Below are 244,878 nucleotides of genomic sequence, written 5' to 3' on the forward strand. Positions count from 1 at the left end.
CCTGCTAACACCTCAGAGAGTAAAAAGGGAGGCCCGGGTCAACAAAAGCACTCTTTTGAGTTCCTCCTCATTACCTTTTCATACAATTTCATGGTGGAAAACTCAACCCTTCCCTCATATCTTCTATCTTTTTTGTCGCGGTCCCTTGGATTACCATCTAGTTTTACAAGTCTCCTCATGACAAAGCAGAACATGAAAGTATCCTGCCCTTCCAGCGTGACCCTGATCATGCCTTGTCCTTTGTCAGGGCCACAGAAGCGACCCCCTGGCACCCCCAGAACACCAAGGTCCCTGCAGAAGAGTAAGGCACCTTCCCCTCACACCCAGCTCAGCTTGCTTCCTTCCTTCCTTGTTGGCACTGGTCCTCAAGCACTCTACTACCTTTCCTGCTCCTCATCAGCTCTCCAGCATCACTCCTGTCTCCTCCTCCACTCACACTTGACTGCCTCACCAGTGTATGGCCCCAAGGTGCTCACTGCTGCTCTGCTGCCCATCACATCCCAAACCAGGCACCGTCCTCTCTTGGCTGAGACCTGGTGCATACTGTCTCAGACACTTAAAACCACTGGTGGAGAGGCATGCAGGTGTTGTGAGGTGAGGAGCTGCTGATGGGGACCCCCTCTGTGCCTGCATTGCCACCATCCAGCCTGAAGCATCACAGAAGGAAAACAGAGGGTTTGGGTTGTGCCATAACTCAGAAAGCAGCCAGCACAGCACAGTACAATGCAGCTCAGCCTGCCTTGGGAAGGTGTTGATGAAGTGTGCCAACTTGTCTCTTGGCTGAGAAAAGCGTGGACCCTGAAGGCAGGTAGTCCACAGGAAAGCAAGCGAATCTGTCCTGGCTCTGGAGGCCTAGAGAACAGTGACTAGGTTTAAGTACTTGGTAAAACATCTTTTGAAGTCAGCCCTTCAGCCCAACTCAGTGAGCACAAAGGTGCTTCCATTGTGCACCAGAGGAAGTAGTGTGCCTGGCAAGCCACTGGGCCCGACTTCCCAGGGCAGAGTTCTGGGCAGCTGCTTCCCATGTGGTTCACCAGGGCTCCTTTCACAGCAGGGTGGAGTGGGGACCACATACCTGCTCCAGGATCCAAATACACCAGGCATTTGAGCCTTCTCTTTTCTCTCTTAAAGGGCTGGTGGACACACCAACAAGCAGAACTGGTGCTGAGCTAGGTGGCAGCTTTTTCTCCTGCTCTGTGTTTGGGGAATTGCCTGGGGCAGCAGCTTCCTTAAGAGAGGCAGAGAAGGTGCAGAGTACTTTTGATTATATAGGCAGTGTTTGCTCATTTTGAGAATTAGGTGTTAATAAGTTCTAATTATGTGAAAGAAGAGCAAAAACTGAAATGTATTTAGGCTATGACAAGTGTCTGGAGTAAGACATAAGATTTGCAAGAGTTAACACATTATGTCTAACAGAGTCAGAAGCTCCTCATTACCTCAAAAAGCTAATTTTTGCACCATGAGTGCACTGCAGTGAAACAGCTTCCTCCTATGTGACCCCAAACCTTCACCTGGACAAGCTGTACACATGCAGGCCACTGCCAAGTTAGCAAGAGAGCCATTTCACAGGAAGCTGGAGTCTTCTGGAAACTTCCGTTTACTGGAATGCAAATATTATGCAATTCCTCTTTGAACCCACACATCTTTTTTTTTCCCTTTGACCTGTCCCTGCTGTGAGGGGCTGCTGGGTGAGGCAGCATGGGCTCGCTGGAGCCATGCCCACCGACACCCTACCTGGCACCTGGCTCAGCAAGGCAACAGCCCCACGATACCCCCAGGCGGGCACTGAGACCCTCATGCAAAGGTGCTGCAAGTCCTCACCTAAATCACACTAATACTGCATGGCTGGCATGGCAGATCAGGCAAAGGTAGCTGCTGTGGTTTTAAACGAGTAACTAAAAAAATTACTTATTTCTTGCTGTGAGATATGGATTAGAACAAGAGCAAAACAGGCTTAAAACTTAAAAGGAATAAAGACAGTTTATTAACAAAACTACAAGAATAAAAACACCAGAATAAACTTCTAGAAAACCCTTTTTATCCCCCACTACCCACCATTCTTTTGTTCACATGACAACACAGAGACAAAAACTTTGGAACTTTGGTGTTTAAAACAGTCCCCATTCCTGCTAGAGTCTTTTCATCAGTCTTTGTAGAGAAACAGAAGTCTTCTTCTGCTAATCTATGGAGTTTCTCACAAGAAAACTATTTCTACTATAGTTTTCTATTGCCCTGATGTCAGCTGCCCAGAAATGCTGTCATCAGAGCTCACTCCTCCCATCTCACATCACTCTGAGGTGTGTTATGGGCCATAAATCTAGGGATGTCATTTTAAGGATGAGTTATTCAAAGGCAAAAGTCTTCTTCATCTGTCTCTGTGAGCTTCACTAGAAAACAGTTTTCTCATTGCCCCCCAAGGCTTCAAATCTTCGCTTCACTGTTCCAGCACTTCACTGGATCACAATTACTCTACTTTTTACTCAAAATCCACACTTTGAACACTCCATTCCTCCCTATATACTCTATTATGAATTAAAGGAGTTTTTTCAGGACCTTATTGTCCATTTCCATAGCTTTAACAGAAAAGAATTTTCAGCTTATAAAGCGTCTCCTTATTCTCTACCTTTTCTGAAGCTTCTTTTCTTTACTGTCTCTGATAGTTTATAAAGTCTCTTTACATGTTGATCACTCTCCTTTTCTCTCTCTGGATAAAAGGATTAATCTGCAAGTCTCATCTGGGTAATGAAAAGGGTTAAAATCTTGCCCAGGCTTTTGTAGATGGTTCTGTGACTTCTGCCAGAGCAGGAGCTGAAGCTGTCTGCGATAGAAAATTCCTCATGGCTGCTCTGGAGGCTGTGGTCACTGTCTCAGCCTGCCACAGGTCCAGAGCTTTTTTTGTTTTCTTTACTCGGCAGTCTCTGGTGAATTCTGTCACGGCAAAGACTGCAGCTTAGCCAGGAACCGGCCTGGCCCGGCCAGAGCCCGGGACAAGTCCCCCGCAGGCCCTCATCTCCCGGCCGGGAGCCGCGGCAGGCCCAGCCCAGCCCCTGCCCGGCCGCATGGCCTAGGCAGGGAACGGGAGGCCAGCCGGAGCTCTGTTACCTTTCACAGCCAGAAAACAAAGAGAACAAGAGAGCTCTGGCTTTACATCTTAAGGTAGAGTTCACAAGTTGATCTCCCTTTTCAATGGTCAAAACTGCTGTCAATTCTTAGAAATGACTGATAATTGGTCAGAAGAAAAGACTCCCATCAGTCACCAGCAACTTCAACTTCCTTAGCTCCCAAAACCACCTTAAAGGTAAAGTCACTCCATGACAGTAGCTAAAACCTAGGAAAGAAAAAATCCCATATAGTCACCCAGGTCCAAGCCAACACTGATGGATGCTGCACAGAACATACCGTCCCTGTCCTTTCTCAGCTGCTGGCGAGTACCCCCATAACACAGCATCAAATCCACCCCTTTTCCCACTCTCTCACACAGAAATCCAATGTCTCTCTGCCTGCTACATCCCAAAACCTTACTTGTACCAGAGTGAATATTAAAGTCAAGAAGGTGATTGCATTGTGTCAATGTGCCATGCTGCAGGTGTACAAAACAAACCAGGAGGTAATCAAGCAATCTGTCCAGATCCAGCCTTAAACTAAGGGGTCAGGGAATGGGATGGAAAACAAGGTCTAATGTGTATGTATGATGAAAGGTTGACAGTTATTTCATTGTGTGCATCAGTGTGAAAACCACAGTGACAATGATACTGGAATGTGTTTTTCGTCACCATGAATACTTCATGCCAGGTGGAGAGACCTTTTACATGCATGAGAAATCCTGTGCTTTGGGGGCTGCACAACTTAAAGAAGATGGGCCCTGAAACCACTAGCAAAAATCCTGTTCTCCCAGACAAGCTGTGGCAGAAAGAGATGAAGTTATTTTCATGTGAGACATGCCTGAAGCCAAACAGCAGAGGAGCACCTCTGCCAGCCTTACCTCACCTGTGCAGAGCTGCACCTGCTCAGGGATCTGCCCTGCTACTGCATGTTATGGCTCCTGGGCAGTTTTTTGAAACAAAACTCACATTTGACAGACATCCTCCTTTGCAACTGCAGAGTATCTCAGTGAACCCTGTAGCAGTAATTTTTATGGAAAATCTGGGATTGCACAGTAGTAACTGGGGCATGAGGGAACAACACAATGGCCCAAACAACACAATAGTTTTGAGGAGTCACCACTAAATGTATCTCTCTTGCTTTCTAGGCTTCTAACTTAGGAATTGTAGTACAGATAGACCTTGCCCAACCCCCTCACCCACTCTCCTAGGTGCAAGGAACTCCCTGTGAGCTTGTGCTTGACTTCTCCACAGTAGAGAAGTACCCTCTGCTCTGAAGATGATTCCCACAAGCTCCAAGTTGACAGAGATGATAAGAAACAAAGAATGCAGCTGTACACCCAGGGGAACCAGAGACACAACAGCTTTCCACATTTGTGGACTTCTTTGGGTGGAGAGTTTTCTCATGACTGAGGAAATTGATGCATCCATCAAAAACTAAGCTGATGCTGACTAAGAGTTTTTTTCTCTTCCTGTTACATCCTCTGCAGCTCAAGAGGGAATTTCCTGCCCAGTTAAGATTTGGAGAACACACTCCACACTCTCAGCATATGGGTGAATGGGAAGGAGGCCCAGCACAAGGACTGGCACCTGCAGGGAAAGGGCAGATGTAGTGTGGGCCAAAAGCCACAGTAGCCACAGTCCCTGGGCCAGGCTGTCCCTGACTTACCTGCCTGGCTGGTTCCTTCTCATCCCTGTGCCCTGCCCCAGGACAGCAACATACAGCTCAGCCCCAGGACTCACCTTCCCCTCACTAACAAGCTGGACTTTAAGGAAAAGGAGTCGATCTTCCACAAAACTCCCAATTAATTGGTGAGATCTGACAATACTCTCACTGCCAGACAAGACATGAAGCTGCAAGATAGAGGCATCTTTCCTTTCTTGTACTTCAGCAGCAACTGGGTTCAATATACATAGGGAACATGATCTTTCCCATGTCAAGGGTGTTCACAAGGTTTAGACAAAAGCACATTAATAATCAGTTTCCCTTTTCTGCACTTTTTTCAAGCTTGGACACCAAAACCAAGCACCATCTTTATTTCTTGTCTGTGGGCTGTTTTTGATGAGGGCTGGAGTTGGTGGCATTTGCCCTTTGAAAGGTTTCACTGCTGTTCATAATACAAGCACAAATTGGTAAAATCTCTCTTTGGATTCAGTAGATGCATTTACACTGGCATAAAAGTCCTAAGCATCCTAAGGCTTTTTTCTGATTCTATGCTAAACTATTCAAGTGTAAACCATCTTGATGCTAATATAGCAAATAAAAGTTGAAAAAGTACATAAAACACAGTTATGCTACTAAAACTTTCCAAGTGTAGACAAAAGTAATCACATGCAACAACTAACAGCTTTGTGGAGCCCTCTAGACTCTGAACATTGTCATATATTGTGTCAACATAGGGCATTTCCAATTTAATTATCAGTTTCATACACACAAACACACCCTCTTGTGTTTGTACCTAGAAACTTGTGAAAGTACCTAGAGCATTGAAATCTTGTGCTCACTGCCAGCCATTTTCAATCCATGTTTGCCCTAGCCCACGGCTAGAGTACTTGTCTTGCACATATTCCAGGGGATATTTTATTCTTGTTCAAATGCTTACTGTCAGTGGGTTATTTTATTTATTATATTTGGTAACACAGTCATTTCTGTTGGCCTCAAGCATTTGTTGAACACAGGGGGTAAACCAAGCTTAGAAAGAGCCAGCTTGAGACTCCTCAGGAACTTCAATTTCTGACAGCGTCATACACTTTTGCTTACTACAAATTAGATACTTTTCAGAATGCTTTGAGCTGAAGCTACTTACAAACATCAGTATTATTGCTTTTTCCTTTCTCCAAACTAGTTATTTTTAAAAAAAGAGTCTTCAGGTAGTATAGGAGTGTGCTCAGCAGTGTACAAAAGAATGGAGCTCAATGGCAGAAAGAGAGTGCAATGGTGTATAAGCAGCAGAGCTGAAGGTGAGAAGCTAATTCTGTGTCCCCAGAATTCCTTTGGCTCTGCTATTGCATTCATGCTAAGACATCTGTAACTACTTTTCTGCTGCTATCATAATTTAAGTCTGCCCACTGCAGCTGGGAGCCGAGAGGGGAGTCCAAGCTGGTTGTATGGGCAGAGCACGGCAGCATGTCACACACTAAGCACGCAGCACTAACCACAGCACTCCCTCAGTGCAGGAGACATGGGCCTCCTTCCCCAAGGGAACCTAATGCTTTCCTTCTCACCAGCCCAAAGAGCGTGGACAACCTGGCTCTGTCCGCACAGTAAACCACACCCTTTGATTTCCCAGAAAAAGAGGAATAGGTGCTGGGTGCACCCTGAGTGTCTGGAGTGTTTCAAGAAAATCAGATGCAGCCCACAAAAACTCTATCTCACTGCAGTAGGAAGCAAGGGGGGAGCAGTCAAATCCTCCCAGCCTGAGGAGAAAAGATGCCTTTTGGTAGATGACACAAATTTGGGAGCAATTAATAACACAAAAGCAATGTGGTGGGAAAAGGGGCCAATTAGACACGCTACCTTTAAATTGTGGCTGGTGCCAACCAGCAAACTCCAGTGACTGCTACAGCAAAAAGTGAATTCACCTTAGTTGATACTTGGCCTGAAGTGTGTGTTGCAGAGGCACAGGAGGAGTGGCACCTGCAGAGCATTGGGGCAACTGGACTGATCTCCCCTGACAGCTCCCCTCTCACTCACTTTCTCATGGCATTTGTAGCACCACTCTGTGTTCTCCTTGGGGCCACTGATCCTATGGACAGCTGAAGTCCATGGAATTAGGCCGGTTTAACCGGTGGAGCAGCACATTTTCTCCTGAGAGTGCTCATGTCAGCAGAAGTCTGAATGGGGGAGCAGTGCAAGGACTGGTGCTGTCTTAGCAAGCAGAGACCCCGTATAGGTTATGGGGTTGCTTGTTGTAGGGAACTTGTACTCCTTAAACGTAGCCTATGAGTAATTTCCCACACATTTCCCAAGACAACACTCCAGTGGGCTCAACCATGCCAGGGTATCCCAGAACACTTCATGGCTGGCTTGTGTATTTGGAGTTCATTCCAGTAGGGTGACACTGCAAATCTGCCCATGGGAGCTTGCACCCAGGACCTGGTGCGCCAGTCCTGAACTATCCTTCTCACCCCACTTACCCACTGCAGTGCCAGTGACAACCAAGGCAGTTATGCATTATGAACATATAACATGCAATTTAAATAGAGAACAGAAAAAAAAGCCTGAAAAGAAAAAAACAAACAAACAAACAAACAAAAAAAAACCACACCAAAACCAAAAACAGCAAACCCACTCTACTCTTTTATTCTCTCTCTTCCCCACCCAAAACATTCCAGCCTTCCCTGCCACTAGAGAGGGGAGTTGTTTATTGATATTATGCAAGCACTGATTTTTTATTTTTTTTCCTTCTCGCCTGTCCTTTTTTTCCCTCTCTCCCCCTCTCTTCTCTGGGGGTTGCAAAGGTAGTTCAAACCCCTCCAGTCATCTCGGCTTATCAGCCACAGGAGATACATTCCTCTGGGCTGCTCCCTTTATAAGTCACTGCTGGCCGGGCGCCCGCCCGCCGCTCCGCAGCCTCCGCGCCGGCAGCGCTGTCCGTTCCGCGCTGCCCCCGCCATGCCCTAGCCCGGCCCGCCCGCCCGGGCTAGCGCAGCAGCTCGGGGAGGGTCGGCAGCGATGGCACCCCCGTGCCCGCGCCCCGCCCGCCCCTGAGGGTGGCTGCTGCCGCCGGGATGTTCAGCTGGCATCGGAGCTTCACCCTGGAAGCGCCCTGGAGAGGTGAGTCGGCCGCCCCGCCGGGGCCAGCCGGCGGCTGCCAGCACCTCCCCGGACCCGCGCCCCTTCCACCCCCTTCCTTCCCCTCAGTGGCCGTGCAGACGATCCTTAGGACAAGCCCATCCCGGCCCGCCCTGCTCCCGGGCCCCGGCGGACGGGCACGGCACCGCTGCCGCCCCGGCCCCATGCTGCGCTCCCTGCTCTCCGGCTGCCTCTGTCCCCTCGCAGGTAAGGCTGCCAGGGGCGCGTCCCCTCTCGCTTCGGCCGCCGGGCCCTCAGCCCCGGGGCCGGCGGCAACAAACACTGCGCTTAAGGAACCCGTTTCGCTTCCTCTTAAATGGGCTTGTTTCGCCTTGGTAAGCGCGGCAAAGCTCGGGAGAGAGGAGCAGGGGAGGTGGGAGCACTGTGGCACCGAGCGGTCCGAGCTGCCGCGGGACCGGCAGCCAGCGGAGCGGCTGCTCCCGGCACCGCGTGGGTCCGGGCACCACCGAGAGGCGGCTCGGGGCTGTCCTCCGCCCGGGCAATGGGCATCGGCTCGCTTTCTAGGCTAGTGCATCCCCAGCCAACAGGGATTGTCGCGGGTTCGAAGTGTTTTACTTGCTCCCTCCCGTGCAGATGAGGTGACCGTGGCAGGAAAGACAGCTATAGTCCTGCAGCTGGTCACCTGTAGCTTTTTTTTAAGCCTATTGTGCAAACAAATTATGTGGTCTCAGTATGCCTTTTAGAGGCATAATGGGGCCACTATATTAATTGTTATATATATACCTTAGCCAGAGTTGCAGACTTTGAGTTCACAAGCCCCATGTAGCAGAATTCTCTTAGCATCCCTGTTTTTACCCCTCAACTTGGCTTGTGGCAGCTGTAAACGAGATGGGCAGGTTCTGTCTCATTGGCATCACTGCACTGAGCTGGTTTGCTTGGCATGCAGGCAGGGTTTGTTGGAGTGTAAATATAGTGTGCAGTGAAACAGCAGGGCGGTAAAAACGTTGTAAACCCAAGTGTTTGGGGTGGTTATACCTCCTGGGGTCCTGGCTTTCCGTCCTTATGCCAAATTCCTGCCTCCTTGGAGTGCTGCAGCAATTGTTCCCATGGAGTCATCAGAGCCACCACATTCTTGGGCATCCACTCAGGTACTCTCTGCTTGAATTATGCTTCCCAGCTGTCCTGGTCTGGGGCAGCTACTTAGAACTCAGTGTGAGCTGGAGCCTCTGTGAGGTGCCCCAGCAGGTGCCTGTTAAGTGCTGTTGCCAGCAGGACCGCTGAAGCAGTTGCTCTGCCCGGGCTCAGTCTGGAATCTGCTACCCAGTGACACAAAGGGCTCTAGAGCAGTGCTGCTGTGAGAACATGCCAGCATCCCCCTAAGATGTGGAGGGTGTTTGAGGAGTGTTTTACAGTGTGGTGGAAACCGCTCCTTTTTGCCCTGAATGTAATTTGACCATAAACTTGTTTCTTCCATGATACATAGTGCAAACCTGCTGGCAGGGTTAGGAGGTGGAAGGAAGCTTGCTCTTCCATATGGAAGTGTCCCTCACTGCCCAGACACAGCAATATTGTTAATGAGGTTAATGAGGTAGGTGAAAGCTTTGGTGGGGGAGCAGTCATCCTACAGAGCACTGAGGGATCAAAAAGAAGCTCAGCTAGAATTTATCCAAATAAGAAGTGGCAATAGCACTCTCCAATCACCTCAGCTAGAAAAAGGCATCAAATATTATGTGTGTCCTGACTTGGATGCCATCTCTATTCAGAAATAGCATTCTTGGCTCTTGCCAACTATAAAAGATTTCAGACACGCCAGAATATGGTTACACCTGTCGAATGCTACCTTGTTTGAGCAGGAGCAGCTCTTCAGGGTTTTACTAAGGGACAGCAATGACTGATCATGAAGAATGGGTTAACAGTGACCTTTCTAATACAATTCTCGAGTTCCTTTGGCTTCAGTTGAAGCACTGGTGTCTAAATGGCCTTGGTCTTTGGGGCTATTGAACAGTTGTTTATCCAAGCTTATTATAGGCAATAAAACCTGAAATGCTACATACCTGTCATCCCTGGGGGGCACGTTCCATCCTTGCAAAGGGCCTCCTGGCTCCTAGTTAATTTCTGGCTGAATAATCCTCTGTGATATGAGGCAGCCTGCAGATGAGATGTACAAGGAAAAGATCTAAATTAGAAGTTTTTGCCAATGTGTGATATATTTGTTTCTATTGTTTTCAATTTCTGCTCAGACATATCACTGAGTTGTGTGCTTAATAATATTTTGCTGTTATACAGGGCTGCTCATGAAAACGCTGTTTCCTTTATTTAAGGTTTTGAACCTTTCTTTTGGAGGAACACATGGGAATTTCCAAGGAGAAGGATTTGCAGGTCTTTAGTGGCAGCTGTCATCTCCCTGACAAAAATCTCACAAATAAGCCCCGTAGGTGATTGTAGGGCCTGAACCTCTTCCCTCCCCCAGCCCCCAGGACAGGTTATACCACCGAGTAGGGAGAATTTGGGCACTGATCCTTGCACACCAAAATTATCCTTGGCAAGGGGTTTCCCACTGGTTCAGAGATACAAAGAAATAAGTTGCAGTGTAAATGCAGAAATGAGTGGGAACAGCGCTTTAGCTGGTGCTGTTGCGCAGGGTCAGGTGTTGATCCAAAATCTGGGGACTGCCAGCCTACACAAGTAACTGATAAACCAGGTGGTCTGAGGGGACCTGCTGTGCCCCGGGACTTTCTGCCAGAGGTCACTAATCTATCAGACCTGTCGTTTGGTTTCAAAAACTTCACAGGTCACTTGGAATGGATTAGGAGCAAGCTGTAAAAGTGTCAAGTGGCCTCTCTACTTGGAAATCCATTTCCTCTTTAGCTCACCCAACTATATCAGTCAGTAAACAATCAATCTCCCTCTCATTCCTCCTCAAATGCTTGAAAAGAGCTATAATTATCGCCTCTTTTCTAAAACATAGGTACTAAAGCAATGAATGTCTCCTCAAGTCAGAGTCCTTGAACCCTGTCATCTTTCTCTCGGCATCTACTTTATACGGATTTATCATTACCAAGCTGCAGCTATGGGGACCCATAACATTTCTGGAGACATTGTATTACCAAACTACAATCCTAAGGAACTTCACTTACTAACTTAACTAACATTGAGACTAGAGACCACCTTGGAGCCAAGTGATCTAAGTACTTTGTGCTTTTTGTTCAAGGACTATCTGAAATCTCAGCTTTATCATAACTACTCCTTTGAATGCAACATTTTTAGCAAATCAAATTGCATATGTATGTTCATGAAATCCACCTGCATTTCACTTCTCCAGCTGGATAAATTGAAGTTTAGAGAATCGGGTGCAAATAACAAGCACACTAAGTTAAATAAAACAACAAAACCCACGACCTTTCCTCTGACAGTGATTTTCAAGCCTTCACAAGTTTCTGCTGTTGTAGGTAGAAGTTGTAACTGGTGCACTGAAAACAAGAGACCCTGCGAGGAGCTTTCTGCATAAATTTTTCAGCTCACGATTATCCTCATAATTTAGAAGAAGCCTTGCTCAGACTGGGCAACCCAACTTCCAGCAGCACGCTCAGCATGCTGCTTGAAAAGCATTGGGGAAGGCAGATAGTTTGCAGACTTTTTTGCGCCTCTGCCATTGCCAGGATTCGGATCAAGAGTCCAGTGAAGCACCAGGTAGTCGAGAGATCCCCACCCTGTGGAAATCCATGGCAAAGCTGTGTGGAGGTAGATTTTTCTCACAGAGGTTCAGCTGGTAGTGGTTACTCATTTATTGGGGTGGGGACATTTTTTGTTTGTTGGGTTAGATTGGAGTTTTTGGAAGCGTAAGAGTAATTGAATTTCTGTGAGCAGTGAGGTGCTGTCCGTGCCAAGCCTGCCGGAGCCCAGAGGCTGTGCTAGGGACAGCTCTTTGCCAGCCGGGGAGGTGACACGGCTCCCGCACTCACTGCGTGGAGGCTGCTGAGGAGGTGCCAGCCCCACCCTTCAGCGAGCACGGGGAAAAGTCATCAGCAAAAAATGCCTATTGTTTCAGAAAGGAAGTGACCCCTTCCCTCTTAAATGCTGGGAAATTGAGACCTCATCATTGGTAAGAAAAAAACCCACCTCTTCGAAATGAAAGGGAAATACCACCTGAGCCGTTCTGCCAGCAGTGCTAGAGAATGTGGCACAGTGACAAAACTAAGGGAGTCTTTTTGTAAGGGAAGGAAGGAAGGAAAATGAAGGAATGCAAGGACTGAATGGGAGAGGCAGCCTTTCATTTCTAGGTCATGAGTTTGACTCCAGTGCACTAGTCACTGCTATCTAATGACTCAAAAGGTGACAATCATCTCTTATTCTGTTACTTGGAGGCCACAGCCCCATCACAGAACCAAGCCTGCACGGCAGGGTTTAATCCTTGGCACAGCTGGAGCCAGGGAGGAGTTACTGGGCAGGCTGTGTCCTCTACAGGATGCTGAAAAACATTTTCGGGCACTTTGCACGTGCACCTTACTCCTGTATTTCAGGCTAAATAGATTAGTAGGAGTGCTGTGGTTTGGCATTGGTTTTCCTTTGCAGGGCAGCTGTGCAAAGTCCCTGCTACTCCAGCAATCCAAGTCAATGGTGTTGCCCTTTATTTTTGGTGGCGCAGTAAAGCTGGAAAGTACTGGCCTTATGAACTGCAGTGTGTAGGATGTTGCATGTCTTGTGGCATGCGTGGTACACAGTGGCAGGGAGAAGAATCGATTCTCTGAGTATCTCTGGGCTGTTCTCGCAAGCCTGCCAGCACCACCCACTGTGGATGGGCTCGCTGTGCTCATGGACCTTGCAGCAGTTCTAGAGACAAGCAGAAGGCTGCCCTGGCTCTAGCTCTGCTGTCCTTTTTAAGACAGTGGCAGATGAAGACAAGCAAAGCTTTGGCTCCAGTTGTGCCATGCTTAACAGAGATTCTCCCCATGCCAAGTAGCCTAAAAATCAGGATGAACATTTTGGGAAGACAGGTGGGCAGAGACTAGAAGGGAAGAGAGCAGCAGAGGGCAGAACTGGTATGGTATGGCTCTCTACTGCCAGTAGCAGCACTCACTCCACTGCCAGCCTGGCCTCTTCCTGTCCACCAATGCTACTATTAGTTGCATACATCAGAAAAACATATGCTATGATACTCAAGTTAGTGCATCAGAGGCCACAGACCCTCTCAGGGATGAAGAAGAGTTTAACAGGTCTTGCACTGGAGGAATTACCAGTGAAACACAGCTTTGAGCCAGAGGCATAGGTGCAAAAAAGAAAAAAAAAAACAAACCAGACATGGGTTTCAGCTTTGGAGCATAGGGATTTGGATATAGAATTTAGCTTGGTTTACTAGAAAGGTGGGAGCTTTTGCAGGAATTGGGCTTGAGCAAGACTGGAAATGCAGAGGACTTTTTCCTGGGCAGTTGTTTGAGTTCATCTTGTGCATCCAACTTACATGGGATAAAGAAATTGCTTGAAAATGATTTTATATTTAGGTATCTGCCCTCTTTCTCCTGGTCAGAGATCTCTGTACTAATACACCAGGCTGAGACCTGACAGCTGCTAGTTATTGTGCAACTGGAAAAATAACTTGGATTTAAAAGTCCCAACAAAGGGAAGCCTTGGGACAGGAGCTGATGGGAGGGTATTTACCTTTGAAAGATTTAAGTTTCTCTATTAGGCTATGCTAACTGCACCATAGAAATATCCTAGAAAGCAATCCAAACATGATGTAAAGTTCTAGAGACTTAGGTGGGACACATGATTCCTTTCACTCCCTACCAATTATCCTCAGGTATTAGGTAATTCGCTGTCACCACCTCCTTGTGAGTTGGGAAGCAGTCTGATTCTCCATCTTTACAAGCACAGGAAACCCAGCTTCCCAAGGCTACACATGATCACTTACCACCAGTTACAGGCATATATTTCAATCTAGAGAGCCTTCTATATATCTAGGGTGATTACAGAGCCATATAACTCTTTGAAAGGACTACTAGGGTGATTACAGAGCCATATAACTCTTTGAAAGGACTACTAGGCAAGTAGCACAAGCTACCCTGGGATAATGTTTGGCCTGGGCATACATGTTGAAGATGACTCAGGAGCCTGTACTGATTCTGAAGCATACACACAAAACTCCTTCCCTGGCTGCCACACCAGCATACCTGCCAGCTTCCTAAAAGCTACAGCATTTGCTATCTTACCCCCACCACAGGGCGGTGTGGAAAACCAGTCCAGGGGAAAAGAAACAAAAAACAAACAAACAACAAAACAAAAAAAATAAAAAAAAAAAAACTTGGCTAAATTCCCAGGAACAGCAGTGTCAAACCTGGCTGGCCTCCAGCACAAGTAAATACATCTTACTATTGTTAATGCCACCATTCAGCGCTCTGAAGTTCTTTACACCTCCTTTCAGAAGCCCCTGTGCAGGATTGTTTGCAACCATACCCCTGCAGCACACTCCCTCCAGTACCAGGCAGGAGTTATCTCTCTTCTTTGCTTTACTCAGGGGCCCTGGTATTGCTGAACAAAGCACTTACAGGCCAAGCCCTCAGCCAAAATTAGCTGACACAGTTCTGTTAAGGGCCCTGGAAATGAGTTAATTTATAGCAGCCCAGGGTCTGGGTCGATTCCCCCCCCCCCACCCCCCACCAATTGCCCAGATGAGCTTTAATTGCACCATTCTGGTGTTTGTTAGCTTGAAAGAGCTAAGTGTTTTTGTATGCATCTTTTGAGATCTGTAGCAGGAACAATCTGCTTGTTGGAAGCCCCATGGTTTAGATTCTATAATCCAGTTAAAAGAGAGGAAGTAGAGAGACTGTTTTGTCAGTGAGGTAGAGCAAGAATAGCTTGGAGTTTCAGGTCACTGCCTTAATCATTGGAGATCTTTCTGTTGTAGCACAGATGACCTCACTGACCACAGGAAAGTATTATTGAATGAATGAGGATGAGGTGCCTAAGTGTGTTGCAAAATCCTGTTATCCTTTGCCATTATTTTGATCCTGTGGTAGAGGGATGATAACATTTTGCCTTGTCACAGGTTGTTGGAAGAATAAATCAGAAATGCTCAAACACTGTGGTTTGCAGGACCTGACAGTGCTGAGAGCAGTGGTTTGCAGCCTAAAAAAGATAAACAATTTTTGTGAAACATGTGGCTAGTGACCATAGTAAGGGGAGAGCAAAGAACTGTTGTTGGCATTAAGGTGGCCATCCCGCAGAAGGTCAAAAATTTCATTTTATTTTCTATTTTTTCTACTCCAGCCAAACCTTCTTGTTCACATTGCAGCTTTTGTAATCCTAAAAGATATGCTGTAAAGGATCTAACATCTCCTTCTGTAAGTAGCAAGACCTCATTTTAATATGCTGCTTCCTGATTTTAGACAAAGCAATATTTGTGTAGGCCAGGGTGAAACCAGTTAAGCAAGAAAAAACAGGGGCAGATTGAAAGAAGTGAGAGAATCTCCAGTCAAAGGAAAGCATGGCATGATTAATAAGTGAGAAAAATCAATCTGTGGGAAAGAACTATCGTTGCATATAGTAATTCCAGGTAAGAGTGACAGCTGTATGTTTTGTTCTTAAAAGTAATTGCAGGAATGCAACTGCTCTCCTCTTGACTCTCTGTAGTTCTGTTGGCCAGCTGGGGTAGTGATGCTATCAGAAGAGCCTGTAAGCCTTTTCATGCAGATACGACGTTTTGTCTCTGGCTGCCAAGAAGTGCTTGCAGCTGAGCAGGTAGATCATCTTGACTTGAAATCAAAGTGACTCAGTTGCACCTCCTCCTTCCAAGACCTGGCACCCAGCTCACTCTTACAGCTGATGTTTTGCTGTACATGAAGCTACAAACCAGTCACCCTATTCCTTGTCCTCAGTTCAGGGGCCCTCATGCATATCCCAAAAGTGGAAGAATAACAACAGAGTCCAGCACAGGCAGCTCCTGATGTGCTTTCCTGTAATGTATTTTCCTTTTCCCCCACCACAGCAACATCCTGGTGTTATATTGCTGAGGTCTGGCACTGACTGTCCCAAACATGGCTCTTTGCACTGGGAAGGTGCCTGTGAATCCTGCTAAGGGAGGCAGTGTAAATCTGTATATAATACACAAATCTTACATAAGGGTTATTAGCACTACATGCCACAAAAAGCCCATCAGATTATTTATCACTGGCTGCCCTTTATGAAAATCCAGAGTAAAATTAAATCAGTGGGTGTCTATGAACAGCAAAGGGCATGTTTCAGTGGTAGCCCGGGAAATTCTCAAGATCAAATGAAGGGAATTCAAATTAAGTAGAAAATGATCCATGTAAGAACTAGCTTGGCCTTAACGAGTAAGTCTCCCTTGTCTAAGTACATTGCAGGAAGCAAGCTGGAAGAGGTAAAGCTGTAAGATGTTTTTTTCTGAAATGAGGAGATTCCTGGGTTACCACAAACAAGAACTGCACAGCAGAGCTCTCCCTGATCCTCTGCTGGTGGGGTGGATCCCAGGCTTTCCTGCCTACTTAGGGACATTTCCATTACTGGGGCTGAATTTGTGAAGCTGCTGCTGGTCTGATTCAGGCAAAAAGAGAGAGGAGTGGGGAATGAAGTAGAAAGTAAGACATCCAGAAAAGTGTATGCATTGTAGCCCTCTCATGCACACTGGGTTGGGCAGTAAGGTAAAAGATACCAGAGAAACTGAAGTTTTGTTCTGCATCAATTCTTGGTTCCAAATCCACATACATATGCATTTGGAGCTGAGAATTGCAGGTTGCTGAAAGGTAGATGCAGAACTTTCACACTGGCTCTTACAGCATCGTAATACAGAAATTTCCACTATGAAATATTATATTCAGAAAAACAGTAAGAAAAACCTGGGAGTAGATCTTTGAGTCCTGAAGATCAGCCTTTCATCCAGAGACTGTTCTATCTATTCTATTCTATTACTGTGTAAAAGAATTGTGACTTGAAAACAATTCTTCTTTGTCCATGTGCAAAAGCTCTTGAACATGGTTGCCCCCATCTCTTTTGTCCTTACAAATAAGGTAGGAGTTCACTTAAAGATGTTACTTCATAGCTAAAACCATGTAGGGAATGAGAAAGATCTACAGTGCTTTTTACATTTGCTTTTCTTACCAGAACTTGATTTTTGTCACTTGTATGTGAGCAGAAAATACTGCAGAGAATAACAAAGAGTTTGCAAATTGCTTGCTGTAACCAAAAATTCACTTAAGCCTGTAGGAAGACTGATTTCATTTCACCCCTTTTTTGATGCTGGTTCAGAATGCATTTAATCAGAAAAAAAAATTGAGCCTTAAATTAATGTTTATCAGGCTAAAAGAACATGTACATCTCTCCATCTATATGCAGATAATTACAAAAAAGTCATCTGCCTACATGTGTTGTTTTCTACCTATCTATCAAATCAGAATTCTGCTTTTATGAGCCCCCCGGAGGTCTCTGAGGCTGTGAAACACAAGGCTTTTGTTGCAACAAAGCCTACAAGAAAGCTCCATATAGCTCAAGAAAAACAAATTAGGGTTGTCCCCCTCTACCGCCTTGGTGTAGGCAGTTTTACATTTCACATCCCTCAGGGGATGCGTTAGACACTGAGTTTTGTAGCCTCCTGTGACCTTCTACTTGTTTTCTTTTCAGCAGGTAAGAAGAGCCCACCGGCTGAGGACAAAGTCGTGTTAACACACATGAAGATACTGAGCAATGAAGGAATTCAAAACCCAGGGTTAATCCCAGAGGCTCCAGCTGACACAGCCTGCACACAAGAGTCCCAACTTCCCGGTGCCAGTCTCCCACCAGGCTGCCTGGCAAGTCCAGATGCAGCAGCCACAGCAGCAGGTCCAGACTATGTGGATGGCCCTGCAAGCACCGACTATGTAGCCACCCTGCCTGACCTCAGTGCCTTCGAGTCCAAGTGCCGGCTTCACAGACTCTCCAAATTTGAATCTGAGGACTCGGGGGTTGAGTTGCCAAGCGGTGCTAATTCTCCATCAACGCCGACGGGCTCAGAGAAGAGCTTTGTGCTTCACAGCAGAGACTCATTTTGTGACTCGGGTGTGCTTAGCACCTCTTCTTCTCCAGAAATTGACCATCAGTTAATGAGAACGTGTAAAGAACGTGCCAGAAAAGTTAGCGTCCAAGATCCAGAGAGCAAAAAGCAAACTGATTACTACAGCCAGGAGGCAGATGCTGTGCAGGATCCTACAGCTTCCCTTGAAGATTTCGATGTCCCCCAGGAAGAAAGTCCTGATGAACATTTTGACCAGGGTGACAAGCAGTCTCCAGAAAAGGAACCTACCCCAGAGATGGACCTTTCCAGGGAAAGCACTCTTTCTACCGCAGGTCCCATAGAAGAGCCAAATTCAGTTGCTGACAATTTCCCAGAGAATTTTGGCAGCGTGCAAGACCTTCAGATCCATGAACATCAGCTGAAGAAGTATCCCACAAGTGACAGCCTGGATGAATACATGGATGAATGCTGTAGGCTGAGTGAGGTGAGAAACACCTTAACTGAATCTTAAATCTAGGCCTGTCCAAACACCCCAGTCAGTGTTCAAGTCCTGTTTGTCACAAACTGGACACATCTGAGTGAGTGCAGAATATCTCCCTTGAAACTTGTAAACAGTAAAAAATGGTAATTGTTTTTTATGACTTCTTTTCATACCAGTAAAATTCTGAATTAATTCATAAATATCAGGTCTGGTAAGGATGACAAATGACTCATTGAGGTCTGGTGTTTCTAAAAGCCCTAGATGAAAGTATGGACATGATTCTGGTCTCAAAATGAAGATTATGAAGTTAGTCACCGTCCTCTGATACATGGGGAGGGGGTCAGAACATAGGTTTATTTTCAAGACCAAGTTATTCCTGTCTCTGGAAACAGCTGGCTTGCTTTTGGGGCACTGAAATTTGTAAAGAACTTGTCTAAGGGTTAATTAATTTCTGTCCAGGCCTGTTGTGTCCTGTTGAGTCAACTGCCTCAAATAATGCATGAGCAGGGAACTAATTAACAAATTCACATTTCTGTTGGGCTGGAGTTGGAGTTGTCATTTTAACTTGCCAGCGTACCTATGATGGACCAAACGGCAAAGACTTAATTTCAACAGGTTGTCCCCATCCATACTCCCTCTCTCTCCCCTCGCTGGGTACCCTGTGACATTGACAAGAGGATAAAAAGCCCTTCTGTGCACCTTCTCCCATGGCAGGTGCTGGTAAGCGCTTCCCCCAGTTCTCTGCCTGGAGCCTGGTGCTGCTGAAGTGCAGACAGATCGCTGCTTTGCCTGTACACTGCAATGGGGTCCAGGAGCCAGCAAAGCAAAGATCTCAGTCGGGAGGTGATCCTTGACAGAGACACAGACCAAAGGGCCCCATGAGCAAAGGGAAAGGAGAAAGACAGACTAGGTGAAGACGGTCACAAACACACAAAAGCGTCAAATGGTGCTTAGCAGGGATTTTTTTGGGGGGGGTGTTAATTGTGGTAATAATGATGAATTGGAATTGGATATGGGTGGGAGGAAGCCAAGTAACAAGTGATGTGTGCTGTGCAAATAATTTAACCCTGACCTTGCTGCCCTGAGCAATCAGACACTGGACTTTCTCTCCAGCATGCCAAACCCTCTTGAGCAGTGAGGGAGGTCAGAGATGTCCCATTTCTGTAAACATTGCATATCAAGGCAGTACAAGCAACACAACAATCCATCTGAGCAGTGTTTGCCTCCCCCAGAGCTATCTCACACATGGCAGATGTCTATTTTGCACAGATCCCAAACTGATGTGTCTATTTGGCAGAGTTCAAGACAGGATGAGAGCAGCAGAATCTGACCATAGGGAAACTTCATAAAAAGTTACCTAAATTCTCTGTTGCACTCTGGAGAGTTTGCAGCCAGATTTGGTCTTGTCTTACAACTCTGTATGCCTGTGAAATTCCTTTAAATCCTTGGTGAAATGGAGCCTCAGTTTCCCAAAGCAAAGCATTTAAATAAACAAGATAATAAATTAGAAAGAAGCTGAAGAGGAAATGAAGCTCTTGGTGGCTTATCTCCCCTCCTTTTTAATATCCTCACTGGCTGAGTGCTAAAGCTCTGTGCCCTAGAGCACTTTTCTTTGTTTTTTGAGCTGTGTAAATACAGCTGTGACCTAGATGCTGGGGAAGTTTGCCCCTCTTCACAGCACACCTCCAGGCTGCTGTATCTCAAGAGCAGCACTCATTAAACTGCTGGGATGCCAGGTAGCACCGAAGTCAACTGGGACAAGAAAGCAGCTGCTTTGTGTGCCTCAGAGCACCAGGACTGCCTCTAGCAGATGCAGAGCCTTCTGCCCTCACCAAACTTACACCTGACAGGCTGACCTGTCCTCACTGTCATACAACAGAGATCTGTTAAGAGGTGAGGTCCATGTGATCATCTGACCGTACAGCTGACAGATGTATCTTGGTTCATCCCATCTGAGGCTCTGCTCCAGGCTTTCTCTGTGGTTTTTCATTTGCCTGTAGCCTGTCCAAGACACAAATTGGTACCTAGAAAGCAATCTCTGCTATGGTCTGTTGTCTTCTGAGAGACTCAGATACCCCTGGAAATAAATCAGTGTTGTCTGAAAGAAAGCAGGCCATCACAGTGTATTCGCACCCTGCTTGGCAAGAACATGGCAAACCAAATTGCCCCATCAAATCAATTCCTGCTGCATTAAGTTAATGTTGATAGAAATGGAAGAGTGCTTACACTGGCTTATAATTAATGGTCAATGTGAGCATTATTTAATTATAGGTAACACCATCTTCCTCAGTTCTGCTGATGGTTTTGGGTACTTTAAAGTAACAGAAGAGCAGTTGAGTTTCCCCAGCCCAGCTGGCTGTGCCAACTGTGCTTACTGGCTCACCACAGCCAAACAAGGATTCAGTCTCTGGATGAAGTTGTTCCTTGATGCTCTCCTGACCATCCCTCACTGCTGTGGCCACTTCCAAGAGGACAGGAAGGAAAATGCTGAAAAAGAGAGACTGGAAATGACCAAATGTTTTGGCCATTTGGATTCAGTTGGTGAATGGCTTTGGCTGAAAATATACATCAAATCATTTCAGACCGGCATTTTTAGACAAAGCTTTCTGATCTTTTGTTTTGAACTGTCATTATTTTGAAATTTGCCTACATTTTGAAAGATGAAAGAAAATGGAAGCCGTCAAACAACAAGAGAAAGAACTTTGATGCCTAAATAAAAGCATTTCCTTTTAAGCTTGAAGTTTGAAGATACAGAGCTTTTGATGCTTTTGCCTTACAAACACTTCCTCGCACTCCATAAAGTTTACATTAACCATAGCCCAGCCCATATTCCTAGAAGAAGAAAAAGGATGGGAGCACTGTCATCATTAAATGAGAAAAAAAAAAAAAAAGTTACTCATACAGTGCTATTTATCCTGGGCTAAAGCAGTCAAAATGTTTCTCTACAGAGTGGTACAGTTCAGGGGAAAGTTAGAGCTACCTGTGATGGTCAGCCCCCTTAGTCTGTGCGTGCCGCTCAGAGGAAACCAGCTATCAGCAAGCACAGCCCCTCCTGGACAGCAGGGTGGAGCTGTCAGAAATACACAGCACGATCTCTCTCTTTCCTGTTATTCACAAGCCTTTTGGTGCTGTCAGCTTCCAGTGACAAATGCTTCCCACTCAGCCTGTGGCGTCACTAATTGGTTGCTCTGATCCCAGGATGGGAGGTTTGTAGTTACATTCCCTGTACGGTGGTGCAGTGACCATGCTGCCTGTACCAGCCACGCTCACATGGCAAGAGCATGCAGTGAGGGATGTATGGCAGGATGGAGCACAGAGCCCAAAACTACCACAAGGAAAGTGAAGAGCATTGTGTGAAGCACAGAAAACTAAGGCAATGCAAGATACATCAGTGAGCATTTGTCTGAACGAAGAAAAGCTTCCCCTGCAAACTGTCTGTCATCTTCAGCTCCTGCTGCCAGGTCCAGGACAGTTCTCCATTGAGCCCAGCTGTAGAAACGCACATCACATGCATCCAAGTGACAGATAATGGCTGAAATGAGGCTGGACAAAGTGCTGACCAGATGATCAGACATTTTGATTATACGCAAGTTGGAGAAGAGACTTGAAAGCAACTCTCATTATTGCAGATTCCTCTGAACTTCAAGTCTTCGTAGTGATCAGACACTGCAGTGAGCACAATGTTCCCCTGAGACAAGAGGACAAGCTCCCATCTCTGTGAGCTGGGTAGCCACAGAGGAAAAGATGTTGTTTACACCAGTCAAAATATTGACTAGAGGGCTCTAGATAAGCCAAAGTTCTCAGTGAAGATGCTGATCCTGTATTTTTAAGCTTCCTAAGAAATCTGTGGGCCAGGACAACTGTCATGGTTTATTGCCCGGGACACACATACTGAAAACCTGTGCCCAGAACTTAGTCAGGTGAGCACTGACAAGGGCAGAGATCCCTCTTTGGTTACACAGGTGTACAGTCAATGTAGTGCACCTTAACTCCTCAGGGTCAAAAAAGGATAATGTGAGTAACTCAGCACAGCATAGCTGGGAGCCTTTAACTCTATTTCTTCCAGATGAGGATCTGGCTTAGTCTTATACCTAAAAGCAAAATCTATCATGCATTTATACATTACATTCTTACTTTCCCAGAGAAGCTTTAACCATTTGATTCATAAATTGTGTCTTTATGGTCCTCCACATCTTCACCTTACAGAAAAGTAGGCAAGATATTTTTCCTTCTTCCTAGGCTTCATCATCTCAAAAATGGGCACACTGCTTTTGTTCCAACATTACTTGACAATTACCATGTCGAGAGTAGTACAAATTTCAATCATGAAGCTTCAGCTGGGAGGACAGAGAGAATGGAAGAGACATCCTGGAAAATGTTTGCAGTTTTCCTGTGGTTGCTGACTCTTCACTACTTGCATAAAACTGTATCACAGATGCTGAGAGGACAAGAGTTAGACCAGAACATGACAGACCAGAGTCTGTGCTGCATTTTACATCACCAGAAGATAGCTAGGGGTCTTTAGGTATTTCCAGTTTATGAAAAGAAAGTCTTTGAAGGATTCCTATAGAGACCCTCTCTGTGCTATTGTTTTGGATGCAACAGCTAAATTACACAAATATTCTCTATAGAACACCTGCCATATCTGAGCAATCCTAATGCTTACCAGCCCTGTGGCAGGTTGAAGCACACACCTAAAAGTTTTTACCATTGCATTCTGACCACCGAAGGGCCTGGCCCTGCAGAAATGAGCAAGCACTGGAGTGTCTACCTAATTTGTGCTTTCTGAGATCACTTCAATAAAATGCATTTTAATTTGCTATTAAATAGCCCAAACTGCCCTAAGCAGCCTCTGGAGGCTGGCTGTGTAACAGGGATCTTCAGCATGGTTGAGTCCAACCATCAGTCTGGTTTAGGTCCTCTACAGGGGTAGATCCACCTTGCCCCAACACCTGGAACAACTACTCTATACCTTTTCCCTCTCATTTTCTGGGCACCTGTATTTACTCTCAGGAGTTAGAGATTCTCTCTTACTTTTGCTAAAAGCTGTTTTTTTTTTCCATGCTCGTCCCCCACACACCTTTGCTTTCCAGTGCCTTTAGCCCCTAGACACAGAACACGGAAAACCAGGACCATCTTCTCTCCTCCCCCTGCCCATATTGCCCTACAAACCCAGCAGCCACAGACATGAAGCATCATGAAGGACTGTACAGCATCAAGCAGAGGACAAATATGGAGCAAAAAGAGGTCACAGTCAAATGCTCCATTCTTTTTCTCCAATCTAAGTTAGAGCCAAATATTTTACTTCATCCCATTCTCCAAGACTTCATCTGTCCTTTGTAGCCTCCCCTTGTGTTTTCACAGCTATAATGGGTTGGATTTGGCTCGGTGTCTCCTTAGGGCAATACAGGCATGCCAGCAGGCATGCAGTAGCATACTGGCAGGAAGGGGAGTTGCTAGATGTGCAAAAAGAGGGTGAAGTGTAGCAGAAAGCCTGTATTTTCAGGGATAATAAGGAACTTCTGACTATCCATTGGAATAGTGTATAAAAAAAGACTGTTCATTTTGGGACAGCTCAAAATGGCCAAATTTTCACAAGCTGATACCCATGTACTTTCTGAAAATTATACTTCTGAAGCTGGGCACCCCAAATCCCTAGCTGCTTTTAGATATGTTTATTATAGTGCTTTTGATTCAATCTTTTCCCACCAGATACCACAGAGGCTTTGTTCTCCCTTGGGGTCCTGTGGCTGTGCCCCTTCCCATTGCACAGCCACAGTAAATACTCAGTTTTATGGCTGAGTAACTTTTATCTAGCCACCGCTTCTTGCAGGCTCTGCCTGAGAGGAAAATAAAAGCCATGAAATGAATGACTGCTTGACTTGGAGTCAACAACCTCTGTCCCAACTTCAGACACAAAAGCATCTGGATTTAATAATACCTGTTTATAAATAACGTTGTATCATCATTTGTTTAAAAAGAAGTAAATCCTAATGTTGATTATTTTTGAACACACCATGAGCTTTCTGACATAATGAAAAGACAGGAAGAGTCCCAGGGTTGGCATTTCCCCAAAAATGTAGATTGTTGTGGGAAAGGAGACAGAGTAAGCTTCCTGCTTTTGTAGAGGGAACTTATTTTTTGAAGTAAGATAAACTTAGAGCATGGCTTTTGTAAAGATCGAGGCTTATTTTACTCACTGATATCACACACACATCAGCAGGCAGCGCCAAGGTGGAAGTGAGCCCCTGCATATGTTTGTTAGCAGCACGTTTGACACAGTCTGATCACGGCACAGGGGAGGACACTCCCTGTGCATGGGCAAGTCCTGGCACCAGAAATGGTGAGGTGCAGAGCAGGAGGCTGGGAAGCATCATTGCTTTTCTTCTGCCATAGGATTATTCTCTGTCTCCAGCACTGCCCTTGGCTGAGCAGCAGTGGGACTCTGGCAGGTCCTGGGTGAAGAGAAATCAGTGGTAGAGATTATACTTCCACAGCCAGACAGCAAAGTTGATCCTGCGAACTTTCTTCAGGTATCCCTTCAAGACTGAGAAAGTGGCAGCAGGGATGTTAGCTGAGATCTACTAAAGACTAGTGGAAAGAAGTTTTTTCACTTTGGCAGCTTGATTCAAGTACCTTTCTCTCACAGACACACCAGTGATGAGGGCCAGAGTACAAAAGTGCACCCCCAAGTTGGTCACAACTCAGCAAATCAATGCAACCTGCAGATATGTGCCTTTGGGTAGGAGCCAAGCCCAGCTTCAGTACACATTAGTGTGAGTTGCACTGAGGATTATGGGCTAAGTGAGCCACACTAGCCCCAGCTATTCACAGCATACAGTAGAACCATATTTGTTTGTAAGGCTTCTGTGGCCAGAAAAAGACAAATATTAGCCTGGGAGGTGGAACTAGAAACAAGCTGTCATGAGGTTTTCCTCTGCATCAGCCTGTGATCAGTCAGAAGAATCCCTCTGACAGTAGAAATTGCTGAGCAATCCAGAAAAGAGCTTCAGCAAGTAATGCTGTAGCACAAATCTGTGGCAAGACCAAAGCCCCTTGCAAGAGGAAGCCTGACTTTATCACAGGACACATAAGGAGTGTGCAGGGCTCTCAGCTGCTAGTAAGAATTGCTCTGTTACTCCATGGTCCAAGATGCATTATTGTTGCAGGTGAACCAAAGTAACAGCAAAGCCCTGGGATCTGGTCTGGGATACCTAGAACACATCTGCCAACTGATTGAGAAGATTGGGCAGCTTCAGGAGCACAACCTGCGTCTCCAAAAACAAGTGTGCAGCTTGCAGAAGGAGCAGAAGATGAGTCAGATAAAAGAGGTAAGCAGACACCACAGTATCTTCCATTGAGCACTAGAGTAACACAAATAAGAAACTCAAGGCCCAAACAGAAAGTCCTGTGTGCAGGAAGATGCCAGTTTTCCATATTCAACACCCACCTGGGCTGGGTACTGTGGTCTTCAGGGAGGCCTCACCCACCAAAATGGGTTTAGTTTCCTGAGGCTGGGCTTGAGTTTCTGTTCTTATTCAGTTTTGTTTCCCAAATGTGCTTGCTTCTGTTGAGTTAAAAAGCACCCTCCTCACCTCGTGCAATGGCCTGCTCTAAGTCAGTAACTTTCTTTTTACAGCTGTAAACTTCCTAAGAACACATCTCTCCTCAACACTTTCAAAACAAAATCCACAGAGCTCCTTAGCAATTGTGTTTTGAACTATAAGATCTTTCATTTCCTTCTTGTTTCAAACTGTCAAAATCACAGAATTTTTCACAGAACAGACACAAGGGGAAAGAGATCAGCAATACTATGACCCAGCTCCATGCTTTTTTTTCCCCTTCCTGTGCTCCTGAGCTGCCAGATTAAGAATCTCTGACATTAAACCATTTCAGTGTTCCCATTTGTCATTTTAATCAGACAGAGCTGAAAAATTTGAGTTAAATTTGCAAATAATGTCAGGGTCTTCCTAGCATTTCCATCAGTATTTTTTAATCCCTGTGTATTTTATTAAGCTCTACCCCACTTCTTCTTCAGTCATCACACGAGATTTCCATCTTTTTTCCTCCCTTGCCTTGTTGTTTATTTTAACACTCCCCAAAGGAACAGAAAGGGTTTATCACACTCAGCTATTTCTTCCCAGCTGTGCTGTGGTGAGTCTTTTATTCTCCTGATAGCGTCATTGTTCCCCTGGTGCTGCTCTCCCACCTGCTGGGACTGGATCTGCAGTAGGTGACTGACTCCTCCTCAGAGCCAAAGCCAAGTTCTGAGTCAGGTTGCAGAGCAGAGTAGCTTGTCATTTCCATGTACCCATCTCTCACACTCACAGGAATGCAGCCTCCTACATAGAGCCTGGGAATTACTAACACATTTCCTGAAGCTTTACAACTGTGAGTCATTGCTCAAAGTAACTCTTCCAAGCTGCAAACTCATCTGATATACGTGCCCCTTCCCCAGCTCCCACTGAAATGAAAGGCACTGTGCTTGCATTTAAATATTCGAAACTTTGATCTTTTTGGTACTTCTGAAGGTCTCTCAGCAGTGTCTTCTCAGATGCATTTGTCTCATACTGTTCAGTGGAGAATTGGATCGTTAGATATAACATTCAGTGCTTGCAGCGCAGTCTACAAAACTGGTTGCTCTCAGGTATCCTGTGGTGCCTGCATCTCCTGTATTTGAGCAGCTCTCCATTATTTTGTTCTTCAGTCATAGCCCCTCTGAATAGAAGAGGAACACTGCTACCCCATTTGCCATGAAACTGGAAGATTGCCATCCACAATTTGGAGAGCATCCAAAGACTCCTTTACAAACCATGTTCAGTCTCCATGCAGACTATGAGCATGGAAAGGTTTCCATGTCCCAGACATGGCTAGGGAAGACACAACTCCCAAAACGTGGGATTAGCATCATATTAAGCGCTGGTCATGAGGATTGTAGATAAGCAATGCTCGCAATGATGTTCTTGAGAGGTGCACATACATCACCACTGAAATGATGGCTTTGATCCTGGGACACAAATGGAACACTGCTGCTCCATGTCCTTTGCTTTACAGGGAAATCTATAGTACCATGGGCCAAAACCAGCATCATTCAGCAGATTTTCTAAGCATCTCCCAAAGGTATAGGTAAAGCAAAATGCCACACTGCTGTGACAACAGATCCAGATGAGAAGTGACATTGAAACTGTCAGTTGCTTGTGGGTCTCCAGAGGTGCTAAACTGGTGTTGGCCTGTCCTGGTTCCAGTAAACAGTCTGGTTCCCTTTCTGCTTCAGCTGGATAAAGCTCTCCTTCCTTCCCACCCTACTAAACTCTTCTGCAATGTGGTTGTGCAAAGTAGAAAATTTCCCCTTCTTCACCCCACCAGCAGAAGTAGACTGACTTTTAAGTACCACATACAGTCAATATGGCTGGTAACATGTAAGAAAACTGTGGCATCCCATCAATAAAAATACAAGATATTGTTGTCTGTGCATGCTCCAAAACAAATAACATCTTAAAATACGAGTCATTGTTATAACTGATCTGTTTATTTACACTAATGCCTTAGCTGAGCAGCTCTCTGTTTAGAAACTTGTATTCAGTTCCTTCTGAGAAACAAACTGAAAAGATACTGAGTATCAGGCAATTTAAGTTAAATGTTAATGAAGCCATGAAAGCTCTGTATTACCAGCTACAGGTTGTTCAGCCTTTTAGAGAATTAAGTAATTTGTCTGGGTTCTGGTGGGTCCCAGGACAAGGATGGACGTCCCTGGGCTGGAATGTTTACAATTAGATTTACAACTAATTGTAATTTACAACTACAATTAGGGTAGTGTTGCACCCCCTATTACCTTGGGCTGTTGCAGCCTGAGAGCCTACATACTTTCCTTTTGTCTGGTACAGGAATATCTTCTACAGCATTGCTCCTGTGGAGCTGCCAGTATCTTCCTTAACTCATATCAAGACATGAAAACAAATTTTGCTGGGAGGAGCAGACCTCACAGCCTCTTGGTTCAGACTGGAAACCCTTCTGATCTTTCCATCATCCCAGAAATAGGAGCAAACACTGAGAAGCTGAGCAGCTGCAATGGTGAGTTCAAATACCTCTAACCTGCTCTTCCATTTGCCACCACTTGGTCAAACAAGCTTACCAGCCACTTTCTTTTCCCTAGGAAAGACAGCTGGGAACAGGGCAAAGTTTTAATAGAACTGAACTCTAGCTGAAATCCAAGAGAAGCAATTTAAAACACACTGTGTATACCTAAGATTTTAACACTGGCTGCTTCATGCGTGTGAATTGGGTTTTTTTGCTTTCCAGCTGTGGCTGTAAAGATTAGGACAAATGAATTATAAAACAGGTCTTTTGGAAACTTATCATGCCTGAATGAGACTGTTAGCAGAGCTCCTCTCACCCAGGCATCTTTGATCTAAGATGGAAAGCCTTATGCCTGTCTTCTACCCTCTCAAGTAGGCACAGAACACATTCCTGGAGGATGACTTATTCTATAGACCAAGTGGAAATAAGCCCCAGCTGCAAAGCTTGGATCCAGAGACCAACTTTTCCAGAAGGCTGAGAAACACTGGGCTCAGCCTACTGATGATAAAACCAAATGAAAAGTCTGTTAGATGTGAACCAGCTCACTAAATGAGGCTGATTGGTTTATTTCAAACCTTGTATTTCAACTTGTTTCTAGTACCTGGTGAAACACAGAACAACTTATTGCAGGTTCTTATCCCATCTTTAAGTCCTTAGGGTCCATCTGAAGTCATAAATTGCTGCCAGCACTGCCCAGAGGCCATCCTAGCAGGATTTTCTGCTAAGAAATAAATCCTTGCATTTCATTGCAGGAAGTGAGAGATACCTGGAATCAGGAAAGAGCCAGCCAATGGTGGGGCTCAGGAAGTCATCAAACAATAGGAACAACAAGGAGAATGAGTTCAGAGAAGTTGGGACTGTGGCTGAGGGACAGGCTTTTCTGTCAAAGGATTCTGCAGTAAGAAAGGTGAGTGATAGACTTGGAACCTGAGTGGTACCTGTGGGAGAAGCAGAGAGAAGTTCTGCTCAGGCAGGTCAGAGCAAGGTGCCAGGAGTGCAAGTCAACCCTATCTGCTACTGAGTGGAGCTGGGCCAGCCAGGATCAGGGGGGTCTGTGTCCCTCTGTTGTCTGCTCCCAACCTTAAATGAAGAAGGACAATGTCTTTATGCCAAGAAAGGCACAAAGGGATCACTGGTGTAGGGGAGAGGAGCACTGTAGACAGCAGCATGGAGTTTAGTCCTCACCAACTCCAAATAACTTACTGTGTGGACTCTGTCCTAAGTATCTCCACTTCTGATGCTAGTGAGATTAAACCAAGCATTCATTAACACTAGTAAAAATTTTAGTGGGTCAATCCTTAGCTGGCCACATATACCAGACTGGCAGCATATCAATGTAATTAGCTCCAGTCCTCAAAGCATGTTCCAGGGAATGTGTTTCAGCAAATCTGTGTCACTGAAGTCCAAGAGAGCAAGAATGAACGCTTTCCACTCCCTTTCTTTCCCATTGTTTGTGTTTGCATCAGCACTTTCAGGTTCCGGTGGGGTTCAGAAGTGCTGAAATGCCAGAGCAGAGACTCTAATCAGAGTATTCCCAGCCTTGCAAACAGGAAAGAGGAAGGAGTAGGTCTCTCACGGGAAAGACCTCATGAAATTTCCACCCTTAAGTTGCAAATAGGTCACAAATATTTCAATGAACTTCAGAACCCAAATTAAGGCTGAAGCCTGAAAGGTGCTCCATGCTCTGTTGTGTGTCTAGCCAGCTTCTTGAGTATTTTAAGCATGTGGGAAGTTCTGATGACTTCACAGGACTGTAGAACCAAGGTCCATGCTCTTTAAACTGAATCCTCATCCTTTCTTATTACATCACACCTTAGTATTGTCACTTAGTATTGGATTTTGTATCCTGAACATGAAATGCGTGATTTATTCCTACAGTGCAGGTACTATGTGGGAATTTTGTCTGTTACACTCATCCCCAGGCTACGAGGTACTATAAACATGAACTGGCAGTTTAAATACAAAAGAGAAGGCAAGAGGTGGAAGGAGAAAGAAGGGATTATCACACATGTGAAGGACTGAGTCTAAAAAGAGATAAAGGACTCACCAAGGCTGTGGCTACATTCCAGGGCAGAGCTGAGAAGAGAGCCTAGTCTGTTGCAAATGCTAGGAGATGGTCTCACTGTCTTGGTCTTTAACAATGTGTTTGCCTTTTGTTTTCAGGCTCTGGACATCAGCAAGAACACCTCGGTATGTACTACCTTTGCAGAATATATTTAACTTGTGTCTACATATTCAGAGAGTACATGCACGTGGTGCACAGCATTGTATGAACCAAAGAGGTTTCCTCATCCCTGAGGTTTACTCTCATGGACAACAGAAGCATCAGCTGGCCTGGGCTTTCTGTGGTATCAGCAGTGCTGCTTGTCTGAGACAACACCAGCACAACGAGGGACTAACTGCTAAGGCCTCTAAACCCTTCCACAGTACACATTAATCAGAGTAGTAAACACAGAGGTTTGCTATTTCCATGAGTAAACAGTCTTGCTTACAGGCAATTAACCCAATAGCACTGAATCAGGTGTTGCAGTTCTCAGCTGAGCCATGACCTCATCTGAAGTTTGGAACTGAAAACTTTGCAGATTCCCAAGAAGAACTATTGCAATCGGCATTGCTGGGGCTAATAAGTGTGGCTGGGCAGGTGCCAGGTTATGTTCTCAAGGTGGCCACAACTCCTGTACTAATGGCTCTGCTGGTGGCACAGCAGCACCAGCGCACAGTGAGGAGGAACCTTGGGACAGGGCAGAACAATGGCAGGAATGTGAAAATAATTTGAGAAATTCACTGAAATGGAAATAATTTCTCACCATTATGCTAGTTTTGGGACATGATAATTTTTGTTCTGTTCCCCAGGTTTTCCAGTCATCACTTTAGGAAATTTAAAACTATATTTAAAAAAACCCAAACAAAACATTACATTTTTTACTCATAGCTCCATTTAGTTCACGGGTCCAGATGATCCCGACCTGGAGAGAAGAAAGATTAGAGATGGCCTCCTGAGACTCCTTGACCTCCTGATAATCTCTATTAGCATTTCAAATGTAAGGGCCCAATAGCTGTGGCTTGCTGACCAGGGAAACAAAGGCTTGATCTCTTCTAATTCATGATCCACAAAAGCTACCACCTTAAAATAGGCTGATACCAATGCACCTGGCCTAATAGAAAGGATAAGAGAGTGAAACTGCTTTTTTGGTTTTTGTTGTAAAGGCCCCCTGGTGCATGTGAGTAGGTAGGAAACCAAACCCATCTTCTCTTTTAACACAGAATGACAATAGGGTAAAACGTGCCCTTAGGCAGCTACTCAGCATTCACCAGTGAGGTGCCCTCACTCTCTGAAATCCTAAATCAGAAAGAACAGCAGAGTCCTAGGCAGAGAAATGCTACCAGACAAAATACAAAAAAGATGGTATTACTCAGAGTTCATCCATCCTGTCTCCTTGTGTCCTGTATAGGTGCAGGCTGGCCACTGGGCATCATTGTGGCGTTAAAAATTATTTTGTGGGCCCTGACCCCTATCTGTCTGAAATAAAGAAACTTCCCTCTTCCCACCACCCTGGAGTACCCCAAAATATCATATGTTGACCAGATGAATTCTGCCAGTAAATTGCCTTTTAAGTTGTGGTTTCTTTTTCCTCCCTAGGGTGAGAGCCATGCTTGGAGGAGAATGAGAGATCTTATGAGGAAGACACGATTGACAAACCAGAGCAAGCTGGGGCTGTCCTCTGCTGCTCTGAAGAGGTCCTGCCCACAGTTGTATAGGTGAGAGAACGCTGTGGGAGATTTTCATTTAGTGTTGGGAGGAGGTGGTAGAAGGTCTACCTCTCATTGTTGCTGCCTGGAGAAGACCACTCCTTACCTTATTTCCATTGCATATGCTGGTCCTGGCTAGCAGCAGCATTTGCTTCCTTAGTACCCAGATGCTCTAGGATCCCAGCTGGATGTTACCCGTGTGAGAATCATGGAAACATTAGGGTCTCTAAAATAAGGTACTTCTCCCCAGTAGGGCAAGAGGATGATGACAACTAGTCAGAACCATTCTATAGCCCAATTATTTGTCTTTCTGCTCCCTCTTAAGCATTGCAGTCTGCTTTTCCACCTTTCATCCAGTGGGACAGACCATATTGTACTTGATGTGTGCTGGGATGGGACAGTCAGGATCAGCTGGATGGTTTTTGTCAGAGGAAGAAGAGATGAAGTTTGCTGAATGTGTGCTCGTGGGTGGGACCTCTTCGTTGCTGTAGATTAATATTTGGGTCAAATATGAGGTCTTTCTATTTCTATTAAGTGATTCATGCTTCTCCCTTGGGCAAGTTTGTCTACCAAGCTGGTTGTAGCCTGGTCTCTGAGCTAAACTGTGTTGCGTGTGTCCATCTGACACTTCTGCCAGCTACCCCTTGCACAGATATTCCCTGTGCACTTGCCAAGTCCTCCCAGCTAGTCTGGTGAATTTGGAGTGTTTGTGTATGTAATCAGGTAACAGGAAGAGCCTGGGTATCTTAGTCACCAAAGCAGGAGCATTACGTGGAGCTGTGCACCTCCCTGTATGTTTTTTCAGCTGAGGTCTCAGTAACCTTCAGCGGAACAGCTTAAATGTGCTTAAGCCCTCCTCCCGTTTTAGAGGGGGTGATGGTGGGGAAACAGCAGTTATTTAAGCACTCAGGAATGTTCTATTGTTCCCCTTAAGACAGCCTGTACCTACCTTACAAAATGCATATGGGAACTGGGAATCTTATAATTACAGCTGGAAAAAAAACCCTCTGTAATACATGGAGTGACTTTTCCAGCTGGGAAAAGGTTGGTTGGGGCCCAAAGCACACGTAACAGGACAGCTTCCTCCTATTGTTTGGGAAACTGAAAGAAACACAAAGCAGAGGGAGATCAAACAGTTCCATCTAAAATAGATGGTGAACCAGCTGGGGAAAAAAATACAAACTCCTGTGAACCTTCCCTCTAAACCTGAATAGAACCAGCACTTTTATTTGGGTTTCAGAAAAGTTCTGTCTCTGTAATCTTCTGCTTGCCTCATCTCTGCAGCACAGAGGATAGCACCAGCACTCCTTGCATTAGAATTGAAGGCTAGGTCCTGAGCTGCCTTAATTGATGTATTTCCAATGAAGAGTCAGCCCAATAGCTACTAGCAGAAATTCTAGCTCCCTAGAAATTAGTCTCCTAGAATGGACAACTACTGCTATCATGGAAATGCTGTACAGTGGGATGCCAAATACACAGTTTTTTTGCCTGTCTGTATCCAGGCATCTTCAGAGCTCTTGTTCACTGATTGTTGCAGGCTGTTTTCAGTGGCTGATGAATGGCCTTTTCTTCCACTAATTTTCTTCTCCCATATATCTACATAAAACCCTTGCCTCTACTCATGCCCCTTATCTCCTTCCATTTCCTTTTCTCCTTCATTTAGTTCTTACTCCCCAGCCCAAACTGAATTTGGTCTTGCTCTTTTTACCCTGAACCCAGAAACAGCCATATTTCTGTTCTTTTCACTGGTGTGTGGAAAGGTTTGGCACCTTGTTTATGTGGCAGTTTGGATATGCAGTTGCCCTCAGGCTCCTATGAAGTAAAAAGTTAGGCTTAGTGGATCAATGACAGACCAGCAAATGCTGCTGGACAGAAAGACAGACCCTTCCTGTGGCAGTACCAGAATGATAAAGCAATAAAGTCTCATGCATCTGCAGTTTTTGGCAAAGCAAACCTTGAAGCCCTGACACTCTTAGCATTTAAAGCCACTGTCTTTGTTATAATTTATGAAACATGTTTGTCCTGGCTCCTGGTCCTGTTTGTACATGCACACATATGGAGTTGGCTGGCTTTTGCTTACCCGAGCTTTCTTGGGCTCCAGGTCTTGCACTGGAACAGGCTGGAGCCTGGTGCCCTGTATTAACATACAGTTCTGAAGGAGTCAGAGATCTGTTGCTTTTGACACCCAGTCCCACTTGAGTAATTTGGACAATTAGAGAAAGTCTCTTTGTTTTTGTTTTTGTAACTAGGTCAAAGCAAATCCCCTTTCATGCTCCTGCTCTGTGTATGATGAATGATCTGCTCCAGGGTGGTTATTTTGTTTTTCTTTTCTGTCTTTTTTTATTTATTTTTTTTTAACATCTACAAAAGAATTCTCATAGCAGAGACAACTTGGTTCTTCTAGCAGGGGAGAGGGGAGGCCTGCCAAGGTAAACATACTGGCACAAGACTCAGTGGTTTGTCATACATTGTTCTAAGCAGGCTCAGGTTTTCATTTCATTTTCTTTTTCCTGCTAATACGTTTGCTCCTGCAAAGCACCATCTATTCTGTGCAAAGAACCAGAACAGACGGATGGCTGACTTCATTATGGTGTTGTGAACTTAAGCAGCACATGGTCCTCCACTTTCCAGGGCAGGATCTAATGTAGGAAGCTTTGGGCAATCCCCTGACATTGCAGTGCAGATATACCCATCTGGGTATCTATGGGAGCTGTAAGTTTAATGCAGATGCATGGGCATGAGTTAACCTCATATACAGTATTTTTCATGGTAAAGATGATCATTTCAGTTTGAAGCCACCAAAAGCTTGCTGCCTTATGATGCCTACTTTGTGGTTAGTGTGAAGTAAGCTAGCAAGGACAGTGCAGTTCTAACATTACAAAACCCCATCTTCAATACTGTGCAGTAAAGGTTGAAAGGGGCCCAAGAACCTCAGACTCGGATCCAAATTATGTTCTTCACATAGAAGATTAATACTAAGGTGTTCTCAACCCTGTGCTCAAGGTTGAGAAACCATCTAAGAATTAAAGAACATTAAGACAGAAGATTGACCAGTCCATTGCAAAAGAACTAAGTGCAGAACAGAACATAAAAATGCACAAAACTTAGAAAAAAACCAAATAGTAGTTCATAAAATAGTCTACATCACATTAGTGAGGACTTTGAGTAGATTTTTCAAACTGAAGATTTGAAGTAAATAGCTATTAGCTATTTATTTTTTGTAAAGAACTTTCAAATATTGATTCAAAAAAACCAAACACCAAAAACCAAACAACAGTTTTTTTTTCTTAAACAGAACCTCTTTTAAAGATGTGTCTAGGAAGTGTTTCAAGGAAGGTTTGTCTCTCATAAGCTCTGGAGGCCTGAGCTGATTAAGTCATTTCAACTAAACAGAATGCATTATACTTGTTTCAAACATATGTAAGAAATAACTAACAAAAAATTAAGCTGGAGACAGTCCATAGCAGCTAGCTTAGTGTTGCTCTTCAAAGCACTTCATTTCTTACTTACTATTTTAGGCCAGAAATTTTAACTTCCCTGTGACATTCAGCCACAAGTCTATCCCCTGTCTCCCAGCTAGGCAGAAAATACTGGCTGCTCTGAACAAAAGGATGTTTGTGTCCATCCATTACAATGTGGCTCCCTGCCAAGTGCTGCATCTTGTGGCTCTCTTTTTGGATGTTGCCACAAATATTTGGATAGCATCTGTTATGGAATTTCAGACTGGAGAGGGGGAAGCTGTATTGAGTATAGCTTAGATGCATATGCACAGCATATTAAGAACACAGCCATGCATTCTGGACACTGTCAACTTCAGTTGTATTTTTCCATTTGTTAAGGCCAGATATTATGTCTTCAGAGCTGAGGAAAACTGAGAGGAACTCCATGATTGTTCTGGGACAAAATACAAAGAACGAAAACGTATGGCCTTTCTGATAATCTGAGTCAAATGGAGCAAGCTGAAGTAAGTAAACCAGCATGTGTTTCTTCGTGGGTTGGGGTTTTTCACCACTTCTCTGCACAAAAACGAGGCAGTCCTGTTCCTTCATCCAGACACATTCCAGCTTGCAAAGACAGAAACAGGTCCAATTTTTGAAGTTCAAATGATGTAGATTGATGCCTACTGAGGACTAGCCCATATATCTTCATTTTAATAGCTCCTCCTCAGCTTTTGGTTGGTTGCATTTTTTTTTTATTAACCCACAATTTAAAGGCAAATGTAGTCATACAGGCTACATTACACAGCCTTTTTACAAAACATAAAAGACACTAAATTAATTAATCTGCAGTCAGTCAAAAGACTTCCAAATAATAAGCCAATGAGGTGTCTTGGGAAAGAGACAATCTGTACATAATAAAGACTAAAAGAAAATCAGCCTCAGCTTCATCTTCCCAACTCAGCCCACAGGCTAAATACAGAGAAGCTCTATCTAATCTCATATTCACTGCCTGTTTCTGTTTCAGAAAGTCAAGGCAAGAATACCAAAGGATACAAAATCAAGAATCCCAGGGTTACTCTGCGCAATCTACATTCTACAATTGTCAACAGAGCAATTCTGAATTGAGTGTTGGAAGGGAAAGAGGGAAGGGGGATGTTGAGAAGGGTTTGTGGGCAGATACATGCTCAGCTATGTATGGCTTCGCTCCTAAATCTGAAGTGTACTTTAAAAAGTCAAGCCACAGATGAAAATTGCTGTTAGCATCTTGGCAACACAAGCAACAGGGACTTGTAACATTTGGAAATTCTTCCTCTTCTCTGGGCTGGGAACAGAATTACCTGAAACACTGAAGCCTTGAAACTACCATTACTTTCTGGAGACTTCTCCAACTGAAATAAATATTAGCTTCATGGCACATAGCATCATCTAGAGGAGTGCCAGAGACTCATTGCCCAGGGCAGATGTGGCTCTTGAAAGGACAGCCTCCTCCCTCTGGGGAACCTGAGTTGCAGTCTCTGTCCCCAGCACAGTTCTTCCCTTCAGACCAGCCTATGGCCAGGTGTGCCATTTCACTGAAATCCAACAGGAAAACAAAGTATGTAAAACTAGGGTCATTCCTGAATCCACTATTAGCGTCCCATCCTGTGGGCCTGCTCCTTCTGCAGAGGCCCCTGGACTCTGGTGCTACCCTGCACAGAAGTTGGCATTGTAGATTCTCATTGTAAACAATCTTTTTATTTTTCTAATTTTTTTTTCCTTTTTTTTTTTCTTTTCTTGTTTTGATGGGGGACAGGACACCAGGCTTGAATTCCTGCTTTTAAGTTCCATTGAAGTGCTCTGTCTGTGCAGGTGGGGGCCTGAGGCTGTAGGTGGGGCAGTACTTTACAGCTCCACCTTGCTCTCTCTATTGGGAAGAGTTGAGGAGAGCGAGGCTGCAAGGGAAAGTAATTCAAAGACATCCTTTATAAACAGGTGCTCTTTTGGGATACACTAACAACTGCGTAACACTATGACTGTGTGTAGTGGCTGCCTTATTGCCACATGTCCACTGCTTCCTGACTCAGGGAACAGGCAGTGCATGCTTCTGAAAGTCCCGTGATTGCAGAGGTCTCTGCACACTAGCTCCTATTGGTACTGGCAAAATAATTAATACACATGGAGTAAAGATTTAAGTGAACTAGCATTGCTTCATGATAAAGGATTGTTCTACCCCATAAATTATAATATAATTACATGTCAAGTAATTGCTGTTTAAAAATCCCTCCCTAATCCCAACTTGCCTGAGAACCAAGATTTGACAAGCTGGCAGGAATGATAAGTTTCAGCAAGCTTAGTCTTTCAATAACAGATGCTTTTCCCTTGCTCATCCACATCAGCTGGAGCCATTGGAGTCCTCCAAACCAGAGCAGGATCTTTTCTGGATTCAGAGCATCTCAGCCAGGCCATTCCCAGGCCAGTAGAGTTTGCAGGGATGAGTGAGGGCAGGGTTCAAGTATGCAGAAGGATTGCTACTGTTGTTACTTAGCATCTCAAAAAAAACCCCACAAGCACAATCACCAAACCCCACAACCCAAACCCCCATAAAAAAGTGAAAAAAAGGCTGTGCTGACTGAAGGTTAGCACCCTAAAGTAGGTGCTGTGTTTAATTTTTCAGTTGTAGCTGCTGGTGCAGGACTTGCTTATTCACTCTATATCTTGCTAGCTTCATCCAAAGCTAGAAAGATTTATGACTTGATTATTCTGTGAATATTCCATATATCTCCATAAATACAGGGGGCAAAAATCCTGCATTCACTTACATCCTCCATTATCCCTCCAGCTTTTTTACAGACTATACATAATGTGAATCAGTGCAAACTGAATTTAAAGTGTTTTAAGACATAGCATCATGAACAGGTATTTTCTACAACCCTCTCTATTCATGGTATAAGCTTGTTGAATGTTTTGTGTTTGGGTTTTTTTTGTATTTTTTTAACTAAAACTAGCACTCTTCTTTATTATAGCATTATATTAAATATGTTCATGTATTTTTCAGAAATAAATGTATTTATAATGTATAATATACTGTATAGTTCTGCACTCCAGGATCCATTGTAATCCAAGCATAAGAAATTTAATAAAAGCATCACTATTATGATAATTGTTTTCAATATTTTATTAATGAACACCTGGCTTGTAATAAAGCAACTGCTACACCTTTAGGGTGTCAGGTGAGCACAGCTACTCAAGAAAGGAATTGTTACCTCCAAGCTTTTAAACAACATCTTTAACTTTGGCAAAGAAACAAGTTTGCTCTTTGGAAGCAGGTGCTGTTCTGAAGGTGTTAGAGGGTGAGGAGAGCCTTTTGAAAGTTCAGGTATGAAAAAACATATGCATTAATTGTGAGCAGCCTTTTATTAGGTGCTGTTGCTGGGCTTTGCTTCCACAGACAGGCAGCACACACAGCACTCCCAAAAAGAATCAGTGAAGGCAGTGGAGCAAAGTGCACTGATGCTCAGCACTGGGGTTTCTTTCTGACAATCTGGGTTCAGTAGCAGTACTACACAACAGCCTCAAATGACAGATCTTAACTGGCCTCAGCCTTGATTCCCAGCCAGCAGCACCCTCCTGGACAGAGCAGCTTCCTTTCCCCTGCCGGTGTCTAAGCCACCGTGTACCACACTGCCCAACAGCTTTAACTGAACTCTATAGCTATAATTGTATAACTGTTCAGCTTTAACTGAACTGCATAACCAGGTGACACAGAGTGAAACTAAAGAGGGTGCTGACACAAGAAGCAACACACAGGTAATCAAAAGAAAGTAATGGTGAAAAGTCAATGAGACTCAGCTAAAGAGAGGCCTCAAAAAAAAGTAAGCCAGAAGTGTGTCTGTGAAGGGAGAAGGGAAAGAATACACTTTTTGCAGAAGCAAATATTGACAAACAGGAGCCATGAGAACCACTAAACACCCCAGCAGTGTTGGAGAACAGGCAGTGAACACAGGGCCCATGCAACAGAGGAGGAAACCTGAAGTTTGCCTTTCACGCTGTACCAGTGCTTCACAAGAACAACTCATCTCACTGCTGCTCACAGCCTTCCTGCCAGATGAGGACCAAATAGCAAGCCTTAAACACATAAGACTCGCCAGAGTGGAGCAGGGAATTAAATTTATTTCTTTGCTCACCCACCTCCACTTAGCACTGCATGTACCCTACACATAGCAGCCTCCTACACACAGCTCTGCAGCAAAAGGGATAGTCCCTGCAGGGGAATCCATGCAATTCCCATAGGATACACACCCAGAGCTCCCTACCACTTTGGGATGGCTCAGGAACTCAACAAAGGGCAGCAGGGACTTGACTCTCACAGCCCCTTCATCATCCACATAGTCATCTAAGCTCTACAAATATTTCTGTCTCTCTTACTGAGGCACAGGAAGGGTCCAGTAGCAGACAGGAGGTCTTTAGATCTTAGCTCACACACACAATTAAGACCAGTGCCAGAGCACCGAGAAGGTGTGGTTTATATTACTCTTCTAATTGCCCAGTTTATTAACATTACAGACTGCTACTAAAGACTTGTCATGAGGCACATTATGAATTTATACTCAGCTTTCCCAGACAGAGCCCCACCTGGACCAAGGTAATTTACTTGCCAGAGGCCTGCTCCAGAAGAGGAGGCTGTTTGACCTATCTTCAGATGATAGTTTTTTCCAGCCTGTGATCTCCATCTCCCTCCCACCTTACAACTTGGTTGTCTTTTCTTCTGGTTAGATTTTGAAAGTGTGCAAGGCAAAGATCACTGGTTATCCTCACAGTAGCAGGGAAAAGTATTTCTACTAGAAAAATAAAAATACAAGATTACTCCTGAAGTTTCTTGGAATAGGAAAGGAATTAAAATGCAGATCCCACCACTCATTAATACCCTCCAATCACATAGTAGCAACAGAACCTAATTAAAAAGAACAACATCTGCTGCCTCAAGCAAGCTACTGATCAGTTTTTTGCTTCCATGTGCAAGTGCTACTCTTCCCTTTTGAAGGCCCCAAAGCAATACAATTAAGACTTCTGTCCTGCCCTTAACAGGAAGAACTTCTAATCAAGCCTTAGAGGAAAATAGGGAAAAGCATTTTTCCATCCCCTCAAGGACTACCCCATCAGCTGTAAGCAACTCTCAGTGTAAGTGCAAGCACCAGGGCTCCCCCCAGGCTGGGCAGAAAGAAGGGGGTGGAATCTTATTTCCCCTCTGCTCTCTGGAGAGTTTTGCTGCACTGTTTTCACCCAGGACCTCAGAAAGCAAAGAGGGACGCTGCCCAGATGCTGGGACTGACAACACCATGCTGAGCTGCTCCTGATGCTCAAAATGGCAAGTTATATTTCTCATCTAAAAGAAATAAGTTAAAAAATTAAGAAAAGCACTTTTATGCCAAGAGTGATGTCAAATTAGCTTTAATCCAAGACCTATGAACACTCCTAACAGCCTGCTGTCACATGAAGCCTTAAAATTAAGCTCTAAAGTTTGACTTTTTTTTTTCTCCTGGAGTTCAAACCATCTAGGCCCTTTTATTTTTTTCCCCACTTGGAATGATGTTTCCATGTTCTCATTCACCAGAAAAATGCCACCTATCCTTTTCTGTTTCTAGGGCAAGAAAGGCAGGTTCACGCACAGCATCATTAGGAAGGCCCATTTGTGTAGTGCTTTGGCATCCTTGCTTTCCAGTCCTGCCATATGAACACAGCTCTAACTTACCCAATGACTTGGGGACAAGTGGGCAATTCCCAGCTCCTTGGCACAGTCAAAACAACTGCTCTGCATCCCCAGAGAAGTAGCTGCAGGATCTGCTTTTAGTGAGTTTTGCTGCACTTCTGCTCAGTGTTTGAATGGAGCCTAGGTTATATTCATTAACAGAAATGCAAACACCACCCAGCATCAAACCTGCTTCAGTCTGCAGCCCAGGCCTTGACAAGGTCTCCAGCTTGTCCAAGGCAGACAGATAACACCAAAGCCAGAGCAGAAGAATTCCAGAGTGAGATGAATTCAGAGCATTTGGAAGGCTTTCAAAGACTTCTGTAAAGAAGACTGGGGTAATTTCTGCTCATAAAGTCTTACAGCTAGAGTCTCCAGGGGAAGGGGTACCACCAAATAAATGGGTTTGACAGTCACTTTATTGCAATCTGTTGATTTCATGTGTTGCTGACGCCTTCCTTTGCCACAGCACAGAAACCACAAGCACCACAAACAGAGCTGTCCCAGTTGCCACAGCAGCAAATCCCAGAGCCCAGGGGGCTGCAGTCTGCACCCTCGCTCCTGTGGGGAGAGACACTCCAGTTAATGCTCCCAGTGAGGCACAGGGATGCCTTAGGGGCTCAGCCTTTCTGTAGAAAAGCCTTAGACCAGCCCCCTTCCCCTGCTCTGCTGCCACACTTACCGAGGCCATCCTTGGCTGTGTCCTGTCTTAGCTCATCCTGAAGGAAAATCACAGGGCCTTTGCCAGAGACGTGGGAAGTGCCTTCCTGAAAAGGATGCTCAGCACTCCTTTTACCCCCTACACAGCAAGGTGAAGGTTGTAGGTAAGAAGAGGTGTAGCCCTGAAGGTCACCAAACTTTTTCCAGGTCAGCTTTCTCAACACACAGGAAGCTCTGAAGGCCACAGTTTCCACGTGAGCCCACATAGACCTTAGCCGTGAAGACCTCTGTCTTTTTGGCATAAGAAGAGCCCTTAGTCAGTGGAAAAGAGCAGGAAATGCTTTGTCAAGCTGTCCATGCTTCAAGGGAATTACTCCATAGGATACACGTCTCCTACTCCCCAGCTTGGAGACTAGGCCCTTGCTGCCCCTTTGGAAGGGAAGGAGAAGGCCAGGACACTTACTGACGCTGGAAGGACAAGTGGTGACACAGGACTCCTTTACAGACTGGTGGCACACCAAAGCACTGCAGTGCAGGTACACCTAGAGAAAAATGGAACACAGCCTGAAATCCCTCAGGCAGTGTCTGGAGACTGGTGATAGCCTAGTGTGGTGCTTTGACCCCAGCCAACAGCTGAGCAGCCATGCTGCCTCTTATTCATTCCCCCTCCTCTGCCCCAGCAGGGCAGAGAAAGAATAGGAAGAGCAAAAAGCACAAAAACCTGTAGCTGGAGCAATAAAGACAGTTAAATAAGTGAAGGACAGGAGGAGACGGAAGAAAAAACCCTAAAGCACAAGTGATGTAAAGGCAAGTCACCTTCCCTGCTCCTACAGGCAGACCAGTGCTCAGGCAGTTAGAGCAGCAGCTACACTGGAAGATTAAATCCCCCAATGCTTACTACTGAGCATAAAATCGTGCAGCATGGAGTATTCCTTCAGTCATTTTGAGTCACCTCTGCTGCCTCCCAGCTTCTAGCCTATCCCATGCCTACTCACTTGGGGTTGAGAGACAGTAGAATGAAGAGAAAGAAAGCATTGGTGTTCTTCAAGTGCTATTCAGCAAACAGCAAGAACATCTGTTTTCAACACTGTTTTAGCGACAAATCCAAAACCACAGCACCAAACGGGCTGCTATGTGGAAGAGTTAGCTCCATACCAGCGCACCTGGACCTTCAGGGGGAAAGCAGGAAAGTCTGTCGGGCTGGTTTCACATCCAGGCTGTAGCCTTGGAGCCCTCTGCTGTCCACTTCGGAACCCTTACACCGTACACTTTCAAACTCGGTCAAATCCAGTTTTACAGCACTTCTCCCTGACTCCTGGAATGCTGCTGCCGGAGCACCACTTCACTGTGAACTTTGTTAAGTACAGCTGAGACAAATTTTGAGTATTAGTTGAGCCTAGGAACACTGCGCAAACAGTACAAGGCAGGGTGAATTTCATGTGACAACTGGAGGAGCTCAATATGATTCAGAGCCCAGATGCTTCAAAAGGTACACCAAGTTGTTTCCAAGTGATTTTGACCAAGAAATTTAGTTTAGAGAACATCGATTAGCATAGCTAGAACACACACCCTAATCTAATTAACCAGACAAGCTAGCACTTGCTTAAGTAAACTACTACCATTCTAGTAGTCACATCTTTTGTCACACCCCTCCAGTGATGTCTCTTACCTCTACCACATTCACTTCAGGGAATAAGGTTTTTTGCATCAACCTCTCCCCTTCTTTTTCAGCAGGGGATTTTACTAGTCTTCGTTCCACTTCCCCAAGGAGGCCAAGAGATTCATAGTTATGAAAAGGTTCCTATTGCTTGCACATTTTACTTGTCTTCAATATGAAGCTAGGCAGCCAGGACAGGATCTTACCAGCCCAGAGAGTTTCTCTTGGGAAGTGGGGTCCACAAAGGTGAACGTGTAGAGGATGAAACACTGGTAATGAGAGGGGAACAGTAGTCCTGAGGTGAAACTCAAAGGCATCAGCTGTGTCTGATAGTTGTCCCCTGCATAAGGGCATCTGAGGAGGAAAGGTAAGCAGTGAAAAAAGAGCAAGTTATTCCCCCAACCCAAAGTTTTTTACAAGTCACTTACCCATCCACCAAAATCGGCCACTGCAGCTGTTGCTGGGGGTTGGAGCTTGGTGTGGCCCAGCAGTGGTGCAGAACTAAAATCAGGTCAGGGTCTGTTCTCTGAAGGATCTTGACTTCTGCATAAACAGGTTCTCTCAGAGTCTTCAGAACAGGATAGTCACTGTCTGTATAGTAGGAAGTGTAGCTTCCATCCGGGGCAAAAGAAACCCGAAAGATACTTAGGAGCAGGAAGAAACAGGAATAGGCATTCTTTATAGCAGTAGGTGTCCTGATGGCAGAGAAGCAGTCTGAGTTAACCCATCAATACTCCACTATTACTCTTCAGAGACCAGAGCCCTGCACCGAGAGGCTTGAGTAGGTCCTGCAAACTTCTCCTACCTGAGGCAACACGCAGCTCCAAAGACAGAGGACCTGGCTGGGACACAGCAGGGAGTGGTGGCAATGTAAAGACCTGAACACTCAAGGGAATGGAGCTCCCACTGATGGAATAACTACATCGGACATGTAACCTGGGGGGAAAAGAAAGCTCTAAATCAGGTAAAAAATAAGAAAAGCCACTCTGATACCCTCTTTCTCCAATATGGCAATGTATCATCTGCTTTAATTATTCATATCCCCTTCCTTCCAACATTCCTTTTTAACAAATACTTGAAATTCTCTTCAGTGTTTAGATTTGAGAATCTGCAGATTGTCACTGATCAACAACAGTTTAATTCCTACTAATTAGAGATATACCAGTCTTTAACCTATTCCAGTGTCCTCATGTGAATTCAGAGCTTGTGATAAGTAGGAATTTCTCTAGTGATATTGAACACAATGACTCCCAGCAACATCAGCCCCAGGATAATACCTGAAAATGCTATCCCTAGTGACAGAGCCAAGGCTCCCAGTCTTCACATCCCTGCTTGCCACCAACTCATTCTCATATATGGCCTGGTCTCCAGTTATCTGGAATGACAGATAGGCACCATCACTGTGGTAAAATCAGGCTGGAGAACAGCACTTGGCCTCTGGAAGTTTATAGGATGTCCATTAAGCAGCCAAAACCATATCAGGTTGTTCCAGCTCTTCCAGCCTAGCAACAGCTGCATCTCTTACCTGAAAAGTACTGCCACAGGCCAAGACTGGAAACCGGTACACAACAAAGGCATTGTTTGTCAGGACAGGGACACAGCCAGTACTGTGTCCACTGGCCAGTTGCACTGAGTCCAGGGCAACAAGTGGCAGGGTTGCATCTTGAGAAACAGCTATGGAAAACTGGCCATCTGGTGTGCAATGAGCTGTCACTGGAGAAAAAGATATAATCAGTTTGAGCTCAGAAATAGGAGGGGTGGAAAGGAGACCCTAACATCACAACCAAGACAAGACCAACAAGTCCTGCAAGCTGTCCTGCCTTTAACCCACAAAACATGTGCTATGTATGGCAAGACAAGTGCAACCAGCTACAACAACAACACTGATGCTGGGCACAAAACCAAGTCTGTTGCAATACAGTGGAAAATGCTGGACACTTCACTGGGACATGATATTCTTGGCAGCCAAAAACATAGCCCTGAGCCACCTGCAGGAGTGGTAAACACCAAGCTTGCACTGCCAGCATAGTGAGACATCCTTGTGAGATTGGTGAGAAATGTTTTGCAGCAGCTCAGAAAGGAGGGAGAACAGCTGCTCAGGTTTACTTGTGTTACCAAAGTAGCAAGGCTTCACGCTGTCTCTGGGGTCATAGCAACAGCCTCGTGCTTCACAGTCTCCCTGGCTGATGGGCAGGGAGGCACACGGCAGCCAGTCCTGGCTGGGAGCAGCTGAACAGACACTACTGCTTGGAGCATCCAGGGCTGGAAAAAACAGAAGGTCTTTGCAGCTAAAGCACGAGAGCAGGGGGACAAAGACATGAAAGACACTGGCTGCAAGGTGTCCTGGTGACTCTGCATACAAATCAAAAGAAGTGAGAGTCAGGCGAGAGTCAAACACATGGCCTGGATCTGGCATGGAAGCCTGCCCAGGAGGGGCCTACATTTCCATGGAACAGAGACTACCTCTGAGGCCATGTGCAGGAAACTGGACTTACATTGGATCTGTCAAGATAAAGCATTCTAAATCAACTCTTGGTAGTTAAGAAAACCATTGCACCTAGCCTCCAGTTCAATCCCTGAGCTTGCAGGAACTCACATAGCCAGAATATGGCTGGGAGACACAATGAACATATTCACCTGCTGACCCTGCAGAGAGGCAGAAGTCCCCAGCAAGCTGGGGGCTCCTATGTCCAAACCGTTTTCCATGGAGTTTTCTGCACAGCAGTAAGTCTTCTTTCCTAGCCCCCAAACTGACTAGGAACAGCCATCTGAAAGGAATGGCTGTCATCACCACAAGATTCTGGCAGGTGTTTGTATCTTACCAGGAAGGTCCACAGGGCACCTGAGCAGCGTCTCTTCATAAAGAGCTTTTTGCCCAGCAGCATCTGTTCCTTCAAGCCCAACCAGCATAAGGTAATTGTGATCCTAGGGGAAAGCCACACCAGTCAGGACAGCCAGAGCACCAGTAGCTACAGTCCCAGCAGAATCTCTAAGGTCACTCACCCACTCAAAGACGTAACAGCCAGCATAAGAGACTGATACTTTCCTGGAGCCATCTGGAGTCCCAGATACCAAGAGCTCACAGCCAGAGTCATTCCGCAGAGCATGTGCCTTCCCTTCAGTATCTAAGGAAAGGGGACACAGCAGCAGGGGCTTCAGAGTCCCACAGGGTCTGGATCAGACCCACTACAATCCTACCTTTCTGCAGGAAATAGGGACATAGCCAGTATTAGGGTATGAAACAGCAGTGAGAGAATCCAGCAGCTAAGACATCTAGATCCAGGCACAGCACTCGACCAAGTCCTTGACTGCTGTGTCATATAAACAGCCCCCTGATTATGCAAGACACACAGAAGCTGTTCAACAACACTTGACATCAAAACCTGTTCCTTTCTTCTCATTCCATGCACCTCTGCATTTGGGCAAAGGTATGGCTTAAAATGCCTCTTGATATTGCCTCACCCCAAGTAGTCAGAACAAAAGAAGCATTCCCTTCCCAGCCTGGAGGTAAGGTGAGCTGTAAGCTTTTTTGGCCACAAGTCAGCAGGGTAGGATCGGAAAAAACACTGACATGAGCCCCTAGAACCAAAGCCAGGGGACCAAGAAACACCCAGAAGAGCATAGCTCCTGATGCAGCCCTAGACTGCCCTACAACACCCATTCTGCTCTCTTGCTAGGCTCTTAGCCTAGACCTTTTAAATTGTGGAGCCAGGTGGAACCAGAAATCCCTGAAGTGTCCAGGTGGACCCAGCCCAGCAGTTTAACACCTTCCATTGCCCTCACCTGAACTCAGCAGAGTCTGCTTGCACTTTTTGAAGAAAACCAAAGGGCAAAAGCTGAGCTAATGTCAAGAGATGGGTTCATACTGTGGAGCCCCAAGAAGGTCTTCAAACCTTTTTTCCTACCCTGAATTCTTCCCATGGTTGGGACATGCAGGAAATATGGTTGCTTCTCCACATGTGCCCTATGCTCTAATTGCTCATTCCATGGCATGAGTGCAAGAAACTTAGTGATAATGCTCTTTTACTCTTTAAAGGATTATACAAGTTCAAATGCCAGACACAGGGTGCTGACATAAAATCACAGAAATAGCCCTCCACATAAAATCTGAGAAATCATGGAGCTCAGTAGGCTTTGCACTCCTAGACTGTGGTGATCCCCCATAAATACTCCTGGCTTTTTGCAGTGTGGCCCTGTTTGCAATGTGTTTATACAGATATAGTTGCAGGACTGGTTCAGATCTGCTAAGTGGCTGGATGGTATGCTCTCTGGGACCCCTCCCCCCAAAAACTGGCAGGTGGGCCCCTGAGATAGATGGGCTTGAAACACAGGGAAGGGGAGCCTCTGTGATCCCAGAGAAAACTCTGTCTGCTAGCAACCATTGCCTGTCTGTAACTGCAAGGTCTCACGGAGGGCCTTCTCCCCAGCCACACATCAGGCAGCCACACCAAGTGAATCCCTCATTGTCCATCTTTACATGTTTCTGCCTTCATGCAATGGAACTGTGAATATCTTCACATTTCTGCCCTCAGCAGACCCTCCAGCTCCTGGATGTCTGCACAGCACTGTACAGCATCAGTACACTGGGCCCAGCCAGCCCTCATCACAGGCACAGTGAGCAGCTGAGTCTGAGGGAGGCATTTCCTTTGCTCTTCCACTTCAGCCCACAGCCTGTCTTTGCTGCACAGCTGTACAAGATGCCATGATCCCAGCTGGACAGCTGGTGAAGAGCATCACTGTGCTTACCTCTGCTAATTTCATGTACCAACCAGAATGGCTGCTCCACAATGTGTAAGACCTTGCCAGCAGCTCTGGGAAGCTGGCTTCTGGGAACCAATGGGAAATGGAGACAATGGATCTTGACAGGCTGCCTGTGTGGCTGAGACTTGAGCAGCCCTCATGAACCAATTGTGCTCCCCACGGTGCCTGCCTGGGCATTGGGTGGTGACAGTGGAGAGACACCCAGGGAAAACATTTGGACTTTAGCTGGTAGGGAGGCTTCATCTCTTTAGAAGCTGAGCACTGTGCATGCCCAAATCGCATAATCACTACACGACTGCCAAATGTCTCCTTGGACCTGCTGATAATTGGTAAAAATCAGTAAAGTACTTTGGAGCTATAGGGAAGTATTTTATTACACTTTAATCCATCAATACTTTACTTATGCTGACAGCAAGAGTGTCTACATAGACCTGAAGAATAATTCTACATGAAACAACCCCAGAAGTGCTGTAGATCCACCAAGGAGCACCTGTGCTGAGAACGGTTTCAGGTAACTGCCCTTTCCTAGTTCCTATACAGATACCAAACAGTTGTGTTTGATCATGTAGGGATGGGAGGCTCTTCAAATGAGCCTGAAGTTCATGGAAATTAAATGCTTTATTTGAAAGAAGTTGTTATGGAAAGTGGAAAGCAGCCTAGCTGAAATTCATCAAGCAGGTCTCTCTTCCTCAGAAATCTCTTCTTCACCCCTTTGATAGTTCTCATGCATTACAGTGACCCAGCAGTAAGCACCAGTTCAGATAGCACCCAAGACCACCACAGACAGGAAGGAAATGCAGAGGATGAAGGCTGGTGAAAGAAACGTCTCTATTGACCTCTAGTCTGATCAATGTGTGTCATGGGAACAAGGGAACTTTGTAGAAGAGGTGGTGATGTCATGAACCCTGGTAGCTGGCAGCTACTTCATGTGGCAGTACAAACTCTCATGAACTTTCCTTTCATTAGATGCAAGTCCATGAACCTACATGAACTTCCATTAACTGCCCCAATTGCATCTGAGATGATGCAGGAATTTGGCCAGCAGATCAGCAACTAGCCAAAAGTTGTTGGCAATTCAGTTTTTCCACCAAAGTATTGAGTATGGCTCTCTAAGAAGTAAAATGAGATTTAAAGAGAACAACAAGAAAATTATTGCATCTATCCAAGAGAACAACAATGACTTAGAACTCCCCTCTGTAGGGAAGGTACAAAAACATTTGCAAAGGATGGATACCTTCACTAGCTCCACTGAGTGGAAGGGAAGTCACATCAATACACTCCTGTACAGCAAACACTGCACGTTCCAACAAAACACTCAGTTCACCCAGGCCACTTGCTAGTTCCCACCAAGTCCCACATCCCCTATCCTTCCAACACCTTCTGATCAGTTTTTCTTGCAAATGTGTCACAGTTCAGGAGAGAAGGAGGGTTAAGGCCAGACTGAACAAGCTAAGCACAGCCCTGAGGGTTGTTTCTACCAGCCATTGCCACTGCTCTTGGGACCCCGCTGGTACACTGGCCCTGAGTAACCTTGGGCAGGAAGCCCCCAGCTCTTTTTTAAGCCCTTGCAACACACTGGACATGCTCTGCTGTCTCCCAGAGCACCTAGGGAACTTCCAGGGCACTAGCTCCTCAAAGAGGAATCAGACATCAACAAAACAAGAACCTGTGCATGGCAGCTTCCAGCAGTAGGTTAGATGAGCTTCTTTGGTAAGAGCAAGGACCAGTTGCCAGGTTGCAATGGTCTATACCCAGCCTTGGACAAGTGCATCTTTGTCCCAGCTTGGGAAGCCATTTCACAGAGACTCTCTCAAGTTCTGGATTTCTCTCTTCTCTGACTGTTTTTCTCTTTTTCTCCTCTAGGAGACCTTGAAGAGGTCAGAGTCTCAAGGGCTCGTCCCCTTTTCTTACATCTTCATTTTGTCACACCCAGCAAGTCCTTTCTTGTCTATTGTCATGTCTGGAGACCTTTCTGGCCTTGCTAGATAGAGATTTTATACTTTCCTCCCTTGTGAGGCCAGACACCCCTAGGGAGAGAGACTGAGGCTATTGCTGTGCACTGGGGAAAACACAATTGCATGTCCTTTGGCAAATCACACGCAGTATGAACTTTACTAATAATGTCAGGAAGATTTCAGGAATGATGGCTCACACCATTGAGGGCTTGCCCAATCAGTTCTGAAGAACAGAAAACCCAAATGTCACTGAAGTACTTGGAAGGTGCTCTTGTGACAGTGAGTATCTGTAAGCACCTCAGTAGGAAAGTGTGCCCCTCGCATGATCTCTGTAACAGTTAACTCTAGGTAAAACAAGTTTTATGAACCCATTACAGATATCCTAATCTCTGTTGGCGTCTGCAGTTGTTTGAGATAAGGTGTGTCTTCAATGAATAATTAATACTAATAAAAGACTTAGTTTCATAACACAGGGTGATCTAGCAAATGATTGACTAGTAACACTCACTGACTCAGCCATGTGACCCAAAATCTGACCTTGAGCTAACACAGACCTTCGGTATATAAACTCAGAATCTGGCAGCCAGAGTCACTCCCTCCTGAGCCACAGAAGCAAATGGAGCTCCTGGGAGGAGTCACTGTTGTCCTCCTGGTTTGCATTGCTTGCCTGCTCTCCTTTGCAGCATGGAAAGGAAGGTCTGGAAAGGGGAAGATGCCTCCAGGACCAGCTCCCCTTCCCATTATAGGTAACCTGCTGCAGGTGAAGCCAAGTAACTTGGCCAAAACCCTCCAGAAGGTAAGGTCACTTCTTCTTCTCCTCTCTTTCTGCTGTGGGTGAGAAATGTGTGGGACTTGTGCACTGCGTCAGCTTGAGGCTATGGCTCAATGACTTGCAATTCCAGAGGAGCAGAAAAGTCATGGGGATTGCAGCTGCTTTCCCTCATTGCTGTTGCCATGTTGTTCAGGGCCTGATAAGTGGGAGCTATCTCCACAGCCACATTTATCACGAGAGAACCAAATCTTGATGTTACCAATGTGTGAGGCTAACTGCCTGCTGTGAGAGGCACCAGCAAGGAGACTTTCCCACTCGTCCTCGCTATTTGCTCCATGGCCATGTTCTCTCTTGCATTTTTACAGCTCAGTGAAGAGTATGGACCAGTGTTCACAGTGCACCTGGGCTCTGACCCAGTGGTGGTGCTGCATGGTCATGATGTGGTAAAAGAAGCCTTGCTTGATCGCGCAGACGAGTTTGCTGCCAGAGGACACATGCCAATTGGAGACAGGGCTAACAATGGATTAGGTATGGCTGCTGTCTGAGCTGCTGCTGAAGGAGAAGGGAAGGGCTGAGGATGTTTCAGTAGGTTAGAGCTGGAGTGTACCTTGCATGAGGGAAAGCAGCAAGGGGTGAATGCAACCCACCTGGAGAGGGAAAGCCAGAGAGAGCAGTAATGACTGACTTCCACCACTTCAAAGGGTGAGAGGTAGCAGAGAAGGGGCGCCAGGTTGTTCTCAAAGCTGGGCAGGGAAATGGAAAGGGGCAGCAACCAGCAGCTGTAGCAAGGGAAATTGTCTATGGGTGAGTGATGAATTATTCACAAGGATGTTTGGCATATAGTGGAGAAGGCCAAAAGTAGGCAGTTGGACTACAAACCTCCAAACCACAGTACACTGTGACACTGCCATGTCAGTGCTCTCCAGGGACAGGATTCACTGTCACCATGAGCCACTGCTCGTCTCACACCCAGCATGCCCAAGACAGATCTTCCCTCTTCCTTCTTCCTCTGCAGGGATTGGTTTTAGCAACAATGAGCCATGGTTACAAGTCCCTCTCTTCCTTCTTCCTCCGCAGGGATTATTTTTAGCAACAATGAGCCATGGTTACATGTCCGGCGGTTTTCTCTCACCACTCTGCGGAACTTTGGAATGGGGAAGAGGAGCATTGAAGAGAGGATACAGGAGGAATCTGACTACTTGTTGGAAGAGATCAACAAAACAAAGGGTACAGTCCATCTTTAATATATTTTATGTTTGAAAAAAATAGGCTGTATTAGGAGAGCTCACATCTTTAGCACGGAATGAAGTTCCTATGGATTTGGTCCATGCACCAGCTACCCCTTTATTTCAAAGCTGTAGTAATTTTGTGGTCATGTTCTATTCTCTTTGGAGGACCCTTCTGTGTCACTCAGAGATTGATCTGCTATTTCCACTGATAACCAGAGTTCAGATTACCCACAGTAGCCATTAGTAGATATACAACATTTCATGGGTATTTTTTTTATAGTCTGTAACTTTTCTGCAATCACAGGAACACCTTTTGACCCAACCTACATGCTGAGCTGTGCTGTCTCCAATGTCATATGCTCCATTGTCTTTGGGAAACGATATGATTACAAGGACAAGAAGTTCCTGGCTCTGATGAACAACATGAACAACATCTTTGATATGATGAACTCCCGCTGGGGACAGGTATATTCAGTAGGCATGTCTTGGTTTTAAAGCAGTAACTAAAAAATTACTAGAAAACTTATTTATTTCTTGCTGATAGATATAGATTAGAACAAGAGCAAAACAGGTTAAAACTTAAAAGGAATAAAAAAGGTTTATTAACAAAACTACAAGAATAAGAACACCAGAATAAACCTCCAGAAAACCCTTTTATCCCCCACTACCCACCATTCCCTTGTTCACGTGACAACATAGAGACAAAAAACTTTGGAACTTCGGTGTTTAAAACAGTCTCAATTCTTGCTAGAGTCTTTTCATCAGTCTTTGTAGAGAAACAGAAGTCTTCTTCTGCTAATCTATGGAGTTTCTCACAAGAAAATTATTCCTGTTATAGTTTTCTATTTGTCTGATGTCAGCTTCCTGGAAATCCTGTCATTAGTTCACTCCTTCCATTTCACATCACTCTGAGGTGTGTTATGGGCCATGAGTCTAGGGATGTAATTTTTAAGGATGAGTTATTCTAAGCCAAAAGTTCTCTTCATCTGTTTCTGTGAGCTTTTCTAGAAACAGTTTTCTCATTGCCTCAAGTGGCCTCAAATCTTTGCCTCACTCTGTTCTAGCACCTCACTGTATCACAATTACTCCACCTTTTGCTCAAAATCCACACTTTGAACACTCCATTCCTCCCAATATACTCTGTCATGAATTAAAGGAGGGTTTTTTTTTTTGGAACACTATTGTCCATCGCCATAGCTTTAACAGAAAAATATTTCAGCTTATAAAGCATCTCCTTATTTTCTCTTCCCCCATCTAAAACTTAACTCTTTTCTTCACTGTCTTTGATGATTTTATGATGTCTTCTTCATGTTGATTCTCTCTCTCTCTCTGTCTCTCTGAGAAAAAGGAGTAATCTGTATGTTTTATCTAGGTAGTAAAAGAATTAAAGTCTTGGAAAAGCTGCAAGTGTTCATGGTGTCAGGTTTCAGTCCAGCAGCAAAATCTACAAACTAAGCCAGGCTGGCCATCTCCGTTTCTCCCCCCCCCCCCCGCCCACGGCCTTGTCCGGCCTGGAGTGAGGGGGAGGAGGGCCAAGATAGAGCCTGTTACCTCTTCAGAAGCTGGAAACCAAAGAGATCAAGAAAACTCTGGCTTTACATCTTAAGGTGGTGTTCACAAGATGATCTCATTTTTCAATGGTCAAAACTGCTGTCAATTCTTAGAAATTACCAATAATTGGTCAGGAGAAAAGACTCCCATCAGCCACCAGCAGCTGCAACTTCCTTAGCTCCCAAAGCCATCTTAAAGGTAAAGTCACCCCATGACAAGGCATTTCACAGTGGCAACATTCTCCCACGGGAGCAGGAGGCCTCCCTCCCAATGGAGTTCCATTTCAGTCGTCTAATTAGGACCCTGCTCTGCTGCACTGAAGGCATTGCATTCAAGAGCAAGAAACTCCCTCACCAAAGCTGGAGTTGGCTTTGCCAGCTAAGTGCATCTTCCCAATAGTCCAGGACACCCTTCTCCACTTCTAAGGTTACTACTACTACTACTACTACTACTGCTACTACTACTACTAAGCAAGCCCTGCCAGACTGCCCAGCATCACAGTCGTTCTGCTTGGCTCAGTGGGCAGGGTTGTGGTTTTCCTGGGCTTTTGGCTAATATCAAAGGATGGGGCAAATGTCATACTAGGGAGCTTCCTGTTTCTTTCCTTCCAGCTCTACCAGATGTTCTCAAATATCCTGGATTACCTGCCTGGCCCACACAACAATATATTTGCAGAATTTGATTCTCTAAAAGCCTTTGTAGCAGAGGAGGTGAAGTTGCACCAAGCCTGCCTAGATCCCAGCTCCCCTCAGGATTTCATCGACTGTTTCCTCTGCAAAATGCAGGAGGTAAGGAGATACATGGGCACAGCTTCTCCCCAAACGCACCTATGTTGAGTCCTTCCCTCTCATGAGTAACACAGACATTGGGATGACCCCTTCCCAGTCAGCTGTGCAATGGGAAATCAGCAACAACACCCCCAGATATTGCCTGTATTATTGCTTATAGCTCTGGGTCTGCATGCTCACCAGCCACCACTAGCTGCAGCTGTTCTGAGAGGGAGAGCTTCCTCTGCTTTCACCAAAACACAGGGACTTTTTCAGTCTGGTCTTGCAGTTCTTTCACTGGAAAGCATTTGGCACAGCAAACAAGCACTGGAGTGCCATTCAGTGTACAGCCTAAAAGAAGGCTGGTATTGAGTTCACTGCTCAAGGTAGCATTGCAACATCCCAGATGGCTGCTGCACCTTAGCAGAGAAACAGCTCTAGGAGAAAAGGCAGGGCTGGGATAACATGAGAAAAGGCCACTTTTCTCAGCTCAATCAGAGAAAAAACAAAGCCTTTTCCTTAGGAGAAAGATCGTCCCAATTCCAGTTTCCACATGAAGAACCTGATAACAAGCACCTTCGACTTGTTCATTGCTGGAACTGAGACAACAAGCACCACTGTACGATATGGGCTTCTGCTTCTACTCAAATATCCAAAGATACAAGGTACCAGTTTGTGACCTTCTCCTTACTGGCTATTTCCCTGGGCTGGACACATGACTAACACCACATCCTTCTCCCAGACTTTCCTCTCATCTCTCTCTCTCTCTCTCTGGGACCTGACTGTGTCCACAACTTTTTTTAGCCAAATCAGTGGGAGAACTTTCTTTGCATGGGCAGCAGTAGAGCTGTTCCAGTCAACATCAAAAACAACTTAATGCTTCTGCCATCTGTGATTTGCAAACAGCTTAGGGCAATCTATTTAAATAGGTTTGATATTATTTACCCATTTGATGGTTTGTGCCTCTCATGACAGAGAAAGTTCAAGAAGAGATTGACCAGGTAGTAGGACGATCAAGAAAACCTTGTGTGGCTGACCGGACCCAGATGCCTTATACAGATGCTGTGGTCCATGAAATCCAGCGCTTCATCTCTCTTATCCCCCTGGCTCTCCCTCACACTGTGACCAAAGACACCAGCTTCAGAGACTACGTCATTCCTAAGGTTAGCTCCCTCAAGTTCAGCAGCTCTTGGGCTGTCAGTTACAAGCTACAAGTCAGGATTGTTGTGGCCTGACCTTGTTTTCACGCAGCCCTTTGTGAGGGTTTTATCCTCAGGCAGCTGTAGCTCACTTGTACTTCCTTGTTGATGCTCCATAGGCCAAGACTAGAAGAGGAGCTCTGACCAACACTTTTGTTCCCTTGCTCTGCAGCTTTACCTATTTGCAGAAGCACAGTGGGTTCACAAACACCCAGAGCAGTTATTCTTCACACAAAAGGCAGCAAAGTTGAGCAGCTGCTCACCACCATCCAGGATTACGCACATGCTTGGGAGCAAAGTCAGTTGCTGCTTACTGAGCACAGAAAGCCTCTGAGCCACAAAATGCTGTAGGGTATGTTTACATTGAATGGAACAAGCCAGACCTGTTTGCTTTGTTCTAGCAGGCTTCCTGAGGCAGTCTCTGCTGGCCACTGCCAGAGGTGGGCTGGTGGGCTAGACAGCCCATGGCTTGGCCTGGCCTGCTGCAGCAGAGCTCGTTGCTCTTCTGAGTGACTGTGGGCAGCTGGGAAACAGCAGTACATGGGCTGCTGGTGGTGTGATTTCCAGCTGTCTGTGTAAAATCATAAGGCAGCACCCAGAGAACTGCTCAGTTACCAGCAGAGAACTCTTGTGTTGTCACTGCTGAATACTCCAGCCCCTGTTAATGGCTGGCCAGGAAGTGGGAAGGTCGAGGATTGTGGCAGGAGAAATTTGTGACAAGAGGGGAATTCCACAGAAGCTTCTTTTCCACAACCTTGTGTGCTTTTGATATTTTGGACTTGCAGAAAAAAAATGGGACATGGTGCATCTACAAGGTCATTATTGTGAAACACCAAGAAAACAGACTTAGGTGGGGTGTCCCCAGATGACCAGAGGAAGGTGAGGATGAATGTTCTGGAGACGAGAGGGAGAATTCAGGAAGAGCAATAACTGCTGTGACATTCAATAGGGTCTCACTAAAGCTGCCTCCTCTCAAGAAGGGTCCCAAAAGGAAACCAAAGGCACTAGTAGGGTTATACAGGGCAGCACAGTCTCAACTTTTGTTTGAGTGAGATTGAGTGCTCTAATTTGCCTGCCTTTCATGTTCTGTTCTTCTTGTGTTACTTCAGGGCACCACGATTTACCCTGTCCTCACTTCTGTCCACCATGACAGTAAAGAGTTTCCAAACCCACATGAGTTCAATCCTGGACATTTCTTGAATAAGAATGGCAGCTTTAGGAAGAGTGACTTTTTCATGCCCTTCTCAGCAGGTAAAGCACCGGTTTGCTCTTTTCCTGTCAGCCTCCTCCTCTGGTGACTGCCCTGCCCTTCCCTGCAAACACACAACTGCCTCTTCCCAACACAGTCCCACTGGCGCTTCCTTGGGGCTCACTGCTCTCTGGATAATTCATCCCTGCTGCTCCCATCTCCAGGGGCATCTCCCATCTTCTACAGGCCTGTCAGCTTCTCAAATCTCCTACTAGGACCTTGCAATGTAATGATGTGAATGGGACCCCCTGTCACTGTCTACAATACCTGTCACCTTCCTACACAACCACCCAAGTTGTCCTGAATGAATCTTTTTGAGGTAGCTCCACTTTTCCACAGAACCTTTTAAGTACCTCTTAGGCCACACACAACCATTCAGCTACCAATAGGCCCAACCTTCCACTTTCTCATCTGTGCATTATGCCACCCTGCTCTCTCTCATCTTGAGTCCCGTGATGCTCCCTCCATAGTTAAGTCATCTCCTGCTCCTGTTCTTCCTTCACACACCCATCCAAACGGTCAAGGGTCTTTTGCCAACAAATTCTTCTCTTGAAAATGTCCTCGGTAACCCTGACAGTCATCTCACTGCTCTGGCTGTGTGTAGTAAACAGGGCTGTGCATCACAGCTGCTTAGTCCAAACTCTGGTCTACTCAGAAACACCGAGTTCTATTTTCTGCTTTCACTTTCAGGAAAACGAATATGCCCTGGAGAGGGCCTGGCACGAATGGAGATATTCTTGCTGATAGCCACCATCTTGCAGAACTTTACTTTGAAGTCTGTTGTCAACCCCCAGGAGCTCAACATAACCCCGACTCTAAGTGGGACAGGCAATGTACCTCCTGCCTACCAGCTCTGCGCTGTCCCCCGCTGAAAAGCACTGAGCCACTCTCCAGTGTCCTGAAACTGGCTATTCCTTTGCAACTTCTTTATGAAAATCAACAGCAGGAGCACTGGCCCACCTTTCCTAGGCCTTTAGGAAGGCAGTCGAAACACAGGTTTGGATTACATGCACGAAGTAGGGACCCCTGAAACCTCCCAGAGCTCCACCACACCACAGGAGGCCCTGGGTGACATTGCAGCCTCTTGCACTGATGCTCAGCATCATTGAGCACAGTGGCTGCATCAAACAGCTGGTTTTCTCACCAACACAGCTCCTGTGGCTGCTCCCACAGCATGTGGAGACCATGCTTTGCAGATGGACAGTGCTGTATGTGTGTACATTCATGATCCAATAAACAAAAATCTATTTAGGAAGATTTGAGCTGATATTTAATTTGGCTTGGGGCAGTGCCCCCATCTGCTGCTGCACTGCAGAGTAGGTCTGCAGCGCCTGTGGCCAGCACCCTGTGTGGGAAGGGCTGTCCCTCCTGGGCAAGGATCCTGCCTTTGTCATCCACTATGCTCACTGCTGCTGCCTACAAGGAGCTCCAGAGCAGTCCCAGCACACCACCAGTCTGGAATGCTCAAGGTGCTGGAGGGGAAGGGTGCCCTGCAGCCTGTTTGCAAATGAAAAGAATGCATTCAAGCCTTTATGCAGGCTGGTGCAAGGAGATCACTTAGCTGAGCACTGGATACTGCAACCAACTCTCTAGCACTGCTTTTCTACCATTAGCATTACTTCAGGCATTTAGATGCTCTTTATTAAAATTTATTAACTTAGGAAAAGGGTAGTGTCTTTTATTTCTGGCCCCAGCTACAATTTGGTGCTCTTCTCTCAGTAAGAGGCCAGATGGTTTTCGTAAAAATATTCCACCACAGATGACTTTTTTCTGGGCTTTTTGTTCCTGTGACCTTTGGTTGTGTTTGGATGTTCAGTTTGTGCTTGTCTTCTTCTTCATTTACATAGATACTTGTTGTCCCCTGCGTCATGGTCATATAGAAGTCCTAGTGGCAAAATATAAGTTCTGACATTGGTTGTCACAAGGCACTCAGAGACCATGTGAGTACTGCCAAGAAAGCACTGTGCAAGAATTCCCACCTCTCTTTGGAAATGTTTAGCATTATTTTGATGGAAATATTGTATTTGCCCACGTCTCAGGTCCATCCCTCCTTGTCCCTCCATTTTTTCCCAGGAAGACTGCAGCTGTAATGTTTGTGTACTCTAAAACAATGGCAAACCATTGCTGACTGCTCATCTGGGTTTGCATCAAATGCACAGACGTGCAGGCACAACCAGCAGACATGTATGAGACCCAGGCACAATGGGGAGGAGATTACCTTGAGGATTCCATTAGTCTAAGGCTGCCCCCTTAGAGACAGTCCTGCAACTCAGCAGCACGTATGCTTTGTTGAGAGCAAGTTAAAAAAAGGTTTACATCTGGAGGTCTTGGAGGGGATGATTCGTATTCATGTCCTTCCTGCCCACCGGGATGCTGATTCATCTGAGGCAATGAACAAAACCGTGACAAACAACATCTATCAATAATTCACAAACAACTGCATGAGAAGCACAGGGCAGTGAGAAAATGTTCTCCTACTAAACAGGGGATAAATAACCACACAGGGGATAATATCTGGGATAATATTCAACACATCCTAAGCAAACCCAACGCCCACTCACCACTTCATGCTTCTCCATGAAAAATTCCTGTATGCAGTAACAGCAGACTGCCCAGTGTCAGGGTTACTGCTCCTTTTACGATAAGCTTCTCTTCCTGCTAATACATGCGGGACCTGCAAAGCGAAGAGATGATGGAATTTCTCTTGGGCCGACTCAGACAAGCTGGCTGGCTCCCAGCACATCCAGGCTCTGGCATACACATGGGAAGCTGGGTTTCAGGGCACTGGAGCCTCCATCTCTTTTTTACCAGCTCTAGGGCAAATAAGGCAGCTTCTGGCTCTAAGAGCACGTTTAAAATGTGGCACAGAGAGGAATCCTGCTTTCACTTTCTAAGGCCACCACCTCATCTGCCAGAGCATTTGCTGGAAATGCCAGGACAAAGTGGAAGATTTCTACTGGCTTGATGCTGAGACCAATGAGCTTGTCTGGTCTGAGGCATCATTCTTTGTCTGAAGTAAGTTGTGCCACTGGGTCATACTCTGCCATGGTACTCTGGTGCAGGAGGCTACATGGGGATGCTTTTTCCTTACTTCATCTCCATTGCTGCTTTGCCCCTGGGAACAGCTGGGAGGAAATTCAGATACCGTGAAGGTTTGGGTAGCTGTGACAAACACCACAGCAACTGTTCTGGGTGGTGGGACATAAATGAACTAGGTGTGTCTTGAGGAAAGAACACAGACATGGTCCTTAGCAAGCAGGGTAGACATCAAGCAATGGACAGAAAGAGGAAGAAAAGCATTTTAGGTGCTACCTTAGCAGCATTTTGCTTCCACGGAATGTGGACTAAAACTTTGCAGTACGGAACATCTGCCTCATCCTGCTGTCCTTCACACAGGAGTTTCACGTCTCTGGGTCTTTGGGACCTGCTGCTGAAGGCCATAGGCTGCAGTGTAGCAAATGAGCTAGCCCTCTGAAAAATACTTAGGGACTAATTCTCAGATCCCTGATATTTTTCACTGCAGACCTGCTTCTCAGCCCCTAAAGTGTGAGCAACACATGGAACAATGTAGCCCTTTGGCTGGCCAACTTCTTTTCTCTGCCCCACTTTCTAAATGCTCCCTTGATTGCAATAGCCAATACGAACCTGAAGGCCCACAGGAAAGTTTCTTCCTGGTATTAGCAGTAGACACAAACAACAGAAGAACAAGGAATGTAATGAGAAATTTCCTCCCCTTGAAGAAGTGGAAAATGCATCCATACAACAGAATGTGCAACTGAATCCAGAGTCTTTAATGAATGCAGAGATTTGTTCTGGGCACAGGTACATTTGTGATAGTTCCCACACCCTCTTCTTTTGCCTCTCTAAAAATTATTTTAGTTAGTGAAATGTAAAACCACACAAAGACCAGAATACATATTCACACATCAGAGGATTTGACATTTTTTTTTCCTTAAGAAAATTTCACTCATTTAGAATTATTGACTGTTAAGTCCAGTCAGTACAGCAGAAATATTCTACATAGATCATTGATTGGAATGCACAGTACAACATTTGTGAACACACTGTCACAAAAGACACCTGGATGAACATTAACAAGTGTAGTAGATCTGTCAAACCACATTGGAAGCATCTGCATCAAATCAGTCTGGGGTGGATGGGAAATTACCAGAACATAGAATAAAGATGTTAAAGTACATGAGAACCTGCTATAGTCACTTTTCCCTAGAGCCATTGCTGCCACTAGAAGGTCAGAAAACTTGAACTGCAGCTTGTCATCTGAAACTTTGCTTCTGTTGAAGGGATTGATGCCACACTTTTATTTCCAGACCTGAGCCACTGTAATTTTGCTTGAACTGGAGCAAGGAAGAGAAGGACAAATGCACACCCCATCTAGCAGAGCTCACTTCCCCAGACCTGCATGGTCAAACAGCTTGAGATCAGAGGTCTTGCCTGTAAAAAGGCCACAAAATTTGAAAACAGAAACAAAGCAGAGCTAAAATAAAACAAATAAAAAACCCAAAAATCAAAACAGAACAAACATGATTTTATGCAGCCTGCAATAAAGCTATAGTCAACAGTACAGTATTGTTCACATTACACTTATTAAGGCTTTGACTACTGGTCTTCTACATGCACATTTTATATACATATAATCCTCTGTGTGTGTCTGTGTATAAATTACTTTACTTTTCTTGTTCTAAGCAAGAAAAAAATTTCATGCATTTGCTTCTCCTAGTATTCACAATACTTGGACCATATTCTATTCATGGATTTCTGGAGAGGGCTGGGTCTATTTATTATCCATCTGAAAACACACTTATTCTCCAGGAATGTTGTTTGTGCTGGACAGTGGCACTGGCCCCACACTTCTCCACAATCATACACAAGAGAGGAGGTGCCACTCCAAAGCCTGACAGCACAATGGTTATGTAAACATAGTAATCCTTGGATTATAAATACTTTATTAAAGCTAACATACCTCAGCTTTTAGCTCATAATTGCCCATGAGTGCCTTAATGAAACATTCAGAATAAAATATTTTTTTTCCTCCCATGTCAACTGCTCAGTTACAGTGGTTCTCCTAAAACACTTTTCCTTATTTTTTTCTGAAAGAAGCACCAAACTACCTGTTAAATCTTCAAGCCTGTGGCTGGGTAGCTTTCACAAGCAAAACAAGAACATCTCTGAGCCTAAGTCAAAGTCACCATCTCACTTGCACCCTTGCCATGATGTTAAGAGACTGGGCCATGCACCAGTGACAAACAGGGAGGAAGCAGAAACCAGAAGAACTCTTCCATTCCTAGCCCCATGCCTGCAGCTTGCACACGTTTGAAAGGTGCCCAGAGATCACCAAAGCTGACCTGTAGCATGGCCTGTGTCCCTCTGCCTCAGGGACACTCTGACTCCCCTGGGCCCAGCGTTTCCTTCAGTGAGGTGTTCTGGCCAGCTGAAGTTGCAGAGCACCCCTAGGTTGTGGTAGGGAGCCCCGGGGAGAAGGGCTCACAGGGAAGTGGTAGTAAGGAAAGGAAGCGGCGCAAAGAAGGCTGAGAAAGCAGGCATGGGTGGAGTGAGAAGGAGAGATTCCTTATTTAAGACAGGGCCTGGACTGCTGCCACAGCTCTCTGAGCTGGTTTGCACGGTGGTGTAACTGGAGCATCCTGTCAGCACTCCTGTTACTAAGCTTTGCCACCATGACACAGTAATGCCTTGCATCCCACCACAGCATTTCCGTGTCAGCCACCACCCTTCCCTTGGGCACTGCATTGAAGTACTTCCATTCAACATAATCCATGACAATTACTACAAACCAAACACTGGGTCCTTCTCCTTCCATGGAATCCAAGTAACTAGGAGCCCTAAAGAGGGCTGTCCCTGTCCCTTCCTTGCTCTCCACTCAACAATAAGAAAGACAATAACAGAGAGGACAGAAAGAGTAATGCAGGCACAGCCATCTGGCTGTTCTCTTATTGCACAGAGTAGTTGGAGCAGGTAGGGGAGAGTGGGTAGCTCACAAAGTCCTTTGAAAAAATCCTACTGGTTGTCTGTCCAAAACACCTGCTCCAGAAAATATGTTCAGACAGCTCATGTGGATGCTTGGGAAATGTCACCTAGAAACAAGATATGCAAGAGACGAAGGCCATTCTCAATTCAAGTTCAGTCTTCATTCAGCTCCATGGCAAGTTGTGCAAAATACAATGTTTATGCCCTGGCAGCTATGATTAAAAGCCAATTTTTTGGTCCTGGGTAGGTTAACAAGAAAGGGTCATGCTAATAATTGCAGAGGCAAACCTTTGAGACTGGATTTAGTTTTAGTTACAGAAAATAGTGTACACTGCTTTTGGCCAAGTGCACAGAAACTTTAAAAAAAAAAAAGACAAAGATCACACTGAGATGTCTCAGTCTTCAGATGGAGAGTATCTGTGAGGAGCAGTCAAACTATTTTCTCATGTGCAATGCATCCTGAAATTTGGTACTTATGTATCGGGCATGAAATCCTTTCTTGTTGATGGTGTCATCTGTATGGAATCGAATCATAATGGAATCCCCTGCAGAGTAGATTTCTTCCAGAGGCTGCAGAAAAGGAGAGAAGACAGCATACAGTGGTCAAGACTAAATAACTGTCTGCACCATGATACAAGAGTTTAAGCCCACAGTGAAGATAGATTGGCCAGTAAACATGAAGACTTGAATGCCCAGTACCTCCTGCCCTGATCTGCCTTCCTAAACATATTCCTTTGCTCTTTATGTTTGAAGACTGATGCCAGTCCACTCTACAATCCCAGTTCTTCCAGGTACTTTTTTCACAGGCCTCCCTGAATATTCTTGTTTCAGTCTTCAGGTTTACTCTAATTTGTCATTGTTTTTTTCAGGAGATGAGACAATACAAACTGGAACCAGTTTGGCAGCTGAGGCTATCCCAGGGTTCAAATAACTCAGGTGCTTATCTTACATAACAATTCTGGTTATTTCCCACACTGTTGTGACCTGCTGCCATATCCTTGTGCTTCCCCTTCCCAGCCATTCTTCATCTGTCAGTGTGCAGGTAGGTAGATTACTACCCAGCTGCCCTGAGCTTTTTCACACTAAGCTGCTATGCCTTTGTTTATTTTCCAGACCATTCCCCCAGTTTGTGAGAACTTCTTCCACACACCTACTCCCTGATTGCCTCTCTTTAAATTCAATAAGAAACATCTCCATTTCATTGCTAAAGGCCTAGAGAAATCAAACACAGACCCTCTGATTTCAAAAACCACACACCATTACTCATACTAGAATCACTCCTGGAAATGGAGATGCAGGTGACAGTTTAGGAGACAGCATGCCATCCTAAAGGCAGCAAGCATCACACAGCTCTAAGTCCCTTCACCATTCACCCTTGCCAAAGCATGGCCACAAATTAACTTGGCTTGAGCCAAGAAGCAACAGGGAATAAAACTGGCCTTTGGAAGCCGGTTCCCACATCTACACAACACTTCCATGGCAGGGCTGGGGCACAGCAGCGTGACAGTCTCGTGCTGCTGTACATGGCCCTGGGCTAAAAAGGACAGTCAGGCAGTAAGGATTTTCCAGCCAACACTGGAACATCAGATAAACAACATCAGATAAAATGGCTGTGATTGCCTGTGGAAAGGAAAGAAGCAAAACCCAAATGCCCCAAAGCATTCTCAGTACCAGTTTGTGACAGCTGCCCCTCTCCAAAAACAATATGAGGATACTTCCTTGTCACTCTCAGCAATCCCTCTGAAATCATCACTATCACACAGCTTACCCCTGAGCCACAGAAGCGTCCCAGACGGGGTGCAGTGCTGTCGTAACCATCGTAAACCTCCATGTAGTCGTACCCACAGTCAGCCTCCTCCTCTATCTCGAATATCTGGAATATTAGCTCCACCCCATAACCATCTTCAGCTACAATCACCCATTCACAGTTGGCTTGACTTGGGTAGTTGTTGTCCCCAAACTGAGCATGGGAATACAGATCCTTAGCTTGTACTTCAGCCTTTAAGAGCCCACCACACTCTGAAGGGAAAAAAGGACACAAAACAGTCTCTCAAAGTCCTTACAACAAAGACTCATCCCACTTTTGGATCAGTCATGAGCAGAGAAGACCTCCAGCTTGAAGTGCGTTAGGGAAAGTAAATAAACACTGCACCAAACTACAATAAACCAGTGAATTCTACAGTCACCCATGACTCCAAAGACCCACAGAGCTTGGAGGAACTTCCTCTTTTTGGTACAGAACACACATGGAAATAGGTGATCAGTTTAAACTGGCAGGATAGAGTTCTTGACACATACTCTGGGAAATTGTATTGTATTAGAAACCAATTGCTTTGTTCTTTGTACTTGTTCTGTGAATGAATTTCTGACCCCAAGTATTTTGTCATTAGGAAGTAGAAGCACATCAGAAACTAGGGACCAAAACAATCCTTTTCTGCCCACACAATGCACAAAAGTAGCCCTGTGTTTGTGCAGAATGTGCCTGCTTTAGCAGAGTTTTCCTGCAGCCAATGAGGAAGACGCTTCTTCACCGGTGTCATGTGCACGGTACTTCCAGCATGTTTCATCTCTTTACAGTAGCAGGGATTTCAGAGAAATGAATGTTGGCACAACACGCCCACCTGTGCTGCCACAGACAGGAGGCTCAAGCTGTGTCTGTCCACAGCACAGCTCTGTTTCTATCATAATCTATCTAATGTGAACCTGTTCTGGGAGTGGGCCAGTACATGGGCTAAATTGCATCACCTCCTTTTCCAATGGCTGATGTGGAACAAAAGGGATTGTTGCTCAAATACCTCCAATTTAAACAAAAGAGCCTGGACAGGAATGTCCAACACCAAGAGAATTCTGAGCTATAATGGGAGCTGGTATTTATGGTATGGCACTGGCGGTGGTCTGGGAACTGAATGTACACCACTTAAAATTTAGGCTATGATTATTTAGGAGAAAGGTGTGTCTGTTTTCACCTAGTGAAAAATGTAGTAGGACTTGATGACATCTTCTGGCACTGGGGTGTTGGCAGGCAACCAGCTTACCTGTGCTGTGCTTTGCCTGGAAACCTCTCCTTTGCACAGAAGCATCAGAGTAAAACCTGAGGAACATCTTGTTGGTAGAAGCCACTACAGGGTCTGGTTTCTTGCTGCCACAGAAGCGGCCAAGGATAGGTGACTTGCTGTTGGGCCCATCATACATTTCTAAGTGGTCATAGGCACATTCTTGGTGCTGCTCAATCTCAAACTCATTGAAGGTCTAGAGCAAGAATATGGAGAATTAAGACAGCTGTAAATCTGAGTATGTGATTTAGCACAGGCTGAAATGCCAAGTGAGAAACAGATCAAATGGTACATCTGTCTCACTCTCCCCACAAACTAAAACAGAATAATGTGCTTGCAGCCAAGAGAAATCTCAGGGTGGCAAAGATCAGAATTCCATATCAGTGTGCTGTGTTGCCTCAGCCTTGCTGCCTCACATGGGTGCATGACAGCAGTTAACAACTGCAAGCCTTTTATAACACTTATTTTTCTAGCTGGAAATTCTGCCCAGCATATCAGACGGCTGTTCTGCAATATTACTTCCCCTGAGCACAGGGATTATTTCCCCCAACACATGGGCCATTGGCACAGCTTTGGGTATGTCCTGCCATTTGCATCAGGCCTTCAGAGGGCTCAGCCACCACTTTATGTAGATATGGCCCCAACAGAGTGTCTCACAAGGAGGGGTAGGGGTGGGAGGGCACTTATGCCATCTGTTTACAGAGGGCAATACTCCACAGCTGTCATCTGCTGAAGCCTCCTCTAAGCTATCTCGTCTGCCTTGTGTACCTCTGAGACTTTCTGCCCTTTTGCAAGCCAGGGCAGCCTCCCAAGAAGCACACCTCCAAGAGCCCCAAACGAGACCTGAGGGCACCAGCCTCCCACTCACACAGTGGTGGTGGGAAGTCACTTCAGCTCCTCACAACCCAGCCTGCTTCTTGCCTCACACACCCGCTCTCTGGTTACTCACTACTTTCACTCGGTGGCCAGGTGTTGCAGAGATGTCCCAGGTGCACTCCTTCCGGCTGGGATACTTGTCAGGCCAGTTGGGACTGCTCATCATTCCCTCTGCACCACTCAGCTTGTGCTCGCAACCAGCTTGGGAGAGAGAAATTGCATTGGGGCAAGTCTCATGTGGCAACCCTGTAGGGTCCTACGTGGTCCTCTGCCCACTGAGACCCTCCGCAGGGCACAGACACAGAAGGCTTCAGTCACCAAACACGACCTTTTAGTATCACTCCATAGTTCTGGTGGGTTTGTCCCATATTTTTTTTGAGCTAACCTGGCAGATGGTGAAATGGACCATCTCACTCTCCTGGACCTCATTAACCCAACCAATGTCCTCACACCCTTAATCTATTCTCCCACTTCTTCACCTCATCTGTGCTGTTCCTAGGGCCATGATGTCAACCCCTCCACAATGTTGACAGGTGCTATCTCAGCCTTGCATTATTTTGCCAATTTAGAGAGTTGTATCAGCTCATGGAGAGGTCAGACAAGGACCAGAGACCATATACAGGAAAGCCATGGGAGCACATAGCAGGGACAGGGGTGCAGGAAGAAAGTTAGTCTTGGCACCAGCAAGTGGTTAGATCAGCCCATCCTTTCTCTTCTGACTGAAACACAATAATTAAATGAAGCAGCAGTGACCAGTCTAATGATGATGTCCCACAATTGCTCCTTTTGCAAGTCCAATTTCTCATCCCCACCCTGTCCATTCCCTGTGGGCATACAGAGAGCAAGACTAGGGAATGGTCACAGTCCTATTTCTACCCAGTTTTTCAGATAGCTGGGGCTTTTTCAGTGCCCTTGCACTAGTATGCTGTACAAACTGCCTTTCAGGACAGGGCAGGAAGCACCCTGAACCAAACAGTGTTTCAAGTACCTTGGCTTTCCCGAGGGCAGGAGTGGGCAACTTTACCTTCTTTACAGTCATGGCCGTTTTCATGCAGCATGAAGCCATTTCTGCACTGGCACATGTAGCTCCCAAAGGTGTTGATACATTCGTGCTGGCAACCACCGTTGTCTTTGGAGCATTCGTCCTTGTCTGGGCAGGATCAAACCAACAAACACTGAGTTGACAGGGACACAGGCTACCAGAGTCACCAGCTGAGAGCCCCATATACCCAGGCTAGCAGATAGCAATGCAAACCTCCAACTCTACTGCTGGACTAGCCCAGTCAGATTTTTAGCCCAGATCTATTCTCTTCAACTGCCTTACATTCCATAAAATGTATCACAAATGTGCTCTATTTTATAATGTTAGTTTATTGGTTAAATGCTCCTAGGCTAAAGAAACCTAGAGCAGCATCTCATTCTTTAAGAACAGAGTTCAGGAAAAGCATCACAGAAATTCACTAGCTGAGATAAAAATCTACTTTATATTTTCAAGCTCTTATGTGCTCTGATGAGCCTCCATTTCTAAATAGTTCTGCCTGAGCATAAACAGACAGGTGATGAAGACCTAAGGTATGAGCTGTTTCATGAAGCTGAAATATGCCCCACAGGATCTTGACTCCTGTGTGTTCAAGACTATGCACTCCTCAATCTCACTTTCTGAGCATAGGATCTGCTCATGGTTTCCAGTCCAGTTTAATTTACGAGAAGTTTATCTTCAGTTTCTACTGGGATAATGCCCTGCCTAGATCTCATTAATTTCATCTGTCTCCTCACTCCCAAACGCATTTCTAGATGAATCATACCCACCTCATCCTTCCTCCTGTTAGATTTAATAAGTCAAAACCTTAGCCCTGATTCTACTCTGCACCTGTTCTAATTCAAGGCTGTTTTGCCTTATCATTCTCCCAAAAAGCATTAATACTGCTAGGACTCTGCTGAAGACAGCACAAAATTGAATTTCTACTTCCAAATGGCACACAGTTAACCTCCAGAACTGCCTGTCAACAAGATATATCTCTGACAAAGGAATGAGAACAGAGGATGAAAAACTTCCACTTGTACATGCTGCTTTGATGGCAATGATTGCTATATAGAACACTACTGGAAATTTTCTAAATCTTCTAGTTTCAGCGGAAAAAGCTTTCCTTTAATACTCTAGGGATGGAAATAACTTCTAGGGTTAGGCTCCACATTGCTTCCTGCTGTAGAAGGACTGGAGGCATTGATGGAACCCATGCATCTTGCTGACACCACACTATGAAACTGGACATACACTGCACTGAGAACACAAGATGAAGGCGGCACAGAACAGAGCAACCATGGTTTTAGATTTAATGAACCATGCCAGGCTCTGACAGGATGTTGAAGAAAGTTCACCAGAACCAAGAGGTTCAGTTAGAGGAGACACCTAAGCAAGGGAAAGAATACAGTCACATACCAGAGAAGTAGTGAACTTTAAAGCCTTTCTTGGAGACAGTGTTGTCTGATTTGAACTCCAGTCTCATGTTGTTGCCATATGATGTGATTACTTCGGGCTTCTCTGAGCCGCAGAATTTGCCATGTAGCTTGGAATCAGAAGCCAGCTCACTACGAACCTCAACATAGTCATATTTACAGACCTGCCAAGAGAGGATGAGATTTCTCAGCTCTGTGGCCTTGGAACAGAGCATTTCAGAGGAAGAGGAGAGAGGCTTCACTGAGAAGGAACAGAAACAGCCTTGTACTCAAATCCACTCCTAACTTGCCCAAAATCTCCTCTGTCAGTTTTCTCACCCCATCACTTGCTGCCCTGATCTTAAAGCATGAGTGTGCTTTTCAGAATAGCAAAGGTACCATTGAATTTAGCAAAAGTGATTATTTCCACCTTATACAAGAACCTGACAGTGTTGAATGAACTTTAACAGCCTCCTGAATTATGGAAGTGCCACTGCTCCCATTTACAGCAGGGAAACTCAGACCTGAACGCTTTGTTCAAACTCCACCGTGCATGGCAGGGAACAGACTCTTTTACTGTTACTTCCTTTATCCTTGAGGAACTCTACTTTAGTATTAATTTCCAACTCTTTTCCTGCAAAAGCAGCACTGGGGAGGTGGGAGGCAGAACACCTATTAGGGATGGAAAATACCTACAGTTATGCAAAACTGGTAGAGAAAAGAAGTCGATTGTGCTGGTTTTGGCTGGGATAGATTTAATTTTCTTCATGGTGACTGGTACTGGGCTGTGTTTTGGATTTGTGCTGAGAAAAGGGTTGATACTATCAAGAGGTTTTGTTATTGCTGAGCAGGAGTTGCACAGAGTCAAGACCGTTTTTTGCTTCTTGTACTGCTCCAGCAGTGAGGAGGCGGGGGGTGCTCAGGGAGCAGGGAGGGGACACAGCCATGACAGCTGATCCTCACTGACCAAATAGATATTCCATACCACAGGACATCATACCCAGAATATAAAGTGGGAGTGACCAGAGGGAAGAAGGAGTAAGGGGAGACATTTAGAGGGACACTGTTTGTCTTCCCAAGTAACTATTATGTGTGATGGAGCCCTGGTCTCCTGGGGATGGCTGAACACCTGCCTGCCCATGGGAAGCAGTGAACTAATTCCTCATTTTTCTTTGCTTGCCTGCATGGCTTTTGCTTTATCTATTAAACTGTCTTTGTCCCAACCCATGAGTTTCTCTCACTTTTACCTTTCAGATTTTCTCCCCCATTCCACTGTGGGAAAGTGAGTGAGCAGTTGTGTGGTGCTTAGTTGCCAGATTGGGTTAAACCAGTGCACCCACTTATAACAGAACAGCTTTAATCCTTCCACTCTACAGAGAAAGCAAATCCAGACTTCAAGGAGAACAGTCACTGTTATTGGTGTAATTACATCTAGGGTGGGAAAACAACCAGAAGCTCCACCAGTAAGACAGAGCCTCCTCTTCCTTGTACCCCAAGGATTTATCCAGTTCTGATTTAGCCAGTAGTCCCACCTCTGAGATGCAGGGACTGGTTACGTACATCATTGCCTTCCAGCTCAAACACTTCGAACTGCAGAGAGATCCGGTACTGGGCTGGAGCTACCACCTGCCAGACGCAGTTTTTGTTAGTAGGATATTCCTTGGGCCATCCAGGGCTAGTAATGGTCCCATTGAGCTTGGTGATGAAGCCCCCACAGGCAGCTGGAGAGGCAATAAATGAACACAAGTTTTACTTGGTTCTGTTCAAACACACAGATTGGGCCACAGTGCTAACTAGCAAATAAACCAGATCCTGGTTGGTGGCACATTTCAAATCCCAGCATCCATAACAGGCTTAAAATGCTGGGAAGTGTGAAGAAAGAAACTTCACCTGCTGTAACTCACCTCTCAAACACACCCAGTGAAGCTATAGCCCTGAGAGCCACCATGTAGGACTGATTTCCTTTCTAATCTCTGTCCTTCGGCTTACTGTGAATTGGTTGACTTGACCTGCACAACACACAGTTGTAAAGGCCAGCTTGGTAAATTCACCTACACTCGGTGCTACAAACCTTACTATTGCAAGTTTATCAGTAATGGAATAATAATTACACAATAATGGAATCCTAGGCAAGACATCCCTGTCAACTTTTTAGTGGTTTATTATATTTGGATTGCATCTTCTCTAGGGAAAGTTGAAGACAAAGTCAAGATTTAGCTTTATTATCCTATTTCCTTTAAAATTTAAGACATCTCAACTTCATCCTCTTGTGGGAAGGCAGGGCTGTTACCTCAAAGGAATAAACCTCAATTTGCTGCAAAATTCCATTTGCAACAAAGCAATTTTTAGGTTTTTTTTTTCTTGCTATTTCTTGAGAATAAAGAGATATGACCACATCTTCAAAACCTACAGGGATAAAAGCTTTCTGTGTCTTGTTCTCAGCATCATTTTGCATTGAGAGGACTAACCCGAGGGAGCAGCTGCAATATCCAGAAGCAAGCAAGCAGTTTTGGAGGAAAAAAAAAAATCAATTTACTGTGATGTATATTGCTACGGTTTCAAAGACTATCCTTTCTGTTTTGCCCACAAAAAAAAACCTGCCAAGTTATTGCAACTTAGTAACTGGCTTACTAAAATTGCAAGAAATTACAAAAAAAAAGAAAAAAAAAAAAGCTTTCAAAAGCCTTTTCTACAGACCTGACTGCCCTCACCAAGTCAATAGCACTCTTACCCAAACAGTTTGACAAAAGCAGAAGTCAGGGAAAACTGGGTGATGTTGAGAGCACCACTGATAGAATGTGGAGCTCCCTAAATGTCCCTACAGAGAGAGTTCTGAGAGAAGAACAAGGGATGGATTCTCAGCACACCGACAGCTGTGTTGTTGGCAGAAGCAACACTTGTTGCATGAGATTAACTCTCTAGAAAGCTGACACAGCTTCTATTATGGACATGAGGCTCTTTTCCTCCGTAAAAGAAGAAAATTCTCTTCAGTATGGAAAAGCCTGTTTTGCATGCAGACAAAACATTGATATTTTATTATATGAAGTAAATTCCTTTTTGAAAAACAAATAAATTCGGTGTTAGATTTAAATACTTTTGGGCCACTTGGTGGTTATGTTGTAATGCCTGCTTCCCTTATGTTGCACTGTGGGAGACCTGGTCTGAACAGCAATCTCCAGCCATGAATGACAACTGTTTTAGGGATGTTTAGCAGCATAAATCAGAGTACTCTCAGGGTTTTTTTTAACCTAAACTTGTTTTTCAATGGAAGATGTTAACAAAAAAAATTCATTTGGGTGAAAATAAAGTGAAATAAAGAGGATGCAGGGACAGGGAAAATAACTTCCAAGACTGTTCAATTCCATTTTTAGCTGTATACATATCCTACAATCAGATGGCTCAATCTGTAGGTTACTTACCTTCACAGCTCTTTTTATCAGCTGTCAACTCATAGCCAGGTTCACAGGTGCATTTGTAACTGCCCAGTGTGTTCTCACAGTGCTGCTCACAGCCACCATTGTCCGGCAGAGAACATTCATCCATCTCTGTCAGGAGAAAACCAGAGCAAGTCGCACTTTCCAGACCACCCAAACACCCTGATATTCCTCACACAATCCTTCTGGACAGAGGGAACAGAGCACTGACTGCTGAGCCAAGACTGTGAAGCAGGCAGTGCCGCAAAGCTCACAAGTGCTGAAGCACTCCTATCACCAGAACCATAAAGGACTGCCATTACTGCTAGCCAACAGTGCTTTTTTTAGACATGAGCAGGAAAACACTGTCTCCTATAAAGACTTCACTGCCTTTTGTTCTCATACACCATTTTTTGGCTTTGTTTTGTTTGTTTGTTTTAAACTCCTCCTGCTCTTGAGTAACTTGAGCTACCAGGAACCAACCCATTGTGGCACACACAGTAATGGAGCAGAGGGAGGTCATACCCCAGGGGACAGGGTGCCACAAAGGAGCTGGCAGGACACGCACGTAGTTCTGCCTTTTCACAGGCACACAAAGTCTTGTCACCCTAGACCTTGATGTTGGGTTCTTCAACCACATCTCAACAACCTGAACTGATATTTTAATATAAAGATAGCCACTGGCTTCTCACCCTGACCCCCGATTCCACAGGCATCCCTTAACAGATGGTTTAATTAACATGGCTGTGGTGGGTTAGCCTCAGCCAGCAGCCAAACTCCCACCTAGCTGTTGGTTCACTCCCTGGCCCACCACTCCTGTGGAAGTGGAAGGAAGAACACAGGAAGCATATGAGTAAGAAAGTTTTGCGTTGAGATAGACAAATTTTCCACCATTTACTGTCGTGTTCAAACAGACTCAATTTTGGGGAATTTAACTTAATTTACTGCCAATTAATATAAATATTTGAGTGCTGGTTTAGGTATGGGGAAACCAAAACTGAAAACAAATATGTTAAAACACTTAGAGAAAAGATCTTTCTGCTTCCTTTTCCTGGCTCACTCCAAGCCCCTCTCCTCCTGCCTTGTACCCCTACAAGTTACACTCAGCCCCATCAGCAAAGCCACGAGTGTGCAAAGGCAGGAGAGGATCGGGAGCCACATGTCCTTGCTGCTCCTTCTCATTCTTCTCCCCTGCTCCAGGTAGATGAACTAACACTTCAACCATATAAAAACAGACTTCATTGATACAAACAATTTGCCACCAAAATGAAGATAACTAACAAGAATAATCCTGGAGATAATCCCATGAGACATACCTGACTGGGTGGATGTGAGATAATTGATCTCCATATCTTCCTGGCAATGCATCCTGGGTGTGACCAATGACTTACGCTCTCTAAGCTGATTGCAGATTTAGTTTCTCTAAAAACTTACACATTACCATTGCATATTCTCACAAAGCATAGCATTCAATTCCATCCTTAACTCTGATTTTTTTAGGCTAAGTTATTTTCTTTCAGTGTTGTAAGACATTTAATTGTAGCTCTATTCCTTTCATAATTCATTAAGGCAAAGCTTACCTATTGCTCAATCAGCTACGAGAAGCAGTCTGAAGAGTGCCTGCAGAGCCATCTAATTTGTTCCCTTTGCTCATGGAGTGCCTGGCAGTCACAATCCTGCTGGATATGGAGGTAGAGACTGCAGACTTCAGATTCCAGCTTGAAACTCCACATATATCCTGCATGTGTGTCTACACAGTTTTTGCACACAGACATCAGGTCTGCCCACAGTGCAAGCTGGCTAGAAATTGTGCAGCTATGACTACTGTGATGCTTGGTGCAAGCAAAAACACCTCACTCCTCAGCTGAATTTACTGGCATGGACTTTAAAATGCTCTAACCATCCACAAGCTACATGGTTTCTGGTTCAAACGTAAGAAATCCGAGCAGACACTGAAAGATCTAGTCTGACGGCAAAAACTCCTGAATGAAGAAAATACCTGTGTCTCCAATTGTACTAGTGCACAAGTTTACACACTTTTACATTTTTTTTTAAAAAAAAAGAAACTTTCTTCCCCTACAAACTTGTGAAACTGAGGTGAAACTCAGATTTTAGCGAAGGACTTGCTCTGTTTCCATGCAATGCTCATCTCTGAAAGACATCTCTGCCACAGTCAGCCTGCACTGTTCACTCCTGAAAGGAGCCAAAATATCTTTAGGAAGAAGAATTCTCTGTGCCTTTATGGAACCTGAGAAATTTAAACCAGGAAGTCTAGGCATTGTGAAAGTTGTCCAGGGCCTGAGATCAAATGTCACAGTATTTGCCAGTGATCTTGTAATCACTCTTTGTCACAGTCCATTAAGACCTCTCCAATTTACAGGCCAATATAAACTATGAATTAAACTTTATTTACCTTTTTTTTTTTTCACTTAAGTGAATGGTTTAAGAATTATGGGTTATAAATTATGACAGTTTATGCCTTGAATGGTGAATAAGTGAATTCATAGGATGGACTGGTCTGAGCCAAGTGGATTGAGCCCTGACATGTCTGTTTGTTTAAAGTCTTAAGTTCATGAAATAAAGTTTAATTCACAGAGTACATTCTCCTGAAAATTTGAGAAACCTAAAGGGACCATAACACCCTTAACACACTAAGTTAAGGTAGAAATAAATAAAGGACTTATGCAATCCAAATATTGGCATTGCAACTATTATTTCTGTACAAGTGCCACTGAACCTAAGACAAACATAGACATTTGACCCTCAGCAGCTCCACAGGTATTTTACCAAGCAGTTGAATATTTGGCTCTTCCCTCTATCAAGTCACCAGGATGCTGGTAAAAGACCATTTCTAGGGTCCAGCTCTTAAAAAAAGAAAAAATTTAAAAATCTTAGTTTCACATCTTCCTGAAGAGGATCTCAGTTTAGGAACACATTTGTCTCCTAAAGGTCTCAGTATTCTTTTACTGGGACTCTACTTGCATTTAGATTTACCCTCTCTCCAGAGGTTTATTTTGGAATAGAACTTAAGCAGAGAGCTGTTTTTAACGCTCCTTGTGCAGTATTAGTACTTCTTTGAGAACATCAGTGTCCTCTGGCATGGCTAAATGGAGGTGATATTCCATCCAGCTGTACAACATTTATGCTGACACCACCCCAGCAGAGTTGATTTCTGTCCTAATCAGGGAGGAGGTGCTCCTGCCTCAGCATCAACCCCCTCTACACTCTCAAAGCACTTTGTACATAAATTCGATATCTGCAAACAAATTGTACAAACAAATCCTAAGTACAAGTAAACAGAATGATCATGCATGAACTGGTTGAGAGAATTAATTGATTTGTGGATGGCAGTAGCTTAAGGGAATAATTGTCCCCAGCTTTGTGAGAGGTATTAGATCACATACCTTTAAAGAAATTTGCTGCAAAGCCTGCTTTATTGATGGTGGCATCAGATGCAAACTTCATCCATACTTTGTTTGAACTGGATTTGATGTCTTCTGGCTTCTCGTAGCCACAGAAGTGGCCGATGAGCGGGCTCTGCTCAGTGAGGCCATCTCGGATCTCCAGGTAGTCGTAAGAGCAGGCATCGTGCCACTCAATCTGCAACAGGAAAAGTGTGTGCCTGTACCTCACTAGTCAGAGTTCTTCCAGCCAGCCCAGCAACACAGACCAGCTCCCCAAACAACAGGCTACAACTAAGTACTTCCTGCGGCTGCCACTGAGCTCTTCTGCAGTTCAAACTGCATTCGAGCCTAGGCACATCTCAGTTCTGACACTGCTTCGTGGTTATCCTGTGGTGAAACCCAGTCCCTGACTATCAACAAACTGCTTTTGCAAGAGAAGCTGTAAGAAACAGAGCAGAACAACTACAAACAAAATGGTTCAAGGAATAGCTGTGGGGAGGTAGTGGTGTCAGCCCTTTACAGGACAAGCATGGTGAGTGTACACAAGCCACTGCAGCCTGTGGGACAGATGAGATTTATGCACCAACCAAGGTCCTGTCCCCTCCTGTCTGTGACAGGACAGTAATCAGGACAGTTAACAGTAATCAGGGACTGATCACTGTCATGTAGCTAAGAGTGTAAGACATAACCACTGGAAGAAAACTTTTTGTGAGCTCTTCAAAGTCTCTCTGCCATCTGGGACCATGATGTTTCTTTGGGGAGCCACATCCTACAATCTGACAAGTCCCACTGACACCAATAAGAGTTTTTTGCCTGGATTTTGACCACTTACTTCCATTTGACCAGAGTGAAAATTTAAGGACTCGTAAGTCCCTATCTGACATCATCAACACTTTTGAGTGTCTTCTAATCCATTCTGTCTAGAGTAACAGTTTTTGAAAACTCAGCGTATCTTAAACTTCAAAAATCAAAATCTTTGAGCAAACATCTGGTAAGGTAAATGATACTCTGAAGTAGTCAAAAGATTCTTTTATTATTACTATTATTATTACCACTTTCTACTTAATTTTAAAGGGTTTGTAGAGGCAAAAAAAATTAATATCTGTAATATAAGATGCAATGACATTTCTTACCTCAAAGGCTTGGAATGTGATTCCTATGTGGAAACCCTCAGAAACTGTGATCTTCCAGACACACTCTTTGGAAGGTCTGTAGTCATCTGGGTAATTGGGAGACTGGATCTGGCCAGCATCTTTGTGTATTTCTCCACCACAAATAGCTTCATAAAAAAGAAACAGCAAACCCAGGAGATTGCAAGTTTCTCTGTAAAGACAGCTCCATATGCATCTTTCTCAACAAATGTGTTTCAGTCTTGCTTACTATACAAAGGCAACACACAAGTCATGGATTTTTAAAAATCTAACATTTTGTTTTATGACAGTGTCTCCTATATTGCTGTGCTAATATCCTCAGAAGGTGAGCTCACTGGGACAGAGAATTTTTATAAATGTGTGATATTCATACTCCTGCTCACCTTCATATCTGCTTGAAACCTGCTACCAGCACTAGGAACCAAGAAAAGCTGGGGGGAGGGCGTGGGAGGGGGGAGAAGTTGCAAATCAAATTGAATCCAGCCACACGATGGCAATATTAACAAGCACAACTTGAGCTGTTCACCACCAGACCATCAGGCTGACAGCTGTGCTTGAAAAATTAAGTTTTAGTGCCAAATATAAGAGCAAATTCAAATACTGAAATAGAAAAGTTAATGGAAGTCTAGTTTAATACAAAACCAGTAAAGATCTTGAATATAACAGCAGTTCAGCAAAATTGTCTGCAAGACTATGTAAGAGATGAAAGTAAGATCACAGGCTAAATAAAACCTGTACTACCCATGAGGCATGGCACACATCTACAAAACACATGAATGTTTTGGCTGTGCCTAAAGTCAAGGAAACAAAAATACGAAAATACGAGAGAGATGGTACTGCAGTGACACCTGCCAGATATCAACCATCCTCACCCTTGGCTTCTCCCCACAAGGCATTGCATTGGCAATTCAGATATGAGTCTCCTTGTAATGTCATGCAAAATGCTTGCATTGGGTAACACTGTCTTGGTCTTGCATTATAAGCTGCTAATGTAACCGAGTTAAAAGCATTGCTTCATTAGTGCAGCTAACCTCTTTCCTACAGGATCAGTGCTAAAACACCACCAAAAAGTTGCAGCCAAAGATTCAGCTGCAGAGCACAATTTAGATTGCAATTTGAATTCATATATTCAGAGCAACAAGTGGTGCTTGAGGAAACTTCTGAAGGAGCCTTTAAAGAACTATCTACCCCCACCTAATGGAAAGAGGACTAAAGAGCAGAGGACCTTTCTTTTTTCCTAAGAGCCATGAAACTGTCGGCCAACAAATAATAATTTCTCTATCCACTGCAGAAGTTCACACTGACACAGCTGAGCATCAGCTATACTTGGAAGAGCCTTATGGCAAAATGGAAAGAACATCTGGTAGAGCCTGAGAAGACAACAGTGATGTCAAATTTGGGGCTGTCAGCAGTGCTGTAGGGCAAAACAACCAGCATCATCCCATCTTAAGTCTCATGAAAGAAAGGCAACAGAATGACTGAACGAAGAGGACACTTTCACTACATAAATTGTCATTTAGTATCAAGTAATTCTACCGTCATGTGGCTGCATGCTCCTGCCTCTTTCCTCCCATCTTCTGATTTGGAGGAATCCAAATCCAAAAATCAGTCCTCACCCACAGTTTCCAGAAAAGTTCAGATGCATGAGCATTCATATGCACTGTCACTAAAGCAGTAGACAGAGAAGCAGTGCTAAACATGAGGGAGGAGTTCAAAAGAAAAAGAGGAACTAATGGAAGCAGAGAAAGATTTTGGACAAAAATTGATAGAAAATTAACTTATATGCAATCCCTCCTGGAAATAAAAACTACTTTTACTGCCTAAGCACAGAAGTCACAAAACAGCTAAGCAAGCCACTTTGCAAAGGGCAAAAGAAACCAGACATTATCAGAACTTGCTTAAGAGGGAAATAGGGATTAAAGAAGATTTCTGGAACATCTATTTCAGCAAATAAATTATGGAGAGACATGTAGATAATCTATCTGCTGTTCTGACAAGAGGAGGCTGAGATATCCAATGCTTAAACATTCCCTTCAATCGAAAATATGGAGTTTGCTCGATCACTAGATGCATTCTACCTTCAGTTGCTCTATTCAAAAGTCAAGTGGAGCAAGCTCATATTTACTTTAGGGATCTTTTATTAATCAACAGGAAATATGGGAAATTGTCAAGGGAAAACAAAGTTACTTTGCAAAGTGACTTTGGAATGCAGCCAATGTAAACTTCTTTTTCTTCCAATACCATTTAGCAACATGAAGGATGATGCCATACATGCTAATTTGATTGCTTCTAATTCCAACAAACTACCATAAAGGGGGTGTTACAAACCACATGGTTCAGGCAACAGCTGCTTTTCAGGAGAGATGCTTAAAAAAACCCAGCATCAGGCAAGCTACCTCTGTCTCAGGGGCAACAATTCCTGCAGAAACCAGATATTTCTCCAGTGAAACAGATTTGTTAGCCCCAAACTGCTGTGAAATCCTCATATGCTTTATTTGCACTTCCCTAACAGTCCCATGTTTGCTTCACTTCCCTCTGTTAGTATCATTATTCATGAGTTTATGGGACACCTGGGCACTAGGCTTCCAGCATTATGCTTGTTCCTGTGGCTGAGGAAAGAAGATGATGCAATGTTTGTATCAATACAGTCAACCTCAATACTGTTGACACCACTGGTATTTCTAAGAAAAATGCCTGCTTTTCAGAAAACAATGAGGGCTTTTCATACATTTTAGAATCATTACTGCAAAAAACACAAGCCTATATGGAAAAGGGAAGTTACTGATTTTTAATAACTGTGATAGTATTACTCCTCCTCTGAAATGGTTTCATCATCTCAGTGCCATGCAAGTTTCTAAAATACCTGACCTGTAGAAGACCTGACATGCTAATTACCAATTTTCTGTAACTAAAACATACAAAGAAGAAACAAAAGAACAATCTTTGCATTTGAGAACTCAAAAAAACCACAACCAACCAAACAGAAACAGCCCAAGACAATCTGTATTAAGTGATATAGAATGTATGATCCCAAACAGAAGTTTGCCTGTTAAAATGCTGAAAGAAACTCTTGCTCCACACACTGCTGCTTGCAGGGGCTGGTTAGAGCAAAGAGAACCTGGCCTAAGTATGGTAGCTATTGCTTTGCATTCCCATCTTATTGTGCCTCCTAAAATATGACAACCTAGTTGGAAAATCCATGCCTTGTCTACTGAAACAAGCCGCAAAATCTGCCAATTCCCATAAACACAAGAGCATGGCTGTATCTAACCACACAGTTCAGCAGAACTCCTGCTGATCCCATAAAACCCCTGCATCTTATTCAGTCTTCTCCATACAATGCAGATTTCTAGCTAAGGAATGTACCTTCATAGACCACAAAGAAGCCTTTGCCCAGGATGTTACTGCTGCTCCGGAACTCGATCCACAGCCTGCTGTCCGTGGAGATTACTGGCTCAGGAATCTTGTCACCACAAAATCTACCTAGAAGACATGAAAGAGACAATAAGGATCTCTATAATCTCCTGAGGGACAAAACAGCATAATGGGCACCTGTGACTCTGGGAAGCAAAGAGTCTTTGGTTCAAGGAGTGTGCTTGTGTAAAACACCCTTTCATTCCCATCAATTGTGCTTTTGAATAAGTTTCTGTGTCCCCCCTTCATTAATTCCTATTCTTTTCCATTATTAAGTGAATTGAAGCTCTCTTCAGCTGGGAGAATCCAGAGATTATGGATGAAAACTCTATTGCCCTGGTAAATTCAAAAGGGCTCTTGTCTTGATCACTTAATTGAGCAAATGAGATACCATGGTGAGGAAACATGCCCCTGTCCTTCTAGAGATGTGGCATTAGGAAATGTCCTTTCCACCTGCCAAGCCTTGAAAACTCCTTCAGCATTTAGCATCCAGGAGCAAATACTCCAAGTCAAACCAAGGGTAGGACATGGCCATGCTGATGACAAAAAATAACACTCTCTCTTCAACAAATCCTGGTCAAGCTTCTGCAGTCATTTAATTTCTTTCAAGAGAACGAGACCAGGAGCCATTTTGCTCAATGATTCCCCCAGCTTTGAGCTCTCTGGCATGTACCAGCACTGGTAAACTCCCAAATTTTGCCAGTAGGCATGAATCTTGAAAGAGAACAGCTGCAGATGGCATCTCAGCCCAGACAAACTCAACAACCCCAATTTGGTGGCTCCTCTATTGAAGCCAGAAGCTCTTCACAGAAACAGAGCAAGCACCAAGTATGCACTGATAGGCAGGGACCTGCACTTGGGTCAGGAGCTTGCACAGAGCAAACATGGTTTTTCACTTCAGCTGATAGCAGCAGGGCAATACACTGAATTCAACATGGTCTTGGCACCCTGTCCAGCTGAATCCCACTCAGAATCTGACAGAGGCAAACAGCAGTTCTTCAGGCTGAATTCAGTCAGGACAGTGGTGATAGGGATCCTGGCCTTCCAACACCAGGCAAAGGCATCTTTGAACAACTTCCGCTGGGTAAAAACCTGGTTAATGCCTTACCTTCAAGACAACATCATATTTCCCATTAACTGGCTGGGAATGGCAGTTTCACTAACACATTTTTTTTTCTTACAGAGTCACCCATCCAAATATTATCTCAGACCCAGCCTTACTCAGCTACCATTGTGCCCCCAACCTGCCCAGTGCTGTTGAGGCAGTGTGACAGCCCTGCAGCATATCAATAGCATCCCCCATCTCCACTCCCAAAGGGAATGCTAAAAACAGCATCAGCACTGCAAAGCTTCTTCCTCTAGGGTCACTGAGCAACTTCCTCTTGGATCTAGACTTGGAGTTTAACAAGGGTGTCAAGAAGAGGAAACGCAGATGAGGAACGAGAATGAGCAAGCTCCTCAGAGTGTGATAAAGGGCCCATTCATAAAAAGTTATACACCATTTAAAGGCTGGGTTTTCACACACTTCCCTGGGAAAATATGCAGCACACATGTATTTTTTCTCTCCACAAGAAGCCCGTGCTTTCACAATTCACACTAATCCCCCTCCTCACCCCCTGCTGAATTGCCGTCTGTCTGCCTCTTCTGACCTAATTTCATGGGCTCAGCCCCATGCGGGAACCATGGCCACTCCTGCAGCGTCTCCTTCCAGATGGAAACACTCCCAAGTCCACCTGCACTAGTGGGACAGGGAGGTGCTTGGCTTCTGAAGCACCTTTAAATTACTCAGCAGAACAAAAAAATAACGAGGAGCTAAGTTGCAGCTGCTGGAGCAATGTTACCTGACACATATGCAGAAGAGAACAGCAGTATATGCTGCCAACCCCAAAATAGGCAGTAAGCAGTAAAACTGGGTGCCAACTGCCCTGAAAGGTGGGTCCCCTGAAACCTGGGAAGCAGCATGGCTTCAGCCTCAGCACCTCACCTGGTAGCAGGGTTAGGATGTGCAGTGGGGCCAAGGAGAACACCCAAACCACCCTAAACCCTCTGACCCAATGCTAACTAGTCCAGTCCTGTGCTGCAGCATGGGGCGCAGCCCTTCTAACACAGCTGGGGATGATGCCAAGCTTGATTACTTCTTGCCTTTTAGACAGAAGGGGCTGTTTGCAGTGCTGCATTTTACATGTTTGGGACACTGAGCCTAGGGCATGAGATCAGGATCAGAGGCAGTGGGACTCTTGAACCACTCAGGGTGACAGAAGACTTGCAGTTATGATAGCAGGAGGCAGAGAAACAGGGAGGATACAGATGCACTTACTAGAGATCTCTGGGAGCAGGAGTAGAGTGGAGTCTTTGCACAATTTGACATGGCGTGGCCTAGCAAGTTTCCTTCTAGGACTACAGAGGTTCAAAGCACAGAGCACTGTGTATTTGTAAACACAAATTCATGAGAAATAATGGCAGAAGCTTGGGTCAGGAGCTGTGCAGCTGCTTCATTCTGACTGCCTGACAGTCCTTCCCTGGACTTAGGAAAGAGCAATAACAAAACTCCAGAGACCACATTTTCAGTCCCAGCCAGGGCCCTGGCTCGCTTCCCTCCCTGCCTCATTTCTCAGGCTGGAAAAGAAAGGAATAAAGCTTTTGTGACCACAGGGCTTAGAACATGGATCACTGGGAGTGAATACAGCACACCGACATCTCTGGATAGAGACAGTAAAGGATGGCCAGTGCACTGGCTGGACCTAGGATCCTTCCAAGTAAAGGAAAGTTTGTTTCTGTTTGTTTTCCCCACCCACTCTCCAAAGCATCAAGAAGAATACACAAAATGCAATTAAAATGAAATAGCCACTCACCCAGTAACGGAGCCTTCCTCCAGTAGCCATCACGCACCTCCACATAATCATACCAGCAAAGGCGACTTTTAAATAAGTCCATTGATGTGAAATTTAACATAATCTGCAAGGAGAGAGTGCACATTTCCCTTTGGGGAGGGAGTTACTTTAAAGAGAAGACCCTACAGATTGTTTCATTTTCACTACAGCACTGCCTAAGTGAGTATGTAGGCAAAGAGAGTTGGGCCATTTGTAAGATTTGTACACCACCTTTTCTCAAAAAAGAAAGGCTTCTCAAGGTGTTTTAATGAAACCATGACTGCAGAGAGCCCTTTACTATCAACTCTGTAATTCAAATGCAATACTTCTTAGTTAGTAAAATGTTACTTTAAAAAAAGCCCAGCTTGGATTTTTAAAATTAAACCCTTTAGTTTTGAGTAATGTGAAAAATCATAGAGAAAGACATTGTCACAAACCACACGTTTGGGGTCTATACCTGCATATAAATGATACTTGTAATAAATGTCTAATTTTGCTAATTAGGTTCCACATTCTGACTATCAGATTCACACCATCACTGTGATGCAACTGCGTTCAGTGGCTTTACCAAACAGAGCTTGGCATTAAAATGTTATTATTTTAGTCTCCTTTCTCTCTAAGATGGATCACCAGCCTTGGTCTGGGAGGTCACCTATGGAGGTCACCATTGGTGTGTACTTATATTTTTCTTCTGGCAAGATTTGACCCATATAATTTACTTACATCCAAAATCTGAACATAGTCACAGAAATGTCTTTATAGTAAAATGGATGTTCTCCCCCAAAGTCCTGGTTGGGTGTGCAGAGTGCAGTCTGTAATGATATCCCTCACATTTTGCACATTTTTGCAGTATTCTGACTTTGGACAGCAAGAGGAGATTCGTCTGTTTCTATGCAGATAAATGCTATAAGCCAAATATCTCTTCTCAACTAACAAGAATTTGCACCAGTCACTGCATTGGGTTAAACAGGTAAATTTAAGCATTTAATCTGGAATCAATTCTTTATTTCCTTTTTTAACATTAGTGGTTCAGCATTTAGATGCTGGGTCCTTCCCGACACAACTCCGCAGAGGCTGAGAAGCAAAGGGAGAGTTTATAGCAAGACCGACACCACGAATCTCTCAGTGCCACAGTTGTCAAACCTGGACGGCTCTTGGCCCTCTTGCCCCAGCGATGCTCTCCCTGCAGCTGATGGCAGGAGCTCAGCATGGCATGGGACTGGGCTTGCAGGTGACAGAAACAGGTCCTGGAGCCAGGCAAACGAGCTCTGCGCTTCTTTGTCCGAGTCTGAGTCTTAAGCATGTCTTGAGGGTGATCCTCAGCAAAGTCACTCTGCCAAGGAGCTCCCAAGCTGGGCTGCTCATTCTTGCAGCCTGGTATGGCGTGACAGGCCTGAAGGGCTGGTGTTGCTGGATTAAGGAAAGATTTAATTTCTACAGGAAGATCAATAAAACAAAAGGAGCTGGGAGGAAAGTGGACAGGGTGGGTGATTGATGTGCAGCGGGGCTTGGCGTTTCATGGTGGGAAGTGGGAGTTCCCTGACAGGGACATTATGCCTGCATGACAGGGGCAGGCCACAGATGTCACTCACAGCTCCTCAGCTCCCTTCAGGACCCCAGATTGCAGCATATTTTATCTAACTCATCTGACTGGCTTTGGAATGTGCACTTGCCAAAGTTAACAGGTGGCAGGAAATGTCCATGCAGGGTTCAGTCTCAAACTGAGAGGGAGGATCAGAGATCAACACACAGCCCAGAGATGTGAGGGGCTCTGCTCCAGCATCACCACTTCTCTCCTGTACTCATGTATTGTACCATGTATTCCTGACTCCATCTCTCTCCTAAGTGGTGCTCAGAAGCCCTCCCAGGCTCCATTCATGCAAACCAGGGATGCAGAGATCTTCTGGCAGGTTCTAACACTGTCATCATCCCAGGCAAAACCTCACATTAGGGAAGTGCAGAGTATACCTTGTGCTGCTGTGGCACCTACCTTCTCCCCTGGGGTCACCGAGATCCTCCAGACACAGTGGGAATAGGAGGGGTAGCCATTTGGAAAGCCAGGGGCTGAGAAATTACCTGTTGAGTCTTGCAAGGTCTCTCCACAAGCTGCAGGAGAGGGGAAAAAAAAAAATCTATCAGAAAGGAGTGACTCTGAAAAACATCAGGGTCTACCAAACTGCCTGCTCGTGGCTGCTGTGTGCAGGATGGTGGCTGGTACTCCAACAGTGCTCACTCATGGTACTGGCCAAAGGTCACTGAGCACCTGAGGCCATGCCAAAGGGGTGATGTGAAATTTGTCAGAATTTCTGGGATAAAAAGATGATCAGTGCAAGGACACAGATGATACAGCTACCAAAGAAACTTGAACCCTTCTTCCTTCAATTTCTTTCCACATGCCAGCACTTTCAGGTTTCAGTTGAGGAATATCTCATTCACTAATTAAATGCAAAGTATTAACCCCATCCCACCTCACAACCCCACACTGCTGCCAGCAAACCTGTTTTCCCTTCATTACAAGCTGCTCAATGAAGTTCTCCTTAGCTGCCATTGTAAATTGTCTTTTTTGGGCTTAAAACATCCTAATAAAAGCAGGGCAAGTCCCATCACCCTCATGCTTCAGCTGCTCAGCACATTCCCAGCCACTACACTGAACAGGACAAAATATGAGCACAGCAGCCCATTGCTCTTCAACTTCCTGTTTTGTGGTCTGCTGCAGTTGATGAAATGTAGATCCCAGAGTGACTTTTGGGAAGCAAAAAATATGCACATGCATATGATCCTTTAGGGAACCACAGCTCCCAACATCTGGAACAGCTGTGACTACTGTAGTTCTGCTCTCTGAGCCAGGATGACTGAGCTGGAACAAGGAGTGACCATCCACATCTGCAGAGCAGCTGACTGGCTGGGTGGGAGGACCACAAATATCAAAGCTTCCATTTCCTTGACAGTGCCCTCTAGACACATCCAAATGGCAATTGCAAGGAGCAGGGACCTTGGCTTGCCTGCTTCCCAGTTGTTCTTCCAGTTTCATAACCAACTGATTTTATAAAGCCCCCCTGGACCTGCAACTCTGTTTCCTCAGAGACAGCAAGGCAGCCCCCAAAAATCCCTGATTGAGCAGCAGTGCTTTGAAAGATCTGACAAGGCCTTCCCTTTCTCATGGAAATGCCAGGGGTTGTTCCTCTGCTTGATGCTATCTCACACGGTAATTTTGCAGCCATGATTACATTTAGATGGGCGGGTTGGCAGTTGGAGGTGAAAAGAGACTGGTTCCAGTGAAAAAGTTTAATATGTTCAAGCAGGGGAGAAGTAGTCACCTAGGTCGGAATTACGTAATTTCCCTAAGGAAGTTTGATCCACAGCTTGACAGATCAGATTAGATGAACAAGTGTGGGGACACAGAAAGAAGTTTTTTAATTTTTTTTTTTTTAATAAAGAGGGAATTCCAATCCATAACTCACCAGGATAGGTAAATGTTCTTTTCCTCTGCTTAAAAATCTATTTAAATAAACATGAAATGATAAAAGGAGCTCTAAATCATGGGAAACATGCACAACATGACCATAGTGACATGAGATTATTGCCCTCGGCTGAACCACAGTCAAGGTTTCCAACAGCCCAGACTTAATTCTCCCAGAGCTCAACCGCACAGCTACTGGCAAGACTGTAATTATGGAACAGGTACCATTTTGTCTACTTGCAAAGACTGCTTTGCTGAAGTATGAGAGGAGACCCATGTAAGGCTCTGAGTCCTGCAGAGGAAACTCCCCAGGCACTGAGACAGGCTGGCTGCCCAGCGTGCAGGAAAGCTGGCAGCGCAGGGGGAAGCACCGCAGTGAGCAGTGCATCTCTGCGGGGAGAGCACAGCCTCTTGCAGAGCACCCTAAAAAGCAATATCACTGTACTCCACTTAGCAGAGAAGACAAGAAGTACAACAAAGCAACTGTCTGGCACTTCTGGCACCCAAGAAACCGAGCAGGTAGAAAGGAACAGAGGTGAAAAGCAAAGCAGTAAGGTGAATGCCTCAAAACTCATTTGTAAATGAAGCAGTTGAGTGACAGGCACTTACAGCTCATCAGCTGATTACTGATACACTGTATCTTTTTGAAAATGCCCAGAGAATGTAGGACCGCTATCAATTTACTGTTTAACCATTCCTGCACAATTAGCACAGCTACACAAGCATTTTTCCTTTAGCACAGCACAAGACAGCAGGATGAGCTGTTTCAAACCTTTTGTAGTGACTGTAGTCATCAAATCGTCAACTGTGCAGCCATAGCAAATCTAGCATTAACTACTATGTAGCAGACTGCCTTCCAGAAATTCTTTCAGCAAATTTCATTTGATTTCACCTGGCTTGGCACTAATTTGAACCCAGCAGGTATAAGCTCTGAGGAATTAAGAGCCATTTAAAACAGCAGGGTTTTAGAATGGACAAGCTAAGCAAGCCCTAGCTGTAGCAGGCACATGAGCTCCAGTCTAATGAGCTGGAGAGCCCTGTTTCTTACAACAGACACAGCAGTTGTTCTGGCTGATCCCAGTGAATGCTTGTAACTCATCCTCCACCATACTAGCTCTTTTTTTTTGGGAGATGTTATCAGGTATTCTCAGATGGAGACTCTCTTTCTAAAAGGGAAGCCATCTGCCACTCAACTTCTGAATTATGTTGCTGCTCTTTACCCTAAAATCCTCAGTTTGACTGCCAAACAAGGTGTCTTCATCCTAAAGTCTCATTCAGACCCCGCTTGAGCACACAGATGAAGTCCTTTGGTTTTGAACTCCTTTGCTTTGTATTTTGCAGAGGAAGAAAACTTTTCAAGCTACAGATTCAAATGGCAAAGATGTTGATGTCATTAAATATCTTACACCTCTTCTCCTAAGATGCAGCCTGTGTATAAATGTTGATGCAAAGAAAAAAACCAAAAACCAAAGCAGAACAACAGGTATTTGAAAAAAAAAATGTTTAGTAGGCTTAAATCTCTAATTATTCTGCTGCCTAGTATGTTCTGAACTGCAGTAACCTCTGCTAAAGCTTTGTGGGGGAAAAAAAAAAGTAGGAAAAGTTCTACTTCACAAAGAGAAAACTTGAGACTCACAGAAGAGTCCTCATTTTAAAGAAAGTTGCTTTGGAGCTTTTAGTTAGTACCTCAGGCCAAAGTGGCTTTTCAGCTTGCCTTGAGAAGTCTAAATCTGTAATTGATTCTTCCAGCTATGGGAATGAAAAGCCTGGTTGGCTTAAGTCTGACTCAATCAAAAAACACAGTGCAAAACAAATTAACCCCTAAACTAATCCATGAGATAATTTTGTAAGAACAAAATTTTATTCAAGCAAAATCAATTTAGAGATAACGATGAGTGCAAAAATAGAAATGTAATGATGAGGTAAAAACTAAAAAAAAAGGTTAATTGGAACTAACAGACCTAAAAGTTGTACCACCTATTATAAGCTAAAAGCAGTAATCTTCAGACATACAGACCATGAAGCCCTCAGAATTCATTCTAGACCCTTATGGACTCCTACTTTCTGACCTGCAGTTGGATACAGGAAAACATGGATTTGCACACCAGTTATCCACCTCTTTTCCAGGGCCTCAGTCTACCAGACATCTTTCCACCATTTTGGCAACTCCTAGTCCCCACTCTGCCCATCGTCTTACACATTGGTTTAATTTTCTAATTGGATAGAATAGAGCCTACACTGGACTAATCTGAAGCCCCAAACACAACAAGAATACTGGCAAAGTACTAACAGGAGACACGTTTTAGGCAAGGTCACTTCTCCCCCATGTCTCCAGCCTCAAACATTTGATAGTCTGTGTTTCCCAAGTCTCTTTCCTCAAAGAGATCGTTAAGGTGCTCTTGAACTCCAGCGCCTTCCACATAAACCAAGTGTCTATAATAAAGCAGGATCCATCTCCCCAGGCCATATTTACCTGGGCATTTGTACAGCTTCCTTGCCTGAGCGATGTCTCCCTGGCTCAGGCGGATTCGCTGACCAATAGTTGGCCGGACCCCGTTATCATCACGGCGGGGAAGGATGGTGTCAAGGAAAACTCCTCTAAAGGGAAGAGCAGAGAGACACAGAGCAGTGAAGTAGGGAAAGTGACACAATGAACAGATAGTAGAGCTGGCAGGCCTCCCACACCCCATCCCCTTGACCATATATCCCATGCTAACCAGCAATAGTGCTCCAGCTTCTAATAACAGCTAACTATCTCAAGACAGCCTTCTCACTATAGCAGACAGCTTCCAAATGTACAAGCAACTCTGCCAAGCCAGAAAATTCCTCTTGGATATCTCAAAATTGCTGCTGCCTCTGTTTGAGGTAGCACATTCCTTGCCATAAATCAGAAAAAGCAATGAAATATTCCTGCAGACGGTTCATGGCACATCTGGCTCAGCAGGAGCACAGATCTGGTGCTCAAGCCAAAGAAGCAGAGCGAAGAGGAGTTGTCCCAGTAGCAGATGGGGTTGGGCTGGCAGTGACTGGGGCTGCCACAGACAAGAGGAAAAGATCATGCACTCTACACCTTTGATCTGTATGAGTTTCTGAGCTAGTAACTCCACTTGTCTCTGCCTCTTTTTACTTGCTACTATTTCTTCCATGTGCTTCACACTCAGGAGCTCTTTTACTGCACTTCTGATCTCAGTCCAGGGAAGGATTTAAGCTCAGTCCTCATTTCTATCAAAATGCAGTCCATGCAGCCAAGCAAGAGCTTGCACGCAAAAAGAGACCCCAAGGGAGCATTAGGACTGTAGGGAAGGAGGGAGGGAATCAGAAACCTGAACTCCAGGCTGGCAAAATCCAAGCTCTTGCAGGCAGGCTCCAGTCCACAGGAACCTTTTGCTGCATCCCTGAATGCCAAACAGGCTTGGAGGTGCCAAGGCTAACACCGAGCTTAACCTTCAGCATCAGCACAGTGACTGCTGTCCTTCAGAAAGACTGCTCTTTCTGAAGGACAGGATACAACTGTCCAGAGAGTCCAATGGGAAATCAAGGCAGAAGCAATAATTTTAGTGCTACCTAGTCCAGAGGTGGAGAGGGAAGGGGGGAAATTGTTTTGTAAATATTCAAACCGAAGAAATAAATAGAGAGAAAGGAATTTAGTCTGTTTTGAAAACTGGAATCAATTGTTGCATAGGAGATGTTGCCATTTTTTCAGCAGTAGAAAAACTCCTGATCAGCACCAAAACCAATACTTACAAGATGTGAGATGAGTCCCTCAAATTTCAATTTATAAATTCAGTATGTTATTCTATATGCCAGTTGCATGCCTTGGGCTGAATTTATTTAAGTTATGTATTGAAATAAATCCTCCAATTCCAGAAACACCACAAGCACAGAAACTGGTCAGTTTGCTCAAAGTAAATTTTCAAGCCTCCTCAGGAGTTCATAGAAGAACTCCACATTTGGCAGGGACATACTTCTGTGGCCTCTGAAATGCTTTCTGCAGATCTCCAGGCTCAACCAGGGAAGAATGACAGAGTTTAATAGAAAAACCACGACTTGCACGTGCAAACTTTTGATTCTTTTTCCCATTCCAGCCCTCACAATTGTGAACTCACAGGCCTCAGTTTTCTACACATTGTGTATACCTCAGGCACTGCTCACACAAAGCAAACAACCCATAACTTCAAACTGCCCTTGTTACCTGCCAAACACATTTTCTTCCAGAAGGCTGTACTCTATGCTCAAAGAATTTTGGTTTAGCTTCTTCCTCCAATTGAATTTTTTCTCCTTTCACATGCATTGCTGAACATGACTCCCAACTACAGAGCAGTAAGTACAGTTTCTCTCATTTTGCTGTCAAGGGAACCAAGAACAGGTGACCCTGTATGGCCCAAACCACTAAAAGCCCCATGCTGTCCACCCAAACCTCATCTGCTTAAAAACACTTTGAGTGTAAAGTTGCATATTTGGTGAGTGTCTCTAAAAGTGCAAATACTTTGACTCAAAAGTTAATAAACAACAAACAGACATCATTAAACAAAGCAGCTCAGGAAGTATAACACCAGAACCACTCTTGAGTAAAATATCTAAAGTCTCCTCTCAGAGGTAGGGGAAGAACCCATGAATCCTGGATGCCCCATTCTCTTGCTGTCCAGACAGGGGCAGAACATGCATTAGCTGCCCAATGCAGGCGTAAGCCAAGCACAACACCTCATCATTCCTACCAGCTAAGAACAACAGAGTTTGAGAAGAGACTCACACAAGCCATTAGCATCCACATGGCACCCTGAACGTGCAAAGTGCCAGGCCAATGATATGAAATTATCAACTGATCTCAACAAATGCTAAACATTCATGTCCCAGTAGACAGGGTAGAAAATACAGGTGCCTAAACAACACACAAGGAAGCAGATATTCAAGGCAAGTTAAGGACCCAGGGGTAGGCAGCCACCTTTTGTCCCAATTCTGTATTTATATCTCCATGTGCAGAAGAGAGACAACATGACTCTTCACACAGTGAAACCACTGGAGGATCTGTGTATGTCTTGTGCAGGATTGGGACAGCGCATTGCAAATACAAGATGTGGTCCCTGGACACGGAGGCAGTGCTACCTACATCCTAATTTGAACACAAGTTTTGCAGAAGTCCTGTTTTGTAACTCCAGACTGTGCTGCCATGTCTACTAGCAAGCCACTTACTGAATTAAGGAAACCAGCTGCTTGCTTAGGGTTTTGTGGGAGTTTAAACCTTCCTGCTAAGTTGCCTTTTATGGGTCTTGACAGTTGTAAAAGAAATTGTTTCATTATATGACAACATTCAGTTTAGATTGCTGCCATGTCTGTAAGGAATGTACCAGGAAACAAAAGCCTGCAGCCACACTCTGCAAAACAGGCAAATTTCTGACACAGATAACAGAAATTCCAGGGGTAAAAACTTGTTCCTGTTGCCATTACAGTCTCTTATGACATACTCCTATTTCTATTAGCCATAGACAAAAAATAAGAGGCATATTTTGCTATGAAATGGAAAGGAGTGACTCTACATCAATCCTCAAAAGTATCACTGGAAATAATTTCCACTGCTAGGACTCACCAAATCTCAGAAAAGCTGTACCTTTCTGCCCTAGGTAAAAAGTTTAGAATAAAAAAGGCCCAGGATTTACAGCAGCATTTACCATGGCAAGCACCATTTACTATCATCAATACTGACTGAAGTTTAAAACAAGGTTGTACTAAGTGCCAGGTAAGAATTGCTACAAAAGAGTAAGTCACAGACATGACTGTGCGTCCTTCCCCTGCTCACTCGCACATCTGTCTCCACTGGTCAGGTGCTCACATCAATTTATGTCGGCTTTTGGGTGTCTGCTAATGTAACAACACACCCAGTGCAGCCCTTCCCTTGCAGGGCCAAGCAGGAACACTCTCCCTTTCCCAGCCACTGATCTTAATGAAACTTGCTGGAAATTCTTCACATCTTCATGGACTCTGTGCTTTTGTCAGTTTGGGCTGCAATTGGACAGCACCCACAAACCTCAGTGAGGTGGGAAGGATGGGCACATACACCCACCAGTCTCTCTGGCTGGTCAATGCTTTGCTCCCTCAGGGGAGCAGATGTCAAGACAGGTCTTGGCAAAGTAAAAGCCTTATTGCCAGCACTGCTTATTTGTGGTAAGAGCACAATCAGCCTACGGAGGCACTTAGCGCTCAGTTCAATTACTGCACAAAGACTGCAACTGGGGTAAGGGTGGGTCACAGAGACAAAGGGCTTAGAGAAAACAGACTTAAAAATCTTATCGAGCACCAATTTAAATCTAGCAGGACTCTTGCCATTTTTATCCCATTTTGGCCTAGCAATGCTCTGAAGGACCCTAGTTTTCAAGAGACACAGACTCAAAGGCATCCACAATATAAATGGTGGTAATAACTTAATCCTGCTTTTGTGCAAGAAAATTCTAACCATTTAGAGTTTAGCAGACGCTGGAAGCATCCAGCAGATGCCTCAAGGGAAGAAAAATTGTTTGCTTTAGATATCTGATGCAAAGAAATCTCCGAATTGCCTAGACACCATCTCCTCCTGCCACAACAAGCGGCATTTCAGCATGTTTGACAATTTTCCACTGGTTGGTGTGAAGTTGTCAAAACAAAAGCACAAAATAACAGGTTTGGCCCTTCAATGCAACTGGGGAGTAAAATTTAAAAAGTCCTAAAGACATCTTTAATTTTTGCAACAAAAATTTTCCAGGAGTGTGAATACTTCCACTGTACCTTCCAACCCCTTTACTCACAGTATGTAGTGACAGAAAGCTCTTGGGAAAGAGCAACAGTAGGATTTATAGAAGAAAACTTCCAACAATGCAGCAAAATTAATCTGGTCATCCAGTAACTCTCATTCCAAATACAGAACATAACTATGTTTATATCACCTCTGTATCCAGCAGAGCAGGCTGATCGGAGAATGAGCTCCATCCGGAGGTATGAGATGGGAGTCAAGGACAAACAGAAACTGGCATTTAGTTTGGGCAGGACTGATAACTCCTCCATGAAAAAACCCAGTCACACAGAATCACACAGCTGCAGAGGCCATGATTGAAAGCTCATGCAGAAATGGTTAGAAAGAAACACCCAAGTAATTAAAGATCATGATCTAAACTCTCCCTTGGCACAGCCACTAGAGACTCTGATGGTTGTACTGTGACTCCAAAGCAGAAGCTGGACAATCAAGAGATTCAAAGCTTGTTTTAGTATTAGCCAACTTGCACATGGGCAGATATGGAAACAGATACACATGGGCTGCCTGGGAAGGCTGCAAAGAATGTTAGCAAGGCTTTGGAAACTCTTTGAGATTACCAGTATTATTACTGAGTAAGTATAGTGGAAAGGGGAAAACAAGAGTCCAGCAGACTACACCCACATTGCTTTTTCAAATATTTTTCAAGCCTTGCAATGCAGCAATAGATCACAGGTCTCCTTCTAGGCTCTATATATCCCACAGAGTCCACCACAGCTACCAAAATAGTCCTAAGGACAGGTAACCTTGCATTATCACCTGGAGAACGTGTTCCGAGCATAGTGCATGATGCTGTCAAAGTCATAGGTCTCTCCAAGTGAGTTCACTTCCCCAGCTTCCATCTTTAAAAAGTTGTACTCCTGACCTGTGATGACAAACAAAAAGGAAAATAAACAAACCACTCATAGAGGAAAAAAAAAAAAAAAAAAAAAGACTTCTACTTGTGAGAGCCTAGAATGAAATGGATATGCTCCTATGTTTCAACAATTCCAGCTGAACATCCAAAATGTCTATTCAAATAGCTATTTTGACCCTTATTCTAGACAAGGACAGCAATATTTCTTCTCCATCCCAACCCTCAAGCCACCAGCATTTTCCACAAGTGTGGAAAAAGCCAGCCAAAAGCCAGGTGGAATAACCTGAAGTGTGATTTTACCTTGCTGTATGTTCTCTCTGATGATAGTGACATGCTGGTCTCTGTCAGGCCGTGTGTGCTCATGCCAGAAGCCCACCACATGACCCAGCTCATGAGCCACAATACCAAACTTGTCACAGTTCTTTCCAATGGATATAGCCTGAGGGCCCCCTCCTCGGCGGCCCACGTAGGAGCAACACCTGGAAAAGATAACCCACAAACCCATGCAGCACATCAGTGACTTGAGGAACTCTAAAACAAAGGAACAGAGAACATCTGGCAGGGTTCAGGACAGGCCAGCAGTTGCATATACTTATGTACTTACATGTAAGTACAAAGAAAACATAAAGAAAAAAGTGCATATCTATAAACTCACACAGGTACACTTAAGTATTATCCCAGGAAAAAATAATCCAGAAGGGCTTAGCATCTTCTAAGCAAATACTAAACTATCCTAACAATCCTCACTGAAAGTGACAGATTCTCCAATGCAGCCATTGGTCTATTCTAGGCTAGACTTACAAAGCCACGTGTCACTGAAAGCGCTGTTTGCAATAGAGAGCTGCAGGGAACGTGTGCATCACTTACCCACATGTTCTGTATGTGAACACAATGAAGCTCTCTTCATCAGTTCTCTCCACAAAGGTCACACAAGTGTGCTTCTCCCAGTGCCTCATTGCTTGCTTAAAGATAGCTCTTTGGGTTCCTGGAAAAGAAATCAAGAGAAGCAAACAGTGAAGGCCTGACTTTCAGGAAAATCTCTAACAGACTTCATCTGGGAATGGGAACAGCCAGCCTTTCAAACAGCCAATCTTATGCCTGTAGACACCTCTTGGACTCTGGGCCCTCTTCCAGCTATAGCACTGCCTTCCTGTATCATCTTTTCTCTCCTTGTGCCTGATGAATTTACTGCTCTAATTAAACAGATAGCGAACTTTACAGATTAAGTACATCAATATTTGTGAACATAAAACCTGTCACCTCTCTAGGTACAGGCCATTCTGGCAGAGCTGCCAGGTGATCTAATCTGAACACCAGCTACTAAGTGATATACCAAATTTGCTCTCATGACATGAAGCAATGACCATGCACATCTTTCAAGACCCAGGAATCTTATGAGTGCCACACATGCTCCTCAAAACTAAGGCAAAGCTATGGTCAGGAACCCAGAGTACTTCTGCTTCTGCTCTTCCAACAGCAGAGAGGATTCTCATCTGGAAAAACAGGGGGGTGAGCACAGCTCACGGGTGCTGGTCCCTAAAGAAAAGTGACTTAGTCACTCAAGTATTTCTTGGACTCCAAGGGAAGAATCATCTCACTGCACACCTCAGCTTCAGGCTTCCACAGTGCACAGTTCCTTGTGCAACGACGTTCCCACCCTACCTCAGGAGACAGATTCCCAAGGACCTGCGTCATTTGTGGAAGAACTCTGCTCCAGAGATTTCCCACACAGTTTGAGACACAGACCCCATGGCAAACAGAAAGCAATGTTTTCACTACTGACCAGTGAAATTTCCTCCGATCACATAGGGGATGACCCCCCCTGGCCAGATCCTCTCAGCCCTGGATGTGGTTGCCCTGCGCACTCTGGGAGAGGAGTGTGTATCCATCCCAGACTCATCTTTATATTCCTTCCTCTTTGGGCTCCTTGCAAGCGTTGTGTTCTGCCTGCCGTCTGCAAGACAGAGTGGCAACACTGTTTAAATCCTCTTTAGTTCCATGTGCAGCCCTCAGGTAAAACCCTGGAGCTTCAGAAAAAGATAAAAAGAAAAAGCAAGGTGTTAAACCAAACCAGAAGTCATAGCCAGATTTGCCAGTGATTTTTGGGGACTTTGAGACTGCTAATCTATAGAAAACGGAACCTTCTTGTTTTGGAGCCTCCATACGCTCTACACCAAAGCTGTTCTCCCATTAGGATGTAAAAGTACATCCTTCCTTTCTCTAGCCACTCAGTCTGCATCAGCAACTTCACGGATGGGGACACAGTCCTTAAACAAGGGGAGCAGGAGGAGGAATCAAACAAGCCTAGGTGTCATTGTATATTCTCACTTGCCCTACCTATCCACTCATCTGCAGAGAACGGTTTGTTCTATTGGGAATGCAACAACTACTCATTTGAGTTGGCCTTGGAAGAAGGTGACAGACTCCTAACTCTGAAATCTGTACTCAAAACTGAAAAGTATCACTTTGGTTTCACATACCAGGTCTTGGGTGGTTTGGAAATCTATAAAGGTCAGACAGTCTCTGTTGGAGGAGGGATGCTCAGGATGGAAAAACAGAAACTCAAATCTCCATCCATGCTGAATCTCTTAATTTTAATGAAAAGGAGCAAAAATACAAAAGGGAAAGCAGAACACATCTAATTTTTTGTTACAAAGGGTAGAGGAGCCCTGGTTGTGTGGTCTTCAGCACTGGCCTTAAAATCTGCAAGAGGATTCATACAGGCTTTCTAGGCAGACCCTGTACCTTGCCCTTCATCTGTGCTGCTGCAGCTCTGCTCAGATACTGGTTATGCCTACGTGAGTTGCACTTTTAATGTGGTAGGAGTCTGACACCTTTACCCAAAATATCCTTTACTCAAAGCTTCCTGGTTGTTCATCCCCTAATTGAGGTGCCATGGGCAACTCAAACCCTCAAAGCAGCCACAGTCCAGCTGTGCTTTACAAACCTCTAAATGTAAGATAAGCTCCCTGTCTTGCACAGGTGACTCATCAGCTGGACTAGGGCAAAGGAATAACAGAGCACAGGGGTTGCTATGCCTTCAGAGAGTGCTGGCTTGAAGGGTCACACCAAGGTGAACGTCCCTCGTCACTTTGAGGAGCAGCACTGCTGACGGTGGCTCACCAGTGGGCCGCTGTGAAGCCCAAGAGGATGGCAATTTGTATGTAAATCAGCAAGTCTGGCCACAGCTTTACTTTCCAAGGACGGGGGCTACTGGGTTATTAAAAGGCACAGGTCCTGTTATGACCTTCCTCTAGTGATCAGGGGGGCTGCTGAGAGCCTCTTCCCCTATTCATCCCTCCAGCTGAAGCACCAGTAAGCAAACCACTACTGTCAAGGCTGAGGGGATCAGTACAATGGGAAGGAAATTCAGGCAGTGTAGGGGAATGAAAAGAATGAACTTTAAACCCTCCCTCCTGCTTCACCAGGTCAAGCCCTTCCTGCTGAAGACCTTTCTCTGAGCTGCAGGACAAAAACGGGAATTTGCCTTTTGTTCCTCTAAGCACCTTCCTGGCATTTCAAAAGCTGCCCCATCCCCAAGCTAGCTGCTGGATCCTGGAAGGCAGATGCTCTGAGGCTGGGGGTTCTCCCAACAAAGGAGGAGCCACCCTCCTGCATGCTGCTGGTACCAGGCACCAGCACAGGCATTAAAAGGGCCACAGCTAGAAGAAGAGAGAGGGTCTCAAGATGGACATAGTCTTGTCTTCTACTCACAAACTGCTCCTGGGGCCTGCCCAAAATCTCTGTGGAACAGCACATGGACAGGTCCTGATAGCAAACCCAAGTGAGGAGGTGTCTGCCCTGCAGTCTCCTGTGCCTGGTGCAGCAGCAGCTCTGCACAGGGGACTCTGGGTCCACCCTTCTGTGCCACCAGTGCTTCCATTCCTCACCAGCAACTCTTGGGCAAATTCTCCTCACCTATCCTGTAACTGCTTCTAACTCTTGCTATAGTTTTCTGCCTTTAACAACTGAAATTTGTTAAATTCTCCTCCCCAGAGAGGTCTGACACATTCTTCTAGCAGGGGCTTGCCTGTGGGTGGGGGTGAGCAGTTGCCTTGATATCAGTTTGGTTATTTTTTCCCCTTTCATTCACTTATTAAATTGTCTTTATCTCAACCAATGTGGTTTTTTACTCTTGCTTTTCCTGTTTTCTCACCTCTCCTCCTGGAAGAGGGGAATAATGACTGGGTGCTTGGCTTCTGGCTGGGGTCAACCCACCACATAATACAAGACAAACCCACCCTTTTCAGAGAGCTCACCAACAGCAAAATTGCCTGGGCAGGGCTGATCTCCCAGGGATAGAGGCAAACATGGGTACAAAACAGTACAAAAATATGTTTTTACATGGGGTAAAAAAAGTAAATAAAAGATACCCAAAGGTCTGGGTGGGGTTCCACATTACCCTTTTTAACTGTGCTGTCACTATGGTCGGTTGAAGTGGCATTTTCACTTGACACCTCTTCTCCCAGGCCTCCTGCAAAGGAAAGAAGAGCAGAGACTCGTCTCTGGTGAGCTGGCTAGCAGAGCTTTGACGTGGAAAGGACAGCAGCTATCAGTAATGCCAGTTCAGAGTCTGCTGGCAACAGAAACATTCTGCTCTCCCTGTTCGGGGAGCAGGGACTTAACCCTTGATATAGTTAGGCACTTTTCCTGGATTTGTTCCTAGCCTACAGTGACACCTTGCAACTCATTACCATTCCATGGCCTAAGTTTTTCCATATGCTGAATAGGCAGAAAGTCTCTTCTAGGGAAGGCTTGATTTCATGGAGATTTAATGAGAGCAGGAGCTGAATGAGCTGATCTCTGTAGAGGTATTGCAAGAGCAAGTTTCTGTAGTCATGGTGGGAAAATAAAGCATGAAGAGCATGGTAAACCACCACATGCAGAAAGGAATAGGCTGTTGGTCATACAGCACTGCTGGATGCAGTGTGGACACTTCCAAGAGGGACGTCTCACTTTCAAGACAGCTGGACATCTTCCAGTCACTGAAGCAGTCTTGCCTTGCCAGCTGGAAAACTCTCATTTGCTCTGGACCTGGCTTCTAGCAAATCCTTCTCCAGCTTGTCCAACATGGCAAGAACAGGGGAAAAGGTATATCTCTGGCACCTTGGAGATGGACTGACAGGATGGTAACAAATCTCCAACATTATACTACTATAACTGATACGAGTATCAGGAAAATTACGATGCAAGATAGTTACAAAGCAATTCAGAAGAAAATAAAATACACAGACTCTCAGCTGGCTATAGGTTAGAGCTTCCTGGTCCAAGAGACACAGTAAATCAGGGGTTTGTCTCCCAAAGGAAGTGCCATAGTTTAACAGAGCTTGGCTGGACAAAAGCCACTAGATGTGTGAACAGGAACAAGCCTGATTCAACAAGATGGATTGCTCTGAACTCTATCACTCTTTTCCAGCTTCAGTGTCCCATCCTAAGATTTCCCTTTGTTTTCTTTCATGCCCTCGTCCTCGTCACTTCCTTAGCCCAAGCTCAACAAAAGTTCCCCTTCTCAGTTTTACATCCCCAGGACTTCTCCAACCCCCACCCCCGCAAAGTATGCTATTCTTCACACAATATCTCATTCCATTTAAAGGAAATCCCAACTAGCCATTCATCACCAGAATTATTAAGGCATGCAGTCTTTGCTCAGGCAAAGGATAATTTTGTATTTCTAAATAAATGCAGCTTGCTTCCAGTCACAAACAGATTGCTTCTTAATTGAACTTAGGAGGTGAATTATATGGTGAATTAGGGAAAAAGAACAACTCTGTATTTAGTGAATTGTTCTCCTAAGAGGGAGCTGCATGGGATTGAATTGCAAATGATGGCACCAAACCCTAGAGCCGGGCCCCTCTCCTGTGCCCGAGCTGCTGACCTCTGCTGTGCCGCGGTGCCATTCGAGCACACGGCTTTTCCAAGCTGGGAGCACATTCTTTCCCAGAGATCAGTGCAGGCCTTGGTTTCTTATGCAAAGAAGAGGTTTGAATAAACTAGTGTGACTAATGAAATCTACAACATCTTTGCATATTTTATTGTAGCCCATGAAAAGGGAGAGCACTACACAAAGGCCAGATATGGGGGTGCGCATATACCAGATATTTTCAAACTCTAATCTCAGTCATACAGACAGGGAGCACCCACAACCTTGTGTCCCACAAGGGTGCTTGGAATCAAACATGTCAATTTTAGAAGATTCTTTTCTGAGTCACTTGATGATTTCCTATCATCATGATGCCTAATGATATCCCAAAAATTAAACTGACTTGGCATTTAGTCCTCTTCTGATTGTTTCCAAGAGAGGGCTAATGTAGGATCCCAGCAGAACTGATGTGCCATTAACAATAAATAAGGAAGCCAAGAAATGCACCTTCTATCTGAAAGCAGCTGCACATAGGTTGCAGGTAATGTGTAGGTCCTGTTGTCCCCTCAACACATTCCTGAAGTTGCACCTCTCTGTCGGACTACTCTGTCACATCCAAAAGCAGAACATATTCCAGTGCTACTGCTCCAGAGCATGAAACACCCGTGTATGTACTGAAGCCCATTATCATTGGAAACACTGAAGAGGAGAAGGGAGATTTTCAGTTTGACTTCATGCTCTGTGGAAAGCCAATAAAAGCAGGCTTGGTATCCCACAAAGACATGACATTGACTTTAATGGAAATCCAGCAGTTAACAAGCCCCCCAAGAGCACTTTCATCCTCAATACTTTCCACCTGCCTCTGTGCTAGACCACCACTCATCTTTCTTCAGCCTGACTTTTGTCTGCCTCTCCCACAGCCATTTGAAGATACAGAATTTGTTAGGTCATGTCTCCATGCAGAGAGCTGTACTAGATCTCCTAAACCCTCTTAACCTCCACATTTTTGTAATTCAAATCTTCCTAATAATTTGTCCTACTTAACAGCTGCAACCCCAGCAGAACACTGCTGGACTTCCTAGCTAGGTAACTTAATTTCTGTGCATGACCTGGCAGAGACACAAAAGAGATTCTCTACCCAGGCTGAGGAATATTTCATCTTCTACCTACAGTGCACTTTTACAACTTCTTTTTCTGTTTCTCACAGACCAGCACGGCCAAGGGAGCTTGGCTAACTGCAAGAAATGTCCAGTAGCTTGAAAGCACCACCAATCTGAGATAAATCCACCATGTCTGCAAGCATGGCTGAAGAACAGGTGTATAAATTGTTTTTACGAACTAGAAGCAGCCTGAGGTAAGGGTCCAGTGAAGCAGAAAGCAGCTTCTCTCACTCTCCCAGGAGAGGAAAATGAAAATCCAATTTTGTTAAATGAAGTCCAAGTTGTTCAGCTGAAACCAAAATAAAGGACAAAATACTAAGAGAGAGAGAGAGAGTGCACAAAGCATGCCACCAAAACTACACTGTTTGCAGTTCCCTTGCACCACTAGCGCAGGCAAAAGATGTGCAACCTGAAGGAAGAGCAGGAAGCAGACTCCATTCAGTACCCTTACTTCCAATAAGAGGGGGGGGCTTGGAGAAGTAGTAATATATCAGACCTGAAAATGTGTTTTTGACAAGATGCAATTTAGGATTGAAGGTATTTATTGCTGTGCATGTTCTGGTTTGATTTTTTTGCTCAAGCCCAGGTAGGGCTCTATCACCAAAGAGGGGACAGTCAGATCTCTTGTTAAGTAAAGCTTCTCTGCTTCTTCCACTTGTTTATGGACCATTAGGGGGTTCTTGTCTGAAAAAAGAAGAGGAAAGCCGGGCAAAGCAATGAAGCAGCCTGCTGGTGAATCAGAATGCATGTAGTTGGCCAAGAAATACCTACCACCCTCCTATTGGGTCTATTTAAGACCTCAAAGCTGCTTGAGGGGCAGCTGATTTCCAAAACATTTTAGCACCATCTGTCTTTGAGCTTTCATTGGAAAATGCTGCTCTGAGGCAAAATGAGTTACCCAGCTGAAAGCAAAGGAGAAACATTAGTCTATCCTGAGTCAAGCTTCATTTTTAAATTATGCCTATCTATAACGTTAGTGTAAAATCCAACTAGTGACAATAGGAATTGTAGTTGTCTGAAAAACTGCAGTCTGAGAACACAGAATACTCTTACATGGGAAATTGGATGGGACAAAACTTGTAACACCCCCTTTTTTTCCAAACTGTAAAAGTTCCCATTAAAATCAAAACCACTTTCGGAACAGGTCCAAGCCAGGATAATTTTTCCTCTCCAGACCAATGAAGAATTTCCTCACGTTCATGGAGCTGTCCTTTCCCTTTCCTGGTTCCTGTCCACACAGGGAGAGGTTCCACAGCTGAACTTTGAAGGTAGCTACCACCCATATGCTCGTCACCTCTGCTGAGGACAAAGGAGTCCACTGTGAGGACTTTGACAGATTTTCCAATTTTTCTGATTTAGCAGAGAGTAACTTGGCTGCGCACATAATTATTTGCTCTCAGGTGAATCGAACCGCAGCAAGACTTTTTCTAATATATCTCACCATGGAGAAAAGGCCATTTCAGAGCTGGGTCACAACACAGCGATTAAAAAAATACTTTTGGAATTTTTTTAACAATTTCACCTCCCCTACCTATGCCTTAGAACACCCTGCTTCCATAGTTTCACTCAATATATAGGCTATTCACATGCCACAGCTTAGAGACTGGATTTCAAACAGAGACTGAAATGAAGCACCAACAAAACCAAGTAGTGCAGTTAACATTAAACATTAGTCATTCTTCAGAGTTTCAGCTCTGGTGAGTTCTGTCATATTATGACCATCAGAGAAGCCCCTGGAAAAACAGGACATGTCAAACAATGTGACATGAAGTTTTTAACTTCATTAACCAGTGATCAAGAACTGTTTAGCATAGGAAAAAACTTTATTTCACTGGGTTTTTTAAGCACAGAAAAAGTGATGATTTTATTAAAACAATTTCTGCTGGGAAAATGCATTCAGAATGCAGAACAGATGTTTCCCAGAGCTGGTGGAGAGTCTATAGCAAAAACCTTTCATAAACCCCCATACCCTGGAGATCTGAGCAAATGATTTGAGATATATCCTTCAGCATTTCCTGTCAGTGGAATAGCTGAAGTTCCCTCAATTTACTTAAAGAAAATAAATTAAAGAAAGGAAGAATTCTGAACCCCAAATTCCCTGCAGGAATCTGTTTTTCATATTCAGAGTAAGCTGACTAGCTGCAATAACTCAGGAGAGTCCCAAGGTCCAGATGCTTGACAGGCAGATGTGTCATCGCCACATCAGCTGTGAATGCTTGTGCAGGGAAGGAGGACACTGGCCTCACAGGGAAGTTCATGAGAGGAGGAAGGTGAGTACAGCTAAGCAAACCCAGGGCTGCCACAGACATGAGCTGCAAAGTACTTAATGGACCAAGACCTTCTGCTGGCCATCTATATTTGGAGTGGTATGGCAGGCAGAGAAGAAGGGCAGGCAGCACCATTCCCAAACACCTTATATTTTCCCTGGATACTCCCCCCTCTTCTGGAAGTGGCAACATCACTTTTATACAGTGATGTACCTTGTCTTTAAAGAGGCATTGCAAGAAAGGGGACAATCTGACTCAACCTCTCCATCAACCTTTCAAATGAGAGTCAATGCTTGAGGGGATCAACATTCTCTGGATAAAAGGAAGGACTGAGAAGTCTGAAAGGGGTCTTTTCTCATGGGCTGTAATGATCAATTCTATTCCCTAGAGTAAAAAGATGGATAAATGAGAGATGAAAGAAAGAAAAAAGTTACCTACAACCTGCATCATCTCACTGGTTTCTTCCAGTGAGAAAGAGCCCTGCTTTAGTGTTTTTACTGAGATAAGTGAAAATGAAAAGCTAAAGTGAGTACGTGAGCATTCTGGCCATGTGCATGTCCCTGTTGTTTAGCCAGGTCCCCACACATGGTGTAAGGCTTCTCCCTTCCCAGCATATAAATTGAGCAATGCATAGTACCAACTATCCCCATCCCCTTGCACTTGATTTCTTGTCAATCTGATGGATCAGGATCTATTCCTAACAGGTGTCTCCCTCTCTGTTACATTCCTCTCAATTCACAAAAATCACCTTCCCTCCCCGTCTCTCTTTTGGAAAGAAAGAGAAACAAGTGAACTTGCAGGCAATAAGGAAACTGTACAAGCTGGCTTGGGTTCTCTCACTGCTGTCCTAGAAGACAGTACCAACCTCACAGTCCTCCTTGGCTGACATTTCTTTCCAGCTGACCTGAAGTCTCACTTCTTCAGCCTCAGTGCACCCCAAGCTGCTCCAGATAGGGCCATGCCCTGTTCCCTGTGCTGCCCTGCAGCAGCTCCCTGCCCTGCTCCAGCTGAGGCTTCCAGGGAGCCTGGGGCACTCAGCAGCCCAGCCAGGCCACTCCTCCCCTTCAGCATTCCTAATCCTCTTGTTTTCCCCCTACCTTGTTTATACTGGATAAAACTTAACTCAAAATGAAAACACTTAAATGGGAAGCTAAGTTATGTTTGAATGGAATTAAAACTCCTTCCACGGAGAATGTTTTGTTCCACTAGAGAGACCTTTCTTCCACTTCACTTTCTACCTAGACATTCAGACATTCACAGTCCTGGAGCTTCTTGGAGAGTTTTTGGTACCTTCTGATGCCCTGGGAGCCTGAATCGTGTTTAACAGGCAGTTGAGCAGCCCAAGATAGCTGAGACAGCTCATCTGCTTGGTTACCTACCAACTCCACCACAGCTCATTTAAAGAGCACCTGAAACCAGCTGCCAAACCAGGGAAACTGAGGCAGGGACCAGCACTGAGGCTAGACAAGTGGGACTTAAACCACTTTGGAAGCACAAGCCAAATATAGCCACTGTTAGGTAACCTTAGACCATCTCCTTCCCCAAGGTCTTCCCTGACTCCTTGGTGAAACAGGTGCCCAAATAGTTTGCTGTCATTAGCAGAGCCATGGGGGAGCTGAGGACAAAGGGCAGAGGCACTTTCCTCACAGAGCAAGCTGCCCCAGGAGGTGCTGCTGGAGCTGCCCTGTCCTTCCCAGGGACAGCTGCAGTTTGCAGGGAGACACAGGTCTCAAACCCACTCTACCACAAACTGACTCCAGGATTCAGCAAGAGCAACAACTGAAGAAAAGGAGTGGCTAATCCCCTCCCTAACACAGCCTGATGCATCTCACACTCCCTTTTCCTCTCTAGGAAGTGGAACTGCAAGATAATCTGAATATTTCCTTTTGCTTCTGATCTTTGCCCTGGAGAAACTTGTTACCCATTCCCCAGGGCTGTCCAAGTCACCATCTGGCCTCAGAAATACAACAGCAAACACAGTCCAGTGTTCCAGCCTAAAACTAATTTGCTTTCTTTCCCCACTTGACAGCTGAATAAATACTTTGTCTTCACCATTTGAAAAGAGGAGCTGCAGCAAAGGGGTTTTGTCCACTGCAGCTACAAGCATCAGCCTTGTCTCCAAATTAAGCCTGAACAAGTGGTTCAAAGTGAACACATTCATTCCACAAATGTAACCCCTTTCTGTTCAGAATCAACCACGAGCAGTTTACAACTTCTAATTTATTTGCTGTTTGCTATAATCCAAAAAGCCATTTTGGCAATTGATTGTTCCCTGGACCTTCCAGACATTTTTCTGACCAATGTAAGCTACTTTTATTTTGTGGACACAGCAACATGCCTGCTTGAAAGTAGTGAGCCTGAGGGTCAAGACAGCCAATCCAGCCAGTCTTTCAGGGTGACCATCCTGCAATGACAGCTCTCAGAGCATATTAGATACTACTCTTTCATGGACTGTTTCCGCCTCTAAACTCATTTGCCTAAAACACTCTCAGAAATGACAAGGCAGCATATGCAATTGAGGCAAATACAATTTTTCATTTGAGCAAATATTCAAGGAAACTAGGCATTTGCCCAGCTCTGAAGCACAAATGCATGATTTAGTCAATTCCACAGTTATTGGCTAAGCACTGTCGAATTTTACAATTAGGGTAATGGATTTAACTTTCAATGTAATTTCCATATGGATAAACTGATCTCCTCAAGTACATTTGCCCATGTGTTCCCTTCATCACAGTTAATTAATATAAAGCTATTTAATAACCTCCACTTAAACACAAAAGACCATTCAGACTCTTCTGGCATCAGTAAAATGAACAGCCTCCAAATGTGATACACCAGCTGTAGACGAGAGCAAAAGAAAATTTAATTAAGAGCGATCAAGAGCACGACAGTTGCAAACAGAAATCAGATGTTATATATGCTCCTACATGGTGATTACCCCAGCTCCTGAAAGGGTTAATAGTGCCAACTTCCAGGTGCTTTAGATGTGCCCAAGAGACCCTTGAGGACAGGAAAAGTAGTGGGGCTGGAAGCCAAAACCTGGCAAAGTTGGGTGGGGAGCAGCAGGGATTTGGCATCATCTGTGCAGGAGCTGCAGCAGCTATGCCCAAAGCTGCAGCTATGCTCAAAGCTGATGGTGGCACCATGCTGAATAGGAGGAAACTACAGAAACAGGCTGTTTGGAAGCAGCTTCAACCACGGCATCAATGGATAGTTTCTGCAGATGTTTTGGGTGCTTAAATAATGTTAATTGCTCATTAACAAAATCCATGCTATTTAATTTCTGAAGTGCAGCATTTGACAAGAGTGATACTGAGTTACTTGCCTTCCTGGATGATTTCTGAAAGAAGCATATAAATTGTGACTCACAAGATAAGCACAACTAAAGTTTCCACTAAGAATGAGTAAGTGGCAGAGTTTGAAATAGCTGGGGACTTTTGTTACAATGGAGAAAGTTTTATTGCTTGGACGGATTCATTTGAGCAATATTGCAGAGCTCATAAAACCACTAAGAAAAACTGTGTAAGGCTGAACATTGACTGCACGGCAGAAATCAAACCACTTATTTTGACAGGTGGAAGGCCACCAACCAGAAAACTTGATTTCAGGGAACAGTGCATTTACAAAACAAACTTTGTGGTGCATGTGACCAGCTGCCACTGGGAGCTTAGACAAGAGGAAAAAGAACATCTTAGTCCACAGGAAATGTGGAGCAAGTAAGAGAGCTGTGTCATTCAGGCTGTGCTCTGCCCATTCAGGTGTACTCAGCACCTATTGCTTGGGACTGTCTTCACCCTGCCCTGCAGAACCTTTATTACAAGCAAAGGGGAAAAAGGAGATAGATGTCATTTCTCTGTTTGTCACAAGTCTGGAACAACACAGCCAAGTGTGTAAAGGAATACTGCAAGCCCAGTAGTCCCACCTGGTTTCAAAGCAAAATGCCATACTGGAAAGACTCTAGCTGAAAGAAAACCAGAGCCTGCATATCTGTTGGTGGGACAGGTGGAGTAAAGACTCTGGCATCTCTTGTTGCTGCTCAGGCAGATCACAAGCAGCACTCACTGCACAGGAAGGCACTGGCAGTCCCTGAGAACAGGCAGATGTGGCCAACAATCTGACTTCCCTGCTCCTGACAGCCGTGCTCTCCTGACTCAAGGTTTCTCCTCCAACCTTACAAGGGAGATCCGTCCCCTTTGCACACATACATGCTCCATGCTTCGGCATCTTGACTTGGTCCCCTTCTCTCCTCTCCTACCATCAAGCACCAGACTGGCAGATTCTAGTCCTGTGACTAGAAACAGTGCATCCCTAAGATGAGCAAAATCTCTCTCAATAATTTCCAGGAAAGACTTCACGCTGACACTCAGAAACCCATAAAGAAAAGCATTTGGTGTGAAAATATCAAACCCAAAGATAGGCATTTTCTAGTGGAAGAGTCTTATCTACAGGGGGAATGAGAAGGTTCATCAGCTAAGTGTATGGGATTCCTAGACAGTTGTCTTTGTGCTGGAGATAACAGCCAAGTCTGAGAAGGCTGAAATAGGACTAAGACCCTGGGCTGGGAGAAAAAACCCACAGTATACGCTTTCCTGCAAAGAGAAGATCACTGGCTTATTGCACAGAAGTGTATATTTGGGATGGGGTAATTCAGAAAAGCAGAACACTCTTGGCCCTAGAGGACTTACTCAGTTCTTCCAAAGGGGAGCTCCTGCTTTGCCTTACAAACTACAGAACTGTGGGAAATTCATTTCATGGTTCTCTGCTCTGGTAAAACCCCTGACTGAATCGACTTACAGAGGTAAACATTTGGGCTAGTCATAGGAAAATCATTTGGCACAGCTAACCAAACCTCAGCATCAGGCTAGGCTCTAGGCACCTACCTTTCCACTCTTGGGACTCCTCTTCCTGTTAAGAATCTGCCTGGATTGCAAAGAGACATCCCCAGAGCGCATGTCATGTGTTGTGGAAATCTGAAAGGAGCTATGCAGACAGCTGGACAGAGCCCTCAGACAGGTCTGTTGGAACAAAGATGCTCCTCTACTCACACAGGAGGAAGCAACCTTCACTAAAGATTTCCCAGGGAAACAGCAGACCCCTGCAGAGAGTTCACAGATGTGGGTTATGTTACAGCACGTACAAAGTTACTTGCGCTGCTCCTGGCCAATTATGACCAATACAGCTCAGGTTAAGTTAGCACAACCCATAGACTTGCTGTAAGCCTAAATGAATTAAAGGTTGGGCTCCAAGCAGCCCTAAATGCTATGACTCTGTGGTTCTGTGAAATCCAGCAATGCTGACGCCCACTCCTACCCTGAATCAAGTGACACTACAGTAGAGCACCAAATATGAGTTACAAGGGGAAAAACAGCTGAGTTTGGCAAGCATGTGTCAAGTCAGCTGAATTTAACAGTCTTGCTTTCAAATCTATAAATCAGATCTTCCCTGGAATCTCAGTTAGTCATGGTCTAAATCCCTGGATTTTGCAGTCTTCTAGAAGTATATTTTGCACCAAGTTAAATTTCACTAGAAACACACAAGTAGCGTTCAAGAGGACCCTGATATAAGCACACAAGCTCTCACAAAGTGAAACAGCAGAAATCCTGCTTGTGACTGCCACCAGTACCTTAAGTATTCCACTTAATTCCAGCAAGGGAGGTCTTGCTCTCCACCCTGAAGTTAAGCAGCACAAGTCTTAGCAGGAGCGTTTCTCTCCAGCGACCTATCCAGCAAGCAAACCCAGCTTACATGGGAATCAATGCTTTTCCCTCAAGAATGGAACCAGAGACAGTCACCACGAGCATCTTAAAATAATAAAAACCAAAGCACCCTGTTGCTGGTCCTTGTGCAGATGTGGTGGGGCAGCAGAGTAGCTGCCTGTATTTTCACAGCACACTCAAGACCAGCAGAGCTGCTGCCAATGAACCAGGTCCCTGCTCTTAAGAGAAGTTTTAATGCAGGACTCCTGTCTGCCTCATTTGTCAGAGAATTATCTGCATGAATTTTCTGTCAGAGCCTCCAGTCACTGACAGCAGCCTCTGTTTCCCCAGATTTCAGTAGAGAGCCTGGATTCAAATATATCCCTCTCCCAGCTGCACTGTTATCTGAAGTATTACTCTAGCTAGAAAAGGTGCTCTTTGAATTTCTTCTGCCAGTCATTTGTGGCAGTGTGAAAGGCTCATCAAGGCCTTCAAGCCATGAGCCTAAAAACCTCTCAGGATGAGAGGTAAAGAAAACTTGTTTAGACTGTTCTTGAAAAGCATTCTTGGCGACAGTGAGATATGGAGTCAGCTTCTCAGCAGCAAGCCCAGCACAGCATGGCAGCAGTGAGGGCAGCCAGACCCCCTTGGCTTCTGATCTGCTGCTGCCAAACCCTGAAAAGACGTGCCCTTCATACTAACAGAGGTGCCTTTCAGGACTATAAACTGGCTGTCTCTATGATACAAAAATCAGGTAAAGGGGCAATGTATCAGAAAAGTCCTCATAATCCCTAAAATGCCAGTAAAAACTTAAATCAAGCCAGTTAGCATTAAACGGACACATACCTCTAAGAGGCATGGCAAGAAATAAGGTTTTCTTCCTCTGTGGCTAATGCTTCAGCAGATAATCACCTTGTACCAGTGGACTCATTTGGGTCCAAGAGAGAGGTGACACTGCAATCTCCCAGCCTGCTTCTGGATTCTCTTTTTTTCTCACTGCAGCAGATGAATCCTCAAAGCTTTCAGTCAAATTTCTTCTAAACTAAATTATATTGTAAAAGTAAATATTTTCACTAGAGTTTAAAAAAAAATATGAGAAACTTTTCAGAACTACAAGCTTTTTGAAAAATCTTTCATCAAAGCGATTAGGAGTTGGTGATGCATGGGCTTGCTGAGATAGCAGTCACTGGCAGATCTCCAAGTAACAGATTCATTTCATTATGTTCTGAACCATTACTGTCTCTCTAAAGGTTCAAATCCTGAGGGTATCCATTTCAACACCACTGCATGAGAACACCTGATTTTCATAGTAAACATAACATCTAAACTTGATCCCATAGAAGCAGAGGGAGGCAGCTAAGACCTGCATTTTAACAATATGCCTCATTGTTTGTCCCTTCTTCTAGCTGCAAAACATTTTTAAGGAAGAGGAGAAATTCCTTGTCTGGCAGATTTTTTATGGTATTACAGATGGTGACAGCAGGATGAGCAGGTGATGTGGAGGACAGTTTGGTCTGCAAAATATCTTATAATATAAAGCAACAAACAAAGATATCATAAGCAAGTCTCTGAGTTTAGAACTTAGGTTCAAAGGAGAACAGCCAATGATGAAAAAAAAATAAAAATCCTGGTTTAGAAAATTAGAAAAATCTTAACTCAAAGAAAGGTCAAATGTTCAACTTTAAACAGCTCTTTTGCCAGATCATTGATGAGAGTAAAACTAGGTTTCAGGTAAAAGGGCTGAGGTTGAGAGACCTGTGGAAACGAGCCCAGAAGTCATGTAACAATCACAATCTAAGATTGGGTTGGAGGACAGTGCTTTAGAAAAAACCTTCAGGGAAATCATGAAAGGGTCTTGACAAGCAATCATCTAGTTGGTAGCTCCGAGCCCTCTTGGAAGAGCCCATCTCCTGGCATCCACTCACAGTTAATCTGCACCACATGCAAATACCCTCTACTAACTCACACAGCTCAGAGCTTTAGCCAAGTCAACAGAGATCAACATGCAGACACCTAACAACTACTTTGATTAAATGGGCTCCACTCAGCCAGAGACCACCACCATGCCTGCCTTTCCCTCAACAGGGCCTGAAGAAAACTCCACTTGTATAAATGCACCAGAGAAGGTTATTTGCACACAACATGCTATTGAAAACCTACTGCCATTTTCAGATGCTTGTACTCTTCCTGATAAATTTTTAGGAAGGAAGCACCTCTGGAGCAGATGAGACTGCTCACATGAAGTAGGACTATCAGGTCACATGCTGCACTCCAGAAGGCTTAAAGTACATAACACAAGTGATGCAAATCCATGTGTCATTTCAATTCCCAATGTGACCACTAACACAAAAGAATCTGGCAGAGATTACTGGACAGAGAAATCCAGACAAAGCCAAAGAGGAACATCATTGCTGGAGCACTGAAGTAAAGTACCAAGGAGACAGCCACCCTAAAATCCACATGAGCAGTTTTTGAGGGGATTGCCAGAGAGCCCTGAGCCAGCATTCCTCAGAGGGAAGGAACCACGATCCTGCTCTGTGACTTTACCAAGAAGACAATGCTATTCGGTCCATTGTTTTCAGATACTAGGAATAAAACACTAACTCAAATATTTGCTGAGAAGATTCTTGGAAACACTGAACTTCAAGGCATTCCACTCTAAAGCAGGATCACAAATTTTTAGTTTCTGAAAAATGAACATGGCATTTCTGCAAGCAGGAAATTAATGGAGAAAACAAGCCTGAAGCACACTCATGCTGTGAAATTAAGCTCAGTACAGAGTTCTGTGGCAGAATCCAAACAGCTCTCTGATTCCCTGCCCCTCTCTCCCAAGGACCCAGAGAAGTACCTAGCTATTTTCTGGACAATGACTGGGAGAGGATGAAGAAGGGGAAAACTTGAAACATCTGACAGTCTCTGTCTTTACCAGGCAAGGCACAGCTTTCCCTCAAGCAGTACAATGTGGTTGGATCCAGAGGACCACGTGCCCCATCACTCCTAAGCACATGGGAACCTCAATCTTCCTGCAGAGCCTGACAGCTGCAGGTGCTCCCCACAAGCTGTTAGGGTGCACACCTATAAACAGCCTAGCAGTGTGGCACAGTCTTCCCTTCTCCTCCCAGCTGAACAGCATTTTCTGGGAACACAGGAACAGCAGCAGGCAAGAAGAATGCCTGGCCTAATAACACGTTCAGAACTGCAGCTCCCAGATCTGCAGAGCCTGTGTGTCTGTATATACGTATTAAGTACTTCCTCCACTATACAACTAATCCGATTAACAGCTTTAGGAAACTCTGAAATGTTATAATTCAAGGGGTTCCATTCATAAAGGGTCTTAGGCTGTTTCTGTACAGAGGTTGCATTCTTCCCACTGGAAATAAAACAGGGACTAGGATTTTCTCCCAGGGAAGAATGGAGCACAATTTCCACCATGCTGAAGTAGGCCACCCTCTTACAATTCACATGAGTCTCAAACAAGCCTCACAAGAGAAAAATCAACCCTTCCTGCCCCTGCAGAGAGCCCCTCACAGGGCAGGTGACCATAGAGATCCCCCTGTGTGTGCTCTTCAGAAAGCATCATTGTCACAGGGGCTGCCCATTTGTCAGCTGCACTCCCAGGGCTACAAATGATACCTGCTAGAGATGAGGACAAGGCAAAGTAAGTGAGGTGACATCCCCATTCACCCAAGGCAAAGCATTGTATGATGCACCAGTAAAAAGTGCAAGGAAGAGACTGGTCCAACCACACCACACAAGCCATGGCTGTTAGAGACCAGAGCCAGCATTACATGGTACAAATGTGAGTTATAAAATCCAGTTCATTTTCCAGATGGCACAGGTCTGGCACCAGTGCCAAGTGAAAGAAATGCACTAGACATGACAACTAAAAAAGTTACCAGAGAAAACCGATACATTCAAACATCATCTGACTTTGCTTTCCCAGTAGTGTCCTCATCTAACTTCAGGAATCAACAAAGGGATGTGAAAGAGATTAATGCTGCCTGTCCCACTTAGTCCTCATTTTCTGATATGTCTTCTGCTCCTAATAACCTACCACCTAAGAATGTGTGCCAAAAGCACGACATGAATGAGCTAAGTGACATGGCAATGCAGGACAATGGCATTTCCAGGTAGCTACCCATAATCTGAAGAACTGGACAGCCCTTCTCTATCTAGAATTTCAGTTACACTGACAATTAAATATGCCTCTGTTGGATGTATCATCTTTCACCCTCATCCCAATGGGAATCTGGAACACTCATCCCCAAATCAGACCTCCATGGTACTTAGATGCTCTGAAGCCAAAGCTAGGCAGTTACAAGGGAAGAGAACCAGCCACCAGTGCTTTCAAATGATAAAAGAGCTGAGTTGCACAGTGGTCAGGTGAATATACAATTTCATTGATTTTTGCCTCTACCCACTCTCTCACCCTACTTGCTAACCTAGAGGCAGAACAGCAAAGAAAAACAGAAGTTTGTTCTGACCTTCTTTGTCTCCAATCCCTCAGGTACCTCTCAGAGCTCAGACTTCCAGCAATTTCTCTTGCTGCATAAAGTGAACTAGAGGGAAAAACACTGTGGGGAGCCCTCTGAACCACCTGCAGAGTGTTTCAGAGACTGTTAGAGCTGGAGTCCAGTCAGAGTTCCTGAGTCAAGAAACACCTTTGGTCTGGCATGAGACCGAGCATACATTAGAGCTGCATCGGGGGACAAAATGAGCACACGCTTTACAGAAAATCAGTGCAATTGTTAACCTATTTTGATTAGGGTATCACTTCTAGGGCAGTCTGTATGCATGACTGCAGTGGGTTTTACTTGGTAAACAGCTGAAAAAATGTGTTATTCCATTAAGATCATACAGTGAAAGAAAAAGGAGCACAATAAGAGTCAGAACTCCTGACAAACTGAGTGCCCAACTTCAAACACATTTCCTTCCAAATTAGCAAAAAGGTATTTCCTCATAGAAAAAGACCAGTGCTATAAATATGAAAATCTCCCTCAGACGAGATAGGATTTGGCTACATCACATTGTGACTTGTTTTTTCTTTAACAAATTTCAGAGTAGGATCCCACGCTCAGTGCCATAACTAAGCTCCGCACACACTGCCCCGGCTGTGGGAACAGCAACACGAGTGAAGTGGAAGTCCCCCTTCCCTAAGGACAAAACCAGGTGAAAAAAGGCATCACCACCCCAGGGCTGCCCTTACCTGAAGTGTGTCTTGCGTTGCCATCTGAGTGCTTTGTTAAGTCAACAGTTCTGTCTATTTGAAACAACTTCAGATCATCTTCATCTAAAGCGATATCTCCCCAAAAGGCAGCTGGAGAGAAACAAAGTGCAATTAGTTTAGTTTTTATTTTGGAAGGAAGGTACAGTTCCCATCTGACTTGGAGCACACCTGAAAGGCAATGACTTCATGGACCAGAAAAAGGTCAAAGTTCTGAAAGTACAAAGAGTGGACATCAGTGGAGGCCAAGGGACAGCGCTTACATTAAGTCACAACACAGATCCACCAAAATGAGATGATTAGCTGGGACTCCTTGTGCCACTCCATACAGGTGTGACTCTCAACGAGGTGGTGTTCACTCCTCATTAAAGCCTGTGATGGACCTGGGTAAGTCACAGCTCAGAGTGAACAATGTGTATAAGTCTGCAGGACAGCAGTGAAGCACTTGAGCTCAGCAGTGTATACCCAAAAGCTACGGGACCTCACACACCCAGACACACTGCATTGGTCCCAATCCAACCTGAGAGCCAGCCTACCACTTCAACTTCGCTAAAGAAACACCAGTTATTTGTCCCCTTGTGGATCAGTTCCTTAGATTTAAGTTTGAAGAGTTTTTAATTTTGTAAAAATATTTGAATTTCAGTCAGAAGTCAGCAAAATAAGGTAAACAAACGTATCACTTGACATTCACAGCTCAGAGAAACAGACTAGAAATCATTTGAGTGCAAAAAATTATACCCCTGGAGTATCCTGGCTGAGTTGATGCTGCATAGTGTGTAGGTACCATTTTGAGAATTTGAACAAAATAAACACACAGGCAATGAGGCAGCTGACCAAGCCTAGCAGATCTTTCAGAGATAAACAGATTACAGAGCTCTTAAAACTCATACAAGAAGCCTGTACAGGCTGATGAAAAATAAGAAAAAACAGAGCAAATTAATTAATGACACAGTTGAAGAGAGCTCAGTCAGACAGACAAGGAACAATGCTAAGGCACTGTCTACAACAATGACCAGATTTGATGAAACTTCTTTTTACTTTTCTTGTTAAGTCAACATTTACATTACCTTGAGGGGGAAAACCATCCTGTTGCTACACTAGAAACATAACTGATCAAAGCACATTAGGCCTGAGAAATCAATGTGCTTTACCAATCGTCTCCCTTTTACTGCCAAGATCAAATGGAATTTAGACCTTTGCCTGAATATCAGAAACTTGCAATCAGATCCATGGCAATTGCATTAAGAAAGGTTAACTAAGAGTTTTCTCTGACACAACGTGGTACTGGTTCTGATGTAACACCTGATTCCTCTACTCTGCATCTCAGCACCTCAGTACAAGAGCATTTGCCTATGTCACTGGTCTGGGATGAGGGCATGGAAATAAATCTTTGCTTGCTACTGCCTGCTACAAGCAGCAGAACCCTGGCATGAGCAGAGGGTGACTCTGCTGCTTCTCCCTTTCCCTGGGATAAAGCCGTCTCCCCTGTTTACCTGGCCATGGCAGCCTCAAGAGAGGCTGGCTCCAGCTTTTTGACAGGGTCTCTTTAAAATTGCTACCAAAACCCAGTCCCAGAAGTGGACATAGTGACAAATGTATACACAGACCAACATCATTAGTAACTAGGGTAGACCCTCCATTTGCTACACAAACACAGAACTCGGGATCTCCCCAACCTCTGGGCAATCCAAGCCATCACTCGAACAGAGAACACAAAGCACAGGCAGATCCCCACCAGGTAACAAGTCTACCAGTACAGCCAAACATGCTCTTTTTCCTGCAATCTGAGGAGAAGACATTTTCTCCATCCACAGAAATTACCTGCCCAGAACAATGTGGCAGTCAAGAGGCAGAGATGCAAATGGCATCCCATGTCATCCAATTACCTCCCCAGCCACGTTTGGTAAGGCATTACTGTACTGGCCACCTGCCAGCATTCCCTATCCTCTTGTCAACCTACTGTCCCAGCTAATTGCCACCACCCTGGGCTCTCAGTGGCTCTTTTCCACTAGTACCACACAGTCTGTTTCTCAGGCTAAGCTAGCCATGCCAAAACACAGCTTTCAGGGCAATCCTGCAGCATGGATTTACACCAATGGAATCGTTACTTTTTCCTTCCCAATGGAAGGCAGCAGTTTCCCCCCAGTTCTAGCAATGGGATCTCTTTCTGTTACAAAGCCATACATCATCCTGAAAGATAGCCCACTACAAAAGCAGAATTTCCCTGGCATTTATTTCCAGCTCTCTGCAGTCCCAGCATGCTCCAGGGGAACCGTGATTTATCACAGTCCCCAACCAGCTGAACAATTTTCCTTGCTGGAAGTCCTGGCTGAGAATGCTACACTGCAACTTCTCCTGTGCTGTCAAAGTCCCCTTCCCAAAGACATGCAAGTCTGAAAGCCTGCCTCCACCCAGAGGGAGCCATCCCACAGGAAAGCCCAAGTACTTTATTTTAAAGGGTCACAAGTTCAGAGCCTGCTGGCAAATGAAGCATCTCAAACCATACCTTCTGGTTTCTTTTACTAAGTTCTCCTTTTTAATTTAATGTGGGAGGAAAAGAAAGAAAGAAAAAAAGAAGGAAAAGGAAAAGGAAAAGGAAAAGGAAAAGGGAAAAGGGAAAAGGGAAAAGGGAAAAGGGAAAAGGGAAAAGGGAAAAGGGAAAAGGAAAAAGGAAAAAGGAAAAAGGAAAAAGGAAAAAGGAAAAAGGGAAAAGGGAAAAGGGAAAAGGGAAAAGGGAAAGGAAAAAAGGAAAAAGGAAAAAGGAAAAAGGAAAAAGGAAAAAGGGAAAAGGGAAAAGGGAAAAGGGAAAAGGGAAAAGGGAAAAGGAAAAGGGAAAAGGAAAAGGGAAAAGGGAAAAGGGAAAAGGGAAAAGGGAAAAGGGAAAAGGGAAAAGGGAAAAAGGAAAGAATATAAATCTCCAAACAGCAGGCTAACAAGCTTGGAAACCAGAGTTTCTCTTGGCAGAGCTCTGTAGTATACACCCAGGTGCAAACTCTTAACACACAGTGCAGCAGCATGCCAGCTTTTCTTTGAGAAAACACATCAATTGCTCTGGATAGTAAGAACAGAGCAGCTCTTACTGAGCTTGATGGGGCCAATGTGAGAGACTTTGCTTCTCTGCTGGACTGGTAACCTGCACCAACCACCTGAATGCTGAACCTCACCACCCCCTCAGCATGTGCAACCAGACAGCATTTGTCTGCTGGGCAAAGGGGAAGGATGACTGTGTTTAACAAACAATTTCAGCACCAAAATGAAAAAAAGCAGCCTGGAAAGCTGTCTGCAGTCTCAGCACATTTCTCCCACAGGAAAACAGTCCACAGGCTGACGTCTGAATTTTGTGCTGAGCACAGAGGTGCCATGACACCAGGAAAGTAGGGTAGGTGACACTGGGAAGGAGAACGCTTCCTTCTGGGCAAAGGACAGGCTCAACAGTTTTTCCAGGTGCTTCCCCCACATCCAGAGCCCAAAACAATCAATGTCTTCACAGTCCTTATTTGCCACAGTAATATTTTGGGGAGTCCCCAGCAATGTGACAGCACAAAGCGTCTTTCTAAAAACTTCACCCCCTTCTCTGTGAATCACCTCCAGCTTGCTTCTTCCCCCCTAAAGCCGCCCTTCTCCTATTCCCCACTTGCATTTTCTCCTTTCTCTGGTTCTGAGTAGCACAATCATATTTCAGGGAAGAAAAATAATTTTGCTGTCTCTCATGAGAATTCAATTCAGAAGTGTTTACAACTGTTTAAAACTTTCATTTTCCATGAAAAGTCTGTTTCATACAGGTTTTTTGAGAAGAATCTTGTAATTTCTGGGTTTTTTTCTCTCCATCAAAGACACATACGGAAAAGAATAAATCACCGAAAGACTATGGTATTCTGACAGAAAACTAAATAATATTGTTCCTAAAAATACATCTCAACCCAAAATGTACTGCTGCAATTTGATAAAACCAGGCTTATCTGTAACACTTCAAAACAAATTCCTGGGGATGGGTATCCTTCACCCTCACCACAGTCAGCTACAGAAGTTACAAGCTTCTACAAGAACATAAGCCACTCGAGGTGCCAGAAGAAAAATGTAACTCCATACTTGAAAAACATCACTCAGTGTCTGTGTCTGTACTGATCTTCATCCACCAAGCTGGAGCAATCCTTTCATCCATTTGCCTGCCACAAACTCTTGCCAGGAAGACACACTTCCAGCATCAGTATAGGCCATAGGTTTACCCTGATGACAGGGACCAGCAAAGCAGTCACCCTCTGCATGCTGTGGGAGACCACTGCAATTTTCCCTCCAGCGCTGATCAGAACCAGTTGTGACAGAGATTGACAGAAAGAGAGACTTTGGAAGCATGTATACCCCTGCCTGCCAGGAAAGCACCCTCCATCCCCCCTCCACCTCAAATACAGACTCACCATCTGAAGATTTTATTAAAACATGGCAGGTTTTAAGTGCTGAATGGGATCTGAACCTAGATTCAAGACTATGTCTTCCAATTTGAGTCAAAGGGGCCCTCTTTCTAAGAGGTCACACTAAGCTGTGTATGTCACCAGCCCAAGGATCTTCTCTGCATTTGCAGCTAGCTGGCACAGCTCACACTGACAGATTTCCTTTCAGTCCTTCTAGAAGAGTTCTAACACAGTTTTGCTGCTCTTTTTGACCAGGTGTCCCACAGAGCAATACAGTAATGGGCAGGTTAAACAAAGAGCAGTGTGAACCCAAGTAGGTGCCTCAGATATGTTTCATCACTACTCACAATCCACACTCAATTTTCACTAGCATTCCCAGCCCCTGTGTGTAGATAATATCTGGGCTCCCAAGCAGAGGTACCTCATGACCTGTGCCAGTACAAAATATAGAAGGAAGAAGTGCTTGCACAATTAACCTTGGCATCTTCAGTGAGCATCACAGGCAGGTGACTGACACAGCCTGACACAGCCCCAGCTGTGCCACCCAAGTGAGGAGCCACACCCTCTGTGCCTCAGTGCAAAGGTAGGATGTGCTCTGATCCCACCCATGAGATCAATCACATGTGCAGCTCTAAGGCACAGTCTCTATCCCCACCCACATCTCTGCCCATCATGTACATTATGGAAAGGTCCTAGGGCACCAATTAGTTCCTTTTGTTCTAGAACTGACTGTACCATGTCCAAATAGTACAAGAGAAAAACAATGTCCCTCCCACCTGAGCAACAGGAGCACCTGGCAAGGGGTGCTGGGCATACGAGGGCATGGTAACACATCCCACCTCATGGCAAACAGCAATTCCTCACGCACCAGCAAAAGCATGCCAAGTTATTTTTGAGCATTTGCAGAATGCTTCCCAAACTGACTGGTCTGAGTGGTGGGAGATTTCATTTTCAGGGCTAGCCACGCTCTCGTTAGGGCTAACACTTTGCAGTCTAACAATAAGAAAATAAATCAACAGATCAAAGCACGTTCCCGGCAGCTCCATATTTCTTTTCTCGCAGGAAGACAGGTCGGTTGCTGAACCTCCTGCTGGCACAGGAACCAGCAGAACAATGTTCTGAAGTTTGCTAAGATTTATACCTTAGAGAAAAAACTCAATACATTCCTCAGGGCAAAGTAACAGCTGTGTCAGAGGGAAAAGCAAAGCCTCAAAATAAGGCAGAAACGAGTGAAAGAAAAGAGAGAAAAAATCCCAGACCAGCAGCTTGGAAATAAGGGCCAGATCATGAGCATCAAACACTCAAGAAAAAGGAAGATGAGAGACTAGTAAACAAAAAGCATAAAAACTGCCACATTCAGGCATTGTGTTTTCATCCAGATCAGTTTGTTTCTCCTCAGTAGGAATGATCAGAAGTTTCCCACTGGCCACCTTTGGGGATAAGCTTCCATGGAGGCTCTGGTGGTAACCAGCTCCACTCAGCAAGGGTGTTTGGAGTCAGAGCTGGTGTCTGGCCTCAGTGGGGTGTCCTGGCAATAGGGACTTGGTGATTCTATTTTCAGTGGGAAGTTCCCCTGTCCAGGGAGCACATTCTGTTTCAGAAATTGCTCTCAGTTTGCATAGGAATGTCTATGAACATGGCCTGCTTCTAAACGGCAACAAATATTTCAAAAACATCAAAATCTCCTGGGAATCAGAGTCCAAACCCCTATTCAGATTTCTGCAGAAACCTAAACTGCCTAAATTATCATGTGTAGTGCTCCTAAAGCAGCCTCTCTTGGGAAGTGATCTGCAGGACACCCAGTTATGAATCCTGATTAATATTCAATGGATTTCCTATCCTGGAAGGTGACAATGCAGGAATAAATAAATACTTTGGGCTTGAGTTTGTTCAAAACTGCAAACATACACATGAGCTTACACAATGCTCAGCTTTGCTATCCCTGGACCGAATACCATGTTATTTTAACCACAAAACAAGCAATTGAGCTTGCCAGAATCAGGTTGGGAGAAAGGTATTTTCATTTTAAAATAAAATGCACAGCTCTCCTGCTGCTGGTTACCCCCTCACTCAAGGTCTTCATCCTTTCTACCTCAGCACGGTAGTCACACCAATCCAATAATCAATGAACCCATTCCTGGGAAAATGAGCAGTGCAGGAGGGCATATGTGAGCACACACAGCTGGAATGCCGTGCCACAGGAGGCTGGAATGCCGTGCCATAAGAAGCTGGAATGCCGTGCCATAAGAAGCTGGAATGCCGTGCCATAAGAAGCTGGAATGCCGTGCCATAAGAAGCTGGAATGCCGTGCCATAAGAAGCTGGAATGCCGTGCCATAAGAAGCTGGAATGCCGTGCCATAAGAAGCTGGAATGCCGTGCCATAAGAAGCTGGAATGCCGTGCCACAGGCAGCAAAGCAGCTCCCTCTATGGGCCCTGAGATGGTGAAACACCTGCACCCTGATCCGAGAGCGCTGCCCGGGGATAGCTGGAGGCTGCTGCTGCTGCCCAGTGCTTCAGAGTGCCTTACAGGTTCCCCCTGTGCACCTCTGAATTTTTCTCCCTGAAAGCTGTACACAGTCTGCAGAGTGCCTCTTGGCCACATTTTTTGTGTAGGCAGGAAACAGACTTTGGAGAGGAGCTATCATGGGCTCACAAACACATAGAGATTGAGCTCTGCTCACCCCCACCACAGACAGACAAACATCCTCAAAGCCACCCCAAAACCAGGTAAATTCACTTGGAGACCTCACTCCCTTTCAAGTGAAACCAACCTCAGCAACTCACTTGGCTTTCCTGACCAGGCAGCTCTGGCCCGGTCCTGCTACCTGATGGACACAGGTATCCTTCCTGGATTCTGTCCATTCCACCATGGCCATGATTCTCCAACAGCTTTTGTCACACCCTGCCCAAAGTTATTTTGGTTAAATGAAGGCAGCAGACAAAGACAAGAGACCCAAGAACCAGCTGTCTCCATCCCCTGCCAAGGCCTGCACTCCACAGCTCAATCTCACTAGAAGTGGGAACCAGGAATCAAAACCATATCCAGATAAAAGGATTTTGTAGTCTGATCTTAAATTATAAGACACATAAATAGCACAGTGACATTATTTGACAGAGGAAGCCCTTTCTTCAAGTGCCCATGAAGTGACCCTTGTTAGCTCAACCTGCAAGGCAGCAATGCTGTCTTGGAAATCCAGCATTGCTTCAGCTGCCCTTTAAAAGCAGGAGATGGCAAGGTTCTGGGTGATGAAATCCAAGAATGTTTTTGTCAATTAATTATGGAGAAAGCTGAACTACACAAGCCCCATCTCACCCCCTTCATAATTTTTGCTGCTCAATATAACTTTAATTAATCTTTCCTTTGGCAATTTGAAGGAAGGGTGAGCACGCTGCAAACACCCACTGAGTATTAAATTGATTTTCTGTTTTATAGTCCTCTTTCCCTCCCTATTGGCCAAGCTGTGATTTGTGCCCCTTCCCTTGGAGGCATTTTTTTCCATGCTAATATAATCCAAAGCCCCAAGCAACAACAACATCCAGAAAAGTAACACTTTGCACAGTCCATTGCTTCAGCACAGCCTCTGCCAGCACAGAGAAGATTCTCTCTTGCCCCCTTTTCCCCCAGACGACAAAAATTCAAAGCAACCCATCTCATTTCCCTATCTTCATCATTTTTGCCTAAAAAACTGACAATGTTTTTGTCCTGAGTAGCTAACACATCAGGTCCCTGTAGTTTCCTGCCTGCCATTTGTAGCAGTGCATCTCAATTACCAAAGCGCTATTGAAAGCCCGCTCTGCAGGTAAACACGGCCTCCTGCCTGAGGTACCAGGCTGGTTTGGCACTGCAGAGCTGTCTGGACCTACAACCAGAAGGTAGGAAAAAACAGCTCACCTGAGCTCCCTAAAACCTTGACCATCTCTCAGCAAGAGTCAGCGTCCCACCTTGGGCTCATGGGGCTGAAAGCAGGATCTTTAGCAGCAAGCACACCCCAGCACAAGGAAAACCAAGCACAGCCCAGCTGTGCAGCGATGGAACAAACTCTTCTCAGGGGACCTTCTCCTTTGCCTTGTAGGGACCCCAGGCCCTGAGTATCACCAGTCAACCACTTCAGGATGAGTAGTTAGGGATCACCTTCTTACCCCAGCATCACCTCAAGGACAGGCATGGAGACCGGCTGCCAGCAGTGTCTGTCCCAGGAATTCAGGCTCTTGTTCATCACTACTGATTTTGGTACCATGAGTTATGAGACCTTGACTTAAAATATTGCCTGTCCCTTAGCAGCTGTCCCACAAGATTTTCTGAGCCACCAGTTCCAGTCTTCTGGGAGGAAACATCCAGGTCAGACCTTTATCTCAGATAATTCCCATACCATGGTACGTGCCTGGGATTTATTCTTCAAAATTAAGATGAGAAACAAAACTTTAGAGATGACAGAAGAAAATTTGAGACAAAAACTCTTCTAATTTCATTTGGAATGGTTCAGTGGCTAAGCACTGTCCCCACACTGAACACATTTTATTTCAAATTGCATCATTTGAGGAGGGATGATTTTCCTTCAAGTGGCCAGACACACACACAGGTGTCAAAACCTCACTGTTCTCACCCCAAGCACTGCAACAGGGGAATGGGAATCCCCAAAAAGGTAGAAAATTCCCTGCCACCTGCCCACCCCCAGAAGAAACTGGCTTATGGCAAAAATGAAAAGAAGCAGAGCCATGAACTGAGCTGCATCCTCAAAAAAGGAAGGTGGCAAAGCAGGCCTGATTGGAGCAAACTTTAAGGCAGGCTGACAATTTAAAACCGCATGGTCCTGGATGAAAGGAGGCAGTTCATGATAGATCACATCTATTCAAGGGCCAGACAAGGAAAGCAAACACAGGCTCATTTTATTCATTGTTCTTTATCCACCAACACCAGGAGAGGAGTGTTGCAGCACCATTGCAAGAGAAAAAAGAAACGGACAGCAGGCAGGGAAGAAATGGGAGCTATTTATGGAGGATAGCTAATTTGAGCTGTTTACAGACTTTCCCTCTGAAAGCTCAGGGATGGGAGGGTGGGCAGGGAGGTGGTTTCAGCCATTAAAAATACAACGTGAGAATCCATTAATTTTCCATAGAAACAATGTCGTCACAGAAGCGAGACAAATCCGATCAGTCATGCAAATGTGCTGATGTTAAATTCTCAGGCCTGGGTGGGGAATTTGGGTTGCCAAAAACACCACAATGAAGAGATCAGAATGAGATTAGAAGCCAGAGTGGCTGCAGCACTGACAGCGTGGTGGGGGCATGGGATGTAACCAAAGGCACCCCAGATTACAGCGGAGTTTGTGCCTTAAGCCAGGCACAGGTGTCCCAGGAAAAAAGACAAGAAAAAGTCATCCTTGCACGAGATCTCAGGAGCTAAGCAAATGCCACATTCCTGCTCTGCAATCCAGAAAGGACCACAGCTCAGTCCAGGGAATGAAGGTCTCCCCACAGGACTGGGGGCCTCACAAGCTGCCAAGTCACAGCATCAACGAAAAGCAAGAGATGATAGCAGAGGAAATGGACAAGCATAACACAGCAAAGCACTAAGCAATTCCAGTTTTGGAGAGAACTGTCCCAAGCTGGCATCAGCACTGTCCCAGGCACGTGCTGAGCCTTTAAACATAGCGTTTATGTTGTATTAATAAGGGGCAAAACAACAACAGAAAAAGTTTATTTCCCCTCCAGTAAACAAACGAAAAGACTCCTAAATGAACAACCAAAGACAAAACAAAAAGAGAGCAGCAGATTATATCTTCTTTCTTCACTCTTCTCTACAAAAATCAAACTTTACAAACACTTCTTGGATGAAAATTTACAGTAGCACTGTCAGTAGGAAGCGTGGAAATCACTCACCCTGGCAGGGAACGCAGCCCTTCCTTGCTGTCCAGTCACCATTCTGGACTGGCCTCACCACAAATATTTAGAGGTTAAAAATAACCTTTCAAAATGAAGCGTTCCACCCCCTGTAATACACAAAACATTGCTAGAGTAACACCTGGGACAAGGATGCTTCCCAGAGAGTTTCACCACCAGCAAAACAGTCCAAAGAAGCATATGAATAAAAACAAAAGAGAGTCAAAGCACATCACAAGAGATGCTCCACCCAGTTTCATCCATCACTCAAAGTATCAGTATTTGCCATCACAAACAGCTGTTTGGTTCACCTGTTCATTTTGAAAATGCACTGGTTTTACATTTGAAGCCTTTGGTGCTACAGCCATGGGAATCCCCTCCACACAAGGGCTGTTCATGCTCATCAGGTGGCTGCTGGTGTCCACAAGCCTGGGAAAGGGCTCAACCCACCAGTGTCTGGGAAGGGGCACTCACACCACAGTATGCACCTCAGGGAAACTCCCTGTACCACCAACTTGCCCAGAAACAGGCATTTACCAAGTAATTCACCTTGGTCACTGAAACCTGCCCTCTAGCATCATGTGATTCAAAGATTCTGGCTTCCCCAGAAGGGGACAATCCTGCTGGAGACAGAGGTGCCCCAGGTAGGCACTGTGCAGGTAGCTCAGCATAGCACAGCCCAGAGCACAGGCTGCTGAAAGGACTCTTTGTTCAGGGAGACACTTGGTTCTAGAACCCCTAAAACACTATGTGCCCCTCTGGTCATTCTCTGTCTGTTTTAAACTCCTATAAGAAACCTTAAAAAAGCCCAGTGCTTGCCTCACCATTTACACAGAGTAAACAGGATCTCCTGCATCCCCTTCTGTGGCTCATAAGGCTCACCAGCAGCCTGTTCAAATGCCTCTCTGGAATTGCAGCTGTAGACACAGAGCAGAGGATGGAGCCAGCCTGCTCCGGCAGGCACCCCTCCAGTCTGCTTTGCTACAGATCTGGCAGCAGCACACCCCTCTATAAATACTGCATTGTGCAGACACCCCTGTGCAGCACACAAAATCACAGCGCTGCCCTCACAGGAGAGGTCTGTACCATGGCTTTCCTTCAGATGGTTCTTTCTGATGTCCCAAAATGTTCATTGCTTCCTCTCCCTTTTCAGAGTATTACTGCCATAAATGCTCTGTTCTTGTGTTTTGGTGTTACTGTTCCACATCAGCTAAATTCCATCACCCAAATATCTACAGCAACAATCACTGATTTCTCAGTGACTCCCACCTTGGTCTATCCCATCACAGCTGGCATACATAAAGTCAAAGCTCTCAATATTCAAGGGCATTTTTATTGTCACAGCCATAAACACCACAGTGAAGCATTTGTGCACAAACTTCGCCCTGTACAGAGCTCCACATGGCTTCAGAGGCTGTTGTAGCTCCAGTTACAGAAGCATCAGTCTTGGGTGCAATTTCTCTCCATACAAAATTGCTCCCAAGATTCACACCCAAAGGTCACAGCAGCCACAGTTTTCTGTTTTCTTCAAGAAGATCACTTTATGCTGTATTCACCAAGGTTGCTCAGAAAGGTGTAGAATTGTGCTCTGATGAGACCTCAGAGTTTTGAAGTAGGTTGTTGACAGACCAGCATACAAGTGAAAGATGCTAGCAAGGAAGTCAATCCATCACACTTGTCTTCTTTCGACATAACTGATCCTGCACCAGCTGTGAGCAGCCAAGAAAGCAGTAAAAGGTAAAGTGTCATAACCTCCATCCATATTATTTATTGCAGTAGGGTACCCATGAGAAGTTGGTCTTTATTGATACATTCTTTAACATGCTAGTTCTGTTTCACTTCAAGCACTTAACTACATCTGGGTGAGGACATGTTCTCACTTCCCAAGCGAGCCAGCTGCACCCTTCACTCGCTCAAACATCAACGACAAAAGCCTGCTCAAGAACATGCATCTGTTTCACGCATGGCTCATGTGGCTAATTTAAACAGTTTCCATATGTTGCCAAAGAGCTGTGACCAAATGCCACTTGCAAATAAATGGGAAGATTGTCTGGCTTCCACAGAGAAAAGTTTCATCTTGGAGCAACAGCTCCTTTGTTCCCAGGTCTGCCTGGGCTTCTCCAGCCCCTTCCACAGTCAGATGTTGCTGACTGATCCGAACACTGCCTCCTCCTGGGATCATGCCACTGCAGCAACACACTTTACAGATCAGGGCAGGTAGACTGTGGAAAAGACCTGTGATGAACACCTCAACACATGGAAATCATAGAAGGGTTTGGGTTGGAAAGAACCTTTAAAGGTCTAGTTCTAACCACCTGCAATGAACAGGGACACTTTCTACTAGAGCTGGTTGCTCAGAGCCCCATCCAACCTGACCTTGAATGCTTTCAGGGATGGGGCAGCTGCCACCTCTCTGGGCAATCTGTTCCAGTGTTTCATTAACCTCTGTCAGGGTAACCACTTCCTGCTCCTTGCTCCAGAAAATGTGACTTACTCATAGAACAGCCATGCTTTTTGCTCAGTCCTTATCCAGAGATTGCCACTCAACACCAGGCTGTAACTGCTGGAATTGCTCAAAGCATAAGTGAGGCTCTGTGGCTCCATATAAGCTATAATTTCATGTTTTCAGATGCTTCTGTGACACCAGAAGCTACCATTTCACTTCTAAAGTACCCACAGTGGCTTTCTCCTCTATTGCAGCCTGCCATGAGGTCACTTGCCACATTACAGCTAGACCACATCCAAAGTAATGGTCTCTAGATGTGTAGATGGGAGGACTGTCAGTAAGGCCTTCACCCAGGATTACTGCCCTCCAAGAGGTAGATCCAGTCAGGGCAGCATACAATAAATATCTCTATTTGGAAACAGACAGGAAGCTATTAGAAGGATTTAAAAATTCAAAGGGGAAAGTAAACAGATGCCACTATTTTCCTTATCAACAATGGCACGTTGTACTTGCACCCCAGGGAAGTGCAGTGCAGAGTCTGTGCCTACTGGAACTGGCCTTGCACAGTAAAATCCACATTGTCTCTTCAGAGCTTGCTGGAGCAGGCACCAAACAGGTGCCCTAAAAAGCCACCCAAAGATATGTTTCTCAGCCTGTCCTGAAGAAGTGATTATTTTATGGTTACAGAATCCAGGATAGAGCTGGGTGTCCCAGATCTCTACCTCAGTGCTCCACTATTAGACAGACCATCCACTGCTGACCAGCACCAAGGTGCTGGAGCTCCCCTCCCTTTCTTGAGGATGGAAGATGTCTACTCCTTGCCACTTCACCAGGCAGAAAGGGCAGTCAGACCAAGTGGAATATGAGAACATCCAGCTCCACACTGCCTTGCACAGGGGGCTGTCTCCCACTGCTAAGGGTAAGGGGATCCACCCTCACCAAAGCTATCCTACTCCTACATCTAGTGGCCACCTTGCAGCATCTCCTCCTTCCTTGGGGAAGCTGTTGGGGGACCACAGACTCAGTTAAAAGAAAATATGCCTCAAATCTGATATTGGGTGAAGCACATGAAAAATTACTCATGCAGTTGATTCACATGGTTTCCGTCATTCAGAAATTCCTATGCGTAAAGGGGAGACGTGGGATTTGCACGTAACCTACTCAGACAGCTGCAGATTTCCATAGGCACTAAATGTCTGCAGGCAGAAGCCACTCCTCATGTAATCCCATTAAACAGCTGGAATGAATGAAAATGCTGTGCAATTCAGCATACTAACAGAAGCCACCCCTGCTTCCTTCACCATTAGTGCAGGGTCCTCTCCAGTTCAGCATCTTCCCATGGGTCCAAATTACAGGAGTTATTTCGTAAATTATGCCCTCAACTTTGCAGGAAGCCTGGAGCACATGTGAGCCTACAGTAATGGAAGACTGGTGTCAGAAAGCACTCAGAACATATCCAGGCTCTCCAGCACAGTCTTCTTTGCTTTTGGGGATATCACTGCAGAACACACAAGTCTTCTCATGAACAGAAATCAGTACACTGGAGATTGGGAATAGAATTAAAATCAACACATCACCATCTCTAAAGGCAAGGTGGTGGAACTCATACAAAATGTAATTGCTTGTAGATTGCAGGTCCAGACCGGAATCAAAGGCTCTGGAATCAGGAGGATCTCGGGTAGAAGCTGCTTGCTATTTAAAGGCCTTTCATGGCGTTTAGCACTGTATCACACTACAGCAGATGTGAAGAGCCAGCATAGAAAGATAGTGTTCAACAATTTGAAGGAGGCATCATTAATCCTTCACCTCCTAGAGAAGGCCAGAGCTGAGCTCTGCTCCCTCAGGCATCCAGGAGAAGATGACACTCAACAAGGCTTACGCCTCAGACATATGAAACTATCGACTACCTTTCACAGCACCGTAACTGCTAACTCATCCCAAGTGCTTTCCAGTCATGTCTGATTGTCAGTACAGGAAATCTACCACTTCATGGAAGCTGTAGGGTCTCTCAGGGAAGGTTAACTACAGACATGACTCTCCAGACAAGCAAGCAGGATGAGACAAGCACATGCACAACAGAAATCCCATCAACTGTAGACAATATGCAGCTTGCAGAATTATTCATTTACTCTCCCAGAAGCAGCTGAGTTTATCTCTTTACATCCCATCTTCCTTTCCAATCACTTGTTCCTATAGCCTTTCAGAGGACTAGAAAATAAAAAAACCTTTTGGTTCTGAATAAAAACCAGATCAGTCCCTCTTTGTGCTCAGCTCCTACAGCTCACTGATACTGGGAGAAGGAGGATGAGAGGAAAGACCTTCTTCCTCAACAGCAGCCCAGCTTTAAACTGGAATAAAGTGGCCATGATTGCAGCATCAGTGGACAGGGCTGGGTCAGAGAGCAGTTGCTGGACCCTTAGGCAGTGGGTGCACTTCTGCCTCAGTATGCCCAACCCCTCACTTTCCAGCTTTGTCCTGAATACAAAGCATCAGTCAGAGATACTCATCCCAGGCCTTCACAAACACTCATAAGCTTACATTGTAAATATTCAACAATATAAACATATAAATCAAAAGCATTTCTGCTGGCCATGCCCCTCTGAAACACCTCAGCTGCACCCTGTGCATTAGCCTTGTCCTTGCCAAAGCTCTGCTCCCCACTTTGTGACAGCAAGTACCTGGCACTTTTGCAAGTGATCCATATGCTCCTATGCCAAACACCCAGTAAAGCACAAGGCTAGCAAGCATCTTGTTTCATCCTTGCTCTGTGTGTGCCACCCTGGCTCTGCAAGAGAGGAGAAAGGATCTCTGTGCAAATCAGTGCCCTCCGCCACACCGCTGGATCTGTTCCTGGTGCAGTGTCAAGCAATCGCGTGATGAGCGCCTATCACAACACCTCAGCAGGGCAGGGCTGGAGGCATAAAAGCAAACTTCAATTCTGACATTTCTCAGCTTTAATAAAATATCATTACACAGAAAGTTCTTCCCCTGACAAGCCATTTGTGCCCTCTGGATACCAAGTCTTGTGTCAGGAGTGTGCCTGTCTATGAAGTGGGAGATTGAAGTTTGACAAAAGCAGGGAGCACAAGCGAGAGGGACCAGAGCTGCTGTGAGGCAGTTGCCAGGATTTAGCAGTGCCAGTATGGTCTCTGTGCTAGCCTTGCTCTGAGACAACGAAGCCCTTTTTTGGCTCAGGCTCTAAAAACACTTCCCAACCACAGGCAGACTAGTCAGGGAAAATTCCAACCCAAAAAAACTGCAAAACAGAATCTAATTCCTGTCCCACAGCTTTAAGCCAGGCCTTATCATGAGCAACCCTGAGTACCAGCAGCAGGCAGGGTCACCAGCCCTGCTGGGAAAAAAAGGAAGGCACCAATATAGAAAGTGGCTCATTTACTGCAGGACACTTGTCCTGGGTTAGAAAGAAGAGGTGGTGCTCAGGTGCTTGCTCCAGTGGCTGCTGGTTTTCAATCTCTTCTGCTCCTCCAGAAGATGTAATGGACAAGGGATCAGCTCAGCAGGAGAGCCTGAGGAAGCAGTAGCAAACCCCTTTCCCTCCCACCACTAGCACAAAGGATGACAACAGAGATTTGCCTCTGGCTCACCCTCTCAGAGCCAGCTCTGGATCAGTGGAAAGCAAAATGCAGGCACTTTCCAGAAGGGCTGCCTCCATCAAAAACCATTCCCATCTATTCAGCTATTGTAACAACCGAGCAGCAGCAGATCTGCTCCCCCTTCTGTCAGTCATCCCTCTGCAGCCACATCAGCACCCATCAAATGCCAGGGCTCTCCTGCATGGTACACAGCTTGCACAGGATTAAAAACCACCATAAAGCAGCATGGATTAACATGGAGGTTTTCAAGCTGTGCTCTTATTCCCCTCCAGATTTTGCACAGACCTGCAGTATTGTGGGCAGCAAACCTTTATCCAATCTTCATGTATCTAGGTGCAAGAGAGGACGGAGCTCCTTCACCGTTAGACACTGAAGAGCTGAAAGCAGGAAAGTCCATGATAAGATGGAGTATTACCAGGACCTAGCAGTCTGAGGATGTTGAGAAAAGTAATATTCAAGGTAGCTGAGAAAACATAATTCCGTTTCCAATGCCCCATATTCATCAAACAAAGCTGTGTTTGGCACAGCTAACGTGCTGGTTAGGCAGGATGGGCTCACAGTGTTCTTTAACACCGGAAGTGTCCCTGCTGCAGGACATGGCATAACTGTCACACAGGAGCTGGGTGTCACTGGATGGGGAACTCTTATTTCCACGGCTGGTGATGGCTTCACATGCCTGGCTTTGTTTCCTTACCAGGTCTGACTGCTCAGGAAAGGTTACAAGTGTGGTACAGTGGGTGAGAGAGCAAAGGAATGGGGGAGCACATCAGTGTGTTTCTCTGGGCTTGATGCTAATACACCCTTTTGCACCCACACACCTGACACTGAAAATGTATCGTGACTCATGTGAAACCTCATCTGCTCCACCAGTCCTACAAAGAGGACAAGCAGCCACTGGGAAAGTTTGGGGAAGAAAACCCAAGGAACTTCACAAATATGAAACAATAATTAAACCCCAAAATATTCCTCTGAAGAGGGAAACCAATGCACTACACTAAATACACATGCTCCTGCCATCAGCAGGGAATACTGACTACAAGCAACCCAAAGGACTTGCATGGCCACTTCATGCTTTCCAGGTGCCAACAGAATGAGGAGAGGTTGTGAACTTTCACAGGCTAAGAAGTGACCCTCTCCACTGCTCCTTAAAACTGCTCTTCCTGGGTCACCCCTAGCTCCTAAGTAGAACCCCAAACCAGCTAAAGCCAGTTGTAAACTCGTATGATCTGCTACAGTGTGCTGCAGAGAAGCACTAAGCAGCTCCCACAAGGTGTGGAGCATGGCTGCCTGCTACTGCCCTCAATGTTTCCCCTCCGTTTCCATCTGACTTCTTAAAGAAAGGGATTTTCCTTCAACAGCAAAAGATGAGCATTTCCTGCAACTAAAAATGCTGAGATCCTCGAATCTCCCCAAGACAAGAGCCAACACATGGGAAGGTTTGGTGTAAAAGGAAACAAGAGTGGAAACAGGTATGCAACACCAAACCTCGAGACACCAAATGCTCTCACTGCTTTAGAGAATTTAGAATTTCTATTTAGGTGAATAGAAAGGAGCACAGGGATACTGCAGTTAAGCTCTGGCACTTGTTACTCAGCAGGCTGTGGATACTCAAAGCCTACAAAGGTTCAAAAAGCAAGCAGGTGGAAGATAAAGCTATCCAGTACAATGAGCCATCTCTGGACAGGGGATTGTGGATCTACGACAGTCAGGGAGACTTCCTGCACAAACCACTCTGTCTTACCCTGCTTTTCTACATCTCCTTTGGCATTTACTGCTGCCCCAATGAAAACAGGTTACAGAGTTTGTTTTGAGGCAGGTCAGTCATTCTTAAGTATTAACAGTACGTTTCTAAGGGATCATTTTAGCTTTAGCAAAGCTCCAAATATAAAAGAACAGATTAATAAAAGGCCTTTCAAAAGTATTTTCCAAGTGCTTATCCATGCCTTTTGGCTCCCAACTAACTTTAAAGTTCTGGTCTGAATTGTCTTGTCGAAAAAGGATAGTTTTTATGGAGGGTCTTTAACAAAATGGCAAGATGTAATCATCTCTCTGGGATGATACTTCTCTTAGAGAGAAGTCACAGTAAAACATGCAGTATTTTGGACACTGAATAACAGGGCAAATTTTGTAAGCAGGAAAGAATACCATGGTTACCAGCTGGGAAACTACTGAAGATACAGAGCCACAGACCAGTCTTCATGGCTGGAAAACCCCAATTCCCACCACTTACAGTTTTACTCCAGCCCAGTTCAGAGAGCACTAACAGGCCGAATAATTTCTGCTAGCTCCAGAGCACCACAAATGGCTTCAAGAGTGGAAAGGTGTTGGAGGCAAAGACCTTGCTTCCAGGGTCCAACTTGGGAGGCAGCAAGAGAGGGAAAGGGAAAATGCAAGGCTGAAATCAGCTCAGACACATTCAGCTGGGCCAAAGCCTCCAGCAGTGGGATTTATCCAGAGCTTAAAGCATTTCTCTGGGACTCTTTGTCACAGGAGTGTAGGTACAAACAAATGGTAGCTGGGACAAAGGGAGGCAACACACATTTTATTAGTAAAAAGTTAATCGGCTTAAAGTGTGCAACTAAATAAGCAAAGCTTACATTAAAGTGACCCACCAAGAAAAGATGCCATGGAAATAAAGTTATAGGAAATACAATATAGTCTCTATGTTCTTTTGTAATCCATTACGATAAATATTCATGATTCTGGGTTAATGGGGTATGCAGCTCTCAGCCACCACAATAGTTTTTTGTTTATTCTCAAGACCATGAACTTTGGAACCATGAACCTGAATTTCAGGACTCTGTATTCATGCATGTTAGCAAAATTCAGGGCAAGGCAGGGGGATGGAGACAAGGCCAGAACCTTGGCTTGTGACAACGTAACAGAGTTTGCAGCAGTTTTTGACAATGAGTAACAAGAGCCCCGGGATGCACAGAACTTCTGGTGTATCTGTCACCCTCTCTGCCTCCCTGCCAGCAAATCCAGGAGAGAAGAGGCACAACCCTGTCCTTCACTTCCAGTCCATTCAGGACATGGCTCATTCCAGAGTCTCCCTCTTCAGAAGCCAATGGCATCCTCAGACCAGCCCTTGAGGAAGCAGAAGCTGCTGGCATCACACCACAGAGCAGAGCAGAGGTCCACTCCTCACACAGAAAGGAAGACCTGCACGCCCCTGAACACAATCCTTTGAGCCTTCACATCAACTGAAAGGACACTTTTGCATTCAAAGTAGTCCTAAGGGAAGAGGTCACCAAGCTCCAGTCCTGCATTTACAGATAGAACACATCGTTCCAAAGTGTTTTAGAGAGCCCCAAGCCTCCCTAGCCAGGCCCACATCCAGCTGTGCCTTTGATGGTGCCATCCTCTGCTGACAGCAACATTACCAACCTTCCCTGTTTTGCTATGAGACCTTCCAACCTCTCAGCTTGCATTAATGTGGACAGATTACAGTGCTACTTTATGTTAGGAGCCTTTGGGGTTAATGAAGGACATGTAGAAACTTAAAAAAACCAACAACAGAAAAACAACCGCCACAGACTCAAAGTTCAAAACCTTGAAAGCAATAAGAGGAAAACAACTTTAAATGTTTGATCAAAGGCATTTTAAGACATTTCAGTTTGTTGGGGTTTTTTTTCCTCACAGCTGCTTACAACTAACAGCAAAGACTATGATCCAGTAAAGTCTTCAGCAGATTTCTGGTGCATTCAACTCACTGAAGTATACACCCCTTTTCCCAATAAAAACTTCCAATTACCTTTTTCTTCTTTCCCCACATATTGTAGTGAACCACGAAAGCAAGGCTTCCAACAGCTTGGCACCAGAGAGTCAGGCCCTGTTGTGCTGAGAGCTGGGAGCACAGCTCTCCACTCTGCACCACTACGGATCCATCTGCAGACAGAACTCATACCCCTCCACTGACCCCTCGGGTTTAATTCCCTGCTTCAGGGAAAGCACAGCCTCAGATTCATAAATAAATAGGATCTATTCTTCATGCACCTTTCTTTAGGACAACCTAGATGGCAATCCTTGCCACACAGAGCTCTGCTCCTCTATTTGGGCAAAGCTGATCACCGTGATCAGCTGAACGTGAGCAGCACTGGGACCAACTAAGCAACCACGGCTACAGAATGCACCGTCCTGTAATAACACAAAACTCTAAGAGAAACAACAATACTCCCTTAGATTTTAAGTCTTTGATGCTTCAATTGCAATAGTTCAACAAAGGATCAGCATAGAACATTTATAGGTTAAGAAGAGGAATTTAGCAAGAAACATGGAAGTTGAGAAATTAACACAAAAGATGGAAGTGTATTTTTGGAAAGGAAACTATTTCTCCAGCTACAGGAACATCTGCCTTGAATCACAGAAAGGCTCTGTCTAAAAATCAAGTACCTCAGAAAACAACAGCAGCCTTCTCAAAACCAAGGTGTTTAATAAAATAATAAAATATTATTTGTAATATTTTATCTTTGCAATACCTGCAATAGCACAGAGATGGCTGTCCAGAGGGAGAATTACACAAATGTGCACAGTATGAGGGGAGAACTGGCTGGGAAGTGAGCACTTTCCCCATTCCCTGTGTGGAACTTTGCACAGAATGACACCCTTCTGAAACAGGGGATGCCCCCAAGCCCTCCCACTCAGATCCAAGGAGATGCCTCTTCCCCGCACACTTGCCACAACCAAAGCCTGTAACAACAGGCCTCTGGGACAAGCCCAAACCTGGCAGCTCCTTCCATTTCACCGGGATCCAGCCACTGCCACAGCCCAGGAGGACAGAAAGAGCAGGCACACGCGATGGTTTGAGATCTCCATTTCATGCGTGCTTGCAAACCCCATGGCAAATGTGTCACACCTCTGCCAAGAGATGAGGGATTGTACAATGGGCAAAGAGAGAAAAATATGCTCTTTTCAACATCAAAACAAAAGAGGGCAGCCAGGAGGTTTTACTCCTCATGTCAACATCCTATTACCAACCAGCAGTTTGCCTTGACAACAAAGCTTTCCAAGAAAAGGCAGAGATGTGGGCACTTGACCGATGGCCTTAGGAGATCCCAGCCCTTTGCCCAGGAAACAGAAAAAAAACACCAAAAAACCCAAACCAGCATATCATGTATCACCTTCCTACTGAAGCATAACAAAGAGGAGAATATATGGCAAAAGAAGCCAACAAGGGGAAAAACAGAAATCAATAGGATCTAACAGAGCGTGACGGAAAATCACTTCCCTCATAAAAAGAGGTTACTTACCAGGTTAATGAATCTTTTCTGTTCTGTACTTAAACACCCAGGAAATGGAAGGGGTCACAGGAGCAGTGTGGGTGGGAATGAAATCTCTAGAACATGCTTTCAAGAACAATCAAAGGTTAGAGATTAAATCCAGACATCGGTCAACTGCACAGCACATCAGCAGCTTGGTACAGGCGCCAGCTGCAGCTCTGAGCATCACTGAGCAAAACACTCTTCCACCATCAGCAGCAGGGCAAAAACCAGACTCCTCTTCCAGGGCAAAAACAGCCTGACAGGCCCTCTCAAAGGATCAGCCCCAAGAGCCAGAGAATCTCTGCCTGCTTGGGTCAGCAGGAACAGCAAAAGAAAATGATCTATGGCTCTCTGCTGTAAGTGCAATAGAACCATGAAAAACAGATTGCACCAGAAATCACACTGAAAATCACACAGACAGCTCTTGGCCCCGTGGCCAAATCTTTTCAAAACTCACTTTTATATAATGTTCTGTTCCTTACCTTTGTAGGAAATGCACAGGCAAAAAAAAAAACCCAAACAACAATAAATTAGCATCTGGGCAATGGCAGGGTACAAGATTTGGATGAAAACAGAAGGCTGAATTAGACCTCTGGAATATCAAACACATCTGAAGGCAGAAGAATTCTGGAGTCCTACTGGCAGGCCCCACAGATAAAGCACAGACCCTTGCTGCTTTATCACTCCCCTGCCCACATCTAGTTTGAGCTACTGACAAGTGACCCAAGGAATAGATCTACTTCAGTCCGAGGTACTCAGTGCAGGAAATGGAAGTGCAGGAGTTCCATCTTTTTCCAAGTCCACTGAACTTGCAGGTCACAATATTGGGTTCCCCCACTGTCTGCAATAACAATTTACCCATGGATGTGTCTCATCTGGGCCATCCTGACTCCAGTACAGCTCAAACACCTCTGCCATGCAGCTGTAAAAGCTTCTCCTGCAGCAGCTGCCTTGTCTACTGCCCACTACCCAATTTCTGCAACAGATACATGGCTAATGCAGACAGAAATCTGCTTTGTTACTCATATTTAATGCAGTCTCAGGTTAGATTGGTTGCACAGGATAGCTGTTCTAGTCAGAGTTCCCTGTCACATCATCTGCCTTCATGCCCAAGGAGCTACACCTCAAGCTCCAAAGCAGATCTAACACTGGCATTTCTGTGAGGTTTGACTTTGAAAGTCTAGTGAGTTTAAGGATTTTTATATCTGAGGAATTTCAAAGCAAAACCAATGCCTTACTGGACCAATGCCTTCACCACACACATTCTGCCAACACACACAGCAGTGTGGACAGTCCTTCACAGCAGATATCTGGAGCTGGGACACGCCCTTCAGTCAGGTACAGCCACTGTTAGAGGGAAGAAGGGCACAGGTTGTAATTACATCTGTCTCTTTCAAAGTCTGCTCTTTGAAATGAACAACCCCCAGCAGGCCCCACCTGAAACACAGCATGCAAAATGCCAAACAAATTTTGCCAATTTTGCCAAAGTTCTGAGCAAATGAAAGTGCTGCAGATTAGGCAATGCCTCTTTGCAGACAATGCTGAATTCAGAGTCACACTGATGGAGGGGTGTGAGACTGGCAACACCCACGGTGACATGAAAAGTGAAGAAAGGTAATTCCCAGCACCCAGTCCTGCCACAATCGGTCTCTTCTAATAAGGAGGCAGAGGGACCCAACTGTACTCCCAACAACAGCTCTCAGGAAGAGACAAAGCACTCAGCAGACTTGAATTTCTGTCTCATAACATTGTGGTATGGTTTGCTCTGTGAATAGCATTGGGGTTTGTGGATGGAAAAATTAAACAGATGCTTTTTATTTTTACTCAAGTGCTGACATTTACATGAACACAAAATGACTTGAGAGGATGTGAATTTCCATTCAGGTCTAAAGTTGAGCTGATTCATGGACCAGCAGCAGCTGTGGGTCTCTGACTTTTTTTACCACTCAAACCAGAGGTTTGGGAAACCAGGATTTACCAGTTGCTGGGATTTCCTGGGGGCTTCCTTCTAAACATGCAGTCAGAGATTTCTCTCCATAGCAAGATAGGCTGACACAAACTGGCCAAGAAGGGGAAATCAGTCATTGAGATTTCTTTAATAAAGGGCTTCCTGGCACATTTAAGCAGTTTCTATTGACAGGGAACCTTCCTGTTGAGGAAGTGCTAGAATGGGAACATCAAAGTACGCTTGGAGATCAGCATTTCTGGAAGCTCAGCTGCGACAAAGGAGAAAAAAAAAGCCAAAAACCAAACAAACCCAGAAGTCCTAGTAGCTGAATCAAAACAACAGCCAGTTTCTGCTTAGTCATCTATCTCTTCTGAGTACTGAAATCACATTTCAGCACTAGTTGAAAGTGGTTTTGTTGCAGCTTAATACCTGCAATACTTGTGATCCATGACAACAGAGTCATTCAGTGTCAGAGGTGTCTCCTCTCTGCCAAGCCTGCCCATCTCCAAATCAGCATACAGACTGCCCTGTCATGTCACTGTCCCCCATTCCCATCACCACCTCCCCAGCACAGACAGATCTGCACTCACAGAAGCCAGCCCTACACTCCCCTCCTGTTTGTCAAAGGGAAGGGGAGCTGGGCAGAGCAGCCCATTTATTACAGCCAGCAGCCTCTGTTGCCCAGCACTGCCTGATGGAGTGCAGCACAGCAGGTGGGTGCACAACAGGGCTGCTCTTAGGGCTAGAGGAACCTGCTGACCTCTGGGAGTTACTGCCAGGATGGGACAGGAGGTGTCTGGGACAGGAGAAGCCTGGGGGAGAAGGCAGAACACCTGAGGCTGGAAGCAGAGAAGGACCTGAGCACTTCTCCAGGCAGGGTTTGGAGAGGGCTTCAGCAAAAGGGAGATGGGGGAACATCTGAATTGAATCTGTAGGAAACACAGAGGGAAGCAGGCAGAGAGCACAAAGGTCTCTGTAGCAAAAGCCAGGGGAAAAAAAGAAGGAAATTAAAGTATCAGGGAAAGCAGGTTAGAATGTATCATGGCGATGTCAATTTCCCAAGGACTGAAGTGTGAGCCTGAGCAGTTTGCAGTGGCAGTCTACAGCCACACAGCTCTTCCCCAGACTGGGCCAGGAGCTGCTCACCTGGGAGACACCCACAGGCACAGTTTTAGCAGCAAGATAGAGCTGGGTTACCAGCAAATACAGCAACTTCTTGTGTTAACCATTAGCAAGGCATGCTACACAGGTTAGAGCAGGAAGAGAGTAAAATCTCCAAGCACAATGCAAAAGTATAATGTAATTACACAAATGCAAAGTACCTCCAACCAAAATCCTCAGCTTTGTGGACTTTTAAATCCTGAGAGACTTAAAGCATAGTTTCTAAATGCCTTTTTCTGGGACTGTGTGACTTACTAATCTTATGCTACAAATCAGCTGAAGAACAAGCAGCATTCCTTGATTCTACCTGTGCAGGCTATGGTCGAGGGCAGACACCTGTGAACTGCACCCAGATTAGGAAGTTCAATAAAAGCTCAGGACAAGTATCCATGACAACTACAAGCACCTCTTCCCCACCCTACCAGAATTTTTTAAGGGGGGGAGGGGAAAAAAGTCCTCTGTCCAGAATTTGCCCATCTTCTGTCCTGTCCATTGCTAAATCCCAAGGTGTAGGTAAAACACAGAAGGTTACATCTCCTACAGGGCAAGCAGATCCAACACATCCCAAGAAGTGTCAAAGATCAGGCATGATTTAGTCAGATCCCAAGAAGACAGGCAAACACTGGAAGGACTTCAGATCCAGATCTCAAGTTGCAGTGATCATAAGGTTTTGCTCTCCAATTCCCCAGGCCATTGACTTCCCCACTGAGGAATCTCAGGTGCAATAAAAGGGTTGGTGGTTATTATTTTTTAAAGCCAGAGCCATTAGCTTGTGCTCGGCTAGGATTATAATCAAAGGCACCTAAAACCTTCCCTTTGAGGAGGAAACTTCTGCTGGAGCTCTGCCTCCTCAATGGCAAACATCTGCATCACTGAAGAGTGACTCCAGTAGTTTTCACCCACCTGTTTTCCGCTCTGTAACTGCTGTCATCTCCCCAAAGCAGGTAAATTAAAGACTGAACAGTCTGGTCTCTCATTCTTTCCCAGACCACCCAAAAAGAGTCAGAGTCAATTTCCTCCTTGAGTATTTAACCCTTCCTGCAATATACCAGGGAAAAAATGCAAAGGGAATGAGAGCCAGTGAGAGCTCTCTCCTTCCTCTATAAAAGTTTCCATCAGCTCAGCACTCAAGATTCCACAGACTGGGTTATGTCCCAGACTCTTCTCTCAAAGCACTCCTATAAGCACTGGTGGCAAAGGAAGGAATCTTCCTTTTCTGGAAGGCCAGAAGATGGAATACCTTCTGAAGTCAGGAGACCAGGACTCAGCTCCCAGCACTGCCACCACCACGGTGACCGCCCCTGGGTCCCACTCTCTTCTACAACCCCACAGCAGAGGACTGGTACCTTCACCACAGCTGCACTGCCTCTTTCCATACAAGCCCAGAGGCCTCGAAGCTGTATAGAAAATCTGTTAAGATGGACATGAGATTTCTTCACAGCATTCTGGGATTCCCAAGCAAAGGGCAGTTTGGCATTCACTCTGCCAGTGCTCCCACCATTGCCAAACTAAACAGGACCACTTGCAAGATTGCAGGAAAGCTCTTGTTAAGAACTGAGTGGGCTGGATCCATAGCACAGCTTGCAAAGAGCATTCTGGTTGCCCTGCTAACATGATGGATCCATGCTTCCAACTGGGAAAACAGCATCTGCATCTCACTCAAAACCCAAGCAACATTCAAAAGACCCAGACTTTACTTTAAGCTGTCTCCCCTTTCTCATTTGATTACCCCCTCGAGGCTTTCAGCTCCTAACAGCAAATTCCTCAGCTGCCCACAGAAATGTCTGCACCTGACTCCAGACATTTGCACTACAGCCCGAATGAAATGTGCATTCTCTAGAACAAAAGGCACTGTGCCTTTACAGAGGAAGAGCTGTGAGGAACAGAACAACAATGAAGCACAATTCACAGCTCTCAGGACAGCACTGGGTGTGAGAACTCTAAATACACAGGATGTTTAGAAGTTAGTGGATCAAATCAGCAGGTGGAGCAGGCACAAGGATGCACAGCAGCATCCTGCGATGAACAAGCAGCATCCACACTTGAAGGAAGCCTTGGCTCACACGAAAAGATGATCTATCACTGCCAAACTGCTTTTCTAATAACTTTTCTAGTGATAAAGAAACAGAAGATATAGAATTGCTGCTCAGTTGACACCCCGTCACACCTCTTGCCTCAGTTCTTCCCCCTTTGAACTCATATCCTGAGAACTCCACAAAATCCACGGGGACTAATTCACTTTCCAGGCACTATCTCCCTGCCAGAGCCCTGCTCTGCTTTGCAGCCTCCCCAGGCCAGGCTCTGCCGGCTCAGAGCACTGCAAGCATCGGCCTAGAGCAAAAGCCATGGAGAGATCAAATCTCACGGAAAGAAACTGAGCTCGAATGCAAGGCTCATTGTACCTACAGGCAACTCCTCCTTGGTGCAGCTCTCCTCAGGAACACAAACCCTCCTGAAGGATTCCTGAGACACAGGGAGGCAGCAGGAGCCCCTCTGGCCTGTGCCTCAGGAGCACATGGCTGAGCAGGCAGCTCTGCCAACCTCCCAGTGCAAACACCTGCACAGACAAACTGTGTTTGGCCTGGGAGCCTGGACACGTAGGTCGGCCCGTGCCCAGACTTGGTCAGCCTGTAGTCAGGACATGTCACACCAGGATGAACTGGCCAGAGCAGAGAGAAACAGGACTCCAACACCTTCAGTAGACCGCCCCCCACCTAGAAGATGTGCTCTTGCAATGCACCTCCAGCTCACAAAAGGCAGGAAATACCACATTAGGAGCCGAAGTACCCAGGAATCAAGATGGTGAAACCAAACTGCAGCATTTTGTCCCCACCTGGCAAGTGGAAAAGAGCCTCAGGGCAGGTTTGAGCTGGAAGGAAGGGATCATCAAGCCTGTACACAACCAGAGGACAAGTTATTCAATGCCCAGCCCTCCCTCCTAGTTACCCCTCCCACTGTTGACCCAAGTTGGATGATATTATCCCCAGAAGTCACTTTGAACCTCAGAGATTTTGTTCTTCACCTCAAATTAAAGTTTGTACAAGCTTGTAACCAAATAACTACCAGAACAAATTACAGTCTATTTAATTCCTTTAGTTCCAGTTTGCCTGACATCTCAGAAGGACATGCTTGTTTTGTTTAGAAGGCATCCATGGTTCCTGCTGCTGCCTGCCTGTCATACAGCCTCACTCAGACCTGCACACTGGCCTGGGTGTCCTTAACTGGATCCTCTGAGCAGCAGATCCATCCAAAGCACAGGTGAGCCTTATGACATTTTCCCATCTATTACAGAGCAGTTCTGGGCAGGAACCTTTGTACTATTGCCTTTGAAAAGCTCCAGTGACTGCTACAACACTCAGCAAAATCCACCCCACAGAGCCAGCACTGCCACCTTCTCCAGCAAGTCAACCTGACAGGGCAGTGCTGCCTCAGCTGCCCCTTGATCGGCCACCCAGGAAGCTCCTTGTTTCTTTCTGCTTTACAAAAAGGCAGGAAAGCAGCCACATTAGGAAAAGAAAATCCTGGATGGGTGCAGTTAAGGGCTTGAGCAGCAGTGGAGTTGTGGAGCAGTGGAGTTGGCCCATCATCTGAGCCTCGGTAACTGGGCAGGTGTTGATACCAATAGCTCAGTGGTTGCAGTGCTTTAGGATGTTACTGCCCTGTGCTGTCCTTCCTGCCTTGCTGCAGGAGATTATTACATCCTCCACTAATGAAACAGAGAGGAGCATATGCCAGGCTTTCCACTCCCAGTCTAGAGGAACAACCATCAACAGTCTGCACTCAACCTCAGGGCATGAGCTGCAGGGGTGAGGAACTGCCAAGCTTTCACATCACAACCTGCCAGATTTAAATCCATCACAGCTTCTGGGCCACAGCCATTAGCCCACAGGAAATTAGAAAAAATAAAAAAATATAATAAAAAGAAATAAGTAAAGCACTATAGTTTCAACAGCTTTGGAAATCATGTAAGAAGAGCAGCAGCTTGTCTTCACAATGGGCAAAGAGCCTGCATACGATCTGCAGCTACAGGACCGCGCACAGGAGCCTACGGCACGATGGAAGCATCACCACAGGTCTCATAGTGCCAGCTCTGTCTCCACAGACCACCTGTTTCCCCTTGCAAAACATACCAGACACCTGAGCATTTCACAGCAGGTCTGCAGCCATTGCCCTCTCCAGTCATGCTTCTTGACAGATCCCGACACTGTCCCACGAGTGGAGGAACTCAGGCCTAAGGAAGTTAAGAAGACTTGTCACTGCTATAGTTCAAAAGGAACAGAGAGTGATAGACTTCCCATACAGGCATTAGATCACAGCCCAGACAGGCCCTCTTGGAGAGGCAACTTTATTAAGGGTGTCTTCACCTTGTTTCACCAATAGAAATAGATCACTTATTAATCTCAGCTAACCCTCTGAGATGGTGCTTGCAGCAGAGAACTCCTGCCTAGCTCCACCTGGTGCTGATGGTCTAAGACAGGAAGAGGAAGAAGGCTGTGAATGCAAGACAGGGTCTAGCACAGGTCCTTGTGGTACAAGCCTTGTTTGGTTTGTCTTGGGGCTAGCTTTAAAAACTGGAACTATTCAGTACACTGAGAGAGGTACACAGCATGTAAGGAGTGTCCAAGTGCTCTGCACTTTAGTTGGACACAGCCAAATGAAGAGAAACCGGATCAGAGAGCCTGGAAATACAGCCAGTCAGGACACACTGAAAGAATCAGAGTCTCTTTCTTCTACATAAAACAAGATGGAAACTTGAGAAAGCCAGTAATGGTGCTCACCAGTGCAGGAGGCTGCAGCAAAGCAGAAGGCACTGTACTGTCCTCCACACATGCACAGAGTGGTGAGAGACAAACCCAAACTGCACTGCTGGAGCCCCAGGTGAGTAAGCCAGAGCAGTGCTGGGCCAGGCTCCCAGCACAGCCAGCTCTGTGCCAGCACTACCAGAAACACCAGGCTGCTCTTGAGAGGGAAAGAATCACCTGTGTGACCTCCACAGGTCTTGTTCACTCCTTTCTATTGGAAAGAAGACGTTGGAAAAACATAAAGGGCAAACACTGAGAAGTCAGAAAATAAAGATAATTTCTGTGATTGATCCTGCCTGAATTGAATTAACAGGAATAACACACACAAAGTTTTTCTGTCCATCACAAGAAGAGTTGCTGATGTAAATGAAGGAAGGCTGTCCTTGGCAGTCCTGGGTCTTTTCTATGTGCATGCAGAAGTGAGAGGGAGAGAACTTGGGAAATGAGGAGACTGCAGGAAAAAAAATAAAAATAAAAGGTCCTGCAATGAAAGCAGACAAATGGAAGGCAGGGAAAACATTTTTTCCCCCTTTTCTGCCACAGGTTCCCTGTTAGATGTAGAGAAGTCAAATAAAGTATATGTTCTCTGTGTGGTCCTTAAAGGAGCATTCCTCATCCTCTGTGTACTTGATCTGACAGCAGCACCCAGCAGTCACAAGGGCAAGTGAGGCAGCAGAGATGATGGTATAATTTTGAGGAGAAAGCAATGATAATACATTTTCAAATGGGAAGGCTCAAGCACTGTACCTGTAGCTCTCCAAGTCTAAACCACAGCTGTGTCACTAACAACTAGTTTCACTAGAAAGAGAGATCAATTCGTTACCATTTAGAAGTAGACACAAATACAGTAAAGCATGTTTGGGCTGGATCCCATATTCATTACAAAGAATTAACCTCCACACAGACCAAAGTATATATCAAATGACAAATGACTTGCTGATCAAGGGAATGTTTTGTGCAAAAAATACCCTCTGGAGAGGACTGAGCTGAATTTTGGAAGGAAACCCACCACACTCAGCCTACATACAAAGCCAGCTAAACTTGCTGTACCAGGCAGAGAAGCTCTGAAAGACATCACGTTGACAGAGCTCTTCTATGTGAGCAGATACGGCTGCAAGTACCGCAAAAGCAGGCAGGAGAGAGCTGATAAGGAGAGCAGCTATCACCGAGGGACACTGAGTAGCAGCGAGGAGCACATTCAGGAGGCAAAGCCCCAACTCAGGAGACCAAGAACATCACACATAAAGAAATACCTTTCTCTTTTCAACTCCTACAGTATTGAGAAAACAGGACACAAAATCATCTGTCAATGTAACACAACTAACAAGGTAACAGCTGCCAATTTCTCAGCAGAGAAACAATTCACAAGACTACAACATTCTCCAACAGCTGGAACCAAAATGAGTTACATTCACGTCAAGAGTACCTTCTAGCTTTTCAGAGGGAAAATCTGGGTCCGTATTCTCTTTAATTAAGGGAATCCAACATTTGGGATGACAGGAGCTCTTTTAGAACTCAAACAGATAAAAAGCAACGAACTCAAAACCAGCAGAGCGCAGTATGACAAGAGAACGAAAAACTCCAAGGAAGGGATGGAGGGAGCAGCCGGAGGCTTCCTGGAGAGGATGTGGTAACTCGCACAGAGGCAGCTGTGAGTACCTGGATGCCCCGGGAGGCCGGGCTGTGTGCGAGGCGGGTCTCGCCGGCTCTGCCGCCGGGCGCCCCGGGCAGCCCCGCCAAGCTCCGCCGCTCCGGGACACGCACCGCAACTGCGGGCCGGACAGAGCTCGGGGCCAGCTCCAACAGCTGCCAAAAGGCTATGAAAATACACAGAAAAAGCCAAAATGCTTAGGGGCGCGGGGAGAACCCCCAAGCCCTGAATGCAGAGCACGGCATTTCCCTAGCTTTGCGGAGGGGAATCTCGCGCGGGAGGAGCGGCGCAGGTGGGGGAGCGGCGTGGGAGCGCGGGGCGATTTACAAAAGAAAAGCCAGGCACAGCCTCCCACCCGGGGCTACAGCCCCAGGCAACGCGGGCAGCGGGGCGCGGGCTGGAGGCGACCAGAGCCCTCCCGCAGCTCGCCCGGGGCAGCTCGGCCGGTGCCCGCCGTGTTTGGGGAGGCAGCGGGATGCCGGGCACGCTCCCGGCCGGCCCGGGGGACTCCCGCCGCCGCCAGGTGAGCCTGGGCACGCTTCGGCCGGGCGGACCCGGGATACCGGGGAGCGCCTCGCAGGGACACCTGTCCACCGCCGCCGCGCTTCCAAACTTCTCCCAGAGTTGCAGCCGGCACGCTTCCCTACCGGCTTTGCAAGGGTCGCGGTACTCCATCGGCTCCTCCGCCGTCTCCGGTTGCCCCAGCGTTAAGGAGGCTCCGGGCGCGCCCGTCCCCGCGGCAGGCAGCAGGAGCAGGGAGAGCAGCAGGCGGCGGAGCGGGGGGGGCCCGCGGCCCCTGGCGGGGGGGCGGGCGGTGCGTGCGGCGCGGCTGCCCGGGGTGCGGGCACTGCGCGGCGGCGGCGGCCCCGCGGCCGCGGGGGGCGCCGCCGCTGCCACTCACCGCGCCGCCAGCCAATCAGAGCCGCGCCCGCTCCTCGGCCCCGCCCAGGCCCCGCCCCGCCCCGGCCGCGGGGGGCCCGCGCGCCGCCGCCGCCTCCCGCCGCACTCGGGAGCGAGCGGTAATGAAATACATAAAGCGTTAAAAACTGCTAATGCTGCCGGTAGCTGCCACCACCGTTACTGGGCATTGCTTGCCCTCAGGCGGCACTTCAGGGGCAGCCAAACACAATTAGCCGATCCGCCGCCGGGAGAACCAACGTTTCACAGCGCAGCCTTAAAAGTGTGCGTAAGTGGAGTTGTTAGACCGTGATGGGGAAAAAAATCACTGCAAACTTAAGAATGGGAGAAGTTAAGAAAGATGGGACTAAATATCAAGCTGTGCATTTATCCCTCTCACCTGCTTTTCACAGTAGTTTTCAGGGACAACTAGGCTGTCATTTTACTGGAAATTTGGGCTTTGGGATGATCCATATGCAGCAAAGCCTGGGAAATCAGGAAGATGGATCACATTCAAGATGCTCAATTGCATCAAAATCTACACCTTGGTATCTGATCTAGTGGCTGTCTGAGCCGGTATGATACCTTGGGCATCTCTAGCAGCAGAGCACGGGGTAACACACTGGAAAGCATCATACTTTTATGGCTCGTGATGGAGGTCGATGAACAGGCACCAAGGCTGCTGTTTAGTGACAGGGAAAGGGCGGATGCCCAAAGCCCAGCCATCTCACTGGGTGCTGAATCGTCTTTACAAATAATCTCACAAAAGCCAGCCGGCTGTTTCCATATGAATTCAACACTGCCTAGCAGGGCTCTGGTCTGACAAGATGTTAGGCTGAGGCTGGAGCAATATTTACAGGTAGGTGAATATGTGCTCATGCTGCTCAGCAGATGCAGCATTTGGCAGAGAGGGTACAGCTGCCATCCCGGTGAGCAGAGAGCTGACAAGGGTACAAGCTCCATGGGGTGTTCTTGGGGTGAACATGTACACCACCATGTTCTGTGTCAGAACTGCTCCTTCAGCTGTGTACTTCCAAGCTCCCACAGCAGGATCATCAGGCAGCATTTCCCAATACAGCACAGGTTCCAAGTCCTCCCTTCACTCAGAATTTATTTATTGGCAAATAATCATTTGCCAACCATAAATTTGTCCCTTCTCCTGCAGCCTACAGCAATGAATGATAACTCAGCACAAAAGGGCACAACATGATTCAGGCATCTCCTCAGCAGCTACACAGTCTACTGCAAACTGTTCCTGACCGTTGCCCCCACCTCTCATTTAATATTTAAAACTGTCTTCAAAACTGTCTTCTTCACAGAAGCCAAAAAGGCTGCATCAAACTCTGACATGAGGATGATGGTGAACAGATCTGCTAATCACACTGGAGTTTCCTACAGCTGATGTTCAATGAACTAAGGAAGACCTAGGTTTCAGGCAAGCTTTCTAGCACTAAAACAGGGAAGTCCTAGAGCAGATTGCCATGAAGAACCAGGGAGTTTCCATCACTATAGGTTTTTGAAGAGGAGTGCAGACAAACAGCCATCAAGACTAATCTGAGTAAGGTACTTTTATCCATTTCCTGAGTTTTATACTACCTATTTACACACTATTTTTACTTTTTCTGTATTAGGTTGCTACTTTCTTTGTTTTTTTCAGATGGAAGAGCAGTCTAATCATTATTTTAAAATGAAAAGCTGATCCGCTCCCTGTGTTTCAGAACTCCCAACTTTTATGGGATGAGCACTAGCTGCTCTTTTGTCTCTGCAAAAAGATCCTGGCAATATAACTTTCTGACGGTATGGGAAGCTGAAAAACAAAAGCTTGAACCTTTGGTCAACATCTTCCCTGATCAGCACCATGAATCCTTGTCATCCCTGTGGAAAGCTGGGCTGTCTCCCACTAAGAAAAGTCTTCTGGCCACATGGAAACTGCTTGTTAACCTCTTCCAGCATGACAGTCTATACTGGGGAGCCCAGCCTCTTCTGCACACAGAACCTCTATTGTAGACATGGATGGGTGTAGGACATCTTACAGCTTTGAAGGAGGAAGAGAGCAAATTAAAATATGGATCCTTAATTGTGCAATTAGAGTGAGTCTGTGAGGGAGTTCAGAGGAGTCTATCGCTATTATCCACACACAAAAAATAATGTTGCCTTACTACGGGGAACTCTGGAAGTCTCTAACATGAGAACTGCTCAAACCTTCCAGAAATAGTTCTCACTAACAATCATGGCACTTTGCAACTGGCAGCCAAAGCAGTGTACCCAGAGCAGTGACTGCTACCTGGTGTTTAGGAGATAAGCTGACATCATCTTGATTGGCAGAGCCACATCAGAGCAGCTAAGGAACACAGAAAGCCCTGTGAAAGGATCTTTCTCATCTGAGCTATTAAAAAGTCAGTGAAGTCTCACATCAGCAGAGCAACTCATGACACCAATAGTTAATTATCTGGAAAGAAAACAATCTATATCCATTGCTGTCAAAGGCAGTCTTTTCCTTTGCAGAACCCTCTCCTGCCCAACACATGCAGACAAAATCCACTGTCCTTTCAAGCCTGGCTGAGCAAGAATGCACACAGCTCTTTCTGAATAGCATCAACTATGTGTGAGCTACTTAGTGCTAATGGAATATCCCTGCACACAATATGTCCTGAGGCCAAAACACACACAAAGTTTGTAAGGTCTTCCACAAGACCTGCTTCTTCTCTCTTGCCAGCACTTGGGCTCCAATTCTAACAAAGTGACTGAGGCACCTCTCCCTTGGAGCCTGTCCAAGTGATTCCACAGCTGCTGCCAAGTTTACAAAAAACCAAACGCACCAAGGTATTTGCATCACTGAGACAAGGGCGGATAGAGTCCTGGAGAGATGGAGCAAAACTCTCTGAACCCAGGGTATTCTCTTTCTTCTTCCCTCTGCATTTCTAGTGCCCCTCACTCCTCTTTAAACTTCTTCCATTGCTTCTTTTTATGGTAGGAAAGAACTCCTGCTGCAGGTGTAGCCCAACGAGCTGCATCCCTGCCTACAGGCACCATGGAGCCCTCTGCAGAACCATCACCCTCCCTTAGAAAGACAGAGCCTCCTAGCAGAGGCTCATTTAACTCAGTACCATTACAGGCTTCCTACCCTGACAAAACCTCTTCACTTCCCCATCTCCTTTTTTCTCTGGTTTATACCTAGCAGTCTATTGCTCTCAACTCCCTCATCACTCCTAGAGCTGACCACTTTTGGGATGTCCCTTCTTCCCTGAGCAGTCACAGACAAATCCAGGTGATAAAATAAGTATCAACCCCTGCTCTCTCTTCCTTCCATCACCCATTTTAGTTTCTTGTCCAGTAGATTGGGGTGGGCAATTTTTTATCAAGTTTATTGCATTACCACCCAGGAAGTACCTCCCATAAGGTTAAACGATTTGCTACCTAAAAGGAATCTTTTACGTTGCTGACAACATACGTGCTTAAGTGCGTTCCAGGGGTTCTGAAATCCACTGTACAGAGCTCACTGCAGTCACAGGCACATTCACCTGTGCATTAACAACTCAATGTAGAATTAACAACAGCCTTGTCATAACAGGCAGTGACACTTAGAGAAACTAGAACTAAGCCCTGGTTGGAAAATTCCCTTTTGTTCACCAAAGTAGCAGCAGGATTTGAATTCACCCCATATAAAAAAGTACCGCATATTTTCTCCATCATCAGTGCAATCCTTGGTGAGAAAAACCAAGATACTTTTGGGGTAAATTTGAGTTGTATAGGGACAAGCTGTGGGAGGCAGGGAGAGAAATCTGTCTTATCTGGAAGCATGAATTTTGGCTTGACCACTATTTCCCAAACTGAGGCATGTCAGACTGGTGTTTCATTACTTAAAATCCATTTTCAGGGTTCACACAGGAGTCAGTTATGCTTGGAAAGCATTGAGTGAAGCTGGTGGTTTCGGTGATCTGTGCTGCAAGGTTAAGAAGAGCATGGGAACATCTTTGGAAAAGCATATGCTGTTCAAAATTTGAAGAACTGAATCCATTGGTTTTTCCAAAGTACTTTTTGCCATAGGAAAAGTTCTGTCTTTTTTCTTCTTTTTTTTTTTTTTTCCCTTGTCTTTATGCAGAGGAGTAAATCTGGGGAAGTATAAACATATCTCCAATCCTCTGTTATGAGATAAAGATGGGATAGTTGCATTTCCCTGTTCACAGGCAGGCATCCTTTACAAAGGCTGGAACATATGCTACCTGAGTTAAGGCTCCTTGACAAATGGGTAGAATTTAATGAATCTCTCAGAAAAGCAGAGATGCTGTTACATCAAAAATTGTCTTAGAGAATTTTCCCAGTTACAGCTTCTTCACAGGATTTCTGTATGGAGATTTAACTACAGTAACATCTTCATCCAAACCACAGACAGAGAACACAAAGGTATTTCCTCTTCTTAGGTAAGCAACACCTTAAAATAGGTTCATCTTACAAGTCACTCTTTAGATGACTAAAACCAGGAACAGTGATTTCCTTTTTCGTTATTTATTTTACTATACACATAATTAAAAATTATGGTAATTTCAGCTTCAGACAAAGGTGGGTGTTTGATGTGTTTGATCACTTTCTGGTAGTGAGATAAATGGAAAAATTCTCAACAAAAATCACCTTTTATCTTGCCAATTAAAATTACTAAAAATTATTCTGCAGAATCCAAATGCAGAACTCAAGTAGTATAATGGTATTTCTTCAACATTTTATCAGGCAGGCCTCCAATTCTTGCAAGTAAATGGGTGCCTGACTCTGTAAAACTGTCACACCTTTTTAAAGCAAACAGTAGTTAATGTTCACTATTCACCTGCTAAGGTCTGGTCAGACACTAAGAAAATAAGGAGAGTATTTCCACCCCATTCTTGTAGTTACTCCTGTGTAGCAGAGCAAGAGAAGCTTCACACTAAATTACATAACTCACTTTTCTCAGCCCAATAAAGTGGTAAGACAAGTGATTTGGAATGAAAGAACAGCATAAAATGAAATCTAAAGGAGAATTACATGTCTAGTAGCGCAGAAAACCACTATGCCTTGCTTAGTGCTTTAAGTCTGAAATTCCTGATACAAACCTTTGGAAAATGAGAACGAGCAGCCACAAAAGCTTCCTTGAATTCAGTCTCATATGATGTTCTCAGCTCCGTTTGGAAGCTTCTCAGAAAAAGTTACTACAGCTCTCAAAACATTTCAGAGACCAAATAAAAGCTTGTGACACATAGGTTCAGAAAAAAAAAAAAAAATCACTCTGTGGTGTCTAACCGTAGGCATGTTTTTCTAGGTTGGGCAGCCTGTTACACAGAACTGTTGGAGACTAGCCTTTCTCACCCAGATCCAGCATTTCCAGTTTATAGGACTTAGGTCTAGGCTTTGGTGAACTGCAATCTATCCAGGTAACCACTGCATCATATGGGTAAGCACACCTCACAGTATTAGGAGAACCCTAAAATAACAGTTCTGTAAAATTAGGTATTATGTTAATTGTACATAAACTCCCAATTCTACAAATGCATGTGTCTTCTGGAATGCTGTAGCCACCCAATGCCAGCTGAAGGATAAGCACAAGTTTGTGAAGGTATGCTTTGGAGTGCTCCAAGCCCATGGTCCTGAAGGAGATGTATCTAGAACATAAGGGAAGTTCAGATAGTTTGGTTTTCATATCAAAACAAGCCTCAGCAGGGTAGAACCTCCAGAGATACCTGACAAATTGTTCTGTATTGTATTATTAAGAGCTGGTGAGAAAATCAATACATCAATAAGCCTAAAATGCTGGTACCAGGCAGTATCAGCCCCTTGTTCACAGGGGTTGAGTCCAAGGCAGATGAGTCCTTGGTTTTTTACAAAAGCCTTGCACTGTGGCAAACACACTGATGAAAATAAAAATGCTGTAACTGGTACAGGGCTGGAGGCAACGACATTGTTAATAGCATTATCTGTTTCAAGGTGTGCCTTTCAAATAGGTTTGTCTACCAGATAAAAAAGCCATTTTCTTATCCTTTTCCCAAACAAATTTTGCCCTTTAAAGTGATTTCTCTCCAAAAACTACATAAAGCCTTCCAGATTCATGAGTCCTCACACCATCTTTACAGTTTCCCTGCACAAGCCAAACCCCCAAAATTGGAAGAAAAATTCCAGAACCCCTGAATGAAAGTAAATCCTGAAAGGAAGAACCCCTTTCCTGAACTGGAAACATACTCCCAGATAAAAGCACACTACTTGCAGAATGTACATGCAGATGTCTCCTCTGCAAGTTTTGACGATTTTCTCACTGAAGCCATTTAGCAGAATGAAAATGTTCTCTTAAAAGGCTTTGGAACACAAGTGGCACCAAATTTTTTTTTTTTTTAAGGAGATGTGATGCTCCTGAAGAATGCAAGCCATAATCACACTGCTCCAACACTTTCAAGTGTGACTTTATTCCAAAAGAAGTCCATCAACAGCAGGGGCTTTCGTGACTTCAGGGCTAACCCTGGTATGAGACACTGATTTTAGACAGCAGCAGTGCTAACGGCTATTACAGGGCTGCTCTGCCATAGTGCATTAATCTGGAAAAGATCCAAGGGATCCAAAACTGGAGTTCTTCATCAATCTACAGTTCCAACAGACCTGAAATGAACCATAAGCTGCAGAGTCAAGAATTCATTCAAGATAACAGGAGCCCTAAACTCCAGCTCCAACTGTTCAGTTTACTTGTCCACAGACTGGAGAGGAAACTTATCTTTTCCTGGGCTGATGCTTTCTGGACACATTCCAGTGAAGAAATTCCTGAAGCACTCACAATTACAGAATTTTGCTGTCTTCAGTGCACCTGTGTATATATACTTCATTGGGCAAATTTGGCTAGATGCAGGTGAAGTTAGAGCAAAATGTAACTTTCTCATTTGTGTTAGCTCTGCAGTAATGACAGTGATAAGAATGTGCTATCAATTTTACTGCTTTAGTGCCAGAAGTGTAAGAAGTGTTAATGTTTTGGGTTTGTTTTTTAACCTGAAACTTGTTAAAGAAATACACCTGGGAATAGCCTACAGAAAACAATTTGTGTGCCATTTATACACTTTGGAATGTAATTCTGGGGAGGAATTAATAGACACTGTGACTTCAAAACATTCAGACATCAAAAAGAGCATAATATAATGATTATTTGCAGTCTTCATTCCCTCCAATCCAGCATTCACCATATATTTTCAAATATGAATTACAAGAGGCACTTTCTATGTTGCACTCTGCCTCAACTGAAAATATTTACAATTGTATTTACCTAAAACATTTGGTCAATACTGTCTATTGCTTATGCAACTATTTACCCAAATCCCTGGCCCCTGTACCAAGAAGTGGGAAGAAAAGCACTGAGCAGCCAACTGAAGAGTTATCAAAAAGCCTGAATTCAAGAACCAGAAACTCTTAAGAAACAACCAGGGTAAGTAGAGTATTGTCTGTAAGATCTTTATTTCTTCCATAAAAGAGGAAGGACTACATCATCTAAGCAGAGAGCTTCCAATTTCTATTAAGCAAGATGGTTCAAGCTATACCCACATTTTTGGGGAGGAGGGCAAGGAGGGGGAAGGGGAGCAAACAGCCTTGCCCCAAACAGCAACCATAAAGACAAGCTGTTGAAAACTGGTCACATTTTGCACTCCTTCAGAAACCAAAAGGGGGAAAAACAAAGCAAACACCCAAGTTACGTGCTAGGGTGGATGTATAAAAATGTCAATTATTTAAACACAGTACTTCTCCGGAGGAACTTGCTTGCAGAAACAAAAGCAATGCCTGTGCAGTATCTTTCCAATGTCACTTTAGAAGATACACAATCCTATCTGGATATGCAAAAGCCAGTAATGCCAGAGGACAGAAAAAGCAAGTAGGCAACCCACCATCCTGTGGCATTAAAAAGTGATTAAATGAAATTCACAAATGGTTTAGTGAAGTTTCTGATAGACTAATCACACAGCAGTGCTCTAAACAGAGAAGCAGACCCATTATCAAAACATTCCCTTTAAGAAAACTTTTTATCTTGGCAGAGTACTTAATGTATTTATTGTGATGAGATAATGGCTTCTCACTTCAGATTTAGAAGAACAAGGATGAAAAGAGGGCTTCCCACAGCTGTATGCACTAGCAAGTACTAGTACAAAATCCATTCTTTGCTTTAAGTCTCCATGTTTTGGATCAAAGACAAACTAACTGTTGACCGAGTTTATAAGCTCCTCTTAAAATTGGCCTGTACTTCAAAACTAAAAAATAAAAAAAAATTATTCTGTTTAGCAGCAGAGTGTTTACCCACAGACACCAATGATTCACTCGAAGCAAAACTTAATTATTTTCTGACAAATTTGTTAAAATTGGCCAGGGAAATCAGAGCAGAAAGCTCAAATACCTTCCAGAAGCCATACGCAGCAGGATGCACTGCTTCCCACTATTACCTACCTGTACAGTTCACCCAAGCTAAATATGGATATTTCTCATTGTGGTTACTGCATTATCAGTATTCTTTATATAGAAACAGTATAGTGCTAATCAATACAAGTACTTGGCTCATTTTTTAAAATCAGAAAGTTTCCTTCACCATGGCAGGTGCTCTATTTCAGACAGCCACACTGATGAAAACATCCCTACGTGGCAGATGTCTAAAAAAAACCCATGAAAAAATCAAGCCAAATGGCTCTCAAATCTGTTACAAACACATTCAGGATATTTCTAACTAAATACAGTGCATAATTAACAGTCATCTTAGAAAGACTTAACCTTTATTTGCCTGTTTATTTCAGTCCACACTCACCCCCACTTTCCCCAGTACACTGGCTGGATCACAAAACACTTCTCCACAGCCAAGAAGAATCTTTTTGGGTTGGTCATTCACTTCGGAGTTGTATTGTGCAATACAGTTGTAAGCAAATTCTGAATTCAAAGCAAGGGGGAGTTGATAGATGAAAACCACACTAATATTGTATACAGAAACTGGTGCTCAGCAGTATTGCCTTTTCAAACATTCTCAATTGCAAACTCATCTATTTTCACAATCAAAACATTTTTGTCCGAAAAGTTTATTTTAGTTTTCTGAACACTCTAAAGCAACTGTGCTTTTGATGTTACACAAGTGTTCAGATAGGATTAACAAAAATTAAATGTTCTAAATTACAAATTTAATTCCTGTAAGAGCTTGAGAAATAGAACAGAAAAGCATGACATACACACATTGTGAAGAAACCCCAACTTTTCATGCAATGGCAGGCAAGATGTAAAAAGCCACCCGAATTCACACATTTTTACACCGAATCATCAGAAAAAGTACTCTGTAGTAAATCTGTACATCCAAATACATTTGGGATCTACACCTAAGTTACATTATTTAATGTTATATACACTTATTACCCCTTGTAGGATGTCTAAAGGAAAATCTTCATTCAACCCAAACCCCCAAAAAAATATGCAAGACTAACTTGGAAAAAAGGAGAATCACTTTAGACATTCAGTTAAAATGTTGGTTTTGTTTTAATCTAGACCTCAGAGAGTTTATTAAAAAACAAACAATCCTTTTCATTTAACATTTTGCTTTCTAACTGTACAGTAAATTGCATTGCAGAGAACACGCCCCGTCTTCAGACTGTATTTTCTTTGGATGGATTTAAGATGTAGCTGGATATTACTTTAAAGATAAATAAAGGGAAGTTGGTCCAACTAGAACAATAGCCGATATATTACATGCATATGGGAGTTTTATATATGTTTAAATTATTTTTTAAACAAATGAGTGTAGGGTAGTTGATATTGCAAATAAACCAAAAAGCACCTGGAGTTGAAAATAGAAAACATATCTCCTATCCTGGCAATGGCAGTAAAAATCAGAAGAGTAATCTTTCTGGAATAGCATTTTTACATAATTTAGAAATGTTGAGTACCAGGAAGACTACTAATCAAGTAGTTTTAGCAGCCAAGTTTCCCTCTTTTTATTGAATGGAACAAATGCTTTAAACAAACCGTTTGTCCTCTTCACTGAAGAGAGCTAGTCTATTCATCTTTAATGAGCTAGGTTTTTTGTTTTTTGATGGTTTTTTGGGGGGGAAAGATTAGCCACATACTGTAGTAATGCCTACTGCATATAATCCAAGCATTTGCTGTGAACAGTTGGAGAAAGCAGTCAGTAAGAACCTAGGATCAATGAAATAGATGTTACTTTAAGCCATCCACAAAATGGAGACCCATATAGTGCCCAGTGTTAAAACCCAAATCTCTTCTCGCGCTTTTTGCTGTACAAGTTCATCCCCAGGAAAACAGGAGCTGATCCATAGTTCAATTTTCTTATTTCCTTAGTCAATTTTCACATTAGTGTAGATTTTACGAACAAAGGCACTTGTTCCCATGTAACCAATAGCTCCTGCAAAATAAACCAAAAATATTAAATATGTTAGAGAGCTGATCATCAAAACAAGCCAATGGTATAAACCACACACACTTAGAGAAAGTCACATAAAGCACACATACTCTGCACACAGAAACTTCTCTACCTGAAAAACTTTTTCTCAAACTCTAATCATCCATGTTGCCCCTGAATGGCTGACAGGAACTTTCCCTGTCTAGCAATCCAAATCCATTAAGCCATCTTACCAAGAGGCCACGCTCACTTGGCCTTGATAAATATAGCAGCCCCCCTACTGCTGCCAATAACCAAGTCCATTTTTTCTGAGCAGAGGGTAAAAAACATACAATCACCCACTCTACAGGGAAGGTGGATGGGAGGGCGGGTTTTTATTATAAGTTACATGCCTTCTGGATGAGTGTTTTATTGGCAGATGGCTTCTTCCCTCCCACAAAGCACAAATAATAATAGATCCCCATCCCAGGAGTCTTACACTCCAAGGAGGTCTGTACTAAGACATTAACAAGTAGCAGTTAGTAGTTAAAGAAATTGCAACCTGTGGTTTTCAAATTAGTAAGAGTCCATGAGCAAAGTATGCATTGTCACAGCAGTAATAAAAGAACAGGTCACTGAGTTTTTGATAGGGGCAACAGTTTATGCTAAACCCAAAATACTGCAGTATTAACGACATTCAGAAAAATTGAAGAAATGCACTGGACTAGGGCCTCTTCTCAGAAAGAGATTCCGTAACCTACCTGGTCAAACCCAGAACCTCAGGTTTGCCAGGCTCAGTAAATTCTGTGATGTCTTACAACATCAGCAGGGAATGTCTTCAATTTTTCCAAGCAAAATGAGAGTAAGTCAATTTGGCTAATCATCATGTTTGAAGTGAAGTTGAAAATCAGGCAAGAATTAGAGACAATTGCTGTCTGACTGCCAACACAGGGATGGATAGAGAAGTCAGGGTCTGTAAATCACTACAGCAAATTCCTAACATTAAATGCTTGGATGGCTGGTAAAGAACACTCTTAAGAGAAAAGATATTTTCCTTCCTTGAAGCAATGAAGAAAAGCCCAGAATAAAGTATTGCAGTGAACTATTATGCACCAGAACTGCAGAAGACATGTTAAATAAGGAAGTCTAACCCATGTTAAAATTTTTATGCCAAACTTTCCAGTAAAAATATAAAGTGGTTGTTCTGCCTTTACATATTAAGGCTGTACAGACCTGCAGCTGGCATTGCTGACTATGGAATTATTCAGATCCTGAAGAGTTCTTTAAATCCTGGAGACTGATGGGATAATTTATGAAGTCAGCCATTAAGCTTTTACAAAGTTTTGATTTTTAGACCCTCAAAAGCCCAACATTCAAGGCAAACCTAAATAAATAATAATAAATCATTCCAATGTTTTTGGAGCAGTAAAGAGCTTGTGGATTCAGCTTCTATACAGCACAGCATTTCAAGTTGTATAAATATCATGGCAACCATTCCACTGGTCAGCAAACAAGGGATTTGCATTACTAACTTGGGCAAAGTAGAGTTCAATTAAAACAAGAACAGCACACACAAGATCAGGTTGCTGCTTGCAAGCTAGCTGAGGATGCAGCAGAAGGAAAGCCTGCCTGTTGAAGGAAAGACCACTGCAGCAGCACTTGGACAGACCCAAGCACGGGCTGTGAAGAGCAGATGTGAACTTGGAATCATACAGAAGCACATGCAGATTTTTCTGCAGCTTGTCAAGAAATTAATCTTCTGTCTTACAACGTAAATGAAAAAAATAATGGCACTGGACTCCTGCTTTAAGATTCACCAAGCTTTTCCTGTTAAAGCAAACACTGCCAACAGATCCAATGCCCACTTCTGTTGCTAAACTGAGATACATTCCAGAACTTGTTCTTTAAGAGTTCCTCTAGTGATGTGATGCCAGATACCACCGAGATTTTAGAGAACAAAGCATTAACGTTTTTCACTTGGGATCCATAGAATGCATGAGGTGGAAGTGAGGGGGAGGAGTAGAGAGTAGCAGTCACATGAGACCACAAGCTCTCATCCCTATAAACAAATCATAACCTATTCTAAATCAGAGGTGCCTTATCCATGAAGGCCACTAATGGCCAATACCCAAGGCAGAAGTTAAGCCTCAAGGCTACTTCACAGGCATTGAATAAAACATGGGGAAGGGAGGCAGAAACCCTGGGCAATGAGGACTAAAGAATGTCCTCGATTCAGATGCAGGGCAGCAGGCTCATTTGAATAAAAAAACCCCAAAACATAGTAAAGGAAAATATTTTATTTATTTATTAAATACCTTACCAGATGATATTTATAACCTCGTTATGGCCTATATTTGTTTAGCAGAAATAGACTACAAGCATATTTCAGCAGAACAACAAGCTTTTAAATAAAGAGAAAAATCCAAATACTGAGGAAGAACAACCACAAAGTAAAAAGAGATTCTCATCTATTACTTCAAACCAATTACCAATTACTAACGTGACTTTATAAGCATCAAATTTTTTTGAAAGCTCTTTAAGTATACTTACAGGACTTATCTGAGTGCTGAAGAGTGGTAATGCAAGAGGCCTTTCTAAGTTTCATAGTTCCTAAGCCCTCCACTAAGTCGGGAAATGAGTCTTTTCTGCCATTAAGAGGGAAACATGAGGAGCTCAAAAGGTTTGGAAATTCTCACGGGCTCCCTACTGTCCGGTCCCAGAACTGAGATGCTCTGCAGAAAGCAGCAAACTTTGTGCATCAAAGCAGCCCACTATATGTGGGATCAAGTTCACTAGGCATTGTCAAGAGCATTAAACCCAGAGCTGGAGGACCCATGCCTACAGAGAGTTTCCCTGTGACTGCTTTGGGCCCTAACTAGTTCATCTCACATCCAACTGTGATACCCAACACGCCCACCCATGTGAGCCTCCAAAGAACAGCTCCACACACTTTTCACAGACCTACAGTCAGTAGCACACACACTGCACAATTCTTTAACACAAATGTCTTTGTTAGACCTCAATGGCTGCAAGTTCCCTACACAAATGCTTTTTGACAGGGGATTTTTTTTTTCTCCACTCCACATGCTGAAAATGGCACTTCTCAGTAAAAAAGAATCTCACAGCTTCTCTTCCAACACATTTAAAAAGACAAAAAGAAATCTCAACAGAGCTGTGGAAATAAAGGTTAGTGTGCTGAAGTATTTTCTGGTTTCGAAAAATTTGGATTTTACTCTAATATTCCATCAAATATTGTCCTACCGTGAGAAGAAAGCATTTGACAATCTTCCTTTTTTGTGTTTTAAAACACATTTTAATTACAGAAACGGGTGGACAAGCTTGGCTTCTGCATCACAGACATTTTAATCAATACTGGCCTGAACACTTTAGAAAGAAAACATTAGAGCTGAAAAGTATAAGCCTATTAAAGAAAAAAAATGGCTGCAAGACTACCAAAACAGCAGGGAAGTCTTGTAACGTGCCAAGAACCTGATGAAGCAAAATTACATTGTATGAGAGAAAAGGGGAACAGGTACTCAGCTGTTAAGTGATGAATTCCCTTTTCATAAAGCAGCGTGATACTACCCACTCTATTGATAAATCAAGAAATGTATACTCTACAGACTAAGTTCCTGTAAGACATCTCATGTCTCAAATCTAAGAAATCTTCCTGTCGCCCTGAAAACTCAGCTTCTGAGCTTGCTAACATAGTTTTCTAAGGACTTTCCCAGGACAGTAACTGTAAACATAGATATGTGTACATTCTTTCTGTTACACGTCTTCTGATGGGCATTTCTCATGGCCAGTGCAGTGAGAAAGTGTTATCCTGACCATCCAATCCCCGGCCATGGTCAAAAGCCTATAAATCCTGGGGGGAAAAATAAACTCTGCTCTTCTTTCACCACACCTCGACGTGTGTCCGTGTGATCTATTCATCTTCAGCGGTAACATCTTCCCACTAGTTACAGGACTATTCATTTACTGCTAAGAAGTATTAAATTAGGATCACCAACAAAAGAAACAACATTATAGAGAAGTGCAAAAGAATCAAGGAGCACCTTCTGACAGTCATAAAGGAAATTATAAAAATCAAGTTAACATGTGAACAAGCATTTGGTTTTATCAGATGACCTCTCTGCCATGAACTGTTTTTCTCTAAACATCTGTCAAAACAGTATCTTAAAAAGCAATGAAATCCAGCTGCACACAGGAGTACCCTGCACTCTCCTTGCTTGTGAAGATTGCAATACTTATTTCTCAAATGTTACCCTCAAGTTCTCAGTCCTCTGTTCTGCTCACCCTCATATATACATGCCACAAGATACACATGGTACTGTCATCAGTATTGTGCTAACATTGATGTCTCAATGGGTGCAACAAGCTCCTTGTCTCAGGTGACAGTAAAAATCCAAAGCAAAATGCTAGCATGGCCTCAGCTTTATTTGGAATTTATTTTGCAGGATTTCTTGCCAAATACTGAGTCTTTCAAGCTTGCACAGAGGGTGAAATTCCATGCACAATACATAAATTATCTTCCTATCAGAAGACACAATCCATAGGAATCTCCTATATAAGGCAGGAACCAAGTATAGACAGAAAACTCTTCAGATTCTTTTCAAAGACTTTTTGAGTAGATCTTGCAGACATTCCACCACTAATACCATGAACTAAAGTCAGAAATAGGAGTCTGAAAAAAATTGTTAGAAAACCATCAAAATATCTGGAACTTACCACACATTATTCCCAAAGCTGTGCTAAATACTGCCATATAACCAAAGTAAAATGATGTTTGAAACAAGCCATACATCCTGAAAAAGAAAGATAGAAATTTATGCTAGGTGTTTCCCCTGTATTTTTAATCAATAAAACTTATTTGGCAATACAGACAGTCAAGCAAGAAAGCTATCACTTACTTTGTCTTGAAAAAGTAGTAGTAAAAGGAGTACATGTAAACATAAATCGCAGTTGATGCCGCAGAAAGAAAGCTTGTCCATTGCCTGAAAGTAACCACACATGTCCATCACACAACTAGCCAAAAAGCTTCCCAAGAAGATGCACAATGCACTTGAAAGACCCATCTAGACTGAAGAAACACTACTTTTCTACAAAAGTCTCACAATCTGGTTAACTATGAAAATAGTGCAACACTTACCACCTGTAATCCTCTGCATTTAGCAGGAAATACGTACAAACGATGGTCACACAAACTGTCACAATGCAGAGGATAACCAGAACCAGCATCATAAAGCCATAAACATAGTAGATCTTGTAAGCCCAGAATGAAGTAAAAATGAAATACCTGAAGAGAGTAAACAAAATATGCAGATGATATTGTAAATTGACTTAAACTGTAATTTTTTAATCAAACTGGTAAACAGCTGAAACAGTACTCACATTTCAATAAAAATTGATCCAAAAGGGAGGATTCCACCTAGGCAAACAATAACAGCTGGTTCCATGAACCTGAAAGATACTAGGATTAGTTTAGAGACAACTGAAATTTTTCATGTACAAACATGTTAAGACCAGATAATTAATATAGCACAGAGCACTGTTTAAAAGGCACACTAGCAAGAACATTTCTGTGTAATACCAGCAGATTAGAAAGATTCCCTCAAAAATGTCACATGTATGGATAAAACAAAAAGTTACTCTTGGGGAAAGCTGAAACAAAACATGAGGCTCGTGCCTATCACCTACAGGCATAGTAAGGTTAGCTTTCTAACCAGCCTCAAGGCCATAGTAAGAATTTTCCTTGACAAAAAGGGCCTAAGCAATCAAGCCCCATGACACCCACTAGCCCTGAATAAAAGCAGTGAAAACACAGTGCTGTTGATGGCTACAAGTACAGCAAAAAGTGCAAGGAAAATTTCACAGGATAATGGTTATATAAATAAGAACCACTATTCATTTTTAATGCTATACTGAGTCATGAACATATAGCTAAAAATGAATACCCAGCTACCTGTAGAAGACACGCACTAAAAGGTGACCTCTCTATAGTACTTGCAATGATGCTGAATCCAGACAGGAATCAGTGATTTAATTTGCAGCTTTTATTATTTATAGGGAGACTTGTCTAAGTTGATGGTGTGTAACTTCATCATCATGAAGTAGAAGTTTATTTAACCGTCATGCTGATCCAGAAAAATCCATCAGATTCCCAAGATACAGGTCACAATATAAATTAAATTCTAAAATCTGAGCTGCACAACCCACCACTAACAAGAGACTAAGTGTGCTGCACTTCTTGGATATTACAGGCTTACATGTTTCAGTGTCCCTTTCACTTTGTCTGTTCCATTCCCCTGAACAAGGGAAAGCAAGAAAAGTCTATTAAAAAATCCTCTGACGATATTTCAATTTCTATAGCTTGTTGCTCTCACCTCAGAATTAAATTAATAGGAAAAAGTGATTGCATTCATAATTTTCCAAAAAAATATATATACTTTTTGAGACTTGGCACCACTTTACATTCACTTTAAAAATTATAAAGGCTTCTTCACGGTTCAAACCATATACCTGCAATATTTTAGGCTCTGTGCCATCAACCTAAGTACAGAATTGTGAACAGCATTGCAAGCTTCCCCCCACCAAAACCCTACAAATATGTCTCAGCTTGTGTAAGGAGAACACTAATCAGAACAGTTCTGCCTCTAAGGCACACTCAATCCTAAACCTGTAAGAGGCATTAACTTAAGACGAGAGGTTTTAGTGTCAATATATCTATACAAGAATTGAGTTGGCACCACCCCTTTTACACAGGGACTAAAGAGCATTTCAGGCAAAATGTGAATCAGTGATCCAGGAGTGTAAAATCTGCTGCAACTATTAACCAGAGTGTTTTAATTCAAAAGAAAAATAAATCATATTAAGAAAATGTCAGTTGAGCAGTTCTTCTAGGCACAACTCAAAAGAGTTATTCCATTAAAGCTGAACACCAAAAAAGCCATACTGAAGTAAGTATTTCTAATTAACATTTATGCTTGTCTTTACCATTTCTTCTCTGGTATAGGACGAGGCACTGCATTGACACGACATGGAAAATTAGGCTGTCCTGACAGATTTCGGCCAAGAATAGTCCCAACAAGGTTCAGTGGAAGGATGACAAAGAAACAAATACAGCACACTGCCACCTGCAAGCAAAAAATTACAGCTGCAATTAAAAAAACAGGTCTAAGACAACAATAGAAGATAATGAACCAGTATTAGTCTTTAGTAGTTACTGCTGTAGAATCATACTCCTACTTACGAAGCATTAGTCAGTATGTATTTTATCAAATAGAAGCATTTTTTCCCTGAGAAACTTTCTAATAAACATTATTAAAGTATATTTTCATCCATCAATTGAGAGAACAGAACCATTACAGTTTGCTTTACTGTTTCCACCTAATCAATGTACGCAATACACTGCACAAGAAATAAAAGGAAATCTTCATGGTAATTCATAACAGAAAGTGTTGTCAGCATCTTTTACAGTTTTGCAGAGTGCTAGCTCTGGGAATTAACATCTAGCATGGGTGCAAAATTTTTAATCCAATAAAAAAAAACCCAACCCAAGGCAACCAATCAACCCACCCACCCAATAAGAATCACAAAACCATGTAAGAATGCTACCAATTTTGATTCAATTTTGGGTTCAATTTTTTTCCACTATGCACCAACCAGGCAACTATGAACATAGACTGACAAAGAAACCAGTGACCACTGGTATGCAAAGATACACAATTTAGAAGCACAATGACCATACTAATATATAGAAATCAAGTTTATGCACAATACAGGAAAGGTCAAGCCAATGCTCCAATGCTCTTTCCAAAGCCTCTCTAAAAATCTAAAAATCATGAATCTTCTTATGCCACTACACTTATGTAGCTCCTTCTTTTCTGTTCCTTAAACGCAACGTAACTCATCTCCCAAAAATAGGAAAATTTCAAGTGTTAAGCAAGACATTCTCTACTCATAACTCTTTAACACAAAAAGAAATAGCATTAGACAGTTTGGTAGCTTTTTGATATTGATAACTAAAGACAGAACAGTTGCTCACAATGCCATCACCACAGTACTGAATACTGACCTGGTGACCTTTTCTATGCAAACATATGAAAATACTGCCTTTTAATGGCTTTGTTGCCTGAGGCTCTGTGTACACCCTGGTGCCTCCTGAGAAAAGGAGCTACATTTGTCTTCACTCCAGCAAAATGCAAAGTCCATGGTAGCAGGTTAATGCGAAACAACAGAGAGAGGAACAGATCTAAGAGCACACATTGACTTGCTTAAGAAGCAGTTACTCTGAGGATAAATAAAAGCTGCTCATGTGTGTTGTATCTAAGGAATCTACAGCAAGCAGCTGAAAAGAAAGAATGACATTATAATACAAACAGCATTAGGTAAGTCACACAAATTTAAGGCAACATTTGACTAAAGTCAGTGGGTTATTCTTCTATCACTAGCTAGCTTAGGTCAGATGTGAAGGGAAAACATTGCCTGGGGTTGGATGGAGCAAGCCTTCATGCTTCACAGGAGGGGTACACCAAACTGGTGGGTCAACAAGCAGAAGCACTTTCCAGACTGCTCTGTATATCTTTGAGGAGAGGTTATTAAAAAATTACTTCATGAATCACTAAAATATGAAGTGTCACTGGTAAATAAGAAGACACTAAGTTGTACTTATACTTGAAGTATAAATATATCAACAATAAAGCAGTTTTTACACAATTAATTTAGCATCTCCCATTTATCTTCCATTACTCAAAAAACACAGGTAAGCAAGCATAATGTTTTAAGTAGGACACTGAAGTTGCCTAAGAATAAATTTCAGGAGAAGCATACAACTCACTCACTGGATACAGTTTCTGCCCTTGAAAACAGTTCAGTCCAAATGAATGAGCAGATGAGAATTTTCTGAGAAAAATGTCAAAAAGTATCAGAAACATGGAAGAACATCATCTTGAGTGCTACATTTATTAAAATCCTCACCAAAAAGTCCCAGCTTGTTTGAGGTGCAGTGGGTAGAAGAGAAGTGTAAGAACTAAGGTTTGGATAAGATCCAAAGGATTTCTGAGCTGAACATACTGAAACCACTTCCATTTTCAAGACTGTGCTCTGCTTCCTGCAGCAAGGCCCTCTGGATGTGGTGGGTGGTCCACTGTGCTCTGTGGTGTTGTTCTGGCAGGTAGGTTTCACACCTGGCTGAGGCAGAAAGCTCAGATCCAGGCAGTGTGAAAGGGCATCTCTACTGCTCATGAAGCCGCAGTGGTCTTTTATAGTGCAGATTTTAAGATGACTGTAGCTTAATTTCTTGATCTTAAAAATTTTACCTGACTGGGGACAGTGGTAGAAAGAGAATCCAATGCTTTACTGCATAAAGAAACTGCTCAGGAACAGCCTTGGGCTCTAAGCTCACCTAGAACAACACTTAGCATCTTGTATTTGTCCATCTTGCAAAATATCTATTTCACAGAATCCACACAGAAAGATTATAACCTCGGACAAGGAGCCAAGCAAGGAACATCCAGGCCTAATTACTGATTAGCTGGAAAACTCCTGGATGAAACAAGGCTGTAAGCAGCATTTCATTCTAGTGACACCCTCTGCAGAGCTGAATGGCTTCAAATCAGGTGGGAAAGGAAAGGGCTCAATTTGATCCAGCAGAGCTTGGCGGTTGTGTTATCTGGGAAACTGACTCAGCAGCAGCTTTGAAATCTGAAATGAACATCTGCATAAAACAAGCTGAGACAGACCAAGGGTTCCTTGAATAATGACTTCAGTAAGTCAAGCTATCCCCAGTACACCTATAATTGGCATCTGCCAGAAAATCTGAGTGCTTGTGGTTTCATTATCAGATCAAAGTATGACTGATAATGGTGTAATATCTTATATTGTTATCCATTCAGCTGAAAAATTAACTGATTTCAAACAGAACAACCAGCATCTTCACTGATACCCAACAGCAGCATTAGATAAAGTCAACATTTTGTTAAACAGTGAAATGCCACCTGTCTTAATGCTGTGCTGTGTTCTGAGGATACCTAAAAGTGAAGTACATTTTTTTCCTTTTGTCCTGAAGCCATTTCAGGAGTCCAAAAACTATCTGAGCTAATTCTGGAATGCAAAGGAGACACAACTGAGCAAACAAAGATGAACCACACCACAGACTCAGGAATGCCTCCTACTCCCAACCTGGCTCTGATAAGCTGTCCAAAATGAAGATGATGTGCATGTTCTTTCTACTGAGATAAGACCATCCTAGTTACAGCAACCTGCTGGTCTTAGTAAGATGACCAACAAAACCAGTACTGGTTGTACACATCATGTTAAACTCAGCAGCATCTTCCTTCTTGCTTTCCACTCATTACCTGACTCACAGGTAGCCTACCTGCTCAGATTGATGACTGGTAAAACAACTTTCTCCACTCTTGGCAATAACAACCCTTCTCTGGATTCGAGAGATGACTGGAGATAGCTGGTGTTTTTCAGGCATGTTCCTCTTAATCACAGGTCTGAGGTAAAATCAGTGCCCCTCTTCTCAAACTAAACAGGGTAGTGCCTGTAGCCACAGGTGGCAAGAACAGTGTATGCAGGCTGGGCAATATCCAAATCTACAGTCTAAATCCTAACTGAAGCAAACACAGGGTACTGGGGTAACAAGTGTCTTAAAGATGAAATGATAAGATTTCAGACTAAAAGGTTTCCAAGAATAAGAATACAATGGGAAAAGCAGCACAGGTCCTTAATGGCCTCCACTTCACCATCACAAATGGGAAGGAGAAATGAAGACATGATCAACGCACATACCTGCTCTGCCTTCCTGCCAAAGTCACTGACAACATACTAAAAAATCCGCTCCAAATAACAGTAGTTGTGTGACAGGCAGAAATCATAAGGTTATGTCTTTATGAGTGTTTTAAGAGTTATTACTGTAACATCAGCCATGAGAAATTCAGAGAAACTTTAAACTGCTACTTCATAAAACACAAATTATGCAAAGAGGCAAATACAGTACATCTTTCAAACCTGTTTTTTTATCAAGCAAACAAGCAGAGGTTCTCTATAAACCATGTTACCCAAAACAAATTATGTGAGTTTTTGTACCAAGCCAGTACATTATAAATATTTATTGACAGTTGCAATTTTGTTGTACAAATGTCTTATTTGTACACTAGCAGCCAATTTAATTTGCGGGTTTTAGTTGCCATAGAAGAGATTGTCAACCTGACCAAGCCTGCATTCTTTCTAACTCCTTTTTGTTTTGATGGGGAAAAAATACTCTACTGCCCTTGACTGAATGTGCAGAATTCAGTTTTCCATATTTGAAAGGAAACATTGTCAAGAGGGATATAATTTATTTCCTAGTGCCATGTGTTTCATATTTTCTGACAACTGTAGATTAAACTTCTTTCAAAGGTGATAATTAAAATTTTTATGAGCATATCTAATATTAAACAGCTACTGGCAGGCTATGGTGCCATGTCTGCTTAATGCACAGGGAAGAAAAGCAATAAAAATTAACTGTCAAAGCAGCAGCTTGATCTTCCCTGTCAGCTACAAAAATGCACTCTTAGTCATGAGACTCCCTCCCATAGAGTGGTTACTAAATTTGTATAATGCAACAGTTTTCTGCACATTGTCCAAACATTACAAGAAATAGAATAGAATAGAATACTTTAAAATAAAGTGTTATTAGTTTTAGTACAACTAATTTGTTAATCTAGAATGTTGCTTTGGGTAATAAATTGAATTGTTGAAGATGCAGGCAGAAGAATTAAGCTGCGCCTATTTTTAGCAAAACAAAGGAGTTTGACCAAGAGTTGCACAGTCACTTTCAAGCAACTGAGGAAGCACCCTGCTGAATGCATGTATAACAGGATTTTTTTCCTATTTTTAGCCAGGTATATTTCTTTATCTGGCTCAAGGCATGAAAATCGTTGGCACTACCAGGCCTTCTTTTTTTAGTGGCAGTCAATACTCATATCAACTCAAAGCTGTCAGGGAAAGCTGCAGCTTGGATTAAGCTATCTGTTGGAGGACATACTTTTTTCTTTTCAAAACAAGGTACAAAATATGCAAACGATAGGGTCTCAACCCCAAGAGAAATATGGTGTGCTTAACCTTATTTAATTAAATCATTAAAAATGCACACTGAAAACCTTAGCCCCAAAGGAACCTACTGTTCAAACAAAACAAAAATGATAAATCTTAAAACAGTTAATAGAGGCTGCATAGATTTTGCAGTCCAAATATTACATTAGTCATAGTAACCTTAATGGAAATCTTTAAATTATGCATCACTCACAGAAGAATGTAAGCAGTCACAGCTTATAAAATGCCAGAATTAAAATGGTCCCTTCAAATTCAATCATGCTGTACTCTATAGAAATTCTGCATTAGTCAGTATTCTGCACAGAATTAGTAACATACTCCTCAAGCATATTATGGAGAAGTGATTTCACATGCCATTATTTAAAATTCTTCTTAAATCTTCCACGCTCCACTTTTTACACATAATACAAACATAAAAAAATATAAAAATGAATGTTAAATATACCAGAAAGACTGATAAACATCAACAGAAAGTAAGTCAAGATGTATAACAACTTCAGAACTCAATGTTCACCAGTAAGAGGGCATAATAAACAAAATACACCAAAAAATCAAATTTGGACTCTAAAGGCATGAATAATTGAACAGTACCCATTGCATTTCCATAAAGGTGAAGGGATGAGTGAAAAAAACAGAGATTTTATCTCTTTCATATGCTCTAGGAGTTAAAAGCTTTAATGCATTAAGTTTTAAAAAGGTCTCATATTTGAATAAAATCTGTCATATTCTTGATATCATTCTGAAGGGAAGGGCAGCTGAAAGCTACTCCAAGGAAGAGATTAAGCCTTTGTTCATGCTCATTGGTTATTTCACTGCAGAACGTTTGTCATTCCATAGGTAAGACAGCTTGCAAGTTTATCTAAAAGGGCTAAGGGCAGAGTCCCAAGAGTGAAGAATCATTTCAGAAACAAGCTTTGCATCTTCCCAGGCCCTGCCACATCTTCAAGGAGATCCAAGACACCAGGAACGAGTTATACAAGGTGAATGAAGTTTTCAAGTTCAAAACAGACTGCAATGAGATGAATGAAGGTCCTGAAGAGCCCAATCAATTTGAGGACTTCAAGACAAAGTGTAGAAAAGCAGATACCAGGTATGTGAAAGATGGGTGTTAATTTGGATGTTCTGGATTTGATTCTACCAGCTGCCCTTGCCTAAATTCCATAGGAAAATTCCTCTGGAGAGAAGAATTAAATCACAAAGACTACTTACATACTTCACTGGGAAGTGGCAATGCAAAACTGGCGAAGTACAGGATGACATATTTAAGAATAGTCTCTTAGCAACCTTTTAGCTAAGGAACTTTTTGCAGCAACTCAGTTTCTGCTTTTTCCAGATTTACAGCAGACAACACGAGGGGGAATACTTGCCAGCAATTTAAATCAAGGAGGGTGGTTTCAAGACATGCTAGGGTAAAGGAAGTTATTTCTGTGTTCTAGTACATTTAGGTGGCAGAGGTTTTATTTCCCCAAGAAAGCAGCAAATTTACATTAGACAGTTCTGGAAGCTTCTTCACATTGAAAACAGAGGTGGAAAGACACAAAGGGATCTCATCCATAAAGCCAGAGGGCTCCCAGGGACTTCAACCTGAAGCATAATATGGTAATTGCAAACAATTTCCATTTCCTTCTACAAACCAGCTTGTTGATTTGAAGTCATTAGAGCGTTGCTCATTCTGATGAAGTTTCCGATCCATAACCTGCTAACTCCACGTAAGTTTTATTGCCACAGTCACAATGATTCAAACGCTTTCATAAAACCTTGCAAACATTAAAATCACTGTGTGTAGAGAGTCCTAACATCCTGATGAAGTGCACCCTGAAGATTTATATATCCATTTACTTTTCCATACACGTGCCTGTGGTCTTAAAATACAAATCAGTTGAACAAATTCACAAGACAAACTTCAGCACACGTGGAATTGCCTTCCCTCAGCATTCCTGGCCTCCAAATGAGAAAACGAGTGAGAAATGAGATGCCATAACTGCTTGCTTAGCAGTAAAACAGAGTCCCTTTGCACATATCAAAGATCAACACTGTAAACTTCTATGACAGTACTGTATATGGATGCTAGAGTAGGAAATTAAAAACACCACAATATTGCTTTGGGACACTGACCAACTAACACAAACATATTCAAAGATAGAATTTTAATCTAATTTCTCAAAGAAGAAAACCAGAAAAAATAAGTGAAGAGTTTATAAACATGTTTAGCTTTATATTACATTTAGTAGTTTTATAAAAATGAGTTCAATGTAAAAAGCTGGTATTTATGCATGCTTTGAAAATACTGCTAATAAGGAGGCGACTAGAACCAGCAATGTACACAGGTTGACTCCTCCATCAGTAAAAAAAAACTGAAAGTCTTTGCCTGAAACTGAGAACTGTCCCTCTTGTTAGCATTTATAATCTCTATCACATTCATTCATTAACAATGTGTTCTTTAGAAGTATTTTCAGTCACATACTGAATTTCCATCATAAACCCAAATAATGCAATATATAAGACACAAACTTCTGGTACTAAGCTTCATTTTGTGGTAGATTTAAACTAAGAAAGAAATCCAAGGCTACTTGAATGTCTCTAAATTATTTGAACAACCTAACAAATCACACAAACTGATATGCAAAGAAGAAATCTATAAAAGATGTTAAATTCCAAGGTTTGCTACAGATATTACTGAAAAGAAAACAAGACTTCCTGTATTAAGATATTCTTTTAAGTTAACAGTGCTACTGCACAAAATTAAAAAAAGCAACTTTATGGTGTGTATTTCAAAAAATTTATATTTTAAAACACTAGCCCTTACAAGCTCAAAAAGAAATTCTGCCCAAGTGGCAAGTGATTATTTCCTACATTTTATTCACAGTATTATTTGAGGTTGCTTGAAAGGGACCAACACAAACAAAATCTTGACAATGGAAATAGAGAAAGTCATCATGACTAAATGAAAAAGTACTTAAACAAGCATAGTTTTTCAAGTGAGGGGGTAAATGTACAGACACAAGACCATAACTGGACAGTAAATAACACTAAACAAAGTGAAAGGAATGAGTCATTTTTGTAAAGACAGATTTGCTCAGAATGTCTTATCTCATATTGTTGCCTGATCATTTATTTTTATTTTTTTGCTTGATTGCAATGACTTAGAAGTATCTTTCACTTGGAATCCCTTTGTATTTAATTTTGCACTGGCCATTCAGAAGGAAATTCAAGTTGATCACTTTCCACATTGTTAAAATGCTAAGCTTAAATACAAAGCGTCACTTTAAGCAGAGATAAAACTGGTTTTGGCATCCAGCAGCTGTTGTTATCGTGATTAAAATAAATTATACTTGAAGCACCCTAACCCCGTCCCATGACAAATTTCTAATTAGATAAAGCTACAACTCACAAATGTATTTATATTAAAAAAAAAAATCTAATTTTTCTGTGTGTACTGTGGAGTTTATAATTTCCAATAAAACAACTCACCATGGTTGCAAAGGGTATAGCTCTTGAAGCATGGTAATAGATGGCAATGAAGTTGATGAAGAAGGCAGTTCCACACACCATTGCTGGAATAAGGAAGGCTCCAATGAACATCTGCTTTATCCATCGCCTTCCTGTAAGAAGGGAAATTTCAAAGGGACTGGTCAGATACAGCTTTTTTTTTAAAAAAAAATAAATAATTATTAGCAAGCACTCCAGAATTTACATGTTTGGCTGCTTCTCCCACAAAAAGGTGAAAGAAGTAAGTAACAACATACTACATCAGCACACGAGCTAACAGCAAACTAAGTTTCATATGACTCCTGGTAACTCACAAGGTGCAGCAGATTAAGCCCTTTAGTGGGCCAGGTGAAAAGACAAGAAAAGGGATCCAGCAGGAGAACCTTTCAGCTGAAGAACAGCAAATACTGACTAAGCTGAACAAAGAACCCAGGGTGTGAAACCTAAGGGTGGATGTAGCTGCAGATGAGATGAGACAGAGATAGCAGAGCTGGCCCTGTGCAGAACCTGTTCCCACCCTGAGAGCACAGGAGAGCTCAGCACTGCTCCCAGGACAACTCAGCAGTACAGCTGCTCCAGCTTGGCTTGATCCAACCAAGCTGATTACACACATTCAGGATGTATTAAGGAAATGGCCATGTCTGGTAGAAAGCAAAATGCCACAGCATTTACCATACAGGAAAACTGGACTCTTGACATCTTCAACAGCAGAAAAGGTAGAAAGAAAGTGATTTCTAAACTCTAAGCATCAAGGGAACAGAACACTTGTTAGCTGTTATTACTAAGTTTAGAGCTCCCTGAGGAGCTCAAAGAAATCCTTTTGGGCAATACCTTAAAACTTTTCCCTATCTGTAGATATCTCCCCTGTACTTTTTATGCTCTTAAATACTGTCTATATTTATACACCATGATATTAATATGCAGTAAATAAAAACAATTTAAAAAAAGCTATTTTTTCAAGACAATCATATGTATTTTCACCATGAGCCAACATTATCAGAATTTCACAGTTTGATATATGTTTATCTGTAAAAAAAAAGGCATATCTGGCTCAACTATAGAGCACAATACATTACAGCACAGCAACCCTTTTCTAACTAGATCGGTTTTTGTACAAATTACTAGGTTTATAAACAAGCCACATGAGGATAAACTTCTAACCTCCAAACTCAAAGTTGAGATTGAACACTAATCTGTATATCATGCTAAAAAGATACAGATGTTTTTTTGTGAACTTACCAGAATTATTTTTTCTAAGCACTCTAGAAAATAACAGATATTGATTATTCTTTTATTGCAGCATAGGGAATGGATGAAGCTAGTGCACTGCAAGAATCTAACTGGTTCTAACTCAGAGGCATAGTGGGGAGCATTTGAAGACAGTCAAATCTTCTGTCAATTTTATTTGGCTTCTGCTCTCTACTGATGCTCATTTTGATTTGCTAAGTACAAAGTAAAGCATATACTGGAAAGTAGAACAATTTTTTTTAAAAGATTATATAAACAGTTCTCCCCATCTGCAATTAATGGCCTGGTAAATAATCTATAGTTATCCTTTTTGTGTTAGCCTAACATCCCCACTCATATGTACAGAAGAGGACCATGTAGGAGTTGTCTGGAGAAGATGATGTGAGCTGTTTAACAACATGTTACACAAAAGGGAAAGTCTATTATATTCTGTGCATGTCATGAGCCAAAAATTATATACGAGAGTATAACAAGCAATTCAGAAGTCACAACTGTTAATAGTTCTTTAGCTCTTTTAAACTAACCTAAGACTTCAGTTACCTTTTTAGAAAGCGTAGGCAGTACTGACTAAGTAGATAATATGAAACTTAAATATACTCAAAATATTTTCTGTTTATTAGGAATCTAATGAATTCCATCTAACTCCATGAAGCTTCTTCTACATTGCTGTAAATCAGAAAATAATAACTTCTCCATTTAACAATGCAGCGAAAATGCTGAAACATGAAAACAATTTACCTCCTTGTCTAGCATAAAGGCTTCCTCCAAAATATCCATTCACTGGCGATGTTGCAGCATAAACAAATATAGCTGTACTAAGCATTGATCCTCTCCTACAAGAAGGGATGTTTTTGATAAGTGAAATACAAAACCAAACAGGATTAGAGCAAAAAAAACCCTGTATTTTTAGCAGAAGCAGTTATTTAATATTTTTAAGTAATACAAATATTTAGACATGCTCAAACTGTAAAATCTGCATAAGAATGAGAACTGTTTGTATACAAGGCTTTGGCCAAGTCTAATTCAATGTAGGAAAGAGAGTTTTGACACACTCCATTATTTTCTAACGTGCATCTATTTTAACTGGAGTACAGAATCTCACCTCTGATAAATATACTCTGACATTTGGATGTGTATACTTTGTACATAAATAACTGTTTACATGACATACATTAAGTGTAAGATTCAACTGCAGATAAAATGTCAAAAGGCCAGTATTAACAAAAATACACTAAGATTGTGAATAATGTTTCTGCCGTCTCCAGAAATTAACTTTTAAGATCGAAAGCGTTCATCTGGCAGAAAATTAGATTTAGAAACTATAAATACCATAATGAAGTCACAAATCAGCATTAAGTAGTGCAATCAGAAGAGCTTAGTAATTTTTAAATGTCACCCCATTAAATCCTGGACTACTAATTTTGGCATAATTTTTCTGAAATTTTACATCAAAGCTAATAATTTTAAATCAAAGAAGCCATTTCCAAATGTATTTTAAAAGATCATATCTAAGAATAGGAAGATATAAATGTTATTTATTAATAGAGTTGTTTCTCCACATCCCTCTGCTATTCTTTGACAGCAAACAGCAATAGGTTCTCAGCTGACTTACTGTACTTTCTTCAAATTAGCTGCTGAGAGATTCTAGTTACTGCCATTTTGGTTTTTGAGGAAATTCAAAAGGAAATTGCGTTCAATGAAGCAATCTTCAGCACTTAAGCTTCCTTGACTGCACCACCAAAGCAAATATACCTGCTGGTCACACACACTGAAAGACTGTTTTGCCAAAATTTGTTTTTTAAAAACTTCTTGTAACTTGACAATTTAGAAACACATGCAAAACCTCCAAGAGCAGGCACAGTCTGAAATGGCACTGCCACTGTGTAAATCCAGGCAACCAGTAAAAACACCAGACCTGGTGCTATTTTCCTAAACATAAGAATTGTCTGCACCACATTTGGTCAACTGTTCCACTACGCACCCAGAATTAAATTCACTTTGAAAGTGACAGAAAGGCCTATTGCAATAAAAGACTAAGGGTACATATCTTTCCAAAAAAGACTGTTCTGATATGTTTTACAACTGACATGACTAACTTACAGCTTCCCTACAGGGCACATACATTCAGAAATTATTTAATTCTGTCCTCTAAAGGGCTGACATACTACACAATTAAAAGTGTGTATGTATACCTAGAAATATAACCATGAGGCACAAGGAGGGGAATAACACCCTATGAAAAATGAAAATATGCCAAGATTCTGGTACTACAGAGTGGCTTTTTAAACACACCATTAAAAAGCCACTAAATTGAAAAGCAAGAGTTCTCTCTAGCGGCACATTAGAAGTATTACAACTTGTTAAAAAAAGTTACAAGTAATATTCACAGATGAAAGTTTTAGTCACTGCTTAAAACAAATGACTTGTAAAAAACCCAAAACACAAGCCAATAATGCCCTCCAACACCCAAAATACAACCACTACACAAACAGATGAAGTTCACACAGTAACCCAAAAATCTCAATCAAATTAAGAACTACAGGAAGAAAACAGCTGAACCACATGTAGTGTGTTAAATTTAAACTTGAATATTACTTATTTTTTTAAAATTGATTCTTTCCAGTCAGGACCACAGCCCACCTGTTTATTGGGATTTGCCATCAACACAGGCTGAGCATTACATGTTCAAAAGAACTTAAGTAATTACATTTTCATTCCCAAGCAGACTCGTAATAAGACTGACTTAATACTGACTTGTCAGCAGAAAACAGGACTATTCACAACCGAGCACACTCTTATTTCAGTCTTCACAGGACATGGTGGGGAAAGAGGGTCAGAGATATACCAACACCTTGTTACTCTGGATGAAACCAGGAGTGAAATGTGTAACTTTGAATACATATATTTCCCATATTATCTACTAATGACTCTGCAGAACATCAACCTAGTTTCCTAATAAATCATTCAAAAAGCAAGCACTACAAGAGAAAATCAAAGGAGACTGACTAATATGATAACAATAGAACAATGTTTCATTACAAATTAAAAGGGCACTTCTTAATACTACATCCGATCTACGGAATACAACTGAAGTCTCTCAAACACTTTTTTCAGGCCAGTTAGAATGATAATTTTTGTAATTAATTTGTTCATTTAAACATTTATATATGGAAGACATGGCACAATTATACTTACTCTGTGTATAAATCTTCTATCATTGCAACAATAATGACTATAAGAGACACAGCAAAAATTTGACAGCCAGAACCAATAAGCGATGAAAATATTAGAGGATGACTGGATGGTCTAAACACATCTCCATGGACCTGCTTCCACCCATACTCATCACCTAGATCTCTGTCCTGGGAACAACAACAACAAATTTTAAGTCTAGTCATGACAATTAAAGACAAACACACAAGCTACATAAAAACAAAAGGTCTGATTTAATAAAGCAAACTTCAAGTGAAGTGTGTCTTCTCTTCTGAATGCATTAAATCTAACAGAAAAGTTTACTTTTCAGATGCTTATGGAAGACAACAACAAATTACTACCTGAATGTACAATACAATAAAACCTAGAATCCCTCCCTGTCCCTAAAGCCTCTGAGGTGCTTAGGAGTACATCAGGCTTCTACTACAAAGTCAGAATGGACCTAGTTTATCCTAAGGTTGGATATGAATGTTAACACAGTGACTACAGAGAGATTTTTCAGTTGCAACCTAGAAGCATGTTATAAAGAAACCAGTAACACTTTCAAGACACACAAAAGGCATTTTCTGTCCAATTGAAGAAAGCCATTCAGAGCTGCTAACACAATGAATGTATGACAGGAAACAATAAGCCCTAAAAAGAGATTTTAAAGTGTGAATGCAGATCTTACCATATCATCCATTTCTTCCTCCTTGCTGTATCTTGCATAATCTTTTCGCAAAGTTCTCATTAATATCATAGACACCAGGCCAACCAGAAAGATCACCATCATAAAAGAATTGAAAATTGAAAACCAGTGAATCTAAAGAAAGAAAACACACCCAATAAGGTTTAGAACTGTAAATGTATTTCAAATTGTTCCAAGAAGGATAAACTGTTGCCTACAAGGACAGCTTGTCAGCACTAGCTTAACAATAAACCTTATTTAACTACCACACTTTTAGAAAAATGTGACACTAAAACTGGCCTGTGAAACTTCATACATAAACCTTTTTAACAGCCAACCTTGCTCAGGTTAAAGTTAGTTTAAGCAATAGCAAAGTTTGAACAACTGGCTGTGCACACTCCCTTGGTAAGCAAAAGGCAACAGGATGTACTGCTGCCTTCCTAGGGAACAGGTTTAAGTAGCAAAGCCAAAGGAATTATTGCTTTACAGAGGATCAAAATGTGCAGCAGCATTATTTTTGCTCTCAAAAGCATATCCTTCTGGTTTTCACTGAGGTCCAAACAGAACACAAAGTCTCTACTTTCAGAAAGTAGACAGCTCAGTACACTGCCCTTAAAGAGCTTACAACCTCAGATTTAAACACAACTGATAGTGCCAACTGGTTTAGGCAAATGCTTTTTGCTCTGCATTTACTTCAGAAAGAAGTCTATGGCTAACTGCACTAATTCAGCTTATACAGTTGCACAGTCGTGTCCCTGAAGTTTCATTGCTTCTGGTCACTTCAATGTATTTTCTTGAACTACCCTGTATTTTCTGCAAGCTTGAAGCTTGCCTGCATATTTATTGAAGCCCTCTAAAAAAATGGAGCCATCCTACTTTAGCAGCAGCACTACCACCTAAACAACAGTGAGACCTCCCTGCTTTATTGTCCCAGAACACCTGGAAAATCTGAAAATTCAAAGGCATAATCAAAAAATTGCATGACATCTAAACTAATGCAACCATTTTAAAGGGATGTATTATAAGGCTGTCTTAGAACAATACATACTCTGTGCTGAAAGAAAGATGGGTCAAGATACTTGTCAAATCGGTCTTCAAACTTCACATCTGATTTCTTCCATTTCACCTGAAGAGAGAAGTATTTTTATTTCAAAAGCTCCTTACAGTATTTTTAGCTATACTCACATGCAGAAACCCAGAACACATATTAAATATCATCCACTTTAAAAGTTTTCTTTAATATGGATGGAGTTTGGCAAAAAAAACATGGAATGATGTTTTTAAAGACTGGCATCAAGGTCAGGCATAGAATGAACATCACCTTGCCTCATGGATCTAATCTTGTCCAATGCTTATGTTTATGAACAAGGAAGAATCAGTCTTGCACTGCCTCAGTTCTCACTGTCTCTGCTGTGAGGCTAACCAAAGATACAATTTGTAGCTGTCAAATACAACAAACCTTTTTCATGATTATAGAATCTATATTTTATATATATATATATAATATATATACACACACATAATTACTATGAATCTAGACATGTCAATTGCCAATAAATGACTCTGAAATCAACAGGAAAAGTGTGTTTATGGACAGACTATCACATGATAACAGTAAGCATATTACTGTCAGTTCTCCACCAGCTGCAGAGAGGACTGCTTTGGATTTAGAAAATATAATTGCATTAATGAACTATATGGTGCTAGTATGGTAGTACAAAGTATTTTTGAGAATTTTTGCAACACTGCATTTAAAAATTAAAATAATTTTAGAAACTAAATACAAGCCTACCTAAAAATCTTTTTGCAAAAGCATGCCAAAAATAATCAGGATTTTTAGTGATACTTTAATGAATGCAGCCCCTTGTAAATATCTATTTTAAAATACATGAGGAGGAACTATCCCTTCCAAAAGCCGCTGTCCTACTGAGTATAGAAAAAAGCATATAAATGTAGATTGAATATTCCACTCATCACAGTTCTGAGACATATAAAAACCCCAAGATGCAAGCACTACTCACTTTGAGGTTTAATACTAATGTTCCTCAGTTCAAATTACAACCTTGTTCAAGATTAATAGCTCAAAACATTAGTAGTTTTCAAAACTGTTTCAAGCAGATACATGTCTCATTAGAGCATCTGCCACTATGAAGCACAACTTAGAACAAATCCATCAGTGACAATCTGCGAATTAAACACCACACACAGGCCAGCCCAGCAATTGCCCAGTGGTGCCAAAAGAATTTACCTTTGTACACTAAAAAATTTGAAGGGAATATCTTATATTATTTTCATTACTGGCTCAAATCTGTCCAACTTAAAATATAGAGCAAATGGACTTCCCAGTGCTGTCAGAATTTGAAATTGCAAATTCTGAAATTTCTACTATCAATTTTGCAGCAAAAATAGGGAAATCAGTGTGAATGTAATTCTAAAAAGCACATACAAAACCCAGTTATCTACACTTCAAACTATACAACTTATTCAGCCCAGGAGAAATGTACTTGTGGCAAGAATATTCTCTGAAATAAAATCCTATGCTGACATCCACTGCTAATGCATGGAAGAAAAGCAGTGCATTAAAAAATGGTTTCACTATACAAATGTGCTGAACATGGCAAGTGAACCATCACTTGATTTAAGTAACATCAATTAAATACAGAGGAAAACTGAAAAAATTAATTTGTCTCAATCAGCAAGCATTGTTTACTCATTACCTTTTATCACAGCAACTCAACAGCAGAGAGCTTTAGAAAGAAGAAACTTAAAATCTTATTTATCATGTAAATAAGAAATTTCCATTGGAATTGAAAAAAAAGTAAATTTTGATATTAACTGTTTGCATAAAGGCTTACAGTGGGTTCTTATCCTAGCTCAGAGTCCAGTTCAAACCTATGATACAAACATCAGGAGTCCAAACATGAAGATGATGTGCACATACTCATAAGTCCTCTTTACATCTACTCTCCATCCTTTCAGGGTATCTTCCTTTTCCACTAAAACACTTTTCTGCACATTACAGAAGATCCAGTTTGGTTGGAGTACTTAAAAAAATCATAATTTTACATTTGTTTTTAATAAAACTATCACTTTTTTTAGCATTAAGACAAAACCATTGAAGGAGTGAAGATGCATCTTCCTCTAACACAGCCCAACATATCAGTACATACTGTAATATACGAGTACCTATTTTTGAGCTATTTCACCATGCAGAATTTCTTATTACAGGTCCATCACCAAATTACTTACTGAATATGACATCTGGATTTTTGTGTTTGGTACCAATTTCACCTTTCCTTCACTGGTCAGATTGACATCTACAATTCTATTTCCATTGAAACCAATTTCAAGCTTTTTGTAAGTCCAAAGGTAATAATCTTCTCCATTTTCATCTGCTTCTCCAACAATCCCTGTACAGGAAACAAGTGTAAGCATCTATTACAGGTATGCTTTTCAGATATTTTGCATTTATTTTTTTTTAAATATGTATTACAAAAAAGCTAAAAAAAGCAACATAAACAAAGAGAACACAGAAGACCTTATGCTCCTCTTTTCAATTCCAATATCTGGACTCCACTTTTAATCCACAGGTCTCTGAAAGAAGCATTTTGTAATGGCATTAAAAGAAAAACCATGCAGCTACAAACACTGAAGAAGACCCAACAACAGTGCCTGTACTTTTATTTGCAATTCTTATCAGATAAATAATTGGCTAAGCAGAGATTCACTTTCCCTAACAGAACTTAGCCAAGACCTCTATAATTTCCCATCTTCCATCTATTTATTCATGCATTGTTCTTCCTCTTTCTCTCTGTAATCCTCATTAGCTGACTTCCCAAAGTGTGCTTTTTGCTCTCATTTGTGCACAAGTTTCCAATGCTTGCCAAAAATATGGTTTTATATTAGAAATTCTTTACTGTGAGGGTGGTGAGACACTGGAACAGGCTGCCCAAGAGAAGCTGTGGCTGTACCATCTCTGAAAGTGTTCAAGGCCAGGCTGGACTGAGCTCTGTGCAACTTGATCTAGTGGAAGGTGTCCCTGCCCAGGGCAGGGGGTGGGGTTGGAACAAGATGATCTTTATGCCCCCTGCCAACTCAAACTATCCAAACCATTCTACAATTAAGGTCTTAATTTTCAGTAAGTTAGTGCAAAATGTCTCATCTACTACAGAAGAATTCCACAGACTGTGCTATGCTGTGTGAAAACAGATAAAAGTTTAACAGTCAACAAGTTCCCAGGCTATAAGTGCCACCTTTGATGTCAAGATCAAAGATCACATACAAGATGTAAAAGATGTAAAGTGACAAAAAAACAGCACTCAAGACACACAAGGATGAGGGGAATGGGAAAACAAGTAGGTGAAGGACATGGAACAGGCTATCACAAAGCACCAGGCATATGAAGGGCCTTTGAGCATCACCTGTGTTTTTTAATTTTCAAGGTGGTATTTTTCTGTCAAGTTTTTTTCTCATGCTCATCTGTCAGGATTGCCTTGTATATGCCATCTACATAAAACAGGTGCCAGTTTGTGCCTCTACCATACAGCCTGGCACCTGTCATGCCATCTGTTCCCATGGCAGAATCCAGAACCATGACAATACAGACCTCTAAACTACTTAAAGGACATTCTGATCAATCACTCACTGAAGGAATGAACTAACACAGTGCTTCACATACTTAGGGAATGTCCTGAAACAATCAAGCCTAGTCTCTCTCCACTGTGGGACATCAATTCAGGAAAAAATATAAAATTGAGTATTTTTTTTTCTGAATGCACATAAAAAGATCTGCTTGCCTTTTTCAGGTTAGAAAATAATGTAAATCTTCCAGAGCCCTCAAATAGCAGTTTGATGTCATTACCTTCAGCTTTCAGCAGTTAAGAAAGGTTAATTTATGCCTAGTCTTCACTGAAAATAGAGTACTTCTTACAGGGTACTTTGAGGACTGCTAGGGTGAATTAAGAATTAATGTTTCTGAGTATGTCTCATATCAGTAAGCCTCAGCAAGGTGGAAAACCACAAAGAACATAAAGGATGAACTTAACTAAAGTTTGCCAGGAGACAGGAGGAGTGCCATGAATTCATCTGGGATGAGCTCAGAGAAGTGAATGGTCTGCTCTAAGAACAGAATCAAAGAGAAGTTGCCTAGAATTCTCAGCAAACATTAGCACCATCTGAATCCTTTTCTTTTATATTCTTCAAGAGAGAACTTTCTTTTGCTAGCACCAAAAAAGTACTCCAGCCATCTACATTTAGGGAACAAAATTTTGGTTTAATCCAGCTACAAGATGCGAAGCAACAATGGAAAAAACTAGGATATTGGGTCACACAGTATATACAATACATGCTGTCTAGTAAGGTTCTCAAGATAGGCCACCTAAATGAAATGGATTAACATGATAACCTTCACACAGTAACAAAAAAAGTCATTCAGAAAAAGCTATTTTTAATGCAAGCCGAGGGTAAACAGTTCCAGACATTATCTTCACGAAACCAAAAAACTCTTTCTCAGTATTTAGAGTATTTCAGAGATGCCATAACTACTTCACTTCTTACTCCCAAGTATCTAAAATAGTACTAATGATTTTCTTCATTATAATAACTGAAATTTAGTAACTATTTAGAAATAGTTACAGCTATGCAATGACAATCAAGCAAAAGATATTTGCTTTCTTTAGCCTCTCTACCTGCCACCACATTACATGGTACTAGAGAAGTTTATGCAACACACTCAAAGGCACCAGCAAGCTGGCAGAGCCATGTGTACAGTATCATTCATGTCATATTCATAACAGAAGTACTTAAACTGTTCAGTTGCAACAAGTCTCAGTGCTTTAAGTTTTAAGCAGCACTCAGAGCCTGAAACCTTTCTCTTGTTGAACAGAGACACAGGAAAACAAATTGCAGATAAGGTATATTCCCAGTTTTCTCCACTGTACTGGGAACACAAAGGTCCAAAATACTCATTCAGACTTGCAGATAAACACCTCTGATTGGTTCTGGTGCGTCCACTCCTTTCTCAGCCTCCCACCAAGAATTCATTAATTTTTCTGAATAAAACTGAGGCTAATATTGACCAATCTGCAGTCCTGCTACTTCTACCTAACCTGCAGGAGACACAGATCAAAACTGTCAGCACCACCTGCTTTCACACCTGATGTCAGATTATATCCTTACACAATATTACCAGTACTTATGATCCTGTAGTCCCCTATTATGACGCACAGCTTGAGATCCTGGTTCCAAACTATCAAAAGCAGCTTCCTAGTATCTTAGAAAGATGCTACCTAGATTCTACACATTTTCTAGCTGACTTCTTGTGCATAAAAAGCATACTATTGGGAAACATTAAAAACAATGGAATCACAGGAAAACAGATTTTTTTATCTGAGAGCATAAAAGTTGTCAGTGTATAGAAGATTTAGTAGGTATTTTTTATTCTTTGGCATTTTAGATGATGAAACATGACTAGAAAAATAAATCCTAAAAAAGAAAGCCTCCAAGACTTGTTAGCCACATAAGATTCAAAAACAGTCAGCTTAGCATCCATCATCCTTGGGCAATTCAAAGCCTACATCCCTGCTACTAGTCTAGAAAAATAATTCATTGGTCTTTTGCTGAAAGGCCAAAGCCATAAAAAGTATTGTAGCAACAACTGTAGCTGATGCATGCTTTTAAAAAGCTTACCAGCAATTGCACAATTAGTACAGTAAAGGCCCCACAGAGTAATTCTGGTCTACTCCAAGCCCAGCTACAGAGCCATTACACACAGTAAGCAAATCAGCTGAAAAGAACAAAATCAATATTAAGTACTTCTCTTCAGGCATTATAATGGTATCTCCTAAAAACAGATACATCAAAGCAAAACCAAAAAAAATCCCAGATCTTCCCGGCTACCAGATAGACAATAAATAAATAAAGTGTCAATATTTCTGCCATGCTCATCAGACAGATATTTTCTAAAACAAATTAAAGTAAAAAAGAGCTAAAAAAAGCACCCTTTGTCAAAATTAATGAATGATGGATAGCATTATTCATATCACCTATCAAAGAACTTTTCTTGAACTGCATTTTTGTAGGTGGTGTGAGATTTTGTTTAGTTTGGTCAGGTTTACCTCTTTCACGGAACACAGGCAACAAAGACCTTACCTTACCAAAACATTTTATGGCTGCTTTTCATTTCCTTTCAGTTTACATCTACAACAGGGGGATTAGGCCTTGGACAGTTTGGTTGATTGCTATCAATGCTAAGTGCAATCTGCAGAGCACTCTTTACTAGGTATGAGATCACAGTTTATGAGAGAGCAACAAAACACAGAGACCTTAGGAGACAATGGCAATAAAGATACAATTTTATTCAAGACACAAGCACTTCTAAGCCCAGATTAATAATACTCAGCAAGAGAAATTTTGAGAACTGTAAATGAATAAGTGAAATAAATCTCCATATAAACACAGACTACAAAGCAATACTGTTAACAGCCACTAAATTACCATAAAAGTAAACAAAACAGTTTTTGCATGAGTAATAAAGAAAGTATCAAAATAAAGTTTCAACTCTCAAATAATTTTATGAAACATGTTATTCATGATTACAATAACATGGACCTTATGTGTAAAATATCTAATTACCACTCACTTGAACATTTGAACAGATTTAAATCTAGGAACTTACAGTTATTAAATCAGGGCTTGAGAAACAAAACAGCTTTTCACTGTTTTTGTATTTCACTAGTACAGCCATTCTACTGTTCTTTCACTGCAATAAGCCTTCAACTTATTTCACACAGAATTGATTAGGCTGGAAAAGACCACTGAGATCATCAAGTACAACCTATGACCCAAAATCATCTTGTCAAATAGACCATGGCACTGAGTGACACATCCAGTCTTTCCTTAGACACCTCCCTGGGCAGCCCATTCCAAAGTCTAATCATTCCTTCTGTGAAGAAGTGCTTCCTAATGCTCAACCTAACCCTCCTCTAGTGCAGCTTAAGACTTCATCCTCTATTACTTCATTTCATGTTCTTCTGAATTTGTTACAAGAATATGAATCTGACATGCAAGTCAAAGTTTAGTCATTAAATGACTCCATTAAACCCACTAGTACAGGACTTGAGTATGTGTAATCCAGTCATTAATGTATAGCATCACTCACCCCATATTGGCAAGTCATCAATATACATCTGGTACCAATAGTGATTTTTGATAGCATACACAAATGCATCTCTTCTTCCCTTGTCCAAGTCAACTTCACAGTAAGTAGTCTGCATTACATCATCTGCAAAAAAATTAAAGCACAGTTAAAGATTTATTAATGAGCTGGCTCAAAGTGAAGGCGAACCAAGCAAATGGAGGAATGGACAGTGCTGAAGTCTCCAAGCCCCCTTGGCTATCCTCAAGTAGGTAACAAAAAGAACAATTAAAAAGGAACCATTAAAGCAAACACATGACTGTGTTCCGAAATCTACACTTCTGCATGCAGAGGCTTCCCACATTCTGGACTTGTACTAAGGAAAGATTTCACAGTATCCTTTTGCTGCTTCACCCCCACTAAATTAAGGTACAAAAGCTGATGGCAGATTCACCTGAACAGATAATGAGATCTCTCTAACTTTAACAAGAGGTAAGAAATTATTAACAAATACCTAAAACTCTTTACAACATTGTCTCTCTATTTTACTATAATCAGCTTCACAGACTAGGAATAATGTTTGTAAAAAAACATAAAACTTTTTAAAGTTCTCAGCAATTTTGAAGAAACTACCACTAAGGAAGAAACAAAGTGATCAGAGTAAAGAGAGAAAAAAAAGAGAGAAGACAAAAATAGAAATAATGCAAAGAATGTGCAATAAGCTGCATTTTCAAATAAAATAAATCCCCCTATTTCAGCCAGAAAGTTATTCTTCCCCACCTACAATTCCTAAGTTATACTGTTAGCCATTCTTTTGCATCCCAGCTTCCTTCCCTAATGTCTCCTTTTCAAGTGAAGAAAGATGAAAGGCCTCATATTTACAAGACTTCAGATAGCAACGTATTCAGAGACAAGTTCCCTCATCTACATCTTGGCAATCATTTTCATGCTACAAATAGTGAAACACAGTAAAAGTAAAGAATTCCAGCTTCTCATATTTTTGTCATCACTGGAATTGAGGACCCATTTTAGTAGATAAAATTAATTTATTCCCTAAGTACAGTTCTAATTTGTATCAAAATTCAGCTTACTTTCTTTGATACACTAACTACAATATAAAGCTTAAAAGGAAAATCAAATCACTAGCACAGAAAGAGCACAGCAAGCAGAATATTTCTAACACAAAACATAATTTCTCTGATAACAACAAAAATAAAAATATGGCATGTATATCTGATCAACAAAACTTTTTTTTTTTCTGGAGAAAAAAGAGTAACAAAACCATTCAAGTCAACAAATGTACAACAAATGTACCAAGAAGACTTTGCACAGACAACATTCTCAGGGCCAGCACTGACTGGTACATTCAAGAGAAGGAAGCCATTAAAGTTGGCACCACAGCTGAAACAGACGTACAAACTCAAGTTTGCACTTATGTCTCTACTGAGCTGGATCCTATATTTTTGGACTATGCTTCCCTCCACACGCAAAATGCCTCTGCTTGGAACTTTTTCATTTTAACAGATTTTTTAATTGTCATGACATTAATTAAAAGGGGAAAAAAAGCACCAACTCACAAACCCCAGAATTATTATTTTCTGGATTTCTTGTTAAGTAGGGATTCTTTCCAAAATATTTGTCACTTCACTGTCATACTATGTTCAAATAAAAGATAACACCTTTCTAATAGTACATTTTTTGACTCAAAGGATTGTTCAACACACAGATCAAGCCATGAATCAATACAGGCAAAAGAGAAACTGATAGAGGCTGTTAAAGAAAGCATTTCCCAGGGCCAAAGCAAGAAGCCTGTTTTAGAGAAGTATCATGAGGGCCAGGCTGGCTTTAGGTGACTCTTGGGTTCACAGTGGTACCAGCACAGGTAGGTTAGACCATAACCTACTCTAGAAATTACTCTGTGGGTTTTCATACTGTGGAATTTGCCAGTTGTTTGTTTTACCAATTGAAATGAGCTATTCTGCATATAATGCTTTAGGATATAAACAGTGAGGTTTGCTGCTGTTAGGAAAAATGGACTTTGGAATATCATTTGAAGTGAAACAACTGCACTGACACAAGGCTGCAGATAGCAGCGTGCCACAAAAAAAAAACCTGTCTTCACCTATTTTTACAGATCTTATTCCCAGTATTCAGAATACCAGAAGACAACACAGAGAGAGTATAGTCAAATCTGGATTAACTGTGTTACAAGTTGCTCCAAGGCACACACACAAAACACCAGCAGAATCACTGGAAACAACCTCTGCAAAACACAGACGTGACATTACATATGGAATATAATGTCAGCCATACTGCACAGTACAGTTCCTCTCACCTCCCTTTAAAACAAGTGAAGGAAGACAAGTGCTCCTTTTTCCAGCCACTAACAGCTGAAGCTCTCATTTAGTTACAGGACAGGATTAGGTGGTCAAGCCTAAACCCACTGTGTTAAATTATTAAATGAAAGAAGCTTAGAACATCATTTGGTGGCTGAGGAATCTGATGTCTACTTAATTACAGCTTGACCAGATCTAAGGTTTTGCATATGTTAGAGAATTCAAATCAAAGTTATGGCTGGATGTGTATCCTAGAGGAGAGCAAACTTAAAGGCACGTTTTGTTCCTCTGTATCAGGGATGTGAAAGAGGTAATATCTGCTACGTAATAAAGCTTCAGTAACATCAGTAGCACATTTGGGAATTTTTTTTAAAAGCATGACTCATTAGAGAAGCAAGTGTGCTTAGCTGGATTTCAGATCTCCTATGAACAGTAAGATCAGTGGTGTTTTATTCAAACATGTGAACCATATAAAATCTCATAATATCTGACAGCTCTCAATGTCATCCTTCTAGAGGTGTACCAGAAGAAAGTTTGGATGAAGAATTCTCCCATTAGAAAAATGGTCATTTAGTAACATTTCCGAAGAAGTACAAAATGCAATTTTGTTAAAACATCCTTTTCCCCTTTAAATTCTTCTTCTTTAATGGCACTGTATGGTAATATCAAAAATTAATTTTCAAACTGCTATTTTCAAATTGCTATTACAGCAATGTTCAATACATTTAATAATTTACTACATCTCAGGTATAACAGAGAATGTCATTCAAATACCTGAGTAAAGAACTTGATATATTCATTAAAAAGCATTATCCTAGATTTAGCTTGAAAAGATAATTAAGCCAACCAAAACCTTAAAAGTTATATTTCAATATGAGTGTATGTTAATAATTAATTTCTTCCTTCACACGGGTACTTATACAGATTTGAGACCTGTGATATAAGAACATTGTCCATATTGAAACAGAAGGAAAATCCAGTGATCTAGTACCATAACATGTATCCCTTCATATGCCACTTAATAAAACAAGAAAAACTACTTCATGGATATTTGAATAGAGTCTACATTTTCCCCACCAGTCACCACTATGAGAGTTCAGGTGGAAACCTTCACTCTTAGAAGGGAACACTTCTGCAGAATCATAATTTTTTTATTCTAGTTCAAAAAATACAGGCAATGCCTACTGATTCAACTGCCAGTTTCACTTAAACAGTTTAGTACTTCAGCTAATAACAGCTGCAGCCTAAACAGTTATTTTAATATGATGAACAACATGCAACTTCACACTTACCTGCTACAGCTGTCCAGTCAAACAATGTTGAGAAGGGAATTATTTTTTATTGCAGAAGCTAATTTATTAAAACAATTCTATCTCACTTTTACTCACTTTGGAAGATAAAAGCGTAAAAGTATCAAGTTCAAAATGAATTTAATTTTGTAAACTCATACAATATTTTAAAGAGAAAGAAATGCCTGCAAGTGGTAATCTTGCCATAATGCCAAACGCACATAAAGAAAAGCACAGATGCCTTTTAACTCAGAACTTAGATATGATTCACATATTCATGAAGAAAATCTGTGAAAGTTTATTACTTATTATCTTAACTATTTCAGCTGCAGATTTTAGATACTCAACACTCCTTAAAGCCCTATCTTTTACTTAAGAACACATGAATCTATCGGTACCAACCAAGCCTCTATCTGTTAACAGAAAGGAAAAAGGAAAACAAAAAAACCAAAAAAAACCAAACTACCACAAAAACACCAACAACACTGTTTCAGTTTAATTGCAGCAGTTTCTGGAACACTGATGCTGAGCTGAAGCCTGTATCAATCACACAGAAATAAAACTTATTCATTACAAAAAAGAAATTTCAATTTCACTGAAACAATCTAGTTACAATTACCAAAAAAAAAAACAAAAAAAAAAAGTGAACACCACTTCCACAAAGAACAAGGTCTACCATTAAAATGTCACCAAAAAACTGAGCTAGCATCACATTTCAACAATCATACTGGACAAGATTTCTTTATACAAATGCTAAACTTTGAGGACTGGTCTATGAAATCCAAATTTTATAACACATAAATTGGATATAAATTGCACGGGGTTTATGACAGCTTTTAAGCTTCTAAAAACATGAATTTAACTATTGTAATCCTCTGCTCTAGTTCTTGATTTTTAAAACCTGTGTATCAAGGGGATTTGAATTACATAAATTTTACATAATTTTATATTAAATACTAATTTCATACTAAATACTAATAATTACGGTTCAAATTAATTTATACTTGCTACTCTAAAATGTAGAAAAAGTAGTATTTTAATACTTTTAACAGCATATTAAGGATAGTAAAATAGAGTTGACTCCCATTTCGCTTCATGGACCACTGCTAGAAATACTAAAACAGCTTCTGATGTAGAAGCTGCTGGGTAACAGTTAACAGCAAGGGGATTATTGTCCTCATCTTATATCCAGAGGACACAGACTGCAAGAGAAAAAACTGAAGTGCACATGTGCAGCTTCACACAGCATGTACACATACTTAGGAAGCAACCAGATTTCATGCACCATCTGCTTTACTGAGAACATCTGACCTGCAGCCACTTTGGTTGGGAGCTCAATTCACTGCAAGTCCAATATGGATTATCAATCTACCAAGCTCCAAGGTGTTAATAACAAGAATTAAATTTTTTAAAATTCTGTGCTTTGGCTGTATCATTGCAGTAAACATAAATTCACACATCTAGTCTTTTCAATTTGGTACTGCAGCTAGAGAGTGCATTTGTCACAGGAATAAGAGAATCTCTTTGTAAAGTTGGGGTACTTGAAGTAAAAATTACACATCAAACTGGCTGTACAAACATTTACCATATTCTGATAAGAGAAGTTTTGTTAATCTTCACCACTGTGTTAAATTGCTGCCAGTTGCCTTCACTGTTTTTCCATTTTATGTTCTGAATACATTCTATGAGGTTTGACAAGGAAACTTTTCTCTCACATTGAGTAAAATTTTCAGCACACTACAAGTGTTAAAAACCAGTAGTAGGACTGTTTCCCAGTGTTTGTACAGGTACTGCTTCTTTCTTAAAAGGAAAGATTCAACTCCAAAATCCTTTAGTGTGGCAATGCAAATTGCCTCTATGCAAATTAAAAATTATGAAGAATTTAAGGTATTAATAAACTTTCTAAAAATCTTTTATTCAACTTATCCTACTGCTAGCAAAAACATCATTAGGTCTTTTATTTTGCAGATGTCCACTTTTGGATAAAACTTCTACACCTTACAGAAACTAAATCCCATCTGACTGTAAATGCTCAGACAAGGGCATAAGCATATGCATAAGTTCTCTATCCAGTTAAGCACTAGTGATGCAATGAAGTGTAGTATTCTGGAAAAAAGATACACAGAAACATAAATTGAATTAAATTAATAAATGTTAAAATTCAAGAGGCAAAAATAATCTGATACTGTTTGAAGTTCTGCAACTACTAGCGACAGATATCTGAAAGGACACACGCAGAGAAATTATGCAACAGAAGACTCAGGCCTTAATACCAAGAAATACATTTGCAAAAGAAGTTAAATGTCTTCTCTGTAACAATATGGCAAAATGGTGAGGACAGGAAACAACAGGAAAAAAACAACCAAACCAGCTTCATCCTGCTCCATCCTGACTGGTGTATGATGAGTTAGTACTATAAAGGTATTTGTCCAAGTTATTTTAAACTAGACAGTGATCAGAAGGATAAAATCATCAACTTTGTGTTGCAGTGGAACTTTGAGATGTTGAGCCCTTGCTATACCTCTGCAATTGCAGTGAGTCTGCAAGTATTCATTATCATAGGAAACATATGCAGAAAACTTAGTTTTACTTTGTAAAATGATATCAATTACTTCAGAAGCAATATCTGCTGCAAGCATATTCCTTCAAGGGCATGTAGATGGAAACTTCGCTGTAAACTCAAAAGCCAGTGGCAGTAACCTTGCAGGGTGTACCAATCAACAATACAAAACTCAGTTGCTAGCAGCAAGAAAATTTCAGTTCTTCTCATTAAAAGACCAAGTTTGAAGAGTTTGTGTATTTTTTTAAGTGATTAAATGCACTTTGAATCACTTACCTTTGAATTTGATGTCAAGACCACTAAATTCCAACTCAACTCCTTGAAGTGCTTCCCCTAGGGTTTCATGGTAATGGCTGATGCTTTTTTTTGATCCCACACAGAATGGGAGAGAGAAGTATTTGTATGTTTCTTGGCGATTGTGGTAGGGTCCTACAGTATTCATCCATAGAACAACTTCCTCTTTATCTTGGTACTGAAAGATAAAGTTATTGAGTTAGATAAGAAGCCCAGCAGAATAAAAATGTTCAAGAAGTTCTCATTCATATTAACTAACAGGGCAGGATTGTTCAATCACAGGAAACAGGCACATTTAAAGACAGTTAAGCACTTTTGTCTTTTGCATGACAGGGATTACAGGATAAATTTTCAGCCTATTTTCTTAGAAAAAGAAAAGCCAAGTTGATCATACAGTTTCTTAGAACCTATCAGCAAGCAGAAGTGGAAAAAACCAGAAGTCTTGAAAATAAATAAGCTTTTACTAATTTTGTAAAAACACAGATCCGTTAAAAGCAAAACTCTGCTTATCTCAACTGAAAGAAACACCAAATTAATGTCTTGTTAAACAAGATTTTAGTGAAGTAGTCAGGCAATCTACCCACACTGACAGATATTCTGTATTTTCCTAAAATGCAGCTCCCTTTCTTTTTAGTAAGGGTATAAATTGCATTCAAAATTCCCAGAAGAGCACAACGCCTCACAGGAAGCACTAAAATTAAACTGTTGCATACCTACAGTAGCCAAGAACCAAAGTCAGACAGAAGAACTGTGTTTTGATGCATTTCCAACATTCCCACAGTGAAAAAACAGAAGAGCAAGAAGTCTGGTGGCTGACATGCAATTCTCTCAGGGAACATTCACTCTTCACTTTCCACAGCTATTGCTAGCCAGGAAAACATATTCCTTGTCTAGGAGCCAGTAATTTTTTTCAAGCCCTTATTACTTCTGAACAACAACAAAAAAATACTTAGAGCCATTAATCTATCAGTATTCAAATACTGGACAAATTCAGGAAAATTAAATGATCTGAAATAATAATTTGCATTATATCTGTATGTATCTGGACAAAGTATTAGATTTGCTGATTAATACACAAAGTCTCTGATGCAACACAACTTCTTCACCTATAATTGCAACAGAATAAGAGGGACAGGGATAGTTATATAACTTCTAAGGCAGAAAAAAACCCTACTTATAACTATATACACATGAAAGCAAATCACTACATAGGTCCCAAATTTTTTTAGGTACAGAAGTATAAAGTACTATTATAAGACCAAAACACAGACACAGAACAACTTGGAGAAGAAAAGGAAGTAAAATGTTAATTAGACATAGCTATTATGTAGTGCACAGCTGAAATACTGAATACAGTTCTGTATCTCCCTTTTTAAAAAATGAACTAAGGTTCTTCAACTTCATTTATTCTGAACAACCACAGTCACAGAGGTTAATGCAGAAATAATTAAGTATATGCAGAATGAAAAAAATATTATTCAGATTAAATGTTTAAAAGTTAAACACAAGGATTTAAACAAACATGCTTTGGAAAATAATTTAATCCCTTTAAACTAACACGCCATCTCAATTAAAGGCTCATCTTTTTTGTTTGAAAAGAAGTACAAAGGTCGTTCCAGCCTCTTATGTGAGTGGTTTCCAAGAAGAAACTTAAAATATCTTACTAATTTCATTCTGACCAAACACTTCTCATTTTCACAAACCTGCCCCTTTGCAGAGCACACACTTCAGAGCATTTCTGACAGCTAAAGAATGTCAAAGCATCAAATAAAAAGTACACAAGAGAAAGTAGACATTCCTCCTCTCTGTCAGCAACCAGAAATGTTATACCAGTGCAGCACACTCATCTAAAGAAAGCTGGTAAAGAAAACAGAAAGAAAGCAAAACCACAGCTCCAACCCCCTCAGCTGCAGAAGCAGACAGTGGAATCTGCACTTCAAATCCGCCTCTAGCTCTTGCCAAGGGAGCACGGGACAAGCTGGTCCATATCTCTTCCTCGCCTGTTATTTCTATGTCTTCTGTTTCTTCCTCTAACAGCTGCAGAACATATTTCCCGCCCTTTCTCAAAATGGTCTTAACTTGTCAAGAGCCCACTTCAGCACTACTTGTACCAAACAGCTTACCTATGTCTCTGCTCAGCCTTCAGTAATAGAATATGACAACATCCTTAGGTCTGTGAGTTCATCTTTGCCTGCCTGCATAAAGAAAGCACTGACCACTGCTTTTCTTAGCTGCTTCTTTCTGACATGCTTCATACTGAGCTGGGACCTCCACATTTTTGGAACTATACCAGACGTGACAGATGAGGCAGAAACCAACAGATTAAGAACATAATATGCAAAATCTTGCTATGTTTGCTGACCTACCAATATAACTAAATAGTAATTACAACATCTGCAATAACAAATCTGGTCTTTGCTTGTCTCTTATCTGCATGGGGCTTAGTCCTTCTTCAGGACTTACAAGTTTTTCCCACAATGACTCCAAGATCCCATCAGCCTGCTCTAGAGAGAAAAGGGGCCACATCAAACAGATGCAATGAACTCAGTCTGCATTTATTACTTCCTACTTTCTCACAACCACCCCAGAACAGCACAAGATAAATCTTTTCAGGACTGCTCCATAAACAAACAAGCACCTCACTCACGGCAGTCCTTAGGCACAGCTGTCTACCATCCATCACATGCTCCTGGTGGCCTCCTCAAATTAAGAGCATTGTAGTAAGCAAGACAACTTAAGCACCTTCAGCTTAAATTTGGGGGCGATGGCTAGCAGAAACTGGAGGACATTTTATTCTCTTAACATTTTTTAGGTTTTGCTCATTGTCAATTATAAATTAAATTATTAAATTACTGAATTATTAAATTTCACATTTAAATACATTTCTCTGACATGACATAACTCATCCTCACATTCTTAGCCTAGTGGTAGGGTAGTTTGGTGGCAAGAACACAGTGCTATTAAAAAGCTCAAGTGTGTCAGTTTGATGGTGGGTTTTTTGTCCGTTTTTTTTTCTTCCCTGATTCATTAGTGCATTCATAGTATCAAAACATCTACAACAAATAGCAATGCCAACACAAAGGAAAACTTATTTATGCAAGATGAAGCACTAGAGTATCTAGGAGGAGACTATACTGTCACCTTTTTAAGAGGACTGCTACTTTTTGAGAAGGCCTACATACAGCACACCTTTTAGCAAAAAGGTCATGCTATGAGAGAGAGAACCTAAAGTAAGCCAAGATGAACATAGTAAATGACAAGGCAAAGAAGGTCAACAAACAAGATGCTGCAATCTGTACTCTGGTGTATATCAGCAAGTTCTTCTGGTTTTGGTTCATATGAAGGGATAATATACTGCATGTAGCTCAGATATCCTAATTATATTCACAGACATAAGCATTTAACAACTTGGTCACAGTAGCACTACTCACATAGTTCAGTACTTTCACATGTGACAGAAGGCTATAAACCACAATTTTTTTATGTTTCACTTAATGTAATTTATGAAAAAATGTCTGTAAGCTTTGCCTATTTTTCTGCATTACGTTTATTATCAGCTCAGTAATTCCTGTAACTATGGAATATATAATGATATATTTAGATGCAGCCTGAAAAGTCTCAGCACTGACACAAGTTACCTACCATACAGCTGTTAAGCTATGGGAGACAAACCTTCAGAAACTTTTTTCTGTAACTGCCAAGCTGCACCTCAAGTGCAACTACATATCATCTACAACTCTCATCACAGCTGAGGACATCTGTTCCAAAGCAGCACAATATGATCACACTGCCTGCTCACTGGGCTGCAGGGATGTGCCAATGCAAGCTAAAATCACATCCAACTCATCTACAGTTCCTCCTTGTAGCTGGTATCGATGGGTCCACTCTAGCTCCCTGTAGCAGAACACTAAACTGGCAGGAAGCTTGTGCAGTCTGACCTGGCCAGGAATGGATCTCTTCTGTGTAATACAACTAGGGAAAAGTTGGGGGTGTGCACCACTTGGAGGCTTAATACGAAGGCCATTTCCATACATCTATACAGTTTAGAAACTATTCAAGTATAGCAATACTGACACTACCTTCAGTACACCACATGCACCTTTCCTTCCTGTTACCCAACGGGCACTCATGGTGTGAAAGCAACTTTATGTTCTCTTTGCACAACTGCAGAAATTAGCACTCTTAACCCTAAAAATAGACTATTTATTCTACAAAACAATTAAGGCTAGATTAAGTCAGTATATGAAAGATTGTAGAAAAAGATATGAGACTGTCAGGTTGCTGATATTCTTCTTTAAACCAGGAAAACACTTTGCAAAAAAAACCAATGGGAGACAAAAAGAGGATTACAACTGCCAAAATTCATGTGATGATTCAGCAAAATAAATTCAAATCAAGACAGTTTCTTTCAGAAAATATACAATTTTACTCCTTTTCTCAAACAGAAGTCTGGAATGATGCTCTCCAAAATTAACATCTTTCAGGGGGAGAAAAGGACCTATATTACTTGTTACTGGCAAAGCAAAGATGTAGAAGCAGGACAAGAAATACAGGAGACAGCAAACAAGACTCACTTGGACAGAACTATCCCAGGCCTGTAGTCCTCAGTATCTTACAGATATTCTATCTATTGAGCATTGTGATAATACTCAATGTTTGCAGCTCACATCCACACCCAATTAAACTGTGGATTTCGGCCTTATGCTCTCCTTTGGACAAAGCAGGCTATTTCTAGTAACACTTCTTTATTGCTCTCTGAATTTTAGGCCTACCAAGATGTGTCTAGAACTGTACTGGTGGCACAGGCTCGACTACTGTACATGCAGTACTTTTACTGTTACACTTCCTAGATGCACGAGATTGCTCAGGCACACCACGTCCTGCTTCCATGACATTTATTTCACCTCTTCAAAACGGAAACACAACTTCAAAGAGGAATCAGGCTGCTCATCTGCACACAACTTCACATGCAAATAAGTATTTTACATGAACTGAAATGTTTTCCACAGTGTTTCTCTGACGATTTTCAGATACTATATATAGTTCCTAATTTTCTATACTAATTTTAAATAAGCCTTACATGCTCAGGGTTTTAACATACTTCATTGGGGCATAAGTCAAGCAAAATAGCTTTTTTTAACCATATTAAATTAGGAATTTTACTACACAATATAGGCTAGGTTTTGTTTATTTTCCAATGTTTTTCATTTATTTCTATTCTTAGAGAGCACAGACAATTAAACTGAAGCAACATTAAAATTAAGATGTTACCTACTCTCTAGATCATTCTACTGCAACAAAAACCACAGGATATTTCAGAATGTTTTATTGTTTGTCTATTTCATCATCAAATCCAACATGTCTAGCAACAGAAGATGTGAAAGCAAAGGCCAGGCAGGAGCCCCTCAGCCCTATTTTTGCAGGATCAGTATACATTGTGATAAGGTCACCAGTACCCCATTGATACTATCACTTACACTAATAAAAGGACAACTTTCAAAAAATGTTGCAATTATTATAATACAGGCAATAAGCAAGTACATGACATGTACTGAACCATGAAAATAAGTTAAAGAATCACCAGACAAGTTTTCAGTTAGTTCCTGATAAACTGTTCTGCTGTGGTCTGAAGTTATGCTGCTGTACTGTCTTTAGACAATAGAGATTTTAAAATGATGTGTCAAAAATTTCTCTTCACTTACTATTCATTTTAAATACCCATGTCTTTATCTTGTAATTGTATTTAAACTATTCTCCCTCCAAAGAAAGGCAGATATGATTTTTAAAGATTAATTCAAATTTAAGATAAGGAATATAGCTGTTGATTCAACAACCCTATCCATACCTAATATCTCCAGAAACAATAGCATAGACCTAGAGCTTCATGCAGAGTCCTCCCACAGTTATCTTTTATAATATTTGCTTAGATGTCCACAATTATAAAATAAAAGACACATATAATACATATTATAGCACACACTGCATATTATTCCATGTGATAGCAGCACTAAAAGCTTAAGGCAGCAGTTCTGTATGTCCAACATGCTGAGCACTGATAACACCCTGTACAGCTGTGTCAGGACACAGCACCAGCACACCTTCCTTCCCCCAGGGAGCTGCACACTGAGGAAATGGAAGGATAAGGATGTGTATTCCTACCTACAGGTCTCAAGTCTTAAAGTCAGTGAAAATTTAGTTTGAGATTACCAAATCCCAAATTTTCCTTCCACTTCTCCAAAAGCAAGCAGAGCCTTCAAAACGTAGTAATGCACTTTGGTTATAAGAAAATTAATCTTCCAACTGCAATCTTACTTAAAACTAAAATTCATTAAAATGCTGTATTTAAGGAATGCTTCCTTCAGGTTCTTTATCTTAAAATCAGCATTCTACTACAAAACCCTGGTCATGTTTCATTCATGCTACTAATGCTTCCACTTCAATCTCCCACACAAGATTAAAATATCAAAATACCCAAGCAAGGAGACAACCTTCCAAAAAAAGGTAACTGTCTTTCTACACCAACTATTCCTAACCTATCACATAACCTATCCAGTTAATAAACTGGACACTATGTGAACAAGAATACTAAACCAAAACAGACTTATAATCCCTCAGAGCTGAGTAGTTTAGATGAAAAAAATGACAAGCCTTCAGAAGGAATTTGTGATTTCCATGGGTAATTGTTCAGGTAATCATTCAGAAAACCTAAAAAATATCAGAAATCACTTTTGAATGGAGTGCTCAAACCCAAATAAATTCAGTGAACAGCTTTATTTTTTTTCCCTAGAAGATTACCAATATTAATTTAGTAATGAATAATCCCTCAAGTCAACCAGCCCTTAAAGTAAACACAGTGCTATGCTGAAAACCATCTCACCTCAGCAGAAGCCTCACTCTGAAGCACAGATTCAGCAACAAAACTGGGACCTAAACTAGTTCAAAGAATATCTGTTTCTTGAAAGTACTGAATATTAGATTAACTTTTCTGTCATTAATTGCAGCACCAATAAATCTCTTTCCCTTTCAAAAAATAAACACAGTCCTAATCAGTTTTAAGTCCTCAAAAATGCACAGAATGAGGCAACTAATTACCTAGCACTTCTACAAAAACTATCAGCACTATTTATCTGTTTTATTAAGAACACTTGGTAAGCTTTACCACACCTCACCTTAAGAAAACTATGTTAAGAAACTCAGCAAGTGTTTACCAGCCAGCCTGCTCAAGAGCAAGAAAAGTCCTGCCATTCTCAGACAAACCCAGTGTTTAATCACAGCCACATTCTAATCCACTCCACTTGCAGGAAAGAGATGGTTTTCAGGAAAGTTCTAAAATCACATCTCAGCTTATCACACAAACTTCCACTTTCTCACACTGAAATCCATGGGAAACAACACTCCGATGTAAAATCAGAAACTGACGAAGCGCTGGTATTTTTATCCTAGAGGTTCTTTTTGGGTAATATTGGGAGCACTTCAGAAAAACTATTCTCACGCCGATGTCTGAGCGCTCCAATCAGTAGTATTTTATACACCCATTTTTCTTGCGGGTCCGTGGCAGTGTCCCTGTCCTGCTCTCACTCCCCAGCCCATTCCCACGCTATCCCTGCCTCTTGCCAGGGGAGCCGTCACTCCTGTCCCGCGGGTCTGTCAGAACCGCGCTCCGCCTCGGACTTGTGCTCTGAAGCAAGAGCAAACATCTTCCCGAGAGGAGGGCAGAGCAAACAGCGCTCTCCAAACAAAGCACGCGTACCTGCCGGGGCGTTTATCTACTCCAGGAAAAGGTGGGACACCCCGCCTGGCCGCACAAGGATGTGCAAACCGGATCAGAGAAGCGGGCGGCCCTGCCCCGAGCGCCCCGGCGTCCCCCTCACGCCGAGCCAGAGCGCGGGGCCCGATCCCGGCCCGCGCGGCCGGAACAGCCCGAGCAGGGCGGAGGGAGCCCGGCGGGGCGGCAGCCGCCCGCTCCCCCCGCGCCCGCGGCCCGCGGCTCCCCGTCCCTCCCGCCCACCGAGTCGCGCTCTCCGCCCTCCACAGCACGGGGGCCGCGGCCCGAGCGCCGCTCCCGGGGAAGCCGGGCGCCGCCTCACCGTGTGTTCGTGCTCGTCGGCGCGGGCGTGAAGCGGCAGGAGCGGCAGGAGCAGCAGTAGCAGCCCGGGCGCCGCCATCTCGGGCCTCGGCGTCCCCAGCAGGCCCCGCCGCGGCACCGGCCCCCGCCCGCCGCCGACGCCACTTCCGCCCCGCCCGCCACGTCACCCGCCCGCCCGCCGGAACCGCGGGGGCGCCACGGGAGCGCTACGGGGGCCCCGCGGGGCGGGCGGCGCACGGGAGGGGCCGCGGGCGGGCACAGAGCGCGGCCGGGCGGGACCCGGGCTGCCCGCGCCCCGCGGGGCTGGCACACACCGCGGCCAGCAGGAGCGCATGGGAGCGCCGCTCTTAGGAGGTGGAATTGTAATTGATATTTAATTTTGATCTATAAAATAACCTGAAGGCATTTGGGAAAGCGGGACGCAGGGCTGTGGAGAAGTAAGTTCTGGAGCACAAGTCCTGGGAGCAGCAGGACTGCTGTTGAGCATGGAGAGGAAGAGGCTTAGGGGACACCCTTATCACTCTCTACAACTGCCTGAAAGGAGGCTCCAGCGGTGTTTTCTCCCAGGGAACCAGTGACAGGAGAAGAGGACATGGCCTCAAGCTTGGACACCAGGCGCAGTTTCTTCATGGAATGGTCGATCAAACATTGGAAGGGGCTGCCAAGGGAGGTGGTGGTCACTGGCCCTGGAGGTGTTTAAAGAAAGACTGGACATGGTCTACTTGATATGGTGATGTTCAGGCATAGGTTGGACTCGACGCTCTCAGAGGTCTTTTCCAAGATCATCGGTTCTGTGATTGTGTGAAATACACAGGCCCATTCTCTATGCCCCTCACACAAGCAGCAGGAGCGCACAGAGCCGCAGGGGCCCAGACCAGGCACTTGTTCCTTGTTCAGGACACCTGGACCTTGTTCAGGACAAGTTTTCTGTCAGTGCTGGCTAAGACAAAGCCCACAAACCTTCCTCTAAACCTGGACCTACCTCAAACTACAAGTCCACAGTAAAAAACTGAAACCAAACAAAGCCCCCAATCCAAAAAGCTCATGGTATTGAACATTGATCCATTAGACAACTTTTAAAGAAATACAGTAAAAAATGTCAAAAGCTGTCATATATATTCTTTTTAAAAAGTGGGGAGGGCTATAGCGTCTCAAAGGGAGACAACAAATAAGCAGATACAACACATGACATGAGCAGGGACTCCATGCCATTGCATGTCATCCATGCTTTGTAGAAATGACACAGAAAACAGATTTCCCTGTTACCACCATACCTATGCTAAAGTATGTGGTTTTACACATTCTGTCTACCTTTCCTGAACATATTTCACAAGGTACATTTATATGAAGGAAGCCTTTTCCAGAGATTCAGGAGACAGTGCATGCACTGTTTCAGTAGAAGCAAGGTCACTGCAGAGATACTTCCAAAAACCCATGCAAAAGCCATGCTTGTATTACACACACACATACAGACTAAAAAAAAAGAGAACCTAGACAGTTTTGATAACACCATATGTTTCTTTCTAGTCACAGCATCTCAGTCCAAAATAGAGTAGCTTACCCTTGGGAGACACGGAGAGGAGACTTCAGCATCTTCAGTTTATTCAGTATTTAAGTCTCTCAGTCAGCAACAGGGCCAACCAGAGCCATCTGCTGCAGCAGGGTTTGCAAGGCATGCTGTACAAAGAACAAACACTTTCCCCAGGCCTGCCAGCTGGCACCTGAGTTTGGCGGTTTAGTTGATGTCCCTATAATTGGCCAGACCGCTTAAGTTTTTACAAGTGATTTTATTATCTGTTCAGTCCTTGAACTCTAATATGCATCAGAAACACTGTTCCCTTTCCCTCCCAAGCACTTCCTCAAGTAACCAGCAATCTGCACGTATGCTGTTTTCTTCTCTGGTCTCTTCCAATCTTCAGATTCAGTGCATTTCTCATCCTGGGTGCAAACAACACACACCACAGGCTCACCAGCACAAAATACAGATACAGGGGCTTCATACATTGAAATGTAAGAGGCTGAAAGCAACTAGATGAATCCAACCTATGTGGAACACAGATTTTGGTGGCTGAGCAAGTGCATAACTGTTGGCCTGTAAAAGGCTTGAAACACATGTCTGCATCCAATTGTTCACCTGCATCAAACAGTAAAGCCATTTTAGTGCTGTTCCTTTTTTCCTTGATAGGGTGAGAGTCTTGCAGTGGTTGTTGGTTACTGAGATCCCTCACTAATCTAGCAACAGTGAGACAGGAACACCTGAAACTACAGCTTCAATTTCCCTATCTTAAGTAGTGCAGAAGGGGCCTGAACAGACTGCATTTATAGTATGGCTCAGCTCCACTTTTCCCAGCTCACCTCTCCTTCAAACCAGAACCCCACCAGCATTAGGCTTTATGTGATAGGTCAGGTCATAGCAATGAAGTATCTACATTTCAAATGGGAAAGGGACTGAAATGCTACTTATGAGCTGCTTTTCTGGGATTCATATATAACCATCTCTCCACAGCACAAACAATAAATATCCAGCTCACAACCATGGTATTAGGATTCTTTAAAGGTAAATACTCAGATAAATCCCTCCCACAGAAGAGACTTGGCTATAACATGGAGAGGATGCAGAATTAAAACTAGCTTGGAAAGATGGATCCCTGGGCTGCTTCAGTCCAAGAGTGCTGAAAGAAAATTTGCATGATACACATATAATTTGCTCTTCATTTCCTGCCTTATTACAGTTTTACCCACATCCTACAATTCTACTTTATGTTGTACCTGGCAGATGTGAAAGCAGACAAATTCCTCTTACCACATCACAGCTCCAAGGGCACAGCTGCAGTCAGTACCAAGAAGATAGGGAACTTTTGAGCAAAACTAGGGATCTGTGTGCAAACCAAAATATGTGGCAACTGAAAACAATCAAGCTCCTGATTTTTTTCTTTTGGTTTATCTCTTTTATCCCTAATTTATTCACTTATCCTTGCCACTATTTTCCTCATTTCAGCACCAAAACCTCCTTCCCTCCTTCCAATTTGAGCTAATAGTGCTGGAAACCATGTTTCATTCCAAGAAGAGCAAAGGAAAGCAGCTCTCACTTCACCCTTCCCCTGGCTACAATGAGAAAAAGCAAACCTGCTCTCCTACAGATGAAGGGGAGCTGACATGATCAGACAGAAGCTCTACGTGTCCTACCTATACCAGAGGGATCACCTAAAACAGATGTTGTTTTTCAAGCCATTCCCCCTCCTTCATCCCTGAAAACCAAGTATGTAATGAAGTTTAATTCTCTGCCCTGAATGTTATCCCACAGAATTCCTATCTGTGTCACTCACAGACAACCAGAGCCTTAAATTTGTCTCCCAAGGGTTGGGATATGCACAGAAGATTTTAAGGCATGGAAGAGAGTCAAACCAGGAAGCCTCCTTAAGTTTGTAAACCCTCAGGCAGAAAAAGGCTGGACATAACTGCTGCAGGTTCACATTGGTAGAAATGAATAGTAGAGCAGAGTACAGCCCCCAAGCTGTCTGTTTTCACTGCAGCCAGCTAAAATACAGCTGGTGTTTGTGAGAGGTGTGGACTGATAATTGCAGACTCACTATTGTTCCAGAGTATTAAGTGAAATGCCTTCATATTGCTGCTATAATGACCACATGTAAAAGACACAGAACACAGCAGTACCACCAATTCCTTCTCTAATTTGAGAGCTCAATCGTGTGATTTTGTAACACCATACCTGCATCCTGCCTGAAAAAGGTTTAAGTACAGTTGGTTTGTGATACAGAAGGTCCCTTACCAGCTATCTTGGGAATTTTCATGGTGAATACAGCACACACAACCCCTTTTCTGTCCTCTTCAGGGAGGGAACAGGAAAAGGAAAGGCATTTTCAAGGCTGTATGCAAGATACATTCTTGAAGACAATGTCTCATCCCCCCCATGGCTTAATTGCAATAGCTAAAGGGGGATGCTACACCTTCTGAAAGGTCAGAATAATTGTATCCAAAATGTTATTCCAAGCAGTAATACTTTGACCTGTCCCTGCTGTAATCATCATTTTTCAAACATCTTATTTTCCTTACTTTTAAAGCATGTTTTCCAGTCAAGCCCTGGTAGACTGTATTGAGAGGTTTGGTAACAATGCTTATCAGGACTTAGTTCCTAAAAGGACACATGTGCTTTCTTGATCAAATGGCATCTTCATGTTGGTGCAGGGCTCCCAAGACACACATCAAAGTTCTTCCCAATGATGACACCTTTTCTTGAAGCCCCAAAGCACCAAAATTCTTCCTACTAAAAAAAAGTTACAGAACGCAAAAAAGTCCCTCTGAAAATCATAGGAAAAGTCACCAGAGCTTCAGGGAGGATAAAGGGGATGAAATCATTTGGGTCCCACCTATAAATAATTTAAGACAGCCCAAAAAATATCTGTACAAAGACATATATAAACAGAAAAAAATATCTCATATTCCACAGACGTTGAGATTCAGCGACCTCTTGGTGGCACAGGTGGAGGATAAAAGCTTTCACAGCTTACAGGCCTATAAAAAGACAGAGAATGAAAATGCATGTAAAAGTAGTAGAAAATAGAGTTCTGGAACAACACATTGCATGCAATAACATATATAAGCATACTGTTTCATCAATAGTATTTCATCAACACAAGAAGAAAAACAGGTTGATTCAGCAACAGAGCAGATGCCAAACTGCCAGAGTACTGTTCCTGTCCAAGCTATTTCTTCTGCTCTTCTGCTGCAGTAACTCTACTATTACTGGAAAGAGATTCTGTAATATTGGTTGGAATAAAACTTTGTTAGTATGGAGCTTTCTCCTGAAATGAAGATGCAATAGAAAGAGATCAAAAGATTCAAAACCTTTTTTCAAACTAACTGCAGATAAATTCCAGCTATATCCTTACCAAAGCCAAGGCAACAACACAGACCTTGTTGTTGCACCCACACAGTGGCAATTACTGCTTTAAGAGTTGGAGAATTTTATCAGTATCTGTACTGAAAGAACTTTTTGGGGAATAGATTTAATTGACTTGCACTGGTTGAACTAAAAGGAATGTTTACAAGTTATTTAAGTTTATGATCAAAGCAAGGCAAAAGTCCTCAACACCTTTTATAAAACCAGTGCAGTTCTTTCTTTGAGGCCAGTAATACAAGTACACATATATGCTTTGGAGAGATCTGAACTTTGTAAAAAGAAAGAAGTCCAAGAGAATGCTAAAAGGAACTTCCTCCTGCACTACACTTTGTACACTCCAAGAGGACATTTTTGGGAGGGTCAGGTACTAAATATCTGCCAAGGGCAGGATGTGACTCCGCTTGGGTCAGTCTTACTGTGGCAAGCGTTGTGTGCTTCACTGGTGCTGCCCCTTGCTGTGCATGAACCTCAGTGACAACACTGCAACAGCCTTGTTACCAACTAGGAAACAGATTCCTCCACATGCAGACAAGAAACAATGACCTTACAATTCCTAACTCTGCGTGTTGACAGTCTGGTAGACTTTTTTCAAAAACACACTCACTTTCTGCCTTGCTAACTGCCTTGCTTTCTGTCCAAAGCTTCTATATGGATTCAATGAAAGCACACATTTTGAGCTGCATTTTAGCTTTACCTGCTTGCACCTCGAGGAGGCACTCTGGGAGGCCTTTCTGGGAAAGGAAGCCTCTCTGCTTGGTGAGAAAGTGGGCTGCGGCTCCTTGCTGTTTCTGGGACTTCACTGTCCTACAAAATGAAGAGAAGTGTTTACAGAACAGCATAATCCGATTCTTGGTGTCTTCACAAAAGAAGTGGCTATGTTTTGGCATTTCTCTAAATGCAATGCCAGCTCTGAGCTCTTTTTTTGCATGAAAACAAAGGCATGTAGTTAGGGACAGCAGAACAGTACACAGCAGTACACAGAGCTTACCTCACTGTCCCCTTCCATCCCACTGCTGACACTCAATATACTCCGAGTGCTGGAGCGGTTACTTGCACTACCTGGAGTAAGCAAGACAAAAAATGATTCATAAACCCTGATGGATTTAACAACAAATCCCTAACTCAGGGCTCTTTCTAACCTCATGCTGAATTCTTGCACACATAATGCTTGTTTAGATTTGTTTATTTTCACTGGCTTTTTTCCTGTGTTCAGGATCCAAATAACAACATTTCATACAACACAAACCACAGGACCAAGCCATTCAATTATGCTTTCTTTCTAGAAGATTTCTGCCTTATCTTTCTTTATCCAGTCTTCTGGTTAAATACTTAAAAACTCTGGTTAAATAACAATATCATCTGGCAAGTCAGGCAAGTATTTTCACAAGGGTTACACGCTCAACACTTATGTACATTTAAATTAAATTATCAGTCCCCATATCTTTAACAACTGCATGAAGATAGATGGCTCTGAGCACTGTCACATATTCATTCCTGGAGTGACTGCTTAAGAAGTTATTGTTACAAATAAATAATTGTTTACTACCCCCTCTTACAACAATCCTCACTCATCACAGGAATATTTCCTAGTCTGTTCCCAAGCTGAAAACAAGTTTGTTCAAACAATCCTCAGCACACATCTATGTAAACCCATTTAACTGTCATGGATTCAGAGTCGAGATTGTTTTTGCAATTAGTCATGCCAACTCCAAAAGTGACAGCAACTCACACACATATCCTACACTGCTATGGCTGGTTTCAATCATAAATAGATAACATTCTATAGGGCTCTGAAATACTGTGACACTGATATTCAGAAACCTCTACACTGAAATGGTGGCTAGAGAGGTTTTCTTCTAAGATGAAGTCCCCCCCTGCTAAGTTTCATCAGCTGGTGCAAACAGCAGCACTTAAGAGTGCTAAATACTGTGGTAGGATCCATTCTCATAATCACACCATGAGAAAGAGCACCAAGCTGCATACAGCGAGCTCTGCAGACTTGTTAACACTTCTCCCACATGTACCTGTATGCAAGTTACTGCTGGCTCAGCCAGCCAGCCAGCTCTGCCAGCTGCCTCTGGCACCTATTCTGGATGTATGCCAGTGGCATCATGCCAAGAGTCACTAAGATAGTAACCTCACAGGAAGTCAGGTTTCCTTTCAAAAGACCAAATTGATCCTAAATGATTTCTGCAAAAATAGCATGCTCAGTCTGCAGTAAAAGCAAGAATGCAGGGATTTAATTTGCACAATTAAACGTAATGAAAAGCATGTGCAGACTGCCCAAGTCTCTCAAGAGGTCCCACAGTTACCAATGAAAAATGCTGTCCTTTATGTAAAACAATTGAAGAAACAGCACATAGAGACTGGTTTCCAGCCTGAAATATAACTGCCCTTCAGGCCAGAAGAGCACACAGCCTGCTGGCAGTCACAGCATGGGAGCATCCTTTCCAAGAAGAGAGCAGCTGCCATCTAATAACTGAAGACAGGTGGTGTGCTTTCCCTGGGAAGGCTCAAGAGCATCTTAAGCTCAGCTTTCAGGTTCTCCTCCTGCAGAGATGCAGACAAAAGATGCCCAAACCACTTGATGCACACCTGGATTTGCTTTTACAGTTTTGAGAACAGCTGGCCTGAGGCATGCAAGATTTAAGGTGGCATTGTCAGTGCTGGGGTTCAAGAACAGAAATCCTGTCCCCTGGGTTGACTCCAGGGTCAGGCATGGGAAGTGTGTTCCATCCAGCTTTCCTGCAGGGATGCTGACACTCAGAACTTGCTTACTTGTTGTGCTGGATGTGCTTTCTGTTTTCCAGTCTCCTCGTTTTAACTCCTTTTTTTGTGGAAAAACATTTTTCCTGGGGGTATATTCATATATTCCACATTCTGGCTTCCCCAAAGTATTAAGAGAATGTCGAATGGGTACTGTAATTTCCAAATCTGGAAGGGAAAATTAACAGCTCAGAAAGGTCTATGCAATTACAGCCTCCAAGAGACAGTTCTGCACTTAAGGACAGAGTTAAACACAATTGCATAAGGATAATCATAACTTTAGATGAATGAATCAAGATACACTCCACAGATGTGAGCATCCTTTTCTTGGCTGTGAAAGCAAGGAGCAAAGCAGCTTCCCTAAGTTTTTGCCAACTGGCACATGGATGTGTATATTAAAATATCACAGAACCACAATACACACTGACACACAACTGCCTGAAGAGCATGTTAATATGGTCAGCTGCTTCATTACCAGAGAATATCAGAATCAAAGACTTTTACCTGCACTTTTGGTTTTTTTTTGCTTCTCCATTTGCCTCCTGGTTATGCTGTCTCGTAGACGTTTCAGATTTTCCTAAAAACATCACAAGATATTCTATTCAGGGCTTTGGATAAAGGAAGATGAGAAGCTTTCTGACAAAAACCAGTATTATATTTTAGCTAACTTTGCAGGCAAGCTGTAACAAAGCTTGCTAGACCTGGCTGAAGTCCAAACCATGTCAACAGGTTTTAATCTATTCCTTTCAGAAACCCATGTGTGTCTTTCAGAAGCCAACTTTTTTCTGATGTTCATTATGTATGTTAAGGTCAAGTTCACATACTCATGGGCAGTTGTGGATAAGCAGCAGACTGGGTTTAGAACTCCCTGTATTTTCTGTTTGTACTGTGACACTGGCACAGAAACAAGACCCACAATCAAGTAACTGCACAATCCTTTCTGTACTAATGAATTCTGGCTACATGGACAGGAAAGGTTGCCATGCATTCCAGAGTGTGAGTACAACTCAGAATTCAGGATATCCCCAGTGAAGAAATGTAACTGGGAGTAAAGACTCTTCACCATTGTGTGGCAGCATATTACACCTTACAGTACAAAAAGGTAGGGAGAAAAAAAGACAACTTTTTTCAGCAGGGAAATATGTACAGATCTGAGAGTAGGAAACCCCTGGATAGGTAGAAAAGCAGATGAAGCAACTGCTGTACCACGAAGCAAAATTCAGAGCAGAGACTTTGAAAGCTGCTCATGGCATGGGGCACAGAGCATGCCACTTTATCTCTTCTACAGCGATTTACTTAAGTAGCACTGTGCTCTTCTCTGGTAGAAGAAGGGACTCCTCTGACTATTTCTGGGTAGAGAGGACCTTTCCAAGTGAGAACCAGGAGGAGAAAAGCCTTGCCTTTTTTCTGACAACTTCCAAAACCTCATCCACTGGAGACCAGACTGCCACAGCATGAACAAAAGGCTCCAAAAGAAGCAGCCAGTGGTTTTAAAGAGGGAGCCTCACTCTAACTTGAAAATGAAAATTTTAAACTGTAACTAATAGTTCCACTAGTCATTATGTCACTGCTGCCAACAAAATGACTCCCTCTTTCTGTTAAGCCACCCAAACATTCTGCTTTTACTAACAGCCATTGCTAGACCTTGTGCAGCTGCAAAGAACAGTCCTGCGGCTATCAACAAACAATTGAAGAAATCAGATCATCTACCAACTAGGACTTGACAGCCAATACACCATCTGGGACACAGAATTGTCACTGATCTGAAATGGATGAGAACCAACAAATTACATGTTCATCACGGAAGTCCCCTGCCACCAGGTAGGTGCTAGGTGACCTCTAGAAAGGTGCTTTAGCCAACTGGATTTGATCCAATTCCTTGTATACAGATCTTCAAAAACTGACAATATTACTGCAAGACAAACAGATCTGTAAAACCAATTGCTTCTTATTGACAACAGCTACCCCATGTCAGGAAAGAACTCTGCTGGCTGGGGAACTATGTTAGCTGTCTTCCTGCTCCAACCAGGAAAAAAATGTACCCACACTGAAAAGCTTGTGACATCTACCTAGAGAGACAGCTGTATTTCTTAAACAGTAGCGTAAGTCTGTACCTGCTGGAACCGGAATGATTCTGATCTCTTTTTCTGGTTCAGTTGCCACTCCTTAAAATGAAGTACAGCTTCATCCACAGTGAGCATGCCCATTTTCACTTGCTCCTGTAACGTAATCAGCTGCCGCTGACCTGGGGTTTTCATTCCAGCAAATGGATCATAGATACTTGATTGAGACAGGTCCCTTACAGGCCTGACTATTGTCTCTGAAGAAAGAACACCAGCAAAAATATTATTAAACTTGTAGCATCTACCTTCTTCACTGAATACAAAGAGATCAAGCACTCTTGACCCAGCAGACATTAAAAAAAAAAAAAAAAAAAAAAAGTAGTGCAGACTACCTAAGAAGTGTTTTCTTCTTAGGTCCTTAGGTCATTCTACTATTTGTCAGGTCTAAAAGCCCAGCTGAGAGGTAGCCTTTATACAAATATATCCCAGGGATAAGCTCTGCTTTTAAAAATGTAATTTAAGTAAAGAGCATAAAACATATTCCTTAAAGTGCCCTGCTTCCTCAGCAATTCACAGGAGAGAGCTTTTACCTTAACAGTCACAAAGCTAGACTCTATCTAGATAATCTATGTAGTTTAAGCCCAGAAACCGAAAACTCATTCTACTGATGTTGCCATTTTCTAACTCAGTTGTAATAGAAAGAAGAGCTCCCAAGACATGAGATGTGCTCCCCTCATACTCTGCACTTATGAAAGTTCCCAGTGTCACAAAAGGTCAAAAAGACTGCGTCATTCATAGAGGACTGTGACCCCCAGAGCTTTGCAAAACATTCTATTCTGTCATATTTCACACAAATGGAGCTACCGAAACAGATCTGCTTCTGGATTACTAACAGGACTTTCAGGGTGAACTTCTGCCTTACCTTTCTTAACCCTTCCTCTAGGGACATAAAGATTCTCAGGTCTTTGAGCCTTCTGTGCAAAAACTGCAAAAGAAACATTCTTTAGATACTGAAATGCATCTCATGAAGACAGAAATAGCAAGGGTGAATATGGCAAGCATACACAATTCTGCACCTCATCACAGCTTCTGTTGCCCTTCTAAGCCCATTGAAAAAAATAAAGATTTGTACAGTAGAATTCCCTTTCCATTGACCTCAACCACCTCTAAGAGAAATCTAAGAGAAATTCCTCCGTAGTCCTGTCACAGTGGGAAGAAGTCACTAAAATTACTCACTCAAATGTCATTGTGGTTCTTGTTAGAATGTCCACAATATATGATCAAGATTTCCAAAGCTACATAATGAACTAAGAACAATCTTCTTCAATTTCAATAAAACCCCACCTCAGAGGGAGGCATTGAGGTATAAAATCATGTCCTATACAAATGCACTTGAATCAATGATACCATTACAGATCAGCAATGTCTCAATTTATTAGCCTGATCATGTCCTTATAATATCAGGATCTTTCCTGTTTAGTTGGATTTGTTTATACCATTTGGGGGTAATCGGTCATGCTACTGCTTTCATGAAGAGCAAGCTTAGGCCAAGATCTTGGGATATAACATCCCCACATTTTCAGGGTAGGTAAAAGATAAATAAACAGATATGGAATTGGATCCCAAAGGCAACCTAACTCCAGAGTCAAATAATCCAGGGATCCTGGCATTTATTTGGCAACTGGAGCCCATGTCAATGCCATTCTACAGTTAACTGGTCTCCATTTCCACTGGCAACCAACTCACTTTTGGAGATGTACAGCTCATTGTCTGGCTGTGGAGAGCTAGATTCTGGTCTTGGAACAGGAACTGGAGGCCTGTTAGCCATTTCCTGTGGAAAAGGGTCTTGTTCCACAGAGTAGTACACATCTTCACCACACTGCTTGTGACCTCCTTCCTCAGAATCTGGCACATCCATGCTACCACCTACAACAGAGCAGAGTTTGTCAGAAAGCAGCCTGGCCACTTCACTGAACACTGTTCCCCTCATGTGAATCATCCCTGAATGTGGTGCATTATGTACCACATTCTTACCAAGTTGGCCATTTCACAGCCAAAACCATCCACTTTTGCAGTACCTTAAATGTAACAAAGACCTTCATGACAGGACTTGATAAAGTCATTAACATCTAGTAGCGTGTAACAGTTTTCCACTATGCCTGTACCATCTGTTTTGAAGAAATAGTGAAAAATCTCCTAACCCTCTTTAAGAATTTGAGAAACAGTTATTTAATTAATTTCAGTTAATGAATATACTTTAATAGTGAACAAATCAAACAGAACAATGGTTTCCAAAAGCTATGTGTGATGGTCTATACAGTACTACAGAGAACTAGTCCTTTCTCTGAAAAAAAGCAAATAGTGGACTACCTTCTATCCCTAAGAGTTCATGAAGAAATCTCAGGTTCTATTTAATTGCTTTAACTGTGCTACTGCCATCCTTCCCTCAAAATAGGTCTCACCTTCTAAAAACTTGCGGAGCATCGAGTCTTTTGCAGTTATAGAAACTTCATCTCCAGCAACTGCAGCGTCTGGTTTGGATTGAAGCATCTCTACATCTGAAAGAAATCCCCAGAAAGATGCACCTGTTAATTATATCATTCAATACATGGAATGATGTAATGTGATATAATAAACTGGACCTTTACTTTATGGTGACAATCAAAGAAGGTGGGCAAATGACCAGACGTTTTCCCCAAAAAAGGCTTCTAAGTTGCTATGTTCAGTCTATGCTGCACAATTTTTTTCCAGCTGCCTGATGCTTGCACTTGAGGATGATTAAAAATGCTATTGAGAAGTTCTGACTAGGTTTCAAGCAGGCACTGAGTTTTGGCTATTTTTGAGTGTGCATTGGCCAGGTGAAAGTTTTGGTCTCTGTAGAGTGCTCCTGAGAGGAAACTGTGTGACTTGGAAAAACAAGACATTAAAGGTAATTTTCCCGTGACACATAAGATAGTTTGTTTTATTCATTGGAATGAAGTCAAAATAGTTGGCTGAGTTAATTACTTAGATCTGGAAAGTGTTTAGAGGGTCAGATGACAATTCAGTATTGAGGAAAGACTGACAGCAAACAATAAGGTGCTTTGTTAATTCAGCATTTTGACATAAAGAATTCTGATTTTAAAGAAAAAGGTCAACCTCATTGTATGCTAAAACTAATCTTAAAATGAAAAGAAAATGTTAGGTAAGCATGTTCCTATGATCTTAAAAGCAAGAGATATAAATGGACTGCTGAGGCTTATTGATGTAAGTGAATTTTTGAGGCATATCTATTTCTATGTCATAGATCTACTCCTATGTAAACTAGATAGTTTGGGTTACATGTGAGAATATGAAATAGTTTTAACTCATTACAGTGGCTCCAGTCCTCTGTTACCTTATTCTCAAACAAGTTCCTGCCAGAAAAATTGATCTTGTGGTATCTAACCTTCCTTTGATCAGCCTTGGAAAAACTGTGGTGGAAGCACATCTTGATCACAATAAAGGGGCACACTGCCACAGTATGGCTACACCTAAAATAGCCCTGGTATTATCCTCTACACCACAGCCATATCTGCTCACATAAGGGTAATTCCTAGAAAAAGCACTTCAAGAGAAATTAATTATGATTTTCTAGTGAACCATCCTCACAAACCTTCAAGTCAGTACAAAAGCTTAAATCCTTTATTTGTGATGGCAACTCTAAACCAGCCAGCACTCCCATTAATTTCATTCTGATTCACAGGAGGGTTTGCCTGTATGCTGGTATTCTAAATAATATTGAAACACTTTCAGTTTGAGAGAATCAATCTAAGTGCTGAGAACTGTGCCAATTTAAACTTATTTGTTACAATATAGGTAGATTTTAAGCACTGTTCAGACAAACTTGCTAATATTCTTCAGGCAAAGGCTAACAGACCAGGTAAGGAAAACAGAATTTGAATAAAAGACTCCTGGATAGAAGGCAGCGGAGCTTTGTGTGTAAAGGCAACACACTAGAAGTCCGTAAGAAGCAGGAAAGAGAGGCTTTTCAGAGTCCAGTTCAAAAGTGCTAAATTAAAGGGAGCTCCATTTCCAGGAAAATTCTGTGCATAGTTTCTGGGAGATCTGGGCATTTCAAACCTGGAAGAAGGGAAGTTTGGTTTAGTAGTGTTGAGCTTGTTTTTTAACCCTCCACAGGCTTAGTGAATCAACCCCATTCAGAAGTGCACTGATGACAGGCAGACCTACCAAGCATCTAGAAACTCTAACTTTCATTACTGCAAACAAAAGCAGCTTTGTTCCATACAAGTCCAACCTGATTTACTGCTTATCTCCACCTGAAGGCAGAATAATCCTGGTCTTGATAAGAAAACCATCCCTGCAGTGGCCAACAACACTTAGCAGGAAAGAGTTTATGATTTCAAGGAAAGAACCAGCACAGTTATCTGGACTCCATAATAAACAAAAATGTGTTTTATAGTATCATTTAATTGAAAAGAGGAGAAAAACAGCCCAAGACAAATATAGTCCATAAACACAAGTGTTTCAAAAATAAAGCCTTTTCACTGAAGCAGTAAACTTAAAAACTGCAGAAACACTAGAAGTCCTTAAGTACCTTAAGGAGGTACTTAAAATAAAAGAAGCTAAATCTGATGCTCATTATGGGAATCATAAAACAGACCAGTGGGATGGAGTCAGACCAAACAGGTGAATAAGAACAGCAAATTTACAATTGCTTAACATAGGTACTTAATCTGGTATTTTCAATTGGCCTCACTGAATATCAATGCAATAATGAAAAGGTTAAACATATGCATATTTATCAGAATTAGCTCTTTATTTTTAGCAATAAACCAAGAAGATTAGAATAATGATTTTTTCATTTATAATCTTTTGGGTACACATATTTCTAGATGTTCACTTTCTTTTGCTCTCAAGAGCTAGAACCTCAGCTCTTGTTTTTCAGTTTCCCAGTTGTCAGTAAAATCACATCTTACATAGTGTTTATTTAGTTTTTTAGCTGTCAGTGTTAGAATGTTCCTAGGTACCCAGTCCTCAGGAGGAAAAAGCAGGACACGGTAGAAAATTTAGTCTTATTTCCATATGTTAATTTATTTGCTCAGGGTTCAAGGACTCCTTGAAATACTGAAGAAATAGCTCTTGATCTTTTACACTAGTAATTAAAAAAAGGTATAGAGCAATTTTATCAGTCAGCCAATGTTAGAAATGCAGCATAGTTTCCTTGTGGTGAGAGCAGAAAAGCTGTGAGGCACTACTATGTGTAAGAGAGACAGGTCTCTGAGCAATCTGATCTAAAGATGTCTCTGCCCATTGCAGAGGGCTTGGACTAGGTGATCTTTAGAGGTACCTTGTGACCCAAACCTTCCCATGATTCTGTAATTCTATGAATATACATACAAAGATCTTCTGGGGCACCGGGGGCAAATCCAGCCATGGATTCATAAAGCTCTTCATCGGAGCCTGGATTCAAGGAACACTTCATTAACAGATCAGTGGACAGATGAGCCATGGACTCATAAACAGACTCATCCTCCTCGCCTTGCATCAGCTCTTCCTTAATGTGACTCTTTAGCATATCTGCAGTTTCCTGGAGAAGAAAGAGGGCAAGAAAAAAAAAATCAAGTCTCTTTTAAATAAATAGTCTAGAGAATAAAAGCAAGCAAAAGATATCTCGCTTTTTCATCAATGATGGAAAAAAACTCTGAAGACAGCTCATTCCCAAAGATTAAGGTTTCTCAAGTGACTTAAATCCCCACTACAGCTATCTGGGACAAACTTTGGAGATCTATGTTGTATTAATAAGTAACAGAGCTGAAACAAGGGCTGCTGACACATTCTGAGTAGCCATTACAGTCTCTCACTCCATCACATTCATGTCCTACCCAATGTCTGCAAACTCCCAGAACATAAGCACAGCTCATTCTAAAAATACAAATGCTTGTCAAAGGCTATTTTGGGGCACGCATAGCTAACCATAAGGCGGAAAGCTTATCACATACCGAGCACCTGCAAAATAGCAAAGTTTTAGCTTTGATGTAGATTTAGTTTCAGTTTCTTGGCATTAGCAGCAGCATGTGACACCCAGAGTGGGAGCACACAGACCCCTTTCTGTGATATTAACAGGAAACCTCATAGCAGGCAGCAGTTCATGTAATACAGGCAACTCCTGATTCCCAGGAGAGCAGAATGCTTAATTATGCATTTACAACATAGACCAGGGGGGAAGGCAGAGCTTCACCAAATCACACACAAGGAAGCAAAATGTAAAGCTTCATCTCATCCTCCTTTCCAAATTCCAATTATGTCACAAGCACAGCCATCTTAACAGTTGCAATACAACGAGATATTCTTCCATCCACAAATGTCGACTCATGGGCCCTCAATCCACAGGGCATGTGTGCCAAAGCTGTCTACACATGCTTCCTTCTGCAGTCAAAATGGGTCAGGCCAGCAGTTCATGCAACAAGCTGTTCTTACAGAGGTGCAGAGGAACCTTTGCCAGAGAGAAAATTAGGTGAGTAAATGGGTTTACTGTGATTTTCAGACATCCATACTACTGGTGATAGTGGTCACTACCTTGCAGTGGTCACACTGTTGCAGAGGATTAGTGTGCTTTGTACTGTGCTGCACTGAAGCTTGATGGTCGCTAAGGAGGACCTGCTCTTAACACAGCTCTGTCACTGTGCTGGTGGAGAGAATATAGGAGGAGCACAGTACTGCAATGAGAGGCTGGAAGGACTTTATGCACATCTCTCACTTACCCCGATGCAAAGATTTTGATCACACAATTTACAGTTTCTGCAGCCCTCCTGATCTCAGAATATGGAATTATTTTTATTTATCTCTAATGTAAAAATTCAAGAAGCAAGGCCCAAGTCCAGGAACTACCCATGCCTCCTAAAATACAGCTTAAATACTACAGTAACTGGCAGGCAGAACCACTCTAAAGCAGGAAGATCTATCACCCAGCACTTAGACAATGTTAAGGAAAATTAAACACAACTTTTCAACCTAAAGCAAAGGCAAGCAGAATTCATGTGACCTGAGTCAAGCAAGGACTTCCTTTTTATTTTGAAGCATACAGGCCAGAAACAGCTCAAACTGAAACAAAAGGAGAAACTCTATGCCTACCCAAGTACTGCACAGAAACTATTGCTTAGTGCAGCTGGAGTCAGGCCCGTGTCATAATCTGGAAAAGTCAGAGTTCTGTTTTCTGGGGGTGGGGTTAGCTCAAAGAGAAATGAATTGTCAGTTTGGATCCCTGAAAGAACAAATAGGGAATGGACAACTATACCAATGCAAGGAGAAATGGCTATCATCTGAAACAGGCAGACTACACAGATCAGCTGTGAATGAGCTTGTAAGCAATCCTGACCATACTACAACTAATAAGAGAGCTCCTCAAATTGTATCTTCCCAAACATTTTCTGTTCTCATATTACTCCCTAAAATAAGCTGGATGAAGGGGCTCTTTTCCCAAGACCAGAACTAGAAGAGTACACTAGGCACCAGCCACACCCCTGCAGAAACTTCATCAGCTGCGTGGAGGAATGGAAGCCAGCATAACAGTCTCTGCTTCCATCCTACTTGCTCTGTGCAATAGCCCCAGGAACTTCCCTGGCTCCAGAGACACAATTAACCCTCCAGCCTGAAAGCTTTCAGTGTGGCGATGACTGTGCTCTACACCCTACCACAACACACTTTATCACCCCAAAACTCTTGCTGAAGCAACACTAAGTGCCAAGCTGGTGACAGAGCTACACCAGGTGTGGGACAAGGCAGAAAGGCTGCTCAGCTTCCTCTTACCACATATTCATCAATGAATTGGCGGAGATCCTTAAAGCCATGCTTTTCTGCTATGGTGTTTGGATAGTGGCCATACTTGTTGGCTACGCTGTAGGCCTGCAGTGCTCCAGGGCATGTAAGCAGCAAGGCAGTAAGGTTCTTCAGCCCATATCTTGCAGAGAAGTGAAGCAGTGTTGGCAACTCTTCATCCCTCTGATCTGTGAGAACAGGAGCCCATTAGCACGTAAGATTTTCTCTGGTAGCAACAGATCCAGTAGGTGAGAAACAGAAACATATATTTATATATGGTTTCAAAATCGACGTAACTGCACAAATTATCTCGTGCACCTCCAGGCTTAAGTCCTATAACCTTTTAGTGGGGAATATGGTGCTGTAATAGCTTAGAGGTATGTAGGATCACAGACTTGTAAGGGCTTCTTAGACCATAATTACAAAAAGACAGCATACCAACCCAACTTCTCAGTGCCCACTGCATATCTTAGAGTTATGGGGTTTGGGGAAAAGGACTGGGCTGTGGAGAAATGGCACATGAGACAGAGAAGAACAAAGCAGAAAACCTGGGAGACATTTGAGAAACATCATCTTTTCACTCTGGTTTGAAGCTGTCTACATAGCAGCATCTGCCACAGTGCAGGGAAGTGAGAATGATACATGTAATAAAAAAAGCGTCACCTGACTCAAATGGCAATCTCCTTTCTATAGATATCATCAGAAATTAAGCTTTCTGGCTGAGAGCTAAGGTTTTTGAGACAGCCTGTGCAGGTACCACACACTGTAGCATTAAGGTGTGTCAAGGTAAAACAACTGATACAAAGAAAATGTGAAAATAAACCAAGACTCTAAACTTACTTGCTGTCATATCTTCTTCTTCCAGCTGGTTGATTCCAAACAGGTGTAGACCACTGGCAGGAATGTTCTTCTTGAGTGACTCAGTCAACAGTTTGTCCAGGGCTTCTATGCTATATGGCACAATTTTAAAGGCCTACAGATAAATGGAAAGCACATTTGTTTGGTTGAGTCTGGAGATTCAATCAAAGTGAGATTTATACGGTGTTCTTATTATTTAACACAATCGGAAAACAGTAGGTACACAGAAGGTAGAAATGTTCACATCAAACAAAGAACTTAGCTTCCTGGTGCAGAAACAGAGTTATCATCAAGCTCAATAGATGAGAACTGTATACTCCACAAGACAGAGTGCAATGAGAAAGTCATTCATGCAACAGGGAGCACAGAAAACTTGGTTCGTACTTTCTTGGCAGGTACATACACTTACTCTTGAAGCTGTTCCAATGAAATGTCACTCCTGCTTTAATTATACACTAGTCCATTTCGAATTGTTCTGGTACATGCTCTGGGTTTGGCTTTTGAATGGGTTCTTTACCACTGGGAAGCAGGCATATTCCCCAAGCAGAGGCATCAACCAGTACCAACTGCTCCACAACTTGAACTAAAATGCAAGGGAAACACAGGCTCCCCTGCCCCAGGTATATTAGTAACTAACAAGACTACTCTGTGTGCCTACTCTGTAAGCTTCCATTACATGGCAGATCATGGGATCAGGAACACGCAGGCAGGCAACAGGGCAACATAGCAGAAAACTTCCTTGTGCAAGCTTTACCCCTCTAATAGGGTTCAGGTACCCTAACTGAACAAAACAGAATAGGAAAACTGAGTGGTTGTATTGAAAAATTAAGTGTTACGAATCAACATATTGTTTTATGCTACTCTGCTTCCTCCAGCTAATATGAATCATTTCTACTATTTACATTTTTTTTTTAATAACCCCTAGGTGCAAATTCCAAAACAATTTATTTCTTTGTGGTACTTTCTGTTATATCAACTTCTGTCATTCCAATCTTTTGAAGTCATCAAGGTCTAAATGTGGGTGTTGACTGACCGCATTTTTTTTCTTAGTTTGATAACCTGACTCACCTTAGGCAGCTATGTGCTCCAGAGACAGAAGAAACACCCATGCTTTCAATGAAAGGGGATATTAGAGTTAGATGAAAATCCCCAAATAACCTTGCATTTCTTCATTTCAGAAGAGCTACTTCATGGTAAGCACTTTTGCGTATGCCTACTTGTCTAGCCTCTGAAAGAGCTGGTTTCCAAAGCAGCTGTTTGCTGAAGTCCTTACCTGGCACATGAACTGTACAGGGTTGGCTGCATTAGCCAACAGATTGCTGATTTCCTCCATGTCAGTATGGTAAGTGACACTTGTTTCTCCCACCATCAAGTCCCCTGAATATATCTTCAGGGGCACTGTCCCAGAGGTTAAATCTTTGAAAAGAAAGAGCAAAAATCACCATTAGCATGAACAATGGGCATGAGATTGCATGATATTCTGAGAGGACAGGAAGAGTTTGGATAGACTGCCAGATGGGTATCAAAACAGTTTTTACTATATAATCAATTATGATGTCTTGAATTAATGAAAAGTCAGGAAAAGAGTCATGATCTTGAAACACTAGGTAGGAAAGTACTTTGGAACTACCTTCTTTATAGCTATGTCAATGCACATAACCTGCCAGGTCCTCTGCTAGCAGTAGACTGGATCACTAATGCTAAAAGTACTCCGCCTTGAACTAGAAAGCCTCACATCTCTCCACCCCTGGCTTCCCTGGAGCTGTCCATAAAGCCATACCATAAGTACAAAGGAGCTGGGGAAGAAGAGGAGAGAAATCAGAAAAGTTACTAGAGATTTTGCAACCTCTGTTAGCCTCACTAGTCTCTGAATAAAATCAATTAAAAGGAATTTCAGCTTTGCAACTTTACCCATGCACAGGGTTATTTTCTACCTGCACCTTGGAGCTTCTTGATGTTTTGTCTAGTATGCATTTATAAGTCTGAACTTTCTCTTTGAAACACAGCTAATTTGAATCCCACTAAAAATAGTCTTTCCCTGTTAACAACTCAGGAGATGATAAAACAGTTAGTAACATAAAGGAATTCAAATTATTCATCTTACTCTTAGAAACTTCAGAGCTTACTTTGTACACTCCATCAATGTGAAGGCCATGTTTATAATTCAAAGTACAAGTTAGTTTCCAGGTCAGTGTTTATATCATAACTCTTGACTTAAGACAGATTAAATTAAGCCTTTATATGTTCATGAGATCACCTTCTTTAAATCAACCCACTTCACTGACTTTGTGGTAGTTGCTATAATGACTATTAGTCTCTATTCTCAGAGAGAATGGCAGAACGACTCTTCAACAGGTCAGACCAAAGTAGAATAAATAAAATAATGCTGGGAAAATAGTATCAATCTTTAAGGGTCTGAAATCATGCCTTTAAAGTTCAGTGAACCTAAAATTTAGACAACCTTCAGTTGTGTAAATGTAAATATTTAGAGTGACAGAACATATCTAAATTAAAAGGCAAGCCAGAATAAATAGTTTCAGCTATGATCACAGAGATCACTACACATTAAACACATGCCGTTATAGTCACGTAATTATTTACCGGCACTTACCTTCTCTCTTGGTGCCCTGCCAATGCTAATATGGTGGTCATAACACACAACTAAGTTCAAAGTGCTCCACAAGCTGTAATCCATTCTCAGAACTCCCACCAAGGTGTCCCTGCAACACTACTGCTGCTGGAGGGAAAACAAAGCCCACAAGCAGCAGTCTCTCTCAGTTCCTCATCAAATGTATCATGGGTGAGAATGCAAGTTCAAGATTTCCTGGACTCAAGCTTTTCTGCATTGCAATCCCTTTATCCCCCTGGCAGTTCTCAGGACAGATAGGTCAAGATAGAAATGAAGCAATGGGTAAGGAGAGGGAAGGGGAAAAAAATCTCAGTCCATCTTACTTGGAGCCTTCACAGAGATTGTGTACTCATTCTCCATCTCAGCCAGCACACGCACAGAGGATGCATTCTCTGGAGAAAATTCAACTTCAGTTTTCATTTCACCATCTAGTTTACATTTCATGATAATATAAACTGTTGTCTTCACCTAAGACGAAAGGCATTACAACACACAAAACAAAGACACTTAAGTCCATTTTCTAGGGATTTTGTTCTCATTGCAACTAACATATCAATTACTATCTATCATTTTCACAATTTTGAATGGTTTTGAGGAGCATCTTCCAGTCACAGACTAACTGGGCAGATGACTTCTGCTACAGCTTGTACCAGTATAGATACAAGCATTAAACTGATAGACTTCCAGATTTATTAGATAGATTTATAAACTGATTAGGGCTAGATTTGCAAAATTATTTACTTTCAACTCAATCCATCTCTTCCCTTAAGCAGCACAGCCGCATTCTAAACAGAAACAAAAAGAAGAAACTTAGACTCTTTCCATCTGAGGATATGCTATACTAAAAAGTGCTGGTTTTCAGACAAGAAGCCATGATCCAAGCTTTTCAGGGTCACTTGCAATGCATGCACCACAATTGTCATATTAGACTGGATGCTGGCTGTGGAGTTAGTAAGTTCATTAGAGTCAGCTTACTGCACTTTCCACCAGAACAGAGGAAGGGAAGAGTGTGAACCTCACAGCACCCAAGCCAAGCAGCTATGTTAATGAGACAGTTATTAAGTGACACCACAGCCTGGACAACTCTAAGCACTGCACATTACCAAGCTACTCCTGGGCCAAGGGAGCCAAGTCCATGAAAGAAGAGACATGGAGGACAGGCGGCTGAGCAGGAAGGTGACAGAAGAGTAATTCAGGACTAATTTCCAGGCCTGTAAAGCTGACCATTACAAAGCAGCATGATGAGTTGCACCAGCTCACAGTAAGAACATAGCCCAAGGAGTGGACATACAGTACCCCACATTGTATGCGGTTGGGCTGCACCAATGGACGGTCCCCAGTGCTCTTGGATGATTCATGCTCTTCACTCATGGCAAGTCTGTGGGAGTCAGCTGGATTCTTCTCGTCTTCTGTTTCTGTATCAGTCACAGAGTCACAGCCTGAGTCTAAAATAAAGTATACAGAGTTCTGTTGCATCACTCCCCTTAGCTGAAAATGCTTATCACACACATCCATCCTGAAAAACAGCCATGAAAGTGGTGGGGTGGAACTTGCAATTCCGCTCAAAGTAATGCTCAGAAAAGGGGATCTAGTTGAAGAAAGGGAAACTACAGAGTTTCCTCCTTTTCTCCCTTAAGTGGATTCAAGGGGGAAACTCACAAAGACATAAAAGCAGTAGAGTAGCACTGAATATGCTTACGGAACAACAGTAGCACTCTTTGCTGAGCTGGATACTCCCCTCATGTTAGACAGGAAAATTAGCATGTGAATGTCTAATATAAGAATGACCAGTATCTGAACTCATCTGACTCAAGCAGCACTCTAAAATACACTGTAGGATAGGCAGCAGCCTTTAGTATTACATTCCTAAAGTAAAACATGAAAACCAATGTTTCTGTCATTTCAGTAGCATCATTAGTTTTCTCAATGCTGCTTACCCCAACTCCCAAGCTCAGTATTGCATCAAAAAAATAAAACATAATAGTAGTTTAAAGAGGTTCTGTTCGTTGAGCAAGAACCATAAACTCCAGTATCTATACAAGAGTGAAATCGAAAAGTACCAGAAGCTTTGCATTGAAAAGTAACAGCATTTTACGTAAACAGAATCAAGAGCAGAATAAGCACATGTAAGCCTACAATGCATGTGTACAAAACCACGTTCTCACTCTCATTTCCCAAAACCATCATGGATATTGACAGAAGTGCAAACAAATAAACAAAAACTGATACCACTGGTGGAAAAAAACCTAGCCAGAATGAAAACAGATTACCTATCCCTGCCAGGAAATACTTTTCTCAGCTAGAGAAAGGAAACAAAAGACAAGTACGTAGCTACTTTGTACAGAACACTTTTCTAGCTAGTTTCTACTTCTTGATTCACATGGTTCACACCATTCCCGCCTCCCCATCTCCCAGAACACAAGGTGAAAGTCACTAACTCAATTTTGTCAGAAGACTATCATGACTTCTTAAAACAATCTCCTGTAGTCAGAATTTCCCAAACTTTGTAAGCCTGTGAAGCAGTCAAGGATTTAAGACAACATTTTGGAACTTACGTGTTATTTACTACTTATTATAAAACACATCTGTAAAGAGTAGTACAAATTACTTACCAGATAAAATCTCAGACTTGGACTGTCATTGTTCTTATATTAATAAGAAATATTCCATTTAAAATGCTCAGTCCTGATGAGAAAGACCTAAGTGATGTACTGCGCTGCCAAACCTGTGGCATCCATAGGGAGAAGCTGCCAAGAATTCAGATTTCATTCAGAATGCCCCAATCTCCAAGTACATCAATTTTCCACAAATCAAGAGAGCCAAAATAATTATAAGTGGGCCATCATTAGGAGTTCATGTCTTCCTAGTTTCAAACTGAAGCTAGAAGTCAGTCAGGAATTTTAATGTAGATTTCATTATTATTGTTGTTATTATTATTACCACCAAAGACTTGAACTTGGGATACTTGAAGTGCTTCGTCACACAATTCTTTAAAAGGTATTTTCAGTACATTTAAATGGGATTTTAGGAATTATATTAAATGAACTTTGCTCTCAGGAGACAAGTTTTAAGCCATGAAACTTTAGCAAATCATTCAGCTGAAATGTTTTTCACAAACACTTTACAAAGTATGTGAATCTCCCCACATGGCAAATAAGCCTACTCACTTGAGTACAAGTAGATTGCTGCTTTAATGTTTGCTGTAGAAAGAATAGAGCCAAAAATTTGCAACTCAGAGGTTCAAGTAAGGCATGACCACTGAGATCAATGTTTCTTAAACAAACCTAGAACAGTACATGTAATTTAGCAAACAGATTTTAATACTGGACCAAATCTGAAGATTTTACTAAGCAACTGCTTTGACACAAGGCTGAAGGCTGTACTGGAGGTCTTTGGGATTTTCAGACTGGTACCAAGTATTAGACAAAATTAACAGAGGCATTATATTCCTTAACTCAGTATTTCAATCAATACTGTTCAAAGTCATCAATTGCAAGAACCATTTTGGGAACCTTTGTCTTAGAGAAAAATAGACTACTTTCACCTGGGAGTGCCAGGCATCCCTTCTGCATACAGGAGAAAAAGCACTGGTCCCACATCCCTCCCTTATATGTCAGCTATCAATTCAGGTGTTCAGTTTATGCAGAGCTAGATGCCATGTCTTTTGGGGGAGAAGAGGTAACTGTTACTAGAATAGGGTCTCTGTAATCTCTGTTGGTTACTTCCAATATGACTAAATCAGAAAGTCTAAGCTCACAGCAGATGAGAGAGACAATGATGACCAAAACACAGCAACACATTGATGTTCCTGCAATGTACACACAAATGGACACTTGCCAGTATCCTGATCCTCAGGGCTCCATCCCCAACCCAATACAGAATCACTACTGTGGTAATTTTTACCTCACTTGGCCGACATGCGGTCCTTGAGAACATGTAGTTCCTGGAGAAAAATCAAACCAAAGCTGTGGATCACAGTTACAACATACACAGCAAGCAAGGATAAATGGCAGGGCAAGAGAGAACAAGCCCCCTGGTCTTTCTGTTTTAACAGTGTTGTTTGATACTAGAAACAACTTACAGAATAAAGAATAATGAGAGCTTTTAAGAAGTTCTGGTATTGCACTTCTGCATTCTTGCAACAGAATTGACTGCCTGGAGGTCATGTGAACAAAGAGCTGTTAGGTAATACAGGAAGAAGCACACAATGTTAATCAGTAATTGGATTAATAACTGAAGGAATCGGCACTCAGAGTTTCAGGTATGAATTATTCATTTATTTTTTCATTCAGAAAATACTGAAATTGCGAAGTATCAAATTCCCACATAAGCAGTGAGGTGATCCTATGATTCATCTTGAATGTTCCAGTCATGTGCTAGTGACTGACTCATGAACATGCAAGCACTGGAAAAGGAAATCATCCCATTACATTTGATAATATCCATGCTCTAAAGCATTGTTAGAGCAGGTTTCCCATGCACTAAGATTCTTGAGTAATGACAACCTATTTGCATATACAGATTCAGCAGTTACAACATTGCAATAATAGCCAGCCTAGAGAGGCCATCACTGAGGAGATTAACACTCATTAAAGTTAAGTGAATACCTGAATTAAGCTTCTCCATGATCATGTGCTGTAGGTCAACACTCGTGGTTGTAAGAGGCTCTTTTCTGTTCCCTTTTAAACAGAGGCTATCTTAGGCCTCATTTGACAGTCTGTGAAATACTTGTGAGAACAGCAGCAAGGGGAGGAGATGCGTTCCAAGAAACCCAACCACATTTCCCCTTGAAGAACATGCCCCCCCTCCAGGACACATCAGCAGCTGAGCTGCTGACAGCAGCCTCATGCCCTTCTTGCCTGCCCTGCTGGGCTCCCTGCACAGCTGTCCTGCAGACACTCACCCAGGGAAAAGCCCAGGGACGTGTACTTCAAGAGCCATTCAGCAGCTTCAGAAACTCATATGAAGCAGCCAGTTATTTTGACCTGCTGCTGTAGTGCACACACAGCTTGTCCTATCATCCATTTCCTCCTGGCAAAGCTGGAGGGCTATCGGCATGGAGCCGACAGCTGTGGTTTCTCACAAGTCAGCCCTTACACCACAGGACATGTGAGTGCTTGGAAGAACTCAGCAGTCAGTCCAGAGCACTCTGTCACCCAGATATTAATGCTAATGGCACAACTGGGCAATAGCTTGTCTCTAAGTTCTGTGTGTGGAGACCAGCCCCTCTCTGACATTTGTAAACACCTCCCATTCTGTCCATCAATCAGTTGAGACAATTAGCTCTCACAAGGCCTCAGACTTTCACTTCACTGTGCTTAGAGCAAGAGGGAAGACCCTCAAAAAGAGCTCCTGCTTTTACCTGAAGCCTGCAACTGGCCAGTATCCTTTCCCAAGTACTAACAAGGACATTAAGTCCCCCAAAGCAACTCCAGATACCTTTGCAAGAATCAGACAAAGTACTGACAAGTAATCAGGGAAAGCAGGGAAAGTTGTCTTTCATCACACTAACATCTGAGCCCCTCCTTTACCAACGAGATAAATGCTCATCAGAGGAACACCTTGTGATAAACCCTCAGAACCGGGTGATACTGCAGCAACACTTCCCATTTCAACTGAGTGGAGAGAAGCATGCAGAAAAACAGCAAGTGAGAAGAACAAAACACAGGAAAATTTAAGACTTTGTAAAGTGGTCCATACAGAGCAAAAAAAGTATGGGACATCTCCCCCTTCTCTCCAAACCCTTCACCCCAATAGCTCATCTACAAGCACAGCACCTATGAACAGATTTTCAATTCTACAAAGAGCATACTCATGTTTCATATGTTGTGCAAAGCTTGAAACAACAATAAACTATTTCTCGTCCTTCATCAAGGAAACAAGGTGTATTTTACAATGTCAAGTTTTGCTAAGGTTCTTGCAGGTCTAGTGTCAATTTGTGACTGGATCAAGTGTATAAACCTAAAGAGCTAGCTGGGGTGCACAGGAACAGGACACAGATAGGGAAGACATTGAGGAAGAAGCATAGTTCTGGCCATGCAGACAACAGACATTGAGTACATGACCAAAATCTCAAGCAAGAGAGACTGGAATAGTTCACTTCCACTACTTTTGGCAGAAAGAGAACACATACTGACAAGGCATATGCATGCCTCTTACGACTTTCAAGGGTGCCAAGAATCACATTATATTCATTACTGATTGAAGTCTTCCCGAGAAGCCACAGGTAAGAAACATGAATATCCAAACTGCTAATTCATTATCTCCTCTTGCAGTACCTTCAATTTAAGCACAATGCATAACGCTTGCATGACAGAAAAGACAGACCCCATAAAAACCTACAAACATGGAACTCCACCTCAGAGAGTTGGGCACCTGTTTGGAAATATCCCACCAGTCACGGTTTGACTGAATGTGTGGTTCTAAAATTGGTTTCAGTAGATCTTAGACCACATAACTACTGCAAGGGCAGTCATGCCTGCCCTCTCCTTCAAATAATTTCTCTTGGAATACCACCCTTGCAGTCTAACGCCACACCTGATCATCCAGACAGATGAAAGGTGGAGAATAAGGCAGACACTATTTTGCAGTATTCCATGCTGAGGTCAGCCTATGCCGCTGGTCAAACTTCCTCCTGGAAAACTCAAGATACACTGTTACTCTCAAGTCACTTGAGTCACGTCAAAAGTTTTCTGAAGTAATAACAAACAGCCATGAAAATCTTACAAAATTCAACCCTGGAAGCAAAACAACTGTCCAAGTACACATGCAGGGTCTGTGAAATAACCTGAATTCTATTCCATACATCACTTCAGACCCACTCTGTAAAGCATCTTTGTCTTGACCACATACTTCTGCCAAGATTTTTCAGAAATTACTTCAGCTGCTCCAGACTTGAATGTGATCAGTGATGGTCACTGGTCTCTTACTTTAAGCAAGTGTCTTAAAGCCTTGCATCATTAGCAGATACCTAGAATTAGTCTTAGACGTCACCATAAAGCAACCTGTGAGGAGATTGTCAGAACCACAAGCCACAGAGAAATACTATTAGTATTTACAAGGTGTATAAAGACTATTATAGTCTGAAGCTTCTTAACCACAACTGTTTATGTCCTTTACTATTTCTAGGCTATCATTTCACTGTCTCTGTTTAGAAAGCTATGCACCTATGCTAGCACTGCTTGAATTTTATACTGCCATGAAAGAAAACCCATGAAGTACTGCTTTTTATGTAAATAAACTGGGACTTTATGAAACACCTTGATGACAAGGAATTAATCAATCCTACAGCTGGGAAGATTGTTTTAACTGCTTGATTCCATATGCTATAGATGTATAAGAACATCCATGCATTTCTCTCAGAGAACTCTCACTATCACTTGGGGGCTTAGTTAAGGTTTCTCCAATTGCTTTAACCAGCTCTATAAAGCCTCTAACTTTCCAGCATCAGCCATGTATACCCATGCATGGAGAGGCATGCTACCAGCATGTTCTCTCGACCTGAACTCCTGTGCAAGAGCATCACAATTTCCTCAGTGAGAAGCAGCCAGGCTGCTGAGCTCCCATATAACAAAGCGGGCTCTCATTTGCACCCAGAGGGCTGACTAATAGCTCACCTGCTCCTCTAAAATGAGCAGGGTAAAATAACCACATCTTATGTTTAAATACAATAGGCAGTTTTAAGAATTCACTTAATTTTACCCCTTCAAAGAGGAGGGAGAGAGAACTGCATGCTACCACCTCATGTCTTCAAGGCCACTTCAATAAGCTGGAAGAAGTTAATGCTGGATGTAATTCGCTGAGATACTAATCATTTCTGAGAGCTACTCAGAAAATATTCCTCCACAGAGCACTGAGACCCAGAAGTAAACACCACGTGGCAGTTCTTGCCAAACTTAAAAATACATTGTGAATTTAGGTCTCTAGCCCAAAATGGCAACTATTAGCAAAAGCAAGCAATCAAATAATTACAGAAAAATAAAGCTGAAGGAAATCTCACATGTACTACAACTTCACCTGAGCTGAGAAACAGTTGAGAACATCTGTCCAACATGATCTTAAATTCTGAGTAGCTTATTCCAAGGTTGCTTTATCTTTATAGCTTGAGTCCAGCACAGGACCATAAAGATGATTAAGGAACCACAGCATCTTTCATAAGAAGAGAGGCTACAAGAGCTGGAACTCTTCAGCCTGAAGAAAAGGAGACTCTGGGGAATCTTATATTGACAAGACAGGAGAAAACGAAAAAGAGGGAGCCATACTCTTTTCCACAGTGCCCACTGACAGGAAAAGAGGCAATGTACACAAACCAAAATGCATGAAGTTCCATCTGAACACAAAAAAAATGTTTTGTTACTCTTGAGGGTGGTCAAACACCGGAACAGGTTGCTCAGAGAGGCTGTGAAGTCCTGCAGAGTCTCCACCTGCAGAGACATTCAAAACCCAACTGAAAATGGTCTTGGGCAACCTGCTTTATCTAACTGCTTGAGCAGAAAGTTTAGATCATCTCAAGAGGTCCCTTCCAACCTGAATGATATGCTTTCAAGTTTCATCTGTGGTTTCATCAGTGCAACAGAAGAAAACCAGGAATTTAATTTAATTACTTGACATGAACAGGAGGAAGAATTATACAGCTTATGTAGTTTTTTTTTATGCCATTTCCCTCTCAAAAAAAGCTTACTGCCCTGGTCTCCAGCATCTCTCAATGAGCCCCTCAGAAGGTGGAGTAACATTTCAGCTCTTCTGATCTACAAAGCTCAAAAACAGTTCTCATCTTCCTTCTTACTGTCCAAGGCCCTCCATCTTCACTGTATGATTCCTTACACTGACTTCTGACCCTCTTATTTCACGAAGAGTTTATTGGTACTCCCCTTTCATTCTTGTCCCAGTGCTCAAGAGCTCTGCTCAGCCAAGGCGGCACTTGCCCTTCGGCAGCACAGTGCACAGCTGCTGAACTCAGCAATCTCAGGCAGATGTGAACTTCCCTGTGCTTTTACCCACAAGAGATGGCTTGAATACAGAAATCTCAAAGCCACTGATTAATTAGAAAATGCTTTGGAAACATCAGCTTTTAAAGTGGGAAATTTGAAATGTTTCAAAGCAACATAAGTAGGGACAAATAAACCGGAGCAATTGAAATGTCAAGTGAGCTCTGAGAACACATGAGGAAGAGAAAGATCACTGACTCCTACTGTGCACCTCTGACTCCCAGCTGCTCAATGCACACAGCAGATCTATCACAAGCCAGGCAAGAGTGGTTAAGCAGCAGGCTGGTCACCGCGCCCTGGCTAGTGACGATACCCTGCTGGGCCTGAGCTGGTGTGTACAGAGACATCCTGAGCAAGATTGTTTAATCTAGAGAAAGGAAGATTTGGGGGGGAACTTACTGCTTTCTACAGCTACCAAAGAGGAGGCTGTAGACTCTCTTCTACCCAGCAACATGCAATAGGACAAGATGAAAGAGCTTCAAGTTGCTTCAGGGGAGGCTCAGATTGGATACTATGAAAAATTTCTTCACTGAAAGGGTGGTCAAGCATCAAAACAGGCTGCCCAAGCAAATGGAGGGATCACCATCCCTGGAACTGTTCCAAAAAATCATGTAGATGTGGTATTGAAGGACATGGTTTAGTGACAGCTTTAGCAGTGTTAGGCCAGTAGTTGGACTCCATCTTGAAGATCTTTTCCAGCCATAATAATTCTATGATTTCCACCCCTTAACACAGTTATTGCATAATCTGAAAAAGTCCCCACAGATAACAGGAGTACCTGTAAATGCAAACTATCATGTGCTCTGTAGATTTCCAGAATTGAGAAACTTGAGAAGTAAAAATACCACATCTACAAGAAAGCAAGAACAGGACACAATTGTCAAAAAGACTAGATTAATGGTTCCTCATTTCTGAATTCATAGTAAACTAATAAAAATTAAAATAGGTTGCAGCATGTGATGTCTGGAGGGTGTCATGTTCCCATGATGCCCTAAACAAACCACAGCTAAGAGCTGTGCTAGAGGCAACATCACAGCCTGCACAGGACCAGTGTGAAGCCTCTGGAGAAGAATTTGCCCTAACCACGTCCTGTATCACGCCTCACTAGCTCAGGATTCGGCAATTAGGAGGCTGAAGCTGAGTCATTTTAACATCAGGCCCAGTTTTGACACTGCTGTTAGAAGTACAGGCAAATGCATGTGAAGAGAAGTATTTCCCAGAGGAAGACATCCAGGCCCAAACCATTTCAAATATGGTCATGAACTTTTTCTGCTAAGTGCTGTAAGAATTAAGGACTGCCTTAATCAGGAAAAATTTAGATTTAACTAAGACCAGAGCAGAGGCTGTGTTTCTTTGTGGGAGAGGTCTGCTGTCACAAACATTTTAAGTTACTCATGCTGCAACCAAACCATACAGCAGATTTTTTTTTTTACCAATCAAGAAGAAAGTTTTCACAGTTTCACCCAAAAAAAAGGAACTATCTACACCTGGGGCTGTCTTCAGGGGAAACATCAGAACATTTGCATTTAAGGCCATTCACAAAACTTGTGTAGAATCACACAATAGAGGAGGTCACAGAGTAATTTTTTCCCCACACAGAAGTAGTATTTGGTATGTTCATCCAAATACTTTGGCCATGAAGGTAGCCCATATTAAATAGTTTCTTCCTTCACAAGAATCAGAGTGACAGCAGAGGGCTCACCTTTGCAACTGCTCTGATGTGCATAAACCAAACACCTGATGTGGCATGCAGGTGACAACCACATCAGCTATGACTGCCATAACAGTAACAGAAGTCCAGAAATTCTGAACCTTTGTGTGCCAAACTATCCATAACATGTTACAACAGACTCCACAGCAAGTGAGTTTACTTTTATCCCATTTTTTCTCTCAGTCAAGTATTTTCCAGATATGCTGGAGTCAGTTTGAGATCAGTGTATTCTTATTAAAGTGAGAAAACAGAAAACAAGCTTATTTTTTGTTACGTAGAGACAGCAACAAACTCCCTTTCAAAACACCACCTACATAAAGCCAAAGCACAGTTTGTTTTAGCACGTGCTGATTTGCAGCACAGATGGAGAAGATCCAACTGTGAGAAGTCAGACTCTAGAGCCTTACCCTAAGTTTTGCAATAGATGTCTGGCAGACAGCCAACTAAAGAACCAGGAAGCCCACTAAATTGCTGCTCAGAATGCAGCAAGCTTGGCAGCAAGACTGGCAAGAACTGCCTCTGGAGAAAGACTTCAGAATCAACATACCTTTGTATTCTCACACACACTTCAACTACACTAGAACTTACTCCTAGTGTGGCCTAAAATAACTTTGACAGTCCGTGGGTATGTTTAGTAACACTATTAACACTAATAAATCTCCCCAGTTTTGAACAGAGTATTTTAAATCAACAAAATATTGGTTCTGTGTTCTAGACCCGAGTTTGGAAGAAAACAGTACCTAAATTTTGCTTTTGACAGAAAGTGTCAGAAAGGCTAATTTAATCTCCATTTGGTTTTACTTTGCAGAGTATAAAAGTTCAGCCACTGTTTTCTGTCTTCTTCCAGACTGAAAGGAAAAGAGCCAAACTACTTAAGCTCTAGGTTTGGTTTAGCTCTAGCATTGGGAAAACAAGATGTTTTAGAGGTGTGTGAAAGGGAGATGCAAATTTCACTTTACAACAATTTTTAAAACATACTAAGAATTATCTGTTGTGACCTGGTTACCTGAGTGACATCTTCAGCATAACCCCTAAATAATCTTTTTTCAGGGGAACTGTTTTGGCCAAGATCATACATTCAAAATTTATTTTTACTGTGATAAATTTGTCATCATGATTATTGCAGTTGTTGTATCCTGGCATAAGGCATCTTTATGCACACAACACTAGACACACTGCCTTATTTATGCCATGATATAGAGATAAACCAAGATACAACTGCAGGATTCCAGTCTTGCTGAGGCTGACAAAGAGTACTATAACTGTACCTATGGTAATGTCATAAAAATATACAGAGCAGCATGACTGCCCAGAGCTCTCCACCTTCATTTCAACAGAAACAATGAGAAGAGAATTCTACACAATCTTCTAGGGTACAGAAAGTTTGGAAGCAATTAAAACTCAGTACATTGGGCTCATATAGTCTCCAGCTGTTAATACTACTGTGCAAGTAAATCCTCTACACTAGTTACAAGGTGATCACTTTCAGACTGGTTGGGTTATTTTTAAGGCCATCAGTGCTATTCTTTAATCAATCTCTGCTTCTCATTGTAAGTACTTCTTGCCCAGTGCTAGAGAATATTTATTAGACTTTGTTTTGGTTCTGATATGACAGAAACAAGTCAGAAGAAAAAGAGAATTCTTTTCCTTAAACTATATAAATAAAAGACAATTTTCCATTAATTTGTCTCAACAAACTGCAGAATACAGTATTTACAGGCAGAAATTTAAACATAGAAAGTTTTCATTTGCAATTTGCTTCAAAAGCAGGCACCCAAGAAAACCTCAAATTCAGAAGTTCTCTGTGAGTTGCTGGTAATTTCTCCTGAATTAGGGACCAACCGACCAGGCATAGAAAAAATACGCTTGCATAACTTTCTAGTTTACAAGGGTTGGACAGCTTGCTTTAGTTTGCTGTTTAAGTAAAGCACATTACCAGTGTTAAAATAAGAATAAACAGTACCATGTATCTCCCTCCTCCAACCAGAAAGCACAGCTCCTAGCTATAGTCTTACCTTCTGAAATAGCCTTCTTGACAGCTGCAAGGTAAGCATCAGGCTCATCATCATTTGTGAGCTCTTGCCACTGAGACCAGTCCTTGAAAAAGGTCAAATAGTCGTCACAGTCCGTAACACCACAGAACAGCTTGACTACTTTGTACGGGGGCCATAAAGCTTCCTGAAGGCTCTGCAGGATGTGAGGAACGTAAAAGCTCTGCACCAGCTCAGCAGAAAGCAAAAGGATGATACTCCGACTTCTGCTGAACAGGGCCAGCTCCTGGTGGGAGATGGCAGAGTTGTCTTCCAGCTGGTAGCTCAGAATGCGATGCTGTCGAACATGCCAAGTAAAGAGGAAGAGGTTCTGGAGGTACTGACACCATTCAGTAGCATCACTCGCATACACAATCAGCACGTCATATTCTCCAGGGGCTCCTGAACAGGTGCAAGATGATCAGAGGAAAAAGGATTAAATTCAAACCATGAACTGACCCACAGCTTTGCAACCAAAAAACCCACAGCACTGTCTCTAACTCCTGTCAGAAACTACAAAGCATTTCAAAAGAACAGCAGATCTATCCAAAGTGAGGTGTTCACAGCCACAAAGCAATTCTTAGGGTGAATGAACTCCTACTTGCATCTACTCCATTAAATTTAAGTAGTTTTTTCATTCTTAAAAGTGAAAAAAATTAAAATGCTCTTCCTATAAATAAGAGCATTTCCTATGTAGTTTCAAGTGAAATAAACTACACATAGGGATTTATAGATTTAAAGTGTTCTTATAGGAAAAAAAAAACCACAAAAACCAGACCTTCAAAACAAACTAGCTTGAAAAGAGGAGTTCACTCTCACACTAAAAGTTAAAATAATTTTAGGCAATTAAAGGGTCTCTGCAACACAACTGCAGATCATTACATGCCCAAGTGGAGCAGACACCAAACAGCACACCTAAAATAACAAAATCCTTTATTTAAATGAGGTCACACAATGCTTACAGGAAGTCACTATGGCCCCCGTGGTGTTAGATATTCTCATTGCAGCTGAAAGCAAACTGCCTGCAAAACATGCATGCAACTAAGGGAACATCAGCCCCAGTGCTCACACCACAGCCACTCTGTCCTTCAGGCTTCAGACATTTCACAAAGCCATGTTAGGGTTCTTTCTCTAAACTGTCACAGAAAGTTTTCCCAACAATTTTTGGAATGACAAACACTCTCTTCAGAGGGAAAGAGCTAATACAATAGTGTTAGTCATAAGACAGTCCAAAATACGCTCACCAAAGTTGACTTCTCCCATAATTCTCTAGAGACAGCTTGTACCTACAGACTCATGCATTTCTGTGCTCTGGCACAAAAGCACTTAAAAATGTTAACAGCTTTCTAAGACTAGATGCAAATTGAACCAGTGTGACAAGATGCAGTGCTCTTCCACTAATCTCAAGGAAACTTTTACGTCTAAATTTAATTTTTCCATTTACCTGTGAAGAAGTTTACCCAAAACTGAGGTTTACAGCAGAGGCCCATGGTAAATTCCAGAGCTGAGCATTTAAAATCTTGTTAACAAATTGTCTTCTAATTCCAGTTTGACTCTTCAGAAATGTCAACATTTCCAACTCATCTCCATCATGAAGCAAGCAAAGGCAAATTTTTCCAATTAAAGCAGAGAGCAATGCCTAAAATTTGGCAGCCAAAAAGAGGATCTGCAGAGTGCATTTACCAGAACTGAAGATGACAGTTTTGCAGTCATCTTAGAAAAATTCAACCAAAATTGCACAGTCTCCAAAGACTTTATTCTATCACCTTCCCCAGAAACGTCATTAAGACTGAAACAATGTCTAGGCTGAGGGATCCCAGCCCTAAACTATAAAATTAGCAGCTTTAAACTGCAGTTCAGCAGCAGCGATACGATTGAACGGAGATGTGCTCAGTGCTCGACTAATAGTGTTATGGCTACCTGCATAAATAAGGAAGTCTCTAGCAGTGAAAGGATGATATCCTAGCTATGGAAAACACGGACAGTGCATTGCTGATATATTCACTAGGACAGCTGCATGTTTGTGTGTGAGTACAGCTCCTGAAGCACAGATGGGGGCTTGTAGGAGACAGCGCTCCCAAAGGAGAGGATCCAGCAAAACTCATAAAGCAGAGTCCTCGGGACTCAAGACCTTGGGACCTTTAAGCTAAGAGTGCAGAACTGCTGTGAAAAAAGATGGCTTTCACACCAGTGAGCACACCACCACTGCCAAAATATCACCGATGGTGGCTGAACACCACCTGGCAAAGACAACAGAATTACATGAGCAAAAACATGAAAACCAAGCAGAATTCAAGTTTTAGTCTAGAAAGGGAGATGTACCACAGACTTCTGCTTCCACTGCCCTGGGCTGATTTACATGCAGTACAGTGGGAAAGGACAGCACAACTGTCTGCTGAGAATGGAGCCCACACACTGCACCATGGCCAGCTGAGCCCGACCTCAACAGATGGGGAGAGCACACAATGACTCCCTGAGGTGTGCCCAAAGCTCTTAAAGTGCTACCCTGGTGCCCTCTGGCAGCAGCCCCACTTCCAGTCTCTGGAAAAATCAGTAATGGCCTCCTGCACACTTTAACATTCTGTAAAGTGGAACAACTAATCCTGTCATTCACTTTTAGGAAGCACACAGCTTCCACAACTATACTTGTGGGCCAACAGGCCCTTCTCCAGGCTTTCAATGTAAGTAAGCAGCTGTGCACAGAGAAAGGGTGGAAGAGCCATTGAATTTAAATGTGCCTTGCACTGCAGGGGTACCAAGTATCAAAGAACCCCTCCATTCACCACCATGCAGATAAAGGATGCAAACTTGACAGACTCACTGCAAATTCCCTGCCAGAGCAGTGCAACCTTTGCATCCAGCAGGAAGGAACTTTCTCTGGTGTTTAGGAAAGGTATTGATTTCCTAGCTAGCGCTGCTCTACGAGAGCACCATTCCCCTGAACAGAGCTGTACCAGCTCTCCTCAGGCCTTCTTCCCTCAGCTTCTACAGCCTTTTACACATACACAATAAACTGAGGAGCAATGCTCCTAAAACGAGAAGTGAGAAATAAAATTACTGACTCCACTTGTGGAGACAAAGTAACCTCCCATGTTCATAAGCAAAAATACTGGAAGTGGGTCTTGCAGAGCTTAAGTCAGCATTGGGAGTGTTTTAAAAAAAAAAACAAAAATCTAGAAATAATTTCAATTGCAACATTCTCCTTTAAAAGAAGAATGACACAGGACTCTCCTTCCTGGATCATGCTATTATTTGTCTAACCAAATAGCTGCCTTTCCAGCATTAACTACTGTCCAGTGCTCAGGGAACGGTGTAGAAAGAGTACAGAACACTACAGGGAGGTTTTTCACAATTCTTCAAACATCACAAAAACTCACAGAGCACAGTTCAAAACATAATGTATACTCTGCCTATTGTACACATATAGGGGAATCCTTTGATGAATACCTAACATTTTATTTCCTTAAACCTTGCTCTTGGATGGTTTGACAAGCTGGTTTTGGAAAAGTCCTCAATTTAAGGAAGAAATATATGAACACTATATACAAGATGAAGAAAAATGCTTGGCTGGCACAAGCATATCTTTCACACTCTCAAGTGTGATCTAGTTTAAATTTTAACAATACCTTGTTACTGAAGTCCTAAGCTTAGAGTATTAAAAATACTTCTACCTCTGTTTACAAAATGTTGACACTACTAACAATACTGCAGGGCATGTTCATTTATTTCACAGAAGATTATGAAGATACAGTTCTGTTGCAGTTTGCAATGATAAACCATAACCTTTGAACTGCTTTCCAGCTGTAACTGCTTCATCAAGGTTTAGCTGCACACTTCACTATACAGCAATGATAACAGACTGACATTACAAACCCAGTACCATAGAAATGTCTAAAACCTATAACTGAAGTGTAAGCCCCCCAAATTAAAGAGCACAAACGACATGATACAAAGCTTTCCCTAGCTTACAAACTGCACAGAATGGAAGAGGATGAAACAATTCAGTAAAAATCACATATGCTCATGGCAAGAGAATAGAAGTATGCATGACCATGTCACATCTTCACAGTCCCTCTCTGAGAAGCAAATAAATCAGGCTCATCTCCAAACTATGTCTGCAGGTAGTAAGGTGATGATCTTCAAGTTCAGCCCAAACATGTAATAGTGGTTTATAGCCATATCATAAGGTTCTGATTACCACTGAAATAGCTAAACAGTACTGTGGGAAGCTGGAATATCAGCTCTGGGTAAAACTACATCTTACATTATCAACTGTTACTACATTATTTCATTCCAAGCCAAAAGGTTTGACCCTTTTTCAATTTATAGATCATGAAGTTTGCTATTGTACTTGTGGGCCCCATGAAGCATATTCAGGGCTTGTAGTAATACACAACTTTTCTGTGTCATCTTTCACATACCCCTATAAGTAGATCATGACTTCTCATTGTCCACAGACCAGGTAAAAAAACTGAGACTAAATCCTTCACTCCAACTCAGAGGATCATATGCAGTGGCATATTTTCATCTGCTAGAAAAAAATCCATCTCCAATTCTGACTACATAAGAAAGGCATTACATAACCTATTCCAGTGTGTTTTGCAATTCATTATGTGTATGTAGGATACAGAAATATTGCTGTCCAAAATAACAATCCTTGATAGATAGGAATTCACTCTTCATGAAAGATAATTGTCTATGGTATAAAGGAAACACAACTCAAAGTGTCTTAATAATCATATTCTTAAAAGAGAGAGCACTTCCAGGAGGTGACAGAAACTGCTATTAGACATTTAAGAGAAGTCCTCAGCACCTTCCACATTTCAGTATGTGAAGTGTGTGTATTTAAGTGATGTATGATGAAATAAATACACCCTCTGCATACATGGAATGCACAGTAATAGTTATCACATGTAATAATTATTAACATCCAAGTGAGACTTTTTATCTCAACTGGAATAGAAAATCTTCACTTTAAATAAAATACTGCGGACAAGCGAGAGGAAATGGTAGAATCAAAGCAGATAAAATTTCTGCAAACCAAACTTCACAGAGAGGAACAAGGGATTTGCATTATGATACATTAATCTAAAGTTGTTCTCTTTTTAAGGGTCTCTGTGAAATCACCTTGTTTATAAGGAGAAAAGTAGTTTTGCCCACAAGTCTCCTGAGGCCGCCGTCTAGCTTATTTTTACCTCACAAGGAGATATGCGTCAATGAAACTCAAATGTTGCTTCACACTCTGAGAATGGCACGTTTTTTCCTTTTTTAGATGAAACCCATACACTTCTCTGTAAGGAGAGGAACTTGCAAATCGGGCATTAACAAGACTTACACAATACAGGCTAAACCTCTCTCCCCTCGAGTTTGCAACTCTATTTTAGGTACTTTTACCTGCACATATGATAGCTAAAACATTTTCAGTTATGGCAAACTAGCTCAGCCTGTGATCCTGTGCCACTGTGGCAAGGGCCACCAAGTTATAACTCCAAAAGGAAATGGTGCTGAAGGATAAAGCCGTATTTAGAAAAAACTGACTTCTCTATAAAATATCACAGAAGAACATGCAAGTGGTAAAGGCGGACAGGGGAAAATTACTCTACAGAACACCCTCCCTCAGAGCTCGCTGATCGGCCAAGCCGAAATGCACTTAAGCCGCAGTGAAAGTCCGCCAGCAGGTGCCCTGAGCTCCAGACAAGTGAAGCAACAGCGCTGCAGCCCGGCTACGAGCAAAGGAGCCCCCGCTGCCCTGAAGGGCGCCAGGGTTCCCTGAACGCGGAGAGCGGACCCCCGTTCGCCAGCAGCGGGGCGCCAGGGGCGCGCAGAGCCCCGCCGGGGGAGCGCCCAGGGCCCCGCTCCGCTTGCCGGCACCTTGGCGCGGGGCAGCCGCCGAGAGCCCCGGCCCGCCGGAGCACAGCGGGGCCCCGCGCAGCACGGCCGGGCGGAGAAGCCCCGCCGCTTCCCCTCAGTTCCCGGGACGACAGCCGCGGTACCTACCGGGGGGCGCCATGGTCCGGGGCTAGCGGGGAAGGCGCCGCTCCCCTTCCCTCACATCGGCGGCGCGGCAAGGCGGTGCATGCCCCCGCGACCGGTCCCTCGCCCCCGGCACAGGACACGGCACAGGACACGGCACCGCGCTCCTCCCGGCCCCGCCTCCCGCCCGCGGCGCCCCCTGCAGAACCGGGCACGGGGCTGCTCCTGCCCGGCTCCGCGTCGCCTTCCCGGTACTCGGCGGGACTCTTCCCCAAAGAGAGAAACGGCCTTTTCCTTAGGTGGCCGAGGAAACAGCGCTACAACGAGGAAAAGTTGTGTTAGTGATACAACGGTCTCGACAAACCCGGAGCGATAGTTGTGGGAAAGAACGAGCGATACCTGCTTTATCTCTAACTTAGGTTTTGTCGTGTCTTCTATGAGCAAGGAAAACTCCTAAGGGGAAGCAATGTTGTTCCCTACAAAATAAAGTAGCTTGATGTTCTGTGTTTTCCTCTACAGGAAGATGCTGTCTTTCAAAAGAGATTTACCAGTTTTTGTAAGACTATGCTCATGTTTGACTACAGAGACAATAAGCAGCAGAAGGACACTGTTACTGTTCACAGAGGACTCAACTGATTAATTTTTGCTACTGAAGACGAAGTAACAGATTCTGCCTAAATTATTCAGCCTATTCCTTTGCAAACATAAAAAAAAACCCCACTTGTACAGGTGAGATCTTTCACTGATGCATTTCAGCACAGCAAAAGCAAACCCCTTACAATCTGGCTTCCCAGTCGAGGCAGTCCTTCCCAAGCAGTCAGTGCACATTCTGTATGCAGCTTAATGTCACCAGTAATGTTAGAATAGAAGTGGTTACAAGCAGAAAGGAAGCAACTATTTTTCATTCATCAACTCCTACAAGTTGGTCAAACTCTCTTGTTACCTTCAAATCTTTACTCAAAACCTACTTCAAGCTTACAAACCATGTGCCACTGCCTGTCTGCCAAAACCAAGGTGTTTGTTCTCTCAATAGGAAAGTACTAGGACAAAAAGCACTTCCTGATGATAGAGCCTTGTGAGTAACTCCAGGTATGCAAAGAAGAACCATAACTTTCCCCTCTGAATCATCCCAAAAATATACACTAGAATAAAGAACACAAGGGTACTGGAGAAGTGTGCAAATACAGAACCAACATGGGATTTATGTGAAAGACCAAAGTTAACTAGTGGAAAATAGAGCCTCTAAGCAAATTATTTTACTATTATGGAACAGCAAGTATATATTAAGAACTGTTAAAACAGATGAATAACCACATGTATGACTTTATGACTGTTACACATTATTCCCCTTGTAAAGCTGTGTATCTTCTAGCTTCCAGTATAAAGTTAAAAACAACCATCTCTCTGATGTTAGATGAGAATTTCAGCATGCACTTATGAAATGAGTTTTTAAATTCTCTCTCTTTAAAGCCTTGCATTATCACAGAAAGGGCTAGCAGAGTCAGCTTCCAGGAAAACCCACAGGGCTTCTCCATGTCTGTCAGTGTCACTTAGGATACTCTGCATTTTATTTAATCAATGCAAAGCCCACAAGAAACCTCTTTAGCATTTAAACTTCCCAAGTCTCTAAAGCGAAATTAATGTGTCTCCACAAATGAGCTTACATAAAATAACTGCTGTTGTTGTTTCAGCAACCTCCAGCTAAAAACTCAGATGACAAATTGAGGCAAAAGCCCCTTCGCTCCCTAGAACAGTAGGAAGGCTTAACAAACACAAACCTCCTAAAGAAAAAACAAAACAGAGAGACAGAAAATGGAGCATTTTATTCTGCCTTGCACAAAATTGACTTTAAAAGTTCTTCCTCACTTCAATTCACTGCAGCACATGAGCTCAGCTGCATTTGCAGCGTTATTCTCAAGGGGGTGTCTTATCCCTGTCCAAAGGAAACTACTAGATTGCTCTTTCTGGAGCCAATGCTTTTCTTGCTAGGTAGTTACAAGCATTAACAAGGAAAGGATTGAGTGTTTGAATATTCATGCTTTCTTCACTTTTTCTCGCTCATGAAAAGAGTGGAAAGGCCAGAAACTTCTCATGGAAATGTTCTCTTCTGAGACAAGCTGGGAAATGAGAGAGGCTGGAAAGCAGTGCTGCAGAAACGGACCGAGGGGTCCTGGTCGATGGCAAGCTGAACAGGAGTCAGCAGCGCCCTGGCAGCCAGGAGGGGCAGCCGTGTTCTGGGGGGCATCAGGGACAGCATCGGCAGCCGGGCAAGGGACGGGATTGTCCTGCTCTGCTCTGCACTGGAGCTGCCTGACCTTGTGTGCTGGGGACAGTTTAGTCACTGTAATATTAAAAAGATTCCATGCACAGCTCTCCCTGCAGCCTTAACAACAGAGATATGGCAGCCAAGGGGAGGACTGAAAAGAGTTATGAGGAGTAGGTGAGGGGAACAAAGGAATTCACAAGCAGTAACATAAATGAGTTGAATTTGCTTGCTTTTTAGATCTCAGGATCTCCCACTACTCTTGAGGAATACACGGACAAAACAGCTTTCCCTGCCAGTTCATGTGGACAGCTGCAGGCACAAGGGGAACACACCTAGAGAGCCGCACGCCTTTGAAGAGAAGCTGCCACACAGCACAGGGAACAGACCAAACTGGCAAGGGCCAGGCAGGAGAGGGATATACTTATTAACCAGAGGAGAAGCAAAGTGAGCCAGTGAAGCAAACACAGTGAGAAATTTCCCTGGTTCGTCACAGAAGTTACTTCACAGAGCAGGGCTTAAAGTAACCATAGTTTATCAGCAAAAGCTGCATCTTTTCCTTTCCAATGCAGGCAAAAGTACAAAAGTTTACTGAGCTTTGCAGATGAAGGTTGCAGCTGTAGGTTACTGTCGAGGGAAACTACAAAAACTAAGAAATCCTAGTTCCTGGAAACAGTTTCCTTTCTGGAACACACCCCCATGTTATTCCATACATAAAAGGGGCAGGGCATCTCAAAAACAAGTAAACATATCTAACCGAACCTCAGCTGTACACTCCTTTTCTGCTACACAGGCAACAGCACCTGTACAAAATGACAGAATCTTACAGTACAAAATACCACAAGAGCTGACTTCTATTTCCCCATGAGTGCAAACATGGAGCCTTCCAGAAACACCAGCAACAGGCATGCTTTGCTGAGAACAGAGCCCACCCAATTGTGTATGTTCATTAGGCACAAAGGCAGAGAACATCCAGACAGCACAGAACAGCAATATTTGGAAAGGGTTAAGTGAAGAGGGCTAGGTAGGGGAAAAGTAAAAAGCAAAACACTGCCTACCTACCACTGTTTTTTTTACCCTGGCAGCCCTAAATCAAGATTCTAAGCACAGGACTCTTCTTACTTGGCCATCAGCAAGCTTTATAGCACACGCTGTTGAAGAAGAGTGCCATCCATCACAAAGGCAGAAATAGAGAGCTACATCCAAAAGAGCAATTCTCCAGTTTTACAGGAAACAAACTTCCCTGGAAAAGTAACTAAAGCCACAGCAGTGTACAACAAATGAATGAAATCTCATCCTCATCAGGGTTCTGAGTACACTAACATGCTAAGCTTGTCCTGCTCAGCCTTGTCTGGGGCTTCCACATCCACCCTTCTGCGTAGGTACAAAAGCTCCATTTAAGGTCAAGGCCAAGTCTTCAGCATTTACCTGAGCTATACCTGTTTCATACCCTATCTCCAACCTTGAAGCCCTTCAAGCCCATATTGCAGATAGCCTTGTCCCGAATTCCTTTTCTGTCTCTCCCTTATAGGCTGCCGCGTTAGGATCATGGTGCTATTTTTACCAACTCCCTTTGTTCCTGTATGGATTTAGTATGAGTATGCAGCGTGTTCCTGTAGGGGTTCCGATGCTTCACATCTCATGTTTCCTGAGCCTACCGGCGAACCCTGCGAGCAGCGCCCAGCTCTCCGCGGGCGGCGCTCCAGCCGTGCGGGGCTGTGCCGGGCTGCTGAGGACTCTGCCTGCAGCTCTCAGCTGCTCCCCCCCACAGCAACCCAACTCCTGCTCTCCGGCATTCCCCCGCCTCCTCACTCCCGCTCCCCAGCACTGTCCTTTCAGTGATTTAAAACGGATTACAAGTACGAGTAAACTGGCGAGGCTTAAGCGGACTTAAGTCTAAGTCTTCCCGCTTTCCAGAATCGAGTGGGCACTGCCGGGTTCCCAGCCCCTCTCCTGCCTTTGCACCACAGGCAGCCGTTCGGCACTGCG

At 43.0% G+C, this 244,878-nt stretch overlaps 6 protein-coding genes across 16 annotated transcripts; 2 read left to right on the forward strand and 4 right to left on the reverse strand.

Moving 5' to 3' along the window:
- The first annotated feature begins 7,674 nt into the window (after positions 1-7,674).
- On the forward strand, positions 7,675-38,744 carry LOC102109176 (uncharacterized). Of its 4 annotated transcripts, none has more exons than XM_014250492.2 (9): positions 7,675-7,878; positions 17,488-18,341; positions 25,508-25,669; positions 28,223-28,409; positions 29,168-29,322; positions 30,579-30,605; positions 32,056-32,174; positions 36,005-36,129; positions 36,630-38,744. In XM_014250492.2, exons 1-8 carry the CDS (start codon positions 7,833-7,835, stop codon positions 36,099-36,101), a joined length of 1,647 nt encoding a protein of 548 aa, XP_014105967.1. In that variant the 5' UTR covers positions 7,675-7,832; the 3' UTR covers positions 36,102-36,129; positions 36,630-38,744. The 4 variants fall into 4 exon arrangements, with proteins under 4 accessions (XP_014105967.1, XP_087915959.1, XP_014105969.1 ...); XM_088059833.1 differs by having other exon boundaries at positions 17,491-18,341; XM_014250494.2 differs by lacking the exon at positions 7,675-7,878 and adding an exon at positions 7,950-8,103.
- Positions 38,745-38,860: 116 nt separating this feature from the next.
- Positions 38,861-47,308, reverse strand: LOC102109350 (zona pellucida sperm-binding protein 4). 8 transcript variants are annotated; one of them, XM_088059904.1, is made up of 12 exons: positions 47,110-47,308; positions 46,651-46,772; positions 46,470-46,572; positions 45,754-45,909; positions 45,173-45,360; positions 44,925-45,022; positions 44,453-44,583; positions 44,076-44,190; positions 43,854-44,001; positions 42,454-42,532; positions 42,013-42,129; positions 38,861-41,891 (listed from the first exon to the last, which is right to left on the reverse strand). In XM_088059904.1, exons 1-12 carry the CDS (start codon positions 47,306-47,308, stop codon positions 41,749-41,751), a joined length of 1,599 nt encoding a protein of 532 aa, XP_087916030.1. In that variant the 3' UTR covers positions 38,861-41,748. The 8 variants fall into 8 exon arrangements, 6 of the variants coding, with proteins under 6 accessions (XP_087916030.1, XP_087916028.1, XP_087916029.1 ...); XM_088059902.1 differs by having other exon boundaries at positions 44,076-44,361; XM_088059903.1 differs by having other exon boundaries at positions 44,076-44,361; positions 45,763-45,909; positions 47,110-47,298.
- A 3,637-nt stretch (positions 47,309-50,945) lies between these two features.
- Positions 50,946-58,385, forward strand: LOC102107291 (cytochrome P450 2C20-like). The gene is made up of 9 exons (XM_005520536.3): positions 50,946-51,159; positions 51,501-51,663; positions 52,213-52,362; positions 52,669-52,829; positions 54,527-54,703; positions 55,206-55,347; positions 55,658-55,845; positions 56,991-57,132; positions 57,821-58,385. Exons 1-9 carry the CDS (start codon positions 50,980-50,982, stop codon positions 58,000-58,002), a joined length of 1,485 nt encoding a protein of 494 aa, XP_005520593.2. The 5' UTR covers positions 50,946-50,979; the 3' UTR covers positions 58,003-58,385.
- A 2,671-nt stretch (positions 58,386-61,056) lies between these two features.
- TLL2 (tolloid like 2) lies at positions 61,057-147,014 on the reverse strand. Its single transcript, XM_014250242.2, has 21 exons — positions 146,873-147,014; positions 115,034-115,144; positions 99,247-99,318; positions 96,628-96,798; positions 95,712-95,829; positions 95,145-95,323; positions 94,748-94,853; positions 89,684-89,808; positions 85,741-85,856; positions 83,733-83,835; positions 80,833-80,949; positions 77,449-77,594; positions 76,316-76,511; positions 72,918-73,043; positions 71,059-71,219; positions 69,503-69,683; positions 68,087-68,212; positions 67,136-67,263; positions 66,169-66,382; positions 64,902-65,152; positions 61,057-63,703 (listed from the first exon to the last, which is right to left on the reverse strand). Exons 1-21 carry the CDS (start codon positions 146,898-146,900, stop codon positions 63,569-63,571), a joined length of 2,910 nt encoding a protein of 969 aa, XP_014105717.2. The 5' UTR covers positions 146,901-147,014; the 3' UTR covers positions 61,057-63,568.
- Positions 147,015-154,555: 7,541 nt separating this feature from the next.
- Positions 154,556-201,027, reverse strand: TM9SF3 (transmembrane 9 superfamily member 3). The gene is made up of 15 exons (XM_005520539.3): positions 200,896-201,027; positions 192,791-192,986; positions 186,354-186,476; positions 181,445-181,605; positions 179,244-179,321; positions 178,199-178,330; positions 177,511-177,677; positions 175,054-175,148; positions 173,050-173,180; positions 164,473-164,612; positions 162,871-162,939; positions 162,629-162,775; positions 162,390-162,473; positions 162,208-162,284; positions 154,556-157,500 (listed from the first exon to the last, which is right to left on the reverse strand). Exons 1-15 carry the CDS (start codon positions 200,971-200,973, stop codon positions 157,433-157,435), a joined length of 1,746 nt encoding a protein of 581 aa, XP_005520596.2. The 5' UTR covers positions 200,974-201,027; the 3' UTR covers positions 154,556-157,432.
- A 966-nt stretch (positions 201,028-201,993) lies between these two features.
- PIK3AP1 (phosphoinositide-3-kinase adaptor protein 1) lies at positions 201,994-240,785 on the reverse strand. Its single transcript, XM_005520540.3, has 17 exons — positions 240,651-240,785; positions 234,639-235,055; positions 223,222-223,370; positions 222,249-222,393; positions 220,570-220,712; positions 219,279-219,411; positions 218,430-218,626; positions 216,021-216,210; positions 213,104-213,199; positions 212,388-212,567; positions 211,564-211,626; positions 210,693-210,898; positions 209,083-209,155; positions 208,591-208,746; positions 206,801-206,871; positions 206,507-206,616; positions 201,994-205,424 (listed from the first exon to the last, which is right to left on the reverse strand). The coding sequence occupies exons 1-17, from the start codon at positions 240,661-240,663 to the stop codon at positions 205,370-205,372; spliced, it is 2,397 nt and encodes a 798-aa protein (XP_005520597.2). The 5' UTR covers positions 240,664-240,785; the 3' UTR covers positions 201,994-205,369.
- Positions 240,786-244,878: the final 4,093 nt, after the last annotated feature.

Source organism: Pseudopodoces humilis, chromosome 9, assembly GCF_049639895.1.
Source record: "Pseudopodoces humilis isolate 2021_Gansu_Grassland_sample_001 chromosome 9, ASM4963989v1, whole genome shotgun sequence".
NCBI lineage: Eukaryota > Metazoa > Chordata > Aves > Passeriformes > Paridae > Pseudopodoces > Pseudopodoces humilis.

What these genes read in the sequence shown, in the direction of transcription:
- LOC102107291 (XM_005520536.3), top strand. Translation starts at nt 50,980, where the DNA reads ATGGAGCTCCTGGGAGGAGTCACTGTTGTCCTCCTGGTTTGCATTGCT. An exon ending in TGGCCAAAACCCTCCAGAAG is followed by an intron (nt 51,160 to 51,500) that starts GTAAGGTCACTT and finishes GCATTTTTACAG; the next exon opens with CTCAGTGAAGAGTATGGACC. An exon ending in TCCTCTGCAAAATGCAGGAG is followed by an intron (nt 54,704 to 55,205) that starts GTAAGGAGATAC and finishes CCTTTTCCTTAG; the next exon opens with GAGAAAGATCGTCCCAATTC.
- PIK3AP1 (XM_005520540.3), bottom strand. An exon ending in AATTCATTGATGAATATGTG is followed by an intron (nt 216,211 to 218,429) that starts GTAAGAGGAAGC and finishes TTTCTTCTCCAG; the next exon opens with GAAACTGCAGATATGCTAAA. An exon ending in AAAAAAAACCAAAAGTGCAG is followed by an intron (nt 208,747 to 209,082) that starts GTAAAAGTCTTT and finishes TTTCCCTTCCAG; the next exon opens with ATTTGGAAATTACAGTACCC.
- LOC102109176 (XM_014250492.2), top strand. Translation starts at nt 7,833, where the DNA reads ATGTTCAGCTGGCATCGGAGCTTCACCCTGGAAGCGCCCTGGAGAG. An exon ending in AGGATTCTGCAGTAAGAAAG is followed by an intron (nt 29,323 to 30,578) that starts GTGAGTGATAGA and finishes TTTTGTTTTCAG; the next exon opens with GCTCTGGACATCAGCAAGAA. An exon ending in TCCTGCCCACAGTTGTATAG is followed by an intron (nt 32,175 to 36,004) that starts GTGAGAGAACGC and finishes CCATTTGTTAAG; the next exon opens with GCCAGATATTATGTCTTCAG.
- TLL2 (XM_014250242.2), bottom strand. Translation starts at nt 146,900, where the DNA reads ATGGAGTACCGCGACCCTTGCAAAGCCG. An exon ending in CTTCTTTGTGGTCTATGAAG is followed by an intron (nt 77,595 to 80,832) that starts GTACATTCCTTA and finishes TTTTTTATGAAG; the next exon opens with CTATTTGTGGTGGAGAAATA. An exon ending in CCAGGCAAAGCACAGCACAG is followed by an intron (nt 65,153 to 66,168) that starts GTAAGCTGGTTG and finishes TTTTCCCTTCAG; the next exon opens with AGTGTGGTGGGCTCTTAAAG.
- TM9SF3 (XM_005520539.3), bottom strand. Translation starts at nt 200,973, where the DNA reads ATGGCGGCGCCCGGGCTGCTACTGCTGCTCCTGCCGCTCCTGCCGCTT. An exon ending in TGATGACTTGCCAATATGGG is followed by an intron (nt 181,606 to 186,353) that starts GTGAGTGATGCT and finishes TTTCCTGTACAG; the next exon opens with GGATTGTTGGAGAAGCAGAT. An exon ending in AGCTTTGGGAATAATGTGTG is followed by an intron (nt 157,501 to 162,207) that starts GTAAGTTCCAGA and finishes TTTATTTTGCAG; the next exon opens with GAGCTATTGGTTACATGGGA.
- LOC102109350 (XM_088059902.1), bottom strand. Translation starts at nt 47,308, where the DNA reads ATGGGTGTTGTAGGGCAGTCTAGGGCTGCATCAGGAGCTATGCTCTTC. An exon ending in TGGCCGATTTTGGTGGATGG is followed by an intron (nt 44,002 to 44,075) that starts GTAAGTGACTTG and finishes TTTCCTCCTCAG; the next exon opens with ATGCCCTTATGCAGGGGACA. An exon ending in CACTTGTCCTTCCAGCGTCA is followed by an intron (nt 42,130 to 42,453) that starts GTAAGTGTCCTG and finishes CTTGCTGTGTAG; the next exon opens with GGGGTAAAAGGAGTGCTGAG.